The 288,358-nt window shown below is 44.5% G+C and overlaps 1 protein-coding gene across 1 annotated transcript; it reads left to right on the top strand.

Annotated features, from left to right (window-relative positions):
• Positions 1-85,900: 85,900 nt before the first annotated feature.
• Positions 85,901-262,321, top strand: STRC (stereocilin). The gene is made up of 19 exons (XM_069766138.1): positions 85,901-86,020; positions 174,085-174,267; positions 186,256-186,294; positions 190,557-190,724; positions 195,846-195,989; positions 206,630-206,688; positions 206,842-206,965; positions 207,046-207,137; positions 210,588-210,723; positions 211,272-211,471; positions 212,050-212,140; positions 213,006-213,180; positions 217,040-217,209; positions 227,463-227,618; positions 228,363-228,505; positions 231,002-231,150; positions 232,880-232,977; positions 233,244-233,391; positions 262,166-262,321. The coding sequence occupies exons 2-19, from the start codon at positions 174,178-174,180 to the stop codon at positions 262,240-262,242; spliced, it is 2,259 nt and encodes a 752-aa protein (XP_069622239.1). The 5' UTR covers positions 85,901-86,020; positions 174,085-174,177; the 3' UTR covers positions 262,243-262,321.
• The last annotated feature ends 26,037 nt before the right edge of the window (positions 262,322-288,358 follow it).

Genomic DNA, 288,358 nt, shown 5'->3' with positions numbered 1-288,358 from the left:
GTTCTTTCCTGATGCTGGAGTAAATTCTTTCAAACAAATAAATGCATACCCACATGAATATTGCAATTCCAAAAACCAGTGCTATATATTCTTCATTCAACATCTGAGATCCCACTGAAATATGAGTATGTCAAAACAATTTAAGAATCTTACTTTATGAAGTATTAAAATAATACTCATGAGTGACCATGTCCTGCCACTGAGGCATATACCATCTAGTATTTATGATGTATGTCCAACTTTTACTCAACGCCTGAGGGTGTGGGACTACGTGACAAGAAAACACTCTATATAACTTATTTCTTCGGCTATACTGATGCGGAAATACAGGTGACAAATGCACTCTTTTCAAAAACCAATCTTCCTCACCACCTACTCGCTTTTTAACTATGGTGACAGAACACAGACAGTGTGTACAAGGCATACAGCATGAGAAGAGAAGAAAAAAACTTTCTAGTTTCCTGCAACTTGTGGACGTCACAACCAGATAGTCACTAAGTACTTTTCCTGAACTACTCTGGATGTTGCAAAATGTTTAAACAAACTTAATACACTTGATTATCCAAACAAACAACATTACAGTAGTAAACCATAATAATGTGATCAATCAACAAATACAAAGCAAAAATAGCACAGACAGTGAGATAAAGGGAGCACATATAACAAGGCATAATATGATTTATACTACCAATCTCTGAAACTAACTTTAGCAGTAGCGCACAATAAGATTAAACAACAAGATATAACAGCAAAATCCGGAACCAGTTCGGATGTAAGGTATTTTGTGAATGCACAATCTGGACCACAGTACACAATGCGGACAGGACACACTGTTTTGACAATTGACAACAGTTAGTGGCAACGTTTAACGGGACAGATGGGCTTACAGGTGAATTTGATTACTGTACCACAATTTAAACACACAAGCAAAATCAACAGGGACGGATAACGGATTATGAAGACTATCATTATAAGAGAATATGACAACACAAAAATACAAAAATACAGATATTACCACAAATAACACAGAACACAGATGTTTTCTACCTGAAGGGATTCCCGTTGGAAAAACCCTGCAGACTGACCCTCTACCGGCCTCCCCGTCCGGAGAGACAGGAAAAGAAGTGCGAGCAATTGCTCACTTACCCGGGTTCTAATTTTCCCCCCTCTCTCGGACCAGGCGGTAGGCAGCCTTGTTCAGTCTGTAATGGTAGTCGAAGGGGAATGGAGTGGAAATCTCGCTGGGGCCTCCAAGTTGTTGAAGACGAGATTTTCTCTCTAATGGAAACCAACCTCAGGTATCGTTGTTGATAGGTACCTATAGTATGGAGAAATAAATCAGAGAGACAGACAGCAGTTGTCTTTCCAATATAGTCTATTTTAATTCCACCCCAGCCTTCTTTTATAACCCAAAAGTCACAAGGTTACAAGGAGTATAGGTTACACAACATTTGGCAACAACACACTTATTACTTGATGGCTTGTCACCCATTCCCAAGATAGAATGCGGGAATGCTTTTTACATATTTCTTGTCAACAAGGGATTTGGCCAAACTATGTAGGTTACCTTGGAAAAAGGGCAAATCAGATGTACATCCTTGAGAGGATATCAACTCCCAACATATTAATGTTTCTCCCAGAATAACTGACCTTTCACTAGATGGAATGTACGGGAAACTGGACTCAAGGAGACTTAGATGATAATACTTGACCCTTTGCATAGAAATATATTTTATTTATTTCAAATTAACCATTTCTTTCACACCTTCCTGCTGATGGCTCCTTGTACATGATCCTGCAGTTCCATGTAGCTGTCTTGAGACATCCTCGTGTACTCAAAATATTTTGGAGTTTTCACGGAGCTCACTGAATAAGGAATGGTAGGCTCCACGACTCTGTCGGAGTTCAACAATAGGGTGCTGCCAAAAGTGCCGACCCCGTCTTCTCTGTTTTTCTCTTTTTCGATCTTGCTCACAAGCAAATGCAAAGGAAAGAAACAAGTTGACATCCAAATTTCGATTCCGATAGAGAGTCTCCATGCGAAGATCCATCTTGACACAGGATACAGGAGCAAAATGTGAGGATTTCAGCTGTACAAGGGTTTATATACAGAAATCCCACGAGCCATGCCCATAGGTTGATAGGGATAAAATACGCAGCGTTATCATGCGTTTGCATGCGTTTTGCCATGCGTTTGCGCTTGCGTACAAAATGCTGTGGACTCAACTGCAAATGTGAACCTAGCCTAAGGCGGGGATGGAACATCGCAAAAAATAGTGGCGATGGGGACTGAATACTGAAGGACATACGCCGCCATGAGGTTGCAGAAACTCTAAGTGTCCACAAGCCTAAACAGTAAGATTTTCAGAACAAGCTGTCTGTAAATGTGCTTGTTTAGTGTTTATTCCTGTGACTGAGTATTTTTTATGCATTTCAAAGCCTGGGGTAGGGACAGCTGAATGTTGCGCTGGGACAAGGAAGTGGACGATGTTGCTGATGGGGCTTGAGAATATGCAACAATAGTTGCAGGGCTAGACACAAACAGATCTGTGTCCTGAACTGGGGTTGGGTAGCACATAGCACCTTGTCTACTTTTTTCCTCCATTTCTGCCTGGTCCACATGCAAACCTTCCTCTTTACTTCTGAGCAGGGAGCGTTTGAGTAGACACAGAAGCAGGATGTTTACATTATTATGGCTACATTGCTGCTCACCATCTTGGTTGAATCCTCACAGATGTCATACATCCATGGCCACTCATCACTTGTTATGTGTGCAGGCTGAGCGGAATACCAACGGGCATGTTGGAGCTAGTTTTCAACTACTGCCCACTGCTGTTCACAAAGCGTTACCAAGTACATATTTAATGTTGAGTTCCAGCGTATGGTGCATGTGTAGGTCACAAACCTGAAGGTTTCCAGACAAGCGTCAGCTGTAGCTGATATGCAGAAATGGGTGCAACAGTTCCAGGGACAGTTTGAGGCCCCTCTACCTTACTAAAGACTATTACAGCGTGACATTTTCACTGGCCCCACATTTTGTATCTTGGTATGGATCCCGTTGTAGTCCTTGCCAAACAATTGCAGGGTCTGTCGCTTGAACTGTCAGACCTGCAATCTAGAGTCTCACAGCAGCAGATGTTTGGTCTGGCGGGCAGTCAGGCTTAACCAGAACCTGGCCAGACCCTCTCTGCCTCAGAACCTGGCCAGGCCCTCTCTGCCTTGTCAATGAAACTTTGCATCTTTGCTCTTTGAAGACACTGTGCTGAATAGGAGTTCATTGTTGATATTGGAGATTGTTGCTTGCTGTTTTTGGGTGTATATTTCCTCATTGTCCTATTGCTATTTGGTTGGTACATTCCTATCCTTGCCTACATATCTCTTCACCTTTGGTGAGTGTTTGTATGTTTGCTGCTTTCTGTTATCCCTGTTTTGTCTTGTTTGCCTTATATTTCTGTCACAGGCCTCATGGGGAGGGGCAGGGATCAGATCAGGGGACAAGAGGAGCACAGTAAGGTCAGAGATTTGGGCCTCCCTACCTTCAAGAGTACCCCTGGGACAGGGATAGTTAGGGTCCCAGTTCCAGGGACAGTTCCATGCCCCCTTCCCTACCGAAAAGTGTCACAGTGTGACATCAACTGGAACTGTGTTGCAAACTACAAACCTGTCTCTAATCTTCCCTTCATTTCTAAACTCCTGGAACACTTTGTCAACTCTCTTCTCATCAGCTGTCTCTCAGGTAACTCTCTTGTTGACCCTTTACAATCTGGTTTCCACTCTTTACCCTCTGCTGAAGCTGCCTTCACTAAAGTCTCTAATTATCGACTAACATCTAAATCTAATGGTCACTGCTCCATGCTTATTCTCCTGGATTTCTCTTCGCATTTGACACTGGATCACCAGCTCCTCCTCACTATGATCCCCTCTATTGGTATGAAAGATACCCTTTTCTCCTGGTTCTCCTCCTACCTCTCCTTCACTGTATCTTTTGCTGGCTTCTTTTCCTCTCCTCTTCCCCTTACTGTTGGGGTTCCTCAAGGATCAGTCCTCTCCTCCATATACAGTATACTGCCTCTATTGGACAAACCATCAGTAGGTTTGGTTTTCAGTATCACCTCTATGCTGATGACACCCAATTATACATATCTTCTCCTGAAATCACCCCTGCATTACCACAAAATACCAGTGGTTGTCTGTCCGCTGTCTCTAACATCATGTCCTCCCTCTATCTGAAACTGAATCTGTCAAAAACTGAACTCCTTGTGTTTCCTCCCTCCACTAACCTATCTATGCCTAATATTCCCATTTCAGTGTGTAGTTCTACCATTACTCCCCAGCATCATGCCCTCTGTCTTGTAGTCATACTTGATTCAGATTTTTCATTCACCATCCTACATCAGGTCACTTGCTCGCTTATCTCACCTACACCTCAAAAAGATCTCTAGAATTCAACCTTTTCTTACGTTTGACTGCAAAAATTCTTACTGTAACTCTTATTCATTTTGGCCCGACTATTGCAACTCTCTACTAATCGGTCTCGCTCTTACTAAATTCTCCCCTCTGCAATCTGTCCTGAATGCAACAGCCAGTATCATATTCCTTTCCAACCGCTACACTGATACCTCTTGCCTGTTCCAGTCATTGCACTGCCAATCTGATACAGAGTTCAATATAAATTTACCATTCTCAACCATAAAGCTCTCAACAGTTCTGCACCACCCTACTTCGCCTCCCATTCTTTGGAATGCACTACCCAGGACAATTTTATTAATTCCCAATACCCACAGTTTTAAAGGGAACCTGTCACCTGAATTTGGTGGGACCAGTTTTTGGTCATATGGGCGGAGTTTTCGAGTGTTTGATTCACCCTTGCCTTGCGCGAGCGTGTACTACGGAGGACATAGAATGAACTTCAATCCAATATTGCGGCCAGCATGCAGCCAGCGGGTAAGGAAAGGGTGAATCAAACACTCGAAAACTCCACCCATATGACCAAAAACTGGTCCCGCCAAATTCAGGTGACAGGTTCCCTTTAAGTGTGCCCGTAAAAGCACATTTCTTTAGACTAACCTATCACCTCATGACACTTATCTATCACTGTTCTTCCCATACAAAATTTTCTTCAAAATCTGGGCCCTCGTAGCATCTGTTCACATACCCTCCTGCACTTAATATTCCTCTGTGTCTGTACTTGTACACATACTGTCTGATGACTGGTTCATGTAGCATTATGTGAATTTATTCTATTGATGGCTGGGTCATGCAATACAAGCATTTTTCATTATTTCACCTTTTGTGTCTCCCCTATTTCCTCATAGATTGTAACTTGCGAGCAGGACCCTCACTCCTGATATCTAAATTATGTGTTATTCTGTAATGTCTCTATTGTCTGTACAAGTCCCATCTAAAATGTAAAGTGCTGCAAAATATGTTAGCGCTATATAAATAAAAATTATTATTATTATCATAATTAGTTGTAAAAAAAAAACCTTAAAAATTATTAATGTGCATTACATCCATGCTTTGTATGGTTCTGTGAAATGTCTCCATGCCAACATCTTTGAGCGCAGAAAGAAAACAACTTAAAAAAGAATGATAGGTCTCACATGGTGCCCTGTTATTCAGAAAAGCAAATGGAGCCTAGACACCGAGCAGAACCTGCATCCCAGTCCATGAATAATTCAACTGTTCTTCTTTTGTATTTCAGGAATGAAGGACCCGGATACGGCGGATCATGGTAGGAGGATGGAAGTGCAAAGTCTCCAGTTACCGGCTGAGACAAGGCTGTGACGGGGTTGTGGTATCAGATGAAAGGCTAAAATGATCCAATTTATCATTGAAAAGGGACATCACTTGTGGTTACCTGACACTTGTACTGCCATTGATAACATGTCACTTCTTTATACTAAGTCATTTAACGTATAGCATAACTAACGAGATTCCTAGTTAGAAGTTTACCACTGCTGCCTATCACATTTGCAAACGGTTAGTAAATAATTGTGAAAACTCAGTTTAAGGAATGAGGACAAAGCAATGATAATCAGACGCAATTTGGGGGTTACACAATTCAAGACATCAATTCAATGTTATTTAATCCATAATTAAAAGTGCTCTTAGTCGTTTAGAAAAAAATATCAAAAATTAGATTGCAGTAACCTAAAAATGCATGGTCATCAGTTTCCATTCAAGCTGTTCTTCATTTTTCTATGTTTGTTTTTTGTTTTATTAATTTTGCCTAATATATGTTTACTAATAGTTATTTTTTTCTTTAACATTGGTAAGGAAATACTGGGAGTTGTTGCTAACAATCATCATCAGACTGCAGACCATACAGGAACCACAGCACCAATGAGGATCACAAATAAATAAAGCTGTAATTAATGGTGATACGCTTGGGATGTCTAGTCGTGACCTGGCTCATGGGCTCCTATGGATGATATCCCTTGCGCTCTCTTGTCTGCATTTTGTCTATAATGTTGCTTGCCTCGTGGTGTTAAACCTTGGGACCATTTCTTAATTGCATCTACCTTGGTCCTTATTGTTTCATTTGACCTTAGGGCGAACAGCTGTATGGGTTGCTATCTTAGGTGGGCTTAGGTATCAACCACTGAGGACTCTCAATTCTAAATATTTTTCTATCTACTGACTAACACGCTACCAAGATATTTATCTTTCCTGTATCTTAGGTCAGGGCTCCCCAACCTGTAGCTCGGGAGCCACATATGGCTCGCGGTCCCATGAATTGTGGCTCGCGACTGTCTGCCAACTTGTTGCATTAGGTCCAGATCTAGCAAACAGGTATGAAGAGTACATCTCAAAATGGTGAATTTTGTGAGTAGCCATGCACAGAAGTGCAGATCTGGATGCACATTTACTGGTCTTTGGGGTTTAGAGATGTTTTAGGTATGGTACGCTGGATGATGGTACTACATGTTAGAGGAGGTGCTCAAAGCTGGATGTGACAGTGTGTTGGGAGTCCTTGCTGGGAGAATACTGACTGGGGGGTATTGTGGGAACCCCTAGATCTCAGTCTACTGCTTTGGAGTGATTTCTGTGGAAAGGCTTCGGTTATCATTATACCCGAAATGGGGGCTTTGGTTGACACTACTTTGAAGGGGGTGAGAGCTGGATGTGGCTCACGACCCTCTCTCAGTCCTGAGTGTGGCTCTCATACTGGCAGTACATTCCGCGTGGCTCCTGCTCCATCCAGCAGTTAGTCTCACTTGTGACACACCATTGTATCTCTGCGGCTTGTGCCTACCCCCGCGACCTATATGTCTTCAGGCTTCTTATTGATGCAATCTAACTTTGCTACTCGGGGCTTCTCTAAGCATACTAGTATATTAGCACACTGATGAAGGTCCAGTAACGACCGAAACGTTTGTGAATACTGTATGTAAATAAAACCCCCACTTTGCATCACAACACTTTTGGAGTGTGCTAGTCACTTGCATTTTACATAAAGGCTCTGTGTGATTAGGCTTTGGGCAGCAGGTGCAATCTAATGACGTCATTGCGCCTGCAGTGCTGAGTTAAAAACACACAGGCTGAATGGTGGAAAAGGTAGCAATGGGCTGCTGCTAAAGTCAGTATGTCCCTGTTCCTTATGAGCATATGAAACTGCTTACTGGGGTGTGCAGGGCCCACCAGCTACCATGAATGGTTTTATTACTTGTTCATTTTTCGTCCTCTCTCACTAAAACATGTGCACTTTAGCAAACTATACAGTGTGTTAAAAAGACTGTAATGTGCACTGCACTTTATCAAAGTGTTTTTTTGTTAAAATGGAAGAAACACAAGATGACTGTAAATCTTCCTCAGTCTGGGGCTCCATGCAAGATTTTGCATCATAGTGTAAGGATGATTATGAGAAATGTCAGGAATCAGCCCAGAACTACATGGGAGGACCTGGCCAATGACCTGCAGAGACCTGAGACCACAGTCTCAAACATTACTGTTAGTGACACACTACGCTGTCCTGGATTAAAATCCTGCAGGGCACGCAAGTTCTCTCTGCTCATGCCAGCACATGTCCAGGCCCATTTGAAGTTCACCAATGACCATCTGAATGATCCAGAGGAGGCAAGGGAGATAGTCATGTGGTCAGATGAGACCAAAATAGAACGTTTGGTATCAACTCAACTTGCTGTGTTTGAAGGAAGAAGAAGGATGAGTACAACCCCAAGAACACCACCCCAACCATGAAGCATGGTGGGGGAAACACCATCATATTTTGGTGGCGCTTTTCTGCAAAGGGGACAGGACGACTGCACCTTATTGAAAGGAGGATGGATGGGGTCATGTATAGCGCATTTTGGCCAACAACCGCCTTTCTTCAGTAAGAGCATTGAAGATGGGTCGTGGTAGGGTCTTCTAGCATGAAAATGATTCGAAACACACAGCCAGGGCAACTAAGGAGTGATTCCGTAAGAAGCATTTCAAGGTCCTGGAGTGGGCTAGAAAGTCTCCAGACCTCAAATCAATTAAAAATCTTTGGAGGGAGCTTAAACGCAATGTTGCCCAATGACAGCCAAGAAACCTGAAAGATCTGGAGAAGATCTGTGTGGAGGAGTGGGAACTACTTGTAATTGCAATAGAAGGTTTCTATACCAAATATTGCCATATTTTTCAGACTATAAGACGCACATTTTTCCTCCCAAAATGTGGAGAAAAATGGGGGCTGCGTCTTATGGTCAGGATGTATAAGGTCTGGCTGTGGTGTGGAGGTGGGGGCACTGTTTCGGCGGAGCATTGGGTCACAGGAGGCTGGAGCCGGCGGCTCCAGCTAACTCCTGTGCCTGCTGCTAAAGAGACATGAATATGCACTGCATTCCACGCCCATGGTCAATGCATATTCATTTTTCTGGCATCCTGGTACAAATGTCCCCATCTTGTTCCTGGTATTATTGGTCTCATCCTTTATATTTTATAATTGGTACCATCCCGTTCCTGGTATGCATGGCCCCATCAGGAAAGATTTAAAAAAATATATATATTACACTTACCTTCCTCCACTACCTCGCAGCATCCTGCTCCGGTGCCAGCAGCTGCTTAATGCTTTTAAGCAGCGGATGGCATCATGCGCTGCTCATAAGTCGAGCACAGCAGAGAGTGATGAGTATCCATTCCTCTTCAGTAGCGCTCACTGTCAGCTGGAGACTTCCTGCTGGGGCCGGCGGTCACGTGTTCCAATACTTAAGAGAAATGAATATTCTGAATATTAATTTATCTTAAGTATCGGCACACATGACCACCGGCCGCAGCAGGAAGTCTCAGGTTGACACTGCTTGATTTTATAAAAATCTTTCCTGATGGCCCATACATATCAGCAATGGGATGGGGCCAATTATACCAGGAACAGGATGGGGCCAATCATGCCAGGAACAGGATGGGGCCAATCATACCAGGAACAGGATAGGGCCAATCATACCAGGAACAGGATGGGGCCAATCATACCAGGAACAGGATGGGGCCAATCATACCAGGAACAGGATGGGGCCATGGATACCAGGAACAGAATGGGGCAATTATAAAAGAACTAGATTGTGGCCCGATTCTAACGCATCGGGTATTCTAGAATATGCATGTCCCCGTAGTATATGGACAATGATGATTCCAGAATTTGCGGCAGACTGTGCCCGTCGCTGATTGGTCGAGGCAACCTTTATGACATCATCGTCGCCATGGCAACCATTATGACATCTACGTCGATACTGTGCCCGTAGCTGAATCAGAAACGCGGGATTTCTACGTCCTTTATGACATCATCGTCGCTGTGCCCGTCGCTGTGCCCGTCGCTGATTGGTCGAGGCCTGGCAGCCTCGACCAATCAGACGCGGGATGTCTACGTCCTTTATGACATCATCGTCGCTGTGCCTGGCGGCCTCGACCAATCAGAGACATGGGATTTCTACGTCGATACTGTGCCCGTCGCTGATTGGTCGAGGCCACCAGGACAGACAGACAGACAGAAAGACAGACAGACAGACAGATGGAAAAACCCTTAGGCAATTATATATATAGAAAAGGATGGGACCAATCATACCAGGACCATGATGGGGCCAATTGTGGTGCCCCTGAAGGCCCAGTCACCACAGATGTACTGCATCTCAGCCAGAGGTGTGGTATCCCAACTCTCGTGAGGAGGGAATATTGTACAGAACTTTAACACTAGCACCCAACAGACACCAGTTTACACGGGGCATCTGGGTGTACCCTTGGGGAGGATAGCCTCATCCCAGTCTGGATAGGAAAGGGTGTTGGGGAGTGGGTGGAGAAGGTAGAAAAGAGGGGTGAGCTAGACACACAGTGAGACAGTTAGAGAGTAGGCAGACAGAGTCTGCGGGGAGCAGGAGAACAGAGCAGACGTGGAGCTGGAGATTGGAGCTGGTAGGAGCTCATCCCAGCAAGAAAGTGATAAGGAAGGAAAGAAGCTCCCAGGAAGAAAGGGTTCCAGGGGCACGGGAAGTGCAGAAGCCACCCGTGGGACCCAGATCCTGGCTGACCTGCCTCAGTGGAGGAACCAGGCTGCATTCGGGGAACCAGCCCCTGAACTAGTGGGAAAACTTCAGGCTCCAGCTAGCAATACGGAGGCTGCTGTGACTGTAGGAGCAGCAGCCACATTTGCACCTACTCGCCGAAAAGATGAACACAGGGGGTCCAGGGGACAGAGAGTATGTCGCCCGACAAGACCCACGTTCACCGGCTTGGGTCACTGGGTGGCAAGCGCAAGGCAGGAGAGGAGGAAGTCAGTGCAGAACGATGGCCAGGAGAGCCATATAAAAGAGGAGTTCTGGACAAGTGCCCAACTTGCCGGAGAGTTTCCTGGACTTCACACCTGGCGGTGGGGAGCCTGAACTGTGAGTAAAACCGTGAGAACTGCAACAGGCTGTGTCCTTCCATTTCTTTCTGGCATCATCTACTCTGCTCCTCTACCTGTCACTAGTAACATTGCCACCCACACCACTAACTGCCCTGGGGACCAAGTTCTACCTGTGGAGAGCTATAACAACTCAGCTGCACTATCATCTGCCCCCAGAGGACTATACAGCAGCGTCGGCTAACACCTTTATCGCCGAAAACCACATGTGGCGTTACAAACATTTCCCCTTTTTCTCCAAAAAATGTATTCCCATTTTCTGATCCTTTTAATTGGAATCCCAGGGCCACGGACCGGGATTAAAAATTAGTGAGGGGAGGTGGAGATTGAGGGAAAACAAGAAGGACTTCACCTATGATAGAACAGACCAATGGAAATGAAGAAAACAGATGTGTACTTCGTGCCTACCGTATTTTTTCGGACTATAAGACGCCACGCACCATAAGACGCACCCGAAATTTTCAGAAGAAAAATAGGGAAAAAATTAATGTGTCAAATGAGGGTCCGTCTTACAGTCCGAATTATTCATCTTGCCGGGGGGTAGGGTGTGATCGGGAGCGCTGGTGGAGCTGGGTGACAGGAGGTGTTCAGTGGTCTGGCGATGATCTGACTCATCCCAGGCTGGTGCAGCAGGTTCGGTGGTGTGGGGGCTCCGCCATTTTATGAAAGCCCCTACACATCCATCTCATGAAGGTGCACAGCAGTTTGAGCATATGCAATCCATGTGCAATAAAATGGGGTGGCAACCACTGAGACCTCCATATAATTCTAAAACAAAACATTGGTGTCTCTATGAAAACACAATGCTGCTCAATCAGATTAAGCTCCACTAGTCATTTTCTAAAGGTAGCATGATTGGGATTTTATGGTCAATGACTGGCCATGTGTCCTTCAGAGTAGGCTTAGCTCTGACATTTTACTCTAGCATATTTTAGTAATATTAATGTCACCCTGAGATTACCTCTTTACAGACTTTTTAACATTTTACTTTACATTTTACATCCATCCCAGGCTGATGCGCGTCTCCCGAGATCTCTTTACACACATAGGCCGCCTCCGGCAGCCATTTTCCTGGAGACCCATGCATTACAGCAATGGAAGTGTGGGGGCTCCGGGCTTTCACAAAATGTTGGCTGAGTCTCCACACCACCGAACATCTCTAAAACTGCCGCGCATCAGCCTGGGATGGAGGTGTGGGGGCTCCGGAATTTCACAAAATGTCGGCGGAGCCCCCGCACCACCGAGCATCTTCAAAACTGCCGCGCATCAGCCTGGAATGAAACTCCTGGTGAGTACATCCGGACTATAAGACGCACCCCCATTTTCCTCAAAATTTTGGGGGAGAAAGGTGCATCTTATAGTCTGAAAAATACTGTAATTTTGAAGTGTAAGTTTGTCAGCTCACAGATTATTGCCTAGACTGGATAGAACTGTATTCATTTATAATCTGAGATTAGTGCAAGGTGTGTGTTTCAATTCCTCACCATTCAGAGGCATCAAAATACAAAGTAAAATGTTAAAATATCTGTAAAGAGGTAATCTCAGGGTGACATTAATATTACTAAAATATGCTTAAGTAAAATGTCAGAGCTAAGCCTACTCTAAAGGACACATGGCCAGTCATTGACTATAAAATTCCAATCATGCGACCTTTAGAAATAGACTAGTGGAGTTTAATCTGATAAAGCAGCAGTAGCGCAGCTATCGGTGGGGGGGGGGGGCAGAGGGTGCGAGCGCCCCGGGCCCGGAGCTCAGAGGGGGCCCACCCGGAGCTACGCTTCTGTAACTGTATCGTCGCGCTGCGCACGCAGATACAGTTACATTTTGCGGAAGAGCAGGGAGAATCGGTCTCCCTGCTCTGCCGCCCGTCTGCTATGTGGCCCTTGAGCAGGCGGGGGGCCCGGTGCCAGCAGTGGGCCCCCAGCCCATTACCGCAAGGTCAGCTGTATCGCCATTTAGCCGATACAGCTGACCGCATTGATGAGGGAAGAAGCGTGCTACGCTCTTTCTCCCATCACCCCCCTGTCAGCGTCTGATGTCACCGATGCCGACACTAACAGTGGGTGCGGTGATGTCATCACCCGGCGCGCCCGCTGCCAGGAGATGAGCAGGAGCTCAGAGCACCGCTGGAACAAGGAGGAAGAGAGATGAGTATTTATTTATTTATTTTTTTATGGGGGCTGCCTTATACTACAGAGTCTGCCTATGCGGGTACTGTCTTATACTACAGGGTCTGCCTATGGGGGTACTGTCTTATACTTAAAGGGTCTGCCTATAGGGGTACTGTCTTATACCACAGGATCTGCCTATGGGGTGCTGCCTTATCATACAGGATCTGTCTATGAGGTGCTGCCTTATACTACAGGATCTGCCTATGGGGATGCTGCCTTATACTACAGAATCTGCCTATGGGAGTGCTGCCTTATACTACAGGATCTGCCTATGGGGTGCTGCCTTATACTACAAGATCTGCCTATGGGGGTGCTGCCTTATTCAACAGGACCTGCCTATGGGGGTGCTGCCTTATACTACAGGATCTGCCTATGGGGGTCCGCCTTATGCTACAGAATCTGCCTTTGGGGGTACTGCCTTATACTACAGGATCTGCCTATGGGGTGCTGCCTTATACTACAGGATCTGCCTATGGGGTGCTGCCTTATACTACAGGAACTGCCTATGGGGGTGCTGCCTTATACTACAGGATCTGCCTATGGGTGTGCTGCCTTATACTACAGGGTCTGCCTATGGGGGTGCTGCCTTATACTACAGGATCTGCCTATGGGGTGCTGCCTTTTACTACAGGGTCTGCCTATGGAGGTGCTGCCTTATACTACAGGATCTGCCTATGGGGTGCTGTCTTATATTACAGGAACTGCCTATGGGACTGCTGCCTTATACTACAGGATCTGCCTATGGGTGTGCTGCCTTATACTACAGGGTCTGCCTATGGGGGTGCTGCCTTATACTACAGGATCTGCCTATGGGGTGCTGCCTTTTACTACAGAGTCTGCCTATGGGGGTGCTGCCTTATACTACAGGGTCTGCATATGGGGTGCTGCCTTATAATACAGGGTCTGCCTGTGGGGTACTGCCTTATACTACAGGGTATGCCTATGGGGTGCTGTCTTATACTACAGAGTCTGCTTATGGGGTGCTACCTTGTGCTATGGAGTCTGCCTATGGGTGCTGCCTTGTGCTATAGAGTCTGCCTATGGGGAGTGCTTTATACTATATTTAGGAGTATCTGATGCATTATACTATATGGAGGCCATCGTACAGTGTGGGGATTACAGTGATGGGGCCATCATACAGTGCTGGAGCCAATCAAACACTTTGGGGGCTAATAAGGGGTCAGTATAGTGTGTGGGGTGCATTTCAGTGAGAAGGCATCATGGTATGTATAAGAGAGCATCATGCAGTGTATAGGGGAGCTGTACATGGGGGAGACTTGGGACATTATTCAATGTGAAGTGGGCACTTATTGTTATAGGCGAACTCAGGTTACTCTGTGTTAGGCGTTGAGTTCCCGCCACTGCACAGGGGGTATCTTGAGCCATCTCCGCTGCGGTCTCCCATTCTTCTCCAGCCACAGTGGAGCCTGCTCAGCGAAGACATCGGTCCCAGCTTCTGGCTAAGTCAGATACTGTGTGCTTGGTTATAAACTGATCTTCCAGGCTCAGCCATTGTAACCAGCACTGTTCAATGACGAGCAGACGCTCCTGGGACTAAGTCCTGCTTTTCCCCTACTGAGCATGCCCAAGGGTCGACCTCTGATTGGAGGTTGGGGTCACATGCTCAGGTCCTGAAGCAGTTCCTATTGGACCACTAGGAAGGTTCGGGAGAGCTTTCTCTATTAAAGGTTTGCATGGCCGAACGGCCATGCGCTAGTATCAACTTATGTTTATGAGCTTAGCTACTTTGTGGTCTGTGTCAGCATGTACTCAGGGTTGGCTGTATATCCACTAGAATTTCGGCACCTCTGGAGAGGAGTTTGTGTGTGAATTTAGGGCTGGCATATAGCCACTAGAATTCCGGCACCTCCAGAGAGGAGTTGTTTGTGTGCTGTTGCTGACTGAACGACCACTGTATGCTACCTACTCCATTAGAGAACTGTAATCCTTTGTGAGGTTAACAGAGCACAGCGTTACCTTTAATCCCTGTGACTCTGTGAAGCAACAGGGTTTGCTCCTTTAAAGACCAGGTGACTGAACCCGTGTCTATTCAGACGTAGTACCGCCATATAGTGCCGCCATCTACTAGCAGCAGGTTCCACTCCTGCACGGTGGACCCCGGGCTGCGAACGCACCTATACTATCTCCTTATTTACTTGGTGCGTTCCGCCAGCCCTAACACTGTGACTATTAAAGGGGCACACAGGGCAATATTACTTTCTAGGGGGCAAAATGTGGGCACTGTTTTCTAGGGCACTTGGCTGGCCTGGCACGACCAATCCGCGAGACCGCTAAGACTTCTGGGCAATTTTGCAGTGCATCTCCGGGAACGGAAGATGGCGGCCGGCGCGAGCGCATCGTCTGACTACGGAGGGTGAGAATAGCAGGTTTTTTGTTTTTTTATTATTTTTAACATTACATTTTTTTACTATTGATGCCGCATAGGCAGCATCAATAATAAAAAGTTGGGGACACACAGGGTTAATAGCAGCGGTTACGGAGTGCATTACCCGCGGCATTACGCGGTCTGTTACTGCCGGCATTAACCCTGTGTGAGCGGTGACTGGAGGGGAGTATGTGGGCGCCGGGCAGTGACTGCGGGGAGTAAGGAGCGGCCATTTTCTTCCAGACTGTGCCCGTCGCTGATTGGTCGTGGCTGTTTTGCTGCGACCAATCAGCGACTTGGATTTCCATGACAGATAGAGGCCGCGACCAATGAATATCTGTGACAGAAAGACAGACAGAAGGACAGACAAAAAGACAGAAGTGACCCTTAGACAATTATATAGTAGATACCCGATGTGTTAGAATCGGGCCACCATCTAGTATTCATATAAACATTGGTGCTTACATTTATGTTTTAACCCATTGGACACACTGCCATTGTTTTTCTCCTGTCTTTATTTTAAGAGTCAAAACTTTATTAGTCATCTATCGCTGTATGACAGCTTGTTTTCTACAGGATGACTTATAGTTTTCAGAGACACCATTTATTTTACCATATGATAAACTTAAAAACGGGGAAAAATTTTATTCTCTCCCTTACACACTGTCCTCCATGTTTTTCTCTCCTTCACAGACTGTCCTCCATGTTATTCTCTCCCTCACACACTGTCCTCCATGTTATTCTCTCCCTCACAGACTGTCCTCCATACTATTCTCTCCCTCACAGACTGTCCTCCATGTTATTCTCTCCCTCACAGACTGTCCTCCATGTTATTCTCTCCCTCACAGACTGTCCTCCATGTTATTCTCTCCCTCACAGACTGTCCTCCATGTTATTCTCTCCCTCACAGACTGTTCTCCTTGTTATTCTCTCCCTCACAGACTGTCCTCCATGTTTTTCTCTCCCTCACAGACTTTTCTTCATGTTATTCTCGTTCTAGTATATGTATGTAGTTTATTTATGAACTCTGATTGGTCGAGGCCGGCCGGGCGTGACCAATCAGCGACACAGGATTTTGGTTACAAACAGACCCTTAGACAATAATATATATACATTATCTTCATTAACAGCGTGGTCATCTGCAGAGGTTCTCCTCCACTATTAGGGTGCATCACCGAGTTGTAATCAAGGTTACCTGGTTAGGGGCCCACTCAGATGTTTCGTCCCCCCTGAACCAAAACCCTAGCTACGCCTCTGTAAAGCAGCAAAGTGTTTTCATAGAGACAGCAATGTTTTGTTTTAGCATTATATGGAGGTCTCAGTCGTTGCCACCCCATCTTATTGCACATGGATTGCTTATGCAAGACAGCCTCTTTAAAGGTAACTTGCAATAAGGTTTTGGTTATAAAAGCCACCATGTTCTTCAGCCTTCTAATCTGCTTCAAACAAGCCCAGTATATCACCCAGTCAGCACCCTATTCCTATAAGCGATGAATAGTTCTATGGTTGTCTCTGGACTGTACTTGGTGCCCCTCTCTGCCTTGTAACACTACCTATTTGTCTATGATTGTGCATGATGTACACAGCCATTGAAGTCCTACTTGAACAGACAAGTGCAGGCAAAAGCTGCTAAGAGGAAGTAGAAGACCTCATCCATGTCAATCATAGGCAAAGGAGAACCATTAAAAGGAAGAGAATGGAGGCCGAGCAAAGACCTCAAATCGGACAGTTTGGCACTCATTTGAATACAGTACTTTTTTTGTAAGCGGTATGCAGTAAAAGAGAAGAAACTAATGCGGCACTCACCCCGAATTTGCTGTGAAGATTGTGATCTTTAATGGAGAAAGATGAAAATTACATCCATCAGGACATCAGTTACATATGAGGGTGCGGTATAGGAGCACGGACGACGGCCGTTTCGCACACACAGGTGCTTCTACGGGTCCAGGTAGTACGCACGGACGACGGCCATTTCGCACACACAGGTGCTTCTACGGGTCCAGGTAGTACCTGGACCCGTAGAAGCACCTGTGTGTGCGAAACGGCCGTCGTCCGTGCTCCTATACCGCACCCTCATATGTACCTGATGTCCTGATGGATGTAATTTTCATCTTTCTCCATTAAAGATCACAATCTTCACAGCAAATTCGGGGTGAGTGCCGCATTAGTTTCTTCTCTTTTACTGCATACCGATTACTCTCTGGACATTCATGCAGAGCACCATTACCCTTTACGATTGTGACGCCTGAATACACAGCTGTCCATTAACAGTCCTGCATGCTTGGAAACATTCTGCTCTAGTGCCGTTCTGCTCCCTATACTATTACTTTTTTTGTAAGGTATGTGGGACTACCACGGTGATGTTCTGAGGAACAGATTAAAAGGTTGAAGAGCGTGATTACAACGACTTATATAGGGAAATCTTGATGACAGTTTCCCTTACAATAGTGTTATTTAGTACTGTCAGCACAAATGTCTTTACTGTGGTTTACATTTTGGACTAGTGTTAGCCAAAAGTAGAAGTGCCCTTTAAATGATTTACCAATGGTTTATTATTATATCTCTTGACACCATGTATACAGAAAAGGTTGGTCACACAATATATTCCTACCATATTGTTATGAAGAATCATTAGATATTGTTTGCAGATATTGAGAACCCAGCACCATCGAAGTACAAGTACATGTACAATAGTGTTCCTTGTTACAGATAAAGAATACAAAGCATTCAGGCATTGTCTATTGCCTCATATAATTACAGAGGGTATTTAAGAGCCTTGAAATTCTGCCAATTAGAACAGACAATTGCCTAGTTTTATCAACACCAATCTGTCTGCTTATGCTCAGTGATATCAGAACTAGGAGGCCAATTACCATCTAGAGCACAAAGCCATCCATCAGCCACTTATCAGAAGCGTCTCTTTCAAGCGTGTAATATGAAAGTTGGCTACAGCCTCTCCAACCATTAAGAGCTCCCAAGATAAGGTATTTCATGGGTCTCAGATTCTTCCACACATGAAGAATGACATCGAACACAGTTCACTCGTTACAGATACCGTAAAAATGAAAGGTAACAGCACTTGGGAGAAAGAACAGTTTCTGCACAAAGCGGTTGTATAATTCTGCTGCTTTGTATATGATGAGAAAACCTATTAACTGCTAAATTGTATGTCTCATTGTATGACTAAATTTGATCCAAAAGTATAATATTGAAAACATATCAAATATCTAACAACCATTGAGAAAAATAAATTATTAGCATTCTTGCTTAAATGAGTGTTCCTGAACTTAGTATTAGCCTTCAGGATATTATTAGTGGGCATCCATTTCTCTGGACTTCTGCCAATGATCTCAGTGCACGGATCCCTTCATTCTTATTTAAAAGCACACATAGGCATGTCCATGTGGATAGCTGTGCCAGATCTGTCAAATTCACTTATTAAAAACATGAAGTACACTTAATCATATCCTATATCTTCTATATATTTTGTATGACCTTTTGTATGACCTTTACGGAAAATCCGATTCCACCTAGACCCCATCATTACGCAGTGACCTCAGTGTACATTTATCTCAAGGGCTTATTTCCGATTAGGAAATGTCTGCTTGGTTCCTCACAGGCTTGTTGTTCTACAGACCGTGAACCTCTATTTTTGTCAATTACACCATCACTTATACATAGTAACATATTCAAGGCCGAAAAAAGACATTTGTCCATCCAGTTGAGCCTATATTCCGTCAGAATTAATCCCCATATCTACGCCCTTCTAAAGAATCTAATAACTGTAAGATACATTATTGTTACGCTACAGGAAGACATCCAGGCCTCTTTTGAACCCCTCGACTGAGTACGCCATCTGTCATGATCCCAATGGCAGGGGATCACAAAAGGACAAGCACAAAAACAAAACAAGCTCTAGGGTGATGGAACCTGAGCTGACCGCGATCCTGAACCTAAACACACAACTAGCAGTAGCCGGGGAACGTGCCTACGATGATTCCTAGACGTCTCGCGCCAGCCGAAGGATTAACTTCCCCTATAAGAAGAAACACAGACCTCACTTGCCTCCAGAGAAACACCCCACAGAAATAGCAGCCCCCCACATGTAATAACGGTGAAATGAGAGGAAAGCACATACGTAGTTATGAAAATAGAATCAGCAAAAATGAGGCCCGCTAAAGCTAGATAGCAGAGGATACAAAAGTGAACTGCGCGGTCAGCGAAAAACCCTTCAAAAAACCATCCTGAAATTACTTGAACTCATGTGCCAACTCATGGAACATGAGGAGTAATTTCAGCCCACTAGAGCAACCAGCAGCAAGGAATCACATATCTGCAAGCTGGACTAAGACAAAAAGTAAGCAAAACGTGGAACAGGAAAATAAAAACTTATCTTGTCCTGAAGATAACAGACGCAGGGAGCAGAGGTAAAAAGAAACGCTGATTACATTGATAGCCGGCGAGGAAATGACAAAAAAGCCAGGTTAAATAGGAAACACCCATAACCTGATGGAACAGGTGGACACCAGAGACCGCAGAGAACACAAGTCACCCAGTACCATCAGTAACCACCAGAGGGAGCCCAAAAACAGAACTCACAACAGTACCCCCCCCCCTTGAGGAGGGGTCACCGAACCCTCACGAGAACCACCAGGGCGACCAGGATGAGCCCTATGAAAAGCATGGACCAAATCGGCAGCATGAACATCAGAGGCAATCACCCAAGAATTATCCTCCTGACCATAACCCTTCCACTTGACCAAATACTGGAGTTTCCGTCTGGAAACACGAGAATCCAAGATCTTCTCCACAACATACTCCAATTCACCCTCCACCAGCACCGGAGCAGGAGGCTCAAGCGAAGGAACGACAGGTACCTCATACTTCCGCAACAACGACCGATGGAACACATTATGAATAGCAAACGATGCCGGGAGATCCAAACGAAACGACACAGGGTTAAGAATTTCCAAGATCCTATAGGGACCGATGAACCGAGGCTTGAACTTAGGAGAAGAGACCTTCATAGGAACAAAACGAGAAGACAACCACACCAAGTCCCCAACAAGAAGTCGAGGACCCATGCGGCGACGGCGATTAGCAAACTGCTGAGCCCTCTCCTGGGACAACTTCAAATTGTCCACCACATGACTCCAAATCCGATGCAACCTATCCACCACCATGTCCACTCCAGGACAATCAGAAGGCTCCACCTGACCAGAGGAAAAATGAGGATGAAACCCCGAATTACAAAAGAAAGGAGAAACCAAGGTAGCAGAACTAGCCCGATTATTAAGGGCAAACTCGGCAAGCGGCAAAAAGGAAACCCAGTCATCTTGATCAGCAGAAACAAAACACCTTAAATAAGTTTCTAAAGTCTGATTAGTTCGTTCCGTCTGGCCATTCGTCTGGGGATGGAATGCAGACGAAAAGGACAAATCAATGCCCATCTTAGCACAGAACGTCCGCCAAAATCTAGACACAAACTGGGATCCCCTGTCAGAAACGATGTTCTCCGGAATGCCATGCAAACGGACCACGTTTTGAAAAAACAGAGGGACCAACTCAGAGGAGGAAGGTAAACTTAGGCAAGGGTACCAGATGAACCATCTTAGAAAAGCGGTCACACACAACCCATATGACGGACATTTTTTGAGAGACAGGGAGATCCGAAATAAAGTCCATGGAAATGTGCGTCCAAGGCCTCTTCGGGATAGGCAAAGGTAACAACAATCCACTGGCCCGAGAACAGCAAGGCTTAGCCCGAGCGCAAAGTCCACAAGACTGCACGAAAGAACGCACATCCCTCGACAAGGAAGGCCACCAAAAAGACCTGGCCACCAAGTCTCTAGTACCAAATATTCCAGGATGACCTGCCAACACAGAAGAATGGACCTCAGAGATGACTCTACTGGTCCAATTATCCGGAACAAACAGTCTTTCCGGCGGACAACGATCAGGTTTATCCGCCTGAAACTCCTGCAAAGCACGTCGCAAGTCTGGGGAGACAGCCGACAAAATCACCCCATCCCTAAGGATACCAGTGGGCTCAGAATTTCCAGGGGAGTCAGGCACAAAACTCCTAGAAAGAGCATCCGCCTTCACATTCTTTGAACCTGGCAGGTATGAAACCATAAAATTGAAACGGGAGAAAAACAGTGACCAACGAGCCTGTCTAGGATTCAGACGCTTGGCAGACTCAAGGTACATCAGATTTTTGTGATCAGTCAAGACCACCACACGATGTCTAGCACCCTCAAGCCAATGACGCCACTCCTCAAATGCCCACTTCATGGCCAAAAGCTCCCGATTACCAACATCATAATTCCGTTCAGCGGGCGAAAATTTTCTAGAAAAGAACGCACATGGCTTCATCACTGAGCCATCGGAGCTTCTCTGTGACAAAACCGCCCCCGCTCCGATCTCGGAAGCATCAACCTCAACCTGAAAAGGAAGCGACGTATCTGGCTGACGCAACACAGGAGCAGAAGAAAACCGGCGCTTAAGTTCCTGAAAGGCCTCCACAGCCGCAGGAGACCAATCAGTAACATCAGCACCCTTTTTAGTCAAATCCGTCAAAGGCTTAACAACACTAGAAAAATTAGTTATGAAGCGACGATAAAAATTAGCAAAGCCCAAGAACTTCTGTAGACTCTTAAGAGATGTAGGCTGCGTCCAGTCACAAATAGCCTGAACCTTGACGGGATCCATCTCAATAGTAGAAGGGGAAAAAATATACCCCAAAAAAGAAATCTTCTGGACTCCAAAGAGACATTTAGAACCCTTTACAAACAAAGAATTGGCCCGCAGGACCTGAAACACCTTCCTGACCTGCTGAACATGAGACTCCCAGTCATCAGAAAAAACCAAAACATCATCCAAATACACGATAATAAATTTATCCAGATATTCACGGAAAATATCGTGCATAAAAGACTGGAAGACAGAAGGAGCATTAGAAAGTCCAAAAGGCATCACCAAATACTCGAAATGGCCCTCAGGCGTATTAAATGCGGTTTTCCACTCATCACCCTGCCTTATCCGCACAAGATTATACGCACCCCGAAGATCAATCTTAGTGAACCATTTAGCCCCCTTAATGCGAGCGAACAAATCAGTCAACAATGGCAAAGGATACTGATATTTGACTGTAATCTTATTCAAAAGACGATAATCTATGCAAGGCCTCAAGGAACCATCTTTTTTGGCCACAAAAAAAAACCTGCTCCCAAAGGGGACGAAGATGGACGGATATGTCCCTTTTCCAAGGACTCCTTAACATAATTCCGCATAGCAGTATGCTCTGGCACTGACAGATTGAACAAACGACCTTTAGGGAATTTACTGCCAGGAATCAAATCTATAGCACAATCGCAATCCCTGTGAGGAGGAAGCGAACTGAGCTTAGGCTCCTCAAAAACCTCCCGATAATCAGACAAAAATACCGGAACCTCAGAAGGAGTAGATGAAGCGATAGAAATCGGAGATGCATCATCATGAACCCCCTGACATCCCCAGCTTAACACAGACATTGTTTTCCAGTCCAGGACTGGGTTATGAGTTTGTAACCATGGCAGACCAAGCACTCAGACATCATGTAAATTTACAGTACCAGGAAGCGAATCACCTCCTGATGAACGGGAGTCATACGCATGGTCACTTGTGTCCAGTACTGAGGTTTATTCATAGCCAAAGGTGTAGAGTCAATTCCTTTCAAAGGAATAGGAACTTCCAGAGGTTCCAGACTAAACCCACAGCGATTGGCAAATGACTAATCCATAAGACTCAGGGCAGCGCCTGAATCCACATAGGCATCGACGGAAATGGATGATAATGAACAAATCAGCGTCACAGACAGAATGAACTTAGACTGTAAAGTACCAATGGCAACAGACTTATCAACCTTTTTTGTGCGTTTAGAGCATGCTGATATAACATGAGCTGAATCACCACAATAAAAACACAATCCATTTTTCCGCCTATAATTTTGCCGTTCACTTCTGGACTGAATTCTATCACATTGCATTATCTCAGGTGCCTGTTCAGAAGACACCGCCAAATGGTGCACAGGTTTGCGCTCCCGTAAACGCCGATCAATCTGAATAGCCATAGTCATGGACTCATTCAGACCTGTAGGCGCCGGGAACCCCACCATAACATCTTTAATGGCCTCAGAAAGGCCATCTCTGAATTTTGCAGCCAGAGCGCACTCATTCCACTAAGTAAGCACCGACCATTTCCGAAATTTCTGACAATATATTTTTGCTTCATCTTGCCCCTGAGAGAGAGCCAATAAAGCTTTTTCAGCCTGAATCTCTAGGTTAGGTTCCTCATAGAGCAAACCCAATGCCAGAAAAAACGCATCCACATTGAGCAACGCAGGATCCCCTGGTGCCAATGCAAATGCCCAATTCTGAGGGTCACCCCGCAGGAAAGATATAACAATCTTGACCTGCTGAGCAGGGTCTCCAGAGGAGCGAGATTTGAAGGAAAGAAACAACTTGCAATTGTTCCTAAAATTCAGAAAACTAGATCTATCTCCAGAAAAAAACTCTGGGACAGGAATTCTAGGTTCAGACATAGGCGTATGTACAACAAAATCTTGTATATTTTGAACCTTAGCAGCAAGATTATTCAGGCTGGAAGCCAAACTCTGGACGTCCATGATAAACAGCTGAGGTCAGAGCCATTCAAGGATTAAGAGGAGGAAAGAAGCAGTCAAGCTGCAATTAAGGCTAGGCAGCAAACACTGAGGAGGGAAAAAAAAAAAAACTTCCTCAGACTACTTTTCCTCCTACTTCAGCCAAAACGATGACCAATTTTTTTGGCCGGCTATACTGTCATGATCCCAATGGCAGGGGATCACAAAAGGACAAGCACAAAAACAAAACAAGCTCTAGGGTGATGGAACCTGAGCTGACCGCGATCCTGAACCTAAACACACAACTAGCAGTAGCCGGGGAACGTGCCTACAATGATTCCTAGACGTCTCGCGCCAGCCGAAGGATTAACTTCCCCTATAAGAAGAAACACAGACCTCACTTGCCTTCAGAGAAACACCCCACAGAAATAGCAGCCCCCCACATGTAATAACGGTGAAATGAGAGGAAAGCACATACGTAGTTATGAAAATAGAATCAGCAAAAATGAGGCCCGCTAAAGCTAGATAGCAGAGGATACAAAAGTGAACTGCGCGGTCAGCGAAAAACCCTTCAAAAAACCATCCTGAAATTACTTGAACTCATGTGCCAACTCATGGAACATGAGGAGTAATTTCAGCCCACTAGAGCAACCAGCAGCAAGGAATCACATATCTGCAAGCTGGACTAAGACAAAAAGTAAGCAAAACGTGGAACAGGAAAATAAAAACTTATCTTGTCCTGAAGATAACAGACGCAGGGAGCAGAGGTAAAAAGAAACGCTGATTACATTGATAGCCGGCGAGGAAATGACAAAAAAGCCAGGTTAAATAGGAAACACCCATAACCTGATGGAACAGGTGGACACCAGAGACCGCAGAGAACACAAGTCACCCAGTACCATCAGTAACCACCAGAGGGAGCCCAAAAACAGAACTCACAACAGCCATCACCACCTGCTCAGGAATTCCAGATTCTCACTGCCATAACAGTAAAGAATCCCCTTCTATGTTGGTGGAAAACCCTTCTCTCCTCCAGACGCAGAATATGCGCTATTGTGAACGTCACCTTCCTTGGCATAAACAGATCCGCGGAGAGATATTGTATTGTCCCCTTATATACTTATGCATGGTTATTAGATCACCCCTCAATCATCTTTTTTCTAGAATAAATCATCCTAATTTTGCTAATCTCTCTGGGTATTGTAGTTCCCTCATCCCCTTTATTAATTTTGTTGCCCTCCTTTGTACTCGCTCTAGTTCCATTATATCTTTCCTGAGCACCGGTGCCCAAAACTGTACACAGTACTCCATGTGTGGTCTAACCAGAGATTTGTATAGAGGCAGTATAATGCTCTCATCATGTGTATCCAGACCTCTGTTTGCCTTGGCAGCCGTTGCCTGGCACTGGCTACTCCAGGTAAGTTTATCATTAACTAGGATCCCCATGTCCTTCTCCATGTTAGATTTACCCAGTGGTTTACCGTTAAGTGTGTAATGGTGATATTGATTCCTTCTTCCAATGTGTATAACCTTACATGTATCGTTGTTAAACTGCATCTGCCACCTCTCGGCCCAAGTTTCTAACTTATCCAGATCCATCTGTAGCAGAATACTATCTTCTCTTGTATTGACTGCTTTAGTTTTATATCATCTGCAAATATCGATATTTATTGTGTAAACCTTCAACCAGATCGTTAATAAATATGTTGAAGAGAATAGGTCCCAACACCGACCCCTGCGTTACCCCACTGGTCACAGTGACCCAGTTAGAGAATATACCATTGATAACCACCCTCTTCTTTCTATCACTAAGCCAGTTACTTACCCATTTACACACATATTCACCCAGACCCAGAATTCTCATTTTGTGTACCAACCTCTTGTGTGGCACGGTATCAAACGCTTTGGAAAAATCAAGATATACCACGTCCAATGATTCACCTTAGTCCAGTCTATAGCATACCTCTTCATAAAAACTGATTAGATTGGTTTGACAGGAGCGATTTCTCATAAACCCATGCTGATATGGAGTTAAACAGTTATTCTCATTTAGATAATCCAGAATAACATCCTTCAGAAACCCTTCAAATATTTTACCAACAATATTGACTGGCCTATAATTTCCAGGTTCACTTTTAGAGCCCTTTTTGAATATTGGTACCACATTTGCTATGCACCAGTCCTGTGGAACAGACCCCGTTGATATAGAATCTCTAAATATAAGAAATAATGGTTTGTCTATTACATTACTTAGTTCTCTTAGTGCTCGTGGGTGTATGCCATCCGGACCCAGAGATTTATCTGTTTTAATACAGACGTGGGCAAAATTGTTGGCGCTTTTTTGTCAAATTGAGAGAAATCCACAATGGTCACTGAAATAACTTGAACCTGACAAAAGTAATTGTAAATTTAAATTTACTGAATATCAACTAATGAAAATAGGATAATGCTTTTGAATTGTTGTTCAGCATAAAACTGACAAAATTGATGGTACCCCTAGAAAAGATTTTAAATAATTTTACTATAAGGACATGTTAAACTAAGGTGTGTTCTGTAATTAGCATAACAGGTGTCTACAAACTTGTAATCAGTAAGTCTGCAATTTCAAAGGGTGAAAAGTAGTCACAAAAAAGATTAACCCCTCTGTGACCTTAGACGTACTATCCCGTCGAGGTGCCCTGGGCTTATCTGACCCTGGACGGGATAGTACGTCATAGCCGATCGGCCGCGCTCACGGGGGCGCGGCCGATCGCGGCCGGGTGTCAGCTGCTTATCGCAGTTGACATCCGGCACTATGTGCCAGGAGCGGTCACGGACCGCCCCCGACACATTAACCCCTGGCACACCGCGATCAAAGATGATCGCGATGTGCCGGCGGTGCAGGGAAGCACCGCGCAGGGAGGGGGCTCCCTGCGGGCTTCCCTGAGACCCCCGGAGCAACGCGATGTGATCGCGTTGCTGCGAGGGTCTCACCTCCCTCCCTGCTCCCTCCAGGCCCGGATCCAAGATGGCCGCGGATCCGGGTCCTGCAGGGAGGGAGGTGGCTTCACAGAGCCTGCTCAGAGCAGGCACTGTGAAGGCTGCAGCGCTGCTAGTCAGATCAGTGATCTGACAGAGTGCTGTGCACACTGTCAGATCACTGATCTGTGATGTCCCCCCCTGGGACAAAGTAAAAAAGTAAAAAAAATTTTTTCCAAATGTGTAAAAAAAATAAAAAAAAATATTCCAAAATAATGAAAAAAAAATATATATATTATTCCCATAAATACATTTCTTCATCTAAATAAAAAAAAAACCAATAAAAGTACACATATTTAGTATCGCCGCGTCCGTAACGACCCGACCTATAAAACTGTCCCACTAGTTAACCCCTTCAATAAACACCGTAAGAAAAAAAAAAAAAAAACGAGGCAAAAAACAACGCTTTATTATCATACCGCCGAACAAAAAGTGGAATAACACGCGATCAAAAGGACAGATATAAATAACCATGGTAACGCTGAAAGCGTCATATTGTCCCGCAAAAAACGAGCCGCCAGACAGCATCATCAGCAAAAAAATAAAAAAGTTATAGTCCTGAGAATAAAGCGATGCAAAAATAATTATTTTTTCTGTAAAATAGTTTTTATCGTATAAAAGCGCCAAACCATAAAAAAATGATATAAATGAGGTATCGCTGTAATCGTACTGACCCGAAGAATAAAACTGATTTATCAATTTTACCAAACGCGGAACGGTATAAACGCCTCCCCCAATAGAAATTCATGAATAGCTGGTTTTTGGTCAATCTTCCTCACAAAAATCGGAATAAAAAGCGATCTAAAAATGTCACGTGCCCGAAAATGTTTTCAGTAAAAACGTCAACTCGTCCCGCAAAAAACAAGACCTCACATGACTCTGTGGACCAAAATATGGAAAACTTATAGCTCTCAAAATGTGGTATTGCAAAAAATATTTTTTGCAATAAAAAGGGTCTTTCAGTGTGTGACGGCTGCCAATCATAAAAATCCGCTAAAAAACCCGCTATAAAAGTAAATCAAACCCCCCTTCATCACCCCCTTAGTTAGGGAAAAATAAAAAAAAATGTATTTATTTCCATTTTCCCATTAGGGCTAGAGGTAGGGCTAGGGTTAGGGTTAGGGCTAGGGCTAGGGCTAGGGCTAGGGTTAGGGCTAGGGTTAGGGCTAGGGTTAGGGTTAGGGCTAGGGTTAGGGCTAGGGTTAGGGCTAGGGCTAGGGTTAGGGCTAGGGTTAGGGCTAGGGTTAGGGCTAGGGTTAGGGCTAGGGTTAGGGTTAGGGCTAGGGTTAGGGTTGGGGCTACAGTTAGGGTTGGGGCTAAAGTTAGGGTTAGGGTTTAGATTACATTTACATTTGGGAATAGGGTTGGGATTAGGGTTAGGGGTGTGTCAGGGTTAGAGGTGTGGTTAGGGTTACCGTTGGAATTAGGGTTAGGGGTGTGTTTAGATTAGGGTTTCAGTTATAATTGGGGGGTTTCCACTGTTTCGGCACATCAGGGGCTCTCCAAACACGACATGGCGTCCGATCTCAATTCCAGCCAATTCTGCGTTGAAAAAGTAAAACAGTGCTCCTTCCCTTCCTAGCTCTCCTGTGTGCCCAAACAGGGGTTTACCCTCACATATGGGGTATCAGCGTACTCAGGACAAATTGGACAACAACTTTTGTGGACCAATTTCTCCTGTTACCCTTGGGAAAATACAAAACTGGGGGCTAAAAAATAATTTTTGTGGGAAAACAAAAATATTTTTTATTTTCACGGCTCTGCGTTATAAACTGTAGTGAAACACTTGGGGGTTCAAAGTTCTCACAACACATCTAGATAAGTTCATTGAGGGGTCTAGTTTCCAATATGGGGTCACTTGTGGGGGGTTTCTACTGTTTAGGTACATTAGGGGCTCTGCAAACGCAATGTGACGCCTGCAGACCAATCCATCTAAGTCTGCATTCCAAATGATGCTCCTTCCCTTCCGAGCCCTCCCATTCGCCCAAACGGTGGTTCCCCCCCACATATCGGGTATCAGCGTACTCAGGACAAATTGGACAACAACATTTCCGGTCCAATTTCTCCTGTTATCCTCGGGAAAATACAAAACTGGGGGCTAAAATATAATTTTTGTGGAAAAAAAAATATTTTTTATTTGCACGGCTCTGCGTTATAAACTGTAGTGAAATACTTGGGGGTTCAAAGCTCTCACAACACATCAAGATGAGTTCCTTAGGGGGTCTACTTTCCAAAATGGTGTCACTTGTGGGGGGTTTCTACTGTTTAGGTACATTAGGGGCTCTGCAAACGCAATGTGACGCCTGCAGACCATTCCATCTAAGTCTGCATTCCAAATGGCGCTCCTTCCCTTCCGAGCCCTCCCATGCGCCCAAACGGTGGTTCCCCCCCACATATGGGGTATCAGCGTACTCAGGACAAATTGGACAACAACTTTTGGGGTCCAATTTCTCCTGTTACCCTCGGGAAAATACAAAACTGGGGGCTAAAATATAATTTTTGTGGGAAAAAAATTTTGTTTTATTTTTATGGCTCTGCATTATAAACTTCTGTGAAGCCCTTGGTGGGTCAAAGTGCTCACCACACATCCAGATAAGTTCCTTAGGGGGTCTACTTTCCAAAATGGTGTCACTTGTGGGGGGTTTCAATGTTTAGGCACATCAGTGGCTCTCCAAACGCAACATGGCGTCCCATCTCAATTTCTGTCAATTTTGCATTGAAAAGTCAAACGGCGCTCCTTCCCTTCCGAGCTCTCCCATGCGCCCAAACAGTGGTTTACTGCCACATATGGGGTATCAGCGTACTCAGGACAAATTAGACAACAACTTTTGAGGTCCAATTTCTTCTCTTACCCTTGGAAAAATAAAAAATTGGGGGCAAAAATATCATTTTTGTGAAAAAATATGATTTTTTATTTTTACGGTTCTGCATTATAAACTTCTGTGAAGCACTTGGTGGGTCAAAGTGCTCACCACACATCCAGATAAGTTCCTTAGGGGGTCTACTTTCCAAAATGGTGTCACTTGTGGGGGGTTTCCATGTTTAGGCACATCAGTGGCTCTCCAAACGCAACATGGCGTCCCATCTCAATTCCTGTCAATTTTGCATTGAAAAGTCAAACGGCGCTCCTTCCCTTCCGAGCTCTCCCATGCGCCCAAACAGTGGTTTACTGCCACATATGGGGTATCAGCGTACTCAGGACAAATCGCACAACAACTTTTGGGGTCCATTTTCTCCTGTTACCCTTGGTAAAATAAAACAAATTGGAGCTGAAGTAAATTTTTTGTGTAAAAAAGTTAAATGTTCATTTTTATTTAAACATTCCAAAAATTCCTATTAAACACCTGAAGGGTTAATAAACTTCTTGAATGTGGTTTTGAGCACCTTGAGGGGTGCAGTTTTTAGAATGGTGTCACACTTGGGCATTTTCTATTATATAGACCCCTCAAAATGACTTCAAATGAGACGTGGTCCCTAAAAAAAAATGGTGTTGTAGAAATGAGAAATTGCTGGTCAACTTTTAACCCTTATAACTCCCTAACAAAAAAAAAATTGGTTCCAAAATTATGCTGATGTAAAGGAGACATGTGGGAAATGTTACTTATTAAGTATTTTGTGTGACATATCTCTGTGATTTAATTGCATAAAAATTCAAAGTTTGAAAATTGCGAAATTTTCAAAATTTTCGCCAAATTTCCGTTTTTTTCACAAATAAACGCAGGTACTATCAAAGAAATTTTACCACTATGATGAAGTACAATATGTCACGAGAAAACAATGTCAGAATCACCAGGATCCGTTGAAGCGTTTCGGAGTTATAACCTCATAAAGGGACAGTGGTCAGAATTGTAAAAATTGGCCTGGTCATTGACGTGCAAACCACCCTTGGGGGTAAAGGGGTTAAAGGGAACCTGTCAGCAGGACTGTGCACAGTAACCTACAGACACTGTCAGGTTGGTGCCATTAAACTGATTAAAATGATACCTTGGTTGATGAAATCAGTCTTTTGGTTGTTGTTTACAGAGGCGTATCTAGGGCGTGCAGCCGGGGCATGTGTCCGGAGCGCAGCCGGCAGGTGGGCGCAGTAGGGCCACCTAATGCTGCGATCCGCAGTGTCTCCCCCGGCGGCTGCATTCTGCCATCCCCCCAGACTGAGAGTCAGCTGTTCTCTGTACTGACTGTCAAGCTGACAGCCGGCACAGAGAAGCTGCAGTGCGCTGGCTCCCAGGGACATGGGTGGACATACCGCATGTACAGCGATCTGTCCTGCTTCCTGCCCGCGCTTCGTCTCTCTCACGGAGACAGCAGCGCCGCTGGATGATGTCATCATTCAGCGACCGGCTGTGTCAGAGAGGAAGCTGCTGATGGTGATGCTTCAGCTGCAGGAAAGCGTGCGGACAGGTGAGAGGTGCTGTGTGTGTCTGTGTGTGTGTACTCGTGTTGTGTGTGTGTGCGTGCATGCGTAGCACTGCGGGGGAATGTGCAGAGAGGTAAATAGTGTGTTTGTAGTAGGAGGAAAGGGCATTAATGGGGAGGAGGAAATTATAGAAGTGGTGGAATGGGCAAGGATGGGGATGGTGGGGGAGGAGAAAATGGTGGATGTGGTGAAAAAAGCAATGATGGGGTGGTGGGGGAGGAGGAAATGATGGAGGTGGTGGAATGGGCAATGATGGTGGGGGAGAAGGCAATGATGGTGGTGGGGAGGAGAAATTGATGGAGGCGGTGGAATGAGCAAGGATGGTGGTGGTGGTGGAAAGGACGATGACGATGGATGTGGGCAGAAATTGATGGAGGTGGTGGAATGGGCAAGGATGGTGGTGGTGGAAAGGGCAATGATGGGGATGTGGGGGAGAAGGCAATGATGAGGGAGGTGGAGGAGAAGGCTGTGATGGAGGTGTTGGAAAGGGCAATGATGGTAGTGATGAAGAGGGCAATGATGGGGTGGTGGGGGAAAAAGCAATGATGGAGGTGATGGAAAGGGCAATGATGTGTTGGTGGGGAAAAAGCAATGAAGGAGGTGTTGGAAAGAACAATTATGGTGGTGGTGGTGGTGGTGGAAAGAACAATGATGGGATGGTGGGGAAGAATGCAATGATGGTGGTGGTGGGAAGGACAGTGATGGTGGTGGTGGAAAGGGCAATAGTGGGAGTGGTGGGGGATGAGGAAATGGTGGAAGTGGTGGAATGGGCAATGATGGGAGTGGTGGGGAGAAAGCAATGATGGTGGTGGTGGAGAAGGCAATAATGGAGGTGGTAAAGAGGGCAATGATGGGGTGGGGTAGAGGACAATAATTCGATGAGGCGGAGAAGGACAATGAGGTGTGTTGGGGATTGGGATGGTAGGAAGAGGGACTTATAATGGCCTTAGGAACGGGGAGGTGGAGGAAGACATTATTATCGCTTATTATGTCTAACACAGTCCCTTAGTATAGAGTGTACATACTTACTATGTATAACACAGTCCCTTAATATATAGTGTACTCACTAATTCTGTACAACACCATCCTTAGTTACATAGTTTACTCTTTTATCATGTATAACACTCTCCCTTATTAAGGACCATTCTCTCTAGTTGTACATGGTGCCATCCCTTATTACAGTTGTGGCCAAAAGTATTGACACTCCTGCAATTTTGTCAGATAATACTCAGTTTCTTCCTGAAAATGATTGCAATCATAAATTATTTGGTATTATTATCTTCATTTAATTTGTATTAAATGAAAAAACACAGAAGAGAATGAAGCAAAAAGCAAAACATTGATCATTTCACACAAAAGTCCAAAAATGGGCCAGACAAAAGTATTGGCACCCTCAGCCTAATACTTGGTTGCACAACCTTTAGCCAAAATAACTGTGACCAACCGCTTCCGGTAACCATCAATGAGTTTCTTACAATGCTCTGCTGGAATTTTAGACCATTCTTCTTTGGCAAACTGCTCCAGGTCCCTGATATCTCTCCACAGGTGTTCTATTGGATTCAGGTCTGGACTCATTGCTGGCCACCTTAGAAGTCCCCAGTGCTTTCTCTCAAACCATTTTCTAGTGCTTTTTGAAGTGTGTTTTGGGTCATTGTCCTGCTGGAAGACCCATGACCTCTGAGGGAGACCCAGCTTTCTCACACTGGGCCCTACATTATGCTGCAAAATTTGTTGGTAGTCTTCAGACTTCATAATGCCATGCACACGGTCAAGCAGGCCAGTGCCAGAGGCAGCAAAGCAACCCCAAAACATCAGGGAACCTCCGACATGTTTGACTGTAGGGACCATGTTCTTTTCTTTGAATGCCGCTTTTTTCTCCTGTAAACTATATGTTGATGCCTTTGCCCAAAAAGCTCTACTTTTGTCTCATCTGACCAGAGAACATTCTTCCAAAACGTTTTAGGCTTTTCAGGTAAGTTTCGGCAAACTCCAGCCTGGCTTTTTTATGTCTCGGGGTAAGAAGTGGGGTCTTCCTGGGTCTCCTACCATACAGACCCTTTTCATTCAGATGCCGATGGATAGTACGGGTTGACACTGTTGTACCCTGGGACTGCAGGTCAGCTTGAACTTGTTTGGATGTTAGTCGAGGTTCTTTATCCAACATCCGCACAATCTTGCGTTGAAATCTCTTGTCAATTTTTCTTCTCCGTCCACATCTAGGGAGGTTAGCCACAGTGCCATGGGCTTTAAACTTCTTGATGACACTGCACACGGTAGACACAGGAACATTCAGGTCTTTGGAGATGGACTTGTAGCCTTGAGATTGCTCTTGCTTCCTCACAATTTGGTTTCCCAAGTCCTCAGACAGTTCTTTGGTCTTCTTTCTTTTCTCCATACTCAATGTGGTACACACAAGGACACAGATTGAGCCAACTTTAATCCATGTCAACTGGCTGCAAGTGTGATTTAGTTATTGCCAACACCTGTTAGGTGCCACAGGTAAGTTACAGGTGCTGTTAATTACACAAATTAGAGAAGCATCACATGATTTTTCAAACAGTGCCAATACAATACTTTTGTCCACCCCTTTTTATGTTTGGTGTGGAATTATATCCAATTTGGCTTTAGGACAATTCTTTTTGTGTTTTTTCAATTAAGACAAATTAAATGAAGATAATAATAACAAAGAATTTGTGTTTGCAATCATTTTCAGGAAGAAACTGAGTATTATCTGACAGAATCGCAGGGGTGTCAATACTTTTGGCCACAACTGTATATAGCTTCCTCTGCTGTTATGTACAGCACTGTCTCTTACATAGTGCATTCTTGTTATTTTATAATTCACAGCACCCTCTTTTATTACATAGGCCCCTCTCTTTTTAGATATAAAATGACTGCTGATGGAGGAGTCGGTGACCATATGACCAGTCCATCAGCTCCTCCACTAGAAAAGACGCTTTCCCATGCGCCATCAGTCATCATTTCATTATACATCTAACAAGAGTGGATGGTATGTAATAAAAAACAGGGCTCTATATAATCCAATATGTAAGGCATGGTATTGTACATAACAAGAGAGGGCACTGTATAATAAGGAAAGGCAATATACATAATAAATACACTGCTCAAAAAATAAAGGGAACACTTAACCAACAGAATATAACTTCAAGTAAATCAAACTTCTGTGAAATCAAACTGTCCACTTAAGGTACCGTCACACTTAACGATATCGTTAACAATATCGTTGCTTTTGGTGACGTTGCAACGATATCGTTAAGGTAATCGTTATGTGTGACAACGACCAACGATCAGGCCCCTGCTGGGAGATCGTTGGTCGCTGAGGAAAGTCCAGAACTTTATTTCGTCGCTGGACTTCCCGCTTACATCGCTGGATCGGCATGTGTGACGCCGATCCAGCGATGTCTTCACTGGTAACCAGGGTAAATATCGGGTTACTAAGCGCAGGGCCGTGCTTAGTAACCCGATGTTTACCCTGGTTACCAACGTAAATGTAAAAAAACAAACATTACATAGTTACATTCCGGTGTCTGTCCCCGGCGCTGTGCTTCCCTGCACTGGCTGTGAGCGCCAGCCGGCCGGAAAGCACAGCGGTGATGTCACCGCTCTGCTTTCCGGCCGCTGTGCTTACACAGTGCAGAGGAAAGCAGAGCGCCGGAGGACAGACAGCTGAAGGTAAGTATGTAGTGTTTGTTTTTTTACGTTTACGCTGGTAACCAGGGTAAACATCGGGTTACTAAGCGCGGCCCTGCACTTAGTAACCCGATGTTTACCCTGGTTACCAGGGGACCTCGGGATCGTTGGTCGCTGGAGAGCTGTCTGTGTGACAGCTCTCCAGCGACCAAACAGCGACGCTGCAGCGATCAACATCGTTGTTGGTATCGCTGCAGCGTCGCTTAGTGTGACGGTACCCTTAGGAAGCAACATTGATTGACAATCAATTTTACATGCTGTTGTGCAAATGGAATAGACAACAGATGGAAATTATTGGCAATTATCAAGACACACTCAATAAAGGAGAGGTTCTGCAGGTGGGAACCACAGACTACATCTCAGTACCAATGCTTTCTAGCTCATGCTTTGGTCACTTTTGAATGTTGGTTGTGCTTTCACACTCGTGGTAGCATGAGACGGACTCTACAACCCACACAAGTGGCTCAGGTAGTGCAGCTCATCCTGGAGGGAACATCAATGCAAGCTGTGGCAAGAAGGTTTGCTGTGTCTGTCAGCATAGTGTCCAAAGGCTGGATGCGCTAACAGGAGACATGCCAGAACACCAGGAGGCGTGGAGGGGGCCATAGGAGGGCAACAACCCAGCAGCAGGACCGCTACCTCAGCCTTTGTGCAAGGAGGAACAGGAGGAGCACTACCAGAGCCTTGCAAAATGACCTCCATCAGGCCTCAAATGTGCATGTGTCTGCACAAACAGTTAGAAATTGACTCCATGAGGATGGTCTGAGTGTCGGACGTCCACAGGTGGGGGTTGTGCTCACAGCCCAACACTGTGCAGAACGCTTGGCATTTGCCACAGGACACTAGGATTGGCAAATTCGCCACTGGCGCCCTGTGCTCTTCACAGATGAAAGCAGGTTCACACTGAGCATATGTGACCGACATGACAGAGTCTGGAGATGCCGTGGAGAGTGATCTGCTGCCTGCAACATCCTTCAACATGACCAGTTTGGCCTTTCTTTGGAGGGCCACACAGCCCTCCATGTGCTCGCCAGAGGTAGCCTGACTGCCATTAGGTACTGAGATGAGATCTTCAGACCCCTTGTGAGACCATATGCTGTTGCGTTTGGCCCTGGGTTCCTCCTAATGCAGGATAATGCCAGACCTCATGTGGCTTGCAGTTCCTGCAAGATGAAGGCATTGAAGCTATGGACTGACCCGCCCATTCCCCAGACCTGAATCCTATTGAACACATCTGGGACATCATGTCTCACACCATCCACCAACGTCATGTTGCACCACAGACTTCCAGGAGTTGGCGGATGCTTTAGTCCAGGTCTGGGAGGAGATCCCTCAGGAGACCATCCACCGCCTCATCAGGAACCCAGGTGTTGTAGGTAGATCATACAGTCACGTGTAAAAAAAAAAATAAAGGGGACACTAAAATCTGACATCCTAGATATCACTGAATTAAATATTCCAGTTGTTAATCTTTATTCATTACATAATGAAATGTGTTGAGAACAATAAAATATGAAAATGATCAACCTAAATTACAACTAATATCCCATGGAGGTCTGGAGTTGGAATGATGCTCAAAATCAAAGTGGAAAATGAAGTTACAGGCTGATCCAACTTCAGTGGAAATGCCTAACCCAAACCGAGATCATGAAAAATGGAGATACTACTGGCATCGGAAAATGGCACAATTTTTTTTAATTTTTTAACAAATTTTGGATTTTTTTTCACCACTTAGATAAAAAAGAACCTATATATTTGGTGTCTATGAACTCTTAAGTACCTGGAGACTCATAATGGCAGGTCAGTTTTAGCATTTAGTGAACATAGTAAAAACGCAAAGCAAAAAATTGTGGAATTGCACTTTTTTTTTCAATTTCGCCACAGTTGGAATTTTTTCCTATTTTTCAGTACAAGATATGTTAAAACCAATAGTGTCGTTCAAACTTACAACTTGTCCCACACATAAAAAAGCCCTCATGTGACGAATTTGACCTAAAAATAAGAAAGTTATGGCTTTTGGAAGAAGGGGAGCAAAAAACGAAAACGCAAGAACGAAAATACCTCTGGTCATGAAGGGGTTAATCATGTGATGTCATAGCTCTAATGGAAAGGGAAGAATTGGCTGGGTAGAAAGGCAAAATAATCAATTGAAATTTTAAGTGCTATATAATATGATGACTGCAATATACAGTGGGGCAAAAAAGTATTTAGTCAGTCAGCAATAGTGCAAGTTCCACCACTTAAAAAGATGAGAGGCGTCTGTAATTTACATCATAGGTAGACCTCAACTATGGGAGACAAACTGAGAAAAAAAAATCCAGAAAATCACATTGTCTGTTTTTTTAACATTTTATTTGCATATTATGGTGGAAAATAAGTATTTGGTCAGAAACAAACAATCAAGATTTCTGGCTCTCACAGACCTGTAACTTCTTCTTTAAGAGTCTCCTCTTTCCTCCACTCATTACCTGTAGTAATGGCACCTGTTTAAACTTGTTATCAGTATAAAAAGACACCTGTGCACACCCTCAAACAGTCTGACTCCAAACTCCACTATAGTGAAGACCAAAGAGCTGTCAAAGGACACCAGAAACAAAATTGTAGCCCTGCACCAGGCTGGGAAGACTGAATCTGCAATAGTCAACCAGCTTGGAGTGAAGAAATCAACAGTGGGAGCAATAATTAGAAAATGGAAGACATACAAGACCACTGATAATCTCCCTCGATCTGGGGCTCCACGCAAAATCCCACCCCGTGGGGTCAGAATGATCACAAGAACGGTGAGCAAAAATCCCAGAACCACGCGGGGGGACCTAGTGAATGAACTGCAGAGAGCTGGGACCAATGTAACAAGGCCTACCATAAGTAACACACTACTCCACCATGGACTCAGATCCTGCAGTGCCAGACGTGTCCCACTGCTTAAGCCAGTACATGTCCGGGCCCGACTGAAGTTTGCTAGAGAGCATTTGGATGATCCAGAGGAGTTTTGGGAGAATGTCCTATGGTCTGATGAAACCAAACTGGAACTGTTTGGTAGAAACACAACTTGTCGTGTTTGGAGGAAAAAGAATACTGAGTTGCATCCATCAAACACCATACATACTGTAAAGCATGGTGGTGGAAACATCATGCTTTGGGGCTGTTTCTCTGCAAAGGGGCCAGGACGACTGATCCGGGTACATGAAAGAATGAATGGGGCCATGTATCGTGAGATTTTGAGTGCAAACCTCCTTCCATCAGCAAGGGCATTGAAGATGAAACGTGGCTGGGTCTTTCAACATGACAATGATCCAAAGCACACCGCCAGGGCAACGAAGGAGTGGCTTCGTAAGAAGCATTTCAAGGTCCTGGAGTGGCCTAGCCAGTCTCCAGATCTCAACCCTATAGAAAACCTTTGGAGGGAGTTGAAAGTCCGTGTTGCCAAGTGAAAAGCCAAAAACATCACTGCTATAGAGGAGATCTGCATGGAGGAATGGGCCAACATACCAACAACAGTGTGTGGCAACCTTGTGAAGACTTACAGAAAACGTTTGACCTCTGTCATTGCCAACAAAGGATATATTACAAAGTATTGAGATGAAATTTTGTTTCTGACCAAATACTTATTTTCCACCATAATATGCAAATAAAATGTTAAAAAAACAGACAATGTGATTTTCTGGATTTTTTTTTCTCAGTTTGTGTCCCATAGTTGAGGTCTACCTATGATGTAAATTACAGACGCCTCTCATCTTTTTAAGTGGTGGAACTTGCACTTTTGCTGACTGACTAAATACTTTTTTGCCCCACTGTATTGAGAGAGTAAAATTTTTGATGGGAGGAGTGCTTCTGTAAAAGCAATCCTACGTATTCGTATCCCTTTATCTATATTGGGGTCTCTTTAATTTCCATTACGGCATCTGCCAAATGATGGACACTTTAATTGAAACCAAACGGCCCCCATTATAGTATATTAGTTTCTATGACCATCATTGGGTCTGACATATAAAATATAGGAAGTCAGGGATGAATATCGCTATTTATCCCTTGTATTGTGTAAATGGTGCATAAACAATGAATTATTCTATATATAACTTTAAAAACACACGCCCTATTGAGCCTCACCCCTAAAGTACATCACTTTTTTTTACTTTTTCTGGTATTTGTTGGTGAAAAAGGGGAATACTTTAGGGGTCCTTTTACCTTAGTCTTTGACCTATTTCTTTACTTGGGTGCAGAGGGTTCATTGGGGTGTCTCGGCCCTGCCTGTAATGATAATGGGATATGTGAAAAGTTCTCTTTACAGAACAGAAATGTGACTACTGCAAGATTTCTGATTATCTTTTAATATAATGGATCAAAAGTATTGGGCCACACGTCTTAATAATTGAATTTAGGTTTTTCCATCCAGTCTCATTGTCACTGGTGTATAACATCCATCTCTTAGCCATGCAGTCTACCTTTACAAGCACTTCCAAAGCTTGGAGCATCCTGGCAGAGGTTTCTATGGCTCTGCAGCTACATGCATTCCTTACATCACCAAACACAAATGCCACATGTCAGATGGAGTGGTGTAAAGCATGCTGAATTTTTACTCTGGAGCAGTGGAAATGTGCGTTGTGAATAGACGAACTGTACTTCCCTATCTGGCAACCTGATGGACAAGTTTGGGTATGGTGAATGCCAGGAGAACATTACCTGCCTGACTGCATTGCGCCAACTGTAAAGTTGAATGGAGGTGGGATAATGATATGGTGTTGGTTTTCAGGAGTTGATGTAAGAACCTTATTCCAGTAAAGAAACATTTTAAAGGTGTTGTCCCATGAACAAAGTTCCTTTTAATCAATAGATGTTGGAATAATAATTTCCAGAATTGGATGTGTTAAAAAAAATTATCCTGTGCTGAGATAACTTTATAAATGTGGCCCTGCTGTGTACTGTGTAATGGCTGTGTCTGACCGTACAGAGCTGCTCCAGTTCATGGTCTGAACATACCTCATCTCCAGGACAGAGGAGAAAGCAAAAGAGTATACAGACATTCCAGTATGGGATCACAGCTGATTCTTTCTTTCAGGTAAATTTTTTTTAAAACAGACAGTGAAATGTTTTACCTCACAGAGAGCATCAGCTGTGATCCCGTACTGGAATGTCTGTATTGTCTGTTCCTTCTTCCCCGAGCCATGTTCCAACACAGTAAAGCTTTAGTCACACTAAACGACTTACCATCGATCACGACCACCGATACGACCTGGCCGTGATAGTTGGTAAGTCGTTGTGTGGTCGCTGGGGAGCTGTCACACAGACAGCTCTCTCCAGTGACCAACGGTCAGGGGAACGACTTCGGCATCGTTGAAACTGTCTTCAACGATGCCGAAGTCCCCCTGCAGCACCTGGGTAACCAGGGTAAACATCGGGTTACTAGGTGCAGGGCCGCGCTTAGTAACCCAATATTTACCCTGGTTACCATTGTAAAAGTTAAAAAAAAAAACACTACATACTCACATTCTGATGTCTGTCACGTCCCCCGCCGGCGTCCACAGGGTTAAAACTGCTTTCGGCAAGAGCGCTGCTAATGCACGCGCTGCTGCCGAGAGCTTCCCTGCACTGACTGTGTCAGCGCCGGCAGTAACAGTGTGTGCTCTGCTTTATGGCCAGTGCTGACACAGTCAGTGCAGGGAAGCTCTCGGCCAGAGCGCGTGCATTAACAGCGCTCCTGCCGAAAGCAGTTTTAACCCTGTGGACGCCGGGGGACGTGACAGACATCAGAATGTGAGTATGTACTGTTTTTTTTTTTTAACTTTTACAATGGTAACCAGGGTAAATATCGGGTTACTAAGCGCGGCCCTGCGCTTAGTAACCCGATATTTACCCTGGTTACAAGTGAACACATCGCTGGATCGGCGTCACACACGCCGATCCAGCGATGACAGCGGGTGATCAGCGACCAAAAAATGGTCCTGATCATTCCCCAACGACCAACGATCTCCCAGCAGGGGCCTGATCGTTGGTCGCTGTCACACATAACGAGATCGTTAGCGGGATCGTTGCTACGTCACCAAAAGCGTGACGTTGCAACAATATCGTTAACGATATCGTTATGTGTGACTCCAGCTTAAGACACAGCCATTACACAGTACACAGCAGGGACACATTTATAAGATTATCTCAGCACAGGAACATTTTTTAACACATCCAATTGCGGAAGTTAATTTTATTCCAAGATCTATTGATTGAAATACACTTTGTGGGGAAAACCATTTAGAAAATGCAGCAACACACCAATACATTTTTGGACTATTGTATGCTTCCAACTTTGTGGGAACAGTTTGGGGAAGGCTCTTTTCTGTTCTAGCATGACTGTGCACCAGTTCACAAAGCAAGGTCCATCAAGGCACATTCAATACTATTTACATGTCCCACCATATAGTACTAGGCCCCGAGACTGTGAGCACCGACACCGCTGAAACGTATAGGTTTTATTAATTTATTGGGGCCAAACATTTAGTTTAAGAAGGGGTTATCCTAGTAGTGGACAAGCAATGTAAAGTGTATATCACCAGCAGAATTGCTGATCCTAATAGTTTACATGTGGTTATTTTAAGCAGCTGAATTTCCTCTAGGGATTTGGGGTGAATAGTTGTGCTTGGAATGACTTATTCTTGTATAAATAATGCAGAAAAGTCACCGTGAGGGGAAAAAAGAAGATACATGACTCTCAGGACCGGCAAGTGCACGACTGACAAGGTCTAGAGCCTGCCCCTCCCTGTCCTAACATATTCCTGGACTGCTCCTCTTTCTATAACATGGTCAGTTTTGGCAGGAGCTTATGCCATCAAGTGGTACTGAACATAGGTAACCTGATAAGAAGGAACCAAGTGCGTGATGGAGAAAGAAGTCTGACATTGAGCTTCTACTATAAGAAAATGTTGAGAATTCATTTTTATTACTAGAAATAAGGGCACAGCTGGGTTCGTTTAGGAGCAAGTCTTTAGAAGGTGAGTTACTAAAGAAATGACTAGATCATATTTCCATGCAAAATAAAATGTTACTTTCTTTAATTTTTTTTTTAAGTTTTCAAATTTTCAACAAACGATTGTAAATATTTATCGTAAAAATCTGTCTAAAAAAAACCAGTGTAAAATATTTGAGTTGTTATCCTGTGCAATTGTTGGGCCATGTACAGTAGCTAAGCATACATTTTGATTAGATTATTAAGGATAACAGAACTTATCTGATGTGTTTATGTACTTGTCTATTCTATATCTTTCCATCTCTCTCATAAATAATATACTTGACGTTTCTGTAGGATTATTATTTAAATGTGAGACTCTAATATGTTCTATTAGATCTTTTGCAACAGGAAATATAAAGCAATATACAAATAGTTACATAATGTAATTGTAAAATTGGCAGACCTTGTACTTTGTTGGGAAACTGCCTGCTTTGTGAATATAGTTTTTGATATTTGATATTTCTGTTTTTACGTTCACTAATCTTTATCTATAAAGGAGTCCTCTAGAACAACAAAAATGGAGCACATTCTGTAATATACAGTTTGTCACCTGAGATTAGAAAAAAAAAGTATTTTTTATCGAGAAATAGTGCCACTCTTATTTATTTGCCACGTCTGGTATTGCAACTCAAATGGCTGGTAGTATTTTAAAATAATAGAGCACCCCTAGCTTCATGTACCCTGTCTATGAATGATACAAACAGACAACCACATCTCATAGTATCTGTGCTCTTGGTCCAAGCTCAAATGAATGGTATCGTGGAGGTTAGAGTTCCTCCAATGCTTGGTGAGTTTAGCTTTGTATGGGATCTTTGTGAACTCATTTTGTCACTTGTTACTAATGTAAATTTGTAATATGTACAGGTTGTGCTTTACTATATATATTGGGGAAGAGCACACTTTCCATCTTCTGTTTCACATGCCTTGTTAGTGGAAAGTGTAACCGGAGGACTGAGTGTAAATAATGGTTGTAACTCCAGAAACTGCATAGGTTAGGAAAGAGACTTGTCTTTGATGCTCAGGTGACAGATCTTTCATGTCATGTTACAGATCCTATTTCCAAATGTGCATATTACACTGAGGATGTCCCCTGGTTTATTATAAGCGACAGTGCAGCGATATGAAATTCTACGTTACATAAGGAAGCCTTTTCTTTCCACCTTTGTTGGATATGGCTAAACAACTACTCTTCCTGTGGATTGTCATGATGATGTTGCCACTTAGAAGTCACGGTAAAAATAAAAATAATTCTCTGACAAACTCTATATACATGTTCTTTTATCTGGTTATTGATTTTATCTTTACTGTGAGATCACAAAATTCCACAATTTAAATATTAAGTTTAATTTTATTTGAATCAATTAAAAAATATAAACATATATTTGCATCCAAAATCAAAAATGTATTAACTAAAACATCAAAATTAGGAGATATTATACAACTCCATTCACTTGATCTTCAGCTTTCATGGAACCTGAGAACAAAGCAAGATAAAAAAACGCTTAATGATTACCCTTTAATATATCTTTCTACATATACTAGATGGTGGCCCGATTCTAGCGCATCGGGTATTCTAGAATATGTATGAAAGAACTTGTTCAGTAAACGTAAATGTAGCATATAACAGCCCACGTAGCATATATAGCACAGCCACGTAGCATATAACACAGCCCACACAGTATATAGCACAGCCACGTAGCAAATAACACAGCCACATAGCATATAGCACAGCCACGTAGCATATAACAGCCCACGTAGTATATAGCCCAGCTACGTAGTAAATACAGCCACGTAGTATATAGCACAGCCACTTAGCATATAACATAGCCCACATAGCATATAGCACAGCCAAGTAGTATATAACACAGCCACGTAGTATATAGCACAGGCACCGCCCACATAGTGTATAGCACAGCCCACGTAATATATAGCAGCCACGTAGTATATAACACAGCTCACGTAGTATATAGCACAGTCCACGTAGTATGTAGCACAATCCACATAGTACAGTCCACGTAGTATATAACACAGCCCACGTAGTATATAGTACAGTCCACGTACTGTAGTATATAACACAGTCCACGTAGTATATAGCACAGTGCACGTACTATATAGCACAATCCATGTAGTATATAGTACAGTCCACGTAGTATATAGTACAGCCACATAGTATATAGCACAGCCATGTAGTATACAACACAGGCATAGCCCACGTAGTATATAGCACAGCCATATAGTATATAGCAGCCACGTAGTATAAAACACAGCCCACATAGTATATAACACAGCCCATGTAGTATATAGCACAGTCCACATAGTATATAGCACAATCCACGTAGTATATAGCACAGACAATGTGGTACATAGCACAGCCACGTAGTATATAGCACAGCCACAAAGTATATAGCACAGGCACAGTCCACGTAGTGTATAGCACAGCCACATAGTATATAGCACAGACACATAGTATGTAGCACAGGCACAGCCCTCGTAGTGTATAGCACAACTACTTAGTATATAGCAGCCACATAGTATATAGCACAGCCACAGAGTATATAACACAGGCCACGTAGTATATAGCAGTGTGGGCACCATATCTTTGCTAAAAAATTTTTTTTAAAAAATGGTTATATACCCACCTTCCGGTGGCCCCCGGATCCAGCCCAGGAGTTAGCGAGGCTCTCGCCAGGTCCGTTCCCAGTGATGCTTTAAGGCAATAACCCGTGATGATGTAGCGGTCTCGCGTGATCCTACATTATCTGGGGTCATTTCGCAAAGCATTACTGGGAACGCAACTGCCGAGAGCATCACGAGGATTGGGAAGGCTTCGGGGGCCGCCGGAAGGTTAGAATAGCAAGATTTTTTATTTTTTTTAATTATTTTTAACATTATATCTTTTTACTATTGATGCTGCATAGACAGCATCAATAGTAAAGCCTGTCACTGATTGGCCGGACGCGACCAATCAGCGACGCAGGATTTGCTTTACAGTCTGTTTATTTGTCTATTTGTCTGTAACGGAAATCCCGTGTCGCTGATTGCGCCAGGCGGCCGCGACCAATCAGCGATATTGGCGTTGGATTTAAACACCGCTTCGCTGATTGGTTGCGCCCGGCAAACAGACTTAAATGGACCTTAGACGATTATATATATAGATGGACTGTTTGATGTTTGGTAGAAATGATAACCTTCTTTTAATGAACAATAGAGTGCTCATCTGCATTAATGATTAATATTGCATAACTTGTGTGTGAGCATGATGGATCTTATGAGGACATCTTGTCATCCCGATTCCAAGTGACATTCTTTACTGGTTCAGCAGGGACAAAGACATTTTTCTCCTCTATCGAGTGTATGATAACATATGAATACATTTAATTTATACAGGAGATTTCCTGGTGTTTACTGTAAAAACAGAAGTCAAATACATTGTGAATGTAGGCTAATTTTAGTGGTAGCAAGTCAAATACATTGTGAATGTAGGCTAATTTTAGTGGTAGCAAGTCAAATACATTGTGAATGTAGGCTAATTTTAGTGGTAGCAAGTCAACTTATTTATTTTAAATATAAAGATTTCATAGGAGGAGAAACAGAATGAAAATAAAGGGGCTTATACACTCTACGTCTACACTATTCTGTTCACCACAGGGATTTACATAATGTTTGCAAAGTGGCCCTGTAGAGATATGGGAAAAGATCAAATGGTATACAGATGCAGCCAAATCTAACTATACAAATAATGTGCCATCTTGGTAATATTTCCCAGAAAGTTATCTCATTTAAGTGAATTAATGTAAGTTAACATTGTAAAAGCGATTGACGGATCTCAGGCTAGGTCAGATTGCAAATTTCTCTCCCGTGAGATCCCTATATTGTGTTATATGCATTTTTAAACATATCTACATCTGTAGGTATAAAGCAGCCATACACATTAGATGCTTTGGCCAATCGCCAGCAGTCATCTCAACTGAATTTTCCCTATATGGGAGATTTTGTTTGGCTGAGCTTTCCTGTGTTCTCTATGAGGAAGCGACCAACTGAGTTAACTAGCAGCTTTCTCATATCTCCTGGAGAGCAATGCCATCATGAGTCTGAAATCGGTCATGTGTGATTTCTTTCTCCAGACCATCGGTCAGCCGGTGCACCTCTAAACATTACTGTAGACCAGAGGTCCCCAACGTTTCTGACCTTGAGAGCCACATTCAGCTCTGAGTGAGGGTCGGGAGCCACATCCAGCCTTGAAAGAGGGTTGCAAGCCACATTCAGCTCCCGCCCCCTCACAATAGTAGCAATCAGAGCCCCAATTAAAGGCATGATGGTTAACCAAAGCTTTTCCATAAAAATCACGCCAAAGCAGTATACTAAGATCCGGGGGTTCCCACAATATCCCCATTTAGTATTCTCCTATAAAGCACTCCCAAGACACTGTCACATCCAGCTTCAAACACCTCCTCTGACAGATGGTGTAATCTTGTCTCCAGCATACCATACTTAAATCATCTCAAAACCCCTAAAGGTACCTTAACACGTAACGATTTCGTTAACGATATAGTTGCAACGTCACGCTTTTTGTGACGTAGCAACGATCCCGCTAACGATCTCGTTATGTGTGACAGCGACCAACGATCAGGCCCCTACTGGGAGATCGTTGGTCGCTGGGGAATGATCAGGACCTTTTTTTGGTCGCTGATCACCCGCTGTCATCGCTGGATTGGCGTGTGTGACGCCGATCCAGTGATGTGTTCACTTGTAACCAGGGTAAATATCGGGTTACTAAGCGCAGGGCCGCGCTTAGTAACCCGATATTTACCCTGGTTACCAATGTAAAAGTAAAAAAAAAAACAGTACATACTCACATTCCGATGTCTGTCACGTCCCCCACCATCAGCTTCCCTGCACTGACTGTCAGCACCGGCCGTAAAGCAGAGCACAGCGGGGACGTCACCGTTGTGCTCTGCTTTACGGCCGGCGCTGACACAGTCAGTGCGGGAAGCTGACGGCGGGGGACGTGACAGACATCGGAATGTGAGTATGTAGTGTTTTTTTTTTTTACTTTTATAATGGTAACCAGGGTAAATATCGGGTTACTAAGCGCGGCCCTGCACTTAGTAACCCGATGTTTACCCTGGTTACCCGGGTACTTAGGCATCGTTGAAGACAGTTTCAACGATGCCGAAGTCGTTCTCCTGATCGTTGGTCGCTGGAGAGAGCTGTCTGTGTGACAGCTCCACAGCGACCACACAACGACTTACCAATGATCACGGCCAGGTCGTATCGCTGGTCGTGATCGTTGGTAGTAATAATAATATAATAATAATCTTTATTTATATAGCGCCAACATATTCCGCAGCGCTTTACAGTTTAACAGTTTCAAACACAAAAGTCATAAGTAACAACGTTAACAATACAATAATTAAAGCAAAATAAGACGACCCTGCTCGTGAGAGCTTACAATCTACAATGAGGTGGGGGAGATGCAAAGTACAGGTGTGTATTTACAATGATGTATTTACAATCACAAGTTGGTAAGTCGTTTAGTGTAACGGTACCTTAAGACCAGTATATGTGCGTCCAGATCTGCTCTTCTGTGCAGGGCTGCTCAAAAAATTCACCATTTTCAGATTTGCTCTTCATACCTGTTTGAACTGGAGCTAATTCACCAAGCAGGCAGACAGCCGCGAGCCACAATTCATGGGACCGCGAGCCACATGTGGCTCCTGAGCTACAGGTTGGGGACCCCTGCTGTAGACCATCAGCCGAACGATCGATATTGAAGTGTTCTGCTGACATTAATGTAATGTTATGAGGGCTTTAAGACTAGTAGCCCTCCCCTGAAAGAACAAAAATAATAAAGAGGGGTCTCATGGTAACACAGACCCGGAATTATTCAACTTTGTTCATCGTGTCTTTAATAGCTTTTTATTGGTAATGGCTTTCAGGCCAGGGTCAAAGGTCAACCCAGTAAGCTGTGGAGATCCACGAGCATGTTGTTTCCAGTTATGACCGGTTCTGTTGGCGCACTTTTCCTGTAATTTCATTGGTGGATTTGAAAAAACCGGGAGAATTTGTTCTATATAAAGACCTCTTCTGGGCTATTTTTCTCATTCATCGTTTTAAAGAAAAGAAGATAACATTCATCGTTGGGATGGAAGAAGAAGACGCTTGAATGGAGAATCTTCTTCAGCAACTTGTTTTCAGGGCCGGCGAGGAAGACGGACGGAATGGCTAAGGAGCTGCTTAGCCATAAAACCTCCTGCGGCAGCATCTGAAACCAGCCCTCCTCCTCCAGATCCATGTCCACCTTGCCTGCCTCCGCGTCGACTTGCCCTCATCTCGGAGAATCACTAGCGCCAGCAAGACCTGGAGGCCCAGGGTCTCCTACTCATCTCCGCAGTCTTCACCGAAGTCCGGTAGCCACGCACAGGAAATGCGCGTGAAGTCCCAGCGGCCCCGTCCCCTGAAGTCTCGGAGCCTGGCGCAAGACTTCCATCGCCATCATCCAGCCACGATGGAGATGTCATCAGATGCTGCTGGTGGAGCCTTTTAACCGATGCAGCCAGAAAAAGCGCTGCGGCAGTTCCTCCTCTTAAGGAAACTCTGGTCCCTGCCGGTCGGCTCAGCTCTGCCCCGGACCTGGCTCCAGCCTGGGGACTACCTGCTCCACTCTCCGATGGGGAGGACAACAGCCCATCTACGACAGATGTTCAGCTGCGCTCGCCCCATATACAGGACTTGAGCACGGGCTGCGACGCAGATCCAGACCAGGACCTCAGTCTTTCCAGTAAGGGTGAGATTTTCGATGTACCCCTGTCTGTCTCCCACTCTAGCCTCAGATCAATTTTTAAGGATGCTTTCACTGAAGCTCTAGGTGAAGCAGCTAATCCTTCTTTCTCTATAGCCATTCAGCATAAATCTGATGCTGCCAGTTCCCATTTTAGCAATGACAGCACGGTCCCTCAAATTCTTTTGAAAGAAAAGCTTACTTGCGAACTTTCTCCTTTAGGTTTTAATTTGACTGCCTCGGTTAAGGACCTTATCTGGGGCAGACATTATGTCAATCTGCTCTCCCTTTTACCTCGGAAAGAGCAGCTCGGTAAATTTGAAAAGAGAGAGGATAAATCCAATACCGATAACAGGAAGTGAGGAGCTCTTAGATCTTTTAATAATTGGCTCCAGGCCTTTTCCATTTACTCTTCTATTCTCGGTGAAAAGTTACCTAACTTATTGTTAGGGTTTGCGGATCACACTAACTATAAATTATGATAAAGTGTGATCACCACCCGGGGTCCACCGTGCAGTGATGGAAAACCGCAGCTAGTGAACAATGGCGGAGCGAAGCTGCGAGCTAACACTATAAACACACCGAGTTACAAAGATGTCATTAACAAAGTTTTGGAAGACGGCAGGAGCATTACAGAGACCGAACGGCATTACCAGATATTCATAATGAACATCCCGGGTGTTAAACGCGGTCTTCCATTCATCCCCTTCTCAAATACGTATTAAGTGGTACGCACCATGTAGCTCTAACTTAGAAAATACCCTAGCACGTGGTAACACGAGGTCCTAAGAGGACCTGTTTCAGAGTGTTCAAAAAGTGAGAGATGCTCTGCACCACATGGTCATTGCCCACAGTCCGTTAATAAAGAGACCACAAACCCCACCTTAGCCCGCTCTGAAGGGAAACGTGACGCCAGTAGCTCCAAATGAATAGCGCACTGGTTTACGAATCCCCAACAGACTTTGCTGTCCCCCGAGAAGTTATTGGGCAAGGGAAGTGCATGAGAGACGGAACAGAGGTGGCAGTGGAAACTCTGGACACAGCTTCACTGGCTGCATGAGCCGCTACTGCGGTAGCATCCACTGCTGTAGTCGTGTGCTCTAGAGCGGACAACCTGTGGGCAGCACGGTGGCGCAGTGGTTAGCACAGCAGCCTTGCAGCGCTGGGGTCCTGGGTTCTAATCCCACCCAGGACAACATCTGCAAAGAGTTTGTATGTTCTCTCTGTGTTTGCGTGGGTTTCCTCCGGGCACTCCGGTTTCCTCCCACATTCCAAAGACATACTGATAGGGATTCTAGATTGTGAGCCCCATCGGGGACAGTGATGATAATGTGTGCAAAAACTGTAAAGCGCTGCGGAATATGTTAGCGCTATATAAAAATAAAGATTATTATTTATTATTATTAACCTGCCCTACAGCTGCTGGATGTATCACTGTAAATGCTGATCATCCACCACTGCTAGCCAGACCCTGGTGCTAAGATACAGTTAGGGTTCGCAGATCACACTAAATATAAATTATGATAAAGTGTGATTGCAACCCAGGGTCCACTGTGCAGTGATGAAAAACTGCAGCTAGTGAACAATGGCGGAGCGAAGCTACGAGCTAGCACTATAAACACACCGAGTTAAAGGGAACCTGTCACCTGAATTTGGCGGGACTGGTTTTGGGTCATATGGGCGGAGTTTTTGGGTGTTTGATTCACCCTTTCCTTACCCGCTGGCTGCATGCTGGCTGCAATATTGGATTGAAGTTTATTCTCTGTCCTCCATAGTACACGCCTGCACAAGGCAAGATTGCTTTGCGCAGGCATGTACTACGGAGGACAGAGAATGAACTTCAATCCAATATTGCAGCCAGCATGCAGCCAGCGGGTAAGGAAAGGGTGAATCAAACACCCAAAAACTCCGCCCATATGACCCAAAACCAGTCCCGCCAAATTCAGGTGACAGAGTCCCTTTAAAGGTCACTCAGTGTCAACAGAGCGCTAAGTACCTAGCTCTGTTGCACCACAGAGCAGTACAAAGAAGAAAGCACTCAGAGCTTTACCCTGTTAGACATCACAGGAGTAAAGCAGTAATGACGCTAGTTGGAGTCCCTATAGCTACCTCCCAGGGAAGTCTAAGCTGGTGGTTATGCTCGCTCAGACACTCGGCTGTGCTAACCGCACACACGACTTGAGCCGCCCGGAGTCAAGTGCTAAGCCAAGTGGGAGTTCCCTCCCTACTCCGGCTGCCTAGACACACAATCACCATGTTAGAAGTGGCACACATGCACACACAGAGTGGTAACGTATCTACCAACGTACAAGGCATAAATTATCTTAGCGCGCCAACACGTGCGCCAGGAAACCTTTTGCACATTCCTGTTCAAGTCCAGTCAGACAAAACCTTGCTCATGGACCAATCTGGAACTGCCACATCACCCGAGCAGCTGACTACCAACCACCAATGAGAGGTCGCCACTTCACGAGCATGCTTAGTAGAGTGGTTTCTTGATTTAGCCTCTGGAACGCCTGCTTGCCGCTGCCTATTGCTAGTTAATATAGCTTTGGCTGGAGAGCCTGCAGTAATCAAGCGAACAGCACGAGTCTGGGCAAGACGCTGAGACTGATGTCTTTGCTGAGCAGCTCTCACTGTGGCCGAAGCAGAATGGGAGACCACAGAGGCAGACAAGGTTTGGGATCTAACCTATGCAGTGGAAGAATCCCAGCACCTAACATTTATGTAGTGGACTTTTACAACATGTTGACATAATTTTAGAAGCCTATCGTAATTTTGGAGGCATATCCTGGCTTAGAAAACAGAACACACACAGTCTTCAATTAGAGTATTTAATTTCAAAAGCTCCGACACCAGTGAAAATGGAAAAAAGTAGCATGACTAGACAGGTATACAGATCAGGAGAGTAGGGATTCGCTATATGAGGGTTTTTCTCAAGGATTTTATATCCCCCTTTTAAAGGGACGGGTTTCAAATTGGTTAATAATTTACTCTCCCTGTTGAGATACCCAGATATAGCAAGGGAAAATTTACAAAGAGTTGGAACTAGGTCCCTTTCATTCTCCAACCTTTCCGGATTTTCGTATCTCCCCTCTTCGGTGTTGTCCCTAAAAAGGATCCAGGCTCTTACCGCTTAATGCATCATTTACCTTACACCTATGGTCTTTCTCTAAACGACGAAGTAGATAACTCTTTGTGTTCAGTTAGCTACTCCTTCTTTTGATTCGGCAGTCGATTTACTTAGAAAATTCTGCCAAAGTACATTAATGTCCAAGATGGATATTAAATCTGTATTTAGACTCCTCCCGTTACATCCAGATGGCTTGAATTCCTTTGGGTTCTTGTTATGAACAGGTGATTCAGAACCACAAAGGACCTTGTAGTTCAGAGCACACAAAGTGACCTGACAATTACCAAAAACATAGGACAAGCTCTGAGACGTGGGAACTCTGCTGACCACAATCCCTAATCCTATCCAACCACACTAAAGGTAGCCGAGGAGCGCTCCTGACCAGTCCTATGCGCCTCGAGCACAGCCTGAGAAACTAGCTAGCCCTAAGAAAGAAAAATAAGCCTACCTTGCCTCAGAGAAATACCCCAAAGGAAAAGGCAGCCCCCCACATATAATGACTGTGAGTTGAGATGAAAATACAAACGCAGAGATGAAATAGATTTAGCAAAGTGAGGCCCAACTTACTGAACAGACCGAAGATAGGAAAGATTGCTTTGCGGTCAACACAAAACCCTTCAAACAACCACGCAGAGGGGGCAAAAAGACCCTCCGCACCGACTAACGGTACGGAGGTGCTCCCTCTGCGTCCCAGAGCTTCCAGCAAGCAAGAAAAACCAATATAGCAAGCTGGACAGAAAAAATAGCAAACAAGAATAACACAAGCAAAACTTAGCTTATGCAGGATAGACAGGCCACAGGAACGATCCAGGAGAAAGCAAGACCAATACTGGAACATTGACTGGAGGCCAGGATCAAAGCACTAGGTGGAGTTAAATAGAGCAGCACCTAACGACTTAACCTCATCACCTGAGGAAGGAAACTCAGAAGCCGCAGTACCACTCTCATCCACCAAAGGAAGCTCATAGACAGAACCAGCCGAAGTACCACTCACGACCACAGGAGGGAGCTTGGCCACAGAATTCACAACAGGTTCTATTTTGATAATAGTTTTTTCTTTGATAGATGCATGCCCATGGGTTTTTCCCTCTTTTGTTTTTATTTTTAAACTTTTTCTTCCTTTTTGCATTGGGTCATAGAATCGGATTCCCATTATTCAGGCATTCTACATTACCTCGACAATTTTCTTTCTAGTGGCCCCCCCGGGTCACAGAACTGCATGCATTTATTGAATAAATCTATGACAATGTGTCAGTATTTTGGCATTCCAATTGCCCTGGAGAAAATGGTTTTACCAACTCATTCTTTAGACTTTCTGGGCATAACCCTAGATTCATCTAAAATGGAATGCAGACTTCCGGAAAAAAAGATTCTTAAATTAAGAAATGCGTTATCGGGATTTTTATTCAAGAAAAAGATTACTCTTAAGAAACTTCAATCGCTACTAGGCTTATTAAATTTTGCTTTGCTAATTATTCCTATATGCCGTGCCTTTTCTAGGATCTAGCCACCAAATCTCTGGTACCAAAGATTCCAGGATGACCAGCCAACACCGAACAATGAACCTCAGAGATAACTTTATTCGTCCACCTATCAGGGACAAACAGTTTCTCCGCTGGGCAACGGTCAGGTCTATTAGCCTGAAATTTTTGCAGCACCCGCCGCAAATCAGGGGAGATGGCAGACAAAATTACCCCCTCTTTGAGAATACCCGCCGGCTCAGGCAAACCCGGAGAATCGGGCACAAAACTCCTAGAGCCCGGAAGGTACGAAACCACAAAGTCAAAACGGGAGAAAAACAGCGACCAACGAGCCTGTCTAGGATTCAACCGTTTGGCAGACTTGAGATAAGTCAACTTCTTGTGATCAGTCAAGACCACCACGCGATGCTTAGCTCCTTCAAGCCAATGACGCCACTCCTCAAATGCCCAGTTCATGGCTAGCAACTCTCGATTGCCAACATCATAATTTCGCTCAGCAGGCGAAAATTTCCTGGAAAAGAAGGCGCATGGTTTCATCACCGAGCAATCAGAATTTCTCTGCGACAAAACAGCCCCTGCTTCAATTTCAGAAGCATCAACCTCGACCTGGAACGGAAGCGAAACATCTGGTTGGCACAACACAGGGGCAGAAGAAAAACGACGCTTCAACTCCTGAAAAGCTTCCACAGCAGCAGAAGACCAATTGACCACATCAGCACCCTTCTTGGTTAAATCAGTCAACGGTTTAGCAATACTAGAAAAATTATTGATGAAGCGACGATAAAAATTAGCAAAGCCCAGGAACTTCTGCAGACTCTTCAGAGATGTTGGCTGAGTCCAATCATAAATGGCCTGAACTTTAACAGGGTCCATCTCGATAGTAGAAGGAGAAAAAATGAACCCCAAAAATGAAACCTTCTGAACACCAAAGAGACACTTTGACCCCTTCACAAACAAAGAATTCGCACGCAGGACCTGGAACACCATTCTGACCTGCTTCACATGAGACTCCCAATCATCCGAGAAGACCAAAATATCATCCAAGTGTACAATCAGGAATTTATCCAGGTACTCTCGGAAGATGTCATGCATAAAGGACTGAAACACTGATGGAGCATTAGAAAGCCCGAATGGCATAACCAGGTACTCAAAATGGCCTTTGGGCGTATTAAATGCTGTTTTCCATTCATCGCCCCGTTTAATACGCACAAGATTATATGCACCACGAAGATCTATCTTGGTGAACCAACTAGCCCCCTTAATCCGAGCAAACAAATCAGACAGCAGCGGCAAGGGGTACTGAAATTTGACCGTAATTTTATTTAGAAGGCGGTAATCAATACAAGGTCTCAGCGAACCATCCTTCTTGGCCACAAAAAAGAACCCCGCTCCCAATGGCGACGATGACGGGCGAATATGACCCTTCTCCAAGGACTCCTTCACGTAACTCCGCATAGCGGCGTGCTCAGGTACAGATAAATTAAACAGTCGACCCTTAGGAAACTTACTACCAGGAATCAAATCGATAGCACAATCACAATCCCTATGCGGAGGTAGGGCATTGGACTTGGGCTCATCGAATACATCCCGGTAATCAGACAAGAACTCTGGGACCTCAGAAGGGGTGGATGATGAGATAGACAGAAATGGAACATCACCATGTACCCCCTGACAACCCCAGCTGGACACAGACATTGATTTCCAATCTAATACTGGGTTATGGACTTGTAGCCATGGCAACTCCAACACGACCACATCATGCAGATTATGCAACACCAGAAAGCGAATATCCTCCTGGTGCGCAGGAGCCATGCACATGGTCAGCTGGGTCCAATACTGAGGCTTATTCTTGGCCAAAGGCGTAGCATCAATTCCTCTCAATGGAATAGGACACTGCAAGGGCTCCAAGACAAACCCACAGCGCCTAGCATACTCCAAGTCCATCAAATTCAGGGCAGCGCCTGAATCCACAAATGCCATGACAGGATAGGAAGACAAAGAGCAGATCAAAGTAACGGACAAAAGAAATTTCGACTGTACCGTACCAATGGTGGCAGACCTAGCGAACCGCTTAGTGCGCTTAGGACAATCGGAGATAGCATGAGTGGAATCACCACAGTAGAAACACAGCCCATTCTGACGTCTGTGTTCTTGCCTTTCAGCTCTAGTCAAAGTCCTATCACACTGCATAGGCTCAGGCTTATGCTCAGATAATACCGCCAAATGGTGCACAGATTTACGCTCACGCAAGCGTCGACCGATCTGAATGGCCAAAGACATAGACTCATTCAGACCAGCAGGCAGAGGAAATCCCACCATGACATCCTTAAGGGCTTCAGAGAGACCCTTTCTGAAAATAGCTGCCAGCGCACATTCATTCCATTGAGTGAGCACGGACCACTTTCTAAACTTCTGACAATAAATCTCTATCTCATCCTGACCCTGACATAGAGCCAGCAAATTTTTCTCTGCCTGATCCACTGAATTAGGTTCATCATACAGCAATCCGAGCGCCAGAAAAAACAAATCAATATTACATAATGCAGGATCTCCTGGCGCAAGGGAAAATGCCCAGTCTTGAGGGTCGCCACGTAATAAAGAAATAATGATCTTAACTTGTTGAACTGGGTCACCAGAGGAGCGGGGTTTCAAAGCCAGAAATAGTTTACAATTATTTTTAAAATTCAAAAACTTAGCTCTATCTCCAGAAAATAACTCAGGAATAGGAATTTTAGGTTCTAACATAGGATTCTGAACCACTAAATCTTGAATGTTCTGTACATTTATAGCGAGATTATCCATCAAAGAGAACAGACCCTGACTGTCCATGTCCACACCTGTGTTCTGAACCACCCTGATGTAAAGGGGAAAAGAAAGACAGAACACAGTGCAAAGAAAAAAAAATGGTCTCAGAACTTCTTTTCCCTCTATTGAGAAGCATTAGTACTTTGGGCCTCCAGTACTGTTATGAACAGGTGATTCAGAACCACAAAGGACCTTGTAGTTCAGAGCACACAAAGTGACCTGACAATTACCAAAAACATAGGACAAGCTCTGAGACGTGGGAACTCTGCTGACCACAATCCCTAATCCCATCCAACCACACTAAAGGTAGCCGAGGAGCGCTCCTGACCAGTCCTATGCGCCTCGAGCACAGCCTGAGAAACTAGCTAGCCCTAAGAAAGAAAAATAAGCCTACCTTGCCTCAGAGAAATACCCCAAAGGAAAAGGCAGCCCCCCACATATAATGACTGTGAGTTGAGATGAAAATACAAACGCAGAGATGAAATAGATTTAGCAAAGTGAGGCCCAACTTACTGAACAGACCGAAGATAGGAAAGATTGCTTTGCGGTCAACACAAAACCCTACAAACAACCACGCAGAGGGGGCAAAAAGACCCTCCGCACCGACTAACGGTACGGAGGTGCTCCCTCTGCGTCCCAGAGCTTCCAGCAAGCAAGAAAAACCAATATAGCAAGCTGGACAGAAAAAATAGCAAACAAAAATAACACAAGCAAAACTTAGCTTATGCAGGATAGACAGGCCACAGGAACAATCCAGGAGAAAGCAAGACCAATACTGGAACATTGACTGGAGGCCAGGATCAAAGCACTAGGTGGAGTTAAATAGAGCAGCACCTAACGACTTAACCTCATCACCTGAGGAAGGAAACTCAGAAGCCGCAGTACCACTCTCATCCACCAAAGGAAGCTCATAGACAGAACCAGCCGAAGTACCACTCACGACAACAGGAGGGAGCTTGGCCACAGAATTCACAACAGGTTCTATTTTGATAATAGTTTTTTCTTTGATAGATGCATGCCCATGGGTTTTTCCCTCTTTTGTTTTTATTTTTAAACTTTTTCTTCCTTTTTGCATTGGGTCATAGAATCGGATTCCCATTATTCAGGCATTCTACATTACCTCGACAATTTTCTTTCTAGTGGCCCCCCCGGGTCACAGAACTGCATGCATTTATTGAATAAATCTATGTCAATGTGTCAGTATTTTGGCATTCCAATTGCCCTGGAGAAAATGGTTTTACCAACTCATTCTTTAGACTTTCTGGGCATAACCCTAGATTCATCTAAAATGGAATGCAGACTTCCGGAAAAAAAGATTCTTAAATTAAGAAATGCGTTATCGGGATTTTTATTCAAGAAAAAGATTACTCTTAAGAAACTTCAATCGCTACTAGGCTTATTAAATTTTGCTTTGCTAATTATTCCTATATGCCGTGCCTTTTCTAGGCGCCTTCATGACGCCACAAAAGGTCTTTTGTCTCCTGGTTCTCATATCAGAGTCTGCTTAGATTTAAAAGAGGATGTTAAAATCTGGCTAGATTTCCTTTCCACTTTCAACAGTAGATCTTGCTGGCAGAGCCTATTTATTTTGGCAGACTTTTTACCTTTTATTTTTTCTACTCATACGTCCATAGGTTACGGAATCTTATTCTCCTCCTATTGGTCCGTTCATCATTGGCCAGAAAGCTGGGTAGCCGATCACGTAACTAAAAATCCCGTAATACTCTAACTTTTTTCAATTTTTGTAGGCATTCACTTATGGGTCTCTGTTATGCGCGATTCTAGAATCCTAATCTTTTCAGCCTTTTTTTTCTATTAATACCCTCTTCTCAAAAAACATATGGGCATCTAGGATTATCAGACAGCTAGTTTTGTACTGTTTGAAATGTAATATCTGGCTTAAGGCTAGATTGGGGACGAGCAAAAAAATGTTAATTTTCATTGTCACCGCCAGTGGTCGGTATTTCACCAGCAGGCACCAGACGCCGACGAAGAAGCAACACCCTGCCCCCAGCTTGTTTGGGACATAATTTTGAGTTGATTCCTCATTTCATCAAACATTCTCTAGCTGTTAGATCATGGGCCGATTATTCTGCCGCATGGCAACAGTGGGTTAATTTCTGACCAATTTTATCTGTGCAGTATCTTCTCCTATTTCAGGGGTGAACTTTGCTGAGTTTTTGATTAATAAAGGCCTATCTTATTCAGCATTATCAAAATCTTTGGCCGGGGTATCATTCTTTTTGAAGCTAATCAGTAAACCCCCTCTAACCAGCTTATTCCCAATAAAGCAGTTCTTAAACGGTTTTAAGAGAGGCAACAACAAGGCGGACGCTAGACGCCCTATATCTTTTGCTTTATTGAGGGACAAATGTGTTTATTTAGTTCAGCTTTTTGCTTAGCTTTTTTTGGAGCCCTTATAGTAGGTGAATTCTTTTTAGCAAAAAAAATCCAAACCCTCCAGGTTATTGTTTTCGGATGTTTCACTTAAAGATTTTTATTTAACATTATTCATAAGGAATTCAAGAACTGATCAATTGGGTAGGGGCTCGAGAGTAAGACTCGATTCTATTCCTGACTCAGTAATTTGTCCAGTGCCAATACAAAGAGAGGATTGGCGAGGAGGCCTAATGTGATAGGCCTTTTATTTATTCACATGGATATTGAACCGGCTACCATTTACCAATTCAATGCCGTTCTTAAAAAATGTTTATGTATCCTTGGAAAAGACGGCCTTAAAATTACATCCCATTCTTTTCGAATCGGTGCAGCTACGGAAGCTTCTAGGTTGGGTCTGTGCGATGGCAAAATTATGAAGGTAGGCAGATGGGAGTCTGGTTAAATTATATGTTCGTCATGATCTCGATGATTATTAATTTTCACATTCACTTTCAGGTCCCCGGGTAGTTTGGATTGTTGGACATTCTTTTATATTCTGGGCACAGAAGAGAGCTAGCCAGAGGTCCTATACTGATAACTTGTCCTTTAATTCCTCTTCAGTTCAGATTTTTTGGTGCAGTATAAGGGGAATGAAGTGGATAAATTTAATCACGGAACTCAAGAATTTAGCTATTTGCTTTCCTTATCCCGATCTTATTATTTTTCACCTGGGTGGGAAGGACCTCGGAAAAATGAAAACTCTTGATTTATTAGCTATAATGAGGAAGGATTTTTCTAGTCTTAAGTTTGAGTTCCCTCATTCTGGTTTTGTTTTTTTCTGAGATCGTTTCTAGATTACTATGGTCCAGGAGTAAATTATCGTTCTTAGAGAAAATTCAGAGAAGGGTTAATTAGGGAATGGAGAGCTTCATGCCTTTGGTTAATGATTTTTCTTTTAGACACATGGATCTAGAATGCTTTATCCTGGGAATTTATAGGCATGACATGGTTCACCTTTCAGATATTGGATTGGCCATTTTTAATTTGGATTTCCAATCAATGGTTGAAAAATGGCTGCCGAGTTTTGGGCGGCCATGTCTCTTTGAGTCATGGCATTTTGGAAAATCGCCCAGCTCTCTGGGTGGATTGGTTGATTGGAGGTTTTATTTATGGTTATTCTGTCTATCAATTTATTTATTTATTAGAAAGTTCATTTGGTTACCCTGAATAAACATCAAGGCCATTTTCTTCCATCTATTGGGTTTGTGTTTTTATTGAGTATGTATGGGTTTTGTGCTACCTCCCCTGAAAAAAATAGAAATAATAAAGGGGTGGGGTCTCATGGTAACACAGACCCAGAATTAATCACCTTTGTTCATCGTGTCTTTAATAGCTTTTTATTGGTAATGGCTTTCAGGGCAGGGTCAAAGGTCAACCCAGTAAGCTGTGGAGATCCACTAGCAGGTTGTTTCCAGCTATGACCTCATCTGTTGGTGCATTTTTCCTGTAATCTCATTAGTGGATTTGAAAAAAAAAACAAGAGAATTTGTTCTATACAAGGCCCACTTCTGGGCTATTTCTCTCATTCATCATTATGAAGAAGAGAAGATCCAACCCTCCCTCCCCCAAGAATATAATTTTATTGTTTTTCCTCGTCATGATGTTTTATTTGAGGGAAAATTGCCCAGATCTCTGAATGGATTGGTTGATTAGATGTTTTATTTATGGTTATTCTATCTATTAATTAATTTATCTATTTATTAGAAAGCTCAATTGGTTACCCTGAATAAACATTACAGCCATTTTCTTCCATCTATTGTGTTTGTGTTTTATTGAGTATGTATGGGTTTTGTTTTACCATGAATACACAACATAGTTGGTCAGATATGTCTCAAATATATAGGTATACTATTGCAAGTGGAATATGTGCATGTATTACTGATATATATTGGTATATGTATACGATGTATATAAAGCAGATAACAGTAAGTATGTTTGTCTTCTTGACTAATACAGAGAGCCAAGTATTAGAACGAAGCAATTTTGAAAAGATCCTTTCTATCTGGAAATTGAAATTGAGGCATCCTCCTTCCATTGTGTCTAATTTGAAGACAAAACTAAATGCTGTGGATATACAAGCTTTACTGGATAAAATGGCTCTTAAGTTTGAATCCTTGTGGACTACACAAGACCAATCTCCATCATTCTTCATTTCTCCAAAACACAAAGCAAAACAAAACCGTCTGTCTGAATTCTTACACAATATTTCAACATATTTGCAAAATCAAGAACCTCGTGAGCAAGAGGCTGAAAGATGGGGTAACTTAGTTAATCAGTTTCTCCAGGGTCCAGCAGAGAGGTCTTCAGCGCTGCCACTTATAAAGCTTCAGGATTTTCTTGTTTCTCTGAGAGGAAGTCAAAACTGGAGCGTTCTGCTAAGCTTCATACAGAACATGTTTAGATCGATTAGCAGCAGCCAGAATGCTGTTCAGCTTTTAGGTCAGAATTGGGAAATACTCAGCGGGCTGCTGGATACACTATTTCAAGCTTTCCTAGGTGGTACCCTAAGTCAGACTAGTACAACAATTCAAGGAGTTTTATGTTCCCTTGTGGGTCACCGTAACTGTGGTTTCCTTCCTGAGCAGGTTGCAAAGCTCCTGCTTCCATTCGAGGCCAATAACTGGAGACCAGTAGTGAATGTACAGTCTGGGACTTCTGTTGCATCACATGGGAATTTTAGGCCTTTTAGCATGCTTGTTGAATCCTTGAAAGAAAAAAATTCCAACTACAGTATACCGAGTCCTGGGTCAGCACAAGAGGAAGTACAAAATGTCTTAGAAATATTATATCGTTCCAGGGAAAAGGAAAAAGGAACCAAAGTTTCTGACTCAGATATGGCTCCAGGGGATGTTGTTTGGGAAGTATTAGAAGACCTGCGGTACAGTCTCATGAAAAGAATGGAAAAGTCTGTATATGACAACTTGAATCGGAAAGTTTCCCGCATGGCAGGAACATTAATGCACAGGGTGTCTTCAGTAATTGGAATACCTCACGCTGATCAGAATGGAAGATGCTCAGTAGGTGAGTCATTTATAGAAGAATGTAAATTAGAGCTGAATAATTCCCAGTTCTGCTGTTTGTCAAAATCAGAAGCTTAAAGACAACATTTTCTTAATTTCACAGGTAATCTGCAACAGTTACTATTATGGTAAGATGAAAAGAGAACACTTCAGAAATACAATAGAGATTTTATGCAATGTTCCTCAAAATGTTCTTCAAGGTCAACATGGCTGATTATAAATTTACAATATTTTGTTGCTATTAGCTAACCTTTCTCTCTGGATCTGTTAAGGAACACGGTACTATCGCACCCCCCCCAAAAAAAAAAAGTTTAATTTAGCACAAGTAAATTTCCCAAGATTTCACCTAGACACATGTGGCTTTGTTTTTTTAGTCTATGGCTTTCTTGACACAAGTATTTTTAGTGCATTTAAAAAACCACAACAAAAACAACTTCCTAAAAACTTCTCATTAAGGGTATTCCCATCTCCAAGATCCTATCTCAATATGTAGTAGGTGTAATAATAATATTAGCATAGCAAATACCTCCAATTATAAATGTAATATAGTTTTTCTGATTCGCTATGTCTTTCCTCATGTGCAGTCATTGGAGGACCTTGCATATCCATGGTTACGACCACTGATATGGTGACAGTTAGCCAGTTGCTAGTGGTCCTAACCATGGATACCTAAGGTTCTGCAAAGCCCTGCACATGATGACAGAGACACAAAGAAACTATACTACATTTCTAATTAGAGGTAGTTGCTAATATTATTATTACACCTACAGGATCTTGGAACTAGGAATACCCCTTTAAATCGTATTATAGGTCATGGAGGCAGTTGTAGTTTTTGGTACAGCTTCTGTAAGAATTATGGTCTAAGAGTTCAAACACTTTTAGCGTGATAATCTGATCTCAACAATTTATGTAAAGCAAGCATTGATAGGATTTTCCAGCTCCACTGACGTTGCTGGTGACGTTTCATCAAGATGTGCATGACAGAACTCATGCACAGAAAAATATCAGCAGGTATTGGGCATGCGCCTTAGTGGCCTATTCAAATGAATAGGGTGCCTGTCTAATGAAGGACATATGTTGCAGAGTAAGAGATGTTGTTTATTACCCCTCTACATACCATAAAGAACTTAGAATTCCCTAAAGCTATTTGATCATATCGGTTGCCTAAACTGGACAACCTCATAAGAAACAGATCCATAAAAAATGATCAAAACATTTGCTGAACCTTGGTCCAACAGCCATGTCGGTATTAGAGGGCCTCTAAACTAGTGTCTTGCAAACCTCCTCCTACCTGCTGGCATCCTCTGTGCTTTCTTCGATTAGTAGACCAGACTTAACACCATTGATTAGTCACATAGCAGTGATGGCGTTGCACCAGACCTACTAATCAGTAGAGACACCGGGAATGCGGGTATGTAGGAGGACGTTCTCAGGGCTCCTATCCTGCATCCACAGACAACCGATGTGGCTAATGGACCCGTGTGCTGCAAATCTTTTTGCTCAACTCTTTTTCCTTTTTTGACACAGGGGCATAAAACAAAATATTTCTTGGAACACCCAGTCTCTTGGTTTTACATCAGCAAGTTTCCCATCAAGTCCTCCAATCCTGACATGCAGTAAGCCTGCCGAAAAAAATCTAGATTCAGCACATAATATTACCAAGAGGTCACAGACTGATTTTTCGGAAGAAATGCAGTCTTATACTGAAGTATTAGAGGCTGTATGCAATGACACAATCCCAGGACTGCCAGGTGTCTCCAACTTCACAGTGTTTCTGTATTGTAATGTGTATAATGCCACAGGATACTCTATAGACACTTTATATGATCTACAGGTTGCCTGCTCTGATGCAGCTTGGTACCTGACATCTATGGAAGAAGATTCTTTTTGGGTATGGGTGTGCAGGGAATATTTCCCAACTGAATTTAATATCACTGTTTGCAAAAACACCTCTTTTCCAATACACAACCAAGAATCACCACTAATGGTTGACCTATGTACTAATGTGTACAATAGCTCTGAGGCGACGAGGGAAAAGAGGAAAAACATCCGATGTTCAGATGTGTGGCAGGGAATATCCATGAACCCCAAGTCTTTGAAAACATGTCTATTTGAAAATAAAACAATCATGATGGAGAAACTGTGCAGCAATGACTCACTGTCTGGCATGTCGGAAGACAGTAAAACATGGGTGTCCGGACTTTGTAATAGTCACATGATAAAATCAAATATGATAAATATAACTACTTGCAATTACAAAGCATGGGACAGCAACAATTTCAGCAATGTTACTTTGGTCGAAGAATGTAAAGGGATAAATATCCAAGATTTTATGGATCTTGTGTGCCGAAATGCCACTCTGTATTTTGCCCTTAAACCATTTCATCCCTGGATTGTGGATCAGTGTTGGAAAAACATTTCTTTTGATGGCAAATGTTTCCTTCAGAGACTTGCAGATGTTCTCCCAGTGTCCTCAAGCTTTGATTCCTCACAACTGTGCAAAAATCCCATTTCCTACATCTTAGGTCTGGTTTCTCAGCTTTCCCAGTGTGACAGTGAATCCCATGGCTGGGCTTCAAATGTACAGTATCTCCTTAAGATGCTGGATTTTCTCTTCTCTCTCTCAGACTCGGATCAGATAGGTAAGGAAGCGAGGGATAGACTTGGAGAGGCCATTCTCCTCTCTAGCCTGCTGGATAATAGCTCTTTCTGGACTTCTTTCAAGATGAACTCCTCAATGAGCATCCTGCACACTGTCGAATTGTATCTAGAAAATGAGGACAGTGTATCTGACAAGGAAGATCTCCTGAGCTGCTTTAGCGTAAGTTATCTTTTCAGTTTAAAAACTATGTCCAAACATTACTTTTATGTATTACAATACCTAACTTGTTTTCTCACATAAAGATTCATTACGTAATTGCTTATCTATAAAATATATATTTTTTTATTATTATTATGATCAAGTTACTTAGAGGAACAGACGTATAAAGGTGGTAAAACATTAGAGATGTTGACTATTAGTTTTTGACTTGCAGAATGTGAATTGTTGGTAACATCTCTATTTCTTGTCCATATGCTTAGTCAAAAATCCCTAGTGTGCGTACTTTTTCTGTCTAACAGATTTGTTTCATTAAAAGGACTGTTTATAAGAATCATGTCCTTAGACATAAACATTTTTTTAATTTTTAATTATATACAATGATTATTAGGTTTTTACTTAAAGGGAACCTGTCAGCAGGATTGAGTCCTATAAACTAAAGGCATGGCCATAATAGCACTGTGATGCTGATTAATATGATACCTGAAGTGAAGGGATCCGCTCAGTGGTTGTTTAATACTCACCCTATAAAGTTTTCATAAAATGACGTCTTGTCTGCTTCTGAGTAGAGATGGGCGAACCCGAACAGTAACGTTGAGTGTCCATACTGAACACCTACTGTTCAGGCACAGACACGGAACACGGACTTCACCAGGAAGTTCGTGTTACTGTTCGAGTTCGGCTGCCTGAACACTGGGTGTTTGTCGTGCTGTCATATGCATGGCAGCGCGGCAAACACTGCTTCTCATCGATGGTCAAATCATCCACACCGGTCAGAGAACCGTGGTTCCCACGCTGTCAAAAGACAGCGTGAGAGCTCAGCTGTAATTGGAGGTATAAAGTTCACCTCCGGTCCCTGGTGTCAGCTGATGGGACAATTGCTCCCATCATCTGACACCTGCTGCCGCTAATAACGGCGAGAGCAGGAGCAGCTGGTGAGAGTATTCATTATCCGGCTCCTGCTCTGTAAATAAATAATTTAAAAAAAAAAACGGAATGGGTTCCCCTGTATTTTTGTTAACCAGCCAGGCAAAACTCACAGCTGGGGGGGGCTGCAACCCTCAGCTGTCAGCTTCAGCAATGCTACTTACCAAGAATAGAGGGGTTGCCACTCCGTATTTTTTAAGTATTTAAATAAATAATTTAAAAAAATGGCTTGGGGTCCCCCCTATTTTTGACAGTCAGCCTTGCTAAAGCAGACAGCTGGGGGCCCGGTATTCTCATGCTGGTAAGGGGCCATGGATATTTCCCCCCCAGCCTAAAAATAGCAGCCCGCAGCTGCCCAGAAAAGGCACATCTATTAGATGTGCTAATACTGGTTCTTTCCCTGGCTCTTCCCACTTGCCCTATAGCGGTGGCAAGTGGGGTCAATATTTGTGGGGTTGATGTCACCTTTGTATTGTCAGGGGACATCAAGCCCATGGCTTAGTAATGGAGAAGCGTCTAATAGACACCTATGCATTACCAATCCTTTAGTTGCATGGTAAATAAAGACACAGACAGAATAAAGTCCTTTATTAGAAATAAAACAAAACACAGTTTTCCTTTTTTATGTAAAAATAACAAACACAGTTATCCTCAAATAACACCTATTCCACTGAAGCCCTCGTTCTCCTGGAATAAAACTACAAAACAAATTAACAATATCCCTCACCTGTCGGTCTTTCTGTCCCACGCCATTATCCATTTCTGGGGGAGAAATAGTTTTCAGCCTGGACGGTTCCAAAATGCGACCATCCAGGCTGAGAACTACTGGTCACTGATCTGCTGTGAGCTCAGCCTCAGTGACCGGCGGTGACATCATCGAGGTTACCTCCGGTCACTGAGGCTGTGTTCCCAGCCATGCTGAACTATAGCTAGCAGCACAGTTTTGGTTGAGGGATAGTTTTTTTAAGTGATGGATGTATGATGACATGCTTAAATGAGGGGGGAAAGATATCAGAAGAAAGGGAGAGGTTGAATACTTTTGTTAGGTGAGTGGTGACAGCTGGGGAAATGGACTGGAGGAGATGTGATGGAATAGGATCACTGGTGCAAGTAGTAGGGTGAGGAGATGCAAGGAGCCTGATTACTTCTTCTTCTGTTAGACGTTTGGCACACCTGGAGCCAGGGGCGGATTATAATAGGGTCAATCTGGGCGGTAGCCCAGGGCCCAGTGGTGTGGGGGGGCCCTGGGTTACCGCTCAGATTGCCCGCCGCCATCAGGGCATTACTGCCCTGACTGGCATATGGGCCCGGTGGGCAGAGGGGGCCTGCATCGTGCCCCGTCTCATCTGCTCACCGGGCCCCTACCGGCACTGTGGCAGTTTCACCTATTGACGTGCGAGGATGTAGAGTCTGACAGCATGGACCTCAAAAGAAGGGAAGATAAGTGAGGGTACTTGAGGGATAATCTGAAAGGTACATTTAGGTGATAGGAGCAGACCAACACCTCCACCTGCTCTGTTGTCCGATCTTGGGGTATGAGAAATGTGTAGTCCACCATATGAAAGAGCAGGAGCGATGGTATCTGACTGCTGGATCCAGGTTTCAATAAGAGCCAGAAGGTTAAGAGAATCAGAAAGGAAGAAGTCATGGATGAAGGAGAGTTTATTACACACTGAGCAAGAATTCCAGAGGGCACAATTAAAAGAGACAGAAGGCATGTAGGGAATATTAATGAGATTTGAGGGGTTTCTGAGTGCAGCAGTTGAGGGGTTTGACTTACTATAACATGAGGGGCCAGGGTTGGGAGAGATTTCTCCTGCGACTAGGAGAAGGAGGATAGAAAGAGTGAGCAGATGGTTAAGTGATTTGTGAGAGGATCTCTTGTGTTGGATGGTTGGACAGAATTAATCTGTGCAATTTAACAATGTTAAAAGAGAGTGAGTGCTGTACATAGGAGAGGAAAGGACACAGGGGCTGATAAAGATGGAGTGTAAAGAGTTAGTGCAAAGACGGTGGATATGAGTGAATGCAACAGCCAGGATATAATATATTATACAAATGCATATGGTGAATATTTGATGCCGTCCAAATGTACTGGGAATAGGATTCTATAAATGTCTTACCTGTCTCATGCCCTTTCTAACTGCAATGTTTAACTGCAAGGCACTTTGAAATAATGTACTTAGAATAAAATGTCAATAAATGCCTTCCCCCTTACATAAATGCATCCCCAAAACTATGTCTGAATATTTAGGAGGTTTGCTCTTAAATCTAATTCACATCAAGAAATTATTAATCAAGTGGCATTTTGGAGACATTTTAAAAGAAAATAGGTGAACATACAGTATGTTAATGTTTTTATTTTGTCTGACAGCCTGTGTTATGGGACCTCATCCAAAAGGAGGAAAATGCTACTGCACTTGAAATACTCCTCCAGGTATTGTACCTAGATACTTCTGCTCATTTAAGGAACCATTTTAGTTAAACAGGACCTGTCACTTGCTCAAAAAAATTGAGCTCAAGTACTATTGTAAAATTCGTTGATATCACCTGATTTTGCCGCTCTTTACCTTTTTTTGTTGTGTTGACTGCGTTGTTCCAATGCGTAGGTATGCCCTAATGTAGGGTTTATGGTTACACATTTCGTCCTGTAGAGCCATGCAGTGCTCCAGCACAGAGCTGTGCTCCACTCCACTGTGTATTACAGCATCCAGTATTTAATGCCATGATTAGACGTACACTAGACTTGGCATACAGAGGTACAAGAAAGGTCTATCAGTGCGCTATTCTTCAGAAAGGCTAGATGTTGATAATCTACTAAATACTGAACATTGGTGATGGATTTGCTAGCAAGCCATTGGAGAAGCTCTTTATAAGTTTCTCTTGCATGGACCCTTATGCTGTAAATACTATGCAGTTTAGAGAATAGACATGAAGGCATATGGTTAAATGTTCCCAAATATTGGTAAAATTAAACAATATACTGTTCCAATTTTTTTTTCTGGCATATTTCTTTTGATTTTTCCTCTTGGTTATTATTGGCATGGCACATCCTCATGGCAGGAATATCTCCAAATGCCTAGGGGTTTCCAGAATGTACTGTTATCAGCAGAGAATGATGCAGTGGAGCGTTTCATCTCATTGATGCATCGATCTTGGCCAAGAATTCAGGTGAGAACACATCATGAATATATTTTTATAAACCGTTCAATGTAGCTAGAAGGGTAAGGAGTTTTGGAAAGAAATTTTGACAGATATGATAAACTGTGACTTTAATTTTCTCCAACAATTGTGTTAACATTTTAGCAACGACTCCATCACTTTCTGATTACATTTTCCCCTCTCTCTAGATGACCCATCCTGATGAAAGGGATTTACAGACCTTAACTTCAATGGTGATTCAGAAGTTTACATTATTGACACCTCAGATATTTGTGGACCTTTCCCAGTTCATACCTTTCATGTCCATATCTGACATTGTGAACTTCCCAATAACTCTTTTGGTCAACCAGAGTGTGTAAGTAAGATGATTTATTTTGCATTACCATATAGTGTTTTTTTATGTTTATATTTATAGGGTCTTTATAATATTGTTCCATATCGTACTGTGTATTAATAGATTGATTAACAGAGTTTGCTACAAGCTTGCTCGAGCATACATTTATATTCTCAGTGAAGAAAGGACAGTAAGCGATGGTCACACATTAGAGATGAGCAGATCGATCCACGTATGATCAAGTTTGAGTCAAATTTTCTGAAATTCGCAGTTTCACATAAATTTAAACACTCTGAAATCCAATTCACGATTTACATATAAAATTTACCTGCGACCATTTCCCACACTGCTGAAGCATCAAAGAACATTCTAATGTTATTTTGTGCTGCCACGCAGGCCTCCCTATAATGCTCTGCAGCTATGACATCTACAGTTTATCATACCTTGTATGTACAGTGGTGGTCCCTACCTTGGTAATCAAAAATAAACATCAGCGGTTCTCAGCGGACCACAGTTTGTACGACAGAGTCATTTTCTCCTGATTAGGTCTATTATGTAGTATTCACAGAAGAGGACATCGTGTGGCGTTGGAGCAAGGGCAAGGTGAGTAGAATTGTTCATTTTTCTTATGCATTAAACATTAGTGGAAGAACAGTTGACATATATAGGATGGGGAACAAATAAACCAGAATGGGGGGCATATATACCAGGATGGGGCCAAGATGAGGGAAATACATACCAGCCTGGGGACATTACTATGTAATGGAGGAGGGGGAATCATGTATGTCCTTGTAAGATTGAGAACACAAGGAGAGAGGTCCAAATTCTGCACCTATCGGACTCTAATTACATTATTTGATCGGTTCAACTCTATTCGAAACCTCTTTTTGCTATAGATTATTTTGTATCTATGTTGAAATCCATTTTTTGGGGTTCACTAGCTAATGAAATTGGGATACTGACAAATATATAATGTGCATGGGCAAAACAGTTGACACAACTCTTTTTTGTGAATGGTACATTTGAGTAAAGGACTATTTACACTGGCCAATTGTCATTACGTCTTGCCCATTGATGTTTATCCGTCATGCAATTGATAAATAAAAAATTTAGCTCTTTGAAACATTTTTCATGAAGGCATTGTTCCATTGGAGCAAGAGTCTAACAAAGACAAACCACCAACAACATTATCTCTGGTTTGAAAAGTGTTTCTTGTGTAAAGGGGCCTTTATTGCAGGGCCAGCTCCAGGTTTTTGAGGGCCCCGGGCAAAAGAGTCTCAGTGGGCCCCCCCTTTAACACATACCACGATTCATGATGCACAGATACAGCAGAGAAACATAGCGCAGCCACATAGCATATAACACAGCCCACATAGTATATAACACAGCCCACGTAGCATATAGCACAGCCATGTAGCATATAACACAGCCCACTTAGTATATAACACAACACAAGTAGCATATAGCACAGCCACATAGCATATAACACAGCCACATAGCATATAGCACAGCCACGTATTATGTAACACAGCCATAGTATATAACACAGCCCATGTAGCATATAACACAGCCACGCAGTATATAACACAACCACGTAGTACATAACACAGCCCACGTAGCATATAGCACAGCCACGTAGCATATAACACAGCCACGCAGTATATAACACAGCCACACAGTATATAACACAGCCCACGCAGTATATAACACAGCCACGTAGTATATAGCACAGCCCACGTAGTAAATAACACAGCCACATAGTATATAACACAGCCCACGCAGTATATAACACAGCCACACAGTATATAACACAACCCACGCAGTATATAACACAGCCACGTAGTATATAGCACAGCCCACATAGTAAATAACACAGCCACATAGTATATAACACAGCCCACGTAGTATATAACACAGCCACGTAGTATATAACACAGCCCACGCAGTATATAACACAGCCACGAAGTATATAACACAGCCCACGTAGTATATAACACTGTCACGTAGTATATAGCACAGCCATGTAGTATATAACACAGCCCACATAGTATATAGCACAGCCCCATGATGTAGTATATAAAACAGCCCACGTAGTGTATAACACAGGCAGACCACGTGGTATATAGCACAGCCAGCCATGTAGTTTATAGTCCATAAGTACCACCCACACCCAGCATCACTCAGATGCCATACTGTAGGTCTGTGGTGGCCCCGTACAGTCGCACCATGTCCCAGGCTGCATCCCCCCGCAATGCTTTGGTTTGGGACCAGCCTGAAACTTGGAAGGAAGACTCACTGCTTTCACCGTCACGCCATCGCCTCCGTTGTGAACACAGGGATGGCCCGGGTGCACCGTTCACTGACTGCTGGCTGCTCGTCGTCGTCTTTCTGCTTGGCGCTGGACGGTAGACGATCTCTGAGCTCACCTGGAAGTGATGACACAGACGACCGCTGGCCCGGGAGTGACTCTTCGTATCCATGGTGATGGTGTGGTGAGTATTCCAGCAGCTGCGCAGTGAAACTCAGTCACAGAGAGAGCTCTGTGCTGCGCCTGTTGCCGGGGATGGCTCTGCCTCCGAGTCCTGGCTGGGAGACAGAGATCACGGAGTTAATGTAATACTAATACACACAGCACAGCTGCGCCGGATGTAGTCCGGCTGTGGGGGCCCCCTAGGAGCGCGTCAGTGTAGTATAGTACCATACCGTTACTACCTTAAATGGGCCCCCCGTCTCGCCAGGGCCCCGGCACTTGCACGGGTGCGCCGGGTGCTGACGCCAGCCCTGCTATATTGAACAGATCTTTCAGTCAGTGTAGTGCAGCTCAACGTTCCTCAGTAAATTATCACCTATGTAGATTTATACTGTATTGAAAAGTGATCATTTTTTCTAGATTAGATGCAATAAAAATCCACAGTCAAGTAATGAAGATCACTCAGAAGCGTGCTTTTGCTAAGCATTTTCTGCAAGCTGACATGTTTGGTGATGTCCCATCATGGCCACCACACTTTCTGAGGTCTATACAACCACTTCTCCCATACCTGCCCTTTTGCCATTTTGTACAACTCAGCGCTGATCAGGTTTGTGCTTCTTTTTCATAATATAGGCATGCAAATGTTACAGGTTTTACCTCATACTATAGGGTATTATAGAATAAGTTCACAAATTATGAAGGATTGAAAATGATTGAATAGGATGGGGAGATCATTTGCAATTATTTTAGTAATTTACTTATAAGTCAGTGATTTACTGCTTGTCATAAAAGACTCAGGTCGGATCACTGTATAAACAAACACGTGGCTATGCAATATTTATAGGGATGGGCATCGTGCCCTATTAATTGTCCTCTGACTGTGATTATAATGTGATAAAAGTCATGATAACACATCGACTAATGCATTATACATAGGATTATTGTGTTGGGGAAGTGTACAAATGACGACTTAGAGACGCTATCTAGGTACTGACAGTTGTACTAATCATTTCTTTTGTGCACTCAGATTAAATTGCTGGCAGATGGCTGGAAAGATGTGAACCTGGGGATGATACAGGGCCGTTATGTGGCACAAAGCCTCATGAACACAAGCCAAGATGTAGACAAAGTAGAAAGGTATGATGTCATTATCTATATACTCCATATCTGGGGACATCTTTGTTTTCTCACATGTTGGAACCACACAAATTTCCTATATAAAAGATGAATTATTGGCGGGTGTAGGTGGAGCGCCCACCAGGGCCGTGGGGATACTCGGTACCGGGCCGGTCCTTAAAGGGATATGGACATGGCAGCAGTGACCCTGTCCGTGGCCCTGGCATCCAATAAAAGAGTCAATGAAATTAAAGGGGAATAAAGTTTATGGGGAGATTGTTCGTGACGGCACCCGTGGTATTCGGCAATGAGGTGGTGGCCGATGCTGCAGTTCAGGTCCTCTGGGGCAGATGGTGATGCAGCAGAGTTGGTACAGCTCTCCACGGGTAGAGCTAGGCCCCAGGGTAGTTATGGGGTAATGTCAATGGTGGATGTTGTAGTTGCACTACAACAGGTGACGCAGAAATAATTCAGAGGACACAGCGGGATGCAGTTTTCACAGATTTACTCACAGTTCTTTATGCAGCAACCAGCTGGGGTGCTGTGTCCTCTGGGTCTGTGATCCAGCCAGCTCCCAGGTAATTTGGGTGCACTTTTCCAGGACCCCCTTCTTATGTTCCTTTCCTGGCCATCTCGCTACACTGGCTCCCACCTCTCCTGCCCTGCACCTTTACACACAGTGTCCCAAGCCAGCAACCTCGGATCTTGTCGGGCGATGACTTTCTGGTCCTCATGGTCCTATTTGGCTGCCTTTTCAGCGAATATGTGTGGATGTGGCACATACAGATACCATAGCCTCCGGCTTGCTAGCTGAGCCTTGTAGTTCCTCACTACCCATGCCCCTAGGACCCCTTCTTTGTCTTCTTTCTGTAGCTTCACCTTTCTCTAGCTCCGTCTCTCTGGGAGCTCCTTTCCTCGCGTCTGTTCTGCTCTCCTCCTCCCCACAGACTGACTACACACTCCCCTTCAACTGTCACCATCCTTCTTGCCTGAGTGAGATCCCACCCCTTTTTCGGGGGTCGGCCCAACTTGCCAGGTTGAGGTGATGTGATGTTGTATGCAAGTCTGTGGGCATTGGGTAGTGCCCCCTCCTTACCCGAGAGTGGAGTACCACACCTCTGGATGAGGTGCAGTACCTCTGGCGACCGGACCTCAGGGGCGCCAAATAGGCTAAACTCTGCAAACAAAATAGGACTACACTTAACAACCCCTGAAGTTAATCATGAACGGGGTCCATCAGGACTATGAAAGAAGTCTTAAAGTGAACCTGTCATCAGGTTTACCCATATGAGATACAGCCACCACTTTTCAGTCCTATATACAGCATACTACTATGCAGTGTATATGCCCCCGAACTGGCCTGCAACAAAATAAAAATATCTTTTATTATACTCACATGGGGCATTCGGGTCTGAGGAGTGTCGCTGGTCCTAGTCCGGCGCCTCTCTTCTTCTTTCGATGCCTTCCTCCTTCTGTGCTTCATGTTTATGATGAGTGCTACATCACCCACAAAGGGTTCCCTGGCATCACGCTCCTGCACATGCATACCTCCCTGCCCTGACCAGTGCAGAGTAAAATACTGCAGGGCGCATGAGACGCGGCCTGGTAAGGGCAGAAAAGAATGCCTACGCTGGAGCACGATGCTGGGGAACACCATGTTGATGACATAGCACTTGTCATCCACACAGTGCACAGAAGGAGGACAGCATCGAAAGAAGAAGGGAGGCACCGGACCAGGAACAGCGACACCCCTCTGAACCAACCATCCCCTAGGTTATTATAATAAAAGGTGGTTTTCTTTTGTTGCAGGCCGGATCGGGGGCATATAAAGAGCATATTAGTATGCTGTACATGAGCACTGAAAGCTGGTGGCCATATCTCATATGAGGTAAACCTGGGGACAGGTTCCCTTTAATAGAAATGGATCCATATCACTTTTGAAAAAGTGATACTAAAGGGTATGCAATGGATTTCCCCAAATATCTGATCAAAAATGCAGTATTAATACATGGTTTATGAGGTTGTGCCTATTTGAAGGGCTTTTGGTACGATTTTGGTTTGGTTTGAATCAAAAAGGGAATCTGTCAGCAGGTTTTCGCTAAGTAATCTGGGGGAAGTTTAAGGTAGGCATGATTTAGGGATTTAACACTCATTAGGCTGTGTGCATTTGTTCAATACAATAAATGTTTTATCAGTAGGAGATTATCACTGCCAGACTAGCTCCTATGTGCATCCTGGTCCAACCATGCCACCAGCACTGATTAGCAACTTTCTGTTAATACACAATGTACACAGAAAGCTGTGGTAAGAACGGGGTTAGCTTTCTGAGGTCTGATACACGTTACATCTAAAAACTCTGATTGTATCACAACTGCTGCACCCAGTAAACTAAGTGACACATCGCTGGAATTAGGGTCTCTTTTCCTACATCATGCTGCTGTCAGATGAGGTAGCAAAAACCTAGTGACAGATTCCATGTAAGATAATGCCAAAATTCTTAAAGAGGTTGTCTGGGACTTACAGAGAATGTGTCATCAGAATATCAACTATCGTTTAAATCAAGTTTTCATAGAATCATAGAATGTTACAGTTGGAAGGGACCTCCAGGGTCATCGTGTCTAACTCCCTGCTCAATGCAGGATTCACTAAACTATCTCAGACAGATGTCTGTCCAGCCTCTGTTTGAAAACTTCCATTGAAGGAGAACTCACTACCTCTTGTGGCAGCCTGTTCCACTCATAGATCGCCCTCACTGTCAAAAAGTTTTTTCTAATATCTAAACTGTATATTCTCCCATTCTGATTAATTCCATTGCTTCTCGTGTTTCCATGTGCAAATGGGAATAATGATGATCCCTCTACACTGTGACTTCCTTTCAGATATTTGTAGATAGCTATTAAGTCTCTTCTTAACCTTTTTTTTTGCAAGCTAAACACTCCTAGATCCTTTAACTATTCCTCGTAGGACATACTTTGCTCCAGTTTTTCGATGTCTTCTTTAAAGTGCGGTGCCCAGATCTGGACACAGTTGTGGCACCCCAGGAGTCTGGTTGACATGATAGCATTGCCTTCCTCCCGGGGGGGGGAAGTCATGCCTGAGAGTAAGGAGGGATCCCCTTGGCAGGTAACACAAACGTACAACACCTTCCTAACTTCAGACAAGAAGGGGGAGCTCTAAGCCCAGTTTTCAGGGGAACTTCCCTATAAGTTGTGGTCTGGAGGCGGAGTTAGTGAGTTTACTGTGAGAAACTATAGGGAAAGGAAGTGTGTGAGGAGAGAGACTGGGAATGGAGCTATAACTGAGCTCTTCCCAGGATTAAGCACACAAGAAACCGGGCACCGGAGTCCGTGGTTGCATGGGTACTAAAGGCCCAGCAACTAGAGCCAGAGGGCAGGAGATTGCAGGTCTCCTGACCCATCTGACACCTGGAGGCACCACAGCAAGTCATTAGCCTGGGGCTGCCAGTGAGAAGACAGTGCCCATGAAAGGCTCATGCTGTCAACTATATGGGTTAGGAGAAACAGACACTAAGAGGAACTTGTGTAAAGCTTCAGGCAGCAATGGACAGAGAGCACAGCGCAAAAGGAAGGCTTCCGAACCCACCTGGCTAGGTGGATGCCAAGATACTCCCAGGCGGAGTGGACCCCATCAACACCTGTAACATGTGCCCCGGACTGCACCTGCAATTTCACCAGTAAAAGGTAAAGGAAACTGCAATACCTCTGTCCTCCAATTATTTCCAGCACCCTCAGTCCTTCACCTCACCATCTATTATCCCTTACTAGCTGCATCGGTAGCCCTGGGGACAAAGCTCTACCTGTGGGGAGCAATACCAACTCTGCTGCAACACTATCAGCCCCAGTGGTCCCCTTTAAGCAGCGTCGGCAATCCCTGGCTGAGTACCACAGGTGGTGTCATGAACATTTCTCCATAGACTTTATTTTCCACTACACTTCATCCCCTTTAATTGTATGCCCAGAGCCACGGACCTGGTCATCGCTGCCGTGACCTTCCCCTTTAAGTACCGCCAGACCTGGCCTGAGTACCCCACAGTCCTAGCGGGCGCTCCAATCTTGGCATCACGAACAGGATTCGCAGCCCATTACTACTGGGTCCTGTGTGCCATAAACTTTATTGAGCTGGGTGATAACCGCCATTGCCACGCCACACGGCATGCAAGGAGCCAAGGAGGTGTGTCTTTATGGGCAGAGCTAAATAAAAGAGCGCGAAAGGAAGCTGCGCTCCATGCTCTGGGTGCATGGATGAAAAAGCAGGAAGCCCCAGACTGGAGAACCGAAAAGAGCACCATCCAGATCACCGGTGGAGCAGCCACTCACAGCGGTAACAGAACGTAGGGCCTGGCTGAAGTTAACTAGAGGAGGAGAAGGAACATGTCCAATCTGGGTGGAGATTCAGCGGCGGTCGCAGTTGCATCGCCCATGATACATCCAGACCAAGCGGCGGTCGCAGCCCCAATAATGCCTCCAGGCCCAGCGGTGGCCACAGCCCCCATGATGCAGCCAGATCCAGCTGCAACTGCAGCCTCCATAAACCGTCTGGATCCAGCGGTAGCCACAGTTACAGCCTCCATAATGCCGCTATCGATGCCGTACATACAGGGAGCAGCCTGGTTACCACAGTACTCAGGGGAGTTACACACCCTGAGTGATTTTAAGGGGAGACTCTGCAGTTTGTTTGAAGTGTACCCCCTGTCTGGGAATCAAAAGGTCAGCATCCTAACTCGCCAGCTAACTGGTGCAGCTCAGAGGGAGGTAAAGTCCTGGCAGGACACTGATAAAAGGACTGTTAATCAAATTTTGGCCAGGCTGAAGGACACCTTTGACACCCGCACTGCAGCAGAGATCAAAATGAGATTCTTTGGGTGCAAACAATGGGTGAAGGACAGTATACAGGACTATGCCCTTAATCTCCAGGAGGCACTGCGAGCCATTAAGCAGGTTTACCCTGACAGCATGCAAGATAGAGACAGAATATTAAAGGAGCAGTTTATTGAGGGACTCCTGTCCAGCACCTACAGGACACAGCTGTGCATCTTGGTCCTACAGAACCCTGACCTGGACTTAGCACACTTTAACGATACGGCCATCTGGGTGCTGCATGAACCAAATTCCAGCCGCATAGCACCCCCTAGGCTCCCAGAAATTACATACCAACAGGAAGCAGCATCCTTTCCTCAGGCCCCCGTTGAGGCCGACGCACAGACCCTAGATAATGACCCTGTTGCAAGACTTCATCTCCAGGTTCAGGAACTGGCCAAAAGCGTGTCAGCACTAGCCAAGACCATGCAGTCCATGCAAGTGTCCGCAAAGGAGAAGATCCAGCTGGCAACCAGTCCAGATGATGTCCTGTGGCGACAGCAGAAGAGAATACCACCGACCAGAGGGAGAGACAACGACTGCTACGACCAGGACTGATGACCCACTTGTCGCCGCTGCAGCAAGGTGGGACACATCGCAATATTCTGCAATTTAAATGAGCAACCCCTGGGGCAGAGGGCCAACCCCCAGGAGTAGGATGACCAGGCCCACAAAGCTGGCAAGCCAAGTACGTCAGAGGACAACCGGTCCTCCCAATTGTGATTGACAGCATCTCAATGAACGCTTTACTGGACACAGGCTCCCGGGTGACGACTATGCCATGTATTCTTTACAAACGGTACTGGGCTGACTCTGATATTACCCATGGCCCAGATAATGATCTGACAATAGTTACCAGCAATGGTCAGCCTTTGCCACAAGTGGGGTATAAGGAGGTTACCATTAAGATGGGGCGGGTAGAGTTGAAAGCCCAAGGTTTGGTAATTGTAGATATTGATCGGCGAGAATGCAACCCAATGATGACCTTACTAATGTGATAGAAAACTGTCTTGGCGAGGTTATTGTTTTGTTGCAAAAGGTAGCCAAAACTGCTGGTTCCAGTGAGCAGCGTGTCCTGCAAAAAGAGATCAAAGCCCTGATGCAGAGAAAACAGGTAGAACTGTCTGGTGGAGAAGTCAGCAGAATCAGTGTGAGTGATTCAATCCCCATTGCAATACCCCCCAGGAGTGAAATGTTGATTTGGTGTCGGGCAGCAATAGGCCTCAGGGGTCAAGATCACTATGCCCTGGTAGAACCTGTGTATTCTGATAGTAGACCCACCATCCTGACAGCCAGTAGGGTAGTTGATGTCCTCAAGGGGAGGGTACCAATAATGAATTGTGGAGAGAAAGAGGTCTATTTACCCCGATATGTCACCCTTGCTAAACTGTTTACTGTCAGTAACAATGCAATACAAGCAACAGAACCGTTGGTCCCATCCGACAACGTGGAGGACAATGGCTCTGCAGGACAGCGAGAGTATTGGTTTTAGAAGTTACACGTAGGCACTGACTCCACCCCTTTGCACCAAAAGCATGGGGCTTACCGGGTGGTCCAAGAATATGAGCGGGTATTCAGCAAACACCCACTAGACTTTGGGCAGGTAAAAGGGGTCCAACACCATATCCCCACTGGAGATCATCCGCCCATTAAAGAAAGGTGCCGGCCTGTACCTCCAGCTCACTATCAATGTGCCAAGGGTATCTTACGGGAGATTAGAGGAGACTGGAATGATCAGAGACAGTTGTAGCGCCTGGGCAGCTCCATTAGTCCTCGTTAGAAAGATGGTACAATGAGAATGTGTGTTGACTACAGGCAGATAAACCACATTACATATAAGGATGCCTACCCGTTACCCAGGATAGAGGAATCATTAGCTGCACTAAAAACGGCTAACTATTTCTTTACCTTAGATCTCACCAGTGGGTATTGGCAGTTTCCCGTGGCACAGGCGGATAAAGAGAAGACCACCTTCATGACACCAATGGGCCTCTCCGAGTTCAACTACATTCCGTTCGGACTATGCAATGCACCAGGGATGTTCCGGCGGATGATGGAGTGTTTCCTCGGGCACAAGAACTTTGAAACCGTTCTGTTGTACCTGGATGGCATCATCGTTTTCTCCAAAATCTATGAAGACCACTTGAAGCACCTGGCCGAGGTGTTTAAAGCCCTGTCCAACTTTGACCTGAAAGTGAAGCCATCCAAGTGCCATCTGTTGAAGCCCAAGGTGCAGTACCTAGGCCACGTAGTAAGCATGGTAAGCGTGGCACCAGACCGTGACAAAGTCACCATTATCAGTAACTGGCCAAAACCCAACACCATTCATGAAGTACGGCAGTTCCTCAGGTTGGTAGGCTACTACTGGAGATTCATCAAGGACTTTACCAAGATAGCTGCAACCCTGCAAGACCTGCTAGTGGGCCAATCCAAGAAGGCCAAGAATAAGTATCCTACATTCGAGTGGAATGACAGGTTGGAAGAATCCTTCACATGGTTGAAGTTGGCTCTCACAGGAGACGAAGTCCTGGCCTACCCTAACTACGACTAACCATTCATACTCTACACCGATGCCAGCAATGTGGGATTAGGAGCCGTGCTGTCACAAGTACAGAAAGGCAGATAAAGAGTGATTGCCTACACCAGCAGGAAGCTGAAAGGAACCCCGACAACTATAGTTCCTTCAAATTGGAGTTTCTCGCCATAGTCTGGGCTGTGACCGAGCAATTCAAACGTTACCTGGCTTCAGCAAAGTTTACTGTCATCATGAACAATTATCCACTGACCCACCTGGAAACCGCAAAGCTGGGTGCATTGGAACAGCGATGGATGGCCCGGTTGTCCAACTACGAGTTTACTATCCAGTACCGAGCGGGGCATAAGAACGCTAATGCTGATGCGCTGTCCAGGATGCCCAATTTACCAGATGTGGGAGAAGACCTGGAAAAGCTAGAAGAAATCAAGTTACCAGCCTTCCACCGCCGAGAGGCAACCCAGTGCTCCCACTGCATGAGGAACAAGCGCTATGGCAGGCAAGAAGCCATGTTGAACCCGTTGCCCCACCATGGATGGGCAGAGACACAAGACAGCGACCCGGCAGTCCGCCTGGCAAAGGAATTGCTGACACAGGCTGATTCACACCCTGGTCCAGATGTTCCAGAAGAGACCCAACAGTTGTGGAAAGAAAAGTGCAAGCTGTTCATCTATGAGGGTAAATTGTGTCGGAGGAACATCAACTCACGCACTCATGAACTGGTCTGGCAGGTGGTAGTCCCGAAGCGGGATGCGCCAATGGTCTTGGAAGCGTACCACGATGGAGCAGGACACTTCGGATAGAAGAAGCTGGAAGTCTTACTTCGTGAGAGATTCTACTGGATTGGCATGAGAAGAGCCATTGAGAAGTGGTGTCGAGAGTGTGGCCCATGCAACCTGCGCAAGAAAGACCATAACAGCCAGAGGGCTCCCCTACAACCCATAGTCATCAAACAACCACTTGAACTGGTAGCCTTGGATCGTGTGAAGCTAACCCCAAGCCAGTCAGGTTATGTCTACCCCCTCACCATAGTGGACCATTACTCAAGGTTCCTGGTGGTCGTGCCTGTTAAGGACCAAACAGCGAAGACATCAGCCAAGGCATTTCAACAACACTTTTGTCGACCATACGGTTACCCTGAAAAGGTACTCACCGACCAAGGCCCAGCCTTTGAGGCAGAAGTGTTCCAGGAGCTCTGTAACCTGTACGGATGCAAGAAAATCAGAACAACACCATACCATCTGCAGACAAATGGCATGTGCGAGAAAATGAACCAGGTGGTAATTGACCTGTTGAAGACCTTGCCCCTGGAAGAGAGAAACCTGTGGCCAGAGAAGTTGCTGGACTTGGTTGACCTATACAACCATATCCCGGTGAACTCTACCAACTGCACTCCAGCCTACCTGATGAGAGCGAGACCTGGCAACTTACCTGTTGACTTCAACATGGGAGTCTTAACACCTGACACAACATCACCAGATACAGACTGGGATACAGAGCAATAGAGCGGCAGCAGCAATACCACAAAGTTCAAGAAAGTGTAGAGAAAAGTTTGTTGCCACCCAGGCAAAGACAAGAAAAAAGCTACAACTAACAAGCTCCGGTTACTCCTTTAGTACCAGGAGAACAAGTTCTCAAAAGAAAGAGAAGAATGCACAAACTAGATGATCAGTGGGAAGCTGAACCATACACCATCATGCCTTCAAACTTTGATAATACCAAGGTATGCATTGTCAGTAAAAATGGAGGAGAAACCTCAGCAGCCGTATCAAGAGATCATCTGAAGATATGCCCTGACCAACTGAAAAGCAACGAAGAAAACCAAGATGACCCTCAATCCATAGAAGAGGAGGAAGAGAAAATTCATACCTTTCTTGGAAACTTTCCCCAGTCATGGACTCAGGTAAACCAAGCCATCGTAGTACCTGTCTTGACCTTTCCCCAGCTAGTAGTGCCAGAAAGAGAAGTGACTCAAGACCAGCCTGAAGACCGGTGAGCTCAAGCAACAGACGCCACACCAGCAGCGGAGCAAGAGAGTCGTAGGAGATCAGGTATACTTGTGCTACGTAGAATCACCCGTAGCGTAGCCAATAGTGAGCACACTACACCAGTGGTAGCAAGTATAGTGAATCTGGTTAGGACACTATCAATACCTGTACTGCGTAGATCTACCCGTAGTACCAGAGGTCAGATCCAAGCCGGATATAGGGACTAAAATGTCACTGTAATACTAATAAAAATAAGTTTGAATGTATAAGTTAGCAACCGTTAAAGCATCAGAACCTACAGAACCTTTAAACCGTTAAAGCATCAGAACCTTACTTACTAACTAACTAACTAACTATGTTACAGAGACTACTGTAAGAACTTTTAAACATGCATAATAACCTGTTAAAGGACAAATGGACCACAGGACTATGTGTGGTCAGGACCTTTCTTGTACATGGTTACCTCAGTTTGGCCTAGAAAATAAACCGCTGGCGTGGCCGAAGACCAGACCCACCAACAGAGTGTCCTGTAGCCACGCCCAGGGACGATACATCAGGTGGGTTGGGCCGGTTCCCACCGAGGAAACTCAAAAGTCAGGAGGGTAACACAAATGGACCAGTATTGCCCCCCAGGAACTTAATTCATTGGCCAATTATTACTGTGGTGTTTTGGTTTTTGTAAATTTTTATATTTTTGAAACTCTGTAACCCTTTTACAATTGTTCACCTGTTAACATGTTCTTCTTTATGTTTCCTCAGTCTGGGAGTACTGAATTGTACTATGGGGGAATGTGGCACCCCAGGAGTCCGGTTTCTACAATGGCATTGCCTTCCTCACGGGGTGGTGATGTCATGTCTGGGAGTAAGGAAGGATCCCCTTGGCAGGTAACACAAACATACAACACCTTCCTAACTCCAGACCAGTTTTCAGGGGAACTTCCCTATACGTTCTGGTCTGGAGGCGGAGTTAGTGAGTTTAATGTGAGACACTGAAGGGAAAGGAAGCGTGTGTGGAGAGAAACTGGGAATAGAGCTATAACTGAGCTCTTCCCAGGATTAAGCACACAAGAAACCAGACACCGGAGTCCGTGGTTGCAAGGGTACTAAAGGCCCAGCAACTAGAGCCGGAGGGCAGGAGATTACAGGTCTCCTGACCCATCTGACACCTGGAAGCACCACAGCAAAGCAGGAGCCTGGGGCTGCCAGACAGTGGCCATGAAAGGCTCATGCTGTCAACCATACGGGTTAGGAGAAACAGACACTAAGAGGAACTTGTGTAAAGCTTCAGGTAGCAAGGGACAGAAAGCACAGCACAAAAGGAAGGCTTCCGAACCCACCTGGCTAGGTGGATCCTAAAATACTCCAAAGCTGCCCGGACCCCATCAACAACTGTAACCTGTGCCCCGGACTGCACCTGTAATTTCACCAGTAAAAGGTAAAGGAAACTGCAATACCTGTGTCCTCCAATTATTTCCTGCACCCTCAGTCCTTCACCTCACCATCTATTATACCTTACTAACTGCATCGGTAGCCCTGGGGACTAAGCTCTATCTGTGGGGAGCAATACCAACTCTGCTGCAACACCATCAGCCCCAGTGGTCCCCTTTAAGCAGCATCGGCCATCGCTGGCCGAGTACCACAGGTGGCGTCACGAACATTTCTCCATAGACTTTATTTGCCACTACACTTCATCCCCTTTAATTGTACGCCCAGGGCCACGGACCGGGCCACCGCTGCTATGACCTTCCCCTTTAAGTATCACCGGACCCGGCCCGAGTACCCCACAAGCCTAGTGGGCGCTCCACAGTACCCAAGTCTTTTTCACATGTGTTGTTGCTTAGTTCTGTTCCTCCCATTCTATAGATGTAATTTTAGTTTTTCTTGCCCAGATAAATATCATTCTATTAGTAGCTGCCCATTGTTCAAGCTTATCTAGATCCTTCTGAATCCTTTTTCTGTCTTCTCTAGTATTAGCTATCTCTCCTAGCTTTGCATAGTCTGCAAATCTTGCACCAGGGCCAAATCCCATCCTGATTATATACATGTCCTCTATCCTGGTATATATGTCCGTTATCCTGGTATATATATGCCCTCCATCCTGGTATTTATATCCCTCGTCCTGGCCCTATCCTGGCATATATACTCAATTCCGATGTATGTTCCTTATTCTGGGCCCCTTTCTGGTATATATATCCCCCATTCTGGTATATGTCCCCCGATCTGCCATTGTTCTTTAATGTATACAAAAAAATAAACCATTATACTCATCAGGGGTGAACATAGAAGTCATGGTGCTCCATAGCAAAAGTATAATGCTCTCCCCATAGTTCTCCATATAGTATATTGCACAGCACATAGTCCTCCATTTAGTATAATGCACCCTCCATACTCTCCATATAGTATAATGCACTCCCCATAGTCATCCATGTAGTAGAATGGCCACGGGCACCTTGTACTCACTGATTTAAAAAAATCTAAATGATTACTCTTACCTTCCTGATGGGTGTGTATGCTGCAATACACTTTAGCAGAATGTGCGCCCAAGGACACACATCCAGCCGAAGTATTTGCTGGTGTGGTCGTTTCGTTTTTTTCCCTGGATGTCCAGCCAATGTCTGTTCCTCTGAATTTTCTCATACAAAGCTCACATTTGTTTTTTTCACTTGATAAAGACACCAACACGGCGTTAAAATGCGTTAAGAATAAAAACCCTTTATCATCATCTTTGTTGAATAATCGATTTTCTCCAGCAGCGCAGCCCACCTTATGTTTTTCATCCAACTGAATGCTCATACAAATCCAAGCACGTGTTTTTTTATGGACAGAGAGGAAAAGGCCTATGCCAGACTCCTTTGGCAGCTGCTTATCTTACATTTGAACAAAGGATTGAGCATGTTGGAATCCAATATGCCTGATACTCCTTTCTCATGACATCTGCAAATGGAATAGGGTAATAATCAATGCCATACGCCTAATGCAAACAGTTACAATACATTCTATGTCAGCTGTGGATTCAAATGGGAGATAGTGGACGGTGGCAGTGAGTTGTATTTGTATTTTCATTTTCAATGTTAAACACCTCATGAGCTTGCATTTGGTGATTGTTGATACAGAATAATAAAAAAAATGTATAGGACTACCATTTCAGGCATAAGTAACCTTACCTCCCATTTGCCCTGTAATTACTCAAGATCATAGGTTATAGACGCTCTCCACAGGGGAACAATTTGAAAAACATTTTCTGTTGAGTTAGGTTTTTGAGCTGATTTATACTAAAATTGGCATGCTGATTCCAAAAATGTAGTCAGTTTTTTTCTAGCACGTCAAGTTTTTCCTACACAACTTACGTGCCAGAGAAGCACAATTGCACTGATATCTGTAATAAGACTTGTTATCTGATTACAATTCGACTCATATAGAGCTACGTGGCAACTTGTAAGAGTAGTCACAACTTTGTCATGCCTATTTCCTATATATTTCATTTTTTGTTCATATTTGTACTATTTAAAAAAACAACAACACTTTTTAGGTACAGTAGTTTACATAGTTTTGAGAAGACAAAAATCCTATAGTTCAAAAACTTGACGTGATAGAGAAAAACTGAGATCATTTCTGGATTCAGCATCCAAAAATTAATTAAGAACAGTTGTCTGACCTAACTCCTAAAAAATTGTGTTCCTCAGTGAATTGTTCTGCTTGCATCAATGTGTTAGTAGCAAAGTCTGATGATTTCCATATGCCATGTACATTTATGAGCTGGTTTTAGGTAGTTTCAATTAAATGTTTCAGGCTTGGTCATCTCATTTGCTACTTGACATACGAGGACCTGCAAAGTTTTCAGCCCTTTCACTACCCACTAGGAACAGTGGAGAAGAAACTGCTTGAGTGTGTTTCACAGAGGACACTATCCCATCGTGGACGAGTAAGTTGTCATTGCATGACAAGAAACCTGAATTGCTGCATTTTAGTCCTATGTACATTAGTTTGCGAAAGTATTCACCCCCTTGGCTTTTTACCTATTTTCTTACATTGCAACCTGTGTGTAAAGATTTTTGTAATCCAATTTGTGTGTGATACATCAGCACTAAAAAGTCTAAGTTGGTGAAGTGAAGTGAGAAAAATGTACGCATAAATTACATTTATGGGATCAAATAACTCAAAATTGGTATGTGCATATGTATTCAACCCTTTTGCGACGAAACCCCTAAAAATTTCTGTTATAACCAATTACCTTCATAATATGCTTAGTGAAAGGAAGTTCCCTGTGTGCAATCTAAGTGTCACATGTCAGTCAGTATATACACACATTTTCTGAAAGGCCACAGAGGCTGCTACACCATTAACCTATGTACGACCAATGATGGACATAGCATGTCATGAGTGGGTGTCAGTTCCCGTGTCATGACGTACTATGTCCGCTAGGGGCTAAAACTGTCACTGGGTGTAAACACTGACAGCTGAGCGGCACCCACCAGATCACTGCAGGAGATCGACACTGCTAATGGCCGAGCTCCTGCGGTGACAGCACCATCCCTGGCTGTTTAACTCCCTAAATACTGGAATCGATATCCATCGCAGCATTTAGAAGGCAGGGAGAGGAAGCCCGATCATTGCCATCGTGACCCTACGACCCCTCAGTTCAACAAGCTGTGGAAAGCATCTTAGACCATGCTCAGAGCATGGTCCAAGAAGCTTGTGTCAGTGCAGCAATGAAAAATATAAAGCATTGTAATACTTTATACCAGCGATCAAATTGAAAAAGGTGCAAGTCACATAGAGAGGGACTAAGTAAAAAAAAAAAAATCTGCAGACATAATAAAAAATCACAAAATAATAATAATAAAAAATACATGTAAATAAGTATTTTTAAAACAAACAAAAAAGGACACATAGTTGGTATCGCCACACAGGGCCGCCATCAGGGCATGACAGCCGTGACTGGCGTATGGGGCCCGGTGAGCAGAGGGGGCCCGCATCGGGCCCCGTCTCATCTGGTCACCGGGCCCCCCCTGCAGGCGCTGCGGCAGCGGCACACTATTGACGTGCGGGCCCGCGCCCGCACGTCAATAGTTAACAGCCGCCAGCCAGTCTGAGGCTGGCGGCTGAATAGGGCCGCAGTGCGCACTCGCCGGCGTCGCCGGCGTCTGACGTCATTGTCAGCCGCCGGGCCCGGCGGCGAGTGCGTCTGTGTGGAGCCTGGAGAGGGAGCTTCACCCGGCGCTGGAGCTTGGCCAGGTAAGAAGTTGTGTTTTTTTTTTTCTTTGAGAGCTGCTGCGATCCAGGGGGGCCCGGGGGGCAGGATGATGGACACAGGGGCAGAAATGCTGGACACACAGGGGCAGAAATGCCGCACACAGTGGGGCAGAATGGTGGACACAGTGGGGCAGAATGCTGGACACAGTGGGGCAGAATGGTGGACACACAGGGGCAGAAATGCTGGACACACGGGCAGAATGGTGGACACAGTGGGGCAGAATGCTGGACACACAGGGGCAGAAATGCTGGACACACAGGGGCAGAATGGTGGACACAGTAGGGCAGAATGCTGGACACACAGGGGCAGAAATGCTGGACACAGTGGGGCAGAATGGTGGACACAGTGGGGCAGAATGCTGGACACACAGGGGCAGAAATGCTGGACACACAGGGGCAGAATGGTGGACACAGTGGGGCAGAATGCTGGACACACAGTGGGGCAGAAATGCTGGACACAGTGGGACAGAATGGTGGACACAGTGGGGCAGAATGCTGGACACACAGGGGCAGAAAGGCTGGACACACGGGCAGAATGGTGGACACAGTGGGGCAGAATGCTGGACACACAGGGGCAGAAATGCTGGACACACAGGGGCAGAATGGTGGACACAGTGGGTGTTATGGCTGGCAATCAGGCAACACAGCGTGCAGTAATCAGCGCACATACAGAGATCTGGCAATAACCCAAAACAATAGGACGAGCTCAGAGACGTGGAATCTCTGTAGACTGCAGTACCTGAACTGTCCTCACACAACTGGAAGCAGCAGTGGATTGCGCCTATCACTACCTATGCAACTCGGCACTGCCTGAGGAGCTGACTAGCCTGAAGATAGAAATACAAGCCTGACTTACCTCAGAGAAATACCCCAAAGGAATAGGCAGCCCCCACATATAATGACTGTTAGCAAGATGAAAAGACAAACGTAGGAATGAAATAGATTCAGCAAAGTGAGGCCCGATATTCTAGACAGAGCGAGGATAGCAAAGAGAACTATGCAGTCTACAAAAAACCCTAAAACGAAAACCACGCAAAGGGGCAAAAAGACCCACCGTGCCGAACTAACAGCACGGCGGTGCACCCCTTTGCTTCTCAGAGCTTCCAGCAAAAGATAATAACAAGCTGGACAGAAAAAACAGAAAACAAACTAGAAGCACTTATCTAGCAGAGCAGCAGGCCCAAGGAAAGATGCAGTAGCTCAGATCCAACACTGGAACATTGACAAGGAGCAAGGAAGACAGACTCAGGTGGAGCTAAATAGCAAGGCAGCCAACGAGCTCACCAAAACACCTGAGGGAGGACGCCCAGAGACTGCAATACCACTTGTGACCACAGAATTCACAACAGTACCCCCCCCTTGAGGAGGGGTCACCGAACCCTCACCAGAACCCCCAGGCCGACCAGGATGAGCCACATGAAAGGCACGAACAAGATCTGGGGCATGGACATCAGAGGCAAAAACCCAGGAATTATCTTCCTGAGCATAACCCTTCCATTTGACCAGATACTGGAGTTTCCGTCTAGAGACACGAGAATCCAAAATCTTCTCCACAATATACTCCAATTCCCCCTCCACCAAAACAGGGGCAGGAGGCTCCACAGATGGAACCATAGGTGCCACGTATCTCCTCAACAACGACCTATGGAATACATTATGTATGGAAAAGGAGTCTGGGAGGGTCAGACGAAAAGACACCGGATTGAGAATCTCAGAAATCCTATACGGACCAATAAAACGAGGTTTAAATTTAGGAGAGGAAACCTTCATAGGTATATGACGAGAAGATAACCAAACCAGATCCCCAACACGAAGTCGGGGTCCCACACGGCGTCTGCGATTAGCGAAAAGCTGAGCCTTCTCCTGGGACAAGGTCAAATTGTCCACTACCTGAGTCCAGATCTGCTGCAACCTGTCCACCACATAATCCACACCAGGACAGTCCGAAGACTCAACCTGTCCTGAAGAGAAACGAGGATGGAACCCAGAATTGCAGAAAAATGGAGAGACCAAGGTAGCCGAGCTGGCCCGATTATTAAGGGCGAACTCAGCCAACGGTAAAAATGACACCCAATCATCCTGGTCAGCGGAAACAAAACATCTCAGATATGTTTCCAAGGTCTGATTGGTTCGTTCGGTCTGGCCATTAGTCTGAGGATGGAAGGCCGAGGAAAAAGATAGGTCAATGCCCATCCTACCACAAAAGGCTCGCCAGAACCTTGAGACAAACTGGGAACCTCTGTCAGAAACAATATTCTCAGGAATGCCATGTAAACGAACCACATGCTGGAAGAACAAAGGCACCAAATCAGAGGAGGAAGGCAATTTAACCAAGGGCACCAGATGGACCATTTTAGAAAAGCGATCACAGACCACCCAAATGACAGACATCTTTTGAGAAACGGGAAGGTCAGAAATGAAATCCATCGAAATATGTGTCCAAGGCCTCTTCGGGACCGGCAAGGGCAAAAGCAACCCACTGGCACGTGAACAGCAGGGCTTAGCCCTAGCACAAATTCCACAGGACTGCACAAAAGCACGCACATCCCGCGACAGAGACGGCCACCAAAAGGATCTAGCAACCAACTCCCTGGTACCAAAGATTCCTGGATGACCGGCCAGCACCGAACAATGAAGTTCAGAGATAACTTTACTAGTCCACCTATCAGGGACGAACAGTTTCTCGGCCGGACAACGATCAGGTTTATTAGCCTGAAATTTCTGCAACACTCTCCGCAAATCAGGGGAGATGGCAGACACAATGACTCCTTCCTTGAGGATACTCGCCGGCTCAGATAACCCCGGAGAGTCGGGCACAAAACTCCTAGACAGAGCATCCGCCTTCACATTTTTAGAGCCCGGAAGGTATGAAATCACAAAATCAAAACGAGCAAAAAATAACGACCAACGGGCCTGTCTAGGATTCAAGCGCTTGGCAGACTCAAGATAAGTAAGGTTCTTATGATCAGTCAAAACCACCACGCGATGCTTAGCACCCTCAAGCCAATGACGCCACTCCTCGAATGCCCACTTCATGGCCAGCAACTCTCGGTTGCCCACATCATAATTACGCTCAGCAGCAGAAAATTTCCTGGAAAAGAAAGCACATGGTTTGAACACTGAGCAACCAGAACCTCTCTGTGACAAAACCGCCCCTGCACCAATCTCAGAAGCATCAACCTCGACCTGGAACGGAAGAGAAACATCAGGTTGACACAACACAGGGGCACAGCAAAAACGACGCTTCAACTCCTGAAAAGCTTCCACGGCAGCAGAAGACCAATTAACCAAATCAGCACCCTTCTTGGTCAAATCGGTCAATGGTCTGGCAATGCTAGAAAAATTACAGATGAAGCGACGATAAAAATTAGCAAAGCCCAGGAATTTCTGCAAACTTTTTAGAGATGTCGGCTGAGTCCAATCCTGGATGGCCTGAACCTTAACCGGATCCATCTCGATAGTAGAAGGGGAAAAGATGAACCCCAAAAATGAAACTTTCTGCACACCGAAGAGACACTTTGATCCCTTCACAAACAAGGAATTAGCACGCAGTACCTGGAAAACCATTCTGACTTGCTTTACATGAGACTCCCAATCATCTGAGAAGATCAAAATGTCATCCAAGTAAACAATCAAGAATTTATCCAGATACTCACGAAAAATGTCATGCATAAAAGACTGAAAAACAGATGGAGCATTGGCAAGTCCGAACGGCATCACCAGATACTCAAAATGACCCTCGGGCGTATTAAATGCCGTTTTCCATTCATCTCCCTGCCTGATTCTCACCAGATTATACGCACCACGAAGATCAATCTTAGTAAACCAACTAGCCCCCTTAATCCGAGCAAACAAGTCAGAAATCAATGGCAAGGGATACTGAAACTTAACAGTGATCTTATTAAGAAGGCGGTAATCAATACACGGTCTTAGCGAACCATCCTTCTTGGCTACAAAAAAGAACCCTGCTCCCAATGGTGACGACGATGGGCGAATATGTCCCTTCTCCAGGGACTCCTTCACATAACTGCGCATAGCGGTGTGTTCAGGTACGGACAAATTAAATAAACGACCCTTAGGGAATTTACTACCAGGAATCAAATCGATAGCACAATCACAATTCCTATGCGGAGGAAGGGCATCAGACTTGGACTCTTCAAATACATCCTGAAAGTCCGACAAGAACTCTGGGATGTCAGAAGGAATGGATGACGAAATAGACAAAAATGGAACATCACCATGTACTCCCTGACAACCCCAGCTGGTTACCGACATAGAGTTCCAATCCAATACTGGATTATGGGTTTGTAGCCATGGCAACCCCAACACGACCACATCATGCAAATTATGCAGTACCAAAAAGCGAATAACTTCCTGATGTGCAGGAGCCATGCACATGGTCAGCTGGGCCCAGTACTGAGGCTTATTCTTGGCCAGAGGTGTAGCATCAATTCCTCTCAACGGAATAGGACACCGCAAAGGCTCCAAGAAAAATCCACAACGTTTAGCATAATCCAAATCCATCAGATTCAGGGCAGCGCCTGAATCCACAAACGCCATGACAGAATATGATGACAAAGAGCACATTAAGGTAATGGACAAAAGGAATTTGGACTGTACAGTACCAATAACGGCAGAGCTATCGAACCGCCTAGTGCGTTTAGGACAATTAGAAATAGCATGAGTAGAATCACCACAATAGAAACACAGTCTGTTCAGACGTCTGTGTTCGTGCCGTTCTACTTTAGTCATAGTCCTGTTGCACTGCATAGGCTCAGGCTTACTCTCAGACAATACCGCCAGATGGTGCACAGATTTACGCTCGCGCAAGCGACGACCGATCTGAATGGCCAAGGACATAGACTCATTCAAACCAGCAGGCATAGGAAATCCCACCATTACATCCTTAAGAGCTTCAGAGAGACCCTTTCTGAACAAAGCCGCTAGTGCAGATTCATTCCACAGAGTGAGTACTGACCATTTTCTAAATTTCTGACAATATAGTTCTACATCATCCTGACCCTGGCATAAAGCCAGCAGATTTTTCTCAGCTTGATCCACTGAATTAGGCTCATCGTAAAGCAATCCCAGCGCCTGGAAAAATGCATCAATATTACTCAATGCAGAATCTCCTGGTGCAAGAGAAAACGCCCAGTCCTGTGGGTCGCCGCGCAAAAAAGAAATAATAATCAAAACCTGTTGAATAGGATTACCAGAAGAATGAGGTTTCAAGGCCAAAAATAGCTTACAATTATTTCTGAAGCTCAGGAACTTAGTTCTGTCACCAAAAAACAAATCAGGAATCGGAATTCTTGGTTCTAGCATCGATTTCTGATCAATAGTATCTTGAATCTTTTGTACATTTACAACGAGATTATCCACTGAGGAGCACAGAGCCTGAATATCCATGTCCACAGCTGTGTCCTGAAGCACTCTAATGTCTAGGGGAAAAAAAAGACTGAAGACAGAGCTAAGAAAAAAAAATGATGTCAGGATTTCTTTTTTCCCTCTATTGGAAATCATTGAATGGGCTCCTTGTACTGTTATGGCTGGCAATCAGGCAACACAGCGTGCAGTAATCAGCGCACATACAGAGATCTGGCAATAACCCAAAACAATAGGACGAGCTCAGAGACGTGGAATCTCTGTAGACTGCAGTACCTGAACTGTCCTCACACAACTGGAAGCAGCAGTGGATTGCGCCTATCACTACCTATGCAACTCGGCACTGCCTGAGGAGCTGACTAGCCTGAAGATAGAAATACAAGCCTGACTTACCTCAGAGAAATACCCCAAAGGAATAGGCAGCCCCCACATATAATGACTGTTAGCAAGATGAAAAGACAAACGTAGGAATGAAATAGATTCAGCAAAGTGAGGCCCGATATTCTAGACAGAGCGAGGATAGCAAAGAGAACTATGCAGTCTACAAAAAACCCTAAAACGAAAACCACGCAAAGGGGCAAAAAGACCCACCGTGCCGAACTAACAGCACGGCGGTGCACCCCTTTGCTTCTCAGAGCTTCCAGCAAAAGATAATAACAAGCTGGACAGAAAAAACAGAAAACAAACTAGAAGCACTTATCTAGCAGAGCAGCAGGCCCAAGGAAAGATGCAGTAGCTCAGATCCAACACTGGAACATTGACAAGGAGCAAGGAAGACAGACTCAGGTGGAGCTAAATAGCAAGGCAGCCAACGAGCTCACCAAAACACCTGAGGGAGGACGCCCAGAGACTGCAATACCACTTGTGACCACAGAATTCACAACAAGTGGGGCAGAATGCTGGACACACAGTGGGGCAGAAATGCTGGACACAGTGGGGCAGGATGCTGGACACAATGGGGCAGAAATGCTGGACACAGTGGGGCAGAAATGCTGGACACAGTGGGGCAGAAATGCTGGACACAGTGGGGCAGAAATGCTGGACACAGTGGGGCAGAAATGCTGGACACAGTGGGGCAGAAATGCTGGACACAGTGGGGCAGAAATGCTGGACACAGTGGGGCAGGATGCTGGACACAATGGGGCAGAAATGCCGGACACAGTGGGGCAGAAATGCCGGACACAGTGGGGCAGAAATGCCGGACACAGTGGGGCAGAATGCTGGACACACAGTGGGGCAGAATGCTGGACACACAGGGGCAGAATGCTGGACACAGTGGGGCAGAAATGCTGGACACAGTGGGACAGAATGGTGGACACACAGGGGCAGAAATGCCAGACACAGTGGGGCAGAATGGTGGACACACAGGGGCAGAAATGCCGGACACAGTGGGGCAGAAATGCCGGACACAGTGGGGCAGAAATGCCGGACACAGTGGGGCAGAATGCTGGACACACAGTGGGGCAGAATGCTGGACACACAGTGGGGCAGAATGTTGGACACAGTGGGGCAGAATGCTGGACACAGTGGGGCAGAATGCTGGACACAGTGGGGCAGAAATGCTGGATACAGTGACAGGGGCAGAATGCTGGACACAGTGACAGGTGCAGAATGCTGGACACAGGGGCAGACTGTGAGACCCAGGGGCAGAATGCGAGACACGGGGCAGAATGGAGATACGGGGCATGATTGGAGACACGGGGCAGGATGAAAGACATGGGGGCATGACTGGAGACAGATGGGGCAGGATTGGAGACAGATGGGGCAAATGGAGACACAGGGGGCATGATTGGAGACAAGTGTCAGGATTGCAGACATGGGGGCATGGTTGGAGACATAGGGGGCAGAATGGAGACATGGGGCATGATTGGAGACACTGGGGGCAGAATTGGAGACAGATCGTGCAGGATCATGGGGCAGGATGGATATGATGGAGACAGATGGGGCAGGATGGAGAGATCACATGGGGCGATCATATGGGGCAGGATAAGGAGATCATATGGGGCAGAATGGATACTCATGAGGGCAGGATGGGAGAATATCTGGCTGACGCCAGGAATGAGACACACGGGGCCAGGCTGGGTGATATTATTAATACCATAGGGGCTAATTTAGGGATATTATTACTGCAGTGATGTATTTATTTTATTGTTTGAGTATACTGTTTTAAATGGGGGGCGGTCCTGTTACTGTATAGAGTGATACTATGTCGCCTTCTTCATGTGGTGTAATGTAGAAGTTGTGAAAAATTAAGTAATGTGTTCTGCAAGCGGAGCTCGAGATAACTGTGTTATTTCCTGCAGAGAGAAGTCCTGGCTGGATGAAATGATGGCGGTCTGTGCTGGATGAAAGATGAAGGACTTCACCTAGAGACGTCACTGGTGAGTCAGTGTGTTACCTATACACTGACACTATACACTGTATACAGAGCTCCTGTGTATAATTTCACTAGTGATCACTATATTATCTGTACACAGACACTGCATACTAAGTACAGATCTCCTGTGTATAATGGCACTTATGGTGATAGTATGGTGCTTTTTTAAAAATTACTGATCAGAATTGTAGTATTCAGTCACTATGTGGTGGTAATATGTGGTCTGGACATGGTGTTGTGGTATTTGTTCCTTGTATGTGATATTATTCGATCACTGTGGTGGTAATATGTCATCTGGTCATGGTGTTGTGGTATTTGTTCCTTCTATGTGATATTATTGGGCATTTTAAAAATTGAAAAATAAATAAAAATATACCTAAATTGTATTGCATATTTTAACAAATATTTAATAGGTTACAGCAGAGTAGGGCCTGGCCAAAAGTGTCTACCGTGTTATAGTGGCGGCTTAAAAAATCTTTTGGCCAAAACAAAAGCTGCCTGCTATATGTGTGATCTGGTGATGGGAACTGTTAATGTGTGATTGGTGAGAAGTGGAGTTTTTCCAAGAGAGAGCGGTGGGACTGTGGACAGTTTGAGGGGTGGAGCCTGGAGGCGGGGCTGGGGTGGAGCCTGGAGGCGGGGCTGGGGTGGAGCCTGGGCGGAGTCTCAAGGGGGCCCCGAAAATTTTGCCAGTATGGGGCCCCGAAATTTCTAGTGGCAGCCCTGTCGCCACATCCAGAACGAACCGAAAACTGTAACTGTAGTTAACCCTTAGAGAGAATGCCTTAAAAAAATGTGGCAAAGTATGGTTTTTCATCATACTCCTAGAGAAAAAGTAAAATAAAAAGGCGATCAAAAAGACAAATGTAAATAAAAATTGTATCTCTGGAAACGTCATCTTGTCCCTCAAAAAACAAGCCACTATACAACTTCATCGTTGGAGAAATAAAAAAGCTACAGCTCTCAAAATAAAGCGATGCAACAACATTTTTTCAATAAAATAGTTTTTATTGTGTAAAAGCGGCAAAACATAAAAAAAATGTGCTATCACTGTAATCGTACTGACCCCAAAAATAAAGTTGTCTTATCACTTTTCCCAAACCAGGGATTCAAGCTTGAGGAGGCTAATTTGCATATTCCAGGTGCTTTCTGGGAAAAGCGAAGAGTCTCCCTAAGCTAGAAGATCGTTGGGTACAGCCGGGACCAGCTGCTTGGAAAGAATCACCAAACCAGGGATTCAAGCTTGAGGAGCCTAATTTGCATATTCCAGGTGCTTTCTGGGAAAAGCGAAGAGTCTCCCTAAGCTAGAAGATCGTTGGGTACAGCCGGGACCAGCTGCTTGGAAAGAATCACCAAACCAGGGATTCAAGCTTGAGGAGGCTAATTTGCATATTCCAGGTGCTTTCTGGGAAAAGCGAAGAGTCTCCCTAAGCTAGAAGATCGTTGGGTACAGCCGGGACCAGCTGCTTGGAAAGAATCACCAAACCAGGGATTCAAGCTTGAGGAGGCTAATTTGCATATTCCAGGTGCTTTCTGGGAAAAGCGAAGAGTCTACCTAAGCTAGAAGATCGTTGGGTACAGCCGGGACCAGCTGCTTGGAAAGAATCACCAAACCAGGGATTCAAGCTTGAGGAGGCTAATTTGCATATTCCAGGTGCTTTCTGGGAAAAGCGAAGAGTCTCCCTAAGCTAGAAGATCGTTGGGTACAGCCGGGACCAGCTGCTTGGAAAGAATCACCAAACCAGGGATTCAAGCTTGAGGAGGCTAATTTGCATATTCCAGGTGCTTTCTGGGAAAAGCGAAGAGTCTCCCTAAGCTAGAAGATCGTTGGGTACAGCCGGGACCAGCTGCTTGGAAAGAATCACCAAACCAGGGATTCAAGCTTGAGGAGGCTAATTTGCATATTCCAGGTGCTTTCTGGGAAAAGCGAAGAGTCTCCCTAAGCTAGAAGATCGTTGGGTACAGCCGGGACCAGCTGCTTGGAAAGAATCACCAAACCAGGGATTCAAGCTTGAGGAGGCTAATTTGCATATTCCAGGTGCTTTCTGGGAAAAGCGAAGAGTCTCCCTAAGCTAGAAGATCGTTGGGTACAGCCGGGACCAGCTGCTTGGAAAGAATCACCAAACCAGGGATTCAAGCTTGAGGAGGCTAATTTGCATATTCCAGGTGCTTTCTGGGAAAAGCGAAGAGTCTCCCTAAGCTAGAAGATCGTTGGGTACAGCCGGGACCAGCTGCTTGGAAAGAATCACCAAACCAGGGATTCAAGCTTGAGGAGGCTAATTTGCATATTCCAGGTGCTTTCTGGGAAAAGCGAAGAGTCTCCCTAAGCTAGAAGATCGTTGGGTACAGCCGGGACCAGCTGCTTGGAAAGAATCACCAAACCAGGGATTCAAGCTTGAGGAGGCTAATTTGCATATTCCAGGTGCTTTCTGGGAAAAGCGAAGAGTCTCCCTAAGCTAGAAGATCGTTGGGTACAGCCGGGACCAGCTGCTTGGAAAGAATCACCAAACCAGGGATTCAAGCTTGAGGAGGCTAATTTGCATATTCCAGGTGCTTTCTGGGAAAAGCGAAGAGTCTCCCTAAGCTAGAAGATCGTTGGGTACAGCCGGGACCAGCTGCTTGGAAAGAATCACCAAACCAGGGATTCAAGCTTGAGGAGGCTAATTTGCATATTCCAGGTGCTTTCTGGGAAAAGCGAAGAGTCTCCCTAAGCTAGAAGATCGTTGGGTACAGCCGGGACCAGCTGCTTGGAAAGAATCACCAAACCAGGGATTCAAGCTTGAGGAGGCTAATTTGCATATTCCAGGTGCTTTCTGGGAAAAGCGAAGAGTCTCCCTAAGCTAGAAGATCGTTGGGTACAGCCGGGACCAGCTGCTTGGAAAGAATCACCAAACCAGGGATTCAAGCTTGAGGAGGCTAATTTGCATATTCCAGGTGCTTTCTGGGAAAAGCGAAGAGTCTCCCTAAGCTAGAAGATCGTTGGGTACAGCCGGGACCAGCTGCTTGGAAAGAATCACCAAACCAGGGATTCAAGCTTGAGGAGGCTAATTTGCATATTCCAGGTGCTTTCTGGGAAAAGCGAAGAGTCTCCCTAAGCTAGAAGATCGTTGGGTACAGCCGGGACCAGCTGCTTGGAAAGAATCACCAAACCAGGGATTCAAGCTTGAGGAGGCTAATTTGCATATTCCAGGTGCTTTCTGGGAAAAGCGAAGAGTCTCCCTAAGCTAGAAGATCGTTGGGTACAGCCGGGACCAGCTGCTTGGAAAGAATCACCAAACCAGGGATTCAAGCTTGAGGAGGCTAATTTGCATATTCCAGGTGCTTTCTGGGAAAAGCGAAGAGTCTCCCTAAGCTAGAAGATCGTTGGGTACAGCCGGGACCAGCTGCTTGGAAAGAATCACCAAACCAGGGATTCAAGCTTGAGGAGGCTAATTTGCATATTCCAGGTGCTTTCTGGGAAAAGCGAAGAGTCTCCCTAAGCTAGAAGATCGTTGGGTACAGCCGGGACCTGCTGCTTGGAAAGAATCACCAAACCAGGGATTCAAGCTTGAGGAGGCTAATTTGCATATTCCAGGTGCTTTCTGGGAAAAGCGAAGAGTCTCCCTAAGCTAGAAGATCGTTGGGTACAGCCGGGACCAGCTGCTTGGAAAGAATCACCAAACCAGGGATTCAAGCTTGAGGAGGCTAATTTGCATATTCCAGGTGCTTTCTGGGAAAAGCGAAGAGTCTCCCTAAGCTAGAAGATCGTTGGGTACAGCCGGGACCAGCTGCTTGGAAAGAATCACCAAACCAGGGATTCAAGCTTGAGGAGGCTAATTTGCATATTCCAGGTGCTTTCTGGGAAAAGCGAAGAGTCTCCCTAAGCTAGAAGATCGTTGGGTACAGCCGGGACCTGCTGCTTGGAAAGAATCACCAAACCAGGGATTCAAGCTTGAGGAGGCTAATTTGCATATTCCAGGTGCTTTCTGGGAAAAGCGAAGAGTCTCCCTAAGCTAGAAGATCGTTGGGTACAGCCGGGACCAGCTGCTTGGAAAGAATCACCAAACCAGGGATTCAAGCTTGAGGAGGCTAATTTGCATATTCCAGGTGCTTTCTGGGAAAAGCGAAGAGTCTCCCTAAGCTAGAAGATCGTTGGGTACAGCCGGGACCAGCTGCTTGGAAAGAATCACCAAACCAGGGATTCAAGCTTGAGGAGGCTAATTTGCATATTCCAGGTGCTTTCTGGGAAAAGCGAAGAGTCTCCCTAAGCTAGAAGATCGTTGGGTACAGCCGGGACCTGCTGCTTGGAAAGAATCACCAAACCAGGGATTCAAGCTTGAGGAGGCTAATTTGCATATTCCAGGTGCTTTCTGGGAAAAGCGAAGAGTCTCCCTAAGCTAGAAGATCGTTGGGTACAGCCGGGACCAGCTGCTTGGAAAGAATCACCAAACCAGGGATTCAAGCTTGAGGAGGCTAATTTGCATATTCCAGGTGCTTTCTGGGAAAAGCGAAGAGTCTCCCTAAGCTAGAAGATCGTTGGGTACAGCCGGGACCAGCTGCTTGGAAAGAATCACCAAACCAGGGATTCAAGCTTGAGGAGGCTAATTTGCATATTCCAGGTGCTTTCTGGGAAAAGCGAAGAGTCTCCCTAAGCTAGAAGATCGTTGGGTACAGCCGGGACCAGCTGCTTGGAAAGAATCACCAAACCAGGGATTCAAGCTTGAGGAGGCTAATTTGCATATTCCAGGTGCTTTCTGGGAAAAGCGAAGAGTCTCCCTAAGCTAGAAGATCGTTGGGTACAGCCGGGACCAGCTGCTTGGAAAGAATCACCAAACCAGGGATTCAAGCTTGAGGAGGCTAATTTGCATATTCCAGGTGCTTTCTGGGAAAAGCGAAGAGTCTCCCTAAGCTAGAAGATCGTTGGGTACAGCCGGGACCAGCTGCTTGGAAAGAATCACCAAACCAGGGATTCAAGCTTGAGGAGGCTAATTTGCATATTCCAGGTGCTTTCTGGGAAAAGCGAAGAGTCTCCCTAAGCTAGAAGATCGTTGGGTACAGCCGGGACCTGCTGCTTGGAAAGAATCACCAAACCAGGGATTCAAGCTTGAGGAGGCTAATTTGCATATTCCAGGTGCTTTCTGGGAAAAGCGAAGAGTCTCCCTAAGCTAGAAGATCGTTGGGTACAGCCGGGACCAGCTGCTTGGAAAGAATCACCAAACCAGGGATTCAAGCTTGAGGAGGCTAATTTGCATATTCCAGGTGCTTTCTGGGAAAAGCGAAGAGTCTCCCTAAGCTAGAAGATCGTTGGGTACAGCCGGGACCAGCTGCTTGGAAAGAATCACCAAACCAGGGATTCAAGCTTGAGGAGGCTAATTTGCATATTCCAGGTGCTTTCTGGGAAAAGCGAAGAGTCTCCCTAAGCTAGAAGATCGTTGGGTACAGCCGGGACCTGCTGCTTGGAAAGAATCACCAAACCGCGCGCCGTAAATTTTGCCTGTAGGACATTAATGCAAGAGAGCTTGGCTGACTAGATTACACAAGAAGGAAAACACACAGCAAGTCAGCAGGATCTAGGAGCAACATGGCAGATGTGACAACCTACATGGTGAGCTGCAGCATGTGCTACATGTTCACAGATCGACCAGAAGAAGAATTAAATTTCACCTGTCAGAAGTGTAGACTAGTGGCCCTTTTAGAAGAAAAGGTGCGGGGTCTGGAAGAAAGAATAGCAACTTTGAAACTCATCAAAGAGAATGAAGACTTTCTAGACAGAACAGAAGCATCTCTACTGGTCACAGAAGGTGAAAAAAGTGTCAGAGAACCTCCAAAAGCAGATGAGTGGAAGCATGTGACCAAAAGAAGCAAGAAGACCATGGAGAAATCACCAACCACACAACTGAAGAACCGATATCAAATCTTTGTAGAGGATGAAGATGGCACACCTAAGGATGAAACAATACCAGCAAGCAAAAAAGAAAAGGGCACACAGCAACAAGTGACAGCAAAAAGTACAGCCAAGAAGCAACAAAGAGTGGTGGTGGTGGGAGACTCACTACTGAGAGGCACAGAAGCAGCCATCTGCAGACCGGACATAACTGCAAGAGAAGTATGCTGCCTTCCAGGTGCGATGATCAAGGATGTGACCGATAGGATACCAAAGCTCTTCAGCTCCAAGGACGTCCACCCATTTCTTCTGATACATGTTGGCACCAATGACACGGCAAGGAAGGACCTACCGACAATCTGCAAAGACTTTGAAGAGTTGGGGAAGAAAGTAAAGGAACTGGATGCACAGGTAGTTTTTTCTTCTATCCTTCCAGTAGACGGGCATGGCACCAGGAGATGGAACAGGATCCTTGATGCAAACAACTGGCTAAGACGATGGTGCAGACAACAAGGATTCGGATTCCTGGACCACGGTGTGAATTACTTGTACGATGGACTCCTCGCCAGAGACGGACTACACCTCAACAAACCTGGGAAACACACATTCGCCAGAAGACTCGCTACACTCATCAGGAGGGCGTTAAACTAGAAGAAGAGGGGACGGGAAGAAAAACATTAGACTTGAACAAAGAAGATCCAGGAAAACATACTCAGAAGGGAGGTAAGAACATTTCTAAAACAATCCACAGCGAGGAGATTGGAACAAAACAAAATCCTCTAAACTGCATGCTCGCAAACGCCAGAAGCCTGACAAACAAGATGGAAGAACTAGAAGCAGAAGTATCTACAGGTAACTTTGACATAGTGGGAATAACCGAAACATGGTTAGATGAAAGCTATGACTGGGCAGTTAACTTACTGGGTTACAGTCTGTTTAGAAAGGATCGTAAAAATCGGAGAGGAGGAGGGGTTTGTCTCTATGTAAAGTCTTGTCTAAAGTCCACTTTAAGGGAGGATATTAGCGAAGGAAATGAGGATGTCGAGTCCATATGGGTCGAAATTCATGGAGGGAAAAATGGTAACAAAATTCTCATTGGGGTCTGTTACAAACCCCCAAATATAACAGAAACCATGGAAAGTCTACTTCTAAAGCAGATAGATGAAGCTGCAACCCATAATGAGGTCCTGGTTATGGGGGACTTTAACTACCCGGATATTAACTGGGAAACAGAAACCTGTGAAACCCATAAAGGCAACAGGTTTCTGCTAATAACCAAGAAAAATTATCTTTCACAATTGGTGCAGAATCCAACCAGAGGAGCAGCACTTTTAGACCTAATACTATCTAATAGACCTGACAGAATAACAAATCTGCAGGTGGTCGGGCATCTAGGAAATAGCGACCACAATATTGTACAGTTTCACCTGTCTTTCACTAGGGGGACTTGTCAGGGAGTCACAAAAACACTGAACTTTAGGAAGGCAAAGTTTGACCAGCTTAGAGATGCCCTTAATCTGGTAGACTGGGACAATATCCTCAGAAATAAGAATACAGATAATAAATGGGAAATGTTTAAGAACATCCTAAATAGGCAGTGTAAGCGGTTTATACCTTGTGGGAATAAAAGGACTAGAAATAGGAAAAACCCAATGTGGCTAAACAAAGAAGTAAGACAGGCAATTAACAGTAAAAAGAAAGCATTTGCACTACTAAAGCAGGATGGCACCATTGAAGCTCTAAAAAACTATAGGGAGAAAAATACTTTATCTAAAAAACTAATTAAAGCTGCCAAAAAGGAAACAGAGAAGCACATTGCTAAGGAGAGTAAAACTAATCCCAAACTGTTCTTCAACTATATCAATAGTAAAAGAATAAAAACTGAAAATGTAGGCCCCTTAAAAAATAGTGAGGAAAGAATGGTTGTAGATGACGAGGAAAAAGCTAACATATTAAACACCTTCTTCTCCACGGTATTCACGGTGGAAAATGAAATGCTAGGTGAAATCCCAAGAAACAATGAAAACCCTATATTAAGGGTCACCAATCTAACCCAAGAAGAGGTGCGAAACCGGCTAAATAAGATTAAAATAGATAAATCTCCGGGTCCGGATGGCATACACCCACGAGTACTAAGAGAACTAAGTAATGTAATAGATAAACCATTATTTCTTATTTTTAGGGACTCTATAGCGACAGGGTCTGTTCCGCAGGATTGGCGCATAGCAAATGTGGTGCCAATATTCAAAAAGGGCTCTAAAAGTGAACCTGGAAATTATAGGCCAGTAAGTCTAACCTCTATTGTTGGTAAAATATTTGAAGGGTTTCTGAGGGATGTTATTCTGGATTATCTCAATGAGAATAACTGTTTAACTCCATATCAGCATGGGTTTATGAGAAATCGCTCCTGTCAAACCAATCTAATCAGTTTTTATGAAGAGGTAAGCTATAGGCTGGACAACGGTGAGTCATTGGACGTGGTATATCTCGATTTTTCCAAAGCGTTTGATACCGTGCCGCACAAGAGGTTGGTACACAAAATGAGAATGCTTGGTCTGGGGGAAAATGTGTGTAAATGGGTTAGTAACTGGCTTAGTGATAGAAAGCAGAGGGTGGTTATAAATGGTATAGTCTCTAACTGGGTCGCTGTGACCAGTGGGGTACCGCAGGGGTCGGTATTGGGACCTGTTCTCTTCAACATATTCATTAATGATCTGGTAGAAGGTTTACACAGTAAAATATCGATATTTGCAGATGATACAAAACTATGTAAAGCAGTTAATACAAGAGAAGATAGTATTCTGCTACAGATGGATCTGGATAAGTTGGAAACTTGGGCTGAAAGGTGGCAGATGAGGTTTAACAATGATAAATGTAAGGTTATACACATGGGAAGAAGGAATCAATATCACCATTACACACTGAACGGGAAACCACTGGGTAAGTCTGACAGGGAGAAGGACTTGGGGATCCTAGTTAATGATAAACTTACCTGGAGCAGCCAGTGCCAGGCAGCAGCTGCCAAGGCAAACAGGATCATGGGGTGCATTAAAAGAGGTCTGGATACACATGATGAGAGCATTATACTGCCTCTGTACAAATCCCTAGTTAGACCGCACATGGAGTACTGTGTCCAGTTTTGGGCACCGGTGCTCAGGAAGGATATAATGGAACTAGAGAGAGTACAAAGGAGGGCAACAAAATTAATAAAGGGGATGGGAGAACTACAATACCCAGATAGATTAGCGAAATTAGGATTATTTAGTCTAGAAAAAAGACGACTGAGGGGCGATCTAATAACCATGTATAAGTATATAAGGGGACAATACAAATATCTCGCTGAGGATCTGTTTATACCAAGGAAGGTGACGGGCACAAGGGGGCATTCTTTGCGTCTGGAGGAGAGAAGGTTTTTCCACCAACATAGAAGAGGATTCTTTACTGTTAGGGCAGTGAGAATCTGGAATTGCTTGCCTGAGGAGGTGGTGATGGCGAACTCAGTCGAGGGGTTCAAGAGAGGCCTGGATATCTTCCTGGAGCAGAACAATATTGTATCATACAATTATTAGGTTCTGTAGAAGGACGTAGATCTGGGGATTTATTATGATGGAATATAGGCTGAACTGGATGGACAAATGTCTTTTTTTGGCCTTACTAACTATGTTACTATGTTACTATGTTACATGATGAATGGCATAAAAAATGTAAACTCTGAGTTCCTGGTTTTTGTTACTTCTGCCTCCCCCAAAAAATCGGAATAGAATATGATCAAAAAATGTTATGTGCCCGAAAATAGTACCAATAAAAATGTCAACTTGTTCCGCAAAAAACAAGACCTCAAATGACTTTGTTAGAAATATATTAAAATATATAGAAAATGTAGGAATATAAGAAATATACACTTCCTGACAGAAGTTATGTCGCTTATCCATGTTATGTAAATAAAAGCTTATAACCCGACGTTAAATTCATCGATTGGTTGTATAAATTATTCTTTTGAAAGCTGAAACCCTCCAAAATTTTGTTTAGGTTAAGAAAATAAATTGGCATCAATGCAGAAATATTGATCAGTTAATGGACACAGAATGGTCAGATTTTGGCAAGACAAAAGTTTTGTCTCCAACAGAAAGTAATGTGATATTCAAACAAATAACTAACTTAAAATACAAATATATAGTGCCTACAAGTAGTATTCAACCCCCTGCAGATTTAGCAGGTTTACACATTTGGAATTTACTTGGCATTGTGACATTTGGACTGTAGATCAGCCTGGAAGTGTGAAATGCACTGCAGCAAAAAAGAATGTTATTTCTTTGTTTATTTTTTTTTTAAATTGTGAAAAGTCTTTTCAGAGGGTCATTTATTATTCAACCCCCCAACCCACCAGAATTCTGTTTGGTCCCCCTAAAGTATTAAGAAGTAGTTCAGGCACAAAGAACAATGAGCTTCACATGTTTGGATTAATTATCTCTTTTTCCAGCCTTTTCTGACTATTTAAGACCCTCCCCAAACTTGTGAACAGCACTCATACATCGTCAACATGGGAAAGACAAAGGAGCATTCCAAGGCCATCAGAGACAAGATCGTGGAGGGTCACAAGGCTGGCAAGGGGTACAAAACCCTTTCCAAGGAGTTAGGCCTACCTGTCTCCACTGTTGGGAGCATCATCCGGAAGTGGAAGGCTTATGGAACTACTGTTAGCCTTCCACGGCCTGGACAGCCTTTGAAAGTTTCCTCCTGTGCCGAGGCCAGGCTTGTCCGAAGAGTCAAGGCTAACCCAAGGACAACAAGGAAGGAGCTCCGGGAAGATCTCATGGCAGTGGGGACATTGGTTTCAGTCAATACCATAAGTAACGTACTCCACCGCAATGGTCTCCGTTCCAGACGACCCCGTAAGGTACCTTTACTTTCAAAGCGTCATGTCAAGGCTCGTCTACAGTTTGCTCATGATCACTTGGAGGACTCGAGATCTTTGGTGCCAACCACACACGTGACGTTTGGAGACTGGATGGCACTGCATACGACCCCAAGAATACCATCCCTACAGTCAAGCATGGTGGTGGCAGCATCATGCTGTGGTACTGTTTCTCAGCCAAGGGGCCTGGCCATCTGGTCCGCATCCATGGGAAGATGGATAGCACGGCCTACCTGGAGATTTTGGCCAAGAAACTCCGCTCCTCCATCAAGGATCTTAAGATGGGTCGTCATTTCATCTTCCCACAAGACAACGACCCAAAGCACACAGCCAAGAAAACCAAGGCCTGGTTCAAGAGGCAAAAAATCTAGGTGTTGCAGTGGCCTAGTCAGTCTTCTGACCTTAACCCAATTGAAAACTTGTGGAAGGAGCTCAAGATTAAAGTCCACATGAGACACCCAACGAACCTAGATAACTTGGAGAAGATCTGCATGGAGGAGTGGGCCAAGATAACTCCAGAGACCTGCGCCGGCCTGATCAGGTCTTATAAAAGACTATTATTAGCTGTAATTGCAAACAAAGGTTATTCCACAAAATATTAAACCTAGGGGTTGAATAATAATTGACCCACACTTTTATGTTTAAAATTTATAAAAATTTAACTGAGCAACAAAACTTTTTGGTTTGTAAGATTTATTCATCTGTTAATAAATCCTGCTCTTGTTTGAAGTTTGAAAGCTCTAACTTATTTGCATTTTATTAAACCTGCGAAATCTGCAGGGGGTTGAATACTACTTGTAGACATTGTATGTTGCGTAACATTGGTGAATGAAGTTGTGGTGCTATTAGAGTCATATTTAATATTTTGAGTAACTTCCATGAGCATGAAGGACTGCATCATGCGGTTCAACAATGATTCATACAATTTATTAATGAAGTAATCAGGAATAGCAAAGAATGCAGTCTTGCATGCCTCCCAGAGTTCATCTAGATTCTTTGGTTTTGTCTTCCAAGCTTCCTCTTTCATCCTACCCCAAACATGCTCAATGATGTTCATGTCTAGTGACTGGGCTGAACAGTCCTTGAGCACCCGCCCTGAATTTGAACTTGCACAATGGGCAAAACAAAAATTGTAACATGACCCTCAGTTTACACAGAACATTATGTTCAGTGATGAGGCAAACTTTTTTGGGTGTGATGAGGCAAACTTTTTTGGGTGTGCCATTTATATGGATACACCTAAATAACATGGGAATGGTGACAGTATTCTTGCGTAGGGTGTTTTGCATTGAAATCTGCTGCAATGACCAGACATCAAAACAATTGCTATCCGCTCCTCATGTGTTAACCTCTGCGACATGTCAATGGCTGTAAACAAAGAGAAACTTGTAAATAACTCATGAAAGAATAAAAATATGTTAAAACTAACCACTCCATTATTTTTCTTGTGAAATTCTCAATAAGGTTGATGTGTCATATGACCCTCTTCCCATTGGAAAAAATAAAGTTGGATTCAAAATGGCTGACTTCAAAATGTCCGCCATGGTCATCACCACCCATATACTAATGTGCCAAAAACAGGAAGTTGATATCACCAAACATTCCCATTTTATTTAGGTGTATCCATATACATGGCCCATCCTGTATAATGATTAATGGTATACCATTTCTCCATATTTGTCTCTAGTTTCTTAAAAATCTCTTTAAAATAGTTTTTTGCAAATAATTGTGAATTTCCTAAATGATCAACACTTCTCAAAGACAAACACAATTAATTTATACTTACCTGCTATTTATCTCAGCAGTCTGACTCATTTTTAACTGTTTTTAAATATTGGCGTTTTTTTGATGTGTAAGTAATGCTAATAAAGATTTAACTTTTTTGAGCATGGGAGTATTTCTATTGGCAATATGATTCCATAAATTTATAGGACCTTTTTAGACTTTTTGGCCCCAGATAGAATAATGGAACCCTTTGGGTATGCTTAGATCATTTACAATTGGTGGAGAATGCGGACAACGGGCGGACGTTCTGGCGCCATATTTAACAGGTGAACCGCAGAAGGCATATTATGGCTTAGTGTTGCAGGACACAAAAGAGTATACCAAGTTAAAAACAGAATATACGGCAAAAGCCAGCTCACCGATCATTGCAAGAAGCCCGGAACTTCGTCCTGACAAGACGCAGTAGGATTCCATAAACGAAAAGAGAATGGTTCCAGCTTCAGTAAAATCATGAAAATTTATTCCAACTTTTAAAATGGAGAAACAACTCCTGGGACAGCACCATAGCACATGCGAGGTAGGCAACGCGTTCGTTTTAAAATTTACATGTGTCCATGCTGAAACCAAAATTTCCTTTCTGGATTTAGAATTAACAGGTGTTCCAAACAAATTAATTTCCACAAGAACCTATATTAAACCATTAGCAGGCAACACCATCCTACATGCCCGAAGTAGCCATCCCAAACATACTGTCAAATCCATCCCTGTAGGTGAATTCACTAGGTTAAAACGAAATTGTAACAATAATGCTGAACTTCAAAACGATCTTGTAAAATCCTGTAAGAAATTCCATAATCGTGGATATCCAAATTGGATGCTGAATAGAGCGTTACATCTAGTAAATAACGATACAAAATCGCAAAGTAACCCTATGTGTTCAGGGACAAATCCCCCAAAGAAATGTTTAAAACCAACGCCAAAGAAATTAATCAATAAAAACAGTGTCATGAATAAACCATTCGTTTGTTTACAATTCAGCCCACAATTTAATAAAATTAAAACTATTATAAATAAAGCCATCCCTATCTTATATGAAGATCGCATTCTCTCCCAAATATTGAGTGAAGGGTTTAATATTGTAGCCAGAAGAGCACCTACTCTTGGTAACAAATTGTCTCCCAATAATTTTTTGTCTCAAAAACGCAGTAGCACATGGCTCAAGTGTACAGGGAGCTACAAATGTAATGTGACTAATTGCACTACGTGCAAACACCTGGTGACCACTAAATCATTTGGCACCGCAGAAAATAATAGCCTGCACAAAATTCAAAGCTTTATTAACTGCAACACAAAATGTGTCGTATATAAGATTGATTGCGTTGACTGCGATAAAACATATATTGGCTGTACAACTAGAAAACTGAAAAATTCGGATATCAGAACATCTATACGATATCTCCTGTACTTTAAATAATAGTCGCACTGTTTCAGCAGCAGCCAAACATTTTATTGATGACCATTCTCGCAGTACAATATCATTGGGAGTAACAGGGATTGAGAAAATAAAAAAACCTTCACGAGGAGGTGACATTCAGAGAATGTTGTTAAACAGGGAGGCTTTTTGGATTTTTAACCTTGGCACTAGGTTTCCTAATGGTCTAAATAGAAGGAATGAATTAATGTTCCATTATTGATAGTCTCTTCATGTATTGTAAAAAGTTTTCATGCATTTTTTATACATTTTTTTTTCATTTTTCAATCTTATTTTTTGCTATTTTTGTATTTTTTGCATTAACTTTAGAAATATTGTATGTGTGTATTTTTCTATATGTTTATGTGTATTTAATTGTTAGTTTTGCACAAATTTACGCATTTTATATAGAGGTTCATTGTTAGTATTTAGGACCTTCGGGTCATGTGAGGACTCACTATCATTTTATTGGTTCCTGGTTCTTTTTATACCTGAGGAATCAGTGAGTAGATCAGCTGTGATAAAGACCGCTGTGTCGGTCGAAACGCGTTGCCTACCTCGCATGTGCTATGGTGCTGTCCCAGGAGTTGTTTCTCCATTTTAAAAGTTGGAATAAATTTTCATGATTTTACTGAAGCTGGAACCATTTTCTTTTTGTTTATGGATACCAAGTTAAAGGCGGAGATCTTGGCATGCTTAGGAGTGACTCTGACTGTCAGGGCGCAATGGGTGCGCCATTGGGCTTATCGCAGTGACAAACCTCCTGAATTCTCCTCCCCAGCACAGATGGTGGAGAAGGTTGTCATGGGCAGGTTATGCACTCCCTACCAAGGCCGATGCAATCCTGGGTTGCCCATGGAGATCCCCGTAATGCCAATGACCTAGTGAGCCTGGTAGAGAGGTACCAAGCGGTCGAGTGTTCCTTGGGGAAGCAAGGTTTGGAGCATCCCCACACTGGTGTTCCCAAAGGGGGGCAGACACCAAAAAGGGGGTGGGACATCCATGAGCCCAGGAGATATCTGAGACAAAGTCCCCATCCAATAGTATAATTTGTTGGAGGTGTCATACCCCATTGCCCCATAACCAGGTGAGGGACCGCAGTCATACCTCGTGATAGTAAATGGGGTGCAAATGACTGGTCTGCTTGACTCTGGGAGTTTGGTAACCCTAGTGAGGGCCACAATTCCCCACCGACTCATTCCTGGAAAGAGGGTGGGTGTCTGCTGTATCCATGTCGACGTTATGGACTACCTTGTGGCCCAAGTATTCATAAATACAAACTGTGGCACCGAGTCCCATGAGGTCAGCATGGTCAAGGACCTATTGCACCCTATTATGATAGGGGGGACTTTGCATTATTTTGGGACTTGTGGGGGAGAGGGGGAACATCTGGTTGTCCGGACAACAGCCAGGTTGCTCCCAAAGAAACCGAGTCACAGGCTGCAGATGACAGGTTTCCATTTTGTGTGCTGGTCGGCGATGAGGATGAGGCAGCATCCACTGAGGCCAACGTCCTTGAGCTGGAGGTGTCCGGGGGAAACTGTGGAATCTCCCAACCCAGGGATTTAACTCTAAAAGGGGCATTTTATAATATCACGGTACTTATTAGTGTTGCTCAAGAGCCAGGGGCTGACACCCAATACTCATATTTTGCCATGAATGGAGAGTTGATATATCGGGTCATCAAGCTTAGAGGGGAGGTAATTGAACAGCTACTGGTGCCTGCACCATACAGACGCAGAGTGTTAGACATGTGTTGGGTGGTCACCTGGGCATGGAAAAAACCCAAGAAAGGATCCTCCAGAGGTTCTACTGACCCGGTTGTCACTGAGATATTGTGAATTTCTGTAGGTCCTGTCCTACCTTCCAGCTGACCTCCCCAGTGGCCCACTTTTGTAGCCCCTTAGTGCCGTTGCCCATTATTGAGATGCCACTTGATCACAAAGCCATGGATCTAGTGGGACCCCTGATCAAGTCCGCCTGAGCACATCAGTATATATTGGTGGTACTCAGGGCCGTATTTAGAGTTTCTGCTGCCCTAGGCACTTTTAGCGCTGCCTCCCCCTCTGGTGAGTATGACACTATCGGCAGTGACTTTGGGAAGAATCGCTGATGTGAAAGTAGCCGTTTGCAGCAGATCAGGCAGTTTTTCTGCATCTGCCACGTAACGGATCACTTACGGCAACACTGCGTTTGGTTTCATTCATTCCCTATGGGATTTGCGGTACTTGGTGTGATCTGGGAAATGCGGTGCCATACCTCCCAACTTTTGAAGGGAAAAAGGTCTAAAGGTTGCGGTGCACTTAGTGCGCCGCGTCAAATTTTAGGCCACACCTCTGACCACACCCATTTCACAACTAATCACACCCATATCCAAGTCCCAACCACACCCATTTAGCACTGCTGATCACACTGTTTCATATACATTAAAACAAAAAAAAATATGGCCACGCAGTGCTTCATACTGTACAATGGCTATGCAGTGCTCCACATACTGTATAATGGCCCTACATGATGTTCCATACTGTATAATGGCCACACAGTGCTCCATACTGTATAATGGCCACGTCTGTCCTGTGTCCTTGTGTGTACCACATTGAGAATGGAGAAAAGAAAGAAGATCAAAGAACTGTCTGAGGACTTGAGAAACCAAATTGTGAGGAAGCATGATCAATCTCAAGGCTACAAGTCCATCTCCAAAGACCTGAATGTTCCTGTGTCTACCGTGCGCATTGTCATCAAGAAGTGTAAAGCCCATGGCACTGTGGCTAACCTCCCTAGATGTGGACGGAAAAGAAAAATTGACAAGAGATTTAAACACAAGATTGTGCAGATGTTGGATAAAGAACCTCGACTAACATCCAAACAAGTTCAAGCTGCCCTGCAGTCCGAGGGTACAACAGTGTCAACCTGTACTATCCGTCGGCGTCTGAATGAAAAGGGACTGTATGGTAGGAGACCCAGGAAGACCCCACTTCTTACCCCAAGACATAAAAAAGCCAGGCTGGAGTTTGCCAAAACTTACCTAAAAAAGCCTAAAACGTTTTGGAAGAATGTTCTCTGGTCAGATGAGACAAAAGTAGAGCTTTTTGGGCAAAGGCATCAACATAGAGTTTACAGGAGAAAAAAAGAGGCATTCAAAGAAAAGAACACGGTCCCTACAGTCAAACATGGCGGAGGTTCCCTGATGTTTTGGGGTTGCTTTGCTGCCTCTGGCACTGGACTGCTTGACCGTGTGCATGGCATTATGAAGTCTGAAGACTACCAACAAATTTTGCAGCATAATGTAGGGCCCAGTGTGAGAAAGCTGGGTCTCCCTCAGAGGTCATGGGTCTTCCAGCAGGACAATGACCCAAAACACACTTCAAAAAGCACTAGAAAATGGTTTGAGAGAAAGCACTGGAGACTTCTAAGGTGGCCAGCAATGAGTCCAGACCTGAACCCCATAGAACACCTGTGGAGAGATCTAAAAATGGCAGTTTGGAGAAGGCACCCTTCAAATATCAGGGACCTGGAGCAGTTTGCCAAAGAAGAATGGTCTAAAATTCCAGCAGAGCATTGTAAGAAACTCATTGATGGTTACCGGAAGCGGTTGGTCGCAGTTATTTTGGCTAAAGGTTGTGCAACCAAGTATTAGGCTGAGGGTGCCAATACTTTTGTCTGGCCCATTTTTGGAGTTTTGTGTGAAATGATCAATGTTTTGCTTTTTGCTTCATTCTCTTTTGTGTTTTTTCATTTAAGACAAATTAAATGAAGATAATAATACCAAAAAATTTGGAAGTGCATTTGAACAGCAAGGTTGATTGCTGTTGAGGGGAACTAGAAAAAAAAAATCTATAAATCTTCAGCAGAGCGAGTGTGAGCGAGCTGAGTGTGGCCTGAGTGTAAGTGTGGACGGCGGTAAGTGTGACTTGTGATTCAGTGACTTTGGAGTCAGGGAGTTTCCAAGGGAGGAATTACTGAATTGCTGTCTGATTTTTATTAATACTTTATATTTATTTTTTTTTTTTTTTATTGAACTGTTCTGTCCTCAGAATATCCTCAGAAATAAGAATACAGATAATAAATGGGAAATGTTTAAGAACATCCTAAATAGGCAGTGTAAGCGGTTTATACCTTGTGGGAATAAAAGGACTAGAAATAGGAAAAACCCAATGTGGCTAAACAAAGAAGTAAGACAGGCAATTAACAGTAAAAAGAAAGCATTTGCACTACTAAAGCAGGATGGCACCATTGAAGCTCTAAAAAACTATAGGGAGAAAAATACTTTATCTAAAAAACTAATTAAAGCTGCCAAAAAGGAAACAGAGAAGCACATTGCTAAGGAGAGTAAAACTAATCCCAAACTGTTCTTCAACTATATCAATAGTAAAAGAATAAAAACTGAAAATGTAGGCCCCTTAAAAAATAGTGAGGAAAGAATGGTTGTAGATGACGAGGAAAAAGCTAACATATTAAACACCTTCTTCTCCACGGTATTCACGGTGGAAAATGAAATGCTAGGTGAAATCCCAAGAAACAATGAAAACCCTATATTAAGGGTCACCAATCTAACCCAAGAAGAGGTGCGAAACCGGCTAAATAAGATTAAAATAGATAAATCTCCGGGTCCAGATGGCATACACCCACGAGTACTAAGAGAACTAAGTAATGTAATAGATAAACCATTATTTTTTATTTTTAGGGACTCTATAGCGACAGGGTCTGTTCCGAAGGATTGGCGCATAGCAAATGTGGTGCCAATATTCAAAAAGGGCTCTAAAAGTGAACTTGGAAATTATAGGCCAGTAAGTCTAACCTCTATTGTTGGTAAAATATTTGAAGGGTTTCTGAGGGATGTTATTCTGGATTATCTCAATGAGAATAACTGTTTAACTCCATATCAGCATGGGTTTATGAGAAATCGCTCCTGTCAAACCAATCTAATCAGTTTTTATGAAGAGGTAAGCTATAGGCTGGACCACGGTGAGTCATTGGACATGGTATATCTCGATTTTTCCAAAGCGTTTGATACCGTGCCGCACAAGAGGTTGGTACACAAAATGAGAATGCTTGGTCTGGGGGAAAATGTGTGTAAATGGGTTAGTAACTGGCTTAGTGATAGAAAGCAGAGGGTGGTTATAAATGGTATAGTCTCTAACTGGGTCGCTGTGACCAGTGGGGTACCGCAGGGGTCGGTATTGGGACCTGTTCTCTTCAACATATTCATTAATGATCTGGTAGAAGGTTTACACAGTAAAATATCGATATTTGCAGATGATACAAAACTATGTAAAGCAGTTAATACAAGAGAAGATAGTATTCTGCTACAGATGGATCTGGATAAGTTGGAAACTTGGGCTGAAAGGTGGCAGATGAGGTTTAACAATGATAAATGTAAGGTTATACACATGGGAAGAAGGAATCAATATCACCATTACACACTGAATGGGAAACCACTGGGTAAATCTGACAGGGAGAAGGACTTGGGGATCCTAGTTAATGATAAACTTACCTGGAGCAGCCAGTGCCAGGCAGCAGCTGCCAAGGCAAACAGGATCATGGGGTGCATTAAAAGAGGTCTGGATACACATGATGAGAGCATTATACTGCCTCTGTACAAATCCCTAGTTAGACCGCACATGGAGTACTGTGTCCAGTTTTGGGCACCGGTGCTCAGGAAAGATATAATGGAACTAGAGAGAGTACAAAGGAGGGCAACAAAATTAATAAAAGGGATGGGAGAACTACAATACCCAGATAGAAGTATAACTAATTCCAGACTCATATTGTGACCTTGACCAGTTGATTGGTCACTCTATAAACCTCCATATATATCAATACGTAAAAAAGGAGTAAAACATGGAGTTTGTTTAAAAATTATACAAAAAATCTTTAATTACATATACCAAAACACTAATACAAAAAATATATATATACTAACGAACAAACATGAAAGAAGATGATGTGTAGATGCCTAAAAACATGTACAGCGAGCCACATATCCATGAAATAGTATAACACATAATATATAGCAACAGGTGCAGGAGCACCAACCCACCTAACGACTCCCAGAGTAGATCAAAATACCAGAATCACCCCCTCTGATAAATTAGTCCATGCTCCATTGCCAAGAACCTAGTCCCCTCAATCAGGGATCTGTCTCCATAGACCGTATTGTAACAGCCAGAGCGGGGGAATGAGTGTAAGTAGGAGAAGGAGGAAGGTATGGATGTAACCTCACCAGTGGCCACGCTGCCCGAACGTCCCCGACGCGCGTTTCGCCGCTTCTTAGCCCTGCTTTCTCAAGGGGAAGTGTGGTACAATCTTCCTTTGAGGACCTTAAGTATCCTAGGATACCGGTCATGTGCGCGTCACATGACCCGGGCTAATTCAGCACTGCCTGATGACGGCGCATGCGCCCGCCGTCACTATGGAAACACCCGCACCCCCGCCGCCCGGACCTGCCCGAAGTGCAGCCGCGAGTGAGTACACAGTGTCTCAGTCGCGTGCCACACCAGGACTGCGCCGGACTGCAAGAGGCGGGCGCCCGTGACAGGCGCGCGCACGCGCACCACAGTGTGAAGTGTGCCCTAAGTATTACCAGTACTAGGAAAAGCCATATATAAAATACAAAAACAGATCTTAAAATCCAAAACAGTGTCCGGAAATCCAAATAGCTTGTGTGCAATTTCGCTGACGCCTCCATAATATATTCAAGTCCATAATGTATACTAGCGATCCATGCATAACTTCTAACTTCTTTATGTTAATGCTTTCGTGGATTATTTCCGAAGTCCATAACGTATGAAATATAATCATCAAAGTCCATACATGACACTGTAGTCCCAGAGGGGATCCCATTTAAGAAAAATACAAAACCTGTATACAAGACAAAACAGTTAAAATCAAAACCACACAAACAGTTAAAAGTACAAAAAACAGAGGGATTACTAAGGGGCCGCCCCATAATTTCCAATCATAAGAAGGGACCAAAATTAAGTGCCTCATTAAGTCCAGCTGGTTTCATAGTGCCTAGTGTGACAATCCATTATAATTCCCGTTGGGCGAGGAGTTTTTTTATGTCACCTCCTCTAATGCCTGTATGCACCACATCTATACCCCTCACCATAAAGTCCTTAGGGTTACAGTTATGCACTAGCCTAAAATGCTTAGGTATTGTTTTAAGTGTTGTCACATCATCAACTAGCCTTGCCGCACTGATGTCCCGTACGTGCTCCCTTACACGCACTCTCAATTCACGTGACGTCAGTCCTATATAGACTAGGGAACAACTGCATGTCGCGTAGTAGATCACATTAGAGGTATTGCACGAGATAAATTCCCTTATCTGATATTCCCTCTTACTATCCGCTGAGCAGAAGGTTGTAGTTCGGACCATATTAACACAGGCTACACAGTGCCCGCACTTAAAAGAGCCTTTAACTTGATGTGTCATACCGAATGGATTGGTACTTAGCGCCACATAGTGGCTGGACACCAAGAGGTCTCTAAGATTTTTTGACCTACGCGAGGTCATTAAAGGCCTTTCGTGCAATACCTCTAATGTGATCTACTACGCGACATGCAGTTGTTCCCTAGTCTATATAGGACTGACGTCACGTGAATTGAGAGTGCGTGTAAGGGAGCACGTACGGGACATCAGTGCGGCAAGGCTAGTTGATGATGTGACAACACTTAAAACAATACCTAAGCATTTTAGGTTAGTGCATAACTGTAACCCTAAGGACTTTATGGTGAGGGGTATAGATGTGGTGCATACAGGCATTAGAGGAGGTGACATAAAAAAACTCCTCGCCCAACGGGAATTAAAATGGATTGTCACACTAGGCACTATGAAACCAGCTGGACTTAATGAGGCACTTAATTTTGGTCCCTTCTTATGATTGGAAATTATGGGGCGGCCCCTTAGTAATCCCTCTGTTTTTTGTACTTTTAACTGTTTGTGTGGTTTTGATTTTAACTGTTTTGTCTTGTATACAGGTTTTGTATTTTTCTTAAATGGGATCCCCTCTGGGACTACAGTGTCATGTATGGACTTTGATGATTATATTTCATATGTTATGGACTTCGGAAATAATCCACGAAAGCATTAACATAAAGAAGTTAGAAGTTATGCATGGATCGCTAGTATACATTATGGACTTGAATATATTATGGAGGCGTCAGCGAAATTGCACACAAGCCATTTGGATTTCCGGACACTGTTTTGGATTTTAAGATCTGTTTTTGTATTTTATATATGGCTTTTCCTAGTACTGGTAATACTTAGGGCACACTTCACACTGTGGTGCGCGTGCGCGCGCCTGTCACGGGCCCCCGCCTCTTGCGGTCCGGCGCAGTCCTGGTGTGGCACGCGACTGAGACACTGTGTACTCACTCGCGGCTGCACTTCGGGCAGGTCCGGGCGGCGGGGGTGCGGGTGTTTCCATAGTGACGGCGGGCGCATGCGCCGTCATCAGGCAGTGCTGAATTAGCCCAGGTCATGTGACGCGCACATGACCGGTATCCTAGGATACTTAAGGTCCTCAAAGGAAGATTGTACCACACTTCCCCTTGAGAAAGCAGGGCTAAGAAGCGGCGAAACGCGCGTCGGGGACGTTCGGGCAGCGTGGCCACTGGTGAGGTTACATCCATACCTTCCTCCTTCTCCTACTTACACTCATTCCCCCGCTCTGGCTGTTACAATACGGTCTATGGAGACAGATCCCTGATTGAGGGGACTAGGTTCTTGGCAATGGAGCATGGACTAATTTATCAGAGGGGGTGATTCTGGTATTTTGATCTACTCTGGGAGTCGTTAGGCGGGTTGGTGCTCCTGCACCTGTTGCTATATATTATGTGTTATACTATTTCATGGATATGTGGCTCGCTGTACATGTTTTTAGGCATCTACACATCATCTTCTTTCATGTTTGTTCGTTAGTATATATATATTTTTTGTATTAGTGTTTTGGTATATGTAATTAAAGATTTTTTGTATAATTTTTAAACAAACTCCATGTTTTCTCCTTTTTTACGTAAATACCCAGATAGATTAGCGAAATTAGGATTATTTAGTCTAGAAAAAAGACGACTGAGGGGCGATCTAATAACCATGTATAAGTATATAAGGGGACAATACAAATATCTCGCTGAGGATCTGTTTATACCAAGGAAGGTGACGGGCACAAGGGGGCATTCTTTGCGTCTGGAGGAGAGAAGGTTTTTCCACCAACATAGAAGAGGATTCTTTACTAGGGTTGAGCGAAACGGGTCGAACATTTTCAAAAGTCGCCGACTTTTGGCTAAGTCGGGGTTTCATGAAACCCGATCCGACCCCTGTGCGGGGTCGGCCATGCGGTACGCGACTTTCGCGCCAAAGTCGCGTTTCAATGACGCGAAAAGCGCCATTTCTCAGCCAATGAAGGTAAACGCAGAGTGTGGGCAGCGTGATGACATAGGTCCTGGTCCCCACCATCTTAGAGAAGGGCATTGCAGTGATTGGCTTGCTGTCTGCGACGTCACAGGGGCTATAAAGAGGCGTTCCCGCCGACCGCCATCTTACTGCTGCTGATCTGAGCTTAGGGAGAGGTTGCTGCCGCTTTGTCAGAAGCAGGGATAGCGTTAGGCAGGGTCCATTAACCACAAAACCGCTTGTGCTGCAGCGATTTGCACTGTCCAACACCACCCTCGGTGTGCAGGGACAGTGGAAGTTTTTTTTTTTTTTTTTTCCCCTCAGCGCTGTAGCTCATTGGGCTGCCCTAGAAGGCTCCCTGATAGCTGCATTGCTGTGTGTACGCCGCTGTGCAAACCAACTGCTTTTTTCAAAGCACAAATCCTCTTGTTCCTTCCTTTCTGCACAGCTATCTTTTTTGTTTGTCCACACTTTTTATTTCATTTGTGCATCAGTCCACTCCTTATTGCTGCCTGCCATACCTGGCTGAGATTACTGCAGGCAGGGAGATAGTAGCTGCCTGCCATACCTGGCTGAGATTACTGCAGGCAGGGAGATAGTAATTGTAGGACATTCCCTGTGTTTTTTTTTTTTTTTTTTTTGGTGGGAGATTAAGATTGGCAATTTGGCATTTCTGCTAGAGTGCCATCCCTGTGTGTGCCATCTCTCTCACATAGTGGGCCATAGAAAGCCTTTTCATTTTTCTGTATTTTTTTTTGTGGGGTGTATAAATTCTCCCTGATAAAAAATACAGTGGGAGATTAATATTGGCCTTTGGGCTTGTGTGCCAGTCCTGAGTGTGCCATCTCTCTCACAAATAGTGGGCCATAGAAAGCCTATTTTATTTTTTTTGGGGTTTTATAAATTCTCCCTGAAAAAAAGGGAGATTAATATTGGCCTCTGGGCTTGTGTGCCAGTCCTGAGCGTGCCATCTGTGCCAGCCCTGAGCGTGCCATCTCTCTCACAAATAGTGGGCCATAGAAAGCCTATTTAATTTTTTTTTTGGTTTTATAAATTCTCCCTGAAAAAAAGGGAGATTAATATTGGCCTCTGGGCTTGTGTGCCAGTTGTGAGCGTGCCATCTGTGCCAGTCCTGAGCGTGCCATCTCTCTCACAAATAGTGGGCCATAGAAAGCCTATTTAATTTTTTTTTTTTGTTTTATAAATTTTCCCTGAAAAAAGGGAGATTAATATTGGCCTCTGGGCTTGTGTGCCAGTTGTGAGCGTGCCATCTGTGCCAGTCCTGAGCGTGCCATCTCTCTCACAAATAGTGGGCCATAGAAAGCCTATTTAATTTTTTTTTTTTGTTTTATAAATTTTCCCTGAAAAAAGGGAGATTAATATTGGCCTCTGGGCTTGTGTGCCAGTTGTGAGCGTGCCATCTGTGCCAGTCCTGAGCGTGCCATCTCTCTCACAAATAGTGGGCCATAGAAAGCCTATTTAATTTTTTTTTTGGTTTTATAAATTTTCCCTGAAAAAAGGGAGATTAATATTGGCCTCTGGGCTTGTGTGCCAGTTGTGAGCGTGCCATCTGTGCCAGTCCTGAGCGTGCCATCTCTCTCACAAATAGTGGGCCATAGAAAGCCTATTTAAATATTTTTTTGGTTTTATAAATTCTCCCAGAAAAAAAGGGAGATTAATATTGGCCTCTGGGCTTCTGTGCCAGTCCTGAGCGTGTCATCTGTGCCAGTCCTGAGCGTCCCATCTCTCTCACAAATAGTGGGCCATAGAAAGCCTATTTTTTTTTTTTGGGGGGTTTTAGAAATTCTCCCTGGAAAAAAAAAGGGAGATTAATATTGCCCTTTGGGCTTGTGTGCCAGTACTAAGCGTTCCATCTCTCTCTCTCTCTCTTAGTCAGTGGGCCATAGAACGCCTATTTTTGGTTTTATTTGTTTTCTAAATTCTCCCTGAAAAAATCATTTTATTTTATTTGGTTTCTAAATTCTTCCTGACAAAATCATATTTTTTTTATTATTTTTTTTTCTAAAGTCTCCCTGAAAAAAAAAAAAAAAACAGTGGGAGATTAATATTGGCCTTTCTGCTTGTGTGCCAGTCTTGACTCCTGGGTGCGTCATCTCTCAGTCAGTGGGCCATAGAACGCCTATTTTTGGTTTTATTTGTTTTATAAATTCTCCCTGAAAAAATCATTTTATTTTATTTGGTTTCTAAATTCTTCCTGATAAAATCATATTTTTTTTATTATTTTTTTTTCTAAAGTCTCCCTGAAAAAAAAAAAAAAAAAAAAAAAAAACAGTGGGAGATTAATATTGGCCTTTCTGCTTGTGTGCCAGTCTTGACTCCTGGGTGTGCCATCTCTCTCTCTCTCTCTCTCTCCAATTGTGGTCCATAGAAAGCCTATATTTTTTTTCCTTGATTTGGGTTCCAAAATCTACCAGAGAAAATAACTCCATCAATCATTGGTAGAAAAATATTGGCCTCTGGGCTTGTGTGCCACTCCTGATTCCTGTGTGCGTCATCTCTCAGTCAGTGGGCCATAGAACGCCTATTTTTGGTTTTATTTGTTTTATAAATTCTCCCTGAAAAAATCATTTTATTTTATTTGGTTTCTAAATTCTTCCTGATAAAATCATATTTTTTTTATTATTTTTTTTTCTAAAGTCTCCCTGAAAAAAAAAAAAAAAAAAAAAAAAACAGTGGGAGATTAATATTGGCCTTTCTGCTTGTGTGCCAGTCTTGACTCCTGGGTGCGTCATCTCTCAGTCAGTGGGCCATAGAACGCCTATTTTTGGTTTTATTTGTTTTATAAATTCTCCCTGAAAAAATCATTTTATTTTATTTGGTTTCTAAATTCTTCCTGATAAAATCATATTTTTTTTATTATTTTTTTTTCTAAAGTCTCCCTGACAAAAAAAAAAAAAAAAAAAAAAAACAGTGGGAGATTAATATTGGCCTTTCTGCTTGTGTGCCAGTCTTGACTCCTGGGTGTGCCATCTCTCTCTCTCTCTCTCTCTCCAATTGTGGTCCATAGAAAGCCTATATTTTTTTTCCTTGATTTGGGTTCCAAAATCTACCAGAGAAAATAACTCCATCAATCATTGGTAGAAAAATATTGGCCTCTGGGCTTGTGTGCCACTCCTGATTCCTGTGTGCGTCATCTCTCACTCAGTGGCCCATAGAAAGCATATAGTTTGTTACATTTGTTTTCTAAATTCTCCCTGCAAAAATCAATGTTTTTTTTTTGGGGGGGTTTCTAAAGTGTTCCTGAAAAAAAAAAAATAAAAAAAAAATAATAGTGTGACATTAATATTAACATTTGTGCTTCAGTGACAGTCCTGCGTGTGGGGCATCTCTCTAATTTGCAGCCACCAAAAAAAGAGTGTGTAACATTGGGCCTGATTTTCGCTGTGGTCTCACCAACCTGTAAAGGGGTAGCTAAATCATACTGAAGTTATAGCTCACCGTGTAAGTTGTGTGACTGCAACAAATAACGTTAGTTTGGTTACGTTTTTAAAACAATGAGGAAGTCTAGTGGAAGAGGTCGTGGCCGGGGGCGTTCATTGTCAGCTGGTAATGAGGGTAGTGGTAGTGGTGGAGCATCAGGTGGTCGTGGGGAAAAAAATATTGCACCTAAGTCTGGAGCTGTGGAGCCAGGTTCGTCGTCCGGCTACACAAGGCCTCGAACGCTCCCTTTTCTGGGATTAGGAAAACCGCTTTTAAAGCCGGAGCAGCAAGAGCAAGTTTTGGCTTATCTTGCTGACTCAGCCTCTAGCTCTTTTGCCTCCTCTCGTGAAACTGGTAAAAGTAAAAGCAGCGCGTCGTTAGTGGATGTTCACGGTCAGGGACAAGTCACTTCCTTGTCCTCTTCAGCAAAAACAACAACAGAGAAGAATGCAGCAGGCGACACAACGGGTTACTCCATGGAGCTCTTTACACATACCGTCCCTGGCTTAGAAAGTGAAGCAGTTAACAGTCCATGCCCATTACAAATTGAATCTGACATGGAGTGCACTGACGCACAGCCACAGCCAGACTACTATGCTGGTCCTTTGACTCAGACCACAACATTGCCCTCGCAGGGTGCTGATCAAGAATCAGACCCTGATGAGACTATGTTGCCCCATCACGAACGCTATACCACCGAACGACACGGTGACACAGACGAAGTTGCGCAGGAGGTACAAGAAGAGTTATTAGATGACCCAGTTCTTGACCCCGATTGGCAGCCATTGGGGGAACAGGGTGCAGGCGGCAGCAGTTCTGAAGCAGAGGAGGAGGAGGGGCCGCAGCAGGCATCAACATCGCCACAGGTTCCATCTGCCGGGCCCGTATCTTGCCCAAAACGCGTGGCAAAGCCAAAACCTGGTGGAGGACAGCGTGGCCATCCGGTTAAAGCTCAGTCTGCAATGCCTGAAAAGGTATCCGATGCTAGAAAGAGTGCAGTCTGGCATTTTTTTAAACAACATCCAATTGATCAGCGCAAAGTCATCTGTCAAAAATGTTCTACTTCCTTAAGCAGAGGTCAGAATCTGAAAAGTCTCAATACTAGTTGCATGCATAGACATTTAACCACCATGCATTTGAAAGCTTGGACTAACTACCAAACGTCCCTTAAGGTTGTTGCACCCTCGGCCAATGAAGCTAGTCATCAACGCAACATCCCTTCCGGCAGTGTAGGACCACCATTTAGCGCACCACCTGCTGTATCTGTGCAGGTATCTTTGCCAGGCCAAAGCAGTCAGGGTCAGGGAATCACCAGTTTCGTAGTAGGAAACACTGCATCTAGGGCACCGGCGGCAACAATACCATCTCCCACCGTCTCTCAGTCTGCCATGTCCACCGGCACCCCCGCTAGTTCCACGATCTCCATCTCTCCAGTCCAGCTCACCCTACATGAGACTATGGTTAGAAAAAGGAAGTACTTAGCCTCGCATCCGCGTACACAGGGTTTGAACGCCCACATAGCTAGACTAATCTCGTTAGAGATGATGCCCTACCGGTTAGTTGAAAGCGAAGCTTTCAAAGACCTGATGGACTACGCTGTACCACGCTACGAGCTACCCAGTCGACACTTTTTTTCCAGAAAAGCCATCCCAGCCCTCCACCAGCATGTTAAAGAGCGCATCGTCCATGCACTCAGGCAATCTGTGAGCACAAAGGTGCACCTGACAACAGATGCATGGACCAGTAGGCATGGCCAGGGACGTTACGTGTCCATCACGGCACACTGGGTAAATGTGGTGGATTCAGGGTCCACAGGGGACAGCAAGTTTGGGACAGTTCTGCCTAGCCCACGGTCTAGTAAACAGTTGTCTGTAGCCGTTCGCACCCCCTCCTCCTCCTCCTCCTCCTCGTCCTCCTGCAGAAGCAAGAGCTCGTCCACAGACCGCAGTCGCACAAACACTCCATCCGCACCTGCCACAGTTGCACACCAGGTCTCCCATTATGGGGCAGCTACTGGCATACGTCAGCAGGCTGTATTGGCTATGAAGTGTTTGGGCGACAATAGACACACCGCGGAAGTTCTGTCCGAGTTCTTGCAGCAAGAAACGCAGTCGTGGCTGGGCACTGTAGATCTTGAGGCAGGCAAGGTAGTGAGTGATAACGGAAGGAATTTCATGGCTGCCATCTCCCTTTCCCAACTGAAACACATTCCTTGCCTGGCTCACACCTTAAACCTGGTGGTGCAGTGCTTCCTGAAAAGTTATCCGGGGTTATCCGACCTGCTCCTCAAAGTGCGTGGACTTTGCGCACATATCCGCCGTTCGCCTGTACACTCCAGCCGTATGCAGACCTATCAGCGTTCTTTGAACCTTCCCCAGCATCGCCTAATCATAGACGTTGCAACAAGGTGGAACTCAACACTGCACATGCTTCAGAGACTGTGCGAACAGAGGCGGGCTGTTATGTTTTTGTGGGAGGATACACATACACGGGCAGGCAGTAGGATGGCAGACATGGAGTTGTCAGGTGTGCAGTGGTCGAAGATTCAAGACATGTGTCAAGTCCTTCAGTGTTTTGAGGAATGCACACGGCTGGTTAGTGCAGACAACGCCATAATAAGCATGAGCATCCCCCTAATGCGTCTGCTGATGCAAAGTTTGACACACATAAAGGATCAGGCGTCTGCACCAGAGGAAGAGGAAAGCCTTGATGACAGTCAGCGATTGTCTGGTCAGGGCAGTGTACATGACGAGGTACCGGGCGAAGAGGAGGTGGAGGATGAGGAGGATGATGGGGATGAGTATATTTTTAATGAGGAAGCTTTCCCGGGGGCACGGGAAATTGGTGGCGTGGCAAGGCCGGGTTCTGGTTTTTTGAGGGACACAAGTGACGTAGATTTGCCTGCAACTGCCCCTCAACCAAGCACAACCGCAGATTTGACAACGGGAACTTTGGCCCACATGGCGGATTATGCCTTGCGTATCCTCAAAAGGGACACACGCATTACAAAAATGATGAACGATGACGATTACTGGTTGGCCTGCCTCCTTGATCCTCGCTATAAAGGCAAATTGCAAAATATTATGCCACATGAGAACTTGTAACTAATATTAGCAACAAAACAATCAACTCTTGTTGACCGTTTGCTTCTGGCATTCCCTGCACACAGCGCCCGTGATCGTTCTCACACGAGCTCCAGGGGCCAGCAGACCAGAGGTGTTAGAGGGGCAGAAATCAGAAGTGGCGTTGGCCAGAGGGGTTTTCTGACCAGGTTGTGGAGTGATTTTTCTATGACCGCAGACAGGACAGGTACTGCAGCATCAATTCAAAGTGACAGGAGACAACATTTGTCCAGTATGGTTACAAACTATTTTTCATCCCTTATCGACGTTCTCCCTCAACCGTCATTCCCATTTGATTACTGGGCATCCAAATTAGACACCTGGCCAGAATTGGCAGAATATGCATTGCAGGAGCTTGCTTGCCCGGCAGCTAGTGTCCTATCAGAAAGAGTATTCAGTGCTGCAGGTTCAATACTAACAGAAAAAAGGACTCGTCTGGCTACCCAAAATGTAGATGATCTAACCTTCATTAAAATGAACCACAACTGGATTTCAAAATCTTTTGCCCCACCCTGCCCGGCTGACACCTAGCTTTCCTATGAAAAGGTCTTGCCTGTGGACTATTCTGAATGACTTTTCCAATCTCGTAATTTTCTTCACCTGATTGTCCAGCATACGACATGTTTCCACCTCACGAAATGGCCAAACTCCCCACACGGGGCCGTGCTATCGCCACTTTGCGCTTGGACCCTTGAGAGTGCTGTTTGTCTGAAGAGGTGGGTGTGGCCGCTTTTGGTCGACGGCACTGCCACTGGGTCCCTCATAGTACAATAAAGTGTCTCTGGCGGTGGTGGTGCGCACCCAACGTCAGACACACCGTTGTAATATGAGGGGCCCTGTGCCTGTACCGCCGGCCACAAGCCAGTTCCCCCCCCAGCTCAAACAGTGCTCTACCACTAGCAAAATTATCTCTCACAGCTTCACCAATGTGTAGTCTAGGCGCTGACATCCTTCAATGCCTGGCACTGACAATACCATTGTTTTGACATTTTTGTTATGTTAGGCCTTCGAAGCCTGTCTGCGGTCCCTTCTTTCTACAACTACTACACTGACCAGGCCACTGCTGGCCGTGTTACCCTGGAACCAATTTAAAAGTGCCTATAGTCAGCCCAATTTTGTTATGTTAGGCCTTCGAAGACTGTCTGCCGTCACTCCTTCCACTAGACTTCCACTGACCATACACTGCTGCCCATGTACCCCTGGAACCAATTTAAAGTGCCTACAGCCAGCCCAATTTTGTTATGTTAGGCCTTGGAAGCCTGTCTGCGGTCACTCCTTCCACTAGACTTCCACTGACCAGACCACTGCTGCCCATGTACCCCTGGAACCAATTTAAAAGTGCCTACAGCCAGCCCAAGTTTGTTATGTTAGGCCTTCGAAGCCTGTCTGCGGTCACTCCTTCCACTAGACTTCCACTGACCAGACCACTGCTGCCCGTGTACCCCTGGAACCAATTTAAAAGTGCCTACAGCCAGCCCAAGTTTGTTATGTTAGGCCTTGGAAGCCTGTCTGCGGTCACTCCTTCCACTAGACTTCCACTGACCATACACTGCTGCCCATGTACCCCTGGAACCAATTTAAAAGTGCCTACAGCCAGCCCAAGTTTGTTATGTTAGGCCTTCGAAGCCTGTCTGCGGTCACTCCTTCCACTAGACTTCCACTGACCAGACCACTGCTGCCCGTGTACCCCTGGAACCAATTTAAAAGTGCCTACAGCCAGCCCAAGTTTGTTATGTTAGGCCTTGGAAGCCTGTCTGCGGTCACTCCTTCCACTAGACTTCCACTGACCAGACCACTGCTGCCCGTGTACCCCTGGAACCAATTTAAAAGTGCCTACAGCCAGCCCAAGTTTGTTATGTTAGGCCTTGGAAGCCTGTCTGCGGTCACTCCTTCCACTAGACTTCCACTGACCATACACTGCTGCCCATGTACCCCTGGAACCAATTTAAAAGTGCCTACAGCCAGCCCAAGTTTGTTATGTTAGGCCTTCGAAGCCTGTCTGCGGTCACTCCTTCCACTAGACTTCCACTGACCAGACCACTGCTGCCCGTGTACCCCTGGAACCAATTTAAAAGTGCCTACAGCCAGCCCAAGTTTGTTATGTTAGGCCTTCGAAGCCTGTCTGCGGTCACTCCTTCCACTAGACTTCCACTGACCAGACCACTGCTGCCCGTGTACCCCTGGAACCAATTTAAAAGTGCCTACAGCCAGCCCAAGTTTGTTATGTTAGGCCTTCGAAGCCTGTCTGCGGTCACTCCTTCCACTAGACTTCCACTGACCAGACCACTGCTGCCCGTGTACCCCTGGAACCAATTTAAAAGTGCCTACAGCCAGCCCAAGTTTGTTATGTTAGGCCTTGGAAGCCTGTCTGCGGTCACTCCTTCCACTAGACTTCCACTGACGAGACCACTGCTGCCCGTGTACCCCTGGAACCAATTTAAAAGTGCCTACAGCCAGCCCAAGTTTGTTATGTTAGGCCTTGGAAGCCTGTCTGCGGTCACTCCTTCCACTAGACTTCCACTGACCAGACCACTGCTGCCCATGTACCCCTGGAACCAATTTAAAAGTGCCTACAGCCAGCCCAAGTTTGTTATGTTAGGCCTTCGAAGCCTGTCTGCGGTCACTCCTTCCACTAGACTTCCACTGACCAGACCACTGCTGCCCGTGTACCCCTGGAACCAATTTAAAAGTGCCTACAGCCAGCCCAAGTTTGTTATGTTAGGCCTTGGAAGCCTGTCTGCGGTCACTCCTTCCACTAGACTTCCACTGACCAGACCACTGCTGCCCGTGTACCCCTGGAACCAATTTAAAAGTGCCTACAGCCAGCCCAAGTTTGTTATGTTAGGCCTTGGAAGCCTGTCTGCGGTCACTCCTTCCACTAGACTTCCACTGACCATACACTGCTGCCCATGTACCCCTGGAACCAATTTAAAAGTGCCTACAGCCAGCCCAAGTTTGTTATGTTAGGCCTTCGAAGCCTGTCTGCGGTCACTCCTTCCACTAGACTTCCACTGACCAGACCACTGCTGCCCGTGTACCCCTGGAACCAATTTAAAATTGCCTACAGCCAGCCCAATTTTTTTATTTTAGGCCTTCGATGCCTGTCTGCGGTCCATTCTTTCAACTACTACTACACTGACCAGGGCACTGCTGCCCGTGTACCCCTGGAACCAATTTAAAATTGCCTACAGCCATGTGTGATTATTTTAGGCCTTCGATGCCTGTCTGCGGTCACTCCTTCCACTAGGCCTCCACTGACCACACCACTGCTGCCCGTGTAACCCTGGAACCAATTTAAAATTGCCTACAGCCATGTGTTATTATTTTAGGCCTTCGATGCCTGTCTGCGGTCACTCCTTCCACTAGGCCTCCACTGACCACACCACTGCTGCCCGTGTACCCCTGGAACCAATTTAAAATTGCCTACAGCCAGCCCAATTTTTTTATTTTAGGCCTTCGATGCCTGTCTGCGGTCCATTCTTTCAACTACTACTACACTGACCAGGGCACTGCTGCCCAAGTACCCCTGGAACCAATTTAAAATTGACTACAGCCATGTGTTAATATTTTAGGCCTTCGATGCCTGTCTGTGGTCACTCCTTCCACTAGGCCTCCACTGACCACACCACTGCTGCCCGTGTACCCCTGGAACCAATTTAAAATTGCCTACAGCCATGTGTGATTATTTTAGGCCTTCGATGCCTGTCTGCGGTCACTCCTTCCACTAGGCCTCCACTGACCACACCACTGCTGCCCGTGTACCCCTGGAACCAATTTAAAATTGCCTACAGCCAGCCCAATTTTTTTATTTTAGGCCTTCGATGCCTGTCTGCGGTCCATTCTTTCAACTACTACTACACTGACCAGGGCACTGCTGCCCAAGTACCCCTGGAACCAATTTAAAATTGACTACAGCCATGTGTTAATATTTTAGGCCTTCGATGCCTGTCTGTGGTCACTCCTTCCACTAGGCCTCCACTGACCACACCACTGCTGCCCGTGTACCCCTGGAACCAATTTAAAATTGCCTACAGCCATGTGTGATTATTTTAGGCCTTCGATGCCTGTCTGCGGTCACTCCTTCCACTAGGCCTCCACTGACCACACCACTGCTGCCCGTGTACCCCTGGAACCAATTTAAAATTGCCTACAGCCAGCCCAATTTTTTTATTTTAGGCCTTCGATGCCTGTCTGCGGTCCATTCTTTCAACTACTATTACACTGACCAGGGCACTGCTGCCCGTGTACCCCTGGAACCAATTTAAAATTGCCTACAGCCATGTGTTATTATTTTAGGCCTTCGATGCCTGTCTGCGGTCACTCCTTCCACTAGGCCTCCACTGACCACACCACTGCTGCCCGTGTACCCCTGGAACCAATTTAAAATTGCCTACAGCCATGTGTTATTATTTTAGGCCTTCGATGCCTGTCTGCGGTCACTCCTTCCACTAGGCCTCCACTGACCACACCACTGCTGCCCGTGTACCCCTGGAACCAATTTAAAATTGCCTACAGCCATGTGTGATTATTTTAGGCCTTCGATGCCTGTCTGCGGTCACTCCTTCCACTAGGCCTCCACTGACCACACCACTGCTGCCCGTGTACCCCTGGAACCAATTTAAAATTGCCTACAGCCAGCCCAATTTTTTTATTTTAGGCCTTCGATGCCTGTCTGCGGTCCATTCGTTCAACTACTACTACACTGACCAGGGCACTGCTGCCCAAGTACCCCTGGAACCAATTTAAAATTGACTACAGCCATGTGTTAATATTTTAGGCCTTCGATGCCTGTCTGCGGTCACTCCTTCCACTAGGCCTCCACTGACCACACCACTGCTGCCCGTGTACCCCTGGAACCAATTTAAAATTGCCTACAGCCAGCCCAATTTTTTTATTTTAGGCCTTCGATGCCTGTCTGCGGTCCATTCTTTCAACTACTACTACACTGACCAGGGCACTGCTGCCCGTGTACCCCTGGAACCAATTTAAAATTGCCTACAGCCATGTGTTATTATTTTAGGCCTTCGATGCCTGTCTGTGGTCCCTCCTTCCACTAGGCCTCCACTGACCTGTCTACTGCGGCCCGTGTACCCCTTGAACCAACCTAATAAAATATTTAAAAAATTAATTTGATTATAAAAAATAAGATCGTGTTGAGATCTCAAATGCAGACATTTTAACAATCAAAACAAACACACAACAAATATCTGGAACTGTACTACAAAGGTCCAACAGCTACAATTTCTTTCTCCTGCAAGAAGTTAACTGAAAGTTTTTTGGAGTTGTTAACACAGATATGGCATCCACCGAGTGTTGTCCTGTCGCGTCTCCTTTAAATTATTTCCAATAAGATGTTAAACTATTAATTTAATAAAATCAATAATTAAAAAAATAATTGAGTAAGTCAAAAGCACATTGCAAATAAACATTAATTACAAATCAAGAAGCATGGCGCGTCCGAGGGTGAGTAGATACCGAATAAGAATATAATCACCCTCGGACGCGCAATGCTTATTTACAACAGCCTTCCTTCCTAAGAATCAGCCCTTCCGTGGTGTAGAGAGAGGTTGTGTTACACTCCAAGGTGTTCCCCAGGTTGCCTTTCCTGAGCTTCTATCTTCAGGCTCTCATTAAATTGTGGTTAAATGGAACAACTGCATTTGGCGTACTAGTTGGTTTGGGGCCTACTATCGGTGTCTGCCACTCCTTGCTGTTCTCCTGGTTTCCTGTCCTGAAATTCCATTTTCAGCCTCTCGTTAAGTAGTTGTTAATGTTAGACTGCATTTGGCCTACTAGTTGGGTTGGGGCCTACTATCGGTGTCTGCCACTCCTTGCTGTTCTCCTCCACTGAACAAAGCTGTGCCGCCTGTTTACTACGGTTGCCAATTTTGAACTGCATTTCGACTACTTACTGATTTGGCCCTACTCTCTGTGTCAGCCTCTCATTCCAGTTGTCCTCCACTGCAATGCCCCCTGGTTATTCCTGTGTTACCAATTTTGAACTGCATTTAGCCCACTTTCTTCTTTGGGCCTATATCTGTGTTTCCACTTCATCGTGCCCATTGCCCAGCCAGTGATAGATGAGTCTGCTGGTACATTGACCCATAACGCAACATTCCCCGTGCACGCTACACAACAACATTGTGACCCTGCTGAAAGTCAGGTTGCTCTTCCCGCATACCATACCACCTTACACGGGGACAAAGAGGAAGGTGCAGATGAAAGTGCAGGTTCCTTCATCAGGTGGGGGGAGGAATACTAGTTGGCGACGTCACTGGCACAGGGCCTCTCATAGTACGCAAAAGTGTTGCTGCCGGTGGGAGGCGCCCCCGCCGTGCAAACACACCGCTGTACTTTGAGGGGCCCTGTGCCAGTGCCAATGCCAACGAGTGGGCCCCCCCCCTGCTTGCTCAGGATCACAGCACTTGCAAAGTTGAAATACTTACCTCTCCCTGCTCCACTGCCGTGACGTGGTCCAGATTTACTGGGCCCACTAATTACTTGAACCAGCCCTACCCCCCACAACTTTAGCCAAATGACCCCCAATTTCAAATGCCTTCCAATTATTTTAAGGTAAATTACGCTTGACAAGCTTCATTAAGAAGAATGGATGGTTTTGACATTAAAATGGGCACTCTAGGTGTTTTCCTGGCCCCCACTCACTGCCGACTATGCTGCCCCATTGACTTGCATTGGGTTTCGTGTTTCGGTCGATCCCGACTTTACGTCATAATCGGCCGATTTCACTCGACCCGACTTTGGACATAGTCGGGTTTCGCAAAACCCGGCTCGACTCTAAAAAGGTCAAGGTCGCTCAACTCTATTCTTTACTGTTAGGGCAGTGAGAATCTGGAATTGCTTGCCTGAGGAGGTGGTGATGGCGAACTCAGTCGAGGGGTTCAAGAGAGGCCTGGATGTCTTCCTGGAGCAGAACAATATTGTATCATACAATTATTAGGTTCTGTAGAAGGACGTAGATCTGGGGATTTATTATGATGGAATATAGGCTGAACTGGATGGACAAATGTCTTTTTTCGGCCTTACTAACTATGTTACTATGTTACTATGTTACTATGTCTGGTGCAATCCCCATTAGGAAATGTGCTCCACGATTGTTAATGCCATCCAGTGCACATCTTGCCACATGTATGCAGTCCTTGAGCAGCCGATCGAGGGTGCATACTGCTGTGCGAGATGTGAGCACGTTGTGCATTTGGAAACCCAGATTCTGACTCTAAATGTGCAGCTGGCAACACTGAGATCCATAGACAATATGGAGAGGAGTCTTCTGCTCACGGAGCAGACGCTCAATGGGACAGATGAGGGGGGGGATGGTGGGATGGAGCTGCAGGACAATGAAGTAGCAAGCTGGGTGACAGTTAGGAAGCGGGGTAGAGGGAAGAGTGCCAGGGAGGCTAGTCCTGATCTGGAACACCCCAATAAGTTTGCTAAGTTGGCAGATGAGGGGGGTGCCAGTACAGGGGTAGCACTGCTGCAGCCAGGCATGTCCTCTGAAAGCCGGAGGAGTGACTGCTCCAGTAAGGAGGGAAATAGGAGAGCAGGGCAGGCCAGACAGGTGCTGGTAGTGGGCGACTCAATTATTAGGGGAACAGATAGGGCAATCTGTCACAAAGACAGGGATCGTCGAACGGTGTGCTGCCTACCTGGCGCTCGGGTCCGACACATCGCTGATCGGGTGGACAGATTATTGGGAGGGGCTGGTGAGGACCCAGCGGTCATGGTGCACATTGGCACTAATGACAAAGTTAGAGGTAGGTGGAAGGTCCTTAAAGATGATTTCAGGGAATTAGGCTGCAGGCTGAAAGCAAGGACCTCCAACGTGGTATTTTCCGAAATACTGCCGGTACCACGTGCCACGCCAGAGAGGCAACGGGAGATTAGGGAGGTTAATAAGTGGCTCAAGAATTGGTGTAGGAAAGAGGGGTTTGGGTTCCTGCAGAACTGGGCCGACTTCTCAGTTGGCTACAGGCTCTACGCTAGGGACGGGCTGCACCTCAATGGGGAGGTGCAGCTGTGCTGGGGGAGAGAATGGCTAGAAGGTTGGAGGAGTGTTTAAACTAGGAATTGGGGGGGAGGGTATTCATTTTATAGGAGGGGAAGATAGTGCAGACAGAGACCTGGGCACAAATAAGGAAGTTGGGGGTGGCGGTGGCATGGGGGGTGGGGTCAGAACAGTTAATAATTTAAGAAATAGAAGTACAGAGAGGAACATAAAGTGCATGTATACTAATGCCAGAAGCCTCGCCAACAAAATGGACTAATTAGAACTAATGTTGTTGGAGCATAATTATGACATGGTGGGGATATCTGAAACGGGGCTGGATGAGAGCCATGACTGGGCTGTTAACATGCAGGGCTATAGCCTGTTCAGAAATGACCGTACAGATAAGCGAGGGGGAGGGGTGTGTCTATATGTAAAATCATCCTTAAAACCCATCCTGCGCGATAATATAGGTGAATTTAATGAAAATGTAGAATCCCTGTGGGTGGAGATAAGGGGAGGGGGAAAAAATAATAAATTACTGATAGGGGTTTGTTATAAATCTCCAAAAATAATGGAAGCAATGGAGAATATCCTCATAAAGCAAATAGATGAAGCTGCGACTCAAGGAGAAGTCATTATTATGGGGGACTTCAACTACCCTGAAATAGATTGGGGAACAGAAACCTGCAGTTCCAGCAAAGGTAATCGGTTTTTGACAATTATGAGAGACAATTACCTTTCACAACTGGTTCAGGACCCAACAAGAAGGGGGGCACTGCTAGACCTAATACTAACCAACAGGCCAGACCGCATATCAAATATAAGGGTTGGGGGTCACTTGGGAAATAGCGATCAGAAAATAATAAGTTTTCATGTATCCTTTAAAAAGATGTGTAGTAGAGGGGGTTACAAGGACACTAAACTTCAGGAGGGCAAATTTCCAACGGATGAGAGAGGATCTTGGTGCAATTAACTGGGACGATATCCTGAGACACAAAAATACACAAAGAAAATGGGAGACGTTTATTAGCATCCTGGATAGGACCTGTGCACAGTATATACCGTATGGGAATAAACATACTAGAAATAGGAGGAAACCAATATGGCTAAATAGCGCTGTAAGGGGTGCAATAAGTGACAAAAAGAAAGCATTTAGAGAATTAAAGGAAGTAGGTAGTGAGGAGGCATTAAATAAATACAGAAAATTAAATAAATTCTGTAAAAAGCAAATCAAGGCAGCAAAGATTGAGACAGAGAGACTCATTGCCAGAGAGAGTAAAAATAATCCTAAAATATTCTTTAACTACATAAATAGTAAGAAACTAAAAAATGATAGTGTTGGCCCCCTTAAAAATAGTCTGGGTGAGATGGTGGATGAGGATGAGGAAAAAGCCAATATGCTAAATGACTTTTTTTCATCAGTATTTACACAAGAAAATCCCATGGCAGACAAAATGTCTAGTGATAAAAATTCCCAATTAAATGTCACCTGCTTAACCCAGCAGGAAGTGCGGCGGCGTCTAAAAATCACTAAAATTGACAAATCTCCGGGCGCGGATGGGATACACCCTCGAGTACTGCAGGAATTAAGTACAGTCATTGATAGACCATTATTTTTAATCTTTAAAGACTCCATAATAACAGGGTCTGTGCCACAGGACTGGCGTATAGCAAATGTGGTGCCAATATTCAAAAACGGAACAAAAACTGAACTCGGAAACTATAGGCCAGTAAGCTTAACCTCTACTGTGGGTAAAATCCTGGAGGGCATTCTAAGGGACGCTATACTGGAGTATCTGAAGAGGAATAACCTCATGACCCAGTATCAGCACGGGTTTACTAGGGACCGTTCATGTCAGACTAATTTGATCAGTTTCTATGAAGAGGTAAGTTCCGGATTGGACCAAGGGAACCCAGTGGATGTAGTGTATATGGACTTTTCAAAAGCTTTTGATACGGTGCCACACAAAAGGTTGATACATAAAATGAGAATAATGGGGATAGGGGAAAATATGTGCAAGTGGGTTGAGAGCTGGCTCAGGGATAGGAAACAAAGGGTGGTTATTAATGGAGCACACTCGGACTGGGTAGCGGTTAGCAGTGGGGTACCACAGATGTCAGTATTGGGCCCTCTTCTTTTTAACATATTTATTAATGACCTTGTAGGGGGCATTCAGAGAAGAATTTCAATATTTGCAGATGACACAAAACTCTGCAGGGTAATCAATACAGAGGAGGACAATTTTATATTACAGGATGATTTATGTAAACTAGAAGCTTGGGCTGATAAATGGCAAATGAGCTTTAATGGGGATAAATGTAAGGTCATGCACTTGGGTAGAAGTAATAAGATGTATAATTATGTGCTTAATTCTAAAACTCTGGGCAAAACCGTCAATGAAAAAGACCTGGGTGTATGGGTGGATGACAAACTTAAATTCAGTGGCCAGTGTCAGGCAGCTGCTACAAAGGCAAATAAAATAATGGGATGCATTAAAAGAGGCATAGATGCTCATGAGGAGAATATAATTTTACCTCTATACAAGTCACTAGTTCGACCACACTTAGAATACTGTGCACAATTCTGGTCTCCGGTGTATAAGAAAGACATAGCTGAACTGGAGCGGGTGCAGAGAAGAGCGACCAAGGTTATTAGAGGACTGGGGGGTCTGCAATACCAAGATAGGTTATTACACTTGGGGCTATTCAGTTTGGAAAAACGAAGACTAAGGGGTGATCTTATTTTAATGTATAAATATATGAGGGGACAGTACAAAGACCTTTCTGATGATCTTTTTAATCATAGACCTGAAACAGGGACAAGGGGGCATCCTCTGCGGTTGGAGGAAAAAAGGTTTAAGCATAATGACAGACGCGGATTCTTTACTGTAAGAGCAGTGAGACTATGGAACTCTCTGCCGTATGATGTTGTAATGAGTGATTCATTACTTAAATTTAAGAGGGGACTGGATACCTTTCTGGAAAAGTATAATGTTACAGGGTATATACACTAGATTCCTTGATAGGGCGTTGATCCAGGGAACTAGTCTGATTGCCGTATGTGGAGTCGGGAAGGAATTTTTTTCCCCAATGTGGAGCTTACTCTTTGCCACATGGTTTTTTTTTGCCTTCCTCTGGATCAACATGTTAGGGCATGTTAGGTTAGGCTATGGGTTGAACTAGATGGACATATAGTCTTCCTTCAACCTTAATAACTATGTAACTATGTTTACAATCATTTTCAGGAAGAAACTGAGTATTATCTGACAGAATTGCAGGGGTGTCAATACTTTTGACCATGACTGTACTGAGCCCGAGTGACGGGCGAGACACCACATGTATTGAGCTCGGGTGACGGGCGCGACACCCCATGTACTGAGCCCGGGTGACACTGTAATATGTAAGTAACATCAGACTGTATTGTGGGGACCATTCACTTCTATGGGAGGGTGTTAAAGGGAACCTGTCACCCCCAAAATCGCGGGTGAGGTAAGCCCACCGGCATCAGGGGCTTATCTACAGCATTCTGTTAAGGGCAGAGCAAAGTACAGCAGTGCGCAGGCGCCGGGCCTCTCTGACCTTTCCCGGCACCTGCGCAATGCAGTACTTTACTCTGCCCTCAACAGGGCAGGCAAAGTACGCCTGCGCCGGAGCTGCGACGTGAAGACCAGAAGAGGACGTCATCTGATGAAGATGGGAGGCGCCGGACCCGGACCAACAGCGGGAACGCCCCTGGGTGAGTATAATATAACGTCTTTTTCTCATGTTTTAGGATACATCAGGGGCTTATCTACAGCATTCCAGAATGCTGTAGATAAGCCCCTGATGCCGGTGTGCCTACCTCGCGATTTTGGGGGTGACAGGTTCCCTTTAAGGAGGAGGAGGAGGTGAGCTGTGACATCTCCTATTGTGACTGTTGGATCTGGTTGCCGGGGTCTACCTTCCTGTGGTTGTTACATTGTATCCTCCGCTCACCTTTCGGGGTGTTGCGCTCCTCGTCCACTTGTCTCAGGAGATTCAGTTGAACGCTCGGTCCGGCGCTGAAATCCTGCAATGTAATGGAAATGGCGGCTGAAGCTGCAGCACCAGGAGACACCGGAGAATGGCGGGGACAGAGCGCTCTGTAGCCGTGGACACGTGCAGTATAGCACGCGGCTGCCGGTCATGTGACGCCTGCACTCACTTTCACCAGAGGAGCGGCGCTATAGGTCAGAATATCATAGTAGAAGCCTCGCTGTCTGATCACCGGATATTTCCGCGGGAGGACGGCGCTGATCCGCGCGGGTGGCACCGGCACAAGCGACTGCGGACGCGGGATCTCCCAGTGTGGACGGGACTCCGCGGAGGATGGGGGTCGTCTGCCGTTATCTGCTCCATCTGCGCCCAATAGAGAAGACAAACATGTCCGATAACTCTACAGGACCGCGACAGCTGCAGAACATCGCCCCTCCCTGCAGAACATCATCGCCCCCCTCCCTGCAGAACATCATCGCCCTCCCTCCCTGCAGAACATCATCGCCCCCCCTCCCTCCCATCATCCTCCCTCCCTGCAGAACATCATCGCCCCCCCTTCCTCCCTGCAGAACTTCATCACCCCCCCCCCTGCAGAACTTCATCGCCCCCCCTCCCTCCCTGCAGAACTTCATCGCCCCCCCTCCCTCCCTCCCTGCAGCACTTCATCGCCCCCCTCCCTCCCTGCAGCACTTCATCGCCCCCCCTCCCTCCCTGCAGCACTTCATCGCCCCCCCTCCCTCCCTGCAGCACTTCATCGCCCCCCCTCCCTCCCTGCAGCACTTCATCGCCCCCCCCTCCCTCCCTGCAGCACTTCATCGCCCCCCCTCCCTCCCTGCAGCACTTCATCGCCCCCCCCTCCCTCCCTGCAGCACTTCATCGCCCCCCCCTCCCTCCCTGCAGCACTTCATCGCCCCCCCTCCCTCCCTGCAGCACTTCATCGCCCCCCCTCCCTCCCTGCAGCACTTCATCGCCCCCCCTCCCTCCCTGCAGCACTTCATCGCCCCCCCTCCCTCCCTGCAGCACTTCATCGCCCCCCTCCCTCCCTGCAGCACTTCATCCCCCCCCTCCCTCCCTGCAGCACTTCATCGCCCCCCCCTCCCTCCCTGCAGCACTTCATCGCCCCCCCCTCCCTCCCTGCAGCACTTCATCGCCCCCCCCTCCCTCCCTGCAGCACTTCATCGCCCCCCCCTCCCTGCAGCACTTCATCGCCCCCCCTCCCTCCCTGCAGCACTTCATCGCCCCCCCTCCCTCCCTCCCTGCAGCACTTCAATGCCCCCCCCCTCCCTGCAGCACTTCATCGCCCCCCCTCCCTCCCTGCAGCACTTCATCGCCCCCCCTCCCTCCCTGCAGCACTTCATCGCCCCCCCTCCCTCCCTGCAGCACTTCATCGCCCCCCTCCCTCCCTGCAGCACTTCATCGCCCCCCCTCCCTCCCTGCAGCACTTCATCGCCCCCCCTCCCTCCCTGCAGCACTTCATCGCCCCCCCTCCCTCCCTGCAGCACTTCATCGCCCCCCCTCCCTCCCTGCAGCACTTCATCGCCCCCCCTCCCTCCCTGCAGCACTTCATCGCCCCCCCTCCCTCCCTGCAGCACTTCATCGCCCCCCCTCCCTCCCTGCAGCACTTCATCGCCCCCCTCCCTCCCTGCAGCACTTCATCGCCCCCCCTCCCTCCCTGCAGCACTTCATCGCCCCCCCCCCCCCCTGCAGCACTTCATCGCCCCCCCTCCCTCCCTGCAGCACTTCATCGCCCCCCCTCCCTCCCTGCAGCACTTCATCGCCCCCCCTCCCTCCCTGCAGCACTTCATCGCCCCCCCTCCCTCCCTGCAGCACTTCATCGCCCCCCCTCCCTCCCTGCAGCACTTCATCGCCCCCCCTCCCTCCCTGCAGCACTTCATCGCCCCCCCTCCCTCCCTGCAGCACTTCATCGCCCCCCCTCCCTCCCTGCAGCACTTCATCGCCCCCCCTCCCTCCCTGCAGCACTTCATCGCCCCCCCTCCCTCCCTGCAGCACTTCATCGCCCCCCTCCCTCCCTGCAGCACTTCATCGCCCCCCCTCCCTCCTTGCAGCACTTCATCGCCCCCCCCTCCCTCCCTGCAGCACTTCATCGCCCCCCCTCCCTCCCTGCAGCACTTCATCGCCCCCCCTCCTCCCTGCAGCACTTCATCGCCCCCCATCCGTCCTCATACTCACCTGTCAGCTCTGCCTGTCCCACACACCGCGCGCGCCGCAGCCGCCGACATCCCTCTGGCGCTCTGTCCCGCCGCAGGTGCCTTCTTCCTGAGTGAGCGGTCATGTGATACTGCTCAATAAGGTCATGAATATGCGCATATTCATGACCTTAATGACTGGTACCAACCGTACCATGTGACCGCTCACTCAGGAGGACGCGCTACAGATGGTGAGAACAGGCATCGCTGGAGGCTGGTGCAGGTGAGTATCGTCTTCAAGGAGGGTCACGGTGGGTGGGATGCGGAGGCGGGGGGGCGCGGGGAGGCGAGCGGGGGGGCGGGGTTTTGCGGTCGGTCGCATTTGTGACTAAAAAAAAAAATCCTTGCCCAGGTGCCGCCCCCCCACAATGTCGCCGCCCTAGGCACGTGCCCTCGAGTGCCTAGTGGCAAATACGGCCCTGGTGGTACTGGACTATGCTACGCGATACCCAGAGGCCATTCCACTATGTAATTCCTCCACCAAGTGTATTCCCCGAGAGGTGGTCCATGTCTTCTCGAGAATGGGGTTGCCTAAAGAGATACTGATGGAGCAAAGGGCTCCGTTTATGTCAAAGGTGATGAAAGAGTTGTGCAAAACCCTGTAAATCACACAACTCTGGACCTCAGTCTACCATCCGCAGATGGATGGCTTGGTAGAGAGGTTCAATAAAACCTTTAAGGCCATGTTGAAGAAGGTCATAGAGAAGGATGTCTGGGACTGGGACTATCTACTACGGTACCTTTTTCTCCATCAGAGAAGTCCCGTAGGCATCTACTGGATTCTCCCCTTTTGAACTGTTGTGTGGCTGACACCCCCATGGACTCCTCAAAGAGACGTGGGAGGCAGAGTCTACACTACCTGAATGTGATCGAGCATGTGGACCAGATGCACAAGAGGATTGCCAAGGTGATGCACCTTGTGAGAGAACACCACCTCAAAACACAAGAAGCACAGTCGAGAGTGTACAGTAGGTCAGCGAGGGTGAGACACTTCGACCCTGTGGATCGAGTACTGGTGCTGGTACCTATGGTGGAGAGCAAATTCATGGCCAAGTAGCAGGGCCCCTATGAAGTAGTTGAAAAGGCTGGAGATGTCAACTATAAAGTCCACCAACCAGAGAGAATGAAGCTCTACCAGGTATACCCTGTCAACCTGATTAAGCCATGGCGAGATAGGGAGCCCATGGAAGCTCCATGTTTGGTGGCCAAATCTGAAGTTGACATGGGGGAAGTTATGGTGGCAGAGACGATATCATGTGCCCAAAAGCAACAGTGCCGGGAGATGCCACAGCGGAACAGGGACCTCTCCTCTGAACTGCCAGGTTGTACGAAGGTTATTGAACATGAGGTCCTAACGGAGCCTCATGTCAGGGTCAACTTGAAGCCTTATTGGATTTCTGAAGCCCGCTGAGAAGTGATCTCAAAAGAGGTGAAGCGGATGTTGAGCCTGGGAGTCATCGAGGAATCCAAGAGTGGCTGGTTCTGTCCAATAGTCTTTGTGCCAAAACCAGATGGAGAATGGTGGTTTTGCAATGATCGGAAGCTGAACAAGGTGTCTAAGTTCTGTTTTTTTATTTTGAAATAGGAGAACCTGAGTCTTTGTATATTTAAAAAAACATTTATTAAATAGACAAACAGAAAATAATGATGTAAAAAACAATACAATTATTAAAATAAATATTACATTTGTTTGGAAAAAAGTGTGATCCTGAATGGTGAAAAAACTGAGTGATCGCTACCCTCGACCTATATGGTGCAGCACTAAAGACAAAGTCCAAGTGGACATATACCGTATATGCTCGAGTATAAGCCGAGATTTTCAGCCCATTTTTTTGGGCTGAAAGTCCCCCTCTCGGCTTATACTCGAGTCATACCCGGGGGTCAGCAGGGGAGGGGGAGCGGGGGCTGTCTAGTTATACTTACCTACTCCCGGCGCGGTCCCTGCAGTCCCTGCTTCTTCCAGCGCTGCATCTTTTTCCTGTATTGAGCGGTCACATGGTACCGCTCATTACAGAAATGAATATGCGGCTCCACCTCCCATAGAGGTGGAGCCGCATATTCATGACTGAAAATGAGCGGTAACTGTGACCGCTCAACACAGCAAGAAGATGCAGCGGTGGGAGAAGCAGGGACCGCGCCGGGAGCAGGTAAGTATACGGGGAGGGGAGCGCTGTGCAATATTTTCCTGCTCCTCACTCCAGTGCGGCTCCGTCTCTAGCGTCCTCTGGCAGTGACGCTCAGGTTAGAGGGCGCGGTAACGTAGTGAGTGCGCGCCCTCTGCTGAGCGTCAGTGCTGGAGACGGAGCCGAACGAGGAGCAGGTAAATATTGAAAGCGCCGGCGTCCTGAGCAAGAGAGGTGAGTATGTGATTTTTTTTTTTTTATTGCAGCAGCAGCAGCAGCAGCATTCTATATGGGGCAGCTTGATAAGGAGCATCTATGGGGCCATAATCAACGGTGCAGAGCATTCTATATGGGGCACAGCTTTATAAGAAGCATCTATGGGGCCATAATCAACGGTGCAGAGCTTTCTATATGGCACAGCTTTCTAAGGAGCATCTATGGGGCCATAATGAATGGTGCAGAGCATTCTATATGGCACAGCTTTATAAGGAGAATCTATGGGGCCATAATGAATGGTGCAGAGCATTCTATATGGGGCACAGCTTTATATGGGGCCATAATGAACGGTGCAGAGCATTATATGTGGGGCACAGCTTTATATGGAGCATCTATGGGGCCATAATGAACGGTGCAGAGCATTATATGTGGCACAGCTTTATATGGAGCATCTATGGGGCCATAATGAACGGTGCAGATCATTCTATATGGCACAGCTTGATAAGGAGCATCTATGGGGCCATAATGAACGATGCAGAGCATTCTATATGGGGCACAGCTTTATAAGGAGCATCTATGGGGCCATAATGAACGGTGCAGAGCATTCTATATGGGGCACAGCTTTATAAGGAGCATCTATGGGGCCATAATCAACGGTGCAGAGCATTCTATATGGGGCACAGCTTTATAAGGAGCATCTATGGGGCCATAATCAACGGTGCAGAGCTTTCTATATGGCACAGCTTTATAAGGAGCATCTATGGGGCCATAATCAACGGTGCAGAGCATATAGGGCACAGCTTTATATGGAGCATCTATGGGGCCATAATGAATGGTGCAGAGCATTCTATGTGGCACAGCTTTATAAGGAGCATCTATGAGGCCATAATGAATGGTGCAGAGCATTCTATATGGGGCACAGCTTTATATGGGGCCATAATGAACGGTGCAGAGCATTATATGTGGGGCACAGCTTTATATGGAGCATCTATGGGGCCATAATGAACGGTGCAGAGCATTATATGTGGCACAGCTTTATATGGAGCATCTATGGGGCCATAATGAACGGTGCAGAGCATTCTATATGGCACAGCTTTATATGGAGCATCTATGGGGCCATAATGAACGGTGCAGAGCATTATATGTGGCACAGCTTTATATGGAGCATCTATGGGGCCATAATGAACGGTGTAGAGCATTCTATATGGCACAGTTTTATATGGAGCATCTATGGGGCCATTATGAACGGTGCAGAGCATTCCATATGGCACAGCTTTATATGGAGCATATATGGGGCCATGAACGGTGCAGAGCATTATATATGGGGCACAGCTTTATATGGAACATCTATGGGGCCATAATGAACGGTGCAGAGCATTATATATGGGGCACAGCTTTATATGGAGCATCTATGGGGCCATAATGAACGGTGCAGGGCATTATATGTGGCACAGCTTTATATGGAGCATCTATGGGGCAATAATGAACGGTATGGAGCATCTATTTTTATTTTTGAAATTCACCGATACCTACTGCATTTCCTACCCTAGGCTTATACTCGAGTCAATAAGTTTTCCGTTTTTTGTGGCAAAATAAGGGGGGACGGCTTATACTCTGGTCGGCTTATACTCGAGTATATACGGTATGTATAATCCTATAGTCGTGACATGAAACAAAAGTAAGCCTTTAACCTGCATGTAGAGGAAGAAAAGGATTTTTTTTTGTAAAATAGGGCAGTTCCATTCAAAAATAAGCGCTACATATACGCTATGTTAGAATGCTGCACCAAATAGCATGTAAAATGTGAGTTAAATAAAAGGTTGATTACCCATAGTAACTCCAGTCCAGTCCAGGGAACGACCGCTCAGCAGATAGTAAGATCATTCTGAGAAGTGAGCCACAGTCTGGAGTCGGTCCAGCATGAAAGAGAGGAAGGTAAGAAGTATATGTACCTGAACGAAGAAGTAAAAATAAAAGAGATGAACAGGAAATGCCCCATGTGGTGAGGTATCATTGAAATGGAAAGCTCAGTAGCAGCCATATTGGCATAGAAAACGCCCTCCCCTCCCCCCCCCTTCCCCCCCCGGGGAGAAGAATGCGGAGCCGCGGGTGAAAGTATAGGACTTTTGGTTGCTGGACTGTTGGACTGATGCCATTATTGGGGATGACCTAGGATAGAGCTAAGAAGAAGTGCTAAGTGAAGTGGAAAACGAGAGTACTCTAGGAGAAGGAAGAAGTGTGTGATAATGTTCCATGTAATAAGTGAAAAGTCCATGAAGATGAATGCCTACTATCTGTTATACATAGTTTCTACAAAGTTATTGTTCAGAAAAAAATGTTTATTTATGAACTATGACCTCTCTCATTGAACTTTGCAATATCTGGTCCTGGTCAGCGGATAACAATGGCACCATGCTGTCTGCAAGGGCATATCACCATCAAAACTAAAGTCCACACACCCAGCCACCAGTGTGGTGGGGCATGAAGTACAAGTACCTCGCCCACGGCTACCGCCCAGCGCCATGGGTTTATGTCACAAAAAGCATCATCACTGGATTGATTGGTTAGTATTGGCTGTGTAAATTCTTTGCTGAGAATCATCACTCAGCACCCTATGATGACCCAATGGGGAGTTTGTCTAACCTTACATATAGTGGTATGCAGGGCCAGCATAAGGGGCAGATAGAGTAAGCAGCTTCCTTGGGCCCCCGCACACCCATGGGCCCTTAGCCAGTGGCATGCCGCTAATAGCGGTACATCACATGGCTACTATGGGTCCTGTGAGTCAGGGGGCCCACCTGGCGGCAGCGCCGCCCCCACCGCATTAAACAGTATCGGCATCATAGATGCTGTGCTGATACAGTTGAAAGCAATAATGGAGGACAGTGTCCCTCCAACATCATTCCCCTCTACCCTTGACACAGCGAGTGCGCGATGAAGTGATGTCATCATGCACCCGCTGTGTGCTGGCAGTGCAACTACTGAGACGCTCTGCAGAGCCAGGATCAGCAGGGGAATGAGGAGAGGTGAGTATTGTATTTTTTAAATAAATATATATATATATATATATATATATATATATATAGATCAGTGAGTATGTGTTGGCAATAATACAGGGGGGCTACATTTTATTCTATGAGGCTACATTTTGTTCTATGGGGGCTACATTATATTCTATGGGGGCTGCATTATACTCTATGAGGGGTGCTGCATTATAATATATAGGGGGCTGTTGTGAATTCTGTGGTCAAGCTCCCTCCTGTGGTCATGAGTGGTACTTCGGCTGGTTTTGTCTATGAGCTTCCGCTGGTGGATGTGAGAGGGGCTGCGGCTTCTGAGTTTCCTTCCTCAGGTGACGAGGTTAAGTCGTTAGGTGCTGCTCTATTTAACTCCACCTAGTTCTTTGTTCCTGACCTCCAGTCAATGTTCCAGTATTGGTCTGGCTCTCTCCTGGATCGTTCTTGTGGCTTGTCTGCCCTGCATAAGCTAAGTTCTGCTTGTGTTACTTTTGTTTGCTATATTTTCTGTCCAGCTTGCTATATTGGTTTTTCTTGCTTGCTGGAAACTCTGAGACGCAGAGGGAGCACCTCCGTACCGTTAGTCGGTGCGGAGGGTCTTTTTGCCCCTCTGCGTGGTTGTTTGTAAGTTTTTGTGTTGACCGCAAAGCTATCTTTCCTATCCTCGGTCTATTCAGTAAGTCGGGCCTCACTTTGCTAAATCTATTTCATCTCTGTGTTTGTATTTTCATCTTAACTCACAGTCATTATATGTGGGGGGCTGCCTTTTCCTCTGGGGAATTTCTCTGAGGCAAGGTAGGCTTATTTTTCTATCTTCAGGGCTAGTTAGTTTCTCAGGCTGTGCCGAGTTGCATAGGGAGCGTTAGGCGCAATCCACGGCTACCTCTAGTGTGGTATGATAGGATTAGGGATTGCGGTCAGCAGAGTTCCCACGTCTCAGAGCTCGTCCTATGTTAGTAACTATCAGGTCACTTTGTGTGCTCTTAACCACTAGGTCCATTGTGGTTCTGAATCACCTGTTCATAACAGTACTGGAGGCCCAAAGTACTAATGCTTCTCAATAGAGGGAAAAGAGAAGTTCTGAGACCATTTTTTTTTCTTTGCACTGTGTTTTGTCTTTCTTTTCCCCTTTACATCAGGGTGGTTCAGAACACAGGTGTAGACATGGACATTCAAGGTCTGTCCTCTTTGAAGGATAATCTCGCTATAAGTGTTCAGAACATTCAAGATTTAGTGGTTCAGAATCCTATGTTAGAACCTAAAATTCCTATTCCTGAGTTATTTTCTGGAGATTGAGCTAAGTTTCTGAATTTCAAAAATAATTGTAAACTATTTCTGGCTTTGAAACCCCGCTCCTCTGGTGACCCAGTTCAACAAGTAAAGATCATTATTTCTTTATTACGTCGCGACGCTCAAGACTGGGCATTTTCCCTTGCGCCAGGAGATCCTGCATTATGTGATATTGATGCGTTTTTTCTGGCGCTCGGGTTGCTTTATGATGAACCTAATTCAGTGGATCAGGCAGAGAAAATCTTGCTGGCTCTGTGTCAGGGTCAGGATGAGGTAGAGATATATTGTCAGAAATTTAGGAAGTGGTCTGTGCTCACTCAATGGTATGAATGTGCTCTGGCAGCAATTTTCAGAAAGGGTCTCTCTGAAGCCCTTAAGGATGTCATGGTGGGATTTCCTATGCCTGCTGGTCTGAATGAGTCTATGTCTTTGGCCATTCAGATCAATCGACGCTTATGTGAGCGTAAAACTGTGCATCATTTGGCGGTATTATCATAGTATAAACCTGAGCCTATGCAATGCAATAGGACTTTGACCAGAGCTGAACGGCAAGAACACAGACGACGGAATGGGCTGTGTTTTTACTGTGGTGATTCCACTCATGCTATCTCCGATTGTCCTAAGCGCACTAAGCGGTTTGCTAGCTCTGCCACCATTGGTACGGTACAGTCGAAATTTCTTTTGTCCGTTAATTTGATCTGCTCTTTGTCATCCTATTCTGTCATGGCATTTGTGGATTCAGGCGCTGCCCTGAATTTGATGGACTTGGAGTATGCTAGGCGCTGTGGGTTTTTCTTGGAGCCCTTGCAGTATCCTATTCCATTGAGAGGAATTGATGCTACGCCCTTGGCCAAGAATAAGCCTCAGTACTGGACCCAGCTGACCATGTGCATGGCTCCTGCGCATCAGGAGGATATTCGCTTTTTGGTGTTGCATAATCTGCATGATGTGGTCGTGTTGGGGTTGCCATGGCTACAAGTCCATAACCCAGTATTGGATTGGAAATCAATGTCTGTATCCAGCTGGGGTTGTCAGGGGGTACATGGTGATGTTCCATTTCTGTCTATTTCATCATCCACCCCTTCTGAGGTCCCAGAGTTCTTGTCGGATTACCGGGATGTATTTGATGAGCCCAAGTCCAGTGCCCTACCTCCGCAAAGGGATTGTGATTGCGCTATCGATTTGATTCCTGGTAGTAAGTTTCCTAAAGGTCGACTGTTTAATTTGTCTGTGCCTGAGCACGCCGCTATGCGGAGTTACGTAAAGGAATCCTTGGAGAAGGGTCATATTCGCCCGTCGTCGTCGCCATTGGGAGCAGGGTTCTTTTTTGTGGCCAAGAAGGATGGTTTGCTGAGACCTTGTATTGATTACCGCCTTCTAAATAAAATCACGGTCGAATTTCAGTACCCCTTGCCGCTGCTGTCTGATTTGTTTGCTCGGATTAAGGGGGCTAGTTGGTTCACCAAGATAGATCTTCGTGGTGCGTATAATCTTGTGCGCATTAAACAGGGCGATGAATGGAAAACAGCATTTAATACGCCCGAGGGCCATTTTGAGTACCTGGTTATGGCATTCGGGCTTTCTAATGCTCCATCAGTGTTTCAGTCCTTTATGCATGACATCTTCCGAGAGTACCTGGATAAATTCCTGATTGTATACTTGGATGATATTTTGGTCTTCTCGGATGATTGGGAGTCTCACATGAGGCAGGTCAGAATGGTGTTCCAGGTCCTGCGTGCGAATTCTTTGTTTGTGAAGGGGTCAAAGTGTCTCTTTGGTGTTCAGAAGGTTTCATTTTTGGGTTTCATTTTTTCCCCTTCTACTATCGAGATGGACCCTGTTAAAGTTCAGGCCATTTATGATTGGACTCAGCCGACATCTCTGAAGAGTCTGCAAAAGTTCCTGGGCTTTGCTAATTTTTATCGTCGCTTCATCAATAATTTTTCTAGTATTGCTAAACCGTTGACTGATTTAACCAAGAAGGGTGCTGATGTGGTCAATTGGTCTTCTGCTGCTGTGGAAGCTTTTCAAGAGTTGAAGCATCGTTTTTCTTCTGCCCCTGTGTTGTGTCAACCAGATGTTTCGCTCCCGTTCCAGGTCGAGGTTGATGCTTCTGAGATTGGAGCAGGGACTGTTTTGCCGCAAAGAAGTTCTGATGGCTCGGTGATGAAACCATGCGCCTTCTTTTCCAGGAAGTTTTCGCCTGCTGAGCGTAATTATGATGTTGGCAATCGAGAGTTGCTGGCAATGAAGTGGGCATTCGAGGAGTGGCATCTGTTATGAAGGCAATCCAGTGACACAGTGTGCCAGCAATCAGAGCACATACAGTGATCTGACAATAACCCAAAAACAATAGAACGAGCTCTGAGACGTGGAATCTCTGTAGACCGCAATACCTGAACCTATCCTAAACACAACTAAAGGCAGCTGTGGATTGCGCCTGTCACTACCTATGCAACTCGGCACAGCCTGAGGAGCTGACTAGCCTGAAGATAGAAAAACAAGCCTGACTTGCCTCGGAGAAATACCCCAAAGGAAAAGGCAGCCCCCCACATATAATGACTGTTAGCAAGATGAAAAGACAAACGTAGGGATGAAATAGATTCAGCAAAGTGAGGCCCGATATTCTAGATAGAGCGAGGATAGCAAAGAGAACTTTGCAGTCTACAAAAAACCCTAAAGCAAAAAACCACGCAAAGGGGGCAAAAAGACCCACCGTGCCGAACTAACGGCACGGCGGTACACCCTTTGCGTCTCAGAGCCTCCAGCAAAACAAAAGACAAGCTGGACAGAAAAAAAGCAACAAAAAAGCAAAAGGCACTTAGCTATACAGAGCAGCAGGTCACAGGAACAATCAGGAGAAGCTCAGATCCAACACTGAAACATTGACAAGGAGCAAGGATAGCAGCATCAGGCGGAGTTAAGTAAACGTAGGGATGAAATAGATTCAGCAAAGTGAGGCCCGATATTCTAGATAGAGCGAGGATAGCAAAGAGAACTTTGCAGTCTACAAAAAACCCTAAAGCAAAAAACCACGCAAAGGGGGCAAAAAGACCCACCGTGCCGAACTAACGGCACGGCGGTGCACCCTTTGCGTCTCAGAGCTTTCAGCAAAAACGAATAGACAAGCTGGACAGAAAAAATAGCAACAAAAGCAAAGAAGCACTTATCTAAGCAGAGCAGCAGGCCACAGGAAAGATCCAGAAGCTCAGGTCCAACACTGGAACATTGACAAGGAGCAAGGAAGACAGAATCAGGTGGAGTTAAATAACAAAGCAGCCAACGAGCTCACCAGAACACCCGAGGGAGGAAGCTCAGAAGCTGCAGTACCACTTGTGACCACAGGAGTGAATTCAGCCACAGAATTCACAACAGTACCCCCCCCTTGAGGAGGGGTCACCGAACCCTCACCAGAGCCCCCAGGCCGACCAGGATGAGCCACATGAAAAGCACAAACAAGATCTGGAGCATGGACATCAGAGGCAAAAACCCAGGAATTATCTTCCTGAGCATAACCCTTCCATTTAACCAGATACTGGAGTTTCCGTCTAGAAACACGAGAATCCAAAATTTTCTCCACAATATACTCCAATTCCCCCTCCACCAAAACCGGGGCAGGAGGCTCAACAGATGGAACCATAGGTGCCACTTATCTCCGCAACAACGACCTATGGAATACATTATGTATGGAAAAGGAGTCTGGGAGGGTCAGACGAAAAGACACAGGATTGAGAATCTCAGAAATCCTATAAGGACCAATAAAACGAGGTTTAAATTTAGGAGAGGAAACCTTCATAGGAATATGACGAGAAGATAACCAAACCAGATCCCCAACACGAAGTCGGGGACCCACACGGCGTCTGCGATTAGCGAAAAGTTGAGCCTTCTCCTGGGACAAGGCCAAATTGTCCACTACCTGAGTCCAGATCTGCTGCAACCTGTCCACCACAGAATCCACACCAGGACAGTCTGAAGACTCAACCTGTCCTGAAGAGAAACGAGGATGGAACCCAGAATTGCAGAAAAATGGAGAGACCAAGGTAGCCGAGCTGGCCCGATTATTAAGGGCGAACTCAGCCAACGGCAAAAAGGACACCCAATCATCCTGGTCAGCAGAAACAAAACATCTCAGATATGTCTCCAAGGTCTGATTGGTTCGTTCGGTCTGGCCATTAGTCTGAGGATGGAAAGCCGAGGAAAAAGACAGGTCAATGCCCATCCTACCACAAAAGGCTCGCCAAAACCTCGAAACAAACTGGGAACCTCTGTCAGAAACAATATTCTCAGGAATGCCATGCAAACGAACCACATGCTGGAAGAACAAAGGCACCAAATCAGAGGAGGAAGGCAATTTAACCACGGGGCACCAGATGGACCATTTTAGAAAAGCGATCACAGACCACCCAAATGACTGACATCTTTTGAGAAACGGGAAGGTCAGAAATGAAATCCATCGAAATATGTGTCCAAGGCCTCTTTGGGACCGGCAAGGGCAAAAGCAACCCTCTGGCACGTGAACAGCAGGGCTTAGCCCTAGCACAAATCCCACAGGACTGCACAAAAGTACGTACATCCCGTGACAGAGATGGCCACCAGAAGGATCTAGCCACTAACTCTCTGGTACCAAAGATTCCAGGATGACCAGCCAACACCGAACAATGACGTTCAGAGATAACTTTACTAGTCCACCTATCAGGGACGAACAGTTTCTCCGCCGGACAACGATCAGGTTTATTCGCCTGAAATTTTTGCAACACTCGCCGCAAATCAGGGGAGATGGCAGACACAATGACTCCTTCCTTGAGGATACTCGCCGGCTCAGATGAACCCGGAGAGTCAGGCACAAAACTCCTAGACAGAGCATCCGCCTTCACATTTTTAGAGCCCGGAAGGTACGAAATCACAAAATCGAAGCGGGCAAAAAATAACGACCAACGGGCCTGTCTAGGATTCAAGCGCTTGGCAGACTCGAGATAAGTAAGGTTCTTATGATCAGTCAATACCACCACGCGATGCTTAGCTCCTTCAAGCCAATGACGCCATTCCTCGAATGCCCACTTCATGGCCAGCAACTCTCGGTTGCCCACATCATAATTACGCTCAGCAGCCGAAAACTTCCTGGAAAAGAAAGCACATGGTTTCAACACTGAGCAACCAGAACCTCTCTGTGACAAAACCGCCCCTGCTCCAATCTCAGAAGCATCAACCTCGACCTGGAACGGAAGAGAAACATCTGGTTGACACAACACAGGGGCAGAACAAAAACGATGCTTCAACTCCTGAAAAGCTTCCACAGCAGCAGAAGACCAATTAACCAAATCAGCACCCTTCTTGGTCAAATCGGTCAATGGTTTGGCAATGCTAGAAAAATTACAGATGAAGCGACGATAAAAATTAGCAAAGCCCAGGAATTTTTGCAGACTTTTCAGAGATGTCGGCTGAGTCCAATCCTGGATGGCTTGGACCTTAACCGGATCCATCTCGATAGTAGAAGGGGAAAAGATGAACCCCAAAAATGAAACTTTCTGCACACCGAAGAGACACTTTGATCCCTTCACAAACAAAGAATTAGCACGCAGGACCTGGAAAACCATTCTGACCTGCTTCACATGAGAGTCCCAATCATCTGAGAAGATCAAAATGTCATCCAAGTAAACAATCAGGAATTTATCCAGATACTCACGGAAGATGTCATGCATAAAAGACTGAAACACAGATGGAGCATTGGCAAGTCCGAACGGCATCACTAGATACTCAAAATGACCCTCGGGCGTATTAAATGCAGTTTTCCATTCATCTCCTTGCCTGATTCTCACCAGATTATACGCACCACGAAGATCTATCTTAGTGAACCAACTAGCCCCCTTAATCCGAGCAAACAAGTCAGATAACAATGGCAAGGGATACTGAAATTTAACAGTGATCTTATTAAGAAGTCGGTAATCAATACATGGTCTCAGCGAACCATCCTTCTTGGCTACAAAAAAGAACCCTGCTCCCAGTGGTGATGACGATGGGCGAATATGTCCCTTCTCCAGGGATTCCTTCACATAACTGCGCATAGCGGCGTGTTCGGGCACAGATAAATTAAATAATCGACCTTTAGGGAATTTACTACCAGGAATCAAATTGATAGCACAATCACAATCCCTATGCGGAGGTAGGGCATCGGACTTGGGCTCTTCAAATACATCCTGATAATCAGACAAGAACTCTGGGACCTCAGAAGGAGTGGATGATGAAATAGACAAAAATGGAACATCACCATGTACCCCCTGACAACCCCAGCTGGATACCGACATAGAGTTCCAATCCAATACTGGATTATGGGTTTGCAGCCATGGCAACCCCAACACGACCACATCATGCAGATTATGTAGCACCAGAAAGCGAATAACTTCCTGATGTGCAGGAGCCATGCACATGGTCAGCTGGGTCCAGTACTGAGGTTTATTCTTGGCCAAAGGTGTAGCATCAATTCCTCTCAACGGAATAGGACACCGCAAAGGCTCCAAGAAAAACCCACAACGTTTAGCATAATCCAAATCCATCAGATTCAGGGCAGCGCCTGAATCCACAAACGCCATGACAGAATACGATGACAAAGAGCATATCAAGGTAATGGACAGAAGGAATTTGGATTGTACAGTACCAATGACGGCAGACCTATCGAACCGCTTAATGCGCTTAGGACAATCAGAAATAGCATGAGTGGAATCACCACAGTAGAAACACAGACCATTCAGACGTCTGTGTTCTTGCCGTTCAACTCTGGTCATAGTCCTATCGCACTGCATAGGCTCAGGTTTAACCCCTTCCCGACCCATGACGCCACGTAGGCGTCATGAAAGTCGGTGCCATTCCGACCCATGACGCCTATGCGGCGTCATGGAAAGATCGCGTCCCTGCAGATCGGGTGAAAGGGTTAACTCCCATTTCACCCGATCTGCAGGGACAGGGGGAGTGGTAGTTTAGCCCAGGGGGGGTGGCTTCACCCCCTCGTGGCTACGATCGCTCTGATTGGCTGTTGAAAGTGAAACTGCCAATCAGAGCGATTTGTAATATTTCACCTATTATAACGGGTGAAATATTACAATCCAGCCATGGCCGATGCTGAAATATCATCGGCCATGGCTGGAAATACTAGTGTGCCCCCACCCCACCCCACCGATCGCCCCCCCAGCCCTCCGATCTGGCCGGTACACTGCTCCGGCTCCCCTCCGTCCAGTGCTCCGCTCCCCCCCGTGCTCTTGTCCGCTCCCCCCGTGCTCCAATCACCCCCCCGTGCTCCAATCACCCCCCCTGCACTCCGATCCACCCCCCCCGGTGCTCCGTTCCACCCCCCCGTGCTCCATTCCAGCCCCCCCGTGCTCCGTTCCACGCCCCCCGTGCTCCGTTCCACCCCTCCCGCACTCCGATTCCCCCCCCCCGTGCTCCGATCCCCCCCCCCCCCGTGGTCCCCCCCACCCCATCATACTTACCGATCCAGCCGGGGTCCCGTCCGTCTTCTCCCTGGGCGCCGCCATCTTCCAAAATGGCGGGCGCATGCGCAGTGCGCCCGCCGAATCTGCCGGCCGGCAGATTCGTTCCAAAGTGCATTTTGATCACTGAGATAGATTATATCTCAGTGATCAAAATAAAAAAAATAATAAATGACCCCCCCCCCTTTGTCACCCCCATAGGTAGGGACAATAAAAAAATAAAGACATTTTTTTTTTCCCACTAATGTTAGAATAGGGTTAGGGTTAGGGTTAGGGGTAGGGTTAGGGGTAGGGTTAGGGGTAGGGTTAGGGTTAGGGTTAGGGCTAGGGGTAGGGGTAGGGGTAGGGTTAGGGGTAGGGTTAGTGTTGTGAATTCTGTGGCTGAATTCACTCCTGTGGTCACAAGTGGTACTGCAGCTTCTGAGCTTCCTCCCTCAGGTGTTCTGGTGAGCTCGTTAACTGCTTCATTACTTAACTCCGCCTGATGCTGCTATCCTTGCTCCTTGTCAATGTTTCAGTGTTGGATCTGAGCTTCTCCTGATTGTTCCTGTGACCTGCTGCTCTGTATAGCTAAGTGCCTTTTGCTTTTTTGTTGCTTTTTTTCTGTCCAGCTTGTCTTTTGTTTTGCTGGAAGCTCTGAGACGCAAAGGGTGTACCGCCGTGCCGTTAGTTCGGCACGGTGGGTTTTTTTTGCCCCCTTTGCGTGGTTTTGCTTTAGGGTTTTTTGTAGACTGCAAAGTTCGCTTTACTGTCCTCGCTCTGTCCTAGAATATCGGGCCCCACTTTGCTGAATCTATTTCATCCCTACGTTTTGTCTTTTCATCTTACTCACAGTCATTATATGTGGGGGGCTGCCTTTTCCTTTGGGGAATTTCTCTGAGGCAAGTCAGGCCTATTTTTCTATCTTCAGGCTAGCTAGTTTCTTAGGCTGTGCCGAGTTGCCTAGGTAGTTGTTAGGCGCAATCCACAGCCGCTTTTAGTTGTGTTTAGGATAGGATCAGGTGTGCAGTCTACAGAGTTTCCACGTCTCAGAGCTCGTTCTTGTATTTTTGGGTATTTGTCAGATCACTGTGTGCGCTCTGATCGCTAAGCACACTGTCTTTCTGGATTGCCTTCATAACACCTGTCATTAGCAAACATAACAGTACAAGGAGCCAAACTAATGATTCTCAATAGAGGGAAAGAAAAAGTTCTGACATCATTTTTTTTTTTTTTTTCTGCTCTGTGTTCACTTTTTTTTTTCCCCTAGACATTTGGGTGATTCTGGACACAGGTGTGGACATGGATATTCAGGGTCTGTGCTCTTCAATGGATAATCTCGTTATAAATGTACAAAAAATTCAAGATACTATTGATCAGAAATCTATGTTAGAACCAAGAATTCCTATTCCTGATTTGTTTTTTGGAGATAGAACTAAGTTTCTAAGTTTCAAAAATAATTGTAAGCTATTTCTGGCCTTGAAACCTCATTCTTCTGGTAATCCTATTCAACAGGTTTTGATTATTATTTCTTTTTTGCGCGGCGACCCTCAAGACTGGGCATTTTCTCTTGCGCCAGGAGACCCTGCATTGAGTAGTGTCGATGCGTTTTTCCTGGCGCTCGGATTGCTGTACGATGAGCCTAATTCAGTGGATCAGGCTGAGAAAAATTTGCTGGCTTTGTGCCAGGGTCAGGATGATATAGAAGTATATTGTCAGAAATTTAGGAAATGGTCAGTACTCACTCAGTGGAATGAATCTGCGCTGGCAGCTTTGTTCAGAAAGGGTCTCTCTGAGGCTCTTAAGGATGTCATGGTGGGATTTCCTATGCCTGCTGGTTTGAATGAGTCTTTGTCTTTGGCCATTCAGATCGGTCGACGCTTGCGCGAGCGTAAATCTGTGCACCATTTGGCGGTACTGCCTGAGGTTAAACCTGAGCCTATGCAGTGCGATAGGACTATGACTAGAGTTGAACGGCAGGAATACAGACGTCTGAATGGTCTGTGTTTCTACTGTGGTGATTCCACTCATGCTATTTCTGATTGTCCTAAGCGCACTAAGCGGTCCGCTAGGTCTGCCGTCATTGGTACTGTACAGTCCAAATTCCTTCTGTCCATTACCTTGATATGCTCTTTGTCGTCGTTTTCTGTCATGGCGTTTGTGGATTCGGGCGCTGCCCTGAATCTGATGGATTTGGATTATGCTAAACGTTGTGGGTTTTTCTTGGAGCCTTTGCGGTGTCCTATTCCATTGAGAGGAATTGATGCTACACCTTTGGCCAAGAATAAACCTCAATACTGGGCCCAGCTGACCATGTGCATGGCTCCTGCACATCAGGAAGTTATTCGCTTTCTGGTGTTGCATAATCTGCATGATGTGGTCGTGTTGGGGTTGCCATGGCTACAAACCCATAATCCAGTATTGGATTGGAATTCCATGTCGGTATCCAGCTGGGGTTGTCAGGGGGTACATGGTGATGTTCCATTTTTGTCGATTTCATCATCCACCCCTTCTGAGGTCCCAGAGTTCTTGTCTGATTATCAGGATGTATTTGAAGAGCCCAAGTCCGATGCTCTACCTCCGCATAGGGATTGTGATTGTGCTATCAATTTGATTCCTGGTAGTAAATTCCCTAAAGGTCGATTATTTAATTTATCCGTGCCCGAACACGCCGCTATGCGCAGTTATGTGAAGGAATCCCTGGAGAAGGGACATATTCGCCCATCGTCATCACCACTGGGAGCAGGGTTCTTCTTTGTAGCCAAGAAGGATGGTTCGCTGAGACCGTGTATTGATTACCGCCTTCTTAATAAGATCACTGTTAAATTTCAGTATCCCTTGCCATTGTTATCTGACTTGTTTGCTCGGATTAAGGGGGCTAGTTGGTTCACTAAGATAGATCTTCGTGGTGCGTATAATCTGGTGAGAATCAGGCAAGGAGATGAATGGAAAACTGCATTCAATACGCCCGAGGGTCATTTTGAGTATCTAGTGATGCCGTTCGGACTTGCCAATGCTCCATCTGTGTTTCAGTCTTTTATGCATGACATCTTCCGTGAGTATCTGGATAAATTCCTGATTGTTTACTTGGATGACATTTTGATCTTCTCAGATGATTGGGAGTCTCATGTGAAGCAGGTCAGAATGGTTTTTCAGGTCCTGCGTGCTAATTCTTTGTTTGTGAAGGGATCAAAGTGTCTCTTCGGTGTGCAGAAAGTTTCATTTTTAGGGTTCATCTTTACCCCTTCTACTATCGAGATGGATCCAGTTAAGGTCCAAGCCATCCAGGATTGGATTCAGCCGACATCTCTGAAAAGTCTGCAAAAGTTCCTGGGCTTTGCTAATTTTTATCGTCGCTTCATCTGTAATTTTTCTAGCATTGCCAAACCATTGACCGATTTGACCAAGAAGGGTGCTGATTTGGTTAATTGGTCTTCTGCTGCTGTGGAAGCTTTTCAGGAGTTGAAGCGTCGTTTTTGTTCTGCCCCTGTGTTGTGTCAGCCAGATGTTTCTCTTCCGTTCCAGGTCGAGGTTGATGCTTCTGAGATTGGAGCAGGGGCGGTTTTGTCACAGAGAGGTTCTGATTGCTCAGTGATGAAACCATGTGCTTTCTTTTCCAGGAAGTTTTTGCCCGCTGAGCGTAATTATGATGTGGGCAATCGAGAGTTGCTGGCCATGAAGTGGGCATTCGAGGAGTGGCGTCATTGGCTTGAAGGAGCTAAGCATCGCGTGGTGGTATTGACTGATCATAAGAACTTGACTTATCTCGAGTCTGCCAAGCGCTTGAATCCTAGACAGGCCCGTTGGTCGTTATTTTTTGCCCGCTTCGATTTTGTGATTTCGTACCTTCCGGGCTCTAAAAATGTGAAGGCGGATGCTCTGTCTAGGAGTTTTGTGCCCGACTCTCCGGGTTTATCTGAGCCAGCGGGTATCCTCAAGGAAGGAGTCATTGTATCTGCCATCTCCCCTGATTTGCGGCGGGTGCTGCAAAAATTTCAGGCGAATAAACCTGATCGTTGTCCAGCAGAGAAACTGTTCGTCCCTGATAGGTGGACTAATAAACTTATCTCTGAACTTCATTGTTCGGTGTTGGCTGGTCATCCTGGAATCTTTGGTACCAGAGAGTTAGTGGCTAGATCCTTCTGGTGGCCATCTCTGTCACGGGATGTACGTACTTTTGTGCAGTCCTGTGGGATTTGTGCTAGGGCTAAGCCCTGCTGTTCTCGTGCCAGTGGGTTGCTTTTGCCCTTGCCGGTCCCAAAGAGGCCTTGGACACATATTTCGATGGATTTCATTTCTGACCTTCCCGTTTCTCAAAAGATGTCAGTCATTTGGGTGGTCTGTGATCGTTTTTCTAAAATGGTCCATCTGGTGCCCTTGGCTAAATTGCCTTCCTCCTCTGATTTGGTACCTTTGTTCTTCCAGCATGTGGTTCGGTTGCATGGCATTCCTGAGAATATTGTTTCTGACAGAGGTTCCCAGTTTGTTTCAAGGTTTTGGCGAGCCTTTTGTGGTAGGATGGGCATTGACCTATCCTTTTCCTCGGCTTTCCATCCTCAGACTAATGGCCAGACCGAACGAACCAATCAGACCTTGGAAACATATCTGAGATGTTTTGTTTCTGCAGACCAGGATGATTGGGTGTCCTTGTTGCCGTTGGCTGAGTTCGCCCTTAATAATCGGGCCAGCTCGGCTACCTTGGTTTCTCCATTTTTTTGCAATTCTGGGTTCCATCCTCGTTTCTCTTCAGGACAGGTTGAGTCTTCGGACTGTCCTGGTGTGGATTCTGTGGTGGATAGGTTGCAGCAGATCTGGACTCAGGTAGTGGACAATTTGATCTTGTCCCAGGAGAAAGCTCAACTTTTCGCTAATCGCAGACGCCGTGTGGGTCCCCGACTTCGTGTTGGGGATCTGGTTTGGTTATCTTCTCGTCATATTCCTATGAAGGTTTCCTCTCCTAAATTTAAACCTCGTTTTATTGGTCCGTATAGGATTTCTGAGGTTCTCAATCCTGTGTCTTTTCGTTTGACCCTCCCAGACTCCTTTTCCATACATAATGTATTCTATAGGTCGTTGTTGCAGAGATACGTGGCACCTATGGTTCCATCTGTTGAGCCTCCTGCCCCGGTTTTGGTGGAGGGGGAATTGGAGTATATTGTGGAGAAGATTTTGGATTCTCGTGTTTCTAGACGGAAACTCCAGTATCTGGTTAAATGGAAGGGTTATGCTCAGGAAGATAATTCCTGGGTTTTTGCCTCTGATGTTCATGCTTCCGATCTTGTTCGTGCCTTTCATGCGGCTCATCCTGGTCGGCCTGGGGGCTCTGGTGAGGGTTCGGTGACCCCTCCTCAAGGGGGGGGTACTGTTGTGAATTCTGTGGCTGAATTCACTCCTGTGGTCACAAGTGGTACTGCAGCTTCTGAGCTTCCTCCCTCAGGTGTTCTGGTGAGCTCGTTAACTGCTTCATTACTTAACTCCGCCTGATGCTGCTATCCTTGCTCCTTGTCAATGTTTCAGTGTTGGATCTGAGCTTCTCCTGATTGTTCCTGTGACCTGCTGCTCTGTATAGCTAAGTGCCTTTTGCTTTTTTGTTGCTTTTTTTCTGTCCAGCTTGTCTTTTGTTTTGCTGGAAGCTCTGAGACGCAAAGGGTGTACCGCCGTGCCGTTAGTTCGGCACGGTGGGTTTTTTTTGCCCCCTTTGCGTGGTTTTGCTTTAGGGTTTTTTGTAGACTGCAAAGTTCGCTTTACTGTCCTCGCTCTGTCCTAGAATATCGGGCCCCACTTTGCTGAATCTATTTCATCCCTACGTTTTGTCTTTTCATCTTACTCACAGTCATTATATGTGGGGGGCTGCCTTTTCCTTTGGGGAATTTCTCTGGGGCAAGTCAGGCCTATTTTTCTATCTTCAGGCTAGCTAGTTTCTTAGGCTGTGCCGAGTTGCCTAGGTAGTTGTTAGGCGCAATCCACAGCCGCTTTTAGTTGTGTTTAGGATAGGATCAGGTGTGCAGTCTACAGAGTTTCCACGTCTCAGAGCTCGTTCTTGTATTTTTGGGTATTTGTCAGATCACTGTGTGCGCTCTGATCGCTAAGCACACTGTCTTTCTGGATTGCCTTCATAACACCTGTCATTAGCAAACATAACAGGTTAGGGTTAGGGCTAGGGGTAGGGTTAGGGTTAGGGCTAGGGTTAGGGTTTCGGTATGTGCACACGTATTCTGGTCCTCTGCGGATTTTTCCGCTGCGGATTTGATAAATCCGCAGTGCTAAACCGCTGCGGATTTATGGCGGATTTACCGCGGTTTTTCTGCGCATTTCACTGCGGTTTTACAACTGCGATTTTCTATTTGAGCAGTTGTAATACCGCTGCGGAATCCGCACAAAGAAGTGACATGCTGCGGAATGTAAACCGCTGCGTTTCCGTGCAGTTTTTCCGCAGCATGGGCACAGCGATTTTTGTTTCCCGTAGGTTTACATTGAACTGTAAACTCATGGGAAACTGCTGCGGATCCGCAGCGTTTTCCGCAGCGTGTGCACATACCTTTAGAATTAGGCTATGTGCACACGGTGCGGATTTGGCTGCGGATCCGCAGCAGTGTTCAATCAGGTTTACAGTACCATGTAAACATATGAAAAACCAAATCTGCTGTGCCCATGGTGCGGAAAATACCGCGCGGAAACGCTGCGTTGTATTTTCCGCAGCATGTCAATTCTTTGTGCGGATTCCGCAGCGTTTTACACCTGTTCCTCAATAGGAATCCGCAGGTGAAATCCGCACAAAAAACACTGGAAATCCGCGGAAAATCCGCAGGTAAAACGCAGTGTTGTGGTTAGGGGTGTGTTGCGGTTAGGGTTGTGTTTAGGGTTATGGCTACAGTTGGGATTAGGGTTAGGGGTGTGTTGGGGTTAGTGTTGGAGGTAGAATTGAGGGGTTACCACTGTTTAGGCACATCAGGGGTCTCCAAACGCAACATGGCGCCACCATTGATTCCAGCCAATCTCGTATTCAAAAAGTCAAATGGTGCTCCCTCACTTCCGAGCCCTGACGTGTGCCCAAACAGTGGTTTACCCCCACATATGGGGTACCAGCATACTCAGGACAAACTGCGCAACAATTACTGGGGTCCAATTTCTCCTGTTACCCTTGTGAATAAAAAAAAATGCTTGCTAAAACATAATTTTTGAGGAAAGAAAAATGATTTTTTATTTTCACGGCTCTACGTTGTAAACGTCTGTGAAGCACTTGGGGGTTCAAAGTGCTCACCACATATCTAGATAAGTTCCTTGGGGGGTCTAATTTCTAAAATGGGGTCACTTGTGGGGGTTTCTACTGTTAAGCCACATCAGGGGCTCTGCAAACGCAACGTGACGCCCACAGAGCATTCCATCAAAGTCTGCATTTCAAAACGTCACTACTTCACTTCCGAGCCTCGGCATGTGCCCAAACAGTGGTTTACCCCCACTCATGGGGTATCAGCATACTCAGGAGAAACTGGACAACAACTTTTGGGGTCCAGTTTCTTCTGTAACCCTTGGGAAAATAAAAAATTCTGGGCTAAATAATTATTTTTGAGGAAAGAAAACGTATTTATTATTTTCACGGCTCTGCATTATAAACTTCTATGAAGCACTTGGGGGTTCAAAGTGCTCACCACACATCTAGATAAGTTCCTTTGGGGGTCTAGTTTCCAAAATGGGGTCACTTGTGGGGGGTTTCTACTGTTAAGCCACATCAGGGGCTCTGCAAACGCAACGTGACGCCCACAGAGCATTCCATCAAAGTCTGCATTTCAAAACCTCACTACTTCACTTCCGAGCCCCGGCATGTGCCCAAACAGTGATTTACCCCCACATATGGGGTATCATCGTACTCAGGAGAAACTGGACAACAACTTTTGGGGTCAAATTTCTCCTGTTACCCTTGGGAAAATAAAAAATTGCAGGCTAAAAGATCATTTTTGAGAAAATAATTTTTTTTTTTTTTCATGGCTCTGCGTTATAAACTTCTGTGAAGCACTTGGGGGTTCAAAGTCCTCACCACACATCTAGATTAGTTCCTTTGGGGGTCTAGTTTCCAAAATGGTGTCATTTCTGGGGGATCTCCAATGTTTAGGCACACAGGGGCTCTCCAAACGTGACATGGTGTCCGCTAATGATTGGAGCTAATTTTCCATTTAAAAAGCCAAATGGCGTGCCATCCCTTCCGAGCCCTGGCGTGCACCCAAACAGTGGTTTACCCCCACATATTGGGTATCTGCGTACTCAGGACAAACAGGACAACAATATTTGGGGTCCAATTTCTCCTATTATCCTTGGCAAAATAGGAAATTCCAGGCTAAAAAATCATTTTTGAGGAAAGAAAAATTATTTTTTATTTTCATGGCTCTGCGTTATAAACTTCTGTGAAGCACCTGGGGGTTTAAAGTGCTCAATATGCATCTAGATAAGTTCCTTGGGGGGTCTAGTTTCCAAAATGGGGTCACTTGTGGGGGAGCTCCAATGTTTAGGCACACAGGGGCTCTCCAAACGCGACATGGTGTCCGCTAACAATTGGAGCTAATTTTCCATTCAAAAAGTCAAATGGCGCGCCTTCCCTTCCGAGCCCTGCCGAGTGCCAAAACAGTGGTTTACCCCCACATATGAGGTATCGACGTACTCGGGAGAAATTGCCCAACAAATTTTATGATCCATTTTACCCTACTGCCCATGTGAAAATGAAAAAATTGAGGCGAAAAGAATTTTTTTGTGAAAAAAAAGTACTTTTTCATTTTTACAGATCAATTTGTGAAGCACCTGAGGGTTTAAAGTGCTCACTAGGCATCTAAATAAGTTCCTTGGGGGGTCTAGTTTCCAAAATGGGGTCACTTGTGGGGGAGCGCCAATGTTTAGGCACACAGGAGCTCTCCAAACGCGACATGGTGTCCGCTAACGATGGAAATAATTTTTCATTCAAAAAGTCAAATGGCGCTCCTTCCCTTCCGAGCCTTACCATGTGCCCAAACAGTGGTTTACCCCCACATGTGAGGTATTGGTGTACTCAGGAGAAATTGCCCAACACATTTTAGGATCCATTTTATCCTGTTGCCCATGTGAAAATGAAAAAATTGAGGCTAAAATAATTTTTTTGTGAAAAAAAAGTACTTTTTCATTTTTACGGATTAATTTGTAAAGCACCTGGGGGTTGAAAGTGCTCACTATGCATCTAGATAAGTTCCTTGGGGCGTCTAGTTTCCAAAATGGGGTCACTTGTGGGGGAGCTCCAATTTTTAGGCACACGGGGGCTCTCCAAACGTGACATGGTGTCCGCTAAAGAGTGGAGCCAATTTTTGATTCAAAAAGTCAAATGGCGCTCCTTCCCTTCCAAGCCCTGCCGTGCGCCCAAACAGTGGTTTACCCCCACATATGAGGTATCAGCGTACTCAGGACAAATTGGAAAACAACTTTCGTGGTTCAGTTTCTCCTTTTACCATTGGGAAAATAAAAAAATTGTTGCTAAAAGATAATTTTTGTGACTAAAAAGTTAAATGTTCATTTTTTCCTTCCATGTTGCTTCTGCTGCTGTGAAGCACCTGAAGGGTTAATAAACTTCTTGAATGTGGTTTTGAGTACCGTGAGGGGTGCAGTTTTTAGAATGGTGTCACTTTTGGGTATTTTCAGCCATATAGACCCCTCAAACTGACTTCAAATGTGAGGTGGTCCCTAAAAAAAATGGTTTTGTAAATTTCGTTGTAAAAATGACAAATCGCTGGTCAAATTTTAACCCTTATAACTTCCTAACAAAAAAAAATTTTGTTTCCAAAATTGTGCTGATGTAAAGTAAACATGTGGGAAATGTTATTTATTAACTATTTTGTGTCACATATCTCTCTGGTTTAACAGAATAAAAATTCAAAATGTGAAAATTGCGAAATTTTCAAAATTTTCGCCAAATTTCCGTTTTTATCACAAATAAACGCAGAATTTATTGACCTAAATTTACCACTAACATGAAGCCCAATATGTCACGAAAAAACAATCTCAGAACCGCTAGGATCCGTTGAAGCGTTCCTGAGTTATTACCTCATAAAGGGACACTGGTCAGAATTGCAAAAAACGGCAAGGTCTTTAAGGTCAAAATAGGCTGGGTCATGAAGGGGTTAATCTTAGACAATACCGCCAAATGGTGCACAGATTTATGCTCGCGCAAGCGTCGACCGATCTGAATGGCCAAAGACATAGACTCATTCAAACCAGCAGGCATAGGAAAACCCACCATGACATCCTTAAGAGCCTCAGAGAGACCCTTTCTGAACAAAGCTGCCAACGCAGATTCATTCCACAGAGTGAGTACTGACCACTTCCTAAATTTCTGACAATATACTTCTATATCATCCTGACCCTGGCACAAAGCCAGCAAATTTTTCTCAGCCTGATCCACTGAATTAGGCTCATCGTAAAGCAATCCGAGCGCCAGGAAAAACGCATTGACATTACTCAATGCTGGGTCTCCTGGCGCAAGAGAAAATGCCCAGTCCTGAGGGTCGCCGCGCAAAAAAGAAATAATAATCAAAACCTGTTGAATAGGATTGCCAGAAGAATGAGGTTTCAAGGCCAGAAATAGCTTACAATTATTTTTGAAAGTAAGAAACTTAGTTCTATCACCAAAAAACAAATCAGGAATAGGAATTCTTGGTTCTAACATAGATTTCTGATCAATAGTATCTTGAATCCTTTGTACATTTGTAACGAGATTATCCATTGAAGAGCACAGACCCTGAATATCCATGTCCACACCTGTGTCCTGAAACACCCAAATGTCTAGGGGAAAAAAAAGACTGAACACAGAGCTGAGAAAAAAAAATGATGTCAGAACTTCTTTTTTCCCTCTATTGAGAATCATTAGGTTGGCTCCTTGTACTGTTATGAAGGCAATCCAGTGACACAGTGTGCCAGCAATCAGAGCACATACAGTGATCTGACAATAACCCAAAAACAATAGAACGAGCTCTGAGACGTGGAATCTCTGTAGACCGCAATACCTGAACCTATCCTAAACACAACTAAAGGCAGCTGTGGATTGCGCCTGTCACTACCTATGCAACTCGGCACAGCCTGAGGAGCTGACTAGCCTGAAGATAGAAAAACAAGCCTGACTTGCCTCAGAGAAATACCCCAAAGGAAAAGGCAGCCCCCCACATATAATGACTGTTAGCAAGATGAAAAGACAAACGTAGGGATGAAATAGATTCAGCAAAGTGAGGCCCGATATTCTAGATAGAGCGAGGATAGCAAAGAGAACTTTGCAGTCTACAAAAAACCCTAAAGCAAAAAACCACGCAAAGGGGGCAAAAAGACCCACCGTGCCGAACTAACGGCACGGTGGTGCACCCTTTGCGTCTCAGAGCTTTCAGCAAAAACGAATAGACAAGCTGGACAGAAAAGATAGCAACAAAAGCAAAGAAGCACTTATCTAAGCAGAGCAGCAGGCCACAGGAAAGATCCAGAAGCTCAGGTCAAACACTGGAACATTGACAAGGAGCAAGGAAGACAGAATCAGGTGGAGTTAAATAACAAAGCAGCCAACGAGCTCACCAGAACACCTGAGGGAGGAAGCTCAGAAGCTGCAGTACCACTTGTGACCACAGGAGTGAATTCAGCCACAGAATTCACAACAGGCATCATTGGCTTGAAGGAGCTAAGCATCGCGTGGTGGTCTTGACTGATCATAAGAACTTGACTTATCTCGAGTCTGCCAAACGGTTGAATCCTAGACAGGCTCGTTGGTCGCTGTTTTTCTCCCATTTTGACTTTGTGGTTTCGTACCTTCCGGGCTCTAAAAATGTGAAGGCGGATGCCCTGTCTAGGAGTTTTGTGCCCGACTCTCCGGGTTTGTCTGAGCCGGCGGGTGTTCTCAAGGAGGGGGTAATTTTGTCTGCCATCTCCCCTGATTTGCGGCGGGTGCTGCAAAAATTTCAGGCTAATAGACCTGACCGTTGCCCAGCGGAGAAACTGTTTGTCCCTGATAAATGGACGAGTAGAGTTATCTCTGAGGTTCATGGTTCGGTGTTGGCTGGTCATCCTGGAATCTTTGGTACCAGAGATTTGGTGGCTAGATCCTTTTGGTGGCCGTCTCTGTCGCGGGATGTGTGTTCATTTGTGCAGTCCTGTGGGATTTGTGCTCGGGCTAAGCCCTGCTGTTCTCGTGCCAGTGGGTTGCTTTTGCCCTTGCCAGTCCCGAAGAGGCCCTGGACACATATCTCTATGGATTTTATTTCGGATCTCCCCGTCTCTCAAAAAATGTCGGCAATTTGGGTTGTTTGTGATCGCTTCTCGAAGATGGTCCATTTGGTACCCTTGTCTAAATTGCCTTCCTCCTCTGATTTGGTACCATTGTTCTTCCAGCATGTGGTTCGTTTACATGGCATTCCGGAGAACATCGTTTCTGACAGAGGTTCACAGTTTGTTTCGAGGTTTTGGCTAGCCTTTTGTGCTAGGATGGGTATTGATTTGTCTTTTTCCTCGGCTTTCCATCCTCAGACAAATGGCCAGACTGAACGAACCAATCAGACCTTGGAAACATATCTGAGATGTTTTGTTTCTGCCGATCAGGATGATTGAGTGTCTTTTTTGCCTTTGGCTGAGTTCGCCCTTAATAATCGGGCCAGCTCGGCTACTTTGGTTTCGCCGTTTTTCTGCAATTCTGGTTTCCATCCTCGTTTCTCTTCAGGGCAGGTTGAGTCTTCTGACTGTCCTGGTGTGGATACTGTGGTGGATAGGTTGCAGCAGATTTGGACTCATGTGGTGGACAATTTGACATTGTCTCAGGAGAAGGCTCAACTTTTCGCTAACCGCAGGCGCTGTGTGGGTCCCCGACTTCGTGTTGGGGATTTGGTTTGGTTGTCATCTCGTTATATTCCTATGAAAGTTTCCTCTCCTAAGTTTAAGCCTCGTTTCATTGGTCCGTATAGGATTTCTGAGGTTCTTAATCCTGTGTCTTTTCATTTGACCCTTCCAGCTTCTTTTTCCATCCATAACGTATTCCATAGGTCATTGTTGCGGAGATACGTGGCACCTGTGGTTCCATCCGTTGATCCTCCTGCCCCGGTTTTGGTTGAGGGGGAGTTGGAGTATATAGTGGAGAAGATTTTGGATTCTCGTATTTCGAGACGGAAACTTCAGTACCTGGTTAAGTGGAAGGGTTATGGTCAGGAAGATAATTCCTGGGTCTTTGCCTCTGATGTTCATGCTGCCGATCTGGTTCGTGCTTTTCATTTGGCCCATCCTGGTCGGCCTGGGGGCTCTGGTGAGGGTTCGGTGACCCCTCCTCAGGGGGGGGGGGTACTGTTGTGAATTCTGTGGTCAAGCTCCCTCCTGTGGTCATGAGTGGTACTTCGGCTGGTTCTGTCTATGAGCTTCCGCTGGTGGATGTGAGTGGGGCTGCGGCTTCTGAGTTTCCTTCCTCAGGTGACGAGGTCAAGTCGTTAGGTGCTGCTCTATTTAACTCCACCTAGTTCTTTGTTCCTGGCCTCCAGTCAATGTTCCAGTATTGGTCTGGCTCTCTCCTGGATCGTTCTTGTGGCCTGTCTGCCCTGCATAAGCTAAGTTCTGCTTGTGTTACTTTTGTTTGCTATATTTTCTGTCCAGCTTGCTATATTGGTTTTTCTTGCTTGCTTGAAGCTCTGAGACGCAGAGGGAGCACCTCCGTACCGTTAGTCGGTGCGGAGGGTCTTTTTGCCCCTCTGCGTGGTTGTTTGTAGGTTTTTGTGTTGACCGCAAAGCTATCTTTCCTATCCTCGGTCTATTCAGTAAGTCGGGCCTCACTTTACTAAATCTATTTCATCTCTGTGTTTGTATTTTCATCTTAACTCACAGTCATTATATGTGGGGGGCTGCCTTTTCCTTTGGGGAATTTCTCTGAGGCAAGGTAGGCTTATTTTTCTATCTTCAGGGCTAGTTAGTTTCTCAGGCTGTGCCGAGTTGCATAGGGAGCGTTAGGAGCAATCCACGGCTACCTCTAGTGTGGTATAATAGGATTAGGGATTGCGGTCAGCAGAGTTCCCACGTCTCAGAGCTCGTCCTATGTTAGTACTTATCAGGTCACTTTGTGTGCTCTTAACCACTAGGTCCATTGTGGTTCTGAATCACCTGTTCATAACAGGGGGCTGTATTATACTATATGAGAGGGGCTGCAGTATACTATATGGGGCTGCATTATATTCTATGGAGTGACTGCCTTATACTATATGGAGGCAGCATTATACTCCATGAGGGCTGCATTTTACTCTATGGGGTTGCATTATACTCCATGGGGGCTCCATTATACTTTATAGGAGGCTGGATTATACACTGTGGAGGGCTGCATTATACTATGAGGTGACTGCATTATACTATGAGGAGGGCTGCTTTATACTCTATCAAAAACTAAGGGGTGCATTATGCTATATGGGGGCTGCATTCTACTCTATCCGACTATAGGCAGTGCATTATACTATATGTATTATATGGGACCTGCATTATACTATATCGAGGACTATGAGGTTTGAATTATACTAAGTGAGGAATCATGGGGTGCATTATACTATGGACAGTGCATTGTACTATATGGAGGACTATGGGGGGATGCATTATACTATATGAAGGGATATGAAGTGCATTATACCATATGGAGGACTATTTGGCACAGTATACTATGTGGAGGACTATGGATTGTGCATTATACAATATGGAGGACTGTGGTGCACATTATCTATATATATAATTGTCTAAGGGTTTTTCCGTCTGTCTGTCCTGGAAATCCCTGGCGGCCTCGACCAATTAGCGACGGGCACAGCATGGCGATGATGATGTCATAAAGGTTGCCTCGACCAATCAGCGACGGGCACAGTCTGCCGCGAATTCGCCTCGACCAATCAGCGACGGGCACAGTATACAGGGCCAGCTCCAGGTTTTCGAGGGCCCCGGGCGAAAGAGTCTCAGTGGCCCCCCCCCTTTAACACATACCCCGATTTATGATGCACAGATACGGCAGAGAAATGTATAGTACAATGCCAGATTTCACTTCTTACATGAGTGACAGCTATTGTAGATTCTGCAGTGTATATATACAGGAGGAGAGGTGCTGTGCAGTGTATATATACAGGAGGAAAGGTGCTGTGCAGTGTATATATACAGGAGAGGTGCTGTGCAGTGTATATATACAGGAGGAAAGGTGCTGTGCAGTGTATATATACAGGAGAGGTGCTTTTCTGTTTTGAGTTTTTCTATGAAACAAAGACTTTTCTACATAAACAACGTTGTTTGGTTTTGCGGCCCCAACAGATCTGTGTTACAAAGTAACAGGCGGCTCGGGCATTAATGAGGGACCTGATGCTGAATCCTTTCCACAAACCCTAATGACACAATTAGTGCCCTGTCATTAGAAGCTCATTAAACGCCTCCCTGTCCCGAGCAGTCATGTACAGTATGGGGGGATCCTGCAGCCCACCCCCTGACTGCTCCATACCATACACTGCCCTCTGTCGCTCTCACTATTATCCTGTGCATTTCTCTGTCATCGTTACCCCATGTTACACTTGTCACCCCCCACTACAGAGTAGCAGGGCAGCCAATGTCACCCCCTCCCGGACCCTAATGGCAGCAGGAAATGTCTGCTCCTCTATTGGGTTGGAACCTGATTTAATCAAGGAATAATGTGGATTTGTTGCCGGTGGCTGCAGGGGAAGGGTTAAGTGATGCCATGTCCGTGGTGGGAGCAGTGGCAGCTGCTGGGACCTGGACAGAGACAACCAATGTTGCTGTGCCTGCACAGTGTGATGTGGAGGAGAGAAGCTGAGACTCCAGAGCAGAAATCACCTACATGCCAGCACTGGGCAGAGTCCCTCCAGTCACCAGCCTGGGGCCACGGGGCCCCAACGTACAGCCCACAGCTCAGTTTTATCCATGGCAGCAGCTCCCCTTCCTCCTGGCATCTGGTTAACCCCATTTATGCATGTCGGATTGTTATCTTTAAGGTTCAGCAATAACCTTCATACAGATGGGAAGGGGTTAAGCTTCTTCCTACCCCACTGGTGCAGGTTTGGTGCAGCATGCATGTATTCTGGGTGAGCTGGGCGGCTACAGGCTGCAGGCTGCACCCCACCAGGTGCTCCTCCAGACATCACACACATTTTTAGGCAGCGGAGACAGACAGCAGCAGACTGAGCCACAACTGCAACCACTGCTGGATACCATAGCACTCACTCAGGCACTGGAAGGATGGAGCTCCTCCGGAATCTGCCTGATAAACTTCAGCACTGTCTGCAGCCACCCAGGGGGGAGAGCAGAGAACGTGCTCTCTCCGCCCACAATGTCACACTGGCTGCCTTCTGTTAACCCCTATGTGTGCCTGCCTGGCTGCACTGACTGAGTGAGAAGATGCTTGTGTCAGAGCTGGCACATAGGGGTTAAGAGAACGCAGCCAGCAGTGACTTTGTGGGGGGAGAGAGCATGTTATCTCCTGCTCTGCTCTCCCAGCTGTATCTATGACAGCATGAGTGGGCCCCCCGCTCTCCCCAGGGCCCCGGCATTTGCCCGGTGTGCCGGGTGCTGACGCTGGCCCTGACAGTATAGACGTAGATGTCATAATGGTTGCCATGGCGACGATGATGTCATAAAGGTTGCCTCGACCAATCAGCGACGGGCACAGTCTGCCTCGAATTCTGGAATCATCATTGTCCATATACTACAGGGACATGCATATTCTAGAATACCCGATGCGTTAGAATCGGGCCACAATCTAGTACTATATAATTATCTAAGGGTCACTTCCGTCTGTCTGTCTGTCACAGATATTCATTGGTCGTGGCCTCTGTCTGTCATGGAAATCCAAGTCACTGATTGGTCACGGCAAAACAGCCACGACCAATCAGCGACGGGCACAGTCCGGAAGAAAATGGCCGCTCCTTCCTCCCCGCAGTCAGTGCCCGGTGCCCGCATACTCCCCTCCGGTCACCGCTCACACAGGGTTAATGGCAGCGTTGACCGTGGTGTAACGCACTCCATTAACGCTACTTTTTACTATTCATCCGGCCTATGCAGCATGAATAGTAAAAAGATCTAATGTTAAAAATAATTAAAAAAATAAAAAATCGTTATATACTCACCGTCCGTCAGCCCCTCGGATCCACAACAGGCCTTTCCCACTCACGATGCTCCGGTAACCGGTCCATGCTGCGATCTCGCGAGATGATGACGTAGCGGTCTCGCAAGACCGCTACGTCATCATTTCACGAGACCGCAATACACTCTTCAGACCGGAGCGCGCGAGGACCATCGGTAACCGGCCGCTTCGATCCGGAAGGTGAGTATGTAACTTTTTTATTTTAATTCTTTTTTTTAACAGGGATATGGTGCATACTACGTGACTAGCCAATATACTACGTGAGTGGGCAGTATACTACGTGTCTGTGCTGTATACTACGTGGCTCTGTGCTGTATACTACGTGACTGGGCAATATACTACGTGACTGGGCAATACACTATGTGGCTAGGCAATATACTATGTGGCTGAGCAATATACTATGTGGCTGGGCAATATACTACATGACTGGGCAATATACTATGTGGACTGTGCAATATACTACATGACTGGGCAATATACTACGTGACTGGACAATATACTATGTGGCTGGGCAATATACTATGTGGCTGGGCAATATACTATGTGACTGAGCAATATACTATGTGGCTGGGCAATATACTACGTGACTGGGCAATATACTATGTGGCTGGGCAATATACTATGTGGCTGGGCAATATACTACGTGGCTGGGCAATATACTACGTGGCTGGGCAATATACTACGTGGCTGGGCAATATACTATGTGGGCTGTGCAATATACTACGTGGCTCTGTGCTGTATACTACGTCACTGGGCAATATACTATGTGGCTAGGCAATATACTACGTGGCTGGGCAATATACTACGTGGCTGGGCAATATACTATGTGGCTGGGCAAGATACTATGTGGCTGGGCAATATACTACATGGCTGGGCAATATACTACGTGACTGGGCAATATACTATGTGGCTGGGCAATATACTACGTGGCTGGGCAATATACTACATGGGTGGGCAATATACTATGTGGCTGGGAAATATACTATGTGGCTGGGCAATATACTACGTGGCTGGGCAATATACTACGTGGCTGGGTAATGTACTACGTGGTTAGGCAATATACTACGTGACTGGGCAATATACTATGTGGCTGGGCAATATACTACGTGGCTGGGCAATATACTACATGGGTGGGCAATATACTATGTGGCTGGGAAATATACTATGTGGCTGGGCAATATACTACGTGGCTGGGCAATATACTACGTGGCTGGGTAATGTACTACGTGGTTAGGCAATATACCATGTGGACATGCATATTCTAGAATACGCGATGCGTTAGAATCGGGCCACCATCTAGTTATACTATATGGAGGACTATAAGGTGCATTATACTGTACTATATGGAGGACTATGAGTGTATATAATGCTGTATGGAGAACTATGGGGTGTGTATTATACTTTGTGGAGAACTATGGGGTGTATTATTCTGTGTGGAGCACTATGGGATGTGTATTATACTGTATTGAGCAGTATGTGGTGTGTATTATACTGCATGGAGCATTTTGGTGTATGCTATACTGTATGGAGCACTATTGGGTGTGTATTATACTGTATGGAGCACTATGGGGTGTGTATTATACTGTATGGAGCACTATGGAATGTGTATTATACTGTAGGGAGCACTATGGGGTGTGTATTATTCTATGTGGATGACTATAGGGTGTGTATTATACTATGTGGAGAACTATGGGGTGTATTATTCTGTATGTAGCACTATGGGATGTGTATTATACTGCATGTATGTGTTGATGAACGCTATACCCACCTCATTACAGGTTCTTTGAGACCCACATTTTTTGTTATAAATCCCTCTCTGTATAAACTATTGTTATGATGATGCATTTTTGTAAATCTATGTGCCATTTTGTGATGTAATAAAGAAAAACGTTTTAGTACATTTTTTCTTTGGACTACTTACTCCAGGTTTTCTATTTTTCATATGGAGGACTATGGGGTGTGTATTATACTATGTGGACGGCTATGGGTTGCATTATACTATATGGGGGCTGTGTTATACTCTATCACAGACCATGGGGAGGGCATTATACTATATGGGGATTGAGTTATACTATATGGGACCTACATTATACTATATCGAGGACTATGGGGAATGCATTATACTATATGAAGGACTATGGGAAGTGCATTATACTATGTGGAGGACTATGGGATGCATTATACTAAACGAGCAAAATGCTGCCTATTCATTGAGTGATTGGACTGTTTATGCCGGAACAGAAATCACTGTTCCCAGCAGCACATCGCCCGGTAAAAACTGCAGATATGCTGCTAATAACATGATAATGTATGAGGACAGATTGATCTATTCGTGATTGTTCTGTGCCCATCATTGCTCCTCATCCAGTGTAAAGAGGCTGAGAAATAAGCATCGAACGACTTCAAGATTGTCGATCACACTCGTTTAGCGGCCTGAAATTGGCACATCTAAATACAACCGAAATGCTTGTGTGATGATGCAATATGTGATCATTTGGGGCCCCACTTTAATCTTTTGCCAGGGTCCCACTTTGTCTAAAACAGGTGATATGAGAATCTTTAACACATTGCTCACATACAAATCCCCTTATCCCACACTATACTGGACCTGTGATGTTCACCCTTTATTCTGGTATTCCACTGGCCCCGTGATTGACCAGATCCAGAGGTGAAACGCGTGGGGTATAAAAGATATTCATTCTTTTACACCCTCATTATAAGGAATTGGATGTTTACTTTGTGACTATACTGCCTTTATTCTCTTCACTCATCTGCTGGCAAAGTTTATTTATGAACAATGTTTCTTTGTGTAAGTATCTGATAGGGATTATTTAGGGGAGATCTAGGGTCAGTGAGCTGGTGCACCAATGTCGTTTGATATTTAGTGTGCCAACCTCCACGGCTAGGTTCTACAAAGTACCAGGTTTATCTATAGGGTATTATTTTTTGTGCTTTTTTTTTTGCTTGGTATCACATCGGGCTGTATTATCTACTTGCCCTTTATACCCTTTATACTGTAAGGTTTTTATTATGTTTATCTTTTTGTTTTAGTTATTGTTGGGTTTCAGGTTTTAATGTATATCTAATAGATCTTTTTGTAAGGGAATTTGTTTGTGAGCACCAAATGGGGAGTTTTTAATTCTTTTACCTGTCTTTTTCTGAGCACTTCTTAGCTGATTTATGATCACGGACCATATCAAAGTTGACTGTGCAGAGAAAAAAACGCTTGCAAAAGAAAAAACGGTCTTAAACTTTTACTGAAAACAATAAAAAAAAAATATTTTTAGCTAAAAATAAATGCATTTAAGAAAATAAAAACTGCCCACAAAAGTGGACAACCCCTTTAAGTGTTCCCAGTTTTATGATAGTAAAGGGAAATTATAATGTCGTGAATTTTAAGAACAAATTCTAAGCTATTATATACTATTTTCTCATTGAATATGTTCTAGCTTTATGTAATGGCCATATTTTTGCTGTGAACACGTAAATAATTCTGCTAGTTTTATAGTTGGGGTGTAAACTTTGCCTTATGACACTACTTGTTTTTATTATGACTTACTTTGCATTTCAGCTGGCTTACTCCCTAGTGAGTCTACTGAAAAGAGCTAATTTACAGCCAACAGACTTTAAGGAGTTGACCAGATGGAGAAGTTTGCTTCCTGAAATGGGAGTTACATTCTTCCAGTCTCTTCCAAGGAATGATGTTACCTCTCTACTTCCTCAGCTACAATCATCAGATCTTTCGACTGCCCAGGTATGTTACATGAATGTCTCTGGAGGGAGTTGCTGGTTAGTAATCTTGCAGTTAGAAATTATATGCACCATATTAATTTTAATTTATTGATTCTAGTTCAATAAATTCTATTATTTAATGTCCCCCAAGAAATAATAATTTCAATACATATTTATTTAATTGGTAACTATTAGCAAAAAAATGTTTGCTATGACAAGTCTTTGCAACATACTTCTTTTACTCCTTAAGTTCAGGGCAATTTTTAATGTTTGCACTTTCATCTTTTATTCCCCTTCTTTGAGGAGTCATAACTTTTTTTATTTTTCCACTCATAAAACTGATTGAGGCGTTTTTTTTCCTGTGGAAACAGCAGTACTTTTGAATGACACCATTCATATCGCGTACTCTATGATTAAGAGCTGTAACACCAGAAAGGCATCGGAGTGAACCTGTTTTTATCTTTGGTTCTCTTGGATATCCTATTTTATTCTAATACAATAAAGTTTTTGATATTTTATTTATGCAATGCCAATCCAACCTCCTGTTTTTTACTTTGACACTCATATAATGTACTTAAAAATAAGAAAATAAGAAAAAAAAATTCTGTGAAATGGCGAAACAAACACAACTCCTCCTTTTTGTTTTTAAATGTTCTGGCATTATGATTTTCCTGGACAATATGATTACACTGATACCAATCTTATTTTTTTTTATAAGTTAAAAATTTTTAGTCTATGTCACTGTTTCATGAATCCCGTAACTTTTTACTTTTCTTTTGTTGGACTTGTGTGAGGCTTTGTTTTCTGCATGTTGAACTGATGTTTTATTTTATACCACAGGATACATGTGACACTTTTATCCATTTCAATTAAATTTTTTGGAAGCATCTGCAGTTTCTAAAAAATGTCAATATTGGTATTTTTTTTCCATTTCTGACTTCAGTGTATGGCCGGCCTCACACTAACGAGTTTTACGGACGTAAGAGCGCAGAAACTACGTCCGTAAAACTCGCATAAAATACGGTACAATTATTCTCTATGCCCCTGCTCCTATCTGCCGTATTTTCCTGATCAGTATTATACGGCTTTCTACGGCCGTAGAAAATCGCAGCATGCTGCGTTTGTCACCGTATTGCGCAAATAAAACGTCAATGAAAGTCTATGGAAGCCCCAAAAATACGGATTACACACGGACCAGCAGTGTGACTTGCGAGGAATACGCAGCGGTGTTAGAGAGAAAAGCCGGTAATTCAGTGCGGTGTACAGTAAAATCACACTGACAGCTTACAGTAGAATAGGTAGAATAAATGTGTACACATAGAATAGGTATATATATATATATATGTCATTGAGACACATATATGTATATATATTATTACTTCATCCAGCGCGATATAGCATAAAGCCGGTAATTCAATTACCGGCTTTTGCTATCTCCTTCCTAAACCCGACATGATATGAGACCTGGTTTACATACAGTAAACCATCTCATATCCCCATTTTTTTGCATATTCCACACTACTAAAGTCAGTAGTGTGTCTATGCAAAATTTGGCCGTTCTAGCTAGTAAATTAAAGGGTTAAATGGCGGAAAAAATTGGCGTGGGCTCCCGCACAATTTTCTCCGCCAGAGTAGTAAAGCCAGTGACTGAGGGCAGATATTAATAGCCTGGAGAGGGTCCATGGTTATTGGCTAAAAACACCTGCCCCCAGCCACCCCAGAAAAGGCACATCTGGAAGATGCGCCTATTCTGGCACTTGGCCACTCTCTTCCCATTCCCGTGTAGCGGTGGGATATGGGGTAATGAAGGTTAATGCCACCTTGCTATTGTAAGGTGACATTAAGCCAAATTAATAATGGAGAGGCGTGAATTATGACACCTATCCATTATTAATCCAATACTAGTAAAGGGTTAAAAAAAACACACACACACATTATTAAAAATTAATTTAATGAAAAAATCACAAAGGTTGTTGTATTAATTTATTCTACTCTCAATCCACTCACTGAAGACCCTCGATCTGTAAATAAAAAAAAAATAATAACCCAACAATATACATACCTTCCGAGGATCTGTCACGTCCAACGATGTAAATCCATCTGAAGGGGTTAAAATATTTTGCAGCCACGAGCTTTGCTAATGCAACGTTGCTCATGTCTGCAAAACCCCGGAGAATGTAGGTAAAGTAGATCAATGACCTATATTTACCTGCATTTGCGGTGAGGCGCCCTCTGCTGGCTGTTCCTAGATCGTGGGAACTTTCCTAGAAAGCTCCCAGGCTCGAGATCATAAGAGGGCACCCTCTGCTGGTTGTTCTCATATGAACTCGAGCCAGGGAGCTTTCTAGGAAAGTTCCCACGATCTAGGAACAGCCAGCAGAGGGCGACTCACCGCAAATGCAGGTAAATATAGGTCATTGACCTACTTTACCTACATTCTCCGGGGTTTTGCAGACATGAGCAACGTTGCATTAGCAAAGCTCGTGGCTGCAAAATATTTTAACCCCTTCAGATGGATTTACATCGTTAGACGTGACAGATCCTCGGAAGGTATGTATATTGTTGGGTTATTATTTTTTTTTTATTTACAGATCGAGGGTCTTCAGTGAGTGGATTGAGAGTAGAATAAATTAATACAACAACCTTTGTGATTTTTTCATTAAATTAATTTTTAATAATGTGTGTGTGTGTTTTTTTTAACCCTTTACTAGTATTGGATTAATAATGGATAGGTGTCATAATTGACGCCTCTCTATTATTAATTTGGCTTACTGTCACCTTACAATAGCAAGGTGGCATTAACCCTTCATTACCCCATATCCCACCGCTAGACGGGAATGGGAAGAGAGTGGCCAAGTGCCAGAATAGGCGCATCTTCCAGATGTGCCTTTTCTGGGGTGGCTGGGGGCAGATGTTTTTAGTCAGGGGGGGGCCAATAACCATGGACCCTCTCCAGGCTATTAATATCTGCCCTCAGTCACTGGCTTTACTACTCTGGCGGAGAAAATTGTGCGGGAGCCCACGCCAATTTCTTCCGCCATTTAACCTTTTAATTTACTAGCTAGAACGGCCAAATTTTGCATAGACACACTACTGACATGTATGTACACTGTATGTAAACCAGGTCTCATATCATGTCGGGTTTAGGAAGGAGAAAGCAAAAGCCGGTAATTGAATTACCGGCTTTCTGCTATATCGCGCTGGATGAAATATTAATATATATACATATATGTGTCTACTGACATATATATATTTATATATATAGACAGTATATATGTTTGTTTTTTTAACACTTGGATCCCTTGTATAGCCGTATGTCGATTTTGCAAGCCTGTGATAAAAACACGCAGTACGGATGACATACGGATTACATACGGAGGATGCCAATGCGCAAAAAACGCTGAAACACCCTGCCTACGGAGGAGCTATGGACCACTATTTTGGGGACTTTTCAGCGTATTACGGCCATAAAAAACGGACCGTATTTTCATACGCTGAGTGTGAAGCCGGCCTATGGGATAAATATTTTTATACTCTTTTTTTAATTAGATTTTATTAGCAGCTATACATGCGCCAATGTTAATTTCCATTTGAAGAAAAATGTTTAGTTTTTTTTTAAAAGTTAATATCTTTATTGTTATTTACATATCTACAGTGCCATGTAAAAGTTTGGGAACCCGTTGTCAAAATTACTTTTATTGTGAACAGTTAAGCAAGTTGAATATAAAATGATTTCTAAATAGCCTAAAGTTATGACAAATTTCCATTGTATTTTAGGCAAAACATATACAGTGGGGGGAAATAAGTGTTTGATCCCTTGCTGATTTTGTAAGTTTGCCCACTGACAAAGACATGAACAGTCTATAATTGTAGGGTAGGTTAATTTTAACATTGAGAGATAGAATATCAAAAATAAATTCGAGAAAATCACATTATATAAATTATATAAATGTATTTGCATTTTGCAGTGAGAAATAAGTATTTGATCCCTCTGGCAATCAAGACTGAATACTTGGTGTCAAAACCCTTGTTGGCAAGCACAGCAGTCAGACTTTTTTTAGTTGGTGAGGAGGATTGCACACATGTCAGGAGGAATTTTGGTCCACTCTTTGCAGATCTTCTCTAAATCTTTAAGATTTTAATGCTGTCGCTTGGCAACTCAGAGCTTCAACTCCTTCCATAAGTTTTCTATGGGATTAATGTCAGGGTTACCACTTGATCTCTCCAGGAATACCTGTTTGATTTTGAGGATGTGTTCTCTGAACAATATTTAGAATTGTTGATACCTTTTAATGGCTAACTGAAAAGATGGTAACAGATTGCAAGCTTTTGAGACTACACAGGTCTCTTCATCAGGCAAAGACTAAAAGAAATTCTGAAGAATCACATATTTATGCTCAACATAATTTAAGGAGGATTGTGTCTAAATATAAGAGGATGGCTGATCAGAAATGCTTGGTGGGTCTGGACCTGTGTGTTGGTGATTTTGTGTAGTTGTCCTTGAAGAACATTAAGTTGAAAGTTGAAGGTTCCTTCTTGGAAACTGGGACCCAGGTTTTTGGCCTCTACAAGATAATAGCAATCATCAATCTAGTAGTGTTTCGCCTTGCTTTGCTACCCACTTTCAAGATCCATAATGTGTTTCACTGATCTCTTCTCAAAAAATATATTGCTTCCTCTGAACCATCTCAACCACCACCTTCCCCAGTCATTGTTAAAGAGAATCTGGAATTCCAGATAGCTAAAATTATCGATTCTTGCTTGGTACGCCATTCTCTTCAATATTTGGTACATTGTAAAGGTTGCGATCCTGAGGAGATAATGTGGGTACCAGCATCTGATGTTCATACAATCAGGTTGGTCCTGTCTTTTCACACGTCACATCCAGATAAACCTGTTTCTGAGAGTCCGGAGGCCCCTCTTAGGAGAGGGGGTACTGTCACGGGGATACCGTGACAGGGAGGGGCCAGTAGACTGCGACTTCTGGTTACACAAACCCATGCACATAGTAGATCTGCTTCACCTTCCTGTTAGTAGTGCAGGTTTTCCTTGCTCTGTTATTGCAAAGGTTAATCAGTTCTGTCTATCTCCTGGAGCTCTTCTCCTGAATTGTATCAGCTGTTCTGTGTTGGCCTCTCCTATCAGGTATACATACTTCTTACACTAGGGATTTTGATGGTTACAACTTCCTGGTTTGATCAGAAATGAGAGTTCTGAATTAGTAGCAGTCAGTTAAGGTACCGTCACACTAGACGATATCGCTAGCGATCCGTGATGTTGCAGCGTCCTCGCTAGCGATATCGTCCAGTGTGACAGGCAGCAGCGATCAGGCCCCTGCTGTGCTGTCGCTGGTTGGGGAAGAAAGTCCAGAACTTTATTTCGTCGCTGGACTCCCCGCAGACATCGCTGAATCGGCGTGTGTGACACCGATTCAGCGATGTCTTCACTGGTAACCAGGGTAAACATCGGGTAACTAAGCGCAGGGCCGCGCTTAGTAACCCGATGTTTACCCTGGTTACCATCCTAAAAGTAAAAAAAACAAACACTACATACTTACCTACAGCCGTCTGTCCTCCAGCGCTGTGCTCTGCTCTCCTCTCCTCCTGTACTGGCTGTGAGCGTCGGTCAGCCGGAAAGCAGAGCGGTGACGTCACCGCTCTGCTTTCCGACTGCTGTGCTCACACAGACAGTACAGGAGGAGAGCAGAGCACAGCGCTGGAGGACAGACGGCTGTAGGTAAGTATGTAGTGTTTGTTTTTTTAACTTTTAGGATGGTAACCAGGGTAAACATCGGGTTACTAAGCGCGGCCCTGCGCTTAGTTACCCGATGTTTACCCTGGTTACCGGCATCGTTGGTCGCTGGAGAGCGGTCTGTGTGACAGCTCTCCAGCGACCAAACAGCGACGCTGCAGCGATCCGGATCATTGTCGGTATCGCTGCAGCGTCGCTAAGTGTGACGGTACCTTTAGTGTAGCTTACAGGAGATATATGTGTGGATTTAATACTGTGTGTTTATCTTAATCCTCTCTCATTTGGTTTATCCCTCCTGCTCTTCCTTTGATTTCCACTCAGTTGTTTGGTACATGTACTTGTATGATTGTAGTTTTCTTTTATCCCTGTCTGTTCCCTTGTCTGTCAGGTTAGTGTTATCCTAAACACTTGCATACTTCCCTGTGTGGGGAAGGCGACAGATCAGTGTGCAGATAGGAGCATAGCAAGTACAAAACCCCAGCATCTCCACCTTCAGGGGTAATCTTGGGTACAGGGATAGCCTGGGGTCCGCCTAACTTGAGGGACAAGGAAGAAGCTCATTGCCATGGAAAATCCTGCTACAGTATTATGACACTAAGATAGTTGGTCAGTCCTACTGAAATTGGTAGGTTAAGCCAACTTTGCTCTTATATGTGTACTTGTACTTGGCTTCATTTACATCACTCTTCATAATTTCCTACACCTTAGTTTGGGGTTACATACAGTGGGGGAAATAAGTATTGATCCCTTGCTGATATTGCAAGTTTGCCCACTGACAAAGACATGAACAGTCTATAATTTTAAGCATAGGTTAATTTTAACATTAAGAGATAGAATATCAAAAATAAAATCCAGAAAATCACATAAAGCATATAAATGTATTTGCATTTTGCAGTGAGAAATAAGCATTTGATCCCTCTGGCAATCAATACTCAATACTTGCACACATTTCAGAAGGAATTTTGGTCCACTCCTTTTTGCAGATCATCTCTAAATCATTACGCTTTTGAGGCTGTCGCTTGGCAACTCGGAGCTTCAACTCCCTCCATAAGTTTTCTATGGGATTAAGGTCTGGAGACTGGCTAGGCCACTCCATGACCTTAATGTGCTTCTTTTTGAGCCATTCTTTTGTTGCCTTGTCTGTATGTTTTGGGTCATTGTCTTGCTGGAAGACCCAGCCATGACCCATTTTTAATGTCCTGGAGGAGGGAAGGAGGTTGTCACTCAGGATTTTACAGTACATGGCTCAATCCATTCTCCCATTGATGCGATGAAGTAGTCCTGTGCCCTTAGCAGAGAAACATCCCCAAAACATAATGTTTACACCTCCATGCTTGACAGTGGGGGTAGTGTTCTTTGGGTCATAGGCATCATTTCTCTTCCTCCAAACACGGCGAGTTGAGTTAATGCCAAAGACCTCAATTGTTGATTCTTCTTCTGACCACAGCACCTTCTCCCAATAGAATCATCCAGGTGTTCATTGGCAAATTTCAGACAGGCCTGCACATGTGCCTTCTTGAGCAGGGGGACCTTCTGGGCACTGCAGGATTTTAAACCTTTACAGTGTAATGTGTTAACAATGGTTTTTTTGGGGACTGTGGTCCCAGCTGCCTTGAGATCATTAACAAGTTCCCCTTGTAGGTTTAGGCTGATCTCTCACCTTCCTCATGATCAAGGATACCCCACAAGGTGAGATTTTGCATGGTGCCTCAGATCGATGTCGATTGACAGTCATTTTGAATTTCTTCTATTTTTTTACTATTGCACCAACAGTTGTCTCCTTCTCACCGAGCGTCTTACTTATGATTTTGTAGCCTATTCCAGCTTTGTGCAGGTCTATGATCTTGTTCCTGACATCCTTATAAAGCTCTTTGGTCTTGCCCATGTTGTGGAGGTTAGAGTCTGACTGATTAATTTAGTATCTGGATAGGAGTCTTTTATAAAGGAGACTACAGTTAAGTCCATATGTATTTGGACAGAGACAACATTTTTCTAATTTTGGTTACAGACATTACCACAATGAATTTTAAACAAAACAATTCAGATGCAGTTGAAGTTCAGACTTTCAGCTTTCATTTGAGGGTATCCACATTAAAATTGGATGAAGGGTTTAGGAGTTTCCGCTCCTTAACATGTGCCACCCTGTTTTTAAAGGGACCAAAAGTAATTGGACAATTGACTCCAAAGCTATTTCATGGACAGGTGTGGGCAATACCTTCGTTATGTCATTCTCAATTAAGCAGATAAAAGGCCTGGAGTTGATTTGAGGTGTGGTGCTTGCATTTGGAAGGTTTTGCTGTGAAGTAAACATGCGGTCAAAGGAACTCTCCATGCAGGAGAAACAAGCCATCCTTAAGCTTCGAAAAAAGAAAAAACCCATCCGAGAAATTGCTACAATATTAGGAGTGGCAAAATCTACAGTTTGGTACATCCTGAAAAAGAAAGAAAGCACTGGTGAACTCATCAATGCAAAAAGAGCTGGGCGCCCACGGAAGACAACAGTGGTGGATGATCGCAGAATAATCTCCATGGTGAAGAGAAACCCCTTCACAACAGCCAACCAAGTGAACAACACTCTCCAGGAGGTAGGCGTATCAATATCCAAATCTACCATAAAGAGAAGACTGCATGAAAGTAAATACAGAGGGTTCACTGCACGGTGCAAGCCACTCATAAGCATCAAGAATAAAAAGGCTAGACTGGACTTTGCTAAAAAAACATCTAAAAAAGCCATCACAGTTCTGGAAGAACATCCTTTGGACAGATGAAACCAAGATCAACCTCTACCAGAATGATGGAAAGAGAAAAGTATGGCAAAAGTGTGGTACAGCTCATGATCCAAAGCATACCACATCATCTGTAAAACACGGCGGAGGCAGTGTGATGGCTTGGGCATGCATGGCTGCCAGTGGCACTGGGTCACTAGTGTTTATTGATGATGTGACACAGGACAGAAGCAGCTGAATGAATTCTGAGGTATTCAGAGCCATACTGTGTGCTCAGACCCAGCCAAATGCAGCAAAACTGATTGGTCGTTATTTCATACTACTGATGGACAATGACCCAAAACATAAAGCCAAAGCAACCCAGGAGTTTATTAAAGCAAAGACGTGGAATATTCTTGAATGGCCAAGTCAGTCACCTGATCTCAACCCAATTGAGCATGCATTTCACTTGTTAAAGACTAAACTTCAGACAGAAAGGCTCACAAACAAACAGCAACTGAAAACCACCGCAGTGAAGGCCTGGCAGAGCATCAAAAAGGAGGAAACACAGCGTCTGGTGATGTCCATGAGTTCAAGACTTTCAGGCAGTCATTGCCAACAAAGGGTTTTCAACCAAGTACTAAAAATGAACAATTTATTTAAAATTATTTAATCTGTCCAATTACTTTTGGTCCCTTTAAAAACAGTGTGGCACATGTTAAGGAGCTGAAACTCCTAAACCCTTCATCCAATTTTAATGTGGATACCCTCAAATGAAAGCTGAAAGTCTGAACTTCAACTGCATCTGAATTGTTTTGTTTAAAATTCTCTTAATGAACTCTTAATGGTTAGTAGGGGATCAAATACTTATTTCTCTCTGCAAAAAGCAAATACATTTATATAATTTGCACTGTGTGCCGAATTATTAGGCAAGTTGTATTTTGCTCACATGATACTTTTTATACATGTTGTCCTACTCCAAGCTGTTCAGGCTTGAAAGCCAACTACCAATTAAGTAAATCAGGTGATGTGCATCTTTGTAATGAGAAGGGGTGTTGTCTAATGACATCAAAACCCTATATAAGGTGTGCTTAATTATTAGGAAACTTCCTTTCATTTGGCAAAATGGGTCAGAAGAGAGATTTGACGGGCTCTGAAAAGTCCAAAATTGTGAGATGTCTTGCAGAGGGATACAGCACTCTTGAAATTGCCAAACTTTTGAAGCGTGATCACCGAACAATCAAGCGTTTCATGGCAAATAGCCAACAGGGTCGCAAGAAGCATGTTGGGCAAAAAAGGCGCAAAATAACTGCCCATGAATTGAGGAAAATCAAGCGTGAAGTTGCCAAGATGCCATTTGCCACCAGTTTTGCCATATTTCAGAGCTGCAACGTTACTGGAGTAACAAAAAGCACAAGGTGTGAGATACTCAGGGACATGGCCAAGGTAAGGAAGGCTGAAAAACGACCACCTTTGAACAAGAAACATAAGATAAAACGTCAAGACTGGGCCAAGAAATATCTTAAGATTGACTTTTCAAAGGTTTTATGGACTGATGAAATGAGAGTGACTCTTGATGGGCCAGATGGATGGGCCAGAGGCTGGATCAGTAAAGGGCAGAGCGCTCCGCTCCGACTCAGATGCCAGCAAGGTGGAGGTGAGGTACTGGTATGGGCTGGTATCATCAAAGATGAACTTGCAGGACATTTTCGGGTTGAGGATGGAGTGAAGCTCAACTCCCAGACCTACTGCCAGTTTCTGGAAGACAACTTTTTCAAGCAGTGGTACAGGAAGAAGTATCTTTCAAGGAAAACATTATTTTCGTGCAGGACAATGCTCCATCCCATGCCTCCAACTACTCCACAGCGTGGCTGGCCAGTAAAGGTCTCAAAGAAGAAAAAATAATGACATGGCTCCCTTGTCCACCTGATCTGAACCCCATAGAGAACCTGTGGTTCCTCATAAAATGTGAGATCTACAGGGAGGGAAAACAGTACACCTCTCGGAACAGTGTCTGGGAGGCTGTGGTGGCTACTGCACGCAATGTTGATCATAAACAGATCAAGCAACTGACAGAATCTATGGATGGAAGGCTGTTGAGTGTCATCATAAAGAAAGGTGGCTATATTGTAGCCAAGTGCTATGTGCTGAGGTACAATTTGCTCATGCAGCGTTCAGTGGTGAGCAGTGGCAGATGGTCCATGGAGTGGTGGTCCAAGGAAGCAGCAGTGTGCATTCATAGGGCAGTCTGACATTTTCCCTACACAGACATCTGAATGAGGCTTTACACTGATTCTGATTGACTGAGCAGAGCAAAGACCCTAGGGGACTGAAAAATAAAGTGAAAAATAAAGTCATATTTTTCTCTTCTCCTCCATTAAATAAGCACTCCTGTTAATATTTGTATTCCCTAAACTATCTAAAATTGTATGTAGTATGGTTTAAGTTAATTTATATATTCATCATTTGTCGTTTTCACCCGGTTCCCAGCAGTTTCACTCCACCTCTCAGTCATGTGACTTGGAAGGCTCACATTGATATTGACTTCCGGCTCACAGATAGAACATAGTGTGATCTGGCTGGTTGGAGTCGCCATCACGTGACTGAGAAGAGGACCGGAGAGGTGCTTGGAACAAGATGAAGACAGCGATCGGTGGGTATGTCAATGCACCTGCACTACATACATGTAACTTTACACAGGTTTAAGGAACGAAAAAAATAACGGGAACGCTTCTTTAAAAATACATGAAGAGAGGATAGGTCGGCACTACTGTTAGCAATTAAGTTAATAGAGTAACATATGCAGATACATCTCATTGATAAGCCAGGCCTAGATGAAGCCCTTGGCAGCGTGATATGGCAGGCGCTCTTTTTACTGTCTGGCTGTATCCTCCGCCCAGTATGTAATAAAGAAATAGTTTTTAGTCACAGGGTGTGAGTGCCACAGTTTTTTCTCTGTTCCAATTCTTTAAAATTAAATTTAAAAAATGAAAATATTTGGTATCGCCACATCTGTGTCCAAAATACCTGAATTGTGGATTTGTTGTGCACCCACCTCACAAAATATGCAATAAAAAGCTGAAAATATAAAAACTTTTGAAAAAAATGTTCTTCCCATTAAAAATGATTTTATTTAATTAGAATATAAATACTTTACATTTTTCCAGTTTTTATTTTTTATGATATATTCCCTTTAAAGAAACAAAAATGTATGGAGTTTGATAAAGTTACTGTACAGGTAGTGAAAAATTTCTGCTGCAGCTATGACCTTAAAATATCTAGTAAATCTTTATCCAAACGTGTTTTGCTATGAAGTTTGGTTTAGATATTGTTAGAGATTTCCCCTACTCTATTGCAAAGACCCACAAAAATTAAAAAGACCTTCACGACAGATAATACGTGTTGTGGACGTGGAAATGTCAGGTATTGTCAGTGATGTGTGATGAATTTTACAGGACACAATTCACTTACTTTGTTCTTCATACATGTAAATGCAGCATAACTTTCCCGCATACGGTAGTTGGGATAACGCTTGTCTTTCTCATTCTTTCCAGGCACTTTCAATACTCAATAACGTTACTTCAAAATCAAATGTAAGTATTTAATGCAGGCAAATGATAATTTTCTACATAAATGTATTTCCAGTGCTAAGCATTTCTATTTCCTCATTTATATCTTCCCCCATCTGCAGGCTCCTTTGACCATCATATATGTGCACATGTGGACCACCAACTAGTCTTAGTAATTGTGTAATTCTTGTAGATTTAAAGGGAAACTACAATTATAAGACATATCCACTGTAATTTTATTCTGGTAATCCAGACTGCCTGACAAAATTTCAGTTTTTTGTTATGTTAGAGAATGCCCAGTAAATGTGAGCTTTATCTTTCTGAACTAAAGTCAACAGGATCTCATTGATGCTGTCACTCATCCAGGGTTAGACTGGACCACCAGAGAACCGGAGAATTTACCATCCGTGAGAAATGGATTGGGTTTTTTTCTCAGGTGTCATTCTACATTCTACATAGTTACATATATCGTTACGCAGTTACAATTGTCTAAAAAAGTGTAAATAATAGACAAAGATAACACAAGCAAACACAAAATGCAGTTTTTAAATGAAGGTCTTTATTAATACGGAAAAAGGAAATCCAAACCTACAGGGTCCTGTGTGAAAAAGTGATTGCACCCTAAACCTAATAATAACTGATTGGGTCACCCTTAGCAGCAACAACTGCAATCAAGCGTTTTCAATAACTGGCAATGAGTCATTTACAACTCTCTGGAGGAATTTTTGCCCATTCATTTTTGCCGAATTGTTGTAATTCAGCCACATTGGAGGGTTTTCGATCATGAACCACCTTTTTAAGGTCATGCCGCAGCTTTTCAATCGGATTAAGGTCATGATTTTGACTAGGCCACTCCAAAATCTTAATTTTGTTTTCCTTAAGCAATTCAGAGGTGGACTTGCTGGTATGTTTTGGATCAGTGTCCTCCTGCATAATCCAAGTGCGCTTCTGCTTGAGATCACGCAGATGGACAGACATTTTCTTGAGGATTTTTTGGTAGACAGCAGAATTCATGGTTCCATTTATCACAGCAAGTCTTCCAGATCCTGAAGCAGCAAAACAGCCCTAGACCATCACACTACCACCACTTTATTTTACAGTTGGTATGATGTTCCTTTTCTGAAATGCTGTGCTACTTCTACACCATATTTAATGGGACATACACCTTCCAAAAAGTTCAACTTTTGTCTCATCAGTACACAGAGTATTCTCCCAAAAGTCTTGGGGATCATCAAGATGTTTTATGGCAAAACTGAGATGAGCCTTTATGTTCTTATTGCTCAGCAGTGGTTTTTGTCTTTGAACTCTTGCCATGCATGCCATTTTTGCCCAGTCTCTTTCTTATGAACCAGCGCTGACCTTAACTGAGGCAAGTGAAGCCTGCAGTTCTTTGGATGTTGTTGTGGAGTCTTATGTGGCCTTTAGGATGATTCGTCGCAGCACTCTTAGGATAATTTTGATGAGCTGGCCACTTCTGGGAATGTTCACTACTGTTCCATGTTTTTGCCATTTGTGGATAATGGCTCTCACTGTGGTTCGCTGGAATCCCAAAGCTTGAGAAATGACTTTATAACCTTTTCCAGACTGATAGATCTCAATTACTTTGTTTCTCATTTGGTCCAGAATTTCTTTGGATTACGGCATGATGTCTAACTTTTGAGGACTTTTGGTCTACCTGACCTATTAAAGTGATTTCTTGATTGAGAACAGGTGTGACAGTAATCCGGCCTGTGTGTGGCTAAAGAATTTGAACTTAGCTCCCCAAAGATGTGATAAACCGCAGTTAATTTATGTTTTGAGGAAAGATTATGTAATCACTTTTTTTACACAGCGCCCTGAAGGTTTGGATTTAATTTTCCCTTAATAATAAAGACATTCATTTAAAAACTGCATTTTGTGTTTACTTGTGTTATCCTTGTCTAAATTTTAAGTTTGTTCAGTGATCTGAAATTTTTTATCCTAAGTCACGTGGCAATGCTTGTTAAAAGATTGATATTGACTTTTAGGCTTGCTGCCTCCAATAAGTCGCATGAGAGTTCAAGTTACCTTCCTCACTGAAGGGTCTATTTGCATATTTAGTTTTCCAGACGAGCCCTGCATGGTCTCCTTACACCAGCTTGACACTCCCAAAGGGAGAAGCGTTCCTCCTTGGATCTCCAGTCAGAGGACTCTCACTTAGCCATATGATATCTCCTGCTTTGCACTGATGGGTGGCAAACACCCCAAAACAGGTGTCTCCAAATGGAGTGTCTGGTTTGAACTTTATTTTAAGTCATCTGACAAGGTCAATATTGCCTTTTAGGATTCCTAACCCCAAAAGGTGACACAAGAATTCTAGTCCTCCTCCTCTCTAAAGAGGATATTTACATATGTAGTTTTCCAGAGGAGCACTGCATGACCTATGAGTCTACTTATGCCGATTTGGCACTCTCCACAAGGAAAACCGTTCCAGCTTAGATTTACATTAAAATGAATAAGAAGCTTAATAATAATAATAATAATAATAATAATAATAATTTTTATTTATATACCACCAACATATTCCACAGCACTTTACAATATAGAGAGGACTTGTACAGACAATAGACATTACAGCTTATTCAAACAATTTGAAGCGTTTATTTCAGGTGAAATTTGAAGCAGAGGTTTCTGCAAAATCCACTTAAAAAGCTCTGTGAATTTATCTTTTCAAGCTACAAATACAAGAAAGGGGAAAGTCAGACATATTTTAGCATATACAGTAGTCATCTTGAATCCCCACAGAGGAACAATTGGATGAAGGTGATCTAAGGTATTTGGATCAAACTTGTGTAGTAAATGTTCATTCTATACATGCCTGGCGAACGAACAAGAAATACATTATCAATCCAGGTAACAGCAGAAAATATGGAATGAGATTGTAAATTCCAGCAGTTCTAGGGTAATTTATGCAGATTATTTGGATTACTATTGATCACAGTGATTGAATCCCCAGTGATCATACACGTATCGCATCTTTTGTGCATCGGTGATAAATGTACTTTATGCACAGTACAGCTGGATGGTAACAAACTTCTGCAGACACAAGATGTCACTAGCGGCACACTATTCAACTATGAAATGACAGTAATATACTGTTGTTGCCAGTATGCACTTATTACTCCTGCCAGAGTATTCATGATTTTAAGCTGGGGGTTGTTTTTTGGCACTTTTTTTAATAAAATATAATGAGAGATATTTTGCAAGCTATGATACTAGTATTTGCTGCTTTTTGTGAAAATTATGCACCCACATCTGTCTTTGGGGCCATTTGTAATCATTTTGATCACATTATCAAGCTATTCTCCCCAGAGAAGCAAAGGAATCCAACATAAAAAAACAATGCATGCTTCTCCATGAAATTGGAGGAATATAGAAGTACATTTCAGGATCTCATACAAGCCTTTGAGTAATCTCTTTTCATCTTAGAGGTTAGCAGAGTTTTAAAACAGTATTCATAGTTTAGAAAATTGGTATAATCAGTCAGGCAGTCTGAAAATAAGTTGTATTGTCTTGCTGAGACAGCTTTTATCTCACATAGAGTACAGCTTGTTGCCAAGAAGACCGACAACCAGATCCTAGCCAACTGTGTGTGTAAATTAAATTACACACTGAGGTTACTCCTGAGATTCCAGACAATTCTCTCCAGAACATTGATTTCTATACATCAGTTAGCTGCTCTCCTTCCTCTCAGCTCCTGACCTGTAATCAGTCATACAAAATCACCAGCACCCAGCAGTTTCCATAGCAGTTTGCTTGATCATTGCTCACTTGAGCCCTGTGCTTGTTCAAATGACCTGATATCTCTTTATGCAATATTGTGATACCAGTGTAGACTTCAGAACAATCACTGACAGACTGGTAATATTTCAAAGTAGCATAAGCTCAGCAGTAGGACAAAGCTACCTAACCAAAACTGTCACTCAAAGAGGATTACCCACCCCAGCAACAAGGAACTGGAGAGAATGGAGATCTGAGTGATGTTTAATATACAAGTTGAGGATAACCCTTTAATACAATCATGTTTATGAGGCCTTAGAATTTATTCTCCACATATCCATAAAATAATATTTGTACCTCTGACGTATATCCTTTATAATATATTAGTGCTATTGAAACACCTACTTCTTACCTATCTGCCTGGATTTTAATTTTCTAAATGCTTTTTTATGCAATGTTGGCACCTTACTATAAACGAGAAATATAATATCATAAATCGATTGTGCACTCTGCTATTCAAGAAATAATTCTATTATATTATTTTGTAGGTTGCAGAGAAGGTGATTTGTGAGCTGCACTCCCTGCTTCCCGTTCTCAGCCCTGAGCACTTGCGCTCTCTCTCTACCTCTCTAATGGCCAAAACTTGTCAGTGTCTACGTCCTTCTTTGCCTCTACTGACTGCTGCTCAGAAAGCAGCTTTAATGCAGTCATTAAGGGTATGATGCTCATTATATATCGTAAATTCTTATAGATAACATACATACAAGTTTTTACATACTGTCATGGCTGAAAGTGTGGGCATCCTTTAAATCAGTGTTTCTCAACTCCAGTCCTCAAGACCCACCAACAGGTCAAGTTTTCAAGATATCCTTAGTATTGCACAGGTGATAATTTCATCACCTGCAAAAGCATTAATTCCATCACCTGGGCAATACTAAGGAATTCTTGAAAACATGACCTGTTGGTGGGTCTTGAGGACTGGAGTTGAGAAACACTGCTTTAAATTGTTCTAGAGAATGAAGTATCTTTCCCAGAAAATTATCGAAATTACATGTTTTGTTATACACATGTTTATTTCCTTTGTGTGTATTGGAGCCACAGACAAAAACAGAAAAAAGGCAGATTGGACATCGTTTCCCACAAAGCCACAAAAATGGGTCAAACAAAATTGTTGGCACCTTTCCAAAATTGCGGGGAAACAACTTTGTTTCAGGCATGTAATGCTCATTCAAACTTGCATGTGGCATGTAACAGATGTGGACAATGTGAAAACCACACCTGAAACCGGATAAAAAGGGGAGAAGATGACTCAGTCTTTGCATTGTGTGTCTGTGTGTGCCACATAAAGCATGGAGAACAGATACAGGAGAAGAGAACTGTCTGAGAAATTAAGAACTAAAATTGTTAAAAAAAAAAATCACCAATCTCAAGTCCATCGCCAGAGATCTTGATATTCCTTTATACACGATGTGCAACATAATCAAAAGGTTTACAACCCATGGCACGGTCATGCTGGTAGATAATGGACCCACTGGCACTACGGGCAGGGCTTACCCTTTGTGGGTGTGTTTAAGCTTCTACATGGTTGTTACTAGAGCCCCTGATGGTGGAGTTAGGCTTGATAGGTAGCCACCAGGCACCACCCCAGGGCAGTCCTCGATACAGCAGCAGCTGACCCCAAGAGTCAGGAATGCAGACACAAGCTCGGAGTCACTGTCAGTACAGGATTCGGAAACATGAATAGAATCCATATTGGAGCCGGATCAGACAGAACGAGATTAGGTTTGGACAGAACAGGATATTCAGATGGGAAGGACTCAGGATTTGGACAAGACGGGTTCTGAAATGCTGGCAAAGGATACAGAAACAGGTTCAGACTAGACAGGTTCAGGACTCAGGATCAGGTTTAGACAGGATAGACTTTGGAACAGGTTCACGTTCAGACAGAACGGGTTCAGGAACAGGGACCTGACAACAGACTAGTGGGTACAAACACTAACTAGAAACTAAAGATGGCTCAAGCACTTTGGGTCAGGGCAGCGGGGTACTCGGTACCGGGCCCTGCGGTTCACAGGGGGATGTCACGGTGGCTGACCCCGTCCGTGGCCCTGGGACATCCGTGTAAAAAGGGGAAAGGTGTTTAAAGGGATAAAGTGTGTGTTCGTGACGCCACCTGTGGTATTCGGTCAGGGTGACCGACGCTGCTTAAAAGGGGTCTGCTGGGGTGATGTTATGGCAGCTAGATAGTATACCTTCCCACAGGTGAAGTATGTCCCCAGGGCTTCCCAGTGTGTAGATGGTGAATGGTGAGAAGCACAGAGAAGAACGAGGACACAAGGTTGCAGTCTCTTTACCTTTACTGAAGACTTCAGCATCCACAGTCCAGGACACCAGATCACAGGGCAGGCAGAGTCCGGCCGGTTTAGAAGCAATTCCAGAGTCCCCTTGTATCCAGAGTCCCCTTGTCCAGGTGGAAATCAGTAGCCTTCCTTTAGCGCTGCAGTGTTGTAGTCCCTTACTGCTAAGCTTCTCATAAGGTCCTCACAACTGTTGTAGATGTTATGTCTCTCTCTGTCCCCTGGATAGGATAGGACAAACCCATTTGACTGGTGGCTTGAGGCGGTTTATAGGGTCTCTATCATGCCCCTGCCTCTAAGGGGTGCCACCGTGCCTCCTGGGTGTAGGGCAGACAGGTAACGTGACATTAGCTGTCCTGCCGGTCTCTGGAGCAAGGCATAAAGATCATTACTCCCTCAGTGTTCCGGCTACCGGGCTTCTGCACCTCAGAAGGAGGCAGCCTGTGCAGGGCTGGTCCCCTTCTGATATCCACTCCTTTGCTACGACTTCCTTGGACGCTTGCTGCAGTACAGTTCTGCCTTCAATGTCTCTTTCTAGGAGCTGCAGCTCTGAGGGCATGCACAGCTCCTTTAACCTTCTTTCCTCCTCAGACTCTGGTCTGGAGCTCACTCTGTCAGCAACTGAACGATGTTCTTTCCTTCCCAGTTTCCTCTTTTTGCCAGGAGCTGCAGACTCCAACATCTGCTCAGCTATTCTCCTATTGTACCTGCTCCGCCTCAGCTGATGTCCCATGACAAGCTCCCTTCTGGTAATCTCTCTCTCTAGCAAATCTTTCTGCTTCCTTCCTCTCTGTTTCTCTGACCGGAACTGAACTGACTTTCCCTACAGACTACCAGTTATATCTATGTGGGGAGTGACCTAATAAATAGGAGCAACAGCTCCCCCTGGTGGTCTGGAGTGTGAAATGTGTTGCATGTTTGTGATACCTGGATGCAGTTGTTCTTCTTTGCCTCCAAATGTAACACCACTCTCCCCTAGAGGAGAATGACATTACTGCAATGACCAGGACCCTGGGGCACTGCAACCTCCCTACAGCAAAAGGGTACCTGATGCCATGTCTCCCAGCTATAGGCTGGGGACATTTCCGGAGTGCGTGCACTGCCGCTTTGTGTGCCCTAAGTGTGTTGCCGTGAGACCAGCACAAGTGTGCAGTCCCTGGGAACCAGAATCCCCAGCAGGAGTCGGAGAAAAAGGAACAACTGAGTGGCCATAGTGGTGAGCATGTCGGCTTCCATGATGGGAGGAGGAGGAGGGATCATGCAGGGACATCGGCTTTACAGCACTATGTCTAATCTCCCTGGACGTGGACCGCAGAGAAAAACTGTTGAAAAGTTGCAAAGCAGGATAGTATAGATGGTATAGATGGTGGATAAGCAGCCTCAATCAAGTTCCAAAGAAATTCAAGCTGTCCTGCAGGTTCAGTGTGCGTCACTTTCAGTACTAACTATCCGTCGACATTTGAATGAAATGAAACTCAATGGCAGGAGACCCAGGAGGACTCAACTGCTGACACAGAGACATAAAAAAGCTAGACTGCAGTTGGAGAAAATGAGACCAAGATTGAGCTTTTTGGTAAAGCACATCATTTTACTGTTTGCTGAAAATGGAATAATGGTCTACAAAGAAAATAACACAGTACCTACAGTCAAATATGGTGAAGGTTCAAATATGTTTTGGGGTTGTTTTCTGCCTTTTCACTGGGTTCATTGACTGTATGCAAGGCACCATAAAATGTCTGGGGTTGTAAACTGTACATTCCCCAGACATGGATAACGGCGTGTGACTGACAGGTATGGGTATATTTTTGGTTTTTTAGTTTTAAATTTTTTTACTGGAGATTGAGGGCTTTGTTTGGACTGGCAGACTAGCAAAGATGGCAGAACTGTGCTTATTTTCTTACTGTGTGGTGTTGTATTAACCCTTTAACAGCCATAGGATTAGTAATAGAGAGATGTCTTGTTGACATCTCTCCATTACCAAGACAGCTTAATGCTACCTTACAATAGGAAGGTGACATTAACCCCTCATTACCCCACTTGCCACCGCTACAGGGCAAGTGGGAAGAACCGGGCAAAGCCCCAGAATTCGCGTATCTAATAGATGCGCCTTTTCTGGGCAGCTGCGGGCTGCTGTTTTTAGGCTGGGGGGCCCATATCCATGGCCCCTTACCAGCCTGAGAATAGCAGCCCACACCTGTGAGTTTTGTCGGGTTGGTTTAAAAATATAGGGGTGACCCCACGTCAGTTCTTTAATTCTTTCTCCCCTGCTTGCCGGCTGAGCAGGGGAGAAGGGATGACAGCCGGCTTCAGCAACACACACAGGGGAACAGCACTTACTGTAGCGCTGCTTCCCCGGTGGCCGTCTGTGTGGTATTGATGTGGCACACGGGCGGCACATGTGTGCCTCACATAGTACACAGACGGACACACGGACACTGATATCTCCGATACAGTTTTTTCCAAAACCGGCCTTAACAGGGTCCATAGTACATGACTGTAGATCAGATCACTAATGTCTACTGTCCCACAACCTATATTTTGCCAATTTCAGGCTTTAATAAACACTGTTGCATATATAATATAATAATGATTATATTTCATATATATTTGCTGAACTTTTTATGCCATCCCCACTGCAGTGACTTTGTACATTTTTCGGAGACATTTTTAAAATGTAACAAGTCATAAATATGGCTAAATTAGGGAAAATGCTGGGGTCCTGCCACTTTTGATGACCTCAAAATAAAAACCATGACAGATAACTTTTATAAATGCTTCAAAACAAGAAAAATGACAAAAACTGTGCCAGTAACAGGTGCAAAACAAATGATAAATTTCCTATATTTGTACAGTTGGCATCATTGTTGCTCTAGCCTTATATAGATTGTCTCAAGTTCTTGAAGTTATCCTTTATCCATAGGAAAGTAAAGAACTTCATGATTGCAAGGGATCCTACTTCTGGGACCCGACAGATCTCGAGTATCGGGGGTTTGAAGAGCCCCGTGTGAATGAAGCAGTTTGTCAATCAAATGCACATGCACTCCATTCATTCTTAATGGCCAAAGACCAGCGGAATGCTGCGCTCGGGGATTTTAAACGGTGCCATTAAAAATGAATGGAGCGGAGGTGTGCATGATCGATGAAGCTCTTCAGAGCTTCGGTTCTGATCTGTAGGTGTCACAGTGGTCAGTTCCATAATGATCAAAAGGCTATCCTCTATACATGTAAATGAGACCTTATGGTGCTAGATAGCAGCAATGCATTTTATTGTTTTGTTGTCCTCCACATGTACCTGTGATAAATATGTGTCCAACACTCTTATTATTTTTGTTTTGTATTAGATTTAGTTACAAAATAGCACAAATAACTACTGTATAACAAAATGTTCTATTGATCGTGGGATATGGCTAGGATGTCACAAATGGTTGCTTCCAATATACTCCAGTATATAAAATAGCTGTTTTATTCTTACTTATATAGGCACATATCCAAGATGTTGAGCTGTGGTCTGAGCAATTTTCCTGTCTTCTTCCCTTTGCACCACTGAAACTGTTACATTTGGACACACAAATATTACTGCGGAACATGAGCCTATATGGAGAAGTTGCCTGGATGCCACAGCAGGTATCTACTGACTAAAGAGTTGTTTTTCACTGTATATCTTGAAAATGGTGATGAGATGCAACATAAAAATTAGAGCAAAATATTGAACTTTTAAAGTGGTTTCAATTTGACATGGTGCTTGTTTGGAAAATAATGTACCGTATTTTTTTCCTAAATTCAAGTGCATTCAAATGGAATGGGAAATATGAAGGACTTAGGGTATGTTCGCACTGGGCGATTTTGCTGTGTTTTTTTGCTGCGTTATTTTATGGTAATTTTCAGCTGCTTTTTACAGTACCAGCAAAGCCTATGAGATTTCAGAAATCTCCTACACACACATTGTTTTTTTGTCATCAGGATTTTGTGCTTTGCAACATTTTTTTGACAGAGAGCATGTCACTTCTTTCAGCGTTTTTGCAGCGTTTTTCACCCATTGTCTTGAATGGATGGAGAAAAAACACTGCAAATACAGTTATATGGAAAAGTTTGGGCACCCCTATTAATCTTAAGCTTAAAGTTTTATAAAAATTGTTTTTTTTGCAACAGCTATTTCAGTTTCATATATCTAATAACTGTTGGACACAGTAATGTTTCTGCCTTGAAATGAGGTTTATTGTACTGTGAGGCAGTGACCGGTGTCATATGCGAGGGTCGCTATGTATCCCCCAGGATGTGCTTAGAAGCATATTAGATCCGCTGGAGTGCCCTGTGCTCACAGCAGGTTGCCTGTGAGACACAGGGAAGAATAAAAGTGAGTGTGAACCGGGTCAAGTTATTTGGCCCAGAAATTATTCAGGAAAACCCGGTATGGGCTTTTATTTTGAAACGGATTGCAGGAAGGTAGTGGGGCCGGTCCGTTTCCTCTAGCCCAGATCTTATAGTGGCCCATGGCCATAGAATCTGGAGGAAAGAAAAAAAAAAACCTGCAAGAGAGTTTGGGTGTGTCAGTATTGGTCTGGGAGTCAGACCTAGCAGGAGGCTTATGAGGAGCTCTTTCCGTGTGGAGCAACACGGGCCAGGCAGAGCCTGAAAAGCCTGACACCCCAGTGTACACAGTGGTGTAGTACGTTCACGGCAACGATTGTGGACTGTTGTTTTCTTCCCGGCTGCATACCGAAGGACTTGTTTGCTTTCTTTTCCGGTTTGTGAGTATGCTGTGAAATAAACAAGACTTTATTTGAACTTTATATGGGTCACTGCCTATTCACTGCACAAGGATACCTAAAAAATAACCTTTATTAATAATCGCTAAAAAAGTACTCTTTCCATAAACTGCAAAAATAGAACAAACATATAATTATGTACCTATAGGGCCCTAGGAAGTATCTACACTGAGACCTACCTATCAGTGGAGGTTGGCACCCTAAGTTACTGCGGTAGGCGCCCCCACTCAACGTCGACTCACCCTAGGGAATCCCTAGAAGACCCTAAATCGGGAACCCTAGATAGGACCTAAAAAAGTCCCTAACGGAAGTCCTACCTGGCAGTGGGGGTGGGAAGACACTTTTGTCTTTAGGGACGAGGATGCTACATGGTGCCCCAGGATTATTTTCTGGGGCAGATATATAGATGACATCCTATGGAAAGGAGATGCCTGCTCTTTTTCTGACTTCCTAAGCTATTTGAACACCACATTGGAAGGTCTCTATTTCACCTTTGAAATAGGGGGTGACAACATCACCTTTCTTGATGTCTTCATTAAAAGGCTGAGTGATGGCTCCCTCGGTACGTCCATCTATCGCAAACCAACAGCTACAAACAGCCTTCTAAGATGGGAGAGTCATCATCCCTTCCCTTTGAAACGTGGTATCCCAAAGGGACAGTTTCTTCGTTTACGAAGAAACTGTTCGTCCCTGAGTGATTTTAAATCTAGATCCACTGAACTTAAACATCGTTTCAGGGATAGGGGTTACCCCGATGATGTGATTGGTTCCGCATTTGAGACAGCCTTGGACTCTAACAGGACGTCTCTCCTGATACCAAAAATTGAGACTGGTGCAACATCTACCACACGTCTCATTGGTACCTTTGATGATCAGTCCAAAAAAGTGTTTGGCATCTTTAAGAAACATTGGCAAATATTGAGGACTGACCCAGATGTTAGTGGGTTTATCTCTCCACATCCATCAATAACTTACAGAAGGGGTGTTAGGGCTAGCGGAACGCACCAAATACAAAGACAGATAGAGTATGGTGCGTTCGCAGCCCGGGGTCCACCGTGCAGAGATGGAACCTGCTGCCAAGTAATGACGGACTATATGGCGGTACTCATAAGTATACACACGTGGGTTAAACTTCACCCAGCGTGAAGGAAGCGATCCTGTTGCGTCACAGGATCGCGGTACCGCACATAGAGCGCGAGCAAGTAGTCAGCGAACCCAACCCCAACTAGGATTGAAGTCCGATTAGACCCTTGCTGGCACAACACCGCAACTGGGTGTGTAAGGAAGCTGGATAAGAATATTAGGGCACAAGAGTGCATGCGGTGCCGCACTGACGAACGCCACTAACCACCCAGGCTTGGGTAAGGAAAGCACAGAGGAAGTGCACGGCGCCGTACTGGCGGTCACAGCAACTGGACGCTGTAATGTGTGATTCGTGCTGTAGGATAAGTCGGGCGCTAGATAGCAACCATACACCTTCCGCGAACAGACATTCAATAGGGAAGGGGTATCCAAGGACGACTTGCACTCACAACAAACACACATATGCAAATGTACACTAGCGCATGGCCGTGCGGTAATGCGCAGTTTATATAGTTGCAGCACAGGAAGTGGCCACAGAAACTTTGCCCTTCCAAGACCTGCCAAGAGGACCAATGGAATGTGCTGCAGGGCCTGAGCACATGACCCTCGATCTCCAACGGGAGATCTTGCCCTGGGCATGCTCAGTGTGTGCAGACAAGGACTTAGTCCCAGAGAAGTCCGCTCGCTGCTGACCAGCACTGGCTTTAATGGCAGAAGCTGAAGAAGCAGCAGTAACTCTCTGTACAGAGTGAGACTGAGCAAGACGCTGGGACCGACGTCCCTGCTGAGCAGACTCCACTGCGGCTGGATAAGAATGGGAGACCGCAGCGGAGATGGCTCGAGATTCCCCCTGTGCAGAAGCGGGAACTCGAGACCTAACATTACCCCCCCTCCTAGGGCCCCCCCTCCTTGGGCCTCGCTACGCTCAAAGGCAGCAATGAGCTGTGGGGCCCGAATGTTTTCAGCAGGCTCCCATGACCTGTCCTCTGGGCCATAACCCTTCCAATCCACCAGATAGAACTTTTTGCCGCGTACCACCTTGCACCCCAAAATAGCGTTCACCTCGTAATCGTCCGTAGACGAACCCGATGTCCCGGCAGATGACTCGGAAAACCGGGACATGTATACGGGTTTCAAGAGGGACACATGAAAGGTGTCGGTGATACCCAAGCGTGGAGGAAGAGCCAAACGGTAGACCACAGGATTAACCTGTTCGAGAACCTTGAAGGGACCCAAGTAGCGAGGAGCAAACTTAGTGGACTCAACTCGCAGCCTGATGTTACGGGCGAAGAGCCACACCAAGTCGCCAGGAGCAAAGGTCGGAGCGGGGCGCCGATGAACATCGGCGGAGGACCTCATTCTCTCCTTGGAGGCCCGAATGGCATCCTGCGTGCGGTCCCAAATGTCCCGTGCCTCCACAGCCCAGTCTGCCACCCTGGAGTCAGCAGAAGACACAGGCATGGGCACAGGAACACGCGGATGCTGGCCGTAATTTAGGAGGAATGGAGTCTGACCGGTGGAGTCGGCTACGGCATTGTTAAGTGCAAACTCTGCCCACGGTAGCAAGGATGCCCAGTCATCCTGCCTGGCAGAAACAAAATGTCGTAAATATGTGACCAAGGTCTGGTTGGCCCTCTCTACCAACCCATTCGTCTCGGGATGATATGCCGAAGAGAGATTCAACTCAATACTGAGTAGACGACAAAGCTCTCTCCAGAATCGAGACGCAAACTGGGGACCCCGGTCACTAACAATTTTGTCTGGCATACCGTGTAGGCGAAAGATATGCTTGACGAACAAGACAGCCAACGCCCGTGCAGAAGGTAGCCGTGGAAGAGGCACCAAGTGCACCATTTTGGAAAAATGGTCGGTGATCACCCAGATAATGGTGCAGTTACGAGACTTGGGTAAGCCCACCACAAAGTCCATCCCAACCATCTCCCAGGGCCTGTCCGCCACCGGCAGAGGATAAAGCAAACCAGCTGGCCGTTGCCGAGGAGTCTTGTTCTTGGTGCAAGAGACACATGCCCGAACATACTCTGCGACATCACGAGCCATATGCGGCCACCAGTATGTCCTCGCCAGCAACTCAGATGTCCTTTTGGTACCAAAATGTCCACCCACCCTGGACTAGTGTGCCCAAGAGAGAACCTCCGGTCGCAAACTGGATGGTACAAAAGTCTTGCCCGGAGGCACAGCCGGATGTGACGTCACACTCGGCTCTGCTACCTCTAGATGGCAGCTGCATGATGCGTCCATACAACCTATCATCCAGCAGAGTGGACCCGAACCCCATTCACTTGAATGGGGGGGGCCCGAGAATACAGTGTTTGACACGCTGTCATATGCATGGCAGCACAGCAAACATTGCTTCTGGTCGGTCAGAGAGCTGCGGTTCCCACACTGTCAGAAGACAGCGGGATTGCTCAGCTGTGATCGGAGGTATAAACTTTACCTCTGGTCACTGGTATCAGCTGATGGGACTACTGCTCCCATCATCAGACACCTGCTACCGCTAATAACACCAAGAGCAGGTGTGGCGAATGGGGGTATGCATCTGCCACTCCTGCGCTATAAATAAATAATTAAATTAAAAAAATCGACATGGATTCCCCCTTATTTTTGATAACAAGCCAGACAAAACTCACAGCTGGGGCTGCAGCCCTCAGCTGTCAACTTAAGCAAGGTTGGTTATCAAGAATAGAGGGGTCCTCATGCTTTTTAAAAATTATTTAAATAAATAATAAAAAAAACGGCTTGGGATCCCCCCTATTTTTTACAACCAGCCTAGCTAAAGCTTACAGCTGGGGGCTGGTATTCTCAGGCTGGTAAGAGGCCATGGATATTGACCCCCCCCCAGCATAAAAGTAGCAGCCCACAACTGCCCAGAAAAGGCACATCTAATAGAAGCACCAATTCTGGTGCTTTGCCCGGCTCTTCCCACTTGCCCGGGAGCGGTGGCAAGTGGCGTAATATTTGTGGGGTTGATGTCACCTTTGAGGTGACATCAAGCCCACGGCTTAATAATGGAGAGGCATCTATAAGACACCCATCCATTACTAATCCTATAGTTGTATTGTTTGTAAATAAAGACACAGCAAGAATAAAGTCCTTTGTTTGAAATAACACTAAACACAGTTTTTCATTTTTATTTAAACACCTAATCCCAGCAAAGCCCTCGATCTCCTGTAATAAAAGTAAAATAAAAAAGCAACAATATATCATACCTATCCGTTGTTGTGTCCAATGCAGTAATCCATATCTGGGGGATATACAGTTTTCAACCTGGACTTTGCTAAGATGCGACTGTCCCTGCTGAAAACCACTGGTGAATGAGATGCTGCGAGTGCAGCTTCAGTGACTAGCGGTGACTTCACTGATCCTACGCTCTCTCACAGCCTGAACTGCGGTGATCTCTGGACTGTGGGAAAATGCACTGCCATTTTCTCATGGTCCAGAGGTTACCGCAGTTCTGGCTGTGAGGGAGCGCAGGATCAGTGAAGTCACCGCTAGTCACTGAAGCTGCACTCATAGCATCTCATTCACCAGTGGTTTTCAGCCAGGACGGTCACATCTTAGCACCGTCCAGGTTGAAAACTGTATATCCTGTTGTGAATTCTGTGGTCAAGCTCCCTCCTGTGATCATGAGTGGTACTTCGCCTGGTTCTGTCTATGAGCTTCCTCTGGTGGATGTAAGTGGGGCTGCGGCTTCTGAGTTTCCTTCCTCAGGTGATGAGGTTAAGTCGTTAGGTGCTGCTCTATTTAACTCCACCTAGTTCTTTGTTCCTGGCCTCCAGTCAATGTTCCAGTATTGGTCTTGCTCTCTATCCTGGATCGTTCTTGTGGCCTGTCTGCCCTGCATAAGCTAAGTTTTGCTTGTGTTACTTTTGTTTGCTATTTTTTCTGTCCAGCTTGCTATATTGGTTTTTCTTGCTTGCTGGAAGCTATGAGACGCAGAGGGAGCACCTCCGTACTGTTAGTCGGTGCGGAGGGTCTTTTGCGCCCTCTGCGTGGTTGTTTGTAGGTTTTTGTGTTGACCGCAAAGCTATCTTTCCTATCCTCGGTCTATTCAGTAAGTCGGGCCTCACTTTGCTAAAATCTATTTCATCTCTGTGTTTGTATTTTCATCTTTACTCACAGTCATTATATGTGAGGGGGCTGCCTTTTCCTTTGGGGAATTTCTCTGAGGCAAGGTAGGCTTATTTTTCTATCTTCAGGGCTAGCTAGTTTCTCAGGCTGTGCCCGAGGCGCCTAGGTCTGGTCAGGAGCGCTCCACGGCTACCTCTAGTGTGGTGTGATAGGATTAGGGATTGCGGTCAGCAGAGTTCCCACGTCTCAGAGCTCGTCCTATGTTATTAGTAACTATCAGGTCACTTTGTGTGCTCTTAACCACTAGGTCCATTGTGGTTCTGAATCACCAGTTCATAACAATATCCCTCAGATATGGATTACTGCGTGGGTCACAACAATGGATAGGTAGGATATATTGTTGCTTTTTTATTTTACTTTTATTACAGGAGATCGAGGGCTTTGCAGGAATTAGGTGTGGTTGTAAGTATGGTTTAATTAAGAATAATAAAGGAGTCTGTGTGTTTCTTTCAATTAGAGGACTTTATTCTGGCTGTGTCTTTATTTACCATTCAAATATAGGATTAGTAATGGGGGTGTCTTATTGATGCCTCTCCGTTACTAACCTCGGGGCTTGATGTCCCCTGGCGGTGACATCAACCCCCCAGCTATTACCCCAGTCGCCACCGCTACAGGGCAAGTGGGAAGAGTGAGCATAAGTGCCAGAATTGGTACATCCTAAAGATGCGCCTTTTCTGGGGCGGTTGAGAGCTGATGTTTTTAGCCAGTGAGGGGACGGTATCCATGGCCCCTTCCTATGCTATCAATCAGTATCCATGGCCCCTTCCGAAGCTATTACTATCAGCCCGCAGTTCTCTGCATAGCCTTTGCTGGTTATTAATTACTAGATTGTGGCCCGATTCTAATGCATCGGGTATTCTAGAATATGCATGTCCCCGTAGTATATGGACAATGATGATTCCAGAATTCGCGGCAGACTGTGCCCGTCGCTGATTGGTCGAGGCAACCTTTATGACATCATCGTTGCCATGGCAACCATTATGACATCTACGTCGATACTGTGCCCATCGCTGAATCGGAAACGTGAGATGTCTACGTCCTTTATGACATCATCGTCGCTGTGCCCGTTCTAACGCATCGGGTATTCTAGAATATGCATGTCCCCGTAGTATATGGACAATGATGATTCCAGACTGTGCCCGTTGCTAATTGGTCGAGGCAACCTTTATGACATCATCGTCGTCATGGCAACCATTATGACATCTACGTCGATATTGTGCCCGTAGCTGAATCAGAAACGTGGGATTTCTACATCCTTTATGACATCATCATCGCTGTGCCCGTTGCTGATTGGTCGAGGCCGCCAGGCCATTATGACATCTACGTCGATATTGTGCCCGTAGCTGAATCAGAAACGTGGGATTTCTACATCCTTTATGACATCATCATCGCTGTGCCCGTTGCTGATTGGTCGAGGCCTGGCGGCCTTGACCAATCAGAGACGCGGGATGTCTACGTCCTTTATGACATCATCGTCGCTGTGCCCATCGCTGATTGGTCGAGGCCTGGCGGCCTCAACCAATCAGAGACACGGGATTTCTATGTTGATGCTGTGCCCGTCGCTCATTTTTCGAGGCCTGGCGGCCTCGACCAATCAGAGACGTGGGATTTCCAGGCCCGATTCTAACGCATCGGGTATTCTAGAATATGCATGTCCCCGTAGTATATGGACAATGATGATTCCAGACTGTGCCCGTTGCTGATTGGTCGAGGCAACCTTTATGACATCATCGTCGCCATGGCAACCATTATGACATCTACGTCGATACTGTGCCCATCGCTGAATCAGAAACGTGAGATGTCTACGTCCTTTATGACATCATCGTCGCTGTGCCCGTTGCTGATTGGTCGAGGCCTGGCGGCCTCGACCAATCAGAGACGCGGGATTTCTACGTCGATGCTGTGCCGGTCTCTGATTGGTCGTGGCCTGGCGGCCTCGACCAATCAGATACGCGGGATTTCCAGGACAGACAGACAGACAGACAGAAAGACAGACAGACAGACGGAAAAACCCTTAGGCAATTATATATATACTGTATGAGTGTTATTGACATCTATATATATATATATATGTATTCCATGTGTATATATCTATTCTATCCATTTTATTCTAACCTGTCAGTGTGATTTTACTGTAGTAGCACTTGAATTGCCGGCTTTCAAAGGAGGTATGGTTCTACAGGAAGTGTTTTTTTTTCCTCTGGGGCCACTCAACTTTATTAGCATGCACAAAGAGAGCCAAGTTAGCCCTAAAAACGCAGGGAAAAAACGCAACAATGGCAACAAAAACGCAAACAAAAATGCACCAAAACCACACTAAAACATGCGTATTTGCCGCAGCTTCTTTCTTGCCAAGAAATCAGGTTTTGCTGCAGAAAAAAAACAGCAAAACACCCAGTGTGAATGTGAACATACCCTTATAAGTAGTTCTTCCTGCTGGATTCACATCTGGCTTTTCTGCAGAAGACGGCATCAAAACTGCAGTAGCATTTTACCGAAACAAGCATTGCATGAAATCTAAGATTGGAAAGACAATTTTTCAGGTTCTTTTGAGGTTTTATCTGTACAATATGGATTGTTTTAGAAAGAATCTCTCTATGTAACATCCAAATTCAACAAGTAACAACCTCATCCAGTAAAGTGATGACTTTATAAAACACTTTTGGGTTTCATTTAAAGATAACCTCAAAAGAATACTTAACTAAAATAATATTTACTAAAAGATGTTAAAGAAAAGCCGTTTATAACATTTGATCAAGCTATTTTCTTACAGAAGATCTCGTAAATAATGTGAATATTATATGTACTGTATATTGCATTTTTTCTGTGTAGCTTTGTGAATGACTATGCAGTACGTTGCATATACTGTAATTACAGTACATGTATTTTATACATGGGCCAATACAGATGATGAGTAAATATATATTTTTTTGTATATGAAATAAATGTAACATCTGTCCACAGAAAAGTTCATAACTAGAAATGAGCAAATAGATCCAAACTAATCTAGTCCAGCATCCAGTTCAGTACTAAGTGACACCCAGGCCTTGGCAGTGATCATTTCTGCATCGGCGATCCTCAGGGCCTCCTCTGCCACTTATTAGGCGCTGGGATGTCATGACATTATGACGTGATGCACTAGTGACTAAGTCTCATGTAACATCATGATGTCACAGGAGCCTAATAAATGGTAAAGTTTTCCTGGATGTCGGGCAGAGAATTACTGGCACGGAAGTGACCAGTGCCATGGTTTGGCTACCACGAAGGGCCAAAAGGGACGTCGGACCAGGTTTGCTTAAATCTTTTTGCCCACCTCTAGCAATGAATGTACAATTGCTGGGACCTAATCATTGGGACTCTCATTGATTCAGAGAACAGGGATTTCAAAGTACCCGGTGTGGATGGAGCAGTAGTGCGCATCAGCAACCAACCATTGTATTCAGTTCTGTGAGACTGATAACGATAGTCGCTCCGTCAGGCTAAAAGAAGTGAATGATGTAGTGGTCTTGTGTGTACACTACTGTCAGGCTGCTGCAGTGCAGTACAGTGCAACCTCCACCAGGGGGAGCTTGAGAGGAAAGTGAGACTGCACACACAGGACAGCAGAACAGACGCCACCAAGTGGCGAGAGAGTGGTCAGACAAGCCTAGTCAAATGCACGAGATAGCACGACAGTATAATAGGATTAGACAGACGGATAGTCAGGATGTAGCCAGAGATCAGTAAACCAGAACGGGCAATATACGGTACAATAGGAACAAACAGTAACAAAGTAAATAGCCAAGCCAGGAGGTCAGAACCGGAGAATCAAGCAGATAAACAGACAGAGAAATGCTAGGAAAAGGGCAGACAGAGGGAGTTAACAGACACAGGACAAGTCAGGGTTTACAGCAGGGCAAATCAGGAGCTACTAGCAGGGTCAGGTTCACACACCGAAGGCAGAACTATAGCTGACACTGCCAGCAAGATTCATGGGAGCTAAATAGCAAACCTGAACCCAGAATGAGGCAGAGCAAAGTTAACTCTTGACATGACACTTCCTAAAAAAAGGGCAGACACTAATAAACCCTGGAACGGATCATGACAACGACTTCTTCTTTCACACAGGGGACTTTGGAGCCACTGTTCTCGGTATCAGTGGGCCTCTCAGCAGTGAGACCCCAGCAATCTCCTATTTTGTGGATAGGTGATAAATGTATTTAGTGGTAAATCCTCTTTAAAGTGACTATGTGTAATGAATCCGTGCACTGTTATTTTTTGGAGCAGACTCAATTCCTTTGGAGGAAGATTCAGGCTGGTGCAAACCTGACCAAGAATACAATCCTGTAAGTCTGTATGTAATGAGATAAGATAACCTCCAGGAGGAGCACTAAATATTGCAATGAGAATAAGCACTACACTGCTCCTGTTTGTGTTCTGTAGCTTATCTGCAGGCTAGGGTTGCAATCAAAAATGTAATATCTATTCCATGTTAACAGAAGCCTAGGAACCCTGGCTAATGGGATTGAATGTGACTATCTGCAGCAACTAAACACCCTATCGGAAATCAGAGATGTGGTTAAGTATCTCCAAGGGATCCCTAGTGGTCTGCGAAAAAGTCTTGTAAGAAATGAAGTTTGATTAAAAATACACCTACATTTTCAGATTTCTTTCATTAAGATTTCCCTATTTATCTTTCATAGAGGAAGTGCATCTTGGAAGAAATTCAAAAGCGACCTGAACTTTCCTGGGAAGACACTGGCTGGATGGGGCCCGAGTTCATCACTGATCTCCCGTAAGTGCAAAAACACCAATATTATGGCAATATTTACAAGATCAAGACTATTGAATAATTGCTGATCGGCAGTTGATTAATGGCCTCTTTAGACAGGCCGATTGCACATCTGTGCAAACAGAACCATCATTAACACAATCGCTTTGTGCAGATGGAACATAATGTTCTCGGCAGTACATGTCCTGTTTACACTTGGTGATGTCCTATGAAGAACCATGACTTTTAGGCACGCTGAAAAATCATTTCACCTACTAAAAAATTATTTTGTGTATTCATTGGGTCATTGCTGGCCTGTTTAGACACACCAATAATTGGGAAATAAGAGCTCTTAGGAAGACTTGTTCCAGATTATCAGCCAGTATAAATGGGCCATTAACCTCAGAAAAAATACATGCCTAGGAAAGGCAGCTTTAACAATAGGTAAATACATCCAAAAAGAGAACAGGAGAAAGCTATAGCCTTAAAATAATTAACATACTTTATTTCAGACAATTAGTAAACAAAAGAAATCATTCAGATTAAAATAACTAAGCGGAAACAAGGTGCAACTGATATAATCGAACCAGGCTAAGGACAGGCAATGCAAAGGGTCATCAGATATCAAGTATCAAGTATCAAATATGTAAAGTGCGAAGTGCAGATGAAAGCGTGACAATGCTGCTGTTAGCTAGAAAAAATGTTGATGTGCCTTGGTGCACAAATATCAAGCACCAAAAAGGGGCTGGCAATGGATGGACTACAACGCTACACCTAAGTGGAAGTAATCTATGCAGTAGAGTGCAGCCTAAGCTAGGCTCCAGGAGGGTGAGCAGGTTCGAATATAACAAGCATAGGAGATGACCCTAATATAAATGAAGCACAGTGGCAGAGACATTACCTGTAGCCGTGGAACGATTCCCCGACGCGCGTTTCGCGTGTAGCTTTTTCTAGGGGTGAGGTGCGGCGATAGCGTGTATGCAGCTTTTATCATAAGTGGACAGGATGGGCAGCGGTTGAGGCGGCGCTCCCGCCGGGGGAATCCGCCGACGTCACTGGCCTCGGCGTCACGTGGCAACGGCGCACCTCCCCGCTCGACGCGTCAGAGCGGAAAGGCGGCACCGCACCACAAGAGATGCGTTGCCCCAGCAACGCCAGAGCAGGAAGCCCAGCGGGAGCGCACACCGCTGCAAGAGTGGCTTAGGAACATAAAGAGATGTGCGCAGCGGACAGCGACCATGGGGTTGGAAAGGAAATAATGCTGCCTAATGTGCAAAGTTCTGTCAACGGAGGCCAGATAAAGTGGGTGGATTAAGAGTCCACGGGTGGGCCTATGATAGGTTTAAAGTGCATGATATCAAAAGGGAAGGGGTGATGTGGGTGGGACGTGTGTATCTTGAGGGAGGCAGACCTATAAATAAAGAGCTGCAAAGGGACACTAGATGAGGTGTAAGTTATAGGGAAGGTGAAAAGAAGGGGGAGATGGCAATTAGTCATGTAGTGCTACACATGGAGATCAATGTATAAAAACTAGATACATATAGAAAGTGTATGGAAAATTGTTATGTCCTGCGGACATACTGGGCATTCGCTGTTGGAACCAAAGGACTGTATCGAAATTCACCATCATAATCTACTCGCCGTCGACAACACATCCCCTTATTTTGGAATGTTGTTAATGCTTCCGTCATAATGTGCTGTTTTAAATGTTTTTTTGCAATGTTTTTAATATATCCTCTTCCCTAACAATTTTCCATACACTTTCTATATGTATCTAGTTTTTATACATTGATCTCCATGTGTAGCATTACATGACTAATTGCCATCTCCCCCTTCTTTATTTATAGGTCTGCCTCCCTCAAGATACACACGTCCCACCCACATCACCCCTTCCCTTTTGATATCATGCACTTTAAACCTATCATAGGCCCACCCGTGGACTCTTAATCCACCCACTTTATCTGGCCTCCGTTGACAGAACTTTGCACATTAGGCAGCATTATTTCCTTTCCAACCCCATGGTCGCTGTCCGCTGCGCACATCTCTTTATGTTCCTAAGCCGCTCTTGCAGAGGTGTGCGCTCCCGCTGGGCTTCCTGCTCTGGCGTTGCTGGGGCAACGCATCTCTTGTGGTGCGGTGCCGCCTCCCCGCTCTGACGCGTCGAGCGGGGAGGTGCGCCGTTGCCACGTGACGCCGAGGCCCAGTGACGTCGGCGGATTCCCCCGGCGGGAGCGCCGCCTCAACCGCTGCCCATTTTGTCCGCTTATGATAAAAGCTGCATACACGCTATCGCCGCACCTCACCCCTAGAAAAAGCTACACGCGAAACGCGCGTCGGGGAATCGTTCCATGGCTACAGGTAATGTCTCTGCCACTGTGCTTCATTTATATTAGGGTCATCTCCTATGCTTGTTATATTCGGACCTGCTCACCCTCCTGGAGCCTAGCTTAGGCCGCACTCTACTGCATAGATTACTTCCACTTAGGTGTAGCGTTGTAGTCCATCCATTGCCAGCCCCTTTTTGGTGCTTGATATTTGTGCACCAAGGCACATCAACATTTTTTCTAGCTAACAGCAGCATTGTCACGCTTTCATCTGCACTTCGCACTTTACATATTTGATACTTGATACTTGATATCTGATGACCCTTTGCATTGCCTGTCCTTAGCCTGGTTCGATTATATCAGTTGCACCTTGTTTCCGCTTAGTTATTTTAATCTGAATTATTTCTTTTGTTTACTAATTGTCTGAAATAAAGTATGTTAATTATTTTAAGGCTATAGCTTTCTCCTGTTCTCTTTTTGGATGTAAATGGGCCATTAGGTGCTTAGATATCTGAAGCAGATGCTTTTTATCAATGTAAATCAAGTACAGCTTTTATAAATTATGGTCACTGGTCTCAGCACTATTTTTTGTCAAACATTTGGTCTCCGGCAATATGACAGTATGGAGGTACTGTGCTTCTATGGAGCTCAATTTACACACTATATATTGCTGCATCTAAATAAACACCACTCCCATACAACCATAATTCTCAGAGCTCAGGTTTTGTTGTACATATGGCCATGCACATTAAATACCCGTCATTCACACAACAACTATATCTTTCCTTTCCCTAATCTTTTAACTCCCTTCCATAAATAATCTCTGAAGACAGATTCTTATGCAGATCAGTGTCCGGCCCTTAGATCTTAACAGCTTATTTACATATTAAGAACAAGTGGTTTTCTCGGTTACAGGACCTCAAATCGCACATACTAAGGTATCTTTTTTTCAACTTTCTGTGAGCTACCGTACATAGCCATGCAGATGGCTCAGGAGAGTGGATCTTACTGACAGATTCCCTTTAAAACACCAGGGTTGAGAAACTTTAATTCAATACTTAGCAGAACTATTTATTATCCAGTAAATACAATTGAATGAGTTTAGGGTACGGAGAAATGTAAACGTGTCATTATTCTCTTACTTTTCCAGAATTAAACTTATTGACAGGCTTTCTAATGAATCGGTAAAGCAATTCCTGGAACATGCTCATAAGTATCCAAAGAGTTTCATGGAACTTCCCCTTCATAAAAAGTCCACGCTGGCCCAGAGAGCTCTTCATATCCTGGTAAGGGGGCATTGTCTGTCTTTGAGGTATATATTTGTGTGCAAAAGTGGGTATACCTCATTGTTTTATTATTGTATTTATGACCTGAAAATTAGCAACAAAAGGACATAAAATGTATCAGAGACAGTTTTATATTTAAAGGATAGAAATAGAGATAAGGTTACAGACTAGAGGTAGCCTTACACATTAGACTAAAGGTCCCTACACACATTAGCGATGCGTTGGACAATCGCTCAGCTGACAGCCATTTCGTCCCTCTCTCCCGTACACAGGATTATTCGTTCCGCTGAGCACTTCTGTGCCGTTTATGAGAAAGTTGCCAACAGACATCTCGGCTGGTGGCTTATCTCTGGGATGAATTTTCCAATGTTAAGATACAATAAAACGCTGTGAATTTTTACTGTCTAAATATATACTGCATATGATAAGGTTTGTTAGTAACTTTTAATGTAGTGTATTTTACTAATATTTATACTATATAGAATAGAGATCTCAAAATGTTTTCTAATATTATATAGTAGATGAATGATTACATACCTTTGTTGTAGCATATCCCAATGTCTGGAGAGATAACTGCACAAGACCTGGATCTCTTGGGACCGTTAGTTGGGTTTATTGGAGAAGAAGACATTTCCCGCATTAATAGGAAACATTTGCTATTCCACCTGGAAGAGCTGAAGTCATACTGCCTGTCTGAGGAATTTAGTGGAAAGCTTGGACGGATTTTAACCGAAGATGATCTGTTGGGGTATTGACAATTTACCTCTGTTACTACGTCTTTGGTTGCAATTAAGCAAAAATTGTCTTATGTAAACGCAGCCTTCATTTTCCCATTGGTGTATATCTATACACTAAGATCTCAGTTTGAAAGAGATTTTCCAGTTTCTTTGGCTGCAGTTTGATTAAAAAATAATCAAAAACCAACCTGTGCTTTAATGATAATCCCTATGTCCAGTGCTGAGTGTCCACCATTACTACTAGTGATTTACTTGTATATTGTCTGCAGCGTTGATGTCATGACAGCGCTGCAGTCAATAATTGGGCTATGCCATCAGCACTGTAGATAGTAACAATCAATGGGAGCCATGGCGGAGACGCAGTGCTGGACCTGAGAAGGGTGAGTAAAGGACTGCTTTTATTTGAATGTTTTTAAACAAACTGCAGCCAAGTGACAGGTGTTTTCCAGAAAACCCCTTTCAGGTAATTAGCTCTTCTTCCAATATTAAGTTATATTATGATATTGCATAGTACTGTGTAATTATATAATACTTTGTGATTTGATATATACATGTACCATTTTAATACTATGCCTATTACTGTCCTCAGGAATCCAACTCATTGGTCACATACACATATACAACTTCTGGGAAGACTGATCTTCTATTTAGCACCAGAAAACATTCATTTTTTGCGCAAGGTAATATTCTGCAGTTGTCACATTTGTGTGGCTTTATTACTATTTGTAATGCATATGTATTTTAAAATGTTCACTTTTTTCTGTCGTCTGTTGCCTATTGTTTTTTTTCACCTTAGAGCAGATTTCTAAGTTTTCTTGAACCTAAAATTGCTTCTTGATTCTGTGTGATGATGTCCCAGATTCTTGCTAAAAAAAAAAGCATTTAGCATGACAGCAGGATAGGACTACACAAGTGTAGTCTGTTTCCATGGAGACGTATAGGTCTGCATAGGAGCTGTAGGTAAAATAGTAGGTTGTTCTTCATAAACTCTATTTGTAAAGTTGCTTATTTTTACTTTATGTAGTGTCATGCAAGTCCGGTAATATACCATAATCAGCGATTACTGTCTTTTCTAGTGTCCAGTGCCGCTCCGGTCCTATTCTGGGTCACAAATAAATATAAATATAAAAAAACTGACCAGCACTTCCAAACAGAAAAAGAGAAGTGAGAACAGTGTGAGGCAGTGAGGGGAATGATATATGAGGGTCATTATGTGTCCCCCAGTATGTGCATAGAAGCACTCTAAACCTGCTGGAAAGAATTATAATTACAGCCACAGCTGTGGTTACAATGCCAAATATAAGAGAGAGTGGATTTGGCAAAACTATTTGATCAAGTCAGATTTAAGAAAACCTGACATGGGCTTTTGTTTTTGGAGAGATCTGTAGGATGGTCGTGGGACGGTGAGTATATTACAGCACTTACACTAAACCACATATATATTTTAACAGGAATAAGCACTTCAGAGTTTGATGGGCGCTTTTCTAAATGCATGTGCACGGATGTTTGTGTCTTTTTGTAAAAATATCTGTTGATGTTTTGTAGGATGTGTTGGGACGAGATATTTTGGAATGGCTATTCGAGAGTCAAAGAGAATGGGAAGACAGTGACATTGGAAAGATTTGCACCACTCAAAATTCTGTTGCTCAAGAGCAGACAAGGAGGAACAAGATGTTCTTGGCCTCTTTTCTAACTAAAAGTGGTTTTAGAGGCATTCGAGGTGAGATACTTTTGGATAGTTGTCTTATTCAAAAACTGCTAGAAGAACCTTCATCACTAATTGGAAAACTAAATAGAATATAGGTACCAGTCTCAAGAATTTAGGCAATGATAATGAATGATGTTTTTTCCTAGTGTAGATTAGAATTTGCAACTGGTATCTAAATTATTATGGAGCAATAATAATATTCTTATTGCCTTATTAAAAAATAACTAGACTTGCCAGCTGACAATTGTTTTATCAATGATAAATATTGTATGATGTTATATTGACACTGCAGTGTATGACTCATGAAATGAGGAATAATATTTATTTTACGTATTATGGTTTATAATTCTTATACAGTGGCTTGAAAATGTATTCATACACTGTGAACTTTTCCACATATTTTCACTTTACATCCAAAAACTGAAAATAAATGTTTTATTAGTATTTTATGTGATATATCAACACAAAGTAGCAAGTATCTGTGAAAGGAAATGATACATGGTGTTCTAGTTATTTTAAAACTATAATTCTGAAAATTGTGACATGCATTTGTATTCAGTCCTCTTCAGTCAATACTTTGTAAGACCACCTTCCACTGCAATTACTGTCATATTTCAAAGACAATGACAAAGTCTTTTGTCATATATCTACCAGCTTTGCCCATCTAGAGGCTTAAATTTTTGCCCATTCATCTATGTGTGGTGCCCCTGAGGTCCGGTCACCACAGAGGTACTGCACCTCATCTAGAGGTGTGGGACTCCGCTCTCGGGTAAGGAGGGGGCACTACCCAGGACCCACACACTTGCATTCAACATCACATCACTTTAGCCTGGCAAGATGGGCAGACCCTAGAAAAAGGGGCGGGATCTCACTCTGGCAAGAAGGGTGGTGACAGTTGGAAGAGAGTGTGTAGTCAGTCTGTGGGGAGGAGGAGAGCAGAGCAGACATGGGACATTGGGAGATGAAGTAGAAGGAGTGAGACATGAAGAAAGGAGCTCCGAGAGAGAGGGAGCTAGAGAAAGGTGAAGCTACAGAAGGAAGAGAAAGAAGGGGTCCTAGGGCCATGGGTAGTGAGGAATCCACCCATGGGGTCCGCATCCACGCTGACCATTGCCAGGTGGAGGGACCAGGTCGCAGTGGGGGAACCAGCCCCCCAAGACTACTGGAGAACTACAAGGCTCAGCTAGCAAGCCGGAGGCTGTGGTATCCGTATGTGCCACAGCCACATCCACACGCATGCGCTGAAGAGGCAGCCACGTAGGATCCGAGGTTGCTTGCTTGGGACACTGTGTGTGAAGGCGCAGGGCAGGAGAGGTGGGAGCCAGCACAGCGAGACAGCCAGGAAAGGAACATAAGAAGGGGGTTCTGGCAAAGTGTACCCCGAATTACTTGAGAGCTGACTGGACCACAGACCTGGAGGACACAGCACCCCGGCTGGCGACTGCATCTAAGAACTGTGAGTAAAGGTGTGGAAACTGCACCCTGCTGTGTCCTCTGAATTATTACTGCATCATCCGCCCTTCACCACAACAATCACCATCACATTTAACACCATAACTGCCCTGGGAGTAAGTAACCTGTGGGGAGCTGTAACAACTCTGCTGCATCATCATCAGCCCCAGCGGTCCCCGTTAAACAGCGTTGGCCATTCCTATCCGAGTACCACAGGTGGCGTCACGAACAATTCCCCTATAAACTTTATTTTCCCCTTTTATTTTATTGACTCTCTTATTGGATGCCCAGGGCCACGGACCGGGTCCCTGCTTGTGTGACACATCCCCCTTAAGAACTGTCTGACCCGGCCCGAGTACCCCACAGCCCTCGCGGGCGCTCCATATGCAAACTAGCTCTAGCTCAGTGAGATTGGATAGAGAGTGTCTGTGAACCGCAATTAAGTCTTTCCACAGATTCAGAATGAGATTTAGGTTTGGACTTTGACAGCCATTCAGACACATAATTATGCTTGGATTTAAACCATTCCATTGTAACTCTGGAAATATGTTTAGGGTCATTGTCCTGCTGGAAAGTGAACCTACAACCCAGTCTTAACTTTTTAACAGGTTTTCCTCCAGTATTTCCCTGTGTTTAGCTCCATCCATCTTTCCATCAACTCTGACCAGCTTCCCTTTCCCTGCTGAAAAAAGCATACATACAGCATGATGCTGCTACCACCATGTTTGACTGAGGGGTTGGTCTTTTCAGGGCGATGTGCAGTGTTAGTTTTCTGCCACATATAGCATTTTGCATTTAGCCCCAAAAAGTTCTACTTTGGCCTCATCTGACTAGAGCACCTTCTTCCACGTGCTAGCTGTGTCTCCTACATGTCTTTTTGCAAACTGCAAACGGGACTTCTTATGGCTTGCTTTCAAAACTGTCTTTCTTCTTGCCATTCTTCCATAAAGACCAGATATGTGGAATATACATAGTTGTCCTGTGGACAGATTCTCCCACCTTGGCTGTGGATCTCTGCAGCTCCTCCAGTGACCAAGGGCCTCTTGGCTGCTTCTCTAAGTAATTAGCTCCTTGGGATGTTAGTTTAGGTGGACGGCCATATCTTGGTGGGTGTGCAGTTGTGCTATACCCCTTCGATTTTGGATGATGTATTGAACAGTTGTCGGTGAGATGTGCAGAGCTTGAGCTACTTTTTATAACCTAATCCTGCTTTACTCTTCTCTATAGCTTTATCCCTGACCTGTTTCCTGTGTTCCTTAGTTTTCATGATGCTGTCTGATCCCTAATGTTCTCACACAAACCTCTGAGGCCTTCACAGAACAGCTGTAGTTATAGGCTGCCGTCACACTAGCAGTATTTGGTCAGTATTTTACATCAGTATTTGTAAGCCAAAACCAGGAGTGGAACAAACAGCGGGGAAAGCTATAATGGAAACACGTCACCACTTCTGCATTTATCACCCACTCCTGATTTTGGCTTACAAATACTGATGTAAAATACTGACCAAATACTGCTAGTGTGACGGCAGCCATACTGAGAATAAATTACACACTGGTGGACTCAATTTGCTAATCATGTAACTTCTAGAGGCAATTGGTTACTCAGGATTTTATTTAGGGGTATCAGACTATTAGGTATCAGAGGGCTGAATAAAAATGCACGTCACAATTTTTAGATTTATATTTTTTAAATAATTTATGTATAATTTCCTTAACACTTCAAAAATACTTCCTATTTTGTGTGGATATATCACATAAAATTCCAATAAAATACATTTAAAGGGCCACTGTCACCCCCCTCCAGCCGTTATAAACTAAAAGAGCCACCTTGTGCAGCAGTAATGCTGCATTCTAACAAGGTGGCTCTTTTAGTTTTAGGTTCAAGTATACCCCAAATAAAGCATTTTTATACTTAGCCACAATTCCTGTTTCTAGCCAGGGAGGCGGGTCCTCACTCCCCAGCTCTAACCGCTCCTCTGCCGTCACTCCAATCATCCTGCGCTTTTGGCACCACCCCCTCAGCGCTGTGTACGTTTCAAAACCGGCACCTGCGCAGTGTACTGCTGTGCTGCGCAGACGCAGTAAGCTCTGGCCGTCTGACGTCCCAGCCAGGCTTGCAGACTGCGCCTGCGCGGGCATTGCAGCCAGCCACCTTTGGAATCCCCGCCCCGCACTGTGCATAAAGCATAACACAGTGCGGGGCGGGGATTCCAAAGGTGGCTGGCCGCATTACTGCTGCACAAGGTGGCTCTTTTAGTTTGTAACGGCTGGAGGGGGGTGACAGTGGCCCTTTAAGTTTGTGGGTGTGGCATGAAAAAATGTGGAAAAGTTTGTATGATTTTTTACATGAAAATATTAATTTAATGTTAATGAGCAGTAGCTGGATAACTGTCCTATTATGCTCGTATCTGTCGTCATAGACCCTATTCCCAAATGTGTGGACATGAGAGTGACATTCCCATCAGCCTGGAGCCCCTCTCAGATTAGTGGCATGCCTTTGTCAGAATTTGAAGGCTGTTTGGCAATTATCACTCAAGATTTGAGTTTTTCAGTGGATCAAGCAAAAGCTGCCCTAGGAAAAGCAAAGCAGGTAAATGTCCTTGGTTATAATAAAGGGTCTTTATTTTTTGCTTTAAGGGTATGTGCACACGTAGAATGGTCCACTGCGGATTTTTCCGCAGCGGATTTGATAAATCTGCAGGGCAAAACCACTGCGTTTTTCCTGCGGATTTATCGCGGATTTACCACGGTTTTTGTGCGGATTCCACTGCGGTTTTACACCTGCGGTTTTCTATTATGGAGCAGGTGTAAACCGCTGCGGATTCCACACAAAGAATTGACATGCTGCGGAATGTAAACCGCTGCGTGTCCGCGTGTTTTTTTCCACAGCATGTGCACTGCGGATTACATTTCCCATAGGTTTACATTGTACTGTAAACACATGGGAAACCGCTGCGGACCCGCAGCTGCGGAAACGCTGCGGATCCGCAGCAAAATCCGCATTGTGTGAACATAGCATAAAGGGTTATTCTCATCTTCATAAATGGGATTTGTCAGATAGTGCTCTTAGATACAAATAATTTTTTTAATTTATTGTTCATTAAAATTTTCAGCTGATCTTGAGGTATTAATACTTTTCTTTTGTGTACAACTGTTTGCCCTGGAAACCGACCACTGCTGCTAAATAGCAAACCCTGCTCAGAGATTATAATCGCTTTTCTATTTAGCTCGTAAGCATTGAATGCTTGCCAGGATCTCTGAGGTGAGCTTTTACCTTTTGATCCCAGCCAGTTTCAGCACAGTGCTTACAAGGTAGACAGCAGTGATAGTTGTTTTCCCGGGCAATGAGCTGTTAACAAAATAAAAGTGTTAGTATTGCAACAATGACTGCAAATTTTAACCCCTTAATGTCCGCCGATATGCCTTGTAACGGCAGCAGTTAAGGGTACCTATTCCTCAACTCCACTTTTTATCTGCGCTGAGAAATGAGGGTATATCGCCCCCCTGCATCAATAAATCTACGGGGTCTCGGCTACTGGCTGAGACCCCGGAGAACATAATTCGGGTCGATTTTTACCATCCCCAGTGTTGTGATTTCCATTATTCACCGAATAAAAAAAGTCAGATTTTTCATTTATTTCTTTCTCCTCTGATATAATCTAGCATACCAGAGGAGGGACACATGGGGTCCCTTGAGCCCCCCTGGTACCTCCGGTATCCCTGGACCCTCCGGCTCTGTCCCCCAGCCCTCGGCGGCATCTTCCGGGAAGAAAATGATGGGCACTGGCACAATGCACCCGCTGAGATCTGCCGGCCGGCACCCAGCAACAATAGGAGATTTTTCCTATTGGTTCATTTTGATCACTGTGATAGACCCAATCACAGTGATCAAAATAAAAAAATAGTAAATCAAAACCCTTTATTACCCCCTTAGTTAGGTAAAAATAATAAAATAAAAAATAATGTATTTTTTTTTCATTTTTCCATTAGGGTTAGTGTTGGGCTAGGGTTAGAGTTGATGCTAGGGTTAGAGCTAGGATTAGGGTTGGGCTAGGATTACTGTTGGGGCTAGGGTTAGGGTTGGGGCTAGGGTTAAGGTTGGGGCTAGGGTTAAGGTTGGGGCTAGGGTTGAGGATAGGGTTGCGTTGGGGTTATGGTTAGGGTTACAGTTATGGTGTTGGGGTTATGGTTGTGGTGTTGGGGTTACGGTTGTGGTGTTCGGGTTAGGGTTTGAGTTAGGATTTTTTTGGATTACTTTTGTGTTGGGGATATGGTTGTGTTGGAGATACGGTTGTGTTGGGGATACGGTTGTGTTGGAGTTATGGTTTTGTTGGGGTTACATTTGGGGTGCTGGGGCTAGGGTGGTGTTGGGATTTGGGGTTAGAGTTATGGTTAGGGTTGGGATTAGGGTCAGAGGTAGGGCTGCATTAGGGTCGGAGTTAGAATTGGGGGGTTTCCATTGTTTAGGTACATCAGGGGTCTCCAAATGCAACATGGCGCCACCATTGATTCCAGCCAATTTTGCATGAAAAAAGTCAAACGTTGCTCCCTCCCTTCTGAGCCATTCCATGCACCCAAACAGTGGCTTTCCCCAACATACATGGTATTGGCGTACTCAGGAGACATTGCACAACAAATTTTGTGGTCCATTTTCTCCTGATACCCTTGTGAAAATAAAAAAGTTTGGTTCCTCAGTAAATTTTTGTGAAAAAAGTAAAATGTTCATTTTTTCCTTCCACATTGCTTTACTTCTCATGAAGCACATGAAGGGTTAATAAACTTCTTGAATGTGGTTTTGACCACCTTGAGGGGTGCAGTTTTTAGAATGGTGTAACTTTGGGGTATTTTCTGTCATATTGACCCCCCAAACTCACTTCAAATGTGAGGTGGTCCCTAAAAAATATGGTTTTGTAAATTTTGTTGGAAAAATGAGAAACCGCTGGTAAACTTTTAACCCTTATAACTTCCTAACAAAAAAAATGATGTTTCCAAAATTGTGCTGATGTAAAGTAGACTTGTGAGATATGTTATTTATTATATGACTGATTTAAGGGCACAGAAATTAAAAGTTTGAAAATTGCAACATTTTTGCCAAATGCATGTCATATCCAAGAAATTTTACCACTAACATGAAATACAATTTGTCATGAAAAAGCAATCTCAGAATCAGCGGGATCCGTTCAAGCGTTCCAGAGCAGAGCTGTAACCTCATAAAGTGACAGTGGTCAGAATTGTAAAAATTGCCTCAGTCATTAAGTACAAAATTGGCTCTCAGTAAGGGGTTAATAAGCAGTAAATTGCAAAATTGCTTGTTTTTACAAACGCTATCATAAAATTTATAAACATGGGAATATCCCTTTAACCCCTTTCTGCCATTAGACGTACTATTCCGTCCATGTGGGGTGGGCTTTACTTCACAAGGACGGAATAGTACGTCATAGGCGATCGGCCGCGCTCACGGGGGGAGCGCGGCCGATCGCGGCCGGGTGTCAGCTGCTTATCGCAGCTGACATCCGGCACTATGTGCCAGGAGCGGTCACGGACCGCCCCCGGCACATTAACCCCCGGCACACCGCGATCAAACATGATCGTGATGTGCCGGCGGTGCAGGGAAGCATCGCGCAGGGAGGGGGCTCCCTGCGGGCTTCCCTGAGACCCCCGCAGCAACGCGATGTGATCGCGTTGCTCCGGGGGTCTCTTACCTCCTCCCTGCAGCAAGTCCCGGATCCAAGATGGCCACGGATCCGGGTCCTGCAGGGAGGGAGGTGGCTTACCAAGTCCCTGCTCAGAGCAGGCACTTGGTAACGCTGCAGCGCTGTTTGACAGATCGGTGATCTGTCAGAGTGCTGTGCAAACTGGCAGATCACCGATCTGTATTGTCCCCCCCTGGGACAAAGTAAAAAAGTAAAAAAAAATTTTTACAACTGTGTAAAAAAAAAAAAAAATCCTGAATAATGAAAAAAAAATATATATATTATTCCCATAAATACATTTCTTTATCTAAATAAAAAAAACAAAACAATAAAAGTACACATATTTAGTATCGCCGCGTCCGTAACGACCCGACCTATAAAACTGGCCCACTAGTTAACCCCTTCAGTAAACACCGTAAGAAAAAAAAAAAAAACGAGGCAAAAAACAACGCTTTATTATCATACCGCCGAACAAAAAGTGGAATAACACGCGATCAAAAAGACAGATATAAATAACCATGGTACCGCTGAAAGCATCATCTTGTCCGGCAAAAAACGAGCTGCCATACAGCAACATCAGCAAAAAAATAAAAAAGTTATAGTCTTCAGAATAAAGCGATGCAAAAATAATTATTTTTTCTATAAAATAGTTTTTATCGTATAAAAGCGCCAAAACATAAAAAAAGATATAAATGAGGTGTCGCTGTAATCGAACTGACCCAAAGAATAAAGCTGCTTTATCAATTTTACCAAACGCGGAATGGTATAAACGCCTCCCCCAAAAGAAATTCATGAATAGCTGGTTTTTGCTAATTCTGCCTCACAAAAATCGGAATAAAAAGCGATCAAAAAATGTCACGTGCCCGAAAGTGTTACCAATAAAAATGTCAACTCGTCCCGCAAAAAACAAGACCTCACATGACTCTGTGGACTCAAATATGGAAAAATTATAGCTCTCAAAATGTGGTAACGCAAAAAATATTTTTTGCAATAAAAAGCGTCTTTCAGTGAGTGACGGCTGCCAATCATAAAAATCCGCTAAAAAACCCGCTATAAAAGTAGATCAAACCCCCCTTCATTACCCCCTTAGTTAGGGAAAAATAAAAAAATTAAAAAAAATGTATTTATTTCCATTTTCCCATTAGGGTTAGGGCTAGGGCTAGGGTTAGGGTTAGGGCTAGGGTTAGGGTTAGGGCTAGGGTTAGGGCTAGGGTTAGGGTTAGGGCTAGGGTTAGGGTTAGGGCTAGGGTTAGGGTTAGGACTAGGGCTAGGGTTAGGGCTAGGGTTAGGGCTAGGGTTATGGTTAGGGCTAGGGTTAGGGCTAGGGTTAAGGCTACAGTTAGGGTAAAGGCTACAGTTAGGGTTAAGGCTACAGTTAGGGTTAAGGCTACAGTTAGGGATGGGGCTAAAGTTAGGGTTAGGGTTTGGATTACATTTGCGGTTGGGAATAGGGTTAGGATTAGGGTTAGGGGTGTGTCTGGGTTAAAGGTGTGGTTAGGGTTACCGTTGGAATTAGGGTTAGGGGTGTGTTTGGATTAGAGTTTCAGTTATAATTGGGGGGGTTTCCACTGTTTAGACACATCAGGGGGTCTCCAAACGCGACATGGCAACAACTTTTGGGGTCCAATTTCTCCTGTTACCCTTGGGAAAATACAAAACTGGGGGCTAAAAAATAAGTTTTGTGGGAAAAAAAAGATTTTTTAATTTTCACGGCTCTGCGTTATAAACTGTAGTGAAACACTTGGGGGCTCAAAGTTCTCACAACACATCTAGATAAGTTCCTTTGGGGGTCTAGTTTCCAATATGCGGTCACTTGTGGGGGGTTTCTACTGTTTAGGTACATTAGGGGCTCTGCAAACGCAATGTGACGCCTGCAGACCATTCCATCTAAGTCTGTATTTCAAATGGCGCTCCTTCCCTTCCGAGCCTTCCCATGCGCCCAAACGGTGGTTCACCCCCACATATGGGGTATCAGCGCACTCAGGACAAATTGCACAACAAATTTTGGGGTCCAATTTCTCCTGTTACCCTTGGGAAAATACAAAACTGGGGGCTAAAAAATAATATTTGTGGGAAAAAATGTTTGTTTTATTTTTACGGCTCTGCATTATAAACTTCTGTGAAGCTCTTGGTGGGTCAAAGTGCTCACCACACATCTAGATAAGTTCCTTAGGGGGTCTACTTTCCAAAATGGTGTCACTTGTGGGGGGTTTCAATATTTAGGCACATCAGTGGCTTTCCAAACGCAACATGGCGTCTCATCTCAATTCCTGTGAATTTTGCATTGAAAAGTCAAACGGCGCTCCTTCCCTTCCGAGCTCTCCCATGCGCCCAAACAGTGGTTTACCCCCACATATGGGGTATCAGCGTACTCAGGACAAATTGTACAACAACTTTTTGTTCCAATTTCTTCTCTTACCATTGGGAAAATAAAAAATTGGGGGCGAAAAGATCATTTTTTTTCACAAAAATTATTTTTTATTTTTACGGTTCTGCATTATAAACTTCTGTGAAGCACTTGGTGGGTCAAAGTGCTCACCACACCTCTAGATAAGTTCCTTAGGGGGTCTACTTTCCAAAATGGTGTCACTTGTGGGGGGTTTCAATGTTTAGGCACATCAGTGGCTCTTCAAACGCAACATGGCGTCCCATCTCAATTCCTATCAATTTTGCATTGAAAGGTCAAACGGCGCTCCTTCCCTTCCGAGGTCTCCCATGCGCCCAAACAGTGGTTTACCCCCACATATGGGGTATCAGAGTACTCAGGACAAATTGTGCAACAACTTTTTGGTTCCAATTTCTTCTCTTACCATTGGGAAAATAAAAAATTGGGGGCGAAAAGATAATTTTTGTGAAAAAAAAATATATTTTATTTTTACGGTTCTGCATTATAAACTTCTGTGAAGCACTTGGTGGGTCAAAGTGCTCACCACACCTTAGATAAGTTCCTTAGGGGGTCTACTTTCCAAAATGGTGTCACTTGTGGGGGGTTTCAATGTTTAGGCACATCAGTGGCTCTCCAAACGCAACATGGCGTCCCATCTCAATTCCAGTAAATTTTGCATTAAAAAGTCAAATGGCGCTCCTTCGCTTCCAAGCTCTGTCATGCGCCCAAACAGTGGTTTACCTCCACTTATGGGGTATCGGCGTACTCAGGACAAATTGTACAACAAGGTTTGGGGTCCATTTTCTCCTGTAACTCTTGGCAAAATAAAACAAATTGGAGCTGAAGTAAATTTTTTGTGAAAAAAAGTTAAATGTTCATTTTTATTTAAACATTCCAAAAATTCCTGTGAAACACCTGAAGAGTTAATAAACTTCTTGAATGTTGTTTTGAGAACCTTGAGGGGTGCAGCTTTTAGAATGGTGTCACACTTGGGTATTTTCTATCATATGGACCCCTCAAAATGACTTCAAATGAGATGTGGTCCCTAAAATAAAATGGTGTTGTAAAAATGAGAAATTGCTGGTCAACTTTTAACCCTTATAACTCCCTAACAAAAAAAAATTTTGGTTCCAAAATTGTGCTGATGTAAAGTAGACATGTGGGAAATGTTACTTATTAAGTATTTTGTGTGACATATCTCTGTGATTTAATTGCATAAAAATTCAAAGTTGGAAAATTGCGAAATTTTCAAAATTTTCGCCATGTTTCCGTTTTTTTCACAAATAAACGCAGGTAATATCAAAGAAATTTTACCACTATCATGAAGTACAATATGTCATGAGAAAACAATGCCAGAATCACTGGGATCCGTTGAAGCGTTCCAGAGTTATAACCTCATAAAGGGACAGTGGTCAGAATTGTAAAAATTGGCCCGGTCCATAACGTGCAAACCACCCTTGGGGGTAAAGGGGTTAAAGGAAACGTATAGTCGAAAAATTATGAATTCTTAATTTATATTTTTATGTTACGTGTTTTTGGTTTTGCCAATGTTGTTTTATTTTATCATGATATGAAAAAACAAAATTAGAAATCTTGCAATTTTCACACTGAACTGAATAAGATGGGGTTACAATGATTGATAACACCTATATACATACATGATCCACTGATCACAGTAGGTAATGTCGCAGCTGACTCTGCTCAATGCCATCAGAGTCTCAAACAACTGGAAGTTGAAGTCTGAAGAAAGCCTTCTTGAGAAATATGACAATTGCAAGAAGTCTAATTTTTATTTTTAATAAAGATTATGGTGTGGAAAAAAACAATGCCAAAATAAAAAAATATATACACAAAACCCTGGTTAAAAGACATTAACATAATTTTCTGACAACACCTTCCCTTTAAATTTCCATGGTGTGCATTTATGGTATATCCACAGGGGTACAGCACTGTTAGTGGAGACGTGATTGAAATTTCCATGCAAGTGAATGAGAATCCAGACCAACTCTCCACCAATGGTGGCATGTCAGGCTCTTGTTCTGATATACATGCAGGTTCCTTTGGTGGATTGGATCAGAATGCCTCTTTAGATGGCAGTAACTGTCACCAGGGTCGTACTGGCACTGACAACTGCTGGCATACTGGCCAGCAGCTGCATAAGGCCCTCACTGCTCTAGTGGCCCCCAGCCAGTTGCTATGGGGCCCCTGAGTCAAGGTGGCCCACCCTGTGCCAGTGGAGCAGCAGTGGGTGACAGGAAGCCACGACTGTCCCCGCTGCTAAAGAGAAATTAATATTCAGGCTTCTCCACGCCCCCATGGGCATGGAGAAAGGTGAATACCATTTCACTTTAATAGTGGGTAGCATTAGCCGCAGGCTGCAGCTAACACTGCCCGCATGTAAAGCCCCCCACCGCACCACTCTCTCACACTCACACACAAAGCACCACACCACATACAGACATGCACGTCTTGCAGCACATCTCGGCATCCTGCTTCCTGCCCGGCGCTTCCTGTCTGAGACAGCGCAGCTGGACGACATCATCATTCAGCGCGCTGCTGTTTTAGACAAAAAGCTGCCGAAGAAGAGGCTGCTGGGATGTGCTGCGAGAGGTGAGTGGTGCTGTGTGTCTCTCTGCATGCGTGTGCATGTGTGTGCTTATGTGTATGTGGTGCTTTGTGTGTGAGTGTGAGAGAGTGGTGCGGTGGTGTGTGTGTGTATGTGGTACGGTGCTTTATGTGTGTATGAGTGAGAGAGAGTGGTGCAGTGCTGTGTGTATTGGAGATGTGTGTATTGGAGATTGGCAATGATGGAGTGATGGGGAAGGAGGCAATGATGGAGGTGGTGAAATGGGCAATGATGGGGTGGTGGGGAAGAAAGCAATGATGGTTGTGGTGGAAAGGACAATGAAAATGGTGGGGGAGGCAATGATGGAGGTGTTGAAATGGGCAATGATGGGGGTGTTGAAATGGGCAATAATGGGGTTGGTGGCGGAGAAAGCAATGATGGTTGTGGTGTAGGACAATGATGGTAGTGGTGAAAAAGACAATGGTGGTGTTGGAATGGGCAATGATGGGGGTTTTGTGGAAGAAGGCAATGATGGTTGTGGTGTAAAGGATAATGATGGTAGTGGTGGAATAAACAATGATGGTGGTGGAATGGGCAATGATGGGGGTTGTGGTGGGAGAAGGCAATGATGGAGGTGGTGGAAAGGGCAATGATAGAGGTGATGGTGAGAAGGCAATGATGGGGTGGAGGGGGAGAACAATGATGGAGGTGGAGAGGAGCTGCATTATACCCTATGAGAGGGTCTGCATTACACTTTATGAGGAGTCTACATTATATGTTGGGGAGACTGCATTATTCTCTCAGGGGACTACATTATATTCTGGGGGCTACATCATACTATATGAGGCGGGCAGCATTACACCCTATGAGGGTGCTGCATTATATTCTATGGGGGAACTGCATTATACCTTATGAGGGGGTTGCATTATATTTTGTGGGGTGCTGCATTATATTCTATGAGGTGGGCTGCATTATATTCTATGAGAGGGGGCTGCATTATATTTTATGAGAGGGGGCTGCATTATATTCTTTGAGGGGGCTACATTATTTTGAGGGGGCTGCATTATATTCTATGAGGGAGGCTACATTATATTCTATGAGGGGGGCTACCCCAACCCCTGCTACATAATTAAGACGTGTACTACCTTATATTATACCCTGATATTAGTGTGTTTTACCACACAATTGGTGGACTTGTATTTTTTTCTATGTAGCTACATAGTTGGCCCCAAGAATGATTTTCTCTGGTGGGCCCAAGGTGCTCCAGTCTGACACTGACTGTCACTGATTATGATGTGCAGTATTTTATCATTGTATTGGGAAACTAACAACCATATTCCCCTAATTCCATCATAAACATCTTTGTTACCACATATGCTGGCATTAGCAGCAAAAAAGATACATACAATCAAACTAGTCTGAGTCATTTTTCCCTTATAGTGGATCACTACAGAAGTGAAATTGTTGGTGGAAAGTTTATACCTGATGTCATTAGACTTCCCCTTTCCTATGACAAGAAAGTCTTCTGTTAACACTATAGGAAGAATTTAGGGGCGGACATATCATAGGTGCAACCTGTGCACCCGCACAAGGGCCCAAGGGGTAATGGGGCCCATTTTCATCTCCAAAGCAGGTGGAATTGAGCATTATCATGAACTATTGGTCTGGAAAGGCCCACTTACTGTTCTTTCACAGGGACCCTTTTCTGTCTGTGTCCACCAGTGGAAAAATGTATTTAGAAAATAATTGTAAAAGTATATGCAAACATAAATATGCATACAATATATTTAAGGAGTTGTCTGGTTTAAGAAGAAAGATCTGTGGTCTTCTTAGTAGAAGAACATTGAGAGGAGCTGGGTGAGACTAGTTGGCACATGACCACAAATAAGTATATAAATCACATTCATGTGGTCACGTCACTGCCCAGACGCCTAGGGCACACAGGGTAATCGTGAAAGCCTACGCATCACACACTGTCATGATTTGGCTGTCTGCAGTCACATACAGTAGATCGATTGCAGACTTTTCTTCTCAGATCAGACAACCCTTTACGTAAAAATCCTTCATGTACAAAAATTACTAATTTTGCTTATTTAGAGGTCTCATAGGGTGCGGACTAACGGCAATGTCAAATTTCTTGGTCATCTGAATACTTCTGTGCTCAGCTTTCATGTCACTCATCACTATTTGTGTTACAGGTGTTTGGACCAGTTAAATCTATGAGTTCTACACAATTTCTTCAGCTCGGTCACCTTGTTACTTTCATGACTGAGAAGGACCTCAATGAGATCAATATTTCAGACTGGGGCGTTGTTTCTTTATTGGGAAACATGGAAAACTGGACTTGGAAACAGGTCTGATAATCTTGAATATGGGATCCAGTTTTGGGTTTCACATCGTAAAAAGGATATTGGAAAGTTAGAGTCAGTTTACAGGTGGGCAACTAGACTATTATTGTCCAAGGGATGGAAGACCGCTCCTGTAATGAGAGGTTAGAAAAGTTGGGCTTGTTTAGCTTAGAAAAAGACACCTCAGAAGAGATCTCATTCACATGTATAAATACATGTGAGGTCCATACAAAGGACTGGCACATGACTTATTCCTTCCAAAGACCTTTCAAAGGACTAGGGTGCACTCATTACTTGTGGAGGAAAGGAGATTCTGGCAGTTAAATAGGAAAGGGTTCTTTACAGTTAGAGCAGTCAGACTGGGGAATGACGACCACAAGAGATAGTAATAGCAGACACTATAACAGCTTTTAAAAAAAGGGCTGGGTGATTTCCTCATAACAAATGGCATTCTGGGTAGTAAATAATCAAGTGATAGAGAATGTGGTACTGGTAGAGAAAGATAATATTTGATGGAATTATGTATTTTTCAAGCTATGTTACTATATGATAACTGTAGCTAATTCACATTGGATTGAGAATTATAGTTTTAGTCTTTCTTTTTGTCTTTTTACAGTAAAATTGTCTGTATACTTCCCGAATCATTGTGACAATCTCTGTACAGCATTACACCATATGTTCATGCTATATAAGCATCAGGAAATAAATACATTTCATATTCTTGATCGTTTTCTGATTTTTTTTCTGCAGATGAAAACATTGACATTCAGTGTCCTTCATCAGAACAAGAAAAGCTCATCGGACCTGGATCTTATGGAGCTGGCTGCTCTTGGACATCTACTCTGTGGTCTTGGAGTGGAGGAGTTAAAGAAAATAAATCCCCAAGAGTTCTGGTTGCTTACTAGCATTTCTTTTACAATGCTTGAGTATACAATGACAATGGTTTTGCAGTGAGACTGGAAGTTTATAGAGACATAGAAACACGAGACTGCAAAACTCTTTAGACTATGTGCCCACGTTGCGGAAATGTCCGCAACATTTCCACAACTCCCTGCCGTGGGTAAAACGCATGCGGAATTCGCATGTGTTTTCCCGCAAAACACAAGCGTTTTCCAAGCGTTTTTAGCTTGCAGAATGCTTGCGTTTTCCAAGCGATTTGAAGCATCGCTTGGAAAAGTGATTGACAGGTTGGTCACACTTGTCAAGCATAGTGCTTGGCAAGTGTGACCAACTTTTTACTATTGATGCTGCCTATGCAGCATCAATAGTAAAGATAGAATGATAAAAGTAATAAAATAATATAAAAAATATGGTTATTCTCACCTTCCGACGGCCCCCATTCTCAACGGTGCTCCCAGTACGTTCCGTTCCCAGGGATGCTTTGCATGAAGGACATTTGAGAAGGACCAGGTGATTCGCGCAATGCATCCCTGGGAACGGAAGCCACCGCATGCACCGCTGAGAGGCGGGAGGACTCTGGGGGCCATCAGAAGGTAAGTATATCCATATTATTTATTTTAATTCTTTTTTTTTTTTTTACAGAAATATGGTTCCCAAGGGCCTGGAGGAGAGTCTCCTCTCCTCCAGACCCGGGTACCATCCGCACATGAAGCGCTCACTTTACACATGGTGGGCATAGCCACATGCATAAAATGAGCATTTCAATGCAATCCTATGGCTGCAGAATCGCCGCGATTCCACAGAAATAATGAACATGCTGCGGATTTTACAGCTATGCGATTCCACAGCAGGAAAATCCACAGCATGGGCACAGCAACTGCGGAATCCCATAGGTTTGCATGGGAATGCGGTTTTTAAGCGTTTTTATGCATTTCCGCTATGGCAAAAAACGCAGCAGAAGCGCATTAAAAGCGCAACGTGGGCACACAACCTTAAACATATTAATGATTTTTTTTTAAAAGGAGATGTTGTCCATTCCGTGATGAGTTATAGAATAAAAATGCTCTATGTTTGAATAAAAGTAAATGTACCGGCCGTAGCATAATAAAAGCATACTATTCTCGCAACATTTACTAAGGTGGCCACACACGAGATTGTAGTTGGCATAGTGAATTGACAGCTGTCTATCCTAACTTCTTCATAAATACTCAGATCTCAAGGCACGGTACACATATGAAAATCACATAGGAGGGGGTACCATCACCACCAATGTGCACCAATGGAATTTGACACGGACAAATCGGAAATTAAAGTGAAAACCGAAGAAAAAACCTGAAACAATGTCCACTGATGAAATATATAACAATATTTATTAAAAGATATAAAACAACGTGAGGTAGAGTGGGGAACAAAATACCAAATGAGGTACACCAGGGACATACAAAATTGTAAAGGAGTGGCACCAATAAGACACATAAAAGCAATTAATATAAACACAATGGTACAATGGTATAAAAATATATATATGTGTGCCATAGGTGAACAACTGTTATCAACCAAATAAACAATATTCCAGGTAAAATACCAAGATGAAAAAGATAATAAAGTGCAAGTGCATAATAGATGGGGTGGCTAAACCGGTGATGTGGGGGTTTAATGCACAGTAATAAGATGTATGTAATGCAAGTATTAACAGCATATATGTACCAAGGAAAAAAGCCACCCGGTATTTAACTGCTGCAGTATAGGAGAAGTCCCCAGGATGCGCCCTGCCCCGACGTGCGTTTCGACGTCTGCCTTCGTCAGGGGGTCCTCTATTATGCACTTGCACTTTATTATCTTTTTCATCTTGGTATTTTACCTGGAATATTGTTTATTTTGTTGATTACGGTTTTTCACCTATGGCACACATATATACATTTTTATACCATTGTGTTTATATTAATTGCTGATATGTGTCTTATTGGTGCCACTCCTTTACAATTTTGTATGTCCCTGGTGTAGTGCCCTCATTTGGTATTTTGTTCCTCACTCTACCTCACGTTGTTATATATCTTTTAATAAATATTGTTATATATTTCATCATGGGACATTGTTTCGGGTTTTTTCTTCGGTTTTAACATCTTCATAAGCATACTTGGATCAGAACACTCCCTGGCAGAGCAGTCATTACAATTATGGGCCAATTTATTAAGATAGGCATTGTGCAAGTCATCCTTAGTGAACAGGCTTGCTGTAGTATGTTGCACCTAATTCATTAAGAGGCGCTTGCCTCTTAAAGAATTAGTATTAGCAGCATCTCGTAACTGGCATGTGTCTTCAGAGATGTACTTGAGTCATGGATTGGAGAACACTTCTGGAATTATCTTTTTATGAATTAGATGAGCAGGCATTGTCACACCTCATTCACACTTGTAACATCCCAGTTCTGTGATTCTGGGAGTATGGACAGGTTAATTGAAGAATTTTACTACTTTTTATTTTTGCAGCCAGGCAGCTGTGTTTGTGGGCACTTTAAAATTGAAGTGCACTGAGGCTCAGATGGAGACTTTGGCAGAACTCTTAACATATAATTCGGCATTTGGCTTAGTTAGCAGATGGGGTCCTGAGATCTTCACTGAGATTGGAACTCTTGCGGGTGAGTAATAGTAGGGTCCTTGTATTTGGTAGCTAACTCAAATGAATGTCCTTGCTAAAATAGTAAAAACAGCAGAAATGTATATATTTCTAATAACTTTATATTGGTATAGACGTTTATTAGTTTTGAAAATGAAGATAATTGGTTATGCATGATATGTATGCATGCAGCCGGCTGATAGAGCTGTTGGTGCACTCATAGCAGGACCAGGCTGAGTGGTTCCAGGAGATCGAGGACTTAAATAGCTTGTCTTTCCATTACATTTTAATTTCATCAGAATATACAGTATGCTAAAGCAATGTTTCTTTTTGCAAGATACTCATATACCTTACTAATTATGACGCCCTTTGCTATTCTTCACTTTCTTTTCTCAGTTCATCCTATTATTCTTAACTAGATAGACACTAATGCATAATCTGCTGGCTAGCTGAATTCTCTACTTGGTAGAAATGGAGTCAAGATGTGTACAGGATGTGTAAAAAATGAGCTTATAAAGAAAAGATTCTTGCACTTACCATGCTGTCATTGAAAAACGTTAATGGGGTTTTCCGAGAGTAATGTATTTTTTTTACTATGGGTTTAAGAACTAACAGGCAACTACCTTCATGTTCTGTCCACCACCAATCTCTGCCCAGTCACACAACGCTCCCGCTGGCGATTCTGCTTTCGCCATGTAAACAGAGCAGATGCTTCTCTTCTGCTCTGTTGATGAGGCGTGTGATGTCCCACGACATGGAGATCATATATTATTATGTTGTATTCTTGCTGATGCATTGCTATGCAATAGGTTTGCCTTTTAGAAGTTTGTCCTCCCTCTCTCCCAGTCTGCCTCCTTAGCGCTGATGTCAGTATCCCCTCAATTCTTCTCATTCTCTGTATATCTGCTATCTTAAGAACCTCATGTCTTGCACCTCTGGTTCAGAAATGGTCGTTTTACCTACTGCAATTTTGCATGACTACAAGAACTCAGCTTGAAAATAAACCTTCTTCTGGAATCTTCATATGTTCCTCTATAGCTGAGTTCAAGCTATCTGATGATATCTCTTTGAGTGAGTACTGCTATAATCCCAGACTACACTCAAGGTGAGGTGGTGCTCAAGTCCAGAGATGGCATTTCCCACTTCAAATTAGCACAAAAAAACGGCACTCACCTTTATTCGTGACATATAGGATTTATTTTATATTCTTCTTAGTCATCAAAAGTGACGAGTGTCAGCTTATCAAAAGCCTTTTTCAAACATAATATGTATGCTGTATGAAAAAGGCTTCTGTTAAGCTATGACACGGCACATTTGGTGTTTGAGAAGAATATGGAATAAATCCTATATATTACGAATACAAGTGTTGGTCCTTCCTGTGAGTACTGGTACATAGAGACAGCCATAGAAACAAAGTCTCAAGCATCTATACTAGCAGCCTAGTATAGTCACAGAATAGGTTGTGAATACCAATGTCATGCTGATTGAAAGCCTGTTCCTCATTGCCTGTGAGAAGCCATCTGTCAATTAGCATGTCACTAGCAGTCACGCCTGATCGACAGAGCAGCCCGGAAAGAAGAGCTGCTCTGTTGATGTGCGCAGCAGAATCGCTGGCAAGAGTGATCCGTAACCGCTCTGAGGGGTGGAAAAAACAGCCATCATAATAGGGTGTGGAGGGTCATTTCAATATTTGCTAAATATATATGCTACTGACTTCGATCTTTTATTTTTCTCACATGAACACTTTTTAGCTGGCCTCCCAGACATCGTTCTGTCATCTTTGATAAGAGATCAGATTCAAGGATTAACCCCTGATGCAATATCTCTTATTTCAGCACCAAAGTTTGCTGTAAGTATGTGTGTAAAGCAGACCTGTTATCATTATATTAGGTGTACTGGTGAATAATGTGTAAAAGGAACACTTTATACAAAGCAGTAAACTTGTTAATAATTATTTTTTTAACCAAAAATATTTTTGCTTTGATGAAAACTTCCTGCACAAGACACATTAGTGCACACTGAGGATCCTTTCCACACAGACACCAGAGCAGGCTAGTGTACTTGTGTATAAGCAGTGGCAGTACATTTGCACTGAATGGATATTATTGATGGCAGGTTGTGTTCAGTCCGGCTCAGCTCTCCTGCTTCACCAGTGACCAGGCCATAGCAGTCACTCCTGACCAGTATGATCATCTCAGCTATCAACAAAAACAAGTCATCTCTAGTGCTCAGTATGATGGGGACATACCGCAGGATCTGCAAGGTACCGTCCTTCTTAATAGATATTGTACATTGCAATTTTACATCAAACTGATAAAAAGATATCTACTATATAATTGTCTAAGGGTCACTTCCATCTTTCTGTCTGTCTGTCCTTCTGTCTTTGTGTCTCTGTCACGGATATTCATTGGTCGCGGCCTCTGTCTGTCATGGAATCCAAGTCGCTGATTGGTCATGGCAAAACGCCCACGACCATTGCCACGACCAATCAGCGACGGGCGCAGTCCGGCGGCAACATGGCCGCTCCTTCCTCCCCGCAGTCAGTGCCCGCTCCTTACTCCCCTCCAGTCTGCACTCACACAGGGTTAATGGCAGCGCTAATGGACCGCGTTATGCCGCGGTGTAACGCACTCCATTAACGCTGCTATTAACCCTGTGTGACCAACTTTTTTACTATTGATGCTGCTTATGCAGCATCAATAGTAAAAAGATTTAATGTTAAAAATAATTAAAAAAATAAAAAATCATGATATACTCCTTCCGGGGCCTTTCCCGCTCCTCGCGACGCTCCAGTAACCGGTCCATGCATTGCGATCTCGCGAGATGATGATGTAGCAGTCTCGCGAGACCGCTACGTCATCATCTCGCGAGACCGCAATGCACTCTTGAGACCGGAGCGCGCGAGGAGCGTCAGTAAACGCTTCCTGGATCCTGGGGCCAACGGAAGGTGAGTATATAACTATTTTTTATTTGAATTCTTTTTTTTAACAGGGATATGATGCCCACATTGCTATATACTGCGTGGGCTGTGCAATATACTACGCGGGCTGGGCAATATACTACATGGGCTGCGCAATGTACTACTCAGGCTGTGCAATATACTATGCGCGCTGGGCAATATACTACGCGGGCTGGGCAATATACTACATGGGCTGCGCAATGTACTACTCAGGCTGTGCAATATACTATGCGCGCTGGGCAATATACTACGCGGGCTGGGCAATATACTACGCGGGCTGGGCAATATACTATGCGGGCTGGGCAATATACTACGCGTGCTGGGCAATATACTACGCGTGCTGGGCAATATACTACGCGTGCTGGGCAATATACTACGCCTGCTGGGCAATATACTACGCGGGCTGGGCAATATACTACGCGGGCTGGGCAATATACTACGCGGGCTGGGCAATATACTACGTGGGCTGTGCAATATACTATGTGACTGGGCAATATACTATGTGACTGGGCAATATACTACGTGGCTGGGCAATGTACTACGTGGCTGGGCTATATACTATGTGGCTGGGCAATATAGTACGTGACTGGGCAATATACTACGTGACTGGGCAATATACTACGTGGCTGGGCAATATACTATGTGGCTGAGCAATATAGTACGTGACTGGGCAATATAGTACGTGACTGGGCAATATAGTACGTGACTGGGCAATATAGTACGTGGCTGGGCAATATACTATGTAGCTGGGCAATATACTACGTGACTGGGCAATATAGTATGTGACTGGGCAATATACTACGTGGTTGGGCAATATACTATGTGGCTGGGCAATATACTACGTGGGCTGTGCAATATACTACGTGGACATGCATATTCTAGAATACCCAATGCGTTAGAATCTGGCCACCATCTAGTAAGAGAATATTCATCTCAGAGTCATTCCTTGTCAGGATTGATGTGGCAGGATTGATGTTGCAATCTGTCAATGTCAACAAAGAGAAGCAAGCTTATTCCAAGATAGAACAAAATTATCGGGCATGTTGGAATCCAACATACGTTAACTGAATCTCCTGTACATCTGCTGTCAGGGATTAGGCTGGTTTCACATTTGTGTCTTTGTGGGCAGAGTTTGATCCACATAGATCCGCATGCGTCATGCGTACATATATTTAACATGGTGTACGCATGGACATGCGTTTGCATGCTTTTGCGCACTCGTGTCGTTTCGTTGTGTGCGGCGGGGCACGGCGAACGCAACATGTTGCATTTTTGGAGGCAACAAAAATCCGTCAAATATGTGCAGGCATGCGCTTGCGGATGAGTGCGTTAAAAAAGCACATTACTGTCTATGGGAACGCATGCGTACGCAAGGACATGTGTACGCATGTGTTCGATGTTCTTGTGTACTTCAGACTGCGCATGTACAGGAACTGTTTTCTGTAAATATCAAGCGCATTTGCATAAACAACGCAAACCCAGGCGAAAAATGCCTGCACACGCAGCGTTTTTTTTGCCGTTATGTGTAAGCTGATGCGGATAAAAAACGCTGTGTAAACATGTGTTTGTATGCGTTTCGGCATGCATTTGCGCATGCAGATCATACGCTGCGCACATATACGTAAATGTGAACGTCGCCTTAGTGGTCTATGTGATCCTTTGTGTACTCCCTCTCTTAGTGCACCTGGTGCTACGGTGCCTGCTGCCTTCTGCAATCTGTACTGCTGAGTGATCACAATCTATTTTGATGTGATCATCTCCAGTTCAAGTCCATGATCTCACCTTATAGAGGTCCTATCATCAAGTCAAAATTGGCCAGTTTTTATTTTTATGTTATTCTCATAATGTATAGTATCCCAATTTTTATTTATTTTTTAAATCAGTCATATGTTTCTGAAATTTGGACCTTTGTATTCGTCGCTGATTTTTATGATCTTTACTAAGGGTGCATTGATCATGAGATTCTCTGCGGGAATGCATTTAGTCTGCTTTGCGGTGAGCAACGCCTCATTGGTAAGACCATAAAAGTATCACTAACTAAAAAGAAGTATATCTTTGAAACCATATGGCAGATTTAATAAAAAACAAAACAATGGAATGCTCAAGGAAGAGGAAGGAATAATATCAGAGCAAAAACTGGACTCTTTTGACCTGGTGGCAGGTCCTCTTTAAGGCCGGGGTCACATTAGCGTATAATACGGATGACTGCTATGCGAGAAAACATCGCATAGCACTTGGACCAATGTTAATCTATAGGGAAGCTCACATCATTGCTTTTTTTTTCTCTGGCGTATTCTACGTGCGAGTAAAATCGCAGCATGCTGCGATTTTATGTGTTTATCGGCCGAGTCTCGCCAATGCAAGTCTATGGGTGTGAGGAAAAAAATGCACAGCACTCACAGCATACGAGTGCTGTCTGTTTTTTACGCACTGGTGTCCTTTGAAAAGCTGGTAATTCATGTGCGGTGTACAGTAAAATCACACTGACAGGTTAGAATAGAATAGATATGTAAGGGATGGCAGAAACTACTGTATGCCCCACCCCTTTAAATATGTCCTAGGTAATTGTCTGTACAATGTTATGCCATTGCAAGTTCTGCTGTGTATACATATGACCGTCATGTATGTGTTGTTATAGGGAAAGCGCAGGGCTTGATTTAGCCACTAAATGGGGGCACAGATAAACTTGTGAATAGTTAATCAGGAGGGGCACGGTGGATAAGACAGGAAGGACTTCTATATAGATGTCAGTTGGGGCCAGGGTACCCATGCAGCTCACTTGGGCTAGCCATCCCCAGGCTACATTGTGCCATGCAATGTTAAGAAAGCAGTGAAACCCAGCCATCAAGGGGGATCCTTAGGACCGGAGAGCAGTATTAAGTATTGGTGTTGCAGCAGTTTGGAGAAGAAAGAAAGCAGTGTGGGAAGAGTACAGGGCTCAGATTGTCCAATATGTGGCAGGTCATTGCGTGAGCTGATTCCCTTCGTTCCAGGGCGAAACGGACGAGGGGAACCCCAAATAGAGTGAGTCTGAATATGGAGGAAGCTACGGTACCGCCAAAGGCGCTATTACCCCGTAATGTACTAGAGGACGTGGCAAGTAGTGCAGGGAAAGGTGAAGATACATGTGCTGTGCAACCTGTGTTTAATGCTGTGAAATGCTAGGATGTGCTGAGAAATGCAAACAGTAAAGATGTTCAGTTTCAAGTTCAAATGGACTGTGTCTCAATTTTTGCGAAATCGTCTGCAGACAGCCTCAAGTAGCGCAGAAGAGAGCCTGACGATGCTGGACCTGAAGACACAGGTATGCTGACTAGGAGCACCAAGTTTATGTGAGGGGAGGCCAGGGTGCGAGGGAGCTGGAGTCCTTGGCCATGACTACCACCCTGGCCCACCCTCACAGATAGAATAGAAATATATACATATATTTATATATACATGTCAGTAACACACACATATATATGTATTTATATTGCGCAGAAAGATAGATAGAAGAAAAGCCGGTAATTAATTTGCCGACTTCTGTAAAATCACTGCAGGACCCGGCAGGATAGAAGAGATGGATTACATACAGTAAATACATATAGAATAGGTAGATATATAGATGTCAGTGACAAATACAATGAGTACAGTGTGTATGCAAATTACTGGACATGTATTTAATTAATAAAAGATTATTTTACGGAAAAAAAGGGCATGGGCTACCGCTCAATTTTAGCAACCAGCAGAGGGAAAGCCAGCGACTGGGGGCAGAAGTTTATAGCCTGGGAAGGCACGCAGTAGTCCATATTTGGAGGATATACAGTTTTCAACCAGGGCGATGCCAGGATGCGACCATCCCTGCTGAAAACCACTTGTGAATGAGCTGCTGAGAGCGGAGCTTCAGTGACTAGCAGTGATGTCACTGAGGCTGCGCTCCCTCACAGCCTGAACTGCACTGAGCTCTGGAGCGTGGGAAAAAGAACTGGCTTCTCCTCATTCACCAGTGGTTTTCAGCCGGGGCAGTCGCATCTTGGCACCATCCTGGTTGAAAACTGTATATTCCCCAGATATGGATTACTGCGTGGGACACAACGACGGACAGGGATGGGTATATTGTTGATTTGTTATTTTTATTTTTTTTACAGGAGATCAAGGGCGTTGCATGGATTAGGAATAAGAATAAAATGGGAAAATAGTGTTGTGTTTTAATTCATTAAAAGACTTTATTCTGGCTGTGTCTTTATTTAACATGTAACAACTATAGGATTAGTAATGGATAGATGTCTTATTGACACCTCTCAATTGCTAAGCAGTGGGCTTGATGTCACCTTACAATACAAAGGTGACATCAACCCCACAACTATTACCCCACTTGCCACCGCTACAGGGCAAGTGGGATGAGCAAGGCTAAGTGCCAGAATTGGCGCATTTTAGAGATGAGCCATTTCTGGGGGGACTAAGAGCTGATGCCTTTAGCCGGGGGGGGGGAGCGATAACCATGGTCCCTTTCTAGGCTATTAATATCAGCCCCCAGGCGCTGGTTTTCCCTATGCTGGTTTCAAAAATTGCACGGTAGTCCATGCCATTTTTTTCCCCCAAAAGAATCTTTTATTAATTATACACATGTCCCATAATTTGCAGACACACACTACTAATTGGATTGGTCACTGACATCTATATATCTACCTATTCTACATCTATTTACTGTATGTAAACCATTTCTTCTATCCTGTCGGCTCCTGCAGTGATTTTACAGAAGCCGGCAGATGAATTACCGGCTTTTCTTCTATCTATCTTTCTGTGCAATATAAATACATATATACAGTATATGTGTGTGTTACTGACATGTATATATATATGTATATATATATATATATATATATATATGTATATATATATATATATATATATATGTATTCTATGTGTATATTTCTATCCTGTTTATTCTATTATAATCTGTCACTCTGTACGCGGCAGATCATTTTAATCTATCTATCTAATATATATATATATATATATATATATATATACACATTCAGTACAGGCCAAAAGTTTGGACACACCTTCTCATTTAAAGATTTTTCTGTATTTTCATGACTATGAAAATTGTACATTCACACTGAAGGCATCAAAGCTGTGAATAACACATGTGGAATTATATACTTAACAAAAAAGTGTGAACAACTGAAATTATGTCTTATATTCTAGGTTCTTCAAAGTAGCCACCTTTTGCTTTGATGACTGTTTTGCACACTCTTGGCATTCTCTTCATGAGCTTCAAGAGGTAGTCACCGGGAATGGTCTTCCAACAATCTTGAAGGAGTTCCCAGAGATGCTTAGCAATTGTTGGCCCTTTTGCCTTCACTCTGCGGTCCAGCTCACCCCAAACCATCTCGATTGGGTTCAAGTCTGATGACTGTGGAGGCCAGGTCATCTGGCGTAGCACCCCATCACTCTCCTTCTTGGTCAAATAGCCCTTACACAACCTGGAGGTGTGTTTGGGGTCATTGTCCTGTTGAAAAAGAAATGATGGTCCAACTAAACGCAAACCGGATGGAATAGCATGCCGCTGCAAGATGCTGTGGTAGCCTTGCTGGTTCAGTATGCCTTCAATTTTGAATAAATCCCCAACAGTGTCACCAGCAAAGCACCTCCACACCATCACACCTCCTCCTCCATGCTTCACGGTGGGAACCAGGCATGTAGAGTCCATCCGTTCACCTTTTCTGCGTCGCACAAAGACACGGTGGTTGGAACCAAAGATCTTAAATTTGGACTCATCAGACCAAAGCACAGATTTCCACTGGTCTAATGTCCATTCCTTGTGTTCTTTAGCCCAAACAAGTCTCTTCTGCTTGTTGCCTGTCCTTAGTAGTGGTTTCCTAGCAGCTATTTTACCATGAAGGCCTGCTGCACAAAGTCTCCTCTTAACAGTTGTTGTAGAGATGTGTCTGCTGCTAGAACTCTGTGTGGCATTGACCTGATTTCTAATCTGAGCTGCTGTTGACCTGCAATGAGCCTTCTGAGGCTGGTGAGCCTGACAAACTTATCCTCAGAAGCAGAGGTGACTCTTGGTCTTCCTTTCCTGGGACGGTTCTCATGTGAGCCAGTTTCTTTGTTTGCGCTTGATGGTTTTTGCCACTGCACTTGGGGACACTTTCAAAGTTTTCTCAATTTTTCGGACTGACTGACCTTCATTTCTTAAAGTAATGATGGCCACTGGTTTTTCTTTACTTAGCTGCATTTTTCTTGCCATAATACAAATTCTAACAGTCTATTCAGTAGGACTATCAGCTGTGTATCCACCAGACTTCTACACAATGCAACTGATGGTCCCAACCCCATTTATAAGGCAAGAAATCCCACTTATTAAACCTGACAGGGTACACCTATGAAGTGAAAACCATTCCCGGTGACTACCTCTTGAAGCTCATCAAGAGAATGCCAAGAGTATGCAAAGCAGTCATCAAAGCAAAAGATGGCTACTTTGAAGAACCTAGAATATAAGACAAAATTTCAGTTGTTTCACACTTTTTTAAGTTTATAATTCCACGTGTTAATTCATAGTTTTGATGCCTTCAGTGTAAATGTACAATTTTCATAGTCATGAAAATACAGAAAAATCTTTCAATGAGAAGGTGTGTCCAAACTTTTGGCTGTACTGTAAATATATACACTGCTCAAAAAAATAAGGGGAACACTTAAACAACAGAATATAACTCCAAGTAAAACAAACTTCTGTGAAATCAAACTGTCCACTTAGGAAGCAACACTGTTTGACAATCAATTTCACATGCTGGTGTGCAAATGGAATAGAGAACAGATGGAAATTATTGGAAATTATCAAGACACACTCAATAAAGGAGTGGTTCTGCAGGTGGGAACCACAGACCACATTTCAGTACCAATGCTTTCTGTAAGTACTCGGGCAGAAATCCGAGAGTGGACCCTCTGGGTCGTGACTCTAGAGCTCCCGGGGTCGAGCGGACCAGATGGAATCACCCCCTATACAGGGAGTGTTAGGAGCAGGACCTTGAGGGAATGGAGACACAACAGCTAGAGCCAAAGGGGCGACCCAAGATAAAGAAGGAAACCACAGGCTATAAGGATGGCAGGGAATAATAGGAAAACAAGACTTAACTGAAAATGACTGGAACACGGAACGGCAGAACACAGCAGGAACACGGACTAGCAGGGTACAGCAGGAACACGGACTGGCAGGACACAGCAGGAACACGGACTGGCAGGATACAGCAGGAACACGGACTGGCAGGATACAGCAGGAACACGGACTGGCAGGATACAGCAGGAACACAGACAGGCAGGATACAGCAGGAACACGGGCTGGCAGGACACAGCAGGAACACGGACTGGCTGGGTACAGCAGGAACACGGACTGGCTGGGTACAGCAGGAACACGGACTGGCAGGATACAGCAGGAACACGGACTGGCAGGATACAGCAGGAACACGGACAGGCAGGACACAGCAGGAACACGGACAGGCAGGACACAGCAGGAATACGGACTGGCAGGATACTGAGACAAAGTAAAAGACTGGGCTGAGAAAAGACACTGGTACAGGGGAGCCTAGGGCATAGGGACACTGACGGCAGACAGTGCACCTACAAAGCAAAGGCGTCTTACCTAGGAAGACGCCGGGAAGAAATAGCCGATGGGTGCCGCCATGTTGGGGCGGAGCTATCGGGTCGCGACCTCCCAGAGGGCTCAGCGCTGGAGGAGACGCGACCGCGCATGCGCAAAGATGCTGGACGCCGGGAGCCAGAGAAAGAAGCAGCAGAGCGGCGAGGAACGGGATCGCGAGTGCGCCGCTGGATGGAAGAAGATGGGTAAGTATGTGCGGGCGTGACACTTTCTGGATGATGTTTTGGTCACTTTTGAATGTTGGTTGTGCTTTCACACTCGTGGTAGCATGAGACAGATTCTACAACCCACACAAGTGGCTCAGGTAGTGCAGCTCATCCAGGATGGCACATCAATGTGAGCTGTGGCAAGAAGGTTTGCTGTGTCTGTCAGTGTAGTGTCCAGAGGCTGGAGGTACTACCAGGAGACAGGCCAGTACACCAGGAAATGTGGAGGGGGCCATAGGAGAGCAACAACCCAGCAGCAGGACCGCTACCTCAGCCTTTGTGCAAGGGGGAACAGGAGGAGCACTGCCAGAGCCCTGCAAAATGACCTCCAGCAGGCCACAAATGTGCATGTGTCTGCACAAACAGTTAGAAACCGACTGCATGAGGATGGTCTGAGTGCCTGACGTCGACAGATGGGGGTTGTGGTCACCGCCAAATACCATTCGCCACTGGCACCCTGTGCTTTTCACAGATGAAAGCAGTTTCACACTGAGCACATGTGACAGACGTGACAGAGTCTGGAGATGCTGTGGAGAGCGATTTGCTGCCTGCAACCTCCTTCAGCATGACCAGTTTGGCAGTGGGTCAGTAACGGTGTGGGGTGGCATTTCTTTGGAGAGCCGCACAGCCCTCCATGTGCTCGCCAGAGCTAACCTGGCTGCCATTAGGTACCGAGATGAGATCCTCAGACCCCTGTGTAGACTGTATGCTGGTGCGGTTGGCCCTGGGTTCCTCCTAATGCAGGACAATGCCAGACCTCATGTGGCTGGAGTGTGTCAGCAGTTTCTGCAAGATGAAGGCATTGAAACTATGGACTGGCCCACCCATTCCCCAGACCTGAATCCGATTGAACACATCTGGGACATCATGTCTCGCACCATCCACCAACGTCACGTTGCACCACAGACTGTTCAGGAGTTGGCGTTTGCTTTAGTCCAGGTCTGGGAGGAGATCCCTCAGGAGACCATCCGCCTCATCAGAAGTATGCCCAGTCATTGTAGGGAGATCATACAGGCATGTGGAGGCCATAGACACTACTGAGCATCATTTCCTTGTCTTGAGACATTTCCACTGAAGTTGGATCAGCCTGTAACTTCATTATCCACTTTGATTTTGAGCATCATTCCAACTCCAGACCTCAGTGGGATATTAGTTGTGATTTACTTTGATCATGTTTAGGTTTTATTGTTCTCAACACATTCCACTATGTAATTAATAAAAATTTACAACTGGAATATTTCATTCAGTGATATCTAGGATGTGGGATTTTAGTGTTCCCTTTATTTTTTTGAGCAGTGTATATATGTATATATATGTGTGTGTGTTTTGAAGAATATTTCATTTTATAATGATGTGTTAATGACAGAGAACTGTTGTATGCAGAGGCGTAGCTAGGGTTTTGGTTCAGGGTTTCAGGATTCTGAGTGGGCCCCTAACCAGGTAACCTTGATTACAACTGGGTGACGCACCCTAATAGTGGAGGAGAACCTCAGCAGATGACTGCTCTGTTGCTGAAAATAATCACTATATAAAGACCAACATGGATATTACCGCCATATGGTCAGTGGTAGATACCAGTCCTACGGAACATATAAGCGATCACAGCACAGTTATAGATGGTGACTTACCGCTGACGTTCTTTCTGATGGAATCGTTCATTTTTCCCGTCTTTTCCATCTGGCCCAGATCGACATGACAACTTCTTCCAGCCACAACTCAGCTGCAGAGAATGCAACAAAGACACATTTCACTTCTCATATTCCAGCCCCATCACCATCTATTCCCAACCTGCACAAACAGTGCCCATATTTTGCCCCATAGAAAGTAATAATGCCCTCTTTGTGCCCCTTTGACAGTCACAGTAACCTGAGTTCCCCTATAACAATAAGTGCCCACTTTGCATTTAATAATGTCCCGAGCCGTCCCCTGTACAGCTCCCCTATACACAGTATGATGCTCTCTTATACACAGTATACTGCCCCCTCAGTGTATAGTACCACTCACACAGTATACTGACCCCTTAGTAGCCCCCCCACTGTATGATGGATCCAGCACTGTATCATGACCCCCTAACTGTAATCTGCACACTGTATGATGGCCCCCTAGATAGCCTCCATATAGATTAATGCACCAGATAGACCTTAATATTGTATAATGTACTCCCCATAGTCCTTCATATAGTATAATGCACTCCCCATATTCCTCCATATAGTGTAATGCACCCCCATAGGCCTCTTTAATGTAATGCATTCCTCATAGGCATACTGTATATAGTATAATACGCTTCCCATAGGCCTCCATATAGTATAATGCACCAGATAGTCCTCAATATCGTATAATGCACTCCCCATAGGCCTCCACATAGTATAATGCACTCCCCATAGGCCTTCACATAGTATAATGTACTCCCCATAGGCCTACTCTATATTGTATAATGCACCCCTATAGGCAGACTCTATAGCATAAGGCAACCCCCATAGGCAGACTCTATAGCATAAGGCAGCCCCCATAGGCAGATTCTATAGCATAAGGCAGCCCCCACAGGCAGACTCTATAGCACAAGGCAGCACCCAGAGGCAGACTCTGTAGTATATGGCAGCCTCCCATAGGCAGACCCTGTAGCATATGGTGGCCCCCCATAGGCAGATTCTGTAATAAGGCAGCCCCCCATAGGCAGACTCTGTAATAAGGCAGCCCCCAAAGGCAGACTCTGTAATAAGGCAGCCCCCATAGGCAGACTCTGTAACATAAGGCAGCCCCCATAGGCAGACTCTGTAATAAGGCAGCCTGTTGTGGATTCTGTTTTTGGGCTCCCTCTGGTGGTTACAGATGGTACTGGGTGACTTGTGTTCTCTGCGGTCTGTGGTGTCCACCTGTTCTATCAGGATATGGGAGTTTCCTATTTAACCTGGCTTTCTTGTCATTTCCTCGCCGGCGATCAATGTAATCAGTGTGTCTTGTTACCTCTGCTTTCCGCTTCAGTAATCTTCAGGACAAGCTAAGTTTTTGATTTTCCTGTTCCACGTTTTGCTTTATTTTTGTTTTAGTCCAGCTTGCAGTTATGTGATTCCTTGTTGCTGGTTGCTCTAGTGGGCTGATATTACTCCTCATGTTCCATGAGTTGGCACATGAGTTCAGGTAATTTCAGGATGGTTTTTTGTAGGGTTTTTCGCTGACCGCGCAGTTCACTTTTGTATCCTCTGCTATCTAGTTTTAGCGGGCCTCATTTCGCTGAATCTGTTTTCATTACTACGTATGTGCTTTCCTCTCATTTCACCGTCATTACATGTGGGGGGCTGCTATTTCTGTGGGGTGTTTCTCTGGAGGCAAGAGAGGTCTTTGTTTCTTCTAATAGGGGAAGCTAGTCCTTCGGCTGGCGCGAGACGTCTAGAATCATCGTAGGCACGTTCCCCGGCTACTGCTAGTGTTGTGAATTAGGTTCAGGATCGCGGTCAGCTCAGTTTCCATCACCCTAGAGCTTGTTCTGTTTTTTGTGTGCTTGTCCTTTTGTGATCCCCTGCCATTGGGATCATGACAGTATCGCCGGCCCGAAAAGTGGTAATCATATTGGCTGAAGTAGGAGGAAAAGTAGTCTGAGGAAGTTTTTTTTTTTTTTTCCTTCCCTCAGAGTTTGCTGCATCTTACCTCCTCTTAATCCTTGAATGGCTCTGACCTCAGCTGTTTATCATGGACGTCCAGAGTTTGGCTTCCAGCCTGAATAATCTTGCTGCTAAGGTTCAAAATATACAAGATTTTGTTGTACATGCTCCTATGTCTGAACCTAGAATTCCTATCCCAGAGTTTTTTTCTGGAGATAGATCTAGTTTTCTGAATTTTAGGAACAATTGCAAGTTGTTTCTTTCTTTGAAATCTCGCTCCTCTGGAGACCCTGCTCAGCAAGTCAAGATTGTAATATCTTTCCTGCGGGGTGACCCTCAGAATTGGGCATTTGCATTGGCACCAGGGGATCCTGCGTTGCTCAATGTGGATGCGTTTTTTTCTGGCATTGGGTTTGCTCTATGAGGAACCTAACCTAGAGATTCAGGCTGAAAAAGCTTTATTGGCTCTCTCTCAGGGGCAAGATGAAGCAGAATTATATTGTCAGAAATTTCGGAAATGGTCGGTGCTTACTCAGTGGAATGAGTGCGCCCTGGCTGCAAGATTCAGAGATGGCCTTTCTGAGGCCATTAAAGATGTTATGGTGGGGTTCCCTGCGCCTACAGGTCTGAATGAGTCTATGACTATGGCTATTCAGATTGATCGGCGTTTACGGGAGCGCAAACCTGTGCACCATTTGGCGGTGTCTTCTGAACAGGCACCTGAGACAATGCAATGTGATAGAATTCAGTCCAGAAGTGAACGGCAAAACTATAGGCGGAAAAATGGGTTGTGTTTTTATTGTGGTGATTCAGCTCATGTTATATCAGCATGCTCTAAACGCACAAAAAAGGTTGATAAGTCTGTTGCCATTAGTACTTTACAGTCTAAGTTCATTCTGTCTGTGACTCTGATTTGTTCATTATCAGCCATTTCCGTCGATGCCTATGTGGATTCAGGCGCTGCCCTGAGTCTTATGGATTGGTCATTTGCCAACCGCTGTGGGTTTAGTCTGGAGCCTCTGGAAGTCCCTATTCCTTTGAAAGGAATTGACTCTACACCTTTGGCTATGAATAAACCTCAGTACTGGACACACGTGACCATGCGTATGACTCCCGTTCATCAGGAGGTGATTCGCTTCCTGGTACTGTATAATTTACATGATGTCTTAGTGCTTGGTCTGCCATGGTTACAAACTCATAACCCAGTCTTGGACTGGAAAACGATGTCTGTGTTAAGCTGGGGATGTCAGGGGGTTCATGATGATGCACCTCCGATTTCTATCGCTTCATCTACTCCTTCTGAGGTTCCTGTATTTTTGTCTGATTATCGGGATGTTTTTGAGGAGCCTAAGCTCAATTCGCTTCCTCCTCACAGGGATTGCGATTGTGCTATAGATTTGATTCCTGGCAGTAAATTTCCTAAAGGTCGTTTGTTCAATCTGTCAGTGCCAGAGCATACTGCTATGCGGGATTATGTTAAGGAGTCCTTGGAAAAGGGACATATCCGTCCATCTTCATCTCCTTTGGGAGCAGGTTTTTTTTTCGTGGCCAAAAAAGATGGTTCCTTGAGGCCTTGTATAGATTACCGTCTTTTGAATAAGATTACGGTCAAATATCAGTATCCTTTGCCATTGTTGACTGATTTGTTCGCTCGCATTAAGGGGGCTAAATGGTTCACTAAGATTGATCTTCGGGGTGCGTATAATCTTGTGCGGATTAAGCAGGGTGATGAGTGGAAAACCGCATTTAATACGCCTGAGGGCCATTTTGAGTATTTGGTGATGCCTTTTGGACTTTCTAATGCTCCTTCTGTCTTCCAGTCCTTTATGCACGATATTTTCCGTGAATATCTGGATAAATTTATGATTGTGTATTTGGATGATGTTTTGGTTTTTTCTGATGACTGGGAGTCCCATGTTCAGCAGGTCAGGTCCTGCGGGCCAATTCTTTGTTTGTAAAAGGTTCAAAGTGTCTCTTTGGAGTCCAGAAGATTTCTTTTTTGGGGTATATTTTTTCCCCTTCTACTATTGAGATGGATCCCGTCAAGGTTCAAGCTATTTGTGACTGGACGCAGCCTACATCTCTTAAGAGTCTACAGAAGTTCTTGGGCTTTGCTAATTTCTATCGTCCTTTCATAACTAATTTTTCTAGTGTTGTTAAGCCTTTGACGGATCTGACTAAGAAGGGTGCTGATGTTGCTGATTGGTCTCCTGCGGCTGTGGAGGCCTTTCAGGAACTTAAGCGCCGGTTTTCTTCTGCTCCTGTGTTGCGTCAGCCAGATGTTTCGCTTCCTTTTCAGGTTGAGGTTGATGCTTCTGAGATTGGAGCGGGGGCGGTTTTGTCACAGAGAAGCTCCGATTGCTCGGTGATGAAGCCATGTGCGTTCTTTTCTAGAAAGTTTTCGCCCACTGAGCGGAATTATGATGTTGGTAATCGGGAGCTTTTGGCCATGAACTGGGCATTTGAGGAGTGGCGTCATTGGCTTGAGGGTGCTAGACATCGTGTGGTGGTCTTGACTGATCACAAAAATCTGATTTACCTTGAGTCTGCCAAGCGTCTGAATCCTAGACAGGCTCGTTGGTCACTGTTTTTCTCCCGTTTCGATTTTGTGGTTTCATACCTGCCAGGTTCAAAGAATGTGAAGGCGGATGCTCTTTCTAGGAGTTTTGTGCCTGATTCCCCTGGAAATTCTGAGCCCACTGGTATCCTTAGGGATGGGGTGATTTTGTCGGCTGTCTTCCCAGACTTGCGACGTGCTTTGCAGGAGTTTCAGGCGGATAAACCTGATCGTTGTCCGCCTGAAAGACTGTTTGTTCCGGATAATTGGACCAGTAGGGTCATCTCCGAGGTCCATTCTTCTGCGTTGGCAGGTCATCCTGGAATATTTGGTACTAGAGACTTGGTGGCCAGGTCTTTTTGGTGGCCTTCCTTGTCGAGGGATGTGCGTTCTTTTGTGCAGTCTTGTGAAGTTTGCGCTCGGGCTAAGCCTTGCTGTTCTCAGGCCAGTGGATTGTTGTCACCTTTGCCTATCCCGAAGAGGCCTTGGATGCACATTTCCATGGACTTTATTTCGGATCTCCTTGTCTCTCAAAAAATGTCCGTCATCTGGGTTGTGTGTGACCGCTTTTCTAAGATGGTTCATCTGGTCCCCTTGCCTAAGTTACCTTCCTCCTCTGAGTTGGTCCCTCTGTTTTTTCAGAACGTGGTTCGTTTGCATGGGATTCCGGAGAACATTGTTTCTGACAGGGGATCCCAGTTTGTGTCTAGATTTTGGCGGACGTTCTGTGCTAAGATGGGCATTGATTTGTCCTTTTCGTCTGCATTCCATCCTCAGACGAATGGCCAGACGGAACGAACTAATCAGACCTTGGAAACTTATTTAAGGTGTTTTGTTTCTGCTGATCAAGATGACTGGGTTACCTTTTTGCCGCTTGCCGAATTTGCCCTTAATAATCGGGCTAGTTCTGCTACCTTGGTTTCTCCTTTCTTTTGTAATTCGGGGTTTCATCCTCGTTTTTCCTCTGGTCAGGTGGAGCCTTCTGATTGTCCTGGAGTGGACATGGTGGTGGATAGGTTGCATCAGATTTGGAGTCATGTGGTGGACAATTTGAAGTTGTCCCAGGAGAGGGCTCAGCAGTTTGCTAATCGCCGTCGCCGCGTGGGTCCTCGACTTCGTGTTGGGGACTTGGTGTGGTTGTCTTCTCGTTTTGTTCCTATGAAGGTCTCTTCTCCTAAGTTCAAGCCTCGGTTCATCGGTCCCTATAGGATCTTGGAAATTCTTAACCCTGTGTCGTTTCGTTTGGATCTCCCGGCATCGTTTGCTATTCATAATGTGTTCCATCGGTCGTTGTTGCGGAAGTATGAGGTACCTGTTGTTCCTTCGCTTGAGCCTCCTGCTCCGGTGCTGGTGGAGGGAGAATTGGAGTATGTTGTGGAGAAGATCTTGGATTCTCGTGTTTCCAGACGGAAACTTCAGTATTTGGTCAGGTGGAAGGGTTTTGGTCAGGAGGATAATTCTTGGGTGGTTGCCTCTGATGTTCATGCTGCTGATTTGGTCCGTGCATTTCATAGGGCTCATCCTGGTCGCCCTGGTGGTTCTCGTGAGGGTTCGGTGACCCCTCCTCAAGGGGGGGGTTCTGTTGTGGATTCTGTTTTTGGGCTCCCTCTGGTGGTTACAGATGGTACTGGGTGACTTGTGTTCTCTGCGGTCTGTGGTGTCCACCTGTTCTATCAGGATATGGGAGTTTCCTATTTAACCTGGCTTTCTTGTCATTTCCTCGCCGGCGATCAATGTAATCAGTGTGTCTTGTTACCTCTGCTTTCCGCTTCAGTAATCTTCAGGACAAGCTAAGTTTTTGATTTTCCTGTTCCACGTTTTGCTTTATTTTTGTTTTAGTCCAGCTTGCAGTTATGTGATTCCTTGTTGCTGGTTGCTCTAGTGGGCTGATATTACTCCTCATGTTCCATGAGTTGGCACATGAGTTCAGGTAATTTCAGGATGGTTTTTTGTAGGGTTTTTCGCTGACCGCGCAGTTCACTTTTGTATCCTCTGCTATCTAGTTTTAGCGGGCCTCATTTTGCTGAATCTGTTTTCATTACTACGTATGTGCTTTCCTCTCATTTCACCGTCATTACATGTGGGGGGCTGCTATTTCTGTGGGGTGTTTCTCTGGAGGCAAGAGAGGTCTTTGTTTCTTCTAATAGGGGAAGCTAGTCCTTCGGCTGGCGCGAGACGTCTAGAATCATCGTAGGCACGTTCCCCGGCTACTGCTAGTGTTGTGAATTAGGTTCAGGATCGCGGTCAGCTCAGTTTCCATCACCCTAGAGCTTGTTCTGTTTTTTGTGTGCTTGTCCTTTTGTGATCCCCTGCCATTGGGATCATGACAGCAGCCCCCCATAGGCAGACTCTGTAATAAGGCAGCCCCCATGGGCAAACTCTGCAGTGTAAGGCAGCCCCCATAGGCAGACTTTGTAGTATAAGGCAGCACCCCCATAGGCAGACTTTGTAGTATAAGGCAGCTCCCATAGGCAGACTCTTGCATAAGGCAGCCTCCCATAGGCAGACTCTGTAGTATAAGACAGACCCCTTAGGCAGACTCTGCAGTATAAGGCAGACCTCCCATAGGCAGACTCTGTAGTATAAGGAAGCCCCCATAGGCAGACTCTGTAGTATAAGGCAGCATCCCCCTCCATAGGCAGACTCTGTAGTATAAGGCAGCCCCCCATAGGCAGACTCTGTAGAATAAGGCAGCCCCCATAGGCAGACTCTGTAGTATAAGGCAGACCCCTCCATAGGCAGACTCTGTAGTATAAGGCAGCCCCCTGTTGTGAATTCTGTGGCTGAATTCACTCCTGTGGTCACAAGTGGTACTGCAGCTTCTGAGCTTCCTCCCTCAGGTGTTCTGGTGAGCTTGTTAGCTGCTTCATTACTTAACTCCGCCTGATGCTGCTATCCTTGCTCCTTGTCAATGTTTCAGTGTTGGATCTGAGCTTCTCCTGATTGTTCTGTATAGCTAAGTGCTTTTTGCTTTTTTGTTGCTTTTTTTCTGTCCAGCTTGTCTTTTGTTTTGCTGGAAGCTCTGAGACGCAAAGGGTGTACCGCCGTGCCGTTAGTTCGGCACGGTGGGTTTTTTTTGCCCCCTTTGCGTGGTTTTGCTTTAGGGTTTTTTGTAGACTGCAAAGTTCGCTTTACTGTCCTCGCTCTGTCCTAGAATATCGGGCCCCACTTTGCTGAATCTATTTCATCCCTACGTTTTGTCTTTTCATCTTACTCACAGTCATTATATGTGGGGGGCTGCCTTTTCCTTTGGGGAATTTCTCTGGGGCAAGTCAGGCCTATTTTTCTATCTTCAGGCTAGCTAGTTTCTTAGGCTGTGCCGAGTTGCCTAGGTAGTTGTTAGGCGCAATCCACAGCCGCTTTTAGTTGTGTTTAGGATAGGATCAGGTGTGCAGTCTACAGAGTTTCCACGTCTCAGAGCTCGTTCTTGTATTTTTGGGTATTTGTCAGATCACTGTGTGCGCTCTGATTGCTAAGCACACTGTGTTTCTGGATTGCCTTCATAACACCTGTCATTAGCAAACATAACAGTACAAGGAGCCTAACTAATGATTCTCAATAGAGGGAAAGAAAAAGTTCTGACATCATTTTTTTTTTTCTGCTCTGTGTTCACTTTTTTTTTTTTTCCCCTAGACATTTGGGTGATTCTGGACACAGGTGTGGACATGGATATTCAGGGTCTGTGCTCTTCAATGGATAATCTCGTTATAAATGTACAAAAAATTCAAGATACTATTGATCAGAAATCTATGTTAGAACCAAGAATTCCTATTCCTGATTTGTTTTTTGGAGATAGAACTTAGTTTCTAAGTTTCAAAAATAATTGTAAGCTATTTCTGGCCTTGAAACCTCATTCTTCTGGTAATCCTATTCAACAGGTTTTGATTATTATTTCTTTTTTGCGCGGCGACCCTCAAGACTGGGCATTTTCTCTTGCGCCAGGAGACCCTGCATTGAGTAGTGTCGATGCGTTTTTCCTGGCGCTCGGAGTGCTGTACGATGAGCCTAATTCAGTGGATCAGGCTGAGAAAAATTTGCTGGCTTTGTGCCAGGGTCAGGATGATATAGAAGTATATTGTCAGAAATTTAGGAAATGGTCAGTACTCACTCAGTGGAATGAATCTGCGCTGGCAGCTTTGTTCAGAAAGGGTCTCTCTGAGGCTCTTAAGGATGTCATGGTGGGATTTCCTATGCCTGCTGGTTTGAATGAGTCTTTGTCTTTGGCCATTCAGATCGGTCGACGCTTGCGCGAGCGTAAATCTGTGCACCATTTGGCGGTACTGCCTGAGGTTAAACCTGAGCCTATGCAGTGCGATAGGACTATGACTAGAGTTGAACGGCAGGAATACAGACGTCTGAATGGTCTGTGTTTCTACTGTGGTGATTCCACTCATGCTATTTCTGATTGTCCTAAGTGCACTAAGCGGTCCGCTAGGTCTGCCGTCATTGGTACTGTACAGTCCAAATTCCTTCTGTCCATTACCTTGATATGCTCTTTGTCGTCGTTTTCTGTCATGGCGTTTGTGGATTCGGGCGCTGCCCTGAATCTGATGGATTTGGATTATGCTAAACGTTGTGGGTTTTTCTTGGAGCCTTTGCGGTGTCCTATTCCATTGAGAGGAATTGATGCTACACCTTTGGCCAAGAATAAACCTCAATACTGGGCCCAGCTGACCATGTGCATGGCTCCTGCACATCAGGAAGTTATTCGCTTTCTGGTGTTGCATAATCTGCATGATGTGGTCGTGTTGGGGTTGCCATGGCTACAAACCCATAATCCAGTATTGGATTGGAATTCCATGTCAGTATCCAGCTGGGGTTGTCAGGGGGTACATGGTGATGTTCCATTTTTGTCGATTTCGTCATCCACCCCTTCTGAGGTCCCAGAGTTCTTGTCTGATTATCAGGATGTATTTGAAGAGCCCAAGTCCGATGCTCTACCTCCGCATAGGGATTGTGATTGTGCTATCAATTTGATTCCTGGTAGTAAATTCCCTAAAGGTTGATTATTTAATTTATCCGTGCCCGAACACGCCGCTATGCGCAGTTATGTGAAGGAATCCCTGGAGAAGGGACATATTCGCCCATCGTCATCACCACTGGGAGCAGGGTTCTTCTTTGTAGCCAAGAAGGATGGTTCGCTGAGACCGTGTATTGATTACCGCCTTCTTAATAAGATCACTGTTAAATTTCAGTATCCCTTGCCATTGTTATCTGACTTGTTTGCTCGGATTAAGGGGGCTAGTTCGTTCACTAAGATAGATCTTCGTGGTGCGTATAATCTGGTGAGAATCAGGCAAGGAGATGAATGGAAAACTGCATTCAATACGCCCGAGGGTCATTTTGAGTATCTAGTGATGCCGTTCGGACTTGCCAATGCTCCATCTGTGTTTCAGTCTTTTATGCATGACATCTTCCGTGAGTATCTGGATAAATTCCTGATTGTTTACTTGGATGACATTTTGATCTTCTCAGATGATTGGGAGTCTCATGTGAAGCAGGTCAGAATGGTTTTTCAGGTCCTGCGTGCTAACTCTTTGTTTGTGAAGGGATCAAAGTGTCTCTTCGGTGTGCAGAAAATTTCATTTTTGGGGTTCATCTTTACCCCTTCTACTATCGAGATGGATCCAGTTAAGGTCCAAGCCATCCAGGATTGGATTCAGCCGACATCTCTGAAAAGTCTGCAAAAGTTCCTGGGCTTTGCTAATTTTTATCGTCGCTTCATCTGTAATTTTTCTAGCATTGCCAAACCATTGACCGATTTGACCAAGAAGGGTGCTGATTTGGTTAATTGGTCTTCTGCTGCTGTGGAAGCTTTTCAGGAGTTGAAGCGTCGTTTTTGTTCTGCCCCTGTGTTGTGTCAGCCAGATGTTTCTCTTCCGTTCCAGGTCGAGGTTGATGCTTCTGAGATTGGAGCAGGGGCGGTTTTGTCACAGAGAGGTTCTGATTGCTCAGTGACGAAGCCATGTGCTTTCTTTTCCAGGAAGTTTTCGCCCGCTGAGCGTAATTATGATGTGGGCAATCGAGAGTTGCTGGCCATGAAGTGGGCATTCGAGGAGTGGCGTCATTGGCTTGAAGGAGCTAAGCATCGCATGGTGGTATTGACTGATCATAAGAACTTGACTTATCTCGAGTCTGCCAAGCGCTTGAATCCTAGACAGGCCCGTTGGTCGTTATTTTTTGCCCGCTTCGACTTTGTGATTTCGTACCTTCCGGGCTCTAAAAATGTGAAGGCGGATGCTCTGTCTAGGAGTTTTGTGCCCGACTCTCCGGGTTTATCTGAGCCAGCGGGTATCCTCAAGGAAGGAGTCATTGTGTCTGCCATCTCCCCTGATTTGCGGCGGGTGCTGCAAAAATTTCAGGCGAATAAACCTGATCGTTGTCCAGCAGAGAAACTGTTCGTCCCTGATAGGTGGACTAATAAACTTATCTCTGAACTTCATTGTTCGGTGTTGGCTGGTCATCCTGGAATCTTTGGTACCAGAGAGTTAGTGGCTAGATCCTTCTGGTGGCCATCTCTGTCACGGGATGTACGTACTTTTGTGCAGTCCTGTGGGATTTGTGCTAGGGCTAAGCCCTGCTGTTCTCGTGCCAGTGGGTTGCTTTTGCCCTTGCCGGTCCCAAAGAGGCCTTGGACACATATTTCGATGGATTTCATTTCTGACCTTCCCGTTTCTCAAAAGATGTCAGTCATTTGGGTGGTCTGTGATCGCTTTTCTAAAATGGTCCATCTGGTGCCCTTGGCTAAATTGCCTTCCTCCTCTGATTTGGTACCTTTGTTCTTTCAGCATGTGGTTCGGTTGCATGGCATTCCTGAGAATATTGTTTCTGACAGAGGTTCCCAGTTTGTTTCAAGGTTTTGGTGAGCCTTTTGTGGTAGGATGGGCATTGACCTATCCTTTTCCTCGGCTTTCCATCCTCAGACTAATGGCCAGACCGAACGAACCAATCAGACCTTGGAAACATATCTGAGATGTTTTGTTTCTGCAGACCAGGATGATTGGGTGTCCTTTTTGCCGTTGGCTGAGTTCGCCCTTAATAATCGGGCCAGCTCGGCTACCTTGGTTTCTCCATTTTTTTGCAATTCTGGGTTCCATCCTCGTTTCTCTTCAGGACAGGTTGAGTCTTCGGACTGTCCTGGTGTGGATTCTGTGGTGGATAGGTTGCAGCAGATCTGGACTCAGGTAGTGGACAATTTGATCTTGTCCCAGGAGAAAGCTCAACTTTTCGCTAATCGCAGACGCCGTGTGGGTCCCCGACTTCGTGTTGGGGATCTGGTTTGGTTATCTTCTCGTCATATTCCTATGAAGGTTTCCTCTCCTAAATTTAAACCTCGTTTTATTGGTCCGTATAGGATTTCTGAGGTTCTCAATCCTGTGTCTTTTCGTTTGACCCTCCCAGACTCCTTTTCCATACATAATGTATTCCATAGGTCGTTGTTGCGGAGATACGTGGCACCTATGGTTCCATCTGTTGAGCCTCCTGCCCCGGTTTTGGTGGAGGGGGAATTGGAGTATATTGTGGAGAAGATTTTGGATTCTCGTGTTTCTAGACGGAAACTCCAGTATCTGGTTAAATGGAAGGGTTATGCTCAGGAAGATAATTCCTGGGTTTTTGCCTCTGATGTTCATGCTTCCGATCTTGTTCGTGCCTTTCATGCGGCTCATCCTGGTCGGCCTGGGGGCTCTGGTGAGGGTTCAGTGACCCCTCCTCAAGGGGGGGGTACTGTTGTGAATTCTGTGGCTGAATTCACTCCTGTGGTCACAAGTGGTACTGCAGCTTCTGAGCTTCCTCCCTCAGGTGTTCTGGTGAGCTCGTTAGCTGCTTCATTACTTAACTCCGCCTGATGCTGCTATCCTTGCTCCTTGTCAATGTTTCAGTGTTGGATCTGAGCTTCTCCTGATTGTTCCTGTGACCTGCTGCTCTGTATAGCTAAGTGCTTTTTGCTTTTTTGTTGCTTTTTTTCTGTCCAGCTTGTCTTTTGTTTTGCTGGAAGCTCTGAGACGCAAAGGGTGTACCGCCGTGCCGTTAGTTCGGCACGGTGGGTTTTTTTTGCCCCCTTTGCGTGGTTTTGCTTTAGGGTTTTTTGTAGACTGCAAAGTTCGCTTTACTGTCCTCGCTCTGTCCTAGAATATCGGGCCCCACTTTGCTGAATCTATTTCATCCCTACGTTTTGTCTTTTCATCTTACTCACAGTCATTATATGTGGGGGGCTGCCTTTTCCTTTGGGGAATTTCTCTGGGGCAAGTCAGGCCTATTTTTCTATCTTCAGGCTAGCTAGTTTCTTAGGCTGTGCCGAGTTGCCTAGGTAGTTGTTAGGCGCAATCCACAGCCGCTTTTAGTTGTGTTTAGGATAGGATCAGGTGTGCAGTCTACAGAGTTTCCACGTCTCAGAGCTCGTTCTTGTATTTTTGGGTATTTGTCAGATCACTGTGTGCGCTCTGATCGCTAAGCACACTGTGTTTCTGGATTGCCTTCATAACACCTGTCATTAGCAAACATAACAGCCCCCTTAGGCAGACTCTGTAATAAAGCAGACCCCCATAGGCAGACTCTGCAGTATAAGGCAGACCCCCCATAGGCAGACTCTAGTATACGGCAGCCCCCCATAGGCAGACTCTGTAGTATAAGGTAGCCCCTATAAAATTTAATAAATACTCACCTTTCTTCTTCTTGCTTCTTTGCTGCTCCGAGCGCCCGCTGTCAGTGTCGGCGTCAGTGGCATCAGACGCTGATGGGGATGATTAAAGAGAGAGCGTAATGCTCCTTTTCTCATCAATGCGGTCAGCTGTATCAGCATGCAGCCGATACAGCTGAACGTGCAATGACAGGTGGGGGCCCACTGCTGGCACTGGGCCCCCTGCCTGCTCAGGGGCCCCATTGCGGCCAGGTGGCAGAGCAGGGAGATCGATTCTCCCTGCTCTGCCTCAGAATGTAACTGTATAGGCATGCTGTGCACATGCTGATACAATTACAGTAGTGTAGATCCGGGTGAGGCCCGAGGCCACTGCTCCCTCTGCCCCTCGGTAATTACGCTACTGGCTGTTTGTAAAAGCTCATGTTAAATCGCATGTCATACGGATACATAGATGCGAGGAAATTGCATCATTGTATTGCAAATGGATTACACATAGATCACCATATGTAGAACACTCGTGCGACTCTCGGACGAGAGAATCGGACCGATTTTTAATACATTAAGTGTGACTCTATTGCACAAGGCAGCCCCCATAGGCAGACTCTATAGCACAAGGCAGCACCCATAGGCAGACTAGGTAGTATAAGGCAGCCCCCATAGGCACACTCTGTAGTATAAGGTAGTATAAGGCAGCCCCCATAAGCAGACTGTAGTGTAAGGCAGCCCCCTCATAGGCAGATTCTGTAGTATAAGGCAGCGCCTCCCCCATAGGCAGACTCTGCAATAAGGCAGCCCACCCCATAGTCAGACTCTGTAGTATAAGGCAGCCCCCATAAAAATAAATAAATAAATACTCACCTCTCTTCTTCCTGGCTCCTCCGCTGCTCCGAACGCCTGCTGTCAGTGTCAGTGTCGGTGACATCAGACGCTGACAGGGGCATGATGGTAGAGGGAGCGTAAGGTTCCTTCTCTGATCAATGCGGTCAGCTGTTTCGGCATGCAGCCGATACAGCTGAACCTGCTCAGGGGCCCAATAGAGGCCGCATGGCAGAGCAGGGAGATCGGTTCTCCCTGCTCTGCCGCAGAATGTAACTGTATCGGCGAGCTGTGCACACAACGATACAGTTACATTAGCGCAGCTCCTGGTGGCTACGCTACTGGCTGTATGTAAAAGCTCATGTTAAAATCGCATGTCGTATGGATGTCATATGGATACATAGATGCGAGGAAATCGCATCATCATTGCAAACAGAATACACACGGGTGACCATATGGAGAACACCTGTGCGACTCTCGGCTGAGAGAATCGGACAAATTTTTAATACATTAAGTGTGTTCCTGGCCTAAAGCAGGGTCACTTGTGGGGAGTTTCTGCTGTTCTGGCACCGCATGGTTATCTTCTGAGCTCTGCATAGAATCGCACAAATGTTCCCCATATGGTCATTCGTGTGTAATGCGTTTGCAATGCGATGATGAGATTTCTTTGTATCTATGTATCCGTATGACATCTGTATGACATGCGAAGGGCTTTACATTTCTTACTGCTCTTCCGCCAATGAATTTAATGATTCACTGGGCTGAATTGAGGAAAATGTGTGCGTATATCTTGCAAGTCACACTGATGGTCCGTGTGGTGTCCAATTTTTTATCGCACCCATAGACTTGCATTGGCGAGACTCGGCCTATGTACACATAAAATCGCAGCATGCTGCGATCTCTCGCACGTAGAATACGCCCGAGGAAAAAAACAATGATGTGAGCTTCCCCATAGATTAACATTGGTCCGAGTGCTATGCGATGTTTTCTCGCATAGCACTCGTCCGTATTGTACGCTAGTATGACTCCGGCCTTACAGTATTATTCCACCATAAATGGGAGAATCTTGTGAGAAAATACGCAACAATTCTTTGTTATTTTTGTGTAAATGAAAAAATTGGGCCGGAAACAACTTTTAGTAGAAAAAATTGTAATTTTTGATTTTCTTTACCATTATTTTTAATGGTCACTACACCTCTAGAAGAATTCTTTGTGGAGTGTAATTTTCTAAATGGGGTTACCTTTTGGGGGGCATGTTTTGCTTTGGCAGAATTTGGGGGGCATGTGCTGCTTTGGCAGAAGTCCCCTAATCTATTTCAAATGTGCGCTCCAAAAGTCAAATTGGACTCCTTCCCTTGCGAGCCTTGTCACATGCCCAAACAGTAGTTTCCAACCACAATATGCTGCTTTTGGTCAAAATTGTGCAGCACATATTGAGGGCCATTACTTCTTATTACCCTTATGAAAATGAAAAATTGAGCCTAAAGCAACATTTTTTGTTGAAAAAATGTAATTCTACTTTGCATTAATTTCTGTGAAGCACCTAAAAGGTTAACAAACTTGTGAGTTGATGAACTTTCAGAGTGGGGTTTTCAATACTATGAGTGGTGAAGATTATAAAATAGTGTCTGGTTTGGATTTTTGACACACAGGCACATAAAAGGTACCTCACAAGTGAATGAATCCCTAAAAAATATAATTTTGTAAATTTTGTCTGAAAAAAAAAGAAAAATTGCTGATAAATTTTTAAGCCTTTTAGTATCATATTACAATAAAAGGGTTTTTCAAAAATAATATTGATGTAAAGTAGACATATGATATACAGTATATTATTTATTAACTGTTTTGTGTAGTGTGCCTATGTAAACATTTTAATATTAAAAATATAATAATTTTCACAATATTTGGCAATTTTCAGATATTTTCACAAAAAGACAGAAAACATATAGACTTAAATTTATCGCTAACATAAAGTACAATGCATTATAAACAAACAATCTCAGAATCACAGGCATATGTAGAAGCATTCCAAAGTTGTTAACACATACAGTCATGGCCAAAAGTGTTGGCACCCTTGAAATTGTTCCCCAAAATTGAGTATTTCTCACAGAAAATTATTGCAATTACACTTGTTTCGCTATACACGTGTTTATTTCCTTTATGTGTATGGGAACAACACACAAAAAAACTGAGAATAAAAAGTAAATTACACATCATTTCACAGAAAACCACCCAAATCGGCCACACAAAATTGTTGGCACCCTCAACTTAATATTTGGTTGCATTCCCTTTGGATTAAATAACTGCAATCAATCGCTTCCTATAACAATCAACAAGCTTCTTACATCTCTCAACTGGAATTTTGGACCACTCTTATTTTGAAATCTGTTACAGGTCTCTGATATTTGAAGGGTGCCTTCTCCCAGCAGCAATTTTAAGATCTTTCCACAGGGTTTCAATAGGATTTAGAGTCGGACTCATTGTTGACCACTTCAGAACTCTCCAGTGCTTTGTTTCCACCCATTTCTGGGTTCATCTTGAAGTATGTTTTGGGCAATTTTCCTGCTGAAAAACCAATGACCTAGGACGCAAACCCAACTTTCTGACACTTGGCATTACATTGCAACCACAAATTCTTTGGTAATCTTCAGATTTCATGATGCCTTGCACACAGGGAAGGCACTGCTGAGGCAGCATAACAACCCCAAAACATCTTTGAACCTCCGTCATATTTGATTGTAGGTACGGTGTTCTTTTCTTTTTAGGCCTCATGCTTTGGCAAATAGTAGACTGATGTGCTTTACCAAAAAGCTCTATTTTGGTCTCATCTGTCTACAAGATACTTTCCCCAAAGGATTTTGGCTTCAAGTATATTTTTGACAAACTGCAGTCTAGCTATTTTATGTCTCTGTGTTAGCAGTGGGGTCCTCCTGGGTCTCCTGAGATAGCATTCATTTAATTCAAATATCAACGGATAGTTCATGCTAACAATGATGCACACTGAGCCTGCATGACAGCTTGAATTTCTTTGGAACATCATTGGGGCTGCTTATCCACCCTCCAGACTATCTAGATGCAACCTTTCATCAATATTTCTCCGCCATCCACATCCAGGGAGATTTGCTACAGTGCCATGGGTTGTAAACTTCTTGATTATGTTGTGCACCGTGGACAAAGGAACATCAAGATCTCTGGAGATGAACTTGTAACCTTGAGGTTGTTGATATTTTTCAACAATTTTGGTTCTCAAATTCTCAGATAGTTATCTTTTCTTCTTTCTGTTCTCCATGCTTAGAGTGGCCCACACATACATACAATGCAAAGATTGAGTCAACGTCTCCTTTTTTTTATCTGGCTTTAGGTGTGATTTTCACGTTGCCCACACCTGTTACTTGCCACAGTTGAGTTTCAAGGCGCATCACATGCTTGAAACAAAGTTATTTACCCACTATTTTGGAAAGGTGCAAACAATTTGGGGGGTTTGCGTGAAATTATTTTTTTGTGTTGTCACAATACACACAATGGAATTAAGGGTGTATAACAAAACATGAGTACGGTAATTGCATTACATTTCTGGGAGAATTACTTCATTCTCTGAAACAGGAAAGATATATATCTTGGTACCGTGTTCGCCAGTAGATATAAAAATATTTAGAATTGAGAGTCCTCAGTGGTTGATACCTTTTAATGGCTAACTGAAAAGATGGTAACAAATTGCAAGGTTTTGAGACTACTCAGGTCTCTTCATCAGGCATAGACTAAAAGAAATTCTGGAGAATCCCATATTTATGCACAACATATCACAGAAAAAAAACAAAAAAAAAACATGGATAAGACAGGTGACATGAAGCAAGAATTACCATGAGTGATAAACAGTTATGTCCATAAATATTGGACAAGTGCTTTGATAAGGAATGTTTTATTGTCCTCTGATTGGGGTCTGGTTCTGTTGGGGTCTGGTTCTCAAAGAGACAGAAGAATATGGGAATATAAACTGATGATGACCTTTGACAGTCTTAGTGCAGGAATGAATGTGTCGCATGGATTTGTTTTTTTACATCAACTAAGGAACTAAGGAATTTGCCCCTGAGACCATGTGAGGTCATCACAACAGAACCAGACCCCAATCAGAGGACAATAAAACATTCCTTATCTAAGCACTGGTCTAATATTTATGGACATAACTGTTTATCACTCATTGTAATTCTGCTTCATGTCACCTGTCTTATCCATGTTTTTTTTTCTGTGATATGTTGTGCATAAATATGTGATTCTCCAGAATTTCTTTTAGTCTATGCCTGATGAAGAGACCTGAGTAGTCTCGAAAGCTTGCACTTTGTTACCATCTTTTCAGTTAGCCATTAAAAGGTATAAACCACTGAGAACTCTCAATTCTATATTTTTCATTTTCTGAAAGAATTTCAAGTGTGCAAACACTTTCAGCCAAGACTGTAAGGTAACACGTGTGAAATTTGAAAAATAGGGATCTGATTACATTGTGAGTATACTTTGTATCTACAATACATCAGTAAAAACTGTATTACATGTTATTTTAGTGTAACTGTGCTGTGCATTCCTATAGATAACATCCGTTTTCTGATGTTTCTTTATTTACAGGCGAGAACAATGTGAGTTCACTTGATTCTTGGCATCCTGCTTTTTACATCATGGTCCTGCTTGTATTGCTGCTCTGAACTCTAATGTTCCAACCTAATTGGTTGGCGCCTTTAGGAAATGTTTTTGTAAAACGTTACTTATACGTCCCATGTGGATTTGTAATAAAATTCTACTGGTGATGCAGTTATAAAGTTGTAAGTGAGTGGTTCTTAATGTATTTGTAAAGAAATTAGTTTAATAAACACAGTCACATGAGATTCAGGAGACAAATAATACAAGATGGAGATGTGAATTTGGGAAAACAATGTGTGGCAGAGGTCAACACTTGTGTAATCACTAGCGTGGACCAAAGGCCATGGCATAGCAGACAGGGATTGTTGGATTGCAAATGGAATAGTGAGGACCAGGACCATGGGATAAGCTGTAGCAGAGATGAAAAGGAAAACTAGTTTATTGAGTAGATATACACTGAAGCAGCACCATTGAAGTATGAACAAAACTGAAAAGTTTGCTATGCTTAAAGCAAGTGAATGGTTAATCAGTAGGTCTGAAAAAATCAGTAAATACAAGTAGCAGAAATCACAGAAGTTTACAGAGGTGATTGCAGCTGAACGAAAAAGATGTTGGCAAACTCCAAAGCTCACAGCAACTGAACACATAGGTTACTCAATACACAGAGACACATGTGAGTCTAAGCATTAAAAGGCTTTGGTTGATGATATCTCTAAGGAACGCCATACAACTTGTGAAACCCGTCACGGAGCACAGCTAAGGGCAGCAACCATAGGGGAAGGTAGCAGATCCTGGCACTGGAGTTGAGACTGATGCATAACAACTAGCACCTCTACAAATACGTTACCAAGTAGCTAATGCAGACACTATAATTAAGAACCTCTAGGTGTTTAATAATGTTCTAACTATTTATAACACAGAAGATATAGTATTACAGGATAGGATTGGTGATATATTTTGCTATGTGAGCAATAACTACTATGGTTCTTTAAAGTGGATGGTTTGGAAAAATAATACTGGTTATAACATTCTAAACCTCAAAAATTGAGAGCTATTTATACATAATTAAAAAAAATGTTGCTATTCCTCAAATATAGCAAACAGCAAAAAAAACTGTATAATCTATTAACGGTATAATCATACTGACCAATAGAATAAAACTGTCTTTCTAGTGAATATCAAACAAAAAATTAATTCTTCCCTCAAAAAATCAGTATAAGGTCATGTGCTTCTCATTCATCCTGTGCTCTTAAGCTGAGCACTTAGGCCAGAGTTTCCGTCTAAATAAACAATGTGATTCAGATGAAATGGCATGGAAAAAAATCATCATCATGAGGCAGATGGTGTCACTTTGGACTTCTTAAGGCACAGAAGTCTGGCCAACATTAGATTTGCACATGCTTAAAAAGACGGGAAACCATTGAAACAGAGTCCATAGAAAGTCCAAAATGTCTCATTCTGTCTCAGTATAGTGAATCATGAAAGGGAGTTGAATCTCAATCTTGTTTTGGGGGAGGGATTTTGATGGAAACCCAGATGTAAGTTTTAAGTTTGGAGCACAGAATAAATGTTAACCTTAAAAGTGATAAAAAATGTTATATACCTCGAAATCCTACCAATAAGAACTATAACTTGTCCTACATGAAACAAGTCCCTTCTCAGGTCCATTATCTGTAAATCGAAATATAGGTGAGTTCCACATCACAGGAAGCACAAGGTTCTAGAAAAGCGATATGTTCTCTCCCCCCCAAAAAAATCCAAATGGCCCCTTTCCATTCTGTGCTTTGTAGTGTGCCCAAGCCAGAGTTACCGGTCACATCTATGGCAAAAAGTATTGACCACTAAACTGATATATTTTAACTTTTCACTCTGTAAAATTAACTTTTTTTACATGCTTTTTTTCTGGAAAACATCTGTGGATCACTGCACCTGTAGTTGAATTTGCAGAGGGTTGTAATTTCCAAAATAGGCTCACTTAGGGCACCTGTGAGGCTCTGAAATTTGTGTCCACAAACTATTCCAGCAAAATCTGCTGTCCAATATCAAATGGCACTGCTTCTTTCTGAGCCCTGCTGTGTGGCCAAACAGTAGTTTCTGATGACATATCGGATATTGTTGTTTTTAGGAGAAATTGCATAACAAATTGTGGTGTCTAGTTTCTCCAACAACTTCTTAAGAAAATGAAAAAAAATTCAACTAATATAATATGTAATGTAACAAAAATTATAATTTGTATGCCCACTGTTATAAAATTCTGTGATGCACTTGTGTTGTCAAAATGCTCACTGCACTTGAATGTCGAAATATAAATTCCTTGATGGCTGTAGTTTTCAAGAGAAGATCACTTTATATAGGGGTTTGTTGTTCTGGCACCTAAATTTCTTCGCACACGGCGCCCACAATCTATTTCAACAAAATCTACATTTCTAAAGCAAAATGACACTTCTTTTCCAAGCTTTGCTATATGCTTAAAAATAATATTGTTGCATTCCGAAGAAGTTAGATGACAAATCGCTGGGTCCATTTTTCCTATTTCTGTGGAAGGAACATATTTTTTAACTTGTTTTTCTGCTGTTTTGGCCCTTCAAGAGAGTTGCAAATGCAACATGGCATCCATGATCTATTCCAGCCAAAATTGCCCTGCAAAAGTCAAACAGCACTCCTTCTCTTCCAAGCTTTGCTGTATGATCAAACAGTAGTTTCAAACCTCATATGGGGCTTGACTGTGTAGCATATTGTGGGGTCCGTTTTCTCCTACTAAACCTTGTGAAAATGGAAATGGAGGACCTCTGAAACTTAACAGCAGTAAGTAAACATCACCATGTTTCTGTTATTGATTGTAAGAATAGGAACAAAAATATAGCAAGCAGGAAGTATAGAGCGAATCATGAGTTTCCTAGAGGGAAGAGATTAGAAGGGACACCAGGTCATGTGAGAGCTGAGTTGCACTTAAGAAATATAAAACAGCCCAGGAATAGAGAGGGGGAGGAGATGACAACTGGATCTGTACCAAGACAGACATATGAAGAATCTGAGCTGGCGTATAGCCACAAGCATCAGAGTCAAAGAAACAAATGAAATGATGCCTCAGTCTGAAGTGAGGAAGAGTGACAGAGCAGAAACAGATCCGAGTGGACTAAACCAGATCTGAGTGACCTGAGGCAGATACGAGTGAACCGAGCTAGATCCGAGTGAAACAAGCCAGATCCAAGTGAACTGAGCCAAATTCAAGTGGAACGAATCAGATCAGAGTGAACCAAGCTGGATCCATGTGAACGGAGCCAGAGCCTTGTGAGCGGACAGAGAGGACCCAGACCATGGTGAGACCAGATAGAGGAATTAGGAAAATTGAATGAGTTGTGACCTGAAGGTGTACAATACAGTTCAGAGGGGGCCAAGGCCGTGCTTCTGCGCTTCTGGCGATGGAAGTGGCAAGCGTAACACATTGTTGAAGTGACTCAAAAGCAAGAGACTTGCAGCCTACCGGAGTTGCATCATTGTCTTCCGATAGGGCCTGTACATTACACATTATTGTAGACATAGTGACTATGTGACAACAGTATTGACCGCAGGGCAGTCTCTGACTTGTCATAGACCAGGGTGTTAGATTGGATATTAATAATTAAAGTAATTGTATATTGTGCATAGCAGAGCTAAGTCATTAGAATTGTTAGAAGCATCTCTTTATTCAGAATTGATCTATTCATATTGTAAATGCTTTCCAATCTTTTGCTGATTCTTTAACCCCTTCAAGACCCAGCCTATTTTGACCTTAAAGACCTTGCCGTTTTTTGCAATTCTGACCAGTGTCCCTTTATGAGGTAATAACTCAGGAACGCTTCAACGGATCCTAGCGGTTCTGAGATTGTTTTTTCATGACATATTGGGCTTCATGTTAGTGGTAAATTTAGGTCAATAAATTCTGCGTTTATTTGTGATAAAAACGGAAATTTGGCGAAAATTTTGAAAATTTCGCAATTTTCACATTTTGAATTTTTATTCTGTTAAACCAGAGAGATATGTGACACAAAATAGTTAATAAATAACATTTCCCACATGTTTACTTTACATCAGCACAATTTTGGAAACAAAATTTTTTTTTGTTACGAAGTTATAAGGGTTAAAATTTGACCAGCGATTTGTCATTTTTACAACGAAATTTACAAAACCATTTTTTTTAGGGACCACCTCACATTTGAAGTCAGTTTGAGGGGTCTATATGGCTGAAAATACCCAAAAGTGACACCATTCTAAAAACTGCACCCCTCAAGGTACTCAAAACCACATTCAAGAAGTTTATTAACCCTTCAGGTGCTTCACAGCAGCAGAAGCAACATGGAAGGAAAAAATGAACATTTAACTTTTTAGTCACAAAAATTATCTTTTAGCAACAATTTTTTTATTTTCCCAATGGTAAAAGGAGAAACTGAACAACGAAATTGTTGTCCAATTTGTCCTGAGTACGCTGATACCTCATATGTGGGGGTAATCCACTGTTTGGACGCACGGCAGGGCTTGGAAGGGAAGGAGCGCCATTTGACTTTTTGAATCAAAAATTGGCTCCACTCTTTAGCGGACACCATGTCACGTTTGGAGAGCCTAAAAATTGGAGCTCCCCCACAAGTGACCCCATTTTGGAAACTAGACGCCCCAAGGAACTTATTTAGATGCATAGTGAGCACTTTGAACCCCCAGGTGCTTCACAAATTGATCCGTAAAAATGAAAAAGTACTTTTTTTTCACAAAAAAAATCTTTTAGCCTCAATTTTTTCATTTTCACATGGGCAACAGGATAAAATGGATCCTAAAATGTGTTGGGCAATTTCTCCTGAGTACGCCGATACCTCATATGTGGGGGTAAACCACTGTTTGGGCACATGGTAAGGCTCGGAAGGGAAGGAGCGCCATTTGACTTTTTGAATGAAAAATTATTTCCATCGTTAGCGGACACCATGTCGCGTTTGTAGAGCTCCTGTGTGCCTAAACATTGGCGCTCCCCCACAAGTGACCCCATTTTGGAAACTAGACCCCCCAAGGAACTTATGTAGATGCCTAGTGAGCACTTTAAACCCTCAGGTGCTTCACAAATTGATCTGTAAAAATGAAAAAGTACTTTTTTTTCACAAAAAAATTATTTTCGCCTCAATTTTTTCATTTTCACATGGGCAGTAGGATAAAATGGATCATAAAATTTGTTGGGCAATTTCTCCCGAGTACGCCGATACCTCATATGTGGGGGTAAACCACTGTTTGGGCACACGGCAGGGCTCAGAAGGGAAGGCGCGCCATTTGACTTTTTGAATGGAAAATTAGCTCCAATTGTTAGCGGACACCATGTCGCGTTTGGAGAGCCCCTGTGTGCCTATGCATTGGAGCTCCCCCACAAGTGACCCCATTTTGGAAACTAGACCCCCCCAAGGAACTTATCTAGATGCATATTGAGCACTTTAAACCCCCAGGTGCTTCACAGAAGTTTATAACGCAGAGCCATGAAAATAAAAAATAATTTTTCTTTCCTCAAAAATGATTTTTTAGCCTGGAATTTCCTATTTTGCCAAGGATAATAGGAGAAATTGGACCCCAAATATTGTTGTCCAGTTTGTCCTGAGTACGCTGATACCCCTTATGTGGGGGTAAACCACTGTTTGGGCGCACGGCAGGGCTCGGAAGGGATGGCACGCCATTTGGCTTTTTAAATGGAAAATTAGCTCCAATCATTAGCGGACACCATGTCACGTTTGGAGAGCCCCTGTGTGCCTAAACATTGGAGATCCCCCAGAAATGACCCCATTTTGGAAACTAGACCCCCAAAGGAACTAATCTAGATGTGTGGTGAGGACTTTGAACCCCCAAGTGCTTCACAGAAGTTTATAACGCAGAGCCATGAAAATAAAAAAAAAAAATTATTTTCTCAAAAATGATCTTTTAGCCTGCAATTTTTTATTTTACAAAGGGTAACAGGAGAAATTTGACCACAAAAGTTGTTGTCCAGTTTCTCCTGAGTACGCTGATACCCCATATGTGGGGATAACCACTGTTTGGGCACATGCCGGGGCTCGGAAGTGAAGTAGTGACATTTTGAAATGCAGACTTTGATGGAATGCTCTGTGGGCGTCACGTTGCGTTTGCAGAGCCCCTGATGTGGCTTAACAGTAGAAACCCCCCACAAGTGACCCCATTTTGGAAACTAGACCCCGAAAGGAACTTATCTAGATGTGTGGTGAGCACTTTGAACCCCCAAGTGCTTCATAGAAGTTTATAATGCAGAGCCGTGAAAATAATAAATACGTTTTCTTTCCTCAAAAATAATTATTTAGCCCAGAATTTTTTATTTTCCCAAGGGTAACAGGAGAAATTGGATCCCAAAAGTTGTTGTCCAGTTTCTCCTGAGTACGCTGATACCCCATATGTGGGGGTAAACCACTTTTTGGGCACATGCCGAGGCTCGGAAGTGAAGTAGTGACGTTTTGAAATGCAGACTTTGATGGAATGCTCTGTGGGCGTCACGTTGCGTTTGCAGAGCCCCTGATGTGGCTTAACAGTAGAAACCCCCCACAAGTGACCCCATTTTGGAAACTAGACCCCGAAAGGAACTTATCTAGATGTGTGGTGAGCACTTTGAACCCCCAAGTGCTTCACAGAAGTTTATAATGCAGAGCCGTGAAAATAATAAATACGTTTTCTTTCCTCAAAAATAATTATTTAGCCCAGAATTTTTTAATTTTCCCAAGGGTAACAGGAGAAATTTGACCCCAATATTTGTTGTCCAGTTTCTCCTGAGTACGGTGATACCCCATATGTGGGGGTAAACTACTGTTTGGGCACATGCCGGGGCTCGGAATTGAAGTAGTGACGTATTGAAATGCAGACTTTGATGGAATGCTCTGCGGGCATCACGTTGCGTTTGCAGAGCCCCTGATGTGGCTAAACAGTAGAAACCCCCCACAAGTGACCCCATTTTAGAAACTAGACCCCCCAAGGAACTTATCTAGATATGTGGTGAGCACTTTGAACCCCCAAGTGCTTCACAGACGTTTACAACGCAGAGCCGTGAAAATAAGAAATCATTTTTCTTTCCTCAAAAATGATGTTTTAGCAAGCATTTCTTTATTTTCACAAGGGTAACAGGAGAAATTGGACCCCAGTAATTGTTGCGCAGTTTGTCCTGAGTATGCTGGTACCCCATATGTGGGGGTAAACCACTGTTTGGGTGCACGTCGGGGCTCGGAAGTGAGGGAGCACCATTTGACTTTTTGAATACAAGATTGGCTGGAATCAATGGTGGCGCCATGTTGCGTTTGGAGACCCCCTGAAGTGCCTAAACAGTGGAAACCCCTCAATTCTAACTCCAACACACCCCTAACCCTTATCCCAACTGTAGCCGTAACCCTAATCACAACCCTAACCCCAACACACCCGTAACCCCAACACACCCTTAACCCTAACCACAACCCTAATTCCAACCCAACCCTAGCCCTAAGGCTATGTGCCAACGTTGCGGATTCGTATGAGATTTTTCAGCACCATTTTTGAAAAATCCGCGGGTAAAAGGCACTGCGTTTTACCTGCGGATTTACCGCAGATTTCCAGTGTTTTTTGTCCGGATTTCACCTGCGGATTCCTATTGAGGAACAGGTGTAAAACGCTGCGGAATCCGCACAAAGAATTGACATGCTGTGGAAAATACAACGCAGCGTTCCCGCGCGGTATTTTCCGCACCATGGGCACAACGGATTTGGCTTTCCATATGTTTACATGGTACTGTAAACCTGATGGAACACTGCTGCGAATCCGCAGCAGCCAATCCGCATCGTGTGCACATAGCCTAATTCTAAAGGTATGTGCACACGCTGCGGAAAACGCTGCGGATCCGCAGCAGTTTCCCATGAGTTTACAGTTCAATGCAAACCTATGGAAAACAAAAATCGCTGTACACATGCTGCAGAAAAACTGCACGGAAACGCAGCGGTTTACATTCCGCAGCATGTCACTTTTTTCTGCGGATTCCGCAGCGGTTTTACAACTGCTCAAATAGAAAATCGCTGTTGTAAAACCGCATTGAAATGCGCAGAAAAAACATGGTAAATCCGCCATAAATCCACAGCGGTTTAGCACTGCGGATTTATCAAATCCGCAGTGGAAAAATCCGCAGAGGACCAGAATACGTCTGCACATACCAAAACCCTAACCCTAACCCTACCCCTAACCCTAACCCTACCCCTACCCCTAACCCTAACCCTACCCCTAACCCTAACCCTAACCCTACCCCTAACCCTACCCCTACCCCTAACCCTACCCCTACCCCTAACCCTAACCCTAACCCTAGTTCTTACCCCAACCTTAGTGGAAAAAAAAAATAATTTTTTTTTATTGTCCCTACCTATGGGGGTGACAAAGGGGGGGGGTGGGGTATTTACTTTTTTTTTTATTTTGATCACTGAGATATAACCTATCTCAGTGATCAAAATTCACTCTGGAACGAATCTGCCGGCCGGCAGATTCGGCGGGCGAACTGCACATGCGCCCGCCATTTTGGAAGATGGCGGCGCCCAGGAAAGAAGACGGAAGGGCCCCGGGAGGCCAGGTAAGTATAAGGGGGGGGTGATCAGGGCACGGGGGGGCGTCGGAGCACGGGGGGGGGGTGGATCGGAACACGGGGGGTGGATTGGAGCACGGAGTGGGGGATCGCTGTGCGGGCGGGTGGATCGGAGCACGGGGGGGGGAAATCGCTGTGCGGGGGGGGATCGGAGTGCGGGGGGTTTGATTGGAGCACGGGGGGTGTGATTGGAGCACGGGGGGAGCGGGCAGGAGGACGGGGGAGCGGAGCACAGGACCGAGGGGAGCAGACCACAGATCGGGGGCTGGGGGGGCGATCGGAGGGGTGGGGTGGGTGCACATTATTGTGTCCAGCCATGGCCGATGATATTGCAGCATCGGCCATGGCTGGATTGTAATAATTCACCATTTTTTTAGGTGAAATATTACAAATCGCTCTGATTGGCAGTTTCACTTTCAACAGCCAATCAGAGCGATCGTAGCCACGAGGGGGTGAAGCCACCCCCCCTGGGCTAAACTACCACTCCCCCTGTCCCTGCAGATCGGGTGAAATGGGAGTTAACCCTTTCACCCGATCTGCAGGGACGCGATCTTTCCATGACGCATATGCTGCGTCATGGGTCGGAATGGCACCGACTTTCATGACGCAGCGTATGCGTCAAAGGTCGGGAAGGGGTTAATATTGTACCTTAGTTCAGTGGCGTAACTACAAAGTTAGGGGCCCCGGTGCGATCTTCCAAATGGGCCCCCCCCTGCAGCCCTGTCATACAACTCAATGTAACCCCCATAGAATAATGGCCACACATGATGCTCAATACTGTATAACGGCCACCACACATGATGCTGCATACTGTATAATGGCCACACATGATGCTGCATACTGTATACTGGCCACACATGATGCTCCATAGTGTATAATGGCCACACATGATGCTCCATAGTGTATAATGGCCACACATGATGCTCCATAGTGTATAATGGCCACACATTGCTCCATACTGTATAATGGCCAGACAGTGCTCCATACTGTATAATGACCACCCACACATAGTGCTCCATAGTGTATAATGGCCACACAGTTCTCCATACTGTATAATGATCCCACATAATGCTCAATACTGTATAATGACCACAAATGATGCTCCATACTGTATAACGGCCACACATGATGCTCAATACTGTATAATGACCCCCCTCCTGTATGCATGGCTCATCTCCCTCCTATCCCATATACATAGCTCATATTACCCCTCCTGCATGCATGACTCATATCTCCCCCTGTATGCATGGCTCATATTCCCCCCCTGTATGCATGGCTCATATTCCGCCCCTGTATGCATGGCTTATATTCCCCCCTGTATGCATGGCTCATATTCCCCCCCCCGTATGCATGGCTTATATTCCCCCCTGCATGGCTCATATTCCCCCCTGCATGGCTCATATTCCCCCCTGCACGGCTCATATTCCCCCCTGCACGGCTCATATTCCCCCCTGCATGGCTCATATCCCCCCCTGCATGGCTCATATTCCCCCCTGCATGGCTCATATTCCCCCCTGCATGGCTCATATCCCCCCCTGCATGGCTCATATTCCCCCCTGCATGGCTCATATTCCCCCCTGCATGGCTCATAGTCATATTCCCCCCTGCATGGCTCATATCCCCCCCTGCATGGCTCATATCCCCCCCTGCATGGCTTATATTCCCCCCTGCATGGCTCATATCCCCCCCTGCATGGCTTATATTCCCCCCTGCATGGCTTATATTCCCCCCTGTATGCAGGCTTATCTCTCCGCTCCTGCTCGGCGCGCCGGCTTATGTCCTCCTTCATCCCCCGTCCCCCCGGCCCTCATACTCACCTGTCTTCCCACTGCACGGCCGTGCCGACATCCCTCGCGCTCTGTCCCGACTCCAGGCGGCGGCGCCGGCGCAGCACCTTCTTCCTGCTTGAGCGGTCATGTGACACCGTTCATTAAGATCATGAATATGCGCATATTCATGATCTTAATGAGCGGTGTCACGTGACCGCTCAAGCAGGAACGAGCTGCAGTGCAGACGCCGAGACCATCGCTGGAGCAGGGTGAGTATTCAAGGCAGCGGCAGCGGCGGCGGGGGGGGGGGGGGGGGGCCCTGGAGCGGGGGAGGCACTGCCAGTCCGAGCCTGCCTGCCGGGCCCGGGCCCCTGACCTGCCGGGCCCGGTCGCACTGGCGACCGCTGCGACCGCGGTAGTTACGCCACTGCCTTAGTTACTCAACCTTTTCAGTGTTAAGTAAATAAATCGTCTTGGTTCAAGCTACCACTGCATTGTAGAAATATGTTAAATGTAATTTATTGATTATTTTTGCGTGACGGGATTATCTGGTTTTAGATTTTAAAATATATCGACCTGGTAAATAAAAAGCAATCTAAAGCTATTAGCACAGTGACAGATGATGGACCTGAGTGTGGGCTGGTTTTGTGCGGGATAAATTCGTGTTTTTATTAGTAACATTTTTGTGGTACATAATATTATTAGATCGCTTCCAGAATAAGGCTGGGATCACATTGTTGTGTTTTTCGCTGAGCACTTTTGTCAGGGTTTCCGTGTAAATTCCACAAAAATGTGATTCAGATGAAACCCACAATGAGGCAGATGGAGACACTTCGTACTTCATTTGGCTTTTGTTATTATCGAAGAAGAAAAAATTGCAGCACTCACTATACTGAAGCTGAATGTTCCTTTAATTAACAATTTTTGGTTTGGACATGAAAAATGGATGTGCAGGTCAAAAAGGCATTCAGGGAGAGAAGAGATGGACTACGGACGTTTCGCATGTGATCATTTCAACGGGTCCATGTGAGTAATTACGTGAGGTCATTTCCTTTTTAAGGAATGGACCATTAACAATAATATCTAAATAAACGTTAATACATTTAAACCACGAACATTAGTGAATAATAACATGTAGTAATTACATTCTTTTCACAGACTGCGTAAAATTATAAATTTTTAGAGGAAAACTGACAGATCTGTTCTATCATTTAAGCCTCGGGACCCTGTGCATTTGTTTTTAGGATCCACTCTGCTTCCGTTTTAATAAAGTTTTATTATGATTACCACATTGTGGTGGATATTGCACTACTTCCAAACTTGCGAATCTCAACGTCTCAGGATTAGAATTGTGCTTATCTTGTATGTGTTGTATGAGCCTTATAGAACCCTTTGGTAAGATTATGGATCGGTAGTGTTCACGGAACCTAGTTGATAGAGATCCTATGTAATAAAATAAGCAAGGACAGAATAAGTTATAAACCTCAAAATTTGTTTTATAAGATAAGAAGTCCGAGACTCTGTGTAATTGGGCCAATATGGAGGGGTTGGAAATATTGTGCCGATGACAATGTGCACAATTTCCACATTTAAAGTTTCCATTTAGATCATTTCTTTTTAACCAATTATTTTCAGCAGGTAGTAACCGATTGTGGACTAAAATATCTCCAATATTGCGTGTTCTGCGATATGCAAATAAATGATTAGCCAATCCCGGTTTTTGAGAATCCTTATCAGTTTTTAGGATATGCCAATTTTTTTCACATCTATCAAGAATAAAGAAAAACTTATTTGCCAGTCGATGTCTTGTAATGCCTTCAAAAAACCTCCAGAACCTTTTATAAAAGATGGTATATGTTCCATCAATGGTTGTAATAACCAATCTAGGTATTGTGCGAGAGGTTCCTTTAGGTGGTTTATTCCTGATATGATCAGTCGGCCAGGTGGTTTTTGTCTTGATTTGTGAATTTTCTGTATACTGAACCAATGTGGTTTATCTGGGTACTCTGGTATTAATTAATTTCTCTGCCCTTTTTTGGGTGAGGGACCCTTTTTCATTTGGCTTCTGCTCCTGTGGTCTCCATCTTTTTAGGCATGCACAGATCTGTGGTCACCCACACTTGTGGGCTAAAAAGATGCCTAAAATGATGGGACACGACTGGAACACAGACTAGTCCAAAGTGACTCCATCTGCCTCATAAGTGAGTGGTTCCATTAAGATTTTGCCTGAAATGCCCATTTTGGGGAATTTACACATAAACCCAGACATAAGCGATCAGTGGAGAGCGCAGGATAAATGTGAGCCGAGCATTATTCCGATTTTTGGGAGGTAGAATGAACAAATAGACAGCAGTACAAGAATATTTTTTTATCTTTGCGCTTTTCACATGCGGTATAAGTGATGAGGCAGATTTATTCTTTGGGTCGGTGTGATTACAGTGATACCAGATTTATATAGTTTGGGTTTTTTAGGTTTTGCTGCTATCACACAATAAAAATGTTTTTTTATAAAGTGGGTGTTTTGTAGCCATATTCTCAGAGCTGTAACTTTTATACTTTTTGGCCAACAGTGCTGTGCGAGGGATTATTTTTTGTGGGGCGAGTTGCAGATTTTTTGGTACCAGTTTTGGGTACATAATATTTTTTTAATGCTTTTCATTAAAATTTTTCAGACACAGAATGAACAAAAGCCAGCATTTCAGTTATTGTTCATATTTTATTTCTTTTGCGTGTGGTAACAGTGATAAGACTGATCTGTTTGTTGGGTTGGTACGATTACAGCAATACCAGATTTATATAGTTTTTTATGATTTGCTATTTTTACACACAAAAAACAATATTTTAGCAAAATGAATTTGTTTTTGCATCATTCTATTCTGAGAGATCTAACTTTTTTATTTTTGCCCAATGAGCCATATAAGTGATTGTTTGTTGTGGGACGTTTTGACGCTCTCATTTATTTCATATTATTTTTGCATATGATTTTTTGATCGATTTTTATTCACTTTTTTGTGAGTCACTGTGATGAAAAAGTGAAATTTTGGGCGTGTTTTTATTATTTTTTTTACAGCGTTCCCCAATGGAATAAATAACATGCCAGTGTTATAGAGCGGGTAGATACGGATGCGGTGATACCAATTATGTGTACTTTTTTTTTTATCAGAAACACTGCGTTTTGAATAGCGAAACGGATTTTAGTGATTTTCTGTGTTTTTTAACTTTCACAGATTTTATTTGTTTTTCAATTTTTCACTGTGGGACATGTACAGTTATATGAAAAAGTTTGGGTACCCCTATTAACCTTAAGCTTAATTTTTTATAAAAATTGTTTTTTTTGCAACAGCTATTTCAGTTTCATATATCTAATAACTGTTGGACACAGTAATGTTTCTGCCTTGAAATGAGGTTTATTGTACTAACAGAAAATGTGCACTCTGCATTCAAACAAAATTTGACAGGTGCATAAGTATGGGCACCCTCATCATTTTCTTGCTTTAACTACTCCTACCTACTTTTTACTGACTTACTAAAGCACTTTTTTTTGTTTTCTAACTTCATTGAGCATTGAACTTCATAGCCAGATGTATGCAATCATGAGAAAAGCTCCTTAAAGTGGCCACTTGCAAGTTGTTCTCCTGTTTGAATCTCCTCTGAAGAGTGGCATCATGGGCTCCTCAAAACAACTGTCTAATGATCTGAAAACAAAGATTATTCAACATAGTTGTTCAGGGGAAGGATACAAAAAGCTGTCTCAGAGATTTAACCTGTCAATTTCCACTGTGAGGAACATAGTAAGGAAATGGAAGAACACAGGTACAGTTCTTGTTAAGGCCAGAAGTAGCAGGCCAAGAAAAACATCAGAAAGACAGAGAAGAAGAATGGTGAGATCAGTCAAGGACAATCCTCAAACCACCTCCAGAGAGCTGCAGCATCAACTTGCTGCAGATGGTGTCACTGTGCATCGGTCAACTATACAACGCACTTTGCACAAGGAGAAGCTGCATGGGAGAGTGATGCGAAAGAAGCCATGTCTGCAAGCACGCCATAAACAGAGTCGGCTGAGGTATGCAAAAGCACATTTGGAGAAGCCAATTTCTTTTTGGAAGAAGGTCCTGTGGACTGATGAAACTAAGATTGAGTTGTTTGGTCATAAAAAAAGGCGTTCTGCATGGCGGCCAAAAAACACAGCATTCCAAGAAAAACACTTGCTACCCACAGTAAAATTTGGTAGAGGTTCCATCATGCTTTGGGGCTGTGTGGCCAATGCCGGCACCGGGAATCTTGTTAAAGTTGAGGGACACATGGATTCCTCTCAGTATCAGCAGATTCTTGACAATAATGTTCATGAATCAGTGACAAAGTTGAAGTTACGCAGGGGATGGATCTTTCAGCAAGACAATGATCCAAAACACCGCTCCAAATCTACTCAGGCATTCATGCAGAAGAACAATTACACTGTTCTGGAATGGCCATCCCAGTCCCCAGACCTGAATATCATTGAACATCTGTGGGATCATTTGAAGAGGGCTGTCCATGCTCGGCGACCATCAAACTTAACTGAACTGGAATTGTTTTGTAAAGAGGAATGTTCAAAAACACCTTCATCCAGGATCCAGGAACTCATGAAAAGCTACAGGAAGCAACTATAGGCTTTTATTTTTGCAAAAGGAGGATCTACTAAATATTAATGTCACTTTTCTGGTGGGGTGCCCATACTTATGCACCTGTCAAATTTTGTTTGAATGCAGATTGCACATTTTCTGTTAGTACAATAAACCTCATTTCAAGGCAGAAACATTACTGTGTCCAACAGTTATTATATATATGAAACTGAAATAGCTGTTGCCAGGGGTGAACCTAGCCTCTCTGCTGCCTGAGGCAAACGGAAAAATGGCGCAAAGTCCCTGCTGGAGGGGGGACGGGCACTTGACCCCAGAGTTTTATAAAAAAAAAAGCAAATCCAGTTACTGTATATACTTGAGTATAAGCCGACCCGAGTATAAGCCAACCCCCCTAATTTTGCCACAAAAAACTGGGAAAACTTAATGACTCGAGTATAAGCCTAAGGTGGAAAATGCAGCAGCTACCGGTAAATTTCAAAAGTAAAAATAGATACCAATAAAAGTAAAATTAATTGAGACATCAGTAGGTTAAGTGTTTTTGAATATCCATATTGAATCAGGAGCCTCATATAATGCTCCATAAAGTTTGATGGGCCCCATTAGAAGCTCCATATTAAAATATGCCCCATAAAGGGTAATAATAAGGGCCTCATAAGATGCTCCATAGAGATATTTGCCCTATATAGTGCTGCACAAGTGTTATGGCTCCATAAGATGCTCCGCATAGTCACTTGCCCTATATAATGCTGCACAAGTGTTATGGCTCCATAAGATGCTCTGTATAGTCACTTGCCCCATTTGCTTTTGCTGCGATAAAAAAAAAATCACATACTCACCTCTCTTCGCTCAGGACCCCGGCACTGGAAATATTTACCTACTCCTCGTGTGGCTCCGTCTTCGGCACTGACGTTCAGCAGAGGGCGCGCACTGACTACGTCACCGCACCCTCTGACCTGAGCGTCACTGCCAGAGAATGCTGAAGACGGAGCCGCACTGGAACGAGGAGCAGGTAAATATCGCGCAGCGCTGCGCTCCCCCTCCCCGTATACTCACCTACTGCTGTCGCTGCGTCCCTGCTTCTTCCACCGCTGCATCTTCTATGATACTACGTAACTGGACAATATACTATGTGGCTGAGCAATATACTACGTGGCTGGGCAATATACTACGTGGCTGGGCAATATACTACGTGGCTGGGCAATATACTACGTGGCTGGGCAATATACTACGTGGACATGCATATTCTAGAATACCAGATGTGTTAGAATCAGGCCACCATCTAGTGTGTATATATATATATATATATATATATATATATATATATATATATATACACAGTATATATGCCATGGATGAGGCCAGTAAAGTAGGATGGTGTAAGGCTAGGCTCACATTGCGTTAGGGCAATCCGTTAAGCGCATAGCGCTAGCGGATTGCACTAACGCAATGTTTGTTTAGGGTCGGCGTTCGGCGTCCCCGCTAGCACAGATCCCTGCAAGCAGCGTCCGAGGTCCGTCACAAAAGAACGGCACATCGATAACGCGTGCCGAAAATGGCATGCGCTAGCAATGCGCTACAGGCAGAAATCACATTGCTGTCAATGGGTGCGCTAACGGACCCGTTGCACGGCGCTAATTGCGACATTTTCGCCGTGCAACGCAGTCCGTTAGCGTTAACCCATTAACGCAATGTGAACCTAGCCTAACACTCATCCTTGCAGTCTGAGGGCACTTAAGGGTTAACAGACAGTCCACAGCTACCTCTCTCCTCACTGCTCCTCCCAGTCACACTTCACTAGCTGAATCTGATAAGCTGTGCAGGCACCCCCCAAGAAAGAAAAACAAAAAGACTTGGAGTCAGCTCACTCACCCTTCACTGCAGACTCCTTTCCTTCACAGGCTCAGCAGGGAGCCGGCTCTTTTTGTGGGCTCAATGGCTCTTCAGGAATGACACTTCATGGACATCAGCAAGTGTCAGAGACTAAGAGCAGGGAAGGGAGAGTGGGCACCATGTGTTCTAGCTGTCACTCTGCCGCCCCCTGCAGCTCTGCCGCTGAGACAAAAGAATCAACTTGGTTCATGATAACAGCGTCACTGGCTGTTGCAAAAAAACAATTTTTATAAAACATTAAGCTTAAGATTAATAGGGCTGCCTAAACTTTTTCATATAACTGTATCATTTTTACTTTGATCACTGGTCTCATACACTGCTGTACTCATGCTTCTTGCTGGATCTCATGACATGACCTCAGAGTTCCATGGTAACCATTGGTACCTGCGATTCTCGTTGTGGGGGTCCGATGGTTACTAAGTCTTGTGACCCCTTGTAGCAACTTAAATACCGTGATTGACAGCGGTATTTAAAGGATTAATCGGCCCCGATCGGTCACAAAACTGGTCGAGTCCAATACTGCAGGGTGTTACCTGTCATGTACAGCTAACACGGACGGAAATCGTCGCCGCTCGGCGGCACTTTTCTCTTATACCTCAACACCATTTAAGAGCGGCACTGAGGAATAAGTACCCTTAATGACTGCCGTTAAAAGGTGTATCGGCAGTCATTAAGAGGTTAAATACACTTGTCGACAATTATTAAATGGAATCTGTAAGCAGTTTTTTTTTTTGCTATTTCATCTGAGAGCAGTATAATGCAGGGGCAAATGGCCTGATTCCAGTCATGTGTCACTTATTAGGCTTTGTGTTGTAGTTTCAATACAATCAGAGTTTTATCAGCGAGAGATTATCACTACATGACTAGGTGTCCTGTGCAATCCAGTCCAGCTAATCTGTGTAACCAAGAACCTATAACTGTTTGGCTGCCAATCACTGTATTGATGGGGTTATACACAGCTCATTATTCTGACAATTGCTACATCTACAGCAGAGAAATCAGGGATGCACCAAGTGGTCGAGTAAGTGGTACATAGTCGGAATCAGGCTCTCTTCTCCTACATCATGCAGCTCTCATATTCCATAGCAATAACCTGCTGACAGATTCCCTTTAAACCATTGTACTTTATGCTGACCTTAATAAAAAGCTTGCTGGCATAAAATGTGCCAGATTTATTAAGAGGAATAAGACTTAAAAATCTAGCACATCCCTTAGACCACTTTCTAGAATAAAATAGAGTAACTGTATCTGGCTTCCGCATAGCCCTTGCGCACTTTTTGGAAAACTAATGTGTATTAAGAAACGTTTATAGAAGCCATTTGTCAAGGTGAACAGCATGCTTAAAAAAAACAATATCAAAGAACATCACATACAGATGCCTCACAAACAAATCTTTGCATTTTACCATAAAGAAGAGATTTTTAAACTAAGAACTCCCCCCACCACCACCACCGCCACCACCACCATCCTGAGATTCAACAATTCCCCCCTCCCCTTCTGGCTTGCAATCCAAAAAAATTCAATTTTTATTAAAGTCAAACAACACACTCCTCAGAAATCACCCTATGCCATCTAATCCAGTTACTCAAATTGCTCAAATTGTAAGATATACCTTCTTTTCCTTCAGTATTGTAATTATTCAGACGGTATTATTTTGTCTATCATGGGAGGATCATTTGCTAAACAGTGTTTGGCTATGGATTTCTTGGCATGGTAAAATATTATGGCTATGACCAGCTGGATTGGACATGGACCTACCTGATGCATAGCTCAATAACATACAATATTTAGAATTAAGTGGAATTTGGAGGGCATAGACTTTCTGACTAATTGTCCACCATTTTCCCACAAGCAAAACATATGCATTAGGTCCACTCCTTCCTTCCTGCATCTCCGAAAGCATTATCTCCTGCAAGGCCCATCTTACATAATGTGCTTTGGGGGTCCTGTAAACTCTGTGCACCAGAAATAATTGAGACCATATCTGGGCCATGTTAATCGAGATTTTCCCTATCAATTCGAGAACATCTTCCTACTCCTCCATACAGATGTTTCCCACTTCTCCCTCCCATCTATCTTTAACTAAGTCCAATATAGAAAAATCAGCCGCACTCTTATGGTATATCTTTGCAAAAATGTGATGTATTTATTCACATGTGTTGAGACAAAAATTGTACATATATACACACACACAGCAGGGAGTATATATTGGACTATATTGGACTTGTTGTTGGGTTTTCCCAAGTATAGCCAGCACCAACTTAAGATAGCTGAGTGCGCTCCTTTTTTCTTAAATATATCTTTAACTAAGGCCATGGGGTCTCCAAAGGCTTTCATCATATGCCACAAAATCGATTAGCCCAGTGGATGAGATGGTGAGATTCAAGATATTTTCCTGAGTTCTAAAAGTGTTAGTTGTAAATACTTAAAAAACTCAGAATTATTGAGGCTGAACTTTTTAGTTCAAATACTCAAATGAACAGAAACACTATCTTGCATACAATTGGAAGACATATTTCATACCCTGTTATTTCCAGTTCCCAGACCCCTCCAAATGTAGACATTCCCTCCAACAAGGGTTATGACAAACAGGGGTATATTTAGAGGTCTTCATTTCCAGCAAACTCTTGTAAGTCCACCCAAATGTATGTAAAAGGAATTCCAAAAGCTCCAACAAGTTTTCCTTTCACCCCAAGTTCTCAGGGGTGACCAGGGCCGTATTTGCCACTAGGCACTCGAGGGCACGTGCCTAGGGCGGCGACATTGCGGGGGGGCGGCACCTGGGCAAGGATTTTTTTTTTATTTTTTTTTTAAGTCACAAACGCGACCGACGCAAAACCCCGCCCCCCCGCCTGCCTCCCCGCGCCCCTCCCCGCCTCCGCATCCCACCCACCATGAAGAGAGACGATACTCACCTCCTGCTCCAGCCTCCAGCGATGCCTGTTCTCACCGTCTGTAGCGCGTCCTGAGTGAGCGGTCACATGGTACCGGTCATTAAGGTCATGAATATGCGCATATTCATGACCTTATTGAGCAGTATCACATGACCGCTCAAACAGTCAGGAAGAAGGCGCTGCGGCGGGACAGAGTGCCAGAGGGATGTCGGCGGCTGCGGCGCGCGCAGTGTGTGGGACAGGCAGCTGAGCTGAGTGACAGGAGGTGAGTATGAGGACGGATGGGGGCGATGTTCTGCAGGGAGGGGGGGCGATGAAGCTCTGCAGGGAGGGAGGGAGGGAGGGGGGGCGATGATGAAGCTCTGCAGGGAGGGAGGGAGGGGGGGGCGATGAAGCTCTGCAGGGAGGGAGGGGGGGCGATGATGAAGCTCTGCAGGGAGGGAGGGAGGGAGGGCGATGATGAAGCTCTGCAGGGAGGGAGGGGGGGCGATGATGAAGCTCTGCAGGGAGGGAGGGAGGGAGGGGGGGCGATGATGAAGCTCTGCAGGGAGGGAGGGAGGGGGGGGCGATGAAGCTCTGCAGGGAGGGAGGGGGGGCGATGATGAAGCTCTGCAGGGAGGGAGGGGGGGCGATGATGAAGCTCTGCAGGGAGGGAGGGGGGGCGATGATGAAGCTCTGCAGGGAGGGAGGGGGGGCGATGATAAAGCTCTGCAGGGAGGGAGGGGGGGCGATGATGAAGCTCTGCAGGGAGGGAGGGGGGGCGATGATGAAGCTCTGCAGGGAGGGAGGGGGGCGATGATGAAGCTCTGCAGGGAGGGAGGGGGGCGATGATGAAGCTCTGCAGGGAGGGAGGGGGGGCGATGATGAAGCTCTGCAGGGAGGGAGGGGGGGCGATGATGAAGCTCTGCAGGGAGGGAGGGGGGGCGATGAAGCTCTGCAGGGAGGGAGGGGGGGCGATGAAGCTCTGCAGGGAGGGAGGGAGGGGGGGCGATGAAGCTCTGCAGGGAGGGAGGGGGGGGCGATGTTCTGCAGCTGTCACGGTCCTGTAGAGTTATCGGACATGTTTGTCTTCTCTGTTGGGCGCAGATGGAGCAGATAACGGCAGACGACCCCCATCCTCCGCGGAGTCCCGTCCACACTGGGAGATCCCGCGTCCGCAGTCGCTTGTGCCGGTGTCACCCGCGCGGATCAGCGCCGTCCTCCCGCGGAAATATCCGGTGATCAGACAGCGAGGCTTCTACTCTGATATTCTGACCTATAGCGCCGCTCCTGTGGTGAAAGTGAGTGCAGGCGTCACATGACCGGCAGCCGCGTGCTATACTGCACGTGTCCACGGCTACAGAGCGCTCTGTCCCCGCCGTTCTCCGGTGTCTCCTTGTGCTGCAGCTTCAGCCGCCATTTCCATTATATTGCAGGATGTCAGCGCCGGACCGAGCGTTCAACCGAATCTCCTGAGACAAGTGGACGAGGAGCGCAACACCCCGAAAGGTGAGCGGAGGATACTTGTAACAACCACAGGAAGGTAGACCCCGGCAACCAGATCCAACAGTCACAATAGGAGATGTCACAGCTCACCTCCTCCTCCTCCTTAAAGGGAACCTGTCACCGCCAAAATCGCGGGTGAGGTAGGCACATCGGCATCAGGGGCTTATCTACAGCATTCTGGAATGCTGTAGATAAGCCCCTGATGTATCCTAAAACATGAGAAAAAGACGTTATATTATACTCACCCAGGGGCGGTCCCGCTGTTGGTCCGGGTCTGGCGCCTCCCATCTTCATCAGATGACGTCCTCTTCTGGTCTTCACGCCGCAGCTCCAGCGCAGGCGTACTTTGCCTGCCCTGTTGAGGGCAGAGTAAAGTACTGCATTGCGCAGGTGCCGGGAAATGTCAGAGAGGCCCGGCGCCTGCACAATGCTGTACTTTGCTCTGCCCTCAACAGGGCAGGCAAAGTACGCCTGCGCCGGAGCTGCGGTGTGAAGACCAGAAGAGGACGTCATCTGATGAAGATGGGAGGCGCCAGACCCGGACCAACAGCGGGACCGCCCCTGGGTGAGTATAATATAACGTCTTTTTCTCATCTTTTAGGTTACATCGGGGGCTTATCTACAGCATTCCAGAATGCTGTAGATAAGCCCTTGATGCCGGTGGGCTTACCTCACCCGCGATTTTGGGGGTGACAGGTTCCCTTTAACACCCTCCCATAGAAGTGAATGGTCCCCACAATACAGTCTGATGTTACTTACATATTACAGTGTCACCCGGGCTCAGTACATGGGGTGTCTCGCCCGTCACTCGGGCTCAGTACATGTGGTGTCTCGCCCATCACTCGGGCTCAGTACATGTGGTGTCTCGCCCGTCACTCGGGCTCAGTACAGTCATGGTCAAAAGTATTGACACCCCTGCAATTCTGTCAGATAATACTCAGTTTCTTCCTGAAAATGAATGCAAACACAAATTCTTTGGTATTATTATCTTCATTTAATTTGTCTTAAATGAAGAAACACAAAAGAGAATGAAGCAAAAAGCAAAACATTGATCATTTCACACAAAACTCCAAAATTGGGCCAGACAAAAGTATTGGCACCCTCAGCCTAATACTTGGTTGCACAACCTTTAGCCAAAATAACTGCGACCAACCGCTTCCGGTAACCATCAATGAGTTGCTTCCAATGCTCTGCTGGAATTTTAGACCATTCTTCTTTGGCAAACTGCTCCAGGTCCCTGATATTTGAAGGGTGCCTTCTCCAAACTGCCATTTTTAGATCTCTCCGCAGGTGTCCTATGGGATTCAGGTCTGGACTCATTGCTGGCCACCTTAGAAGTCTCCAGTGCTTCCTCTCAAACCATTTTCTAGTGCTTTTTGAAGTGTGTTTTGGGTCATTGTCCTGCTGGAAGACCCATGACCTTTGAGGGAGACCCAGCTTTCTCACACTGGGCCCTACATTCTGCTGCAAAATTTGTTGGTAGTCTTCAGACTTCATAATGCCATGCACACGGTCAAGCAGTCCAGTGCCAGAGGCAGCAAAGCACCCCCAAAACATCAGGGAACTTCCGCCATGTTTGACTGTAGGGACCGTGTTCTTCTCTTTGAATGCCTCTTTTTTTTCTCCTGTAAACTCCATGTTGATGCCTTTGCCCAAAAAGATCTACTTTTGTCTCATCTGACCAGAGAACATTCTTCCAAAACGTTTTAGGCTTTTTTAGGTAAGTTTTGGCAAACTCCAGCCTGGCTTTTTTATGTCTCGGGGTAAGAAGTGGGGTCTTCCTGGGTCTCCTACCATACAGTCCCTTTTCATTCAGACGCCGACGGATAGTACGGGTTGACACTGTTGTACCCTCGGACTGCAGGGCAGCTAGAACTTGTTTGGATGTTAGTCGAGGTTCTTTATCCAACATCCGCACAATCTTGCGTTGAAATCTCTTGTCAATTTTTCTTTTCCATCCACATCTAGGGAGGTTAGCCACAGTGCCATGGGCTTTAAACTTCTTGATGACACTGCGCATGGTAGACACAGGAACATTCAGGTCTTTGGAGATGGACTTGTAGCCTTGAGATTGCTCATGCTTCCTCACAATTTGGTTTCTCAAGTCCTCAGACAGTTCTTTGGTCTTCTTTCTTTTCTCCATTCTCAATGTGGTACACACAAGGACACAGGACAGACGTGGCCATTATACAGTATGGAGCACTGTGTGGCCATTATACAGTATGGAACATCATGTAGGGCCATTATACAGTATGTGGAGCACTGCATAGCCATTGTACAGTATGAAGCACTGCGTGGCCATATTTTTTTTTTGTTTTAATGTATATGAAACAGTGTGATCAGCAGTGCTAAATGGGTGTGGTTGGGACTTGGATATGGGTGTGATTAGTTGTGAAATGGGTGTGGTCAGAGGCGTGGCCTAAAATTTGACGCGGCGCACATAGTGCGCCGCAACCTTTAGACCTTTTTCCCTTCAAAAGTTGGGAGGTATGGCACCGCATTTCCCAGATCACATCAAGTACCGCAAATCCCATAAGGAATGAATGAAACCAAACGCAGTGTTGCCGTAAGTGATCCGTTACGTGGCAGATGCAGAAAAACTGCCTGATCTGCTGCAAACGGCAACTTTCACATCAGTGATTCTTCCCAAAGTCACTGCCGATAGTGTCATACTCACCAGAGGGGGAGGCAGCGCTAAAAGTGCCTAGGGCAGCAGAAACTCTAAATACGGCCCTGGGGGTGACATACATATGGCTTGTGCCATAATTTGCTCCATTTTTACATCAGAAAGTGCAATCATCATTTTGTTAAATGTATCGAAAACTGCAGGAAAAAAATTCTAAGAAAGCAAAACACATGTTTGAAGCTAGCATGATGCAGCCCACATTCCTATTTCTGTAATTGTCACTTTTCAAAGAGGACACACGCAACATATAGATGCCCTTTGCTAAATCCTTGAGAAACAGACCCTTATTAAAAATCCTGCTCTGGCACAGATGGCTTGTCCCTTCCAGGTCACAGGGGTCATTAATCCACAATAACACATTTACCAAGTACCGTAGATGATGTCCTGTCTCAAGAAATTAGTGCAGCAGTGAGCTAAAATTTGTGTGACTGAAATGCATATACACATTTGTTGTATCAACGGGAACAAATGCATTTGGAAACAATTCTTTTTGTTTGGGCTCCTGGTGGAGGATCTAGCGCCAAGGTTCTCAGGGAAAGACGGACAATGAAGGAATGCCACTCATACAACAAATGGAAAGAAACGGAAAGGAGGTTTTGAGAAGAAACGCTTCACAATCAGTGAATTGCTTATATTTTTAGTGCAGCATTTATCGTGTCACGGGAATTGCACACAGGTTTAGCAAAATATGAAAAAGCTAGAAACTCGTATACAGAATATAATAAAATAGCAACATCCCAAATTGTGCACAAATTAAAATATGGTGGCTTCCAAGGACAATTTGCAAGATGCTTGCCTTACTCTTTTATAGATGATATTTTGACAGCGATTTCATAGTATATTTAGGTCATACAAGGATGAAACGTGCAGAATTTGCTGTTGCTTCCGTCTAAAAAGATTGTGACTCCCAGAAAGGAAATCAGTGTCCAAAGTTTCACATTTTGCACTCCATTGCCTCTTTGGAGTCAATGGCTCTTCCAGGCGTACATATGAATGCTTTATTTCGGATATTCAGACAGAGGCTGCCAACGGAAAACTGAACAGAGACCACCATGAGGTATGAATCCATCCTTACTAGTGGTGAGCGAGTATACTCGTTGCTCGGGTTTTCCTGAGCACGCTAGGGTGGTCTCCGAGTATTTGTGACTGCTCGGAGATTTAGTTTTTGTCAACGCAGCTGCATGATATATGGCTGCTAGCCAGTCTGAGTACATGTGCGGGTTGCCTGGTTGCTAGGGAATCCCCACATGTATTCAGGCTGGCTAGCAGCCGTAAATCATGCAGCTGCGTCGACAAAAACTAAATCTCCAAGCACTCACAAATACTCGGAGACCACCCCCGCAAGCTCTGGAAAACCCGAGCTGAGTATACTCGCTTATCACTAATCCTTACTTCTTCCTTATATTGTACATGTTAGCTGCTGCAGGACTTGTTTTTACAGAATAAAGATATGACATGGAGTTTTTGATAGTGCTTATGTAGCTTTTTTGGGGGGCATTTTTTAATGTGTTTAAAAAGCCACAAATTCTTTTCATGCCCGGTTTTTATCACAGTTTTTATGCTATTTTTGCCAAAAATCGAACCGTGTTGGTACACTCAATGTTATAATTAAAAATGTATCAAAACCTGCACTGAAAAAGCAAATAAAAAAAGCACACGAAGCAGCACCAAAACCACATACTCTTACAAAATCATACCTAAATCCATGTATCTTTTTGAAGCGGTTTTAGATGTGAATTGTTCAGTTAGTAAAATCCATGTAAAAAAAACTCTGTGTGATCATATACCCTGAGAAGAGATTTCTATCCAATATTGAATGATTAACTTATAACGTTATAATTAAACCTTTTCCAAAAAGATCTGCATTATCTAAGGTTTTTAAAATTTCAATTTTTTTGCTATCTGACCTACATTTTCTGCATTTTGAAATTAATGAATTGATTCCAGCCTATTCTGTCAGCACATGGAATTATGTATCTGAGGTTGGGTTAGGTTTCTTATATTTGCATCTATGACATGTGAGCATAAATAATAACATTTCACATTAGTGTCATGACTTCCGTTCACAGCAATAGATTTTCTGATTGATCTAAGACTATGCTCAAACTTGCATCCTGACAAGTGGAAAATTAATGTAAAGAATGTATACTTGAGAGAAAGCTGAGGGGACAAATAAGCGCAATAGGGCCAGATAGCAGCGGTATAGGGTGACGTGGCAATGCTCACATTGTAATGTGAG

The sequence above is a fragment of the Ranitomeya imitator genome, chromosome 4 (assembly GCF_032444005.1).
Source record: "Ranitomeya imitator isolate aRanImi1 chromosome 4, aRanImi1.pri, whole genome shotgun sequence".
Classification (NCBI taxonomy): Eukaryota; Metazoa; Chordata; class Amphibia; order Anura; family Dendrobatidae; genus Ranitomeya; species Ranitomeya imitator.
Note: the sequence above shows the minus strand (reverse complement) of the source record. Positions and strands in the feature narration are given on the sequence as shown.

What these genes read in the sequence shown, in the direction of transcription:
- STRC (XM_069766138.1), top strand. Translation starts at nt 174,178, where the DNA reads ATGGGAGTTACATTCTTCCAGTCTCTTCCAAGGAATGATGTTACCTCT. An exon ending in CTGACCAAGAATACAATCCT is followed by an intron (nt 206,689 to 206,841) that starts GTAAGTCTGTAT and finishes CCATGTTAACAG; the next exon opens with AAGCCTAGGAACCCTGGCTA. An exon ending in ATAAATCCCCAAGAGTTCTG is followed by an intron (nt 228,506 to 231,001) that starts GTTGCTTACTAG and finishes TTATTTTTGCAG; the next exon opens with CCAGGCAGCTGTGTTTGTGG.